The 275,164-nt window shown below is 59.3% G+C and overlaps 11 protein-coding genes across 23 annotated transcripts in view; 4 read left to right on the top strand and 7 right to left on the bottom strand.

The window, feature by feature from the left end:
- The window catches only part of Cep170b (centrosomal protein 170B), a 27,550-nt gene extending 10,355 nt beyond the window's left edge, over positions 1–17,195 (top strand). For 2 of the 3 annotated variants that reach the window (XM_069997440.1, XM_069997441.1), the window contains exons 3-19: positions 348–437; positions 1,320–1,400; positions 1,895–1,951; positions 3,294–3,432; positions 4,161–4,262; positions 4,397–4,855; positions 5,114–5,826; positions 6,067–6,240; positions 6,579–6,669; positions 6,816–8,543; positions 9,794–10,037; positions 13,654–13,804; positions 14,055–14,195; positions 14,272–14,360; positions 14,822–14,915; positions 15,059–15,110; positions 15,397–17,195. In XM_069997440.1, the coding sequence (XP_069853541.1) occupies positions 348–437; positions 1,320–1,400; positions 1,895–1,951; positions 3,294–3,432; positions 4,161–4,262; positions 4,397–4,855; positions 5,114–5,826; positions 6,067–6,240; positions 6,579–6,669; positions 6,816–8,543; positions 9,794–10,037; positions 13,654–13,804; positions 14,055–14,195; positions 14,272–14,360; positions 14,822–14,915; positions 15,059–15,110; positions 15,397–15,644 (4,653 nt within the window). In that variant the 3' untranslated portion in view covers positions 15,645–17,195. The remainder of the gene's footprint in view (positions 1–347; positions 438–1,319; positions 1,401–1,894; positions 1,952–3,293; positions 3,433–4,160; positions 4,263–4,396; positions 4,856–5,113; positions 5,827–6,066; positions 6,241–6,578; positions 6,670–6,815; positions 8,544–9,793; positions 10,038–13,653; positions 13,805–14,054; positions 14,196–14,271; positions 14,361–14,821; positions 14,916–15,058; positions 15,111–15,396) is intronic. The other variant, XM_069997442.1, reaches the window with a different exon arrangement.
- A 6,397-nt stretch (positions 17,196–23,592) lies between these two features.
- Pld4 (phospholipase D family member 4) lies at positions 23,593–32,000 on the top strand. Of its 3 annotated transcripts, none has more exons than XM_069997769.1 (10): positions 23,593–23,678; positions 25,954–26,120; positions 26,585–26,768; positions 27,000–27,120; positions 27,613–27,740; positions 28,899–29,099; positions 29,606–29,745; positions 29,842–30,007; positions 30,128–30,224; positions 31,405–32,000. In XM_069997769.1, the coding sequence occupies exons 1-10, from the start codon at positions 23,655–23,657 to the stop codon at positions 31,599–31,601; spliced, it is 1,425 nt and encodes a 474-aa protein (XP_069853870.1). In that variant the 5' UTR covers positions 23,593–23,654; the 3' UTR covers positions 31,602–32,000. The 3 variants fall into 3 exon arrangements, with proteins under 3 accessions (XP_069853870.1, XP_069853871.1, XP_069853869.1); XM_069997770.1 differs by having other exon boundaries at positions 29,842–30,023; positions 31,405–31,579; XM_069997768.1 differs by lacking the exon at positions 28,899–29,099.
- A 1,399-nt stretch (positions 32,001–33,399) lies between these two features.
- On the bottom strand, positions 33,400–71,453 carry Ahnak2 (AHNAK nucleoprotein 2). Its single transcript, XM_069997756.1, has 8 exons — positions 71,399–71,453; positions 53,907–53,965; positions 53,727–53,825; positions 53,294–53,389; positions 52,864–53,014; positions 52,436–52,614; positions 40,617–52,160; positions 33,400–40,154 (listed from the first exon to the last, which is right to left on the bottom strand). Exons 1-8 carry the CDS (start codon positions 71,451–71,453, stop codon positions 33,912–33,914), a joined length of 18,426 nt encoding a protein of 6,141 aa, XP_069853857.1. The 3' UTR covers positions 33,400–33,911.
- A 4,840-nt stretch (positions 71,454–76,293) lies between these two features.
- Clba1 (clathrin binding box of aftiphilin containing 1) lies at positions 76,294–83,052 on the top strand. The gene is given in 6 exon segments (XM_069997431.1): positions 76,294–77,081; positions 78,660–78,805; positions 79,896–80,022; positions 81,327–81,443; positions 82,359–82,434; positions 82,437–83,052. Coding segments are annotated over 6 exon segments (1,074 nt in total). The 5' UTR covers positions 76,294–76,697; the 3' UTR covers positions 82,661–83,052.
- A 1,585-nt stretch (positions 83,053–84,637) lies between these two features.
- Positions 84,638–105,707, bottom strand: Cdca4 (cell division cycle associated 4). Of its 5 annotated transcripts, none has more exons than XM_069997436.1 (2): positions 105,618–105,707; positions 84,638–86,003 (listed from the first exon to the last, which is right to left on the bottom strand). In XM_069997436.1, the coding sequence occupies exon 2, from the start codon at positions 85,997–85,999 to the stop codon at positions 85,289–85,291; it is 711 nt and encodes a 236-aa protein (XP_069853537.1). In that variant the 5' UTR covers positions 86,000–86,003; positions 105,618–105,707; the 3' UTR covers positions 84,638–85,288. The 5 variants fall into 5 exon arrangements, with proteins under 5 accessions (XP_069853537.1, XP_069853533.1, XP_069853536.1 ...); XM_069997432.1 differs by lacking the exon at positions 105,618–105,707 and adding an exon at positions 98,466–99,896; XM_069997435.1 differs by lacking the exon at positions 105,618–105,707 and adding an exon at positions 93,806–93,926.
- On the bottom strand, positions 99,900–111,835 carry Gpr132 (G protein-coupled receptor 132). Of its 2 annotated transcripts, none has more exons than XM_069997429.1 (3): positions 111,791–111,835; positions 105,618–105,729; positions 99,900–101,023 (listed from the first exon to the last, which is right to left on the bottom strand). In XM_069997429.1, exons 2-3 carry the CDS (start codon positions 105,682–105,684, stop codon positions 99,909–99,911), a joined length of 1,182 nt encoding a protein of 393 aa, XP_069853530.1. In that variant the 5' UTR covers positions 105,685–105,729; positions 111,791–111,835; the 3' UTR covers positions 99,900–99,908. The 2 variants fall into 2 exon arrangements, with proteins under 2 accessions (XP_069853530.1, XP_069853531.1); XM_069997430.1 differs by lacking the exon at positions 111,791–111,835 and adding an exon at positions 109,376–109,451.
- A 29,281-nt stretch (positions 111,836–141,116) lies between these two features.
- On the bottom strand, positions 141,117–166,815 carry Jag2 (jagged canonical Notch ligand 2). Of its 2 annotated transcripts, XM_069997426.1 has the most exons (26): positions 166,742–166,815; positions 166,251–166,601; positions 158,587–158,644; positions 157,024–157,275; positions 156,840–156,900; positions 153,109–153,239; positions 152,845–152,964; positions 152,519–152,632; positions 151,961–152,074; positions 151,710–151,823; positions 151,579–151,625; positions 150,507–150,680; positions 149,602–149,752; positions 149,371–149,523; positions 148,214–148,327; positions 147,408–147,521; positions 146,797–146,910; positions 146,536–146,652; positions 146,131–146,158; positions 145,969–146,054; positions 145,385–145,498; positions 145,176–145,291; positions 144,545–144,793; positions 143,932–144,063; positions 142,827–142,983; positions 141,117–142,579 (listed from the first exon to the last, which is right to left on the bottom strand). In XM_069997426.1, exons 1-26 carry the CDS (start codon positions 166,799–166,801, stop codon positions 142,086–142,088), a joined length of 3,735 nt encoding a protein of 1,244 aa, XP_069853527.1. In that variant the 5' UTR covers positions 166,802–166,815; the 3' UTR covers positions 141,117–142,085. The 2 variants fall into 2 exon arrangements, with proteins under 2 accessions (XP_069853527.1, XP_069853528.1); XM_069997427.1 differs by lacking the exon at positions 151,710–151,823.
- A 4,002-nt stretch (positions 166,816–170,817) lies between these two features.
- On the bottom strand, positions 170,818–178,888 carry Nudt14 (nudix hydrolase 14). Of its 2 annotated transcripts, none has more exons than XM_069997766.1 (5): positions 178,771–178,888; positions 175,783–175,826; positions 174,932–174,996; positions 174,589–174,826; positions 170,818–171,132 (listed from the first exon to the last, which is right to left on the bottom strand). In XM_069997766.1, exons 1-5 carry the CDS (start codon positions 178,849–178,851, stop codon positions 170,841–170,843), a joined length of 720 nt encoding a protein of 239 aa, XP_069853867.1. In that variant the 5' UTR covers positions 178,852–178,888; the 3' UTR covers positions 170,818–170,840. The 2 variants fall into 2 exon arrangements, with proteins under 2 accessions (XP_069853867.1, XP_069853868.1); XM_069997767.1 differs by having other exon boundaries at positions 174,932–174,963.
- Positions 178,889–185,420: 6,532 nt separating this feature from the next.
- LOC138810528 (collagen alpha-1(I) chain-like) lies at positions 185,421–187,483 on the bottom strand. The gene is made up of 2 exons (XM_069997755.1): positions 186,642–187,483; positions 185,421–185,637 (listed from the first exon to the last, which is right to left on the bottom strand). The coding sequence occupies exons 1-2, from the start codon at positions 187,481–187,483 to the stop codon at positions 185,421–185,423; spliced, it is 1,059 nt and encodes a 352-aa protein (XP_069853856.1).
- An 8,359-nt stretch (positions 187,484–195,842) lies between these two features.
- On the bottom strand, positions 195,843–270,272 carry Brf1 (BRF1 general transcription factor IIIB subunit). Of its 2 annotated transcripts, none has more exons than XM_069997423.1 (18): positions 270,024–270,272; positions 249,556–249,636; positions 246,718–246,891; positions 235,382–235,413; positions 232,149–232,221; positions 220,634–220,783; positions 217,987–218,080; positions 213,489–213,615; positions 212,774–212,813; positions 212,591–212,683; positions 205,308–205,574; positions 203,930–204,030; positions 203,110–203,191; positions 202,977–203,032; positions 202,121–202,377; positions 197,471–197,522; positions 196,862–197,033; positions 195,843–196,368 (listed from the first exon to the last, which is right to left on the bottom strand). In XM_069997423.1, the coding sequence occupies exons 1-18, from the start codon at positions 270,205–270,207 to the stop codon at positions 196,331–196,333; spliced, it is 2,073 nt and encodes a 690-aa protein (XP_069853524.1). In that variant the 5' UTR covers positions 270,208–270,272; the 3' UTR covers positions 195,843–196,330. The 2 variants fall into 2 exon arrangements, with proteins under 2 accessions (XP_069853524.1, XP_069853525.1); XM_069997424.1 differs by having other exon boundaries at positions 203,930–203,991; positions 270,024–270,271.
- Btbd6 (BTB domain containing 6) lies at positions 227,955–230,338 on the top strand. Its single transcript, XM_069997425.1, has 4 exons — positions 227,955–228,331; positions 228,458–228,548; positions 228,653–228,771; positions 228,911–230,338. Exons 1-4 carry the CDS (start codon positions 227,970–227,972, stop codon positions 229,941–229,943), a joined length of 1,605 nt encoding a protein of 534 aa, XP_069853526.1. The 5' UTR covers positions 227,955–227,969; the 3' UTR covers positions 229,944–230,338.
- Positions 270,273–275,164: the final 4,892 nt, after the last annotated feature.

The raw sequence follows: 275,164 nt of genomic DNA, 5'->3' as shown, positions 1-275,164 counted from the left end.
GTAACCTCCTCTGGACTCTGTGCTGGCCACCCCCGCCTGCCCTTGGGAGGGAATGGCCTGTCCCAGATGACCAGAGAGGTTCCCACGCCTGGGCCTGGCGCAGGATGTGGGGGAGAGTGGTCACAGGGGAGGGCCTCACGGCAGCACTGTGCGGGGCGGGGGGGGGCTGGTATCTCGCTGGTGGCTTCAGTGGTGCACACACTGTGTGCGCACATGGCTGCGGTCCCCAGGCTCAGGAGGAGAGCTGGTGCTATGACGGGCACGCCAGCCTAGGGGGGCCTCCCGGGGGCTGGGCAGCCCTGTCCTGGGACCTCTGGGTGGCGCCTGAGAGCCCTGTGCCTCCCTAGTCCCGCAGCGTGGACAAGCAGCATGCTGTCATCAACTACGACCAGGACCGTGACGAGCACTGGGTGAAAGACCTGGGCAGCCTGAACGGGGTGAGTGTCCTCGGGGCCGGCAGCCGTCCACAGGCCTCTTCCCCTCCACCGCAGCCAGTCCTGGAGCCCGTGCCCTGCGCCTTGCCTCTCCCCCGACCCCTCCGAGCTCCCCCAGCCCTGCCCCCAGCCCCGCTCTCGCTGTCCTGCTGAGAGTAGGAGGGGGAGGTGCTGAGCAGGGAGACGAGCTCTGCTGGTGCTGGCATGGAACCTTTTTGAGAGTTAGGGGTGACCAGGGCAGGGAAGAGGTCAGGAGGAAGGCCCTGACTACAGCTTGGGGAGAGTGAGCCGGGTGTGCAGGCCAGAAGGACAAAGAAGGCCCTGTGCAGGGCCAAGGGCGTCTGTCTCTCCTGGGGCAGCCTATCTGGACATCCCTGGGTTTCTTTCTGCATTTGCTGGACACGGGTCACTGGCTCCATCTCATTCCTGCCTGTGCGCTCTTGAGTGGAGTCCCCAGCATCCCAGGAGGCTCAGCCCCCATGTGGCCCTGGGCCCTACCCTCAGCAGCCCACCTGGGGCTCCCCGCCAGGGGGCTCCAGGCCCTGCTGAGGCTAGCCCCAGGCTTCTTCCCTGCCCACCCTCAGAAGTAGTAGCTGTGATAGGGAAGGCCGTGTGGTGAGCAGACCACTACCATACTTGTATGGCTTCGAGGTCCCTGAGGGTACTGGCCCTTGGCACTTGTATGGGCTCAAGGGTCCCTGAGGGTACTTCCTGTACCAGCCTGGTCTGGGCACCTGGGCTCTGAAGGACCAGCAGAGAGGTCTGTTCACAGGCTCTGAGCTCAGCCAGGGTCCGGGGAGGCTGGGACAGTCTGCAAGCGCCAGCTGCTGCCCTGCCCTGCCCTGCCCTGCCCTGCCCAGCCTCAGCACCACCTTCCCTTTACAGACATTTGTGAACGAGGTGCGCATCCCAGATCAGAAATACGTCACACTGAAGCTCAATGATGTCATCCGCTTCGGCTATGATATCCTTGCCCTGAAGTATCCCCTCTGCTCTTCCACGGGGCCCACGCTGCAGTCACTCATACTACCCAGAAGTGAGGCGTGGGTGTCCTGATGGCTGTTTGCTAGGGGTCCCAGCCTTGAGGTCACACAGGGCTTGGGGGACAACTGACTACTCTTTGGGACTCAGAGTCCTGGCTTGACTCTGAGGCCCTCAGGCTAGACATGGTATGTTCTGAGCTTGGTGTGTGTGCGTGCGTGTGCGTGTGTGTGGTGTATGTGTGCGCGCGTATGTGTGTGCATGTGTGCGTGCGTGTGCATGTGTGTGGTGTATGTGTGCGCGCGTATGTGTGTGCATGTGTGCGTGCGTGCGTGCGTGCGCGTGGTGTGTGTGCGTGCATGTGCGCATGTGTGTGTGTGTGTGTGTGCTGGGCTTCCTGTTGATGTGGGCCAGAGCCTCTGGTCTCCAGGACACAGGTCCTTCGGCTCTGCTCTGTGTTCTCCTTAGCGCAGCCACATTCTAACATGTATGTGCTGGAGCGTGTGCAGCACCGTGTCCCCGAGGAGGCGCTCAAGGTAGGTGCTGCCAGGCCCTGTGGGGATCTCTGGCCAGTAGGGCTCAGCCCTGTCTGCTTTTGCTGCCCTCTCTCCTTGCAAACATTCCCCTGGTCCCTAGGCACCCCATCCTGGCTGGGGTGCCATGAATCAGCCTGGCCTGGCCTGCTCTGCCTGAAGACCCAGTCTAGCAGGCGGGGAAGTAGCCATTACTCTCTCCAGGCTTGCAGAGGGGTAGCTGGGGCAGGGTAGAGTAAGAGAGGGCTGAGTGGCTGGCCTCCTGTTGCTGAGAGGGCTTTCTGCGCCATTCTGGTGGAGTTTGGTTCTGTAGCTCAGAGGGTTATCGACAGGCTGTGCAGGGAGATGGGAAGTCTAGGAGCCTGCGGGGGTCAGCTGGCAGGAGGGATGGTCGCCTGCTAGGAGGAAAGTACACCACTGATAGGTGAAGTGAGGTGAGGTGTGACTTCTCAAGGCCTGTGGACCCCGTGTGTGTGTGTGTTTGTGTGTGTGTGTGTGTGTGCGTGCGTGCATGCTGGTCCCAGGCGCTTGAACTCATGGCCTGGACACTGTCCCTGAACTTTCGTGCTTAAGTTTGGTGCTCTACCACTGGATCCACAGCTCTACTTCTAGTTTTTTTGTGATTATTTGATTAATTGGAGATGAGAATCTCACAGACTTTGTTACTCATTTGGCTTCGAACTGCAATCCTTGGAACTTAGCCTCCCAAGTAGCTAGGATGATAGGGCTGAGCCATGGGCACCTGACCGACTCCTTGCATAGAGGAAGATCCTGACGTGGTCTGTGGGGGGCAGGAGCAGTGGCCAGGTCGGTGGAGCACCTCTGGGATGGCACACTCCAGTGTGCCAGCGTCGTGTGTGGCCGAGCCCCAGTGGGGTGTGAGGGCTCCGTGTGGAGTCGTGTCAGGGCCTCGTCACCCTTCATACCCCAGGGTCACGGGGTAGGGGTGCAGGGCCCTGCTCAGAGCTCCACAGGGGGCCCTTGGTGAGGCAGGCTCTACTTAGCCCCATTTTCCAGATCACCTTGGCCATCGTAGGCCCCTGCAGCCAGAGATGGGACCCACGTGAGCCACGTGAGCCCTTGCTCGCACACTCAGCCGGTGGCTCTGCTCTCCTCCCCAAGGACCTCATGGGTGGGGCCTATCATGGGTGGAATCTGAGGGCAGAAGTTCCCAGGGCCTTCCTGCTCCATCCTCCCCCTTGAAGCTAGCTCCACCTGTCCCCAAAGTTCTAGATGCCTGAGCATGGACCTTGGGCCCCAGGGGCAGGTCTCATGCTCAGGACCTGCCGTGGGTGACGGTGTCCCCAGGCTGATACTGGTCCGCACCCCTGCTGTCTGCCCACAGCATGAAAAGTACACCAGCCAGCTGCAGGTGAGCGTCAAGGGCTCCATGCCCAAGAGGGGTGAGCCCCTGCAGGAGTCCACACCCTACTGTGAGTCCACCCACCCCAGGCCAGAGAAAGGGGACCGAAGGCCTGGCACAGGTGGGTCTTGGTGGTGGGAACAGGGATGGACCAGGGAGGGGTGGGCAGACAGGCCACCACCAGGCCCTGCCCTAGCCATCGCGTTCTCTGTGCTCAGTTCCCCAGTGACCCCTCTCCTCTGCGGGCCCTCCTGGTCTCGGCACCTCTCAGCAGCCAGCACAGCTTCTGTGTGGGCTGTGTGCCTGAGCATGCCCAGGTTCCTCAGCCTGTGAACCTCCTCCAGATGAGGGGCCACCAGCAAGTCAGAAGTAGAGGGGCGGGAGCCGAGGCAGGAGGGCTACGCCTTGCCCTCCACCTGCTGGGCTCCCACGCCCACCCCATGCTCCCACGTGGAGCTGTGAGCTACTAGCGTCTGCTGGGGCCTCAGGTGTGCCTGGAGTGACAACTCTTCCTCCAGGGACAGCAGGTTTTTACTCATCTTTTGAAAGACCGCTGGGAACTGGGAGGATTTCCAGAAAGTCATCTGAGCTACTCAGAGCACCTGTCAGTGTCTGGGTTGTGAGTGCTCACAGCCGGTGATGGTGGCTGGGTTCCAACCAAGGCCATGGCGGTGCAGCCCGGACAGGCCACTTTCTTGGCCTTCCAAGCAGATACAGCTGTGGGGAGACACACAGGGGCTTGGAGCCCACCGTGGAGACGGTGGAGGTCAACAGCTGCTCGGGGTCCTGGAGGGCGGCCCTGGGGCTGCTCTGGGGCCACGGTGACTCGGGTCTGAACATCCCCCGCAGAGGCGGTGGCTTACCGCACGCCCCTGTACGGGCAGCCCTCCTGGTGGGGAGAGGATGACAGCGCCACACCTGAGGATCGGCGTCAGGAGGAGCCCTACCCAGGTGGGTCTCCCTGCCGGGCCCTGAGACGTCCAGTGAGGGCAGAGTGCAGACCAAGGGGGTGGCCAGGCTGTGCGTAGGGAGCCGCGGGAGGAGAGGGAGGCAGGGGTGGCTCGTCTGAGGACATCTCCCCCCAGAGCGTCCCAGGGAGCCGTTGACACAGGGTGGCGAGCTGGATGGCTTCCGCACCACCACTGAGCACCAGGGCTGTGCACTCCGGCGTGAGCCCAGCTACTTTGAGATCCCCACCAAGGAGATTCCGCAGCCGCTGCAGGCCCCTGAGGCACCCACGAAGGACAAGGAGGCTGGCAGCGGCGGGACGGCCCCAGTGGTACAGAGCCACGCCTCCTTCACCATTGAGTTTGATGACTGCAGCCCTGGGAAAGTGAAGATCAAGGACCACATCACCAAGTTCTCCCTGCGCCAGCGGCGGCCCCCGGCCAGGGAGGCCTCCCCAGGGGAGCTGGTGTCGGCTGAGACCAAAGTGGCCGACTGGCTGGTGCAGAATGACCCCAGCCTGCTTCACCGGCCAGGCCCTGGGGACGACCGCCACAGCACCAAGAGTGACCTGCCCGTCCACAGCCGGACCCTGAAGGGTGAGGGCTCGTCGGAGCTGGGGCAGGCCTGGAGCAGGCCTGTTCCCAGTGCCCACTGTGCCTGGGAGCAGGCCTGCATGGCCACGTGGCTTGGTTGGTTTTCATTTTCCTATGACTTTCCTGAGGACCCCTGCTTGATGGAGGGGCAGCGTGCAGGCCTTGGTGGCGCAGCTCCGCTCTGTGTGTCCACTGCCCTTTGGGTGTGAGACGTGATGTTCCCACAACTGATGACTGTTTTCTGATGTTTGGCGTCCCCAGGCCACAAGCATGAGGACGGCACGCAGAGCGACTCCGAAGACCCCCTGGCCAAGGCGGCCTCCGCGGCCACGGCGCCTGCGGAGGCCGGTGCGGAGCAGGTGCGGCTGCAGAGGCAGATCAAGCGGGACCCGCAGGAGCTGCTGCACAACCAGCAGGCCTTTGTCATCGAGTTCTTTGATGAGGACACGCCTCGTAAGAAGCGCTCACAGTCTTTCACACACACCCCGCCCGGGGACTCCAAGGTGGACAAGCGCCGTGGCCCAGGCACTGCTGACAGGGAGCGCCCCAGCGCCCCAGCCCGCCCCACAGGCGGCAGCGCGGGGCCCCAGCGGGCCAGCTCGCTCAAACGGGAGAAGACCGAGGAGCGGCTGGGCGGCTCTGTGCCCGCCACACGCACCCCAGCCCGCCCCTTCGGAAGCGTGGGGCGCCGTTCCCGCCTGGCACAGGACTTCATGGCCCAGTGTCTGCGCGACAGCTCCCCAGCCCCCCGGCCAGGCCCAGAGAAGGTGCCCCCAGTGCTGCCCACCCCCCTGACACCCCGTACAGCCAGCCCCGTGGCCCCCCCAACCCCTCCACCCCTGCCTGCTGACCCCCAGCTGACGAAGGCACGAAGACAGGAGGAAGACGACAGCCTGAGCGATGCAGGCACCTACACCATCGAGACAGACGCGCAGGACAGGGAGGTGGAAGAGGCCCGGAAGATGATCGATCAGGTGTGGTGGGTGTAGGGGCAGGCATCGTGGAGGGTTGGGGTGTAGGAGCTGGTAGGCATGTTGTGGGTGGATGTTGGCTTGCTTCAGCCCTGCTCTAGTTCGTATGGCTGGTCCAACTAAGCAGGAGGGGACAGGAGAGAGGCCTCAAAAGCTGAGCTGCCCTCTGGCCCTGCTTCCCCTTTGACATGCCCAGCTGGATGGCTGGGCTCCTCTGGCCCTCTGTGCCATTCTCTCTGGCAGGTGTTTGGGGTGTTTGAGGCCCCTGAACTCTCCAGAGTGTCCTCAGCCACCTTCCGCCCAGTCATCAAAGGGGACAGAGATGAGTCTGTGGATGAGGGTGTGGCCCAAAGGATGGCATTGCTGCAGGAGTTTGCCTCCCGGCCCTCGGGTGTGGCCCCCCAGACAGAGCACCAGGTACAATCCCAGAAGCCCCTCTGAAAGGGGCCTGGCCCGAGGTTAGGGGGCTTGGCTGGGCCTTTCCTCCAGGCCCACTCTCCTGGCAGGGGGGCGGGTGCCAGCTGGCGGGGGCCAGGCGCCGAGTTGGTTAGCACCAGGCATGTGCTGCCCAGGGAGGCTGGACAGAATCCAGGAGTTTGCCACAGCTACAGCCACTGACCTGCGCTGTGCTGTGAGACACTGTCCTAGCGTGTTCCGGCAGGGCTGTCCCGCCAGGCGCAAGGCCCGCGTGAGGTCTGCCGCGCTTGCCTCTCCCTCTGCTCCGTCCGGGGTCCATGCCATACTCTCCTCTGCAGGGCCACCTGGTTCCAGGCTCACCTGGGGCTCAGAAGTGGGTGTCCCGCTGGGCCAGCTTGGCCGATAGCTACTCGGACCCGGGCTTCACAGGTACGTGACCCAGGGGGCCATGCCAGGGCAGCCTTGGCACTGGCCACAGACAGAGCCCATGTCATCTTGTGCCTCAGGGGGTTGGGCCCCGTGTGCATGCATAGAGCCTGTGGCCACTGTAACTGGACTGGCCTTTTGCTTTGCAGAGGACGGGCCTGGACACAGAACTGGAGAGTCTGACGGGCCCCTGCCCGTGCGTACACGGCGACTGCTTCCTCGGCTGCCCAGTGACAGGGCTGACAGCCCCGCCCCCGCCGGGCCTGAGGTGACCAGGAGGAACGGGCCAGGGCCACCAGAGCCGGGCAGCGAGCAGGCTGGCCGCCTCCCAGGCCAGGAAGACCTGGAGCCCGACAGCCTCAGCGATGCCAGTGGGTCAGATGGGGGCCGAGGCCCAGAGCCCGGCATGGAGCAGCAGGGGGAGAGGCCCGTGAGTCCTCAAGAGACAGCAGCCTGGGCCAGGGGTCGGCGCTCTCAGCGGGCTCATGGGGAACCAGCCCCCACCTCCTTTTTCATTGGAGACCAGAATGGGGAGTCCACTTTCCCCCGGAAACCATTGGTGGCTCCTGGGGAGGTAGACGGCCCAGGGCGGGCAGCCCAAGTTGGCCTCCCAGTGAAGGATGGCGTCTATGTCAGCCCTAGCGGGAGGATGGTCATCCAGCTGCGTTCTGGGCGGTCCCCGGAGCCCAGCAGCCCTGGACCAGCCCCTACCAAGGAGGCCCTGGCCTTTGTCCGACAAGAGAGTTTCACTAAGGAGCCAGACAGTGGTCCCCCGGCGCCCGGCAAGCTCCCCCACATCTCCAGCCACCCCCTCTTGCAGGACCTGGCTGCAGCTCGGGCCTCACGCATGGACTTCCACACGCAGGATACCCACCTGATTTTAAAGGAGACAGAGACAGCCTTGGCAGCGCTCGAGGCCCGACTGCTCTCCAAGCCACCGGATGGAGAGGGCGAGGGGGGTGCCCCCAGGCCCCCGGAGGACTCTCTGTCTGGGGATTCGGATGTGGACACGGCCAGCACCGTCAGCCTGCTCAGTGGCAGGAATGGACCCAGCCCAACGACCCCGCAGGCCCTAGGACCACAGAAAGAGAACTTGTCCTCCCCACCACTGGTGCCAGATTCAGGAGCTGCCAGCCCGGGCGATGCCCATGAGCGCCTGTCAGAAAAGCCGCACCGGCCGCTGGGCACAGCAGACCTGGGCCGTGGGGAGCCAGCACGGCGCCAAGCTGTGCGGCGCAGCCATGGGCCCCGAGGGTCCCTGGACTGGCCCGCTGAGGAGCGAGGTTCTGGCCCCAGTAACCCACCCAACTCAGTCACAGCCACCTCCAACCACGAGGCCACTGAGGCCCCAAGGGCCAGTCAGCCAGGGCCCCGCAGGAAGCCAGCGCCCTCCCCTCCTTCCCCTGCCACCCGCGAGGAGCAGAGCCGTGTCTCCACCAGTGCCCAGAAGGTCCAGCAGGCCCTGACTCGCTCCAACAGCCTGTCCACTCCAAGGCCCACCAGGGCCTCCCGGCTCAGGCGGGCCCGGCTCGGGGAGGCGTCTGACACAGAGGCTGTGGATGGTGAACGGGGGCCCTCAGCCAACCCTGAGCCGGCCAGCCGGCCAGCCACAGAGCAGGCCAAGAAGCTGACACGCTTGGACATCCTGGCCATGCCCCGTAAGCGGGCCGGCTCCTTCACGGGGCCCAGTGACTCAGAGGTGACCCCCACCCGTACTGGCTTCTCTGGCCGCAGCGCAGAGCTGTACTGCCCCAGCCGCAAGCCCACCATGGCTGAGGCCCGTGCCGCTGCCAGGAAGGCTGCTGCCACTGCTGCCAACGCCGGCCCCCGCCAGCCCTTCAGCCGTGCCCGACCAGGCAGTGCCAGATACTCCTCCAGTGAGTACCAAGGGGTGGGCGGTCGACCTGGGGGGGGGTAGGTGGCTGCCAACAGGGCCACTTCTCAAAGCTGGGGGTACCTTTTGCAGATGTGCACATGTGCACAGGCCCCGGGTGCACCTGGTGCCTCTCTGTCCCCAGGGTGGGGTAGGCCTGCTGCTCTCTTTCTCCAGGGCCTCTGAAGACGTGCGAGGCTCACACAGCTGACCTCCTGGGGCACAGCAAGGGCTTTTCCAGCCCTCAGTTGGGCTCTGCCTTGGTCCTCTGTCCCCTGTGCTACTGGGGATGTGTCTGTGCCCCTCTGTGGAGCCTCACAACCTTCTGAGCCACAGACCGGTGGTTGGGGAGGATTATGCCACCCCCATGAGAAGCACCCCCACCCTGTGCTCTGAGGCCCAAATGAGAAGGGATGGCTGCCACCTGGAGCTGGCCCTGGCCTCGGGTGGAGCCCCCCTCCCCGCCCCCAGGAACTGGCCCTGACCTTGGGTGGAGTCAGCCCTCCCGTCCAGGAAGCAGCGTGAGTGGACTGAGTGGATTGATGAAGCGAGGTGCTTCAGCAACATCCCCGCCCTCCTGCCCTCATCCCCTCCCTGTCTGCTGTTGGCTGGACAGGCTGGGACAGGTGGCGGTCATAGCGGCTGTGGGCTGAGGACCTCTGCTTGGTGGGCTGCTGTCCCTCATCCCTATCACTTAGCATGTGTTTCCTATTCAGACCTGCTGAAGGGCTAGGCAAGGAGTCCACCCATGCTATGGGAGAGGCTTTGCCCAAGGGGCTGTCTGGTGAATGCATAACCTAGGCTGGCATGGCTATCCCTGCCCGCTGGACAGGCTCTCCCCCCCCAAGGCATGGCTGATCCTTGTGAGAGGCTTACCCCATTTTCTGCCTAGCACCCTTCCCTGGCACCCAGGGCTGGCTTCCATCTGTAAGGTGCCACTCCCTGGAGCTTCCGTCTTTAAGGTGCACACTCTCTGGGGCATCTACCAAAGGCTGGCTTCCGTCTGTAAGGTGTACAGTCCCCGGGGCGTCCACCAAGGGCTGGCTTCCGTCTATAAGATACACACTCACCCCAGGGCCGTGAATGGTACTGGCCTCACCATTGCTGGTGTGTGGCAGTGGCAGGTGCTTCTGGCGGGGTTTTCTGGGTATGGAGTGCCAGTCGCTGCACAGCCTGCCCTGTCGTGCGAGGCCCTGCCAGAAGGTCTGAGCACCGCTCTATTCTGTTCTTGCTTCTGAAACCAATCCACTCAAGACACGCGTCGTCGGCAGCAGGGCTCAGATTACACATCCACCTCTGAGGAGGAGTACGGCTCCCACCACAGCTCCCCCAAACACACACGCTCCCATGCCTCGACAGCCACGCAGACCCTGCGGGCCAGCAGCTCTGGTCGGGCTCGATCCCGGGCCCCCGGCCCTCGGGACACAGATGACGATGAGGAGGAGCTTGACCCCTATGGTTTCATCGTGCAGACGGCAGAGATTGCCGAGATTGCCAGGTGAGTCCCAGGCACCCCGTGTCTCTTGGAATAGGGACTAGGCTAGAGTTCTACTGTTGGCTCCAAATAGACTTGGAGAAGGCTTGGGTGAGTGGTAGATGGATGGAAGGATGGGTGGGAGAGTGGGTGGTGGGGAGGCGCGGAAATGGATAGGTGAAAGGTTGCAAGGATGTAGTTGGATTGGACGGGCTGGCTAATGGCATGTTGATTATTTCTATGTTGCTGTGACTGAAGTACATGGGAACAACTTAAAGAGAGGAATTGCTTGTTTTGACTCACAGTTTCAGAGGCTCCAGCGTTTGGTCACTTCGCCCCATTATGGTAGCTAGAGCTTGGGGCAGAGAATGTCTCACCTCACGGTGGATAGGAAGCAAAGAAAGGTAGATGGGCAGAAGCCGGGAATGGCAGATCTCCTAGGATAAACTCACAGTGACCTACTTCCAGCGAAGTCCTGCCTCCCGAAGTCTCCACAGCCTCTCAAAACAGCAACACTAGCTGTGGACCAAATATTCAACACATGAGCTTGTGGGAAACTCAGATGCGAAGGGGACAAATGGATGGGTAGATGGATGGGTGGTTGGATCACTGGATGGATGGATGGAGGGATGGATCACTGGATAATGAATGGGTGGGTGGTGGGTCACTGGATGGGTGGATGGATGGATGAATGGGTGGATAGGTAGATGACTTGATGGATTATTGGATAGATCACTAGATGAGTGGATGGATGGATGGATGGATCAATGGATCACTGGATGGATGGGTGGATAGGTGGGTGAGTGGGGGGGTAGGTGGATGGATAGTTCAGTTGGCAGGTGGATGTCTGGGTGAATGAATGGGTAGAGGAATGAGTGCATTGATGGGTGAGTGCATGGCTAAGTAAATGCAAGGATAGTTCCATTGGTAGGTTGGATGGATGGAAAGATATCTTCCCAGGAAGATACCTGTTTGGGCACAAGCAGGTCCCCACCAAAATTTTTATTAGAAATGAACTTTCTTGCATGGTCATTCATTTGAAGCCAGACACTAGGGAAGGTGCACAGATGAGTAGGGGTGTAGGGGAGGGTGTGCAGATGGATGGGGGTGTGGAGGGAGGGTGTACAGATGGGTAGGGGTGTGGAGGAGGGTGTACAGATGGGTAGGGGTGTGGAGGAGGGTGTACAGATGGGTAGGGGTGTGGGGGGAGGGTGTGCAGATGGGTAGGGGTGCGGAGGAGGGTGTACAGATGGGTAGGGGTGTGGGGAGGGTGTACAGATGGGTAGGGGTGTGGGGAGGGTGCACAGATGGGTAGGGGTGTGGGGAGGGTGCGCAGATGGGTAGGGGTGTGGGGGAGGGTGTGCAGGTGAGTAGGGATGTGGGGGAGGGTGTGCAGATGGATAGGGGTGTGGGGGAGGGTGTGCAGGTGAGTAGGGGTGTGGGGGAGGGTGTGCAGGTGAGTAGGGATGTGGGGGAGGGTGTGCAGATGGATAGGGGTGTGGGGGAGGGTGTGCAGGTGAGTAGGGGTGTGGGGGAGGGTGTGCAGGTGAGTAGGGGTGCGGGGGAGGGTGTGCAGGTGAGTAGGGGTGCGGGGGAGGGTGTGCAGGTGAGTAGGGGTGCGGGGGAGGGTGTGCAGGTGAGTAGGGATGTGGGGGAGGGTGTGCAGATGGATAGGGGTGCGGGGGAGGGTGTGCAGGTGAGTAGGGGTACGGGGGAGGGTGTGCCGGTGAGTAGGGGTGCGGGGGAGGGTGTGCAGGTGAGTAGGGGTACGGGGGAGGGTGTGCCGGTGAGTAGGGGTGCGGGGGAGGGCCATGCAGATAAGTAGGGATGGGAGGGGTCGCTTGCTGAGCAGTGGTCAATGTCATGATGGCTGGACCCTCAAGGCTTATGGAAGAGCAGGAGGAACCCAGGGCCCCGGTAGACAGTAGGTGTTTCTGTTCACCCTGAGTTTGAGATCCTCTGAGGCATCTGGGAAGAGGGGGTGGCTAGAGTGCCCAGGCGTGGGGATGGAATGCAAATACCACCACAAAGATGGGGGGACAGAATGAAGATGGAGACTGGAGCCCAGGTCCCCAGGTGGTGGTTGGGGGTTCTGTCTGCCAGGCGGTGGGGGTCCAGGCAGGTGTGAGCTCTGGATGGCAGCATTGTGAACGGGAAGGCTCAGTGACTCCCCAGGCCCCGGCAGAGCTGGAGAGGAGAGGGCACGGGTCAGACACAGGTGGGTCTCAGGTTTTCAGGTTCAGTGTGAGCGTACCAACCTGCAGGACATAGAAGATGAGAGGGACGTGTCTCCCTGGACCAAGAAGGGTGTCAACAGGAAGGAGTGGGGCTTGAGACCGGGCATGTATGGGTTTGGCATTACCCAAGGTTGGAGAGATATCAGTCTGCTCTCTAAGAGTACGAAGGTTCGAGTTTTGAGGGACAGCATGAGCAGGGACACAGGAAGGAGGGCCTGCTGGAATGGAGGTGTGGCAGTGTTCCCGGGCCATCTCAGGTAGCACTGCTCCTCTGTGGGCTCTGGGCTGGGGCAGGTTCTAGGTGGCCCTGGGAATGGGGCTGGCTCTGTGAGCACAGCAGCAGAGTCATTTTCTCCAAGCCACAGGCCAAGAAGCTAGTGTGAAGAGCCTCCTAGTCATGGGCCCATGGGATACTGTGAGGCAGGTGACTGACAGGTTGTAGGTCAGATGACTGACAGGCTGTGGGTCAGATGACTGATACGCTGGGTGGGTCAGGTGACTGACAGGCTGTGGGGGACAACTGACTGACAGGCTGTGGATCAGGTGACTGATATGCTGGGTAGGTCAGATGACTGACAGGCTGTGTGGGTTAGGACTGATGGGCCATGTGGGTCAGGTGACTGACATTCTGTGGGTTAGGACTGACAGGTTGTGTGGGTCAGATGACTGACAGGCTGTGGGGGTCAGATGACTGAAGGGTGTGTGGGACAGATGACGGACAGGCTGTGGGACAGATGACTGACAGTCTTGTGGGTCAGGTGACAGGTCGTGTGAGTCAGATGATAGGCTGTGGGGGACAGGTGATTGACAGGCTGTGGGAGGCAGGTGACCAACAGGTCATGTGGGTCAGGTGACAGGTCGTGTGGGTCAGATGATAGGCTGTGGGGGACAGATGACGGACAGTCTTGTGGGTCAGGTGACTGACAGGCTGTGGGGGTCAGGTGACTGACAGTCTTGGGGGTCAGGTGACTGACAGGCTGTGAGGGGCAGGTTTCTGACAGGCCACAGAGCAGGTGACTGGCTGTGGACCCTAGCAAGGGCCCCCCAAAATGGCCACCTGGGTGAGGGAGCTAGGGGCTGACCTTGCCAGGACCTCAGCAGAAGGAGCAGGGCTGCGTGTCCCCAGCCTGCCTCTGCCCTCTTCTAGCGGCCCTCATGCTGTTGGCAGTCATCTGTCAGGTGGAGGCTGGCCGTGACCCCATGTTACCGCTGGAGCTTAGTTCCTGTGGGGGAGGCAAAGTCTCCCCAAGACAGCCCGTCCACCTGCCTGACTCCGAGTGGAGTCAGCCTCTGCGCCAGACGGGGAGGGCCGCGTCCACACTGCCTGCTCCCGTGCCGCCGCCCCCTGTTCCGGCCCTCTCGGGAGAGGACTCAGAGCCCACTTTCTTGCCTGGTGGCTGCAGGTTGAGCCAGACACTGGTGAAGGATGTGGCCATCTTGGCCAGGGAGATCCATGATGTGGCTGGGGACGGGGACTCCCTGGGGCCCACCCGCAGCCCTTCCCTTGGGAACATGCCCAGCACCCCTGCCTCAACCATCTCCGCGCGGGAGGAGGTGAGTGTGGGCCTGTGGGCGCGCTGTCGTGGGGAGGGCGGCTGTGGGCTGGTGGAGGGCGGAGGGTGAGCGGAGAGAGGCAGACGCCGTGCCGCCACCCTGCTGCACAGCCCCAGCCATGGGCGAGTGCGCGTGCGCGGTCTGGGCTGGCCCGCCCTGTGCCTGGGAGCCTGTTTGAGTGGTGCTCGGGGTGTGAGGAGCCCAGCCCCTTGCCACCTCGCCAGCCTCTGCCCCGTCCTGCCACCCACAGCTTGTGCAGCGCATTCCCGAGGCCAGCCTCAACTTCCAGAAGGTGCCACCTGGCTCGCTGAACTCTCGGGACTTCAACCAGAACATGAGTGACAGCTGTGAGGAGACGCTGACCAAGACGAGGCCTCGGAACCGCGAGGAGGCACGGCGCTTCTCCCTGCGTGGTCCCGCGGGGGGGGGGGCGGCTCTGTTGCCTTGCCGACACCCCACTTTTGCAGGTGATCTTCGATAACCTGATGCTGAACCCGGTGTCCCAGCTCTCACAGGCCATCCGCCAGAACACAGAGCATCTTGCCGAAAAGATGAAGTGAGTTGGCCTCAGAGGCAGATGTGAACACGAGTGTGGGCGCCAGGCCTGTGCCGGCGCTGGGGGGGTGATGTGCACGCGTGGCGCGTGAGGGCTGGGCCTGTGTCAGGGCTGGTGTGCATACGGGGCATGCAACTTGGTGCACACACATGTGTGCGCCTGCAGCCAGGCTCTGTGTGTGTGTGTGTGTGTGTGTGTGTGTGTGTGTGTGTGTGTGTGTGTGTGTGTGTGCGCGCGCGCGCACAACTTGCAGGAAGCTGACCTGAGCTTGGGGCACCTACCGTCTCCCTCCAGCACAGTCTGGCTCTCCTGTCCTCAGCCTGGGCTTCCGACACAGCCGCCCCGCTCCTGCTCAGGGCTCAGCTGGCGGGAGAGAGCATAGCTTCACCACAGTAGAGGAGCAGTTTTGAAGAGCATCGCCTCAGTTTCCTTACGGCCACCTTTGCCCCTTCTGTTCCCAGGATTCTTTTCCAGAACACTGGTGGAGCGTGGGAGGACCTGGAGGCCAGGATCAACGCCGAGAATGAAGTTCCCATCCTGAAGACGTCTAACAAGGTGAGGGCTGGCTTGGGCAGGACCCACAGGGCCTCCAAGCCTGGGCCTGGCCTCCCCTGCCAACTGGCTGCGCCAGCTCGTCCAAGCTGACCCCACTCAGGATCCCAGGAGGCTCTACCCGCACTTCCTCCTTCCCTCCGCAGGAGATCAGCTCCATCTTGAAGGAACTGAGGCGTGTGCAGAGACAGCTGGAAGGTGGGTGTGGTATCTGTGGTGGGGCACTGTGCATGCTGGTGGGCCAGTTGGCCCCCCGGCCTTGGCCCCCCCCCAGTTCCCAACCCCCTGGCCCCTCGGCCCCTGGGACTGCCAATCCCCTGGCCTCTCAGACCCCCAGTCCCTGGCCCTCTGGCCACTCAGTCCCCCAGTCCCTGGGCCCTGACCCCCCCCCCACGCCCCAGCCCCTCAGTCCCAGGCCCCCAGCCCCTGGGCCCCAGTCTCCTCCCCCCCCCCCAGCGGACCTGACCCTTCTCTCCTTCCCCAGTCATCAATGCCATTGTGGACCCCAATGTCAATCTGGACCTGCTGACAGGAAACAGGGCTTCCACAGGTCTGGCCCCGCAAGGGCTGGGGAAGGGCCGGGCAGCAGCCCAGAGTCCCTGCTCGCCTGCCTTGGTGGAGCCCTTGCTGCCAGCCCTGCCCCTGAGGAGCTTCCCACAACGGGCCAACTGCGGGCCCCCCAGCCTCCCAGAGCCTGCCTTCCTCCCCGACGCCGAGCAGTTCCTAATCTAGGCGCGGGCAGGTGGGGCCTTCCCCTGTGCGTGTGTGTCCTGTGGCTGCATCCACCGTGTGGCCACCTGCCCGGCCAGGTGGCTCTCTGTGAAAACCCCGTATGTGCCATAACCCCCTGGGGCAGGTGCCTCTGTGCCAACCCCTCAGCCCAGCCACCTCGCCCAGCCCTGCCGTGCCAGGCCCGGCTCTGGGTGTGGGCACTGCAAGGGCAGGCCCTGAGGGCACATACCCACCCCTCACCATCACCATTGTTTCTGTTGTTAGCTTTAAAGGAAAGAGTAGTGTGTGCCATCACAGCGCCTCTGCGGGCCTGAGCCAGGGCCGCCGCCTCGCCTCCACGGGCCCGCCTCCACGGGCCTGCGTGCTGTCGGACGCCAGGCAGGGAGGAAGGCTGCGTCCTGGGGTCGTTCAGAGCTGAATGGGAGCTGGGGAGAGCTCGGGTATGGCCTAGGACCGCCCAGAAGGAGGGGTGCTGCCCAACCAACCACCTGAGCTAAGAGTGGAGCTGCCCAGTCCAGCAGCCTGAGTGGACAGATGGCCCATGGAGACAGTAGGGCCAGAACCCCAGGACTGGTCCCTGCTCCCCATACAACTGCCAAATCCACCGCACTGGCGGCCCGGGCAGAGCCCTGCAGAGTAGGCTCCATGGTGGGTGGCGGCTCCACCCCAGGCCCCTCGTGGGGGCAGGCCCCTCTCCACACCGCAGCCGAGCGCAGGACCAGGGTCCCCAGCAGGCCAAAGTGACTGGAAAGCAGGATTCTGGGGCTCCCATCTGGCCTCCCTCCTGCCCCCCGGGACACAATGTGTAATAAGCAGGCGTCTGCCACGGGCTTCTGCAACCCTAGCCCTGCGGGGCAGGCCGGGGCAGCCCCGGCACCGGCAATGCGTTCTCAGGATTCTCAGCTGGCTGTGCCAGGCAGGCCGACAGTGCCCCTCTGCTCTTGCCCCTGTGGGGTGGCCAGTGTTTCCGGAGGCATGAAGCCAAAGAGCCTGTTTGCTGTGGGGGAGGGGTCCCCTCCACCCGGTTGGTGTGGGTGTGCCGTGTTTGTGCGGGGTGGACCCAGAGGGTGCCCATCTGTGAGGGACTCGGGGCCTCCCTGGGGGCGCGGTCTCCCTGTTTACATTGAGCTGCCACAGCCCACCTGATGTTTACGTGTGTGCGGGAGGGGGGTGGGGGGAGGCTGGTGGCGGGTCCTCACCGGAAAGCCTGCTGTCTGTGGAGGAGGTGCTGGCCTGGCCCGTGGTGTACCACCGCCCTGCGTGTCTGCGTGGCCTCGGCCTGTCCCCGGGCCGCGGTGGCTGGTCACCGTCGGCCACGCCTCCCTCCCTGCGCACTGCTGTACATTTTCAATGCACAAATGAGTGTTTCTCCTGTGTCAGGCCCCTTGGTCCTGTGCTCCCCCGGGGCTGCGGCCTGCTTGGATTTGCAGAGGCGTCTGTGCATTCTCAGGTGGTCTTGTGGATGTCTTTCAGAAAATGATTATTTTATATGATTTGTCATGGAGTTTGTTCAAATAAACCATTCTTCTATCACACAGCAGCACAATAGCACCTGCCGTGTGGGACCTCTTCATTGGGGGTCAGTGTCCGCCGTGGGTCCTCTCCACACGGGACAGTGTGGGGTGGGCATGGCCCTGGGCCTGAGGAATCTCCTCTGCTGGAAAGCCATGCTGCAGTTTAGAGGTGCTGCCACCAGGTGGCAGCCTAGGCACGATTGCAGAGCAGCCACCGGCTTGGTGGTCCCAGCCTGTCATCCCAGCTACTCAGGAAGCAAAGGTGAGCAGGGCAGGGTCTGAAGCCAGCTAGGCCTTCTTGGGGATGTGGTGTGCATGAGCACTCTATCCTGAGCTGCATAAACCGGGCAGCAGGAAGCAGGTACAAGGTGTGTGCAGGGAGCCCTTTGCCACCATTTCCTCTTGGCTGGAAAGAGCCTGGTGCCCCACCATCAGATACCCAGGCTCTCAGTGGGGCAGTCAGCCTCCATGGACGTGGGGGCCTGCAGGTCACTAAGCCCGCTGAGCCCACGTGGCTGGCCACACAGCGTGGAGCTGGCTGGAGGGCCTCAGACACCACGCCCTGGAAAATGAAGCAGGAAGCGTGTACATGCAGGCCTATAGCCAGCGTTACTCTGCACAGGGCCAGGATGAGAAGTGCTGCTCAGTGTAGCACAAGAAAAAGGATGCAGCTGGGCACCCGTGGCTCACGCCTGTCATCCCAGCTACTCAGGAGGCTGAGATCTGAGGACCCCGGTTCAAAGCCAGCCCGGGCAGGAAAGTCCGAATCACTAGAAAACTGGAAGTGGTGCTGTGGTTCAAGTGGTAGAGTGCTCGCCTTGAGCTGAAGGGCTGAGGGACAGCGCCCAGGCCCAGTTCAAGCCCCGTGACTGACCAAAAAAAAAAAAAGGATGCAGATCAGAAAGGAAGAAGCCAACCTGTCCTCATTGTAGACAATGTTGTAAAGACTTAAGAGACCGAAAGATCCCCCCAAAACTCTCAGATGTGACCTGTGCTTTCCACAAAAGATCAGGGCACAAAGCCAGCATATACAGCATCTGTGACTTTCCTACGTACCAGCAACGAGCAGGCTGCGAAGAAGTGTGCAGAAAAACTCCATTGACAGTTGCCTCACAAAACTACATAGGATTAAATCTGAAGAGGTGAAAACCTCCACAAGGAAAAGTGAAAAAATATTCGAGAGAGCACTGATGAAGACCCTAGAAGACGGGAGGAATCCCGCGTTCACGCGCTGGCAGGACTACAGACCAATGCAGTCCCCACTCCAATGCGATTGTTTCCAGAAATAGGAAAATTTCAAAATTATATGGAAGTACAAAAGATTCCAAGTAACCAAAGCAATCCTGAGCAAAAAGAGAAATGTGGTCGATACCACAATACCTGACTTCATACCATGTTATAGTAACAAAAACAGCATGGTACTGGCAGATGAACAGGTAACCCCATGAAACAGAATATAAGATCCAAAAATAAGCCTACGCAGCCACAGCCACCTGATTTTCAACAAAGATTTCAAAGTCATACATGGGAGAAATGACAACAGCTTCAACCAGTGGTATGCAGGAAATGGAATATCCCCCTGTAGAGGCCGAAGCACACCCCTGCCTCCATCCTGTGCACACAAAGTGGGTCAAAGCTTGACGTGAACAGATGATGAAGAGGAAACCAGAGGGAAGAGCCCTGGAGACAGACAGGCCGGGCCAGGAGCCTCAGAAGAGCCCTGGAGACAGACAGGCCGGGCCAGGAGCCTCAGAAGAGCCCTGGAAACAGACAGGCCGGGCCAGGAGCCTCAGAAGAGCCCTGGAGACAGACAGGCCGGGCCAGGAGCCTCAGAAGAGGCTCGATGGCTCAGGAAGCAAGAGCAAGAACGGGTGACTGGGCTGCACGCAGTTAAAGAGCTTCTTCTCAGCAAATTGACTAGAATTAAAAGCCTACAGAATTCGGGGAAACCCCTGTTAGATAAGGGATTAATACCCATAATGAAGAGTTCCAAAAATCAGCAAAGACAACCCAATTAATAAATGAACAAGAGAACAGACAGATCTTGCAGGAACAAGTGTGGGAGGCGTGAGGGTCAAGTGGAAGAGAGCCTGCACAGCAGCTCAAGGCCCTGAGTTCAAACCCCAGCACTGACACCCCTCCCCCAAACACAAATGACCAGTAAACACAGGAGAAAATGTTCAACAGCTTTTCTTTTTTGATCTGAGATCAGGACTCACACTCAGTACCTGATGCTTTTGCTCATTGGATAGTGCTCTTTCAAGTAGGCCACACCTCCAACACCAACATTTTTAGTTGTAAAGGAAATGCAAAACTACATGAGGCCAGGCACCCGTGGCTCACACCTGCAATCCTAGCTACTCTGGAGGCTGAGGTCTGAGGATCACAGTTCGAAGCCAGCATGGACAGGAAAGTCTGTTAGGCTGCTACATAATTAACCACCAAGAAGCCAGAAGTGGAGCTGTGGCTCAAGTGGTAGAGCTCCAAGCCTTGAGCAAAAAAAGCTCAGGGACAGTGCTCAGGACTGGCGCACACACAAAAATAACACCCCCACCTCAGGTCTCCAAACCCCAGTACACTGAGACCCCATCCCACCTCAGTCACAAAGACCATCATCGAGAAAACAAATGCTGGGCGGATGTGGGGAAGGCCCCTCACCCTGCTGGTGGGCGTGCGAACCAGGCAGATCGCTGGAAATCAGTGCGGTTCCTCCAAAGGCTGGAACTAGAATGACCCAGTGGGGCTGCAGCGTGTCTGCTGGGCACTCATCCAAAGGGACGTAAGTGTACAGGAGATACCACCCACATCTGCTGCCGCACCAAGCACAAGAGCCGGCCATGGAAGTACACAGTGAGGTGTCCATCCGCGGCTGAATATATGAAGAAAATACTTAAAAAAATATTTGTCGGTTGCAGGGCCTGAACTCTGGGCCTGGGCGCTGTCCCTCAGCTCTTCAGCTCAAGGCTAGTGCTCTACCATTTGATCCACAGCGCCACTTCCGGCTTTTTCTGTGTATGTGATGCTGAGGAATGGAACCCAGGGCCTCATGCATACAAGGCAAGCACTCTACCACTGAGCCACCTTCCCAGCCCCATGAAGAAAATTTACACCCCCCCACCCCCGCCCCATGCACACGAGTATTACTTAGACATAAGGAAGAATGAAATCATGTTGTTCACAGGAAAATGGATGGAACTGGAGAGCATGTTAATGGAAAAAAAGCCAGACCGAAGCCGGGCGCTGGTGGCTCACGCCTGTAATCCTAGCTACTCAGGAGGCTGAGATCTGAGGATTGCGGTTCAAAGCCAGCCCGGGCAGGAGAGACCGTGAGACTCCTATCTCCAATAAACCACCAGAAAACTGGAAGTGGCGCTGTAGCTCAAGTGGTAGAGCGCTAGCCTTGAGCTGAAGAGCTGAGGGACAGCGCCCAGGCCCAGAGTTCAGGCCCCACTACCGGAACAAAAAAAAAAAAAGAATTCTGAAGCCAGGGACACTGGTAGCTCACACCTGTCATTCTAGCTACTCAGGAGGCTGAGATCTGAGGACTGCAGTTCAAAGCCAGCCCAGGCAGGAAAGTCTGTGAGACTCTTATCGCCAATGAACCACCAGAAAACTGGAAGTGGCGCTGTGGCTCAAGTGGTAGAGCACTCGCCTTGAGCTGAAGAGCTGAGGGACAACGCCCAGGCCCAAAGTTCAAGCCCCAAGACTGACAAAAAAAAAAAAAAAGATCCATTAAAATTGTTTTCAAAAGGAAGGGGTGGGGATAGGAAAGCAACAGAAACTGGGTGTTCACATGTGTCATCTACCTACTCAGGAGGCTGAGACCTGGAGAATCATGATTCAAAGCCAGCCCAAGCAGAAAAATCCTTGAAACTCCAACTCTAAAATAACCAGAAAAAGCAAGTCTAGGGGCATGGCCCAAGTGGTAGATTGCCATCTGCGCAAACCAACCAAGCAAGGCCAAGGCCTCGGGCCCAAGCCCCAGGAACAGAAAAAAGAAAAAAAAAGATGTGAATTTGGTTAAGGAAGTGTGTGTATCTGTGTGGAAATATCATAATACCCTTTCCTATAGTTAATATCTACTAATAAGAGGGAAGTTAGGACAAAAAATTCTTTGCTTTATGAGAAACCTCCAAACCCGTCCCACCCAGGACAGGGGGAGCGGCCGGGGAGGAGCTGGCCACCATGGCCCACGCACCCACCCAGGGACCTGTGCCCCGCCTGCCTCCTTGGCCCTTCCTGCAGGGCTGGCACAAGGGCCAGAGGGCAGCAGGGCTGGAGCCTCTCCACCCCAGCTTCCCCCGGCTGTCCCCAGGGTGGACAGCTCCTCCTGGAGCCTGACCCGGCTCAGCTCGGCCCGGGGACTGGCTGGGCAGCAGGGCCCTGGTGTGAGGATGAGCAAGGCCCGGGCACGCAGGACAGAGGGCCTCCCGGTGGGTGCTCCCAGCCTGCAGGCCTCCCGCAGGCAACAGTGGTGTGCCCTGATCCCGGGTCCCCTGGGAAGCAGAGGCCAGCTCTCTTCCCCATCCACTTCCTGACCCACCAGGCCGGGCACGCCATGCTCAGCACCCTGGACAGAGGCCCGGGGTCAGCTGCCACAGAGGACAGGAGCCCGCGGTGTCCAGGTGGATGCTGTACCCAGTGTCTGTCCTTGGAGGTTCTGGAGGGAGCACAGAGGGGGGACACAGGGCCCCCCAGCCTCGCTAGCCCACCTTCTTGGCCCCAGCCTCCACCCCAGCCTCCCATGCCCTAGCCTCCCCGGGCTTGTGACTGAGTATGGGCCACATCTAGACCATAGGTAAGTAGCTCCTGGGGGACCCTGGGAAGTTCCTGGGGGCCAGCTCCGCAGCACTGTGCACACACCTGACAGGCACAACTTAAGGGGGGGAGGGCGGGCAGTGTCAGAGCTTCAGTCCGCAGTGGGGCTTGAGAGGCCCAACAGCATGGCAGCCGGAGCATGGCAGAGGGAATCAGCTCAGGCCACGGCAGCTGGAAAGGAGTGGGGGACAGAGATGGAGGGACAGAGACGGAGAGAGAGGATAGACAGAGAGAGACAGAGAGAGAGGCAAGACAGAGAGAGAGGAGGGGGGGAGAGACAGAGAGACAGAGGAAAGACAGAGAGAGGAGAGATGGATAGAGACAGAGAAAGGATAGATGATGGAGAGAGGAGAGACAGGAAAGAGAAAGAGGAGAGATGGAGAGAAAGGGACAGAGAGACAGAGACAGATGGAGAGACTGAGATGGAGAGAGAGGAGAGACAGAGATGGAGAGACAGAGAGAAGAGAGAGAGAGAGACAGATGGCAAGAGACAGAGATAGAGACAGACGGAGAGAGAGACCCTCGAGACAAGGCCGCCTCTGTCCTCCAACCCGGCTCCACCCCACAGTCTCCATCACCTCCCTGTGACCCACAAGCAGAACCTGTCAGGGGCTCCATCCATCACTCAGGTCAGAGCCTTCCGGAGCCTGGAGCCTGGAGACTCTGCACCTGCAGCAACTTGGAGGCCCTTGAGCCTCTGTGGAGCCATAACTGTCTGCATAGAACGCTTCTCTTTCTTTCCTTCTCTCCTTCTTTCCTTCCTTCCTTCCTTTCTTCTTTTCTTGTTTTTTGTTGGTTGTGGGGCTTGAACTCTGGGCCTGGCGCTGTCCCTGTGCTCTTCAGCTCAAGGTGATCACTCTACCACTTGAGCCACAACACCACTTCCGGTTTTCTGAGTGGTTTATTGGAGATAAGAGTCTCATGGAAGCCAGGCACTGGTGGTTCACGCCTGTAATCCTAGCTACTCAGGAGACTGAGATCTGAGGATCCCAGTTCAAAGCCAGCCCAGGCCGGAAAGTCTGTGAGACTCTTATCTCCCATAAACCACTTGAAAACTGGAAGTGGTGCTGTGGCTCAAGCAGTAGAGCACTTGCCTTGAGCTGAAGAGCACAAGGACAGCACCCAGGCCCAGAGTTCAAGCCCCACAACTGACCAAAAAAAAAAAAAAAGTCTCACGGACTTTCCTGCCCAGGCTGGCTTTGAACTGCGATCCTCAGATCTCAGTCTCCTGAGTAGCTAGGATGACAGGCATAAGCCACCAGCGCCCAGCATAGAACCCTTCTTTTTACTAGTATTACTTTTAAATAGTCATTTTATTAGATGGTTGCATAGAGAGGTTTCAGTTTCAGAAGTCAGGTGAGGAGTCCAGTGTCCCTGGACCCATGCTCCCCTCCTCTGGAACCTTCCACTGATGCCACTGCAGCTCTAGTCCCAGGCCTGTGCTCTTCAGGCCCAACCGACACACAGGCTGGTGGCTTTGGGGTGGCCCAGAGGATGGGGGGTGGATGTCCCCTGGAGGGGACATTTTCCAGCCCCAGCCTCCAGGGTGCACAGCCCTGGCTGTTTGTCTCCAGGTGGGGGTGGGCGGCTCAGAGGAAAGAGGAACTGGTGGGCGGGGACGCAGCAGCCGTGGAGGGCCGAGGGCCGAGGCCAGCGGACGGCCCTGCCTGCGGCCAGGATGGATGGCAAGGCAGGCCTTCAGGTAGGTACCGAGAGGCCCGTCCGGGAGGGAGGGAGCCAGGAGGAGGAGGCCCCCAGCCCAGGCCGCTGCCTGCTGGGGAGGCCGGTCCTCTCCACCCCCAGGCCCACTGGCCCTCTTCCTCCTCATCGGCGGGAGTGTCTCCGCTGGGAGCCTGCAGGCGAGTCTCAGAGCCCAGCTCCCGGCTCCGCGTCCCTGGGGTGTCAGCACCAGGCCTTGGAAAGACAGCCCCCACCCCAGGGACCTTCCAGGACCAGCAGGGACAGGCCCGGGCTGTGCAGCACTGGGGGGGGGGTCCCTGGCCTGACGATCCCCGAAGGCCAGGAGGGATGAGGAACTGGCCCCGGTGGGCAGGCACCTGGGAAAAGGGGGGTGGGGCAGGCTCCGGCCGCTGGACAGCCTCCACATCGCCAGCACGGCTGCGCCCAGCCGGCTGCGCCCGCTGTCTCCCGGCCCGCCTGGCTCCTCAGACTGGAAGCTCTCAGAGGGCGTCGGGCAGGGAACCGGAGCCCTTCCGGAGCCAGAGGCCGCAGCATCTCTCCTGCACTCACAAAGCAAGAATGAAAGCCTGGAGCCGGGCTTTGGGGGACCCCAGCGGCCCTCGGGGGTGTGTGAGAGCGCTGTCTGTGAGCTGTAGCTGGGCTCAGATAGGAGGCGGTCCCTTTCCGGCGGAGGGGTGCAGGCGTGGTGACCCCGGCTCCCTGCACCCCTGCCTCTGGCAGACACAGGGCAGCCGCGTTCTGGTCTCACCGGGGTTGTGGAGGAAGGACACAGCGGGCCGGGCCGGTCTGCTCCTGGGAGGACGGCCGGCGGCCTGCAGAGGCGGAAGGCTCCCTGGGCGCCACGGCCCAGCTCTGGCCATCCGAGGGCCACCCCAGCACCCTGCGTGGGTACCCGGTGCCCAGGGGCGGCTCAGAACCCCTGAGCAGTGTCAAGGTCCCCCAGGGCGGAGGCCTTGCTTGGCCCCGCCCCGCAGACGGGGCCGGGGCAAAGCCGGGGCCGCGAGGCTGGGGTCCCGCGTGGCTGCGGCAGCCCCGGCTGAGGCTCATCGCATCTCCCAGGCAGGAGCCTGCTGCTGGGCCAGGCCCGGGGCCGGAAAGGGAAGCAGCTGTGTGCTGCCCCTGAGGAGGGAAAAGCAGAAATGGCAGTTTCAGACCCAGTTTCAGTTGTGGTTGGAACAAGGAGCCCAGGTTCAGACATTCAACGCAGGAAGGGCAGCAGCAGAGGGAGGGAGGGAGGGAGGGAGGGAGGGCGGGGGGGAGCGCCATGCGGGTGGTATTTCCAGAGACACTGGCGCCAGCTGCCCAGGGCCGGCCCGGCGCCACGGTGACCAACCCCTGGGGGTTGGAGGTGTCCATGGGGACCCCCGGGGTTTCTGGGGCCCAGAGGTACTGACGCCCACAGACCTGTGCAGATGCTGGGCCCTGTGGGAAGCAGAGCCCCGAGCGCCCTTCTCCACCCACTTCCTCTGCCTCCCCCAAGTCCATACAGACTGGCCCCCATCCTACTCGAGTCAGGGGCTCGAGTCCCCTGAGAGACTTAACAGTCCAGAAAACACTGAACCCTATTCCTAATTAGGACCCCTCCCCCTCCTCTTGCCTCAGGCTCCCAAGTACTAGGATTATAGGTGTGTACCACTTTGCCCGGCTAGAGCTCCTCTGTGTGTGTGTGTGTGTGTGTGTGTGTTCACATGCACATGCTATTCCTGGGGCTTGAACTCAGGTCCTGAGCACTCTTAGATTTTTTTGCCTAAGACTGGTCCTCTACCATTTGAGCCACACCTCCACTTCTGGCTTTTTGCTGGTTAGCTGAAGATAAGAGTCTCGTGGACTTTCCTGCCCAGGCTGGCTTTGAATGTGATTCTCAGATCTCAGCCCCCTGAGTAGCTGGAATTGTACGCGTGAGCCACTGGGCCTGCTCAAAACCATTCTTAAAAGTCTAGTTTCTTAAAATCTTAGGTCTGTAGACCTGTGAAGAGGACAAAACCAACCCTGGGGTGGAGGGGGCCAGGCCGGTGGGGCCCAAGGCCACCCAGGTGTGGCAGCTCCGGCCCCCTGCAGGGGACTGGGGACAGTCACCGCAGGCACCGCCCCGCAGACTGGAGTGTGGATCACCGACCCCACCCAGTGGGCCTGGGCCAGCTGGGCACCCTCCCCTCCCCTCCCATCCCCTCCCCTCCCCTCCCCGCCTTCCCCTCCCCTCCCCCAGCCCCCTCTGGGCCCCCTGGACTGGGGGGTGCACGTGCCATCCGGGGACCCCGTGGCGATCTCTCCCGCAGGTGCTTGGCATGCTGGCCGCCCTGGGGCTCGGCTCCCTCTCGCTCACCTTGCTCCTGGGCCCAGTGCCTCCTCTTCTCACCTGGCTCCAGATGCGCCCTAAGGAGGTGGCGTGCAGGTCCTGCAAGGCCCAGGGAGGAGAGGCCGGGGGGCAGATGGACTCCTGCCGGTGAGCACGGCGGGCCGGTCTCCCCTGGGCGTGGCCCCGCCCCGCTGGTCTGCAGTGTAGACCTGGCGGGTGGGGGTGGGGGGCGTGGGGGTGGATGTTGGCATGAGTGGCGTAGACTGGAGGTGCTGAGCATAGTACACAGGGTGAGGACTTTCAAAGTCTTTACACTCCCGGGGTCTGTTGCTCCCCACTCACGCCTCAGCCCCTCCCCCTTTCCTGCCCTGCTGTGGAGGCCTGGAACCCAGAGACCCCTCCTCAGTTTGGTCTTAGGAGTGGCTGCTCCCAGAGGGGTTGGGGTGGTCGGACCCCACAATCTGTCCTGCTGGTCCTGACCCTCAGGCTCCTGTTGGACACGCCCAGGGGCCCTCATCTGGCCGGCCAGGCTCCGCCCAGCTCCCTGCTCAGCCCCTGGCGGCCAGGCCAGGCGGCCGTGGCGCCCACACGCCCTGCTCTGTGCTCCCCAGCCTCGTCCTCGTGGAAAGCATTCCCCAGGACCTGCCCTTCGCGGCGGGCAGCCCCTCCGGCCGGCCTCTGGCCCAGGCCTGGCTGCAGCTCCTGGACGCAGCCCAGGAGAGCATCCGGGTGGCCTCATACTACTGGTCACTCACCGGGCAGGACATCGGCGTCAACGACACCTCCTCCCAGCAGGTCAGCTCTGCACAGGCCGCGGGGCCCAGGGCACCACCGGTGGGGCAGGAGCAGAGCCCTCTGGAAGGCCCAGGGCCATCTGCCGAGCTGTGCACTTGGGGTCCGGGCGCGTGGAGAGTCCCTGGCTGCAGTCCCGCGCCCCATCAAGGGTGGTGGGGATCTGGTCCCTGCTGGGCGGGGTGAGGCTGGGCTGCCCTGGGCCCCGCCTCTCATGCCCGCCTGGCTCTGCAGGGAGAAGCTGTTCTGCAGAAGCTGCAGCTTCTGCTCGCCAAGAACGTCTCCCTGGCCGTGGCCACCAGCAGCCCGACACCGGCCACGGAGTCCACTGACCTGCAAGTCCTGGCTGCCCAAGGTAGTGCCTGCGCCCTCCGGGCCCTGTACGGGGGCACACAGGACGAAGGCAGAGACCAGCATTGCTGCCAGTTGTGCCCGTGTGTGTGTGTGTGTGTGTGTGTGTGTGTGTGTGTGTGTGTGTGTGTGTGTGTGTGTGTGTGTACGTCTGGGGGGCAGGAGCCCTCGGCTCCACTGAGCTGACCTCACCTGGGGTCAGGGCGGGTTCCGGCAGCTGGAGCCACACCTACCACAGCAGTCACAGGCGGCCTCCACCACCCGCTCTGACTCATGGCCAGGGGCTCAGGCCACCAGCTCCAGCCAGGGAGCCACAGCACAGCCGTTACATTACAACGCTGGGAGCCGTGCTGCCCAGAGACGTCCCGGGCCAGGCTGTGCCTCAGTTTCCTGCTCTGCCCAGTGGGCACAGTACAGTGCTGGGTAGTAATGCCGCCCAATAATCAGACTCGGTAGCCGCTGAGCAGCTGGCAGTCAGTCGGTTCATCTCTACCAGGTGCCCAGGTCCGCCAGGTGCCCATGAAGAAGCTCATTGGGGGCGTCTTGCACTCCAAATTCTGGATTGTGGACAGGCGGCATGTCTACCTGGGCAGTGCCAACATGGACTGGCGCTCACTGACACAGGTGAGTCCGGCCAAAGGCTGAGGGCCTCCCCTCCGAGTCTGAGCCTGGAGTCCCAAGTCTCAACAAAATTGCGTTGTGAGTGATCACGTGGCTGTGATCACGCCGGCAGCACGGCGTATAGGCTCCCTCACCCAGCCCTGGGCCCAGCTCCCTCACCTGACCTTGAGCCCAGCTCCCTCACCCAGCCCTGGGCCCGGCTCCCTCACCTGACCTTGAGCCCAGCTCCCTCACCTGACCTTGAGCCCAGCTCCCTCACCTGACCTTGAGCCCAGCTCCCTCACCCAGCCCTGGGCCCGGCTCCCTCACCTGACCTTGAGCCCAGCTCCCTCACCCAGCCCTGGGCCCAGCTCCCTCACCTGACCTTGAGCCCAGCTCCCTCACCTGACCTTGAGCCCAGCTCCCTCACCTCACCTTGAGCCCAGCTCCCTCACCCAGCCCGCGGCCCGGCTCCCTCACCTGGCCCACAATCGCAGTGTGGAGGAACATTTAGGGAGGTGGGAAGGTACTGATGCCATGCCACCCACATTCCACACAGTATAAACGAGTCACAGCCCTGGGGTGGGGGGCATGTGCGAAGCTCTGGGTTCAGTCCACAGCAGCACACAAAAAATTATCAAAAAGTGGCGCTGCTGGTGATGTAGTTCACTGATAAAAGCACTCACCTGTATACACAAAGCCTTGGGTTCAATCCCCAGCACAGCCAAAAAACAAACAAACAAACAAAAAAACAGATATGGTAAGAGTGGTTATTTCTGTTTCCTTTGCCAGTCCTGGGGCTTGAACTCAGGGCCTGGGCGCTGTCCCTGAGCTGCTTTTGCTCAAGGCTAACACTCTATCACTGAGCCACAGCGCCATTTCTGGCATTTGTGGCACTGAGGAATGGAGCCCAGGGCTTCACACATACCCGGCAGGCAGTGCACCACTGAGCCACGGTCCCAGCCCTGAACCGTCATTTCTAACGATTTTTACCTCCAGCTCTGGGTTTCCATGCATTTTCTGTTTTATTTTGGAATGAGTGTGTTGATTTGACCACAGAAGGACAGTGGCCAGGGAAACGGCCTGGGCCCCGCCCAGCTGCCTGGGACCCTTGCAGGTGACCCTGCCCCGCTACGCCCCGGGCTCCTCAGTCCCGGGGCCCCTGGCTCCCGGTCCCTGCAGGTGAAGGAGCTGGGCGCAGTCATCTACAACTGCAGCCACCTGGCCCGGGACCTGGAAAAGATCTTCCAGACCTACTGGGCGCTGGGGGCACCCCACGCTGTCCTCCCCCAAACCTGGCCCCGGAACCTCTCAACCCACATCAACCACGCCCAGCCCTTCCGGGGGCGCTTTGACGGGGTGCCCACCACTGCCTACTTCTCGGTAAGGCGGGCTGGGGGGCCGTGGCAGCCCTGCTGGGCTCTGGCGGGCACTGGGGCTGCACTGAGAGGCAGAGGGGGCCCCAAAGGGGACCTAGGCCCACTCTCCTGGGGGGTGGGGCGCCTGGGGCCATCGCCAGCCGGCTCCGGGTGGAGGTGGGAAGTGGAGAAGCCAGGGCTGCTCCACAGGGAGGCGAGAGGCCAGAGCGCAGGCAAGCCTGGCCTGCAGAGGAGCAGAGGAGCGAACACGGGGTCCCCGCTGCTCCAGGCGCTGGTCTACAGGAGGCGCTATCACAAGGCAAGGGCCAGCCCCCGCCCGGGCCCTCTCTGGAGCGAGCAGGGTCCCCGGCAGAAGTCCATGGAAAATCCACGGGACCCACGAGGCCGGGGGGTTTCCTCAGAGCCAGCAGCCCTGGTCTCGGGTGGAGCCGCCCTGGCCAGGCCGGTCGCTGTGGGGTCGTGGGTGCGGAACCTGCGGCTGGCAGTGCACTCTGGGCCCTTCTCCCTCAGGCCTCCCCACCCCCCCTGTGCCCCCATGGCCGTACCAGGGACCTGGACGCGGTGCTGGCGGTGATCAGGGGCGCCCGGGAGTTCATCTACACCGCGGTGATGGAGTACTTCCCCTCCACCCACTTCCACCACCCCGCCAGGTGGGCGCGGCTCTGCTGAGGGGCGGCTCCCGGGCACAGGAGCTCCTGGCACCCCAGGCTGTCGGCAGGGCCCTCACCTCCCGCCCCTGTCCCCAGGTACTGGCCCGTGCTGGACAATGCTCTGCGGGCAGCGGCCTTGAACCGAGGCGTGTGCGTGCGTTTGCTGGTCAGCTGTTGGCTCAACACGGACCCTGCCATGTTCCCTTTCCTGCGGTCTCTGCAGGCCTTTGGCAACGCCTCGGCTGGCATCTCCGTGGACGTGGTGAGGACCCCTCCCGGTGCGCAGGGGAGAGGACGCCTCCGGGGAGGGAGGGCAGGGGAGGAGCAGCCTTCTGGCTGGTTCCCTCCCGGCCCAGCCTGACACTCTCTCTGTTCCCGGAAGAAAGTCTTCATCTTGCCTGTGGGGAATCACTCCAACATCCCTTTCAGCCGTGTGAGCCACAGCAAATTCACCGTCACAGACAAGACCGCCTACATAGGTGCGTGCTCACAGGACTTCGGGACAGCAGCTGCAGAGCAGCGTCCAGGCCGCGGGCGTTTAGGGCTAGGCAAGCAGCTCCTGGTGCCTCAGCCTGCAGGATGGGGGGGGGGAAGCCTGGAGGACTGGCCCCGGTGAGTTAGAACCCCATCCCGGGTGAGTTAGAACCCCATCCCGGGTGAGTTAGCACCCCATCCCAGGTGAGTTAGAACCCCATCCCGGGTGAGTTAGCACCCCATCCCGGGTGAGTTAGGGCCCCATCCTGGGGGAGTTAGGGCCCCATCCCGGGTGAGTTAGGGCCCCATCCCGGGTGAGTTAAGGCCCCATCCTGGGTGAGTTAGGGCCCCATCCTGGGTGAGTTAGGGCCCCATCCTGGGTGAGTTAGGGCCCCATCCCGGGTGAGTTAGCACCGCATCCCGGGTGAGTTAGGGCCCCATCCCAGGTGAGTTAGAACTCCATCCCGGGTGAGTTAGCACCCCATCCCGGGTGAGTTAGAACCCCATCCTTGGTGAGTTAGGGCCCCATCCCGGGTGAGTTAGGACCCCATCCCGGGTTAGGGCCCCATCCCGGTGAGTTAGGGCCCCATCCCTGGTGTTAGGGCCCCATCCCGGGTGAGTTAGGGCCCCATCCCGGGTGAGTTAGAACCCCATCCCGGGTGAGTTAGAACCCCATCCCAGGTGAGTTAGATCCCCATCCTGGGTGAGTCAGGACCGTATCCGGGTGAGTTAGATCCCCATCCCTGGTGTTAGGACCCCATCCCGGGTGAGTTAGGGCCCCATCCCGGGTGAGTTAGGGCCCCATCCCGGGTGAGTTAGGACCCCATCCCGGGTGAGTTAGCGCCCCATCCCGGGTGAGTTAGAACCCCATCCCGGGTGAATTAGGGCCCCATCCCTGGTGTTAGGACCCCATCCTGGGTGAGTTAGGGCCCCATCCCTGGTGTTAGGACCCCATCCCGGGTGAGTTAGGACCCCATCCCTGTGAGTCAGCTCTATCCCAGGTGGGCATGGGTAGAGTTCCATGCTGCATAGCCATGTTGCCCTCCTGCACCTATACAATGGCCGTCCTTGCCAGCAGTGGATGACCACAGAGTGGCCAGGGGTCTGAGCCCAGCCCTGCCTCTGGGCCCCCAGGACTGGCTGGGCTGTGGGGGTCTGAGCAGGACTTTGCTGCCCACCTTCCAGGTACTTCCAACTGGTCAGAGGAGTACTTCAGCAGCACTGCAGGCGTGGGCTTGGTGGTCAGCCAGAGGGCCCCCAGCTCCCGGCCGAGTGAACCCCCTGTGCAGGAAGAGCTGCGGAGACTCTTTGAGCGAGACTGGAGCTCTGCCTATGCTGTGCCCCTGGATGGGCAGGCCCCCGGCCAGGACTGTGTTTGGTAGGCGGAGCTTCTGGTCCAGGGCCACAGCTCTCACTGGACACTGGCCATCAGTGTCCACCAGTTCGAGCTCAGATGCTGCAGAAGCTCAGGAGTGTTACTTAGAGTCTGGGTTGTGCTCTGAGACGCCCAGGGACGGGTGTCAGGGACGGAGCCGGACGGAGGCTGTCCACAGTGCGAGTGACGCGAGCGGGTGCTCGGCTGTCCCCCTGCCCCGGGACGGATTGCTGGCACAGCTGCCCACCTGCCACCCCCCGTTACAGATGTAGGTGGCTCAAGGCCTGGTCAGGCCAAACCCTGGCATTCCTGTGTATTTTCTCTCTCCCTTCATGCCCACAGATCCTGGTTCCCGAATGTCCTTTATTAAACTACATCTCCCCGGCTTCTCCCCTCTGCTCAGCAAGGGCTCTGTGGTCCTCCTTCAAGGCCCCACCCTCAGGGTGAACACAAACTGCCTGCCGGGGCCACACCCCTCCCGCCCTGGGGCCCTCCCCACACCGACAACTTCAGTCCAGGCTCCAGAGCGAAGCTTCTCCTCTGGGCTCCCCGCTGGCAACAGCGGTCATCTTGCTGAAGCCATGGTCAGTGTCCACTGCGGGAGCTCCCTCCCAGTGCTGGCCCCCGTGAGCACCCAGGACGAGGCCTCGCGGGCAGGGCTGCGCCAGATGAGCGCTCAGGATGGCCTGCCCCACCCATGACTGGCTCTGGCCACTGGGGAGCAGGAGTGCTGGGCCAAGGCCTGCGGTGTGTGTGCGTGTAGTGTGTGCGTGTGTGTGCATGTGCCTTGTGTGTGCATGTGCCTTGTGTGTGTATGTGCCTCGTGTGTGTGCACGTGTGCGTTTGTGCATTGCCTGTGTGTGTGCGCATGTGTGTGCATGTGCACCTACCTAGTGGCCCAGGGCTGTGGGGGGGCGCTGTGCCTGCTGTGGAAGGGTGGGTGCGGAGGAGGCAGTGTGAGCGGGGAGATGGCCACGCCAGTCCCGCCCGCGCTCACCCGCCTTGGGTGCGGGTGAAATGAGACCCAGCCCTGTGCTGCGGGCACTCTCACCCACGGGGTCCACCAAGGCCACTGGCACCAGCGCTCAGGGGCAACCGGTGTTGTGGAGGGCATGGTGCTGAGAGGGTGCCGCGGCCCGATTCCCTGTCCCTCCCCTCCCCACTGCGGCCCAGACAGCTGTGCCCAGGAGAGCCGGCCCGGCGTACACCACGGACGGTGCCGTGGGGGGGCCCGGCGTACACCAGGGACGGTGCCGTGGGGGGGGACACGGCGTACACCAGGGACGGTGCCGTGGGGGGGACACGGCGTACACCACGGACGGTGCCGTGGGGGGGGGGCCCAGCGTACACCAGGGACGGTGCCGTGGGGGGGGACACGGCGTACACCAGGGACGGTGCCGTGGGGGGGCCCAGCGTACACCAGGGACGGTGCCGTGGGGGGGGGGCCCGGAATACACCAGGGACGGTGCCGTGGGGGGGGGGCCCGGTGTACACCAGGGACGGTGCCGTGGGGGGGCCCAGCGTACACCAGGGACGGTGCCGTGGGGGGGGGCCCGGTGTACACCAGGGACGGTGCCGTGGGGGGGGACACGGCGTACACCAGGGACGGTGCCGTGGGGGGGACACGGCGTACACCAGGGACGGTGCCGTGGGGGGGCCCGGTGTACACCAGCGTACATGGCAGCTCCGCTTCTGGAGCCATGAGGTGGAGACAAGGATGGGTGTGCGGAGCAGGCTGACCCGCTCCAAACAAAAGACCACCTCAGCCAGGAGCGCCACTTGCTTTATTGTCCAGCAGGGGGCGGGCGGGCTGCTCTGTGCACAGGGAGGGCTGGGGGAGCGGGCGGGGCTGTGGACAGGGCCGTGGACCGGCTGCACTGTCTCACAGCAGACGTGCCTGTGGTCACATGCGGGTAGCCATTCACAAGTCAGGAAAGGAGGGAAAGAAGGGAGGTGGACGGGGAGGGAGGGAGTTTCTGGACAATGCCATACTTGGCCTGAGAGAAGAAAATCCATGCGAGGAAAGAGCAGCCATGGGTGGCAGCTGCACAGGACCGGCCTCTTCCAGTGAGTCCCAGAGCCAGGCCTGGAGCCGCGGCCGGGCCGGCCCCAGACCTGCGGCCAGCAGTGGCCCTGAGCCCGCATGCACATGCGCTCTGCACTCTCTGCTTCCAAAGCATTGTGGGAAGGGACACGAATTCCATCCCAGTTAGGGGGCTGGGTGAGGTGACCGTGATTCATTTCTGCTGTGCGCTCAGCTCTGGGCTCTGCGCGGGTGGCTGGCTCCTGCCCACCGGCTCCTGCCCACAGCTGCCCCTCACTTGGCCACGGGCCCAGACTCCTCGCCAGCATTTCGGTCCTGCTCTTCTCTTACCGCCAATGGCCCGGCACCTGCAGCCCCTGCCCCCTGATCCCCTCTCTCCTCCTCCTCCTCCTCCTCCTCCTCCTGAGAGAAGCTGTCTCGAGCATCAAAAAACGTGGTTTCCTCTTGGTGCCTTTGCTCCGCCAGCTCTGCCTTGGCCTCGGTGCTCTTGCTCTTCCTGGTGGGCGAGGAGAACCCCAACTTCGGCAGATGGAACCAGCCTGGCTTCTCCTGCTTCTTGGGCAGCTCCAACTCAGCCCGGGCCCCAGGCTGCGTCTGGATGGGGGTAGATCTTGGGGTGTCATCCCTGGGCTCGGGGCCAGTCTCATCCGTGGAAGAGAACCCGATGCTCGGAAGCCAAGACCACAGCAGACCAGAAGACTTCCTGCTGGCTGGCTTCTCTTTCGGAGTCCAGTCTTGGCCTGCCAGCGGGGTCGCCGCCTCCTCCCAGGTGTCCTCGGGAAACTCCAGGATTTCTGCGGGCTCCTCGTCGGAGCCGTGGTCTGCGGACTGGGTGCCCACGGGCTCCTCGGGCGCAGGCACGGGCAGCCCGGACAGGGCAACGCTGGCGGACACCATCTCAAACGGCTCTGTGGCATCGGGCTGGGGCTCTGCAGACCGGGGGTCCATGCCTGGGGTGGCTGAAGCGGGAGCCCCACCCAAGCCCCCCGGGGCCCCCGAGCCCAGAGCCCCCGTGTGGATGCTGGCCTGCGTGCAGGGCTCTGCACCTTTCACCTTCAGCAAGGAAAATCCGTAAGAAGGAACCTGCGTCACGGACGCCGGGATCTCTGATTCCCGCACGATCTGCGTGGAAAAGCCCGCAGCGGTAGCGACACCAGCATGCTCTCGTGTCACCCTGCTGCATACAATGACCTCTTGGCTCTCGCCCGGAGCCCCCTGGATGTGCACCTTGACTTTAGAAATTGGGGGTGCCTCTGAGGAGAGGGGTGCGGGAGGCTCCCCGGGGCCCTCGGCGTCGGCCCGCAGGCGCCTGGCCCCCCACAGCCCAGGCTGGTCCCGGTCGGCAGCGGCCCAGGCACCGGACTCCGTGTCGTCCCTCACCACTGGGAAGAACACCGCCTCAGAGCTGGGGGCCGGGCACGAGAACCTGGGCACCTTTAGCTTCGGGAAGCTCACGGTCAGCACGGAATCCTCCCAGAGCCGGTCCACGCTCACCACGGAGACCTGTGCCGGCGCGTCTGTGCAGGAAGCCGTCAGCTTCACAGGCCCTTCGGGGACGAGGGAGCCGGGGCCTTTGGGCCCGGGCGGAGGCCTCCAGGCAACCTCTCCTTCGGGAGCCTTGGGTTCTGAGTCTCCCACGCCGGGCGGCTGCGGGGGCAGGGAGGCTGCTGCCAGCCCGGTGGGGGCCTCGGAGCGGGGCAGGTCACGCTGTCCCACGGCTGCTGTGGGCAGGGGCGGCTGCAGGCCGGGGTGGTCCTGGCTTTGGACAGGTGTGTGCGTGGAGCCCGAGGGGCTGGGCGGAGCGGGTTCAGGCAGCCCCGCCTGCAGGGGCTCAGGGGACACCGCTGCCTCCACCTTTGGCCCGGGAACGAGCGGCGGCGTGTGTGAGTCGGGGGCGGGCAGGGGCAGCTGGGCGGCATCCTGCCCCGAGGCCCCGCCCTGCTCCTGGGATGAGGAGCGTCGGAAGCCAGGAAGTCGGAGCTTGGGCATTTTGAGCCGGCGCTCGTGCGCATCGGAGGGCGCCTCGCGCAGCGGCCTCCCGGCCGGGCTGGCCTCGGGCTGTCTGCAGGGAGACTGGACAGGGCCTTCGGGTGGGAGGATCCCGGCCGGGCTGGCCTCGGGCTGTCTGCAGGGAGACTGGACAGGGCCTTCGGGTGGGAGGATCCCGGCCGGGCTGGCCTCGGGCTGTCTGCAGGGAGACTGGACAGGGCCTTCGGGTGGGAGGATCCCGGCCGGGCTGGCCTCGGGCTGTCTGCAGGGAGACTGGACAGGGCCTTCGGGTGGGAGGACAGTCCCCGCCACACAAGGCGGGCTGGCTGGCAGGTCCCCAGGCGCAGGCGGTTTGCGGTCGACGGTGACAGCTGAGTGACCTTCGGGAAGGGGCTGGTCAGCGTCGCAGGGCCTCCTGTCCGTCTTGGCGGTGGAGGCTCTGGGACTGGGTTTGGCAGAGCCCAAGCTGGGGGTGCGGACGTGTGGCATCCGGAGGCTCACACCATCTCCTTCCGAGAGACCCTCCTGGGTGCCGTCTCCCAAAGCAACCCCCCGGGCACGGTCATCCCCGGAGGCTTCCGGGCGTCCTGCTGCCGGGCCCCGTGGCAGAGCGGGCCCTGCGTCTCCCTGCGGCGCGCTGGCCGGCCCCTTAGAGGCCTTCAGCTTTGGAAGAGACACTCTGCACAAGGCGAACCCCGGCTTCTTGGTCCCGCCCTTCTCCCCACCCTGGTCTGAAGGAACGACGGGATTTGCTTCCTCCTGGGACAGCTGAGCACAGGGCCGGGAGAGCGCCCCATCTGACTCGCAGGGGACGGGCGTGGCAGGGTCCCCCGCAGAACTCCCCAGGGACCCAGGCCACACCGGCACTTTCTTTGGAGACTGATGGAAAGATGGCAGTTTGAAGCGGGGTAATTTGAAAGGACTGCTTTTGCCAGGCTCTACAGGAACTTCATCTGTTGTGACCCCAGAGGAAGCAGCCGGCTGCTGAGCGGCGTCTGCCCCAGGGCAGGAATGTGGGCCGGACGCCAGGGACGCATCGCACTGGCAACGCCAAGGTTCAGAACCGGGAGAAGCCGAGGGCACCGCTGCAGGAGGACCCGCGCGGTGACTCGGCACAGCAGGGCTGCGGACAGTGAACTTGGGTTTATGGAATTTAGGAAAAGAAATCCGAACACCAGAGGGTGGAACAGAAATGTCAGGACCATGGTCCTCAGAAAGACCGACGAACACATGGCAGACCTCGAATTCTTGTTTGGCTGGGGGCAGCTGAGCGCTGATCGCAGGGGTCCTCAGGTCCCCCTGGACGGAGGTCAGGCCTGGGGAGCCCCGCACGGTGGCTGCCGACACCGCCAGAGCAGCCTCCCGGGGTTTGTCGGGCGCCGACGCGCCCAAGGACGGCCTCTTGAACGTGGGCATTTGGAACTTGCTGTCTTTGGTGGAAACATCCTTGTCCCCCAGGACGAGGTCCCCCTCCAGCTTGGAATGGGGGACCTCAATGTGCACTTCCATGCGGGGCAGAGACACCTCCAGATTGGGGGATGCCACCTCAGCCTGGGAGCCCTTCATGTACAGCTTGGGGCCCTGGATATCAACTTGGGGGCCCTGGAGGTCCGCTTTAGGCATCTTCAGGCTGGGCATCTGAGGCTTGGGCAACTGACCTTTGAGGTCAGCTCTGGCAGACTGGGCTGCCAGATCTCCCTCGGGCAACTGGCCCTTGGGGAGCTCCACGGCTACCTGGTCCAGCTTGGCCTCAATTTCAGCAGAGGGCAGCTGAATGTTGACCACAGGGGTCTTCAGGTCCCCGTGGACAGAGGGCAGGTCCACGTCACCCTGCACCTTGGGCACTGACACATCCACTGCGCCCTCTGAGGGCTTGCTGGGCATCAACACCCCGAAGGACGGCACCTTGTACTTGGGCATTTTGAATTTGCTGTCTTTGGTGGACATGTCCTTGTCTCCGAGGGCCAGGTCCCCTTCCAGCTTGGCACTGGTGGTCTGGATGGCCACCTCCATGCTGGGCAGAGCTATCTCTAGATCAGGGGTGCCTGCTTCAGCCTTGGGGCCCTTGATGTCCAGCTTGGGGCCCTTGAGGTCCACTTTGGGCATCTTCAGGCTGGGCATCTGCACCTTGGGCAGATGACCCTTGAGGTCAGCTCCAGTAGACTGGCCCACCAGCTCTTCCTTGGGCAGCTGAACCTCCGGCAGCTTTACGGTCACCTGGTCCAGCTCGGCCTCCACTTTGGCAGAGGGCAGCTGAATGCTGACCTCAGGGGTCTCGAGGTCACCCTGGACGGAGGGCAGGTCCACGTCACCCTGCATCTTGGGCACTGACACCTCCAACACGCCCTCTGAGGGCTTGCTGGGCATCGACACCCTGAAGGACGGCATCTTGAACTTGGGCATTTTGAGCTTGCTGTCTTTGGTGGACATGTCCTTGTCCTTCAGAGCCAAGTGCTTCTCAGGCTTGGCACCAGGGCCCTCAATGTTCACCTCCATACTTGGCAGAGACACCTGTGGGTCGGGAGCACCTGCCTCTGTCATAGCTTCCTTCTTGTCCAGCATGGGTTCCTTGATGTCCACCTGGGGGCCCTTGAGGGCCACTTTGGACATCTTCAGGCTGGGCATCTGCACCGTGGGCAGGAGGCTCTTGAGTCCAGATTCAGTAGGCTGGGCTGCTAGGTCCCCCTCAGACAGCTGGCCCTCAGGCAGGGTCACAGACAGCTGGTCCAATTTGGCCTCAATTTCAGCAGAGGGCAGTTGAACGCTGACCTCAGTGGTCTTCAGGTCTCCGTGGACAGAGGGCAGGTCCACGTCACCCTGCACCTTGGGCACTGACACCTCCACCGCGCCCTCTGAGGGCTTGCTGGGCATCGACACCCCGAAGGACGGCATCTTGAACTTGGGCATTTTGAATTTGCTGTCTTTGGTGGACACACCCTGGTCTTTGAGGGGTAGGTCTCCTTCCAGCTTGGCACTGGGGGTCTGGATGGCCACCTCCATGCTGGGCAGAGCTATCTCTAGATCAGCGGTGCCTGCTTCAGCCTTGGGGCCCTTGATGTCCACCTGGGGGCCCTTGAGGTCCACTTTGGGCATCTTCAGGCTGGGCATCTGCACCTTGGGCAGATGACCCTTGAGGTCAGCTCCAGTAGACTGGCCCACCAGCTCTTCCTTGGGCAGCTGAACCTCCGGCAGCTTTACGGTCACCTGGTCCAGCTCGGCCTCCACTTTGGCAGAGGGCAGCTGAATGCTGACCTCAGGGGTCTCGAGGTCACCCTGGACAGAGGGCAGGTCCACGTCACCCTGCACCTTGGGCACTGACACCTCTAGAATGCTCTGTGAGGGCTTGCCAGGTGCTGACACACCGCAGGACGGCATCTTGAACTTGGGCATTTTGAGCTTGCTGTCTTTGGTGGACATGTCCTTGTCTCCGAGGGCCAGGTCCCCTTCTAGCGGGGCACTGGGGGTCTGGATGTCCACCTCCACACTGTGTGCAGCTACTTCTAGATCAGGGATGCCTGCTTCAGCCTTGGGGCCCTTCATGTCCAGCTTGGGGCTCTTGATGTCCACCTGAGGGCCCTTGAGGGCCACTTTGGGCATCTTCAGGCTGGGCATCTGCCACCTGGGCAGATGGCTCTTGAGGCCAGCTCTAGAAGGCTGGCCTGCCAGCTCTCCCTCAGGCACCTGGCTCTTGGGCAGCATCACAGACACCTGGTCCAGCTTGGCCTCCATTTCAGCAGAGGGCAGCTGAACACTGACCTCAGGGGTCTTCAGGTCCCCGTGGACAGAGGGCAGGTCCACGTCACCCTGCACCTTGGGCACTGACACCTCCACCGCGCCCTCTGAGGGCTTGCTGGGCATGGACACACCGAAGGACGGCATCTTGAACTTGGGCATTTTGAGCTTGCTGTCTTTGGTGGACATGTCCTTGTCTCTGAGGGCCAGGTCCCCTTCCAGCTTGGCACTGGGGGTCTGGATGTCCTCCTCCACACTGGGAAGAGACATCTCTAGATCAGGGATGCCTGCCTCAGCCTTGGGGCCCTTCATGTCCAGGTTGGGGCCCTTGACGTCCACCTGAGGAGCCTTGAAGTCCACTTTTGGCATTTTCAGACTGAGCATGTGCACCTTGGGCAGGTGACCTTTGAGGTCAGCTCTAGCAGGCTGGTCCATCAGCTCTCTCTCAAGAATCTGGCCCTCGGGCAACTGCACGGGCACCTGGTTCTGCTGAACACTGACCGCAGGGGTCTTGTGGTCACCCTGGACGGAGGGCAGGTCCACGTCACCCTGCACCTTGGGCACTGACAGCTCCACCGCGCCCTCTGAGGGCTTGCTGTGCACCGACACCCCGAAGGACGGCATCTTGAACTTGGGCATTTTGAATTTGCTGTCTTTGGTGGACATGTCCTTGTCTTGGAAGACCAGGTCCCCTTCCAGCTTAGCACTGGGGGTCTGGATGTCCACCTCCACACTGGGTAGAGACATATCTACATCAGGGGTGTCTGCTTCAGTCTTGGGGCCCTTGATGTCCACCTGGGGGCCCTTGAGGTCCACTTTGGGCATCGTCAGGCTGGGCATCCGCACCTTGGGCAGGTGGATACTGAGGGCAGCTCCAGTTGGCTCGCCCGCCAGCTCTCCCTCAGGCAGCTGGCCCTCTGGGAGCTTCATGTCCTGCTGGTCCAGATTTGTCTCAATTTCAGCTGAGGGCAGCTGAATGCTGACCTCAGGGGTCTTCAGGTCCCCGTGGACAGAGGGCAGGTCCACATCACCCTGCACCTTGGGCACTGACAGCTCCACCGCGCCCTCTGAGGGCTTGCTGGGCATCGACACAGCGAAGGACGGCATCTTGAACTTGGGCATTTTGAATTTGCTGTCTTTGGTGGACACATCCTGGTCTTTAAGGGGTAGGTCTCCTTCCAGCTTGGCACTGGTGGTCTGGATGGCCACCTCCATGCTGGGCAGAGCTATCTCTAGATCAGCGGTGCCTGCTTCAGCCTTGGGGCCCTTGATGTCCACCTGGGGGCCCTTGAGGTCCACTTTGGGCATCTTCAGGCTGGGCATCTGCACCTTGGGCAGATGACCCTTGAGGTCAGCTCCAGTAGACTGGCCCACCAGCTCTTCCTTGGGCAGCTGAACCTCCGGCAGCTTTACGGTCACCTGGTCCAGCTCGGCCTCCACTTTGGCAGAGGGCAGCTGAATGCTGACCTCAGGGGTCTCGAGGTCACCCTGGACGGAGGGCAGGTCCACGTCACCCTGCACCTTGGGCACTGACACCTCTAGAGTGCTCTGTGAGGGCTTGCCAGGTGCTGAGAAGCCAAATGACGGCATCTTGAACTTGGGCATTTTGAGCTTGCTGTCTTTGGTGGACATGTCCTTGTCTCCGAGGGCCAGGTCCCCTTCTAGCGGGGCACTGGGGGTCTGGATGTCCATTTCCATGCTGGGCAGAGCTATCTCTAGATCAGGGGTGCCTGCTTCAGCCTTGGGGCCCTTCATGTCCAGCTTGGGGCCCTTGATGTCCACCTGGGGGCTCTTGAGGTCCACTTTGGGCATCGTCAGGCTGGGCATCTGCACCGTGGGCAGGTGGCTCTTGAGGCCAGCTCCAGTAGCCTGGCCCGTCAGGTCTCCTTCAGGCAGCTGGCCCTCAGGCAGAGTCACAGCCACCTGGTCCAGCTTGGCTTCAGTTTGAGCAGAGGGCAGCTGAACACTGACCGCAGGGGTCTTGTGGTCACCCTGGACAGAGGGCAGGTCCACGTCACCTTGCACCTTGAGCACTGACACCTCCACCGCGCCCTCTGAGGGCTTGCTGGGCATCGACACAGCAAAGAACGGCATCTTGAACTTGGGCATTTTGAGCTTGCTGTCTTTGGTGGACATGTCCTTGTCTCTGAGGGCCAGGTCCCCTTCCAGCTTGGCACTGGGGGTCTGGATTTCCACCTCCACACTGGGAAGAGACATCTCTAGATCAGGGGTGCCTGCTTCAGCCTTGGAGCCCTTCATGTCCAGCTTGGGGATCTTCATGTCCACCTGCGGGCCCTTGAGGTCCACTTTGGGCATCTTCAGGCTGGGCATCTGCACCTTGGGCAGGTGGATGCTGAGGCCAGCTCCAGTTGGTTCGCCCGCCAACTCTCCCTCAGGCAGGAGGCCCTCGGGGAGCTTCATGTCCTCCTGGTCCAGCTTGGCCTCAATTTCAGCAGAGGGCAGCTGAATATTGACCACAGGGGTCTTCAGGTCCCCGTGGACAGAGGGCAGGTCCACGTCACCCTGCATCTTGGGCACTGACACCTCCACCTCGCCCTCTGAGGGCTTGCTGGGCATCGACACACCGAAGGACGGCATCTTGAACTTGGGCATTTTGAGCTTGCTGTCTTTGGTGGACATGTCCTTGTCTTGGAGGACCAGGTCCCCTTCCAGCTTGGCACTGGGGGTCTGGATGTCCACCTCCACACTGGGCAGAGACATCTCTAGAGACATGTCTGCTTCAGCCTTGGGGCCCTTCATGTCCAGCTTGGGGCCCTTGATGTCCACCTGAGGAGCCTTGAAGTCCACTTCTGGCATTTTCAGGCTGGGCATCTGCACCTTGGGCAGGTGATCTTTGAGGTCAGCTGTAGCGGGCTGGTCCATCAGCTCTCCCTCAAGAATCTGGCCCTGGGGCAACTTCATGGGCACCTGCTGAACGCTGACCTCAGGGGTCTTCAGGTCCCCATGGACAGAGGGCAGGTCCACGTCACCCTGCACCTTGGGCACTGACACCTCCACCGCGCCCTCTGAGGGCTTGCTGGGCATGGACACCCTGAAGGACGGCATCTTGAACTTGGGCATTTTGAGCTTGCTGTCTTTGGTGGACATGTCCTTTTCTCTGAGGGCCAGGTCCCCTTCCAGCTTAGCACTTGGGGTCTGGATGTCTACCTTCACACTGGGAAGAGACATCTCTAGATCAGGGGGGCCTGCTTCAGCCTTGGGGCCCGTCATGTCCAGCTTGGGGCCCTTGATGTCTACCTGGGGGCCCTTGAGGGCCACTTTGGGCATCTTCAGGCTGGGCATCTGCACCGTGTGCAGGTGGCTCTTGAGGTCAGCTGCAGTTGGCTCGCCCGGCAGCTCTCCCTCAGGCAGCTGGCCCTCGGGGAGCTTCATGTCCTCCTGGTCCAGCTTGGCCTCAATTTCAGCAGAGGGCAGCTGAATGTTGACCTCAGGGGTCTTCAGTTCCCCGTGGACAGAGGGCAGGTCCACGTCACCCTGCACCTTGGGCACTGACACCTCCACCGCGCCCTCTGAGGGCTTGCTGGGCATCGACACCCTGAAGGACGGCATCTTGAACTTGGGCATTTTGAGCTTGCTGTCTTTGGTGGACATGTCCTTGTCCTTCAGAGCCAAGTGCTTCTCAGGCTTGGCACCAGGGGCCTCAATGTTCACCTCCATACTTGGCAGAGACACCTGTGGGTCGGGAGCACCTGCCTCTGTCATAGGTTCCTTCATATCCAGTTTGGGGCCCTTGATGTCCACGTGGGAGCCCATGAGGACCACTTTGGGCATCTTCAGGCTGGGCATCTGCACCGTGGGCAGATGACCCTTGAGGTCAGCTCCAGTAGACTGGCCCACCAGCTCTTCCTTGGGCAGCTGAACCTCCGGCAGCTTTACGGTCACCTGGTCCAGCTCGGCCTCCACTTTGGCAGAGGGCAGCTGAATGCTGACCTCAGGGGTCTCGAGGTCAACCTGGACGGAGGGCAGGTCCACGTCACCCTGCACCTTGGGCACTGACACCTCTAGAGTGCTCTGTGAGGGCTTGCCAGGTGCTGAGAAGCCAAATGACGGCATCTTGAACTTGGGCATTTTGAGCTTGCTGTCATTGGTGGACATGTCCTTGTCTCCGAGGGCCAGGTCCCCTTCCAGCTTGGCACTGGGGGTCTGGATGTCCATTTCCATGCTGGGCAGAGCTACCTCTAGATCAGGGGTGCCTGCTTCAGCCTTGGGGCCCTTCATGTCCAGCTTAGAGCCCTTGATGTCCACCTGGGGGCTCTTGAGGTCCACTTTGGGCATCGTCAGGCTGGGCATCTGCACCGTGGGCAGGTGGATGCTGAGGCCAGCTCCAGTAGCCTGGCCCGTCAGGTCTCCTTCAGGCAGCTGGCCCTCAGGCAGAGTCACAGCCACCTGGTCCAGCTTGGCCTCAGTTTGAGCAGAGGACAGCTGGACAACGACCTCAGGGGTCTTCTGGTCACCCTGGACGGAGGGCAGGTCCACATCACCCTGCACCTTGGGCACTGACACCTCCACCACGCCCTCTGAGGGCTTGCTGGACATCGACACAGCAAAGGACGGCATCTTGAACTTGGGCATTTTGAGCTTCCTATCTTTGGTGGACATGTCCTTGTCTTGGAGGACCAGGTCCCCTTCCAGCTTAGCACTGGGGGTCTGGATGGCCACCTCCACACTGGGTAGAGACATATCTAGATCAGGGGTGCCTGCTTCAGCCTTGGGGCCCTTGATGTCCACCTGGGGGCCCTTAAGGTCCACTTTGGGTATCGTCAGGCTGGGCATCTGCACCGTGGTCAGATGGCTCTTGAGGCCAGCTCCAGTAGTCTGGCCTGCCAGCTCTCCCTCAGGCAGCTGGCCCTCGGGGAGCTTCATGTCCTGCTGGTCCAGCTTTGTCTCAATATCAGCCGAGGGCAGCTGAATGCTGACCTCAGGGGTTTCTAGGTCACCCTGGACAGAGGGCAGGTCCATGTCACCCTGCACCTTGGGCACTGACACCTCCAGCACGCCCTCTGAGGGCTTGCTGGGCATCGACACAGCGAAGGACGGCATCTTGAACTTGGGCATTTTGAGCTTGCTGTCTTTGGTGGACATGTCCTTGTCCTTCAGAGCCAAGTGCTTCTCAGGCTTGGCACCAGGGGCCTCAATGTTCACCTCCATACTTGGCAGAGACACCTGTGGGTCGGGAGCACCTGCCTCTGTCATAGCTTCCTTCATATCCAGTTTGGGGCCCTTGATGTCCACGTGGGAGCCCATGAGGGCCACTTTGGGCATCTTCAGGCTGGGCATCTGCACCGTGGGCAGGTGGCTCTTGAGGCCAGCTCCAGGGGGATGGCCAACCAGGTCTCCCTCAGGCAGCTGGCCCTCCGGCAGCATCACAGCCACCTGGCCCAGCTTGGCCTCAATTTCAGCAGAGGACAGCTGAACGCTGACCTCAGGGGTCTTCAGGTCCCCGTGGACAGAGGGCAGGTCCACGTCACCCTGCACCTTGGGCACTGACACCTCCACTGCGCCCTCTGAGAGCTTGCTGGGCATCGACACCCTGAAGGACGGCATCTTGAACTTGGGCATTTTGAATTTGCTGTCTTTGGTGGACACATCCTGGTCTTTAAGGGGTAGGTCTCCCTCCAGCTTGGCACTGGGGGTCTGGATGGCCACCTCCATGCTGGGCAGAGCTATCTCTAGATCAGGGGTGACTGCTTCAGCCTTGGGGCCCTTGATGTCCACCTGGGGGCCCTTGAGGTCCACTTTGGGCATCTTCAGGCTGGGCATCTGCACCTTGGGCAGCCAACCCTTGAGGTCAGCTCCAGTAGACTGGCCCACCAGCTCTTTCTTGGGCAGCTGAACCTCTGGCAGCTTTACAGTCACCAGCTCGGCCTCCACTTTGGCAGAGGGCAGCTCAATGTTGACCTCAGGGGTCTCGAGGTCACCCTGGACGGAGGGCAGGTCCACATCACCCTGCATCTTGGGCACTGACACCTCCACGACGCCCTCTGAGGGCTTGCTGGGCATCGACACACCGAAGGACGGCATCTTGAACTTGGGCATTTTGAGCTTGCTGTCTTTGGTGGACATGTCCTTGTCTCCGAGGGCCAGGTCCCCTTCCAGCTTAGAACTGGGGGTGTGGATGTCCATTTCCAGGCTGGGCAGAGCTACCTCTAGATCAGGGGTGCCTGCTTCAGCCTTGGGGCCCTTCATGTCCAGTTTGGGGCCCTTGATGTCCACCTGGGGACTCTTGAGGTCCACTTTGGGCATCGTCAGGCTGGGCATCTGCACCGTGGGCAGGTGGCTCTTGAGGCCAGGTCCAGTAGCCTGGCCCGTCAGGTCTCCTTCAGGCAGCTGGCCCTCAGGCAGAGTCACAGCCACCTGGTCCAGCTTGGCCTCAGTTTGAGCAGAGGACAACTGAACACTGACCTCAGGGGTCTCTAGGTCCCCTTGGACAGAGGGCAGGTCCACGTCACCCTGCACCTTGAGCACTGACACCTCCACCGCGCCCTCTGAGGGCTTGCTGGGCATCGACACCCCGAAGGACGGCATCTTGAACTTGGACATTTTGAACTTGCTGTCTTTGGTGGACATGTCCTTGTCTCTGAGGGCCAGGTCCCCTTCCAGCTTAGCACTGGGGGTCTGGATGTCCACCTCCACACTGGGTAGAGACATCTCTAGATCAGGGGTGCCTGCCTCAGCCTTGGAGCCCTTCATGTCCAGCTTGGGGCCCTTGATGTCCACCTGCGGGCCCTTGATGTCTACTTTGGGCATCTTCAGGCTGGGCATCTGCACCTTGGGCAGGTGGATGCTGAGGCCAGCTCCAGTTGGTTCGCCCGCCAGCTCTCCCTCAGGCAGCTGGCCCTCGGGGAGCTTCATGTCCTCCTGGTCCAGCTTGGCCTCAATTTCAGCAGAGGGCAGCTGAATGTTGACCACAGGGGTCTTCAGGTCCCCGTGGACAGAGGGCAGCTTCACGTCACCCTGCACCTTGGGCACTGACACCTCCACCGCGCCCTCTGAGGGCTTGCTGGGCATGGACACACCGAAGGACGGCAACTTGAACTTGGGCATTTTGAGCTTCCTGTCTTTGGTGGACATGTCCTTGTCTTGGAGGACCAGGTCCCCTTCCAGCTTGGCACTGGGGGTCTGGATGTCCACCTCCACACTGGGTAGAGACATCTCTAGATCAGGGGTGTCTGCTTCAGTCTTGGGGCCCTTGATGTCCAGCTTGGGGGCCTTGATGTCCACCTGAGGAGCCTTGAAATCCACTTCTGGCATTTTCAGGCTGGGCATCTGCACCTTGGGCAGGTGATCTTTGAGGTCAGCTGTAGCGGGCTGGTCCATCAGCTCTCCCTCAAGAATCTGGCCCTGGAGCAACTTCATGGGCACCTGCTGAACGCTGACCTCAGGGGTCTTCAGGTCCCCATGGACAGAGGGCAGGTCCACGTCACCCTGCACCTTGGGCACTGACACCTCCACCGCACCCTCTGAGGGCTTGCTGGGCACCGACACACCGAAGGACGGCATCTTGAACTTGGGCATTTTGAGCTTGCTGTCTTTGGTGGACATGTCCTTTTCTCTGAGGGCCAGGTCCCCTTCCAACTTGGCACTGGGGGTCTGGATGTCCACCTTCACACTGGGAAGAGACATCTCTAGATCAGGGGGTCCTGCTTCAGCCTTGGGGCCCTTCATGTCCAGCTTGGGGCCCTTGATGTCTACCTGGGGGCCCTTGAGGGCCACTTTGGGCATCTTCAGGCTGGGCATCTGCACCGTGGGCAGCTGGCCCACCAGGTCCCCCTCAGGCAGCTGGCCCTCCGGCAGCATCACAGACACCTGGTCCAGCTTGGCCTCAATTTCAGCAGAGGGAAGTTGAACGCTGACCTCAGGGGTCTCGAGGTCCCCGTGGACAGAGGGCAGGTCCACGTCACCCTGCACCTTGGGCACTGACACATCCACTGCGCCCTCTGAGGGCTTGCTGGGCATCGACACCCCGAAGGACGGCATCTTGAACTTGGGCATTTTGAATTTGCTATCTTTGGTGGACACATCCTGGTCTTTGAGGGGTAGGTCCCCTTCCAGCTTGGCACTGGGGGTCTGGATGGCCACCTCCATGCTGGGCAGAGCTATCTCTAGATCAGCGGTGCCTGCTTCAGCCTTGGGGCCCTTGATGTCCACCTGGGGGCCCTTGAGGTCCACTTTGGGCATCTTCAGGCTGGGCATCTGCACCTTGGGCAGATGACCCTTGAGGTCAGCTCCAGTAGACTGGCCCACCAGCTCTTCCTTGGGCAGCTGAACCTCCGGCAGCTTTACGGTCACCTGGTCCAGCTCGGCCTCCACTTTGGCAGAGGGCAGCTGAATGCTGACCTCAGGGGTCTCGAGGTCACCCTGGACGGAGGGCAGGTCCACGTCACCCTGCACCTTGGGCACTGACACCTCTAGAGTGCTCTGTGAGGGCTTGCCAGGTGCTGAGAAGCCAAATGACGGCATCTTGAACTTGGGCATTTTGAGCTTGCTGTCTTTGGTGGACATGTCCTTGTCTCCGAGGGCCAGGTCCCCTTCTAGCGGGGCACTGGGGGTCTGGATGTCCACCTCCACACTGTGTGCAGCTACTTCTAGATCAGGGATGCCTGCTTCAGCCTTGGGGCCTTTCATGTCCAGCTTGGGGTCCTTGATGTCCACCTGAGGGCCCTTGAGGGCCACTTTGGGCATCTTCAGGCTGGGCATCTGCCACCTGGGCAGATGGCTCTTGAGGCCAGCTCTAGAAGGCTGGCCTGCCAGCTCTCCCTCAGGTACCTGGCCCTTGGGCAGCATCACAGACACCTGGTCCAGCTTGGCCTCCATTTCAGCAGAGGGCAGCTGAACACTGACCTCAGGGGTCTTCAGGTCCCCATGGACAGAGGGCAGGTCCACGTCACCCTGTACCTTGGGCACTGACAGCTCCACCGCGCCCTCTGAGGGCTTGCTGGGCATCGACACACCGAAGGACGGCATCTTGTACTTGGGCATTTTGAGCTTGCTGTCTTTGGTGGACATGTCCTTGTCTTGGAGGACCAGGTCCCCTTCCAGCTTGGCACTGGGGGTCTGGATGTCCTCCTCCACACTGGGAAGAGACATCTCTAGATCAGGGGTGTATGCTTCAGCCTTGGGGCCCTTCATGTCCAGCTTGGGGCCCTTGATGTCCACTTTCGGCATCTTCAGACTGGGCATGTGCACCTTGGGCAAGTGACCTTTGAAGTCAGCTCTAGCTGGCTGATCCATCAACTCTCCCTCAAGAATCTGGCCCTCAGGCATCTGCATGGGCACCTGGTCCAGCTGGACACTGACCTCAGGGGTCTTCTGGTCACCCTGGACGGAGGGCAGGTCCTCGTCACCCTGTACCTTGGGCACTGACACCTCCACCGCGCCCTCTGAGGGCTTGCTGGGCATCGACACACCGAAGGACGGCATCGTGAACTTGGGCATTTTGAATTTGCTGTCTTTGGTGGACACATCCTGGTCTTTGAGGGCCAGGTCCCCATCCAGCTTAGCACTGGGGGTCTGGATGTCCACTTCCACACTGGGAAGAGACATCTCTAGATCTGGGGTGTCTGCTTCCACCTTGGGGCCCTTCATGTCCAGCTTGGGGCCCTTGATGTCCACCTGAGGAGCCTTGAAGTCCACTTCTGGCATTTTCAGACTGGGCATGTGCACCTTGGGCAGGTGATCTTTGAGGTCAGCTGTAGCGGGCTGGTCCATCAGCTCTCCCTCAAGAATCTGGCCCTGGGGCAACTTCATGGGCACCTGCTGAACGCTGACCTCAGGGGTCTTCAGGTCCCCGTGGACAGAGGGCAGGTCCACGTCACCCTGCACCTTGGGCACTGACACCTCCACCGCACCCTCTGAGGGCTTGCTGGGCATCGACACACCGAAGGACGGCATCTTGAACTTGGGCATTTTGAATTTGCTGTCTTTGGTGGACACATCCTGGTCCTTGAGGGCTAGGTCCCCTTCCAGCTTGGCACTGGGGGTCTGGATGGTTACCTCCACGCTGGGCAGAGCTCTCTCTCGATCAGCGGTGCCAGCTTCAGCCTTGGAGCCCTTCATGTCCATCGTACTGTCCTTGATGTCCACCTGGGGGCCCTTGAGGGCCACTTTGGGCATCTTCAGGCTGGGCATCTGCACCTTGGGCAGGTGGATGCTGAGGCCAGCTCCAGTTGGCTCGCCCGCCAGATCTCCCTCAGGCAGCTGGTCCTCGGGGAGCTTCAGGGCCACCTGGTCCAGCTTGGAGTCAATTTTGGAAGAGGGCTGCTGAGCGCTGAACTCAGGGGTCTTCAGGTCCCCACGGATGGATGGCAGGCCTTCACCCTTCACCTTGGGTGTGGATAGCTCCAGAGCGCCCCCTGACGGCTTGCTGGGCACCGACACGCCGAAGGACGGCATCTTGAACTTGGGCATTTGGAACTTGCTATCTTTGGCGGACATGTCTTTGTCCTTCAGGGTCAGGTTCCCGTCCAGCTTGGCACCAGAGGCCATGATGTCCACCTCCACGCTGGGCACAGCTACCTCTAGGTCAGGGGTGCCTGGCTCAGCCTTGGGTCCCTTCACGTCCAGCTTGGGGCCTTTGATGTCCACCTGGGGGCCCTTGAGGTCCATTTTGGGAATCTTCAGGCTGGGCAGGTGACCCTTGAGATCAGCTCCAGTAGACTGGCCTTCCAGCTCTCCCTTTGACAGCTGGCTCTCTGATATCTTCACGTCCACCTGGTCCAGCTTGGCCTCCATTTCAGCAGAGGGCAGCTGAACACTGACCTCAGGGGTCTTCAGGTCCCCGTGGACAGAGGGCAGGCCTTTTCCCTGCTTGGGTGTTGACATCTCTATGGCAGCCCCTGAGGGCTTGCTGGGTGCCGACAAGCCAAAGGACGGCATCTTGAACTTGGGCATTTTGAACTTGCTGTCTTTGGTGGACATGTCCTTGTCTCTGAGGGCCAGGTCCCTTTCCAGCTTGGCACTGTGGGTCTGGATGTCCTCCTCCACACTGGGCAGAGACATCTCTAGATCAGGGGTGTCTACTTCAGCCTTGAGGCCCTTCGCCTCTAGCTTGGGGGCCTTTATGTCCACTTTGGGACCCTTGAAGTCCACTTTGGGCATCCTCAGGCTGGGCATCTGCACCTTGGGCAGGTGACCCTTGAGGCCAGCTCCAGTAGGGTGTCCTACCAGTTCTCCCTCGAGAATCTGTCCCTCGGGCAGTCTCATGGCCATCTGGTCCAGCTTGGCCTGCTCTTTGTCAGAGGGCAGCTGAATGCTGACTTCAGGGGTCTTCAGGTCCCTATGGGCAGGGGAAAGGTCCAAGTCACCCTGCATCTTGGGCGTGGACACCTGGAGCACATCCTCCAGAGGCTTGTCCGGCTCTGACCCACTGAAGGACGGCATCTTGAACTTGGGCATTTTGGGCTTGCTGTGTTTGGCGGCCATGTCCTTGTCCCCTGGGGTCAGGTCTCCATCAAGCTTGGCATCGGCGACCTGGATGTTCACTCCCATAGTCATCCTGTTTCCTTCACTTGTGTTACAAAGGTCGTTTTCTTCTGTTATGGTCATAGTTTGCTCCCTTTGCCTTTGTATTCTGTCAGTTTTTAGTCTGCCTCCGTCTTCCACGTCGGCCTCCTTGTCTTTTATGTCTAATTCCATCGTTACCTTCTCACCCTCATGTCTTTCGCCTGGCTGCCTTTCTTTTTCTTGGATTTGCCTGTGGTAGCGGGTTCCTGCCTGTTTTGTGGGAGACCATGAGAAGGAGGGCATTCTGAACCTTGGCATCTTCGTCCTCCCTGGACTTTGGTACTTGCCGTTCCCTGCCTCCTCCATGTCTTCCGGGCCTCGTGTCTCTGGTTCTCCGTGCGTGGTCCCTTCCTCCTGTCCAGGCTGATCTGCACGGAGGCCTGCGGGCCACCAGCCTTCGCTCCCTTTGGGCAACGTGGCCCCCTCTCCACAAGACCTCTGCTCTGCGCGACGTTCCTCGTGAGCAGAAGTGCCTCTTTCTGTCTGTGGACCTTTTTCTTTGGAAAATCCAAATTTTGGTGTCTGTAGAGGGCGTATTCTGACCTGGGTTTCTGGAGGTTGTCCACGTATGTCCGCCTCCTCCGTGTGGTCTTGCAGGGACCGTCTGCTGACCCTCACGTCCAGGCCGTCCTCCCCGCGCCTCCCCGGGGCTGTGCGGGCGCCCAGCTCCCCGTGTGTCTCTGCGTCCTCCTGCGTCTTCCCCCGCGGAGTCTCCTGCCGTCTTCCAGCTGCCCTGCCTTCCCCGATCCAGGGCTCCTCTGCACCCACGACAAGGCTTGACCCCACGGGCAGGTTGGTGGTCGGAGCGCGCGGGGCCTCTGGCGCCTGTGTCCTGCTCCCCGGCCTGCCGCCCGCCGGGCTCTCTGCATCCTGCGGCTCACCATCCCCAGGCTCCAGCTGCTGCAGCGCCCCGGCGTGACCCTGCCCCCGGGCCGGCCTGCCTGCCCGGCCCTGTGCGGAGCTCCTCCTCAGCCGCAGGCGCAGGGGGAAGCTTTTCCTCCCGCCGCCTGCTGGCGTCCGGCCCAGGGCCTCCGTGTCAGTGCTTGTGGGGGACGCGTCGCGCGAGTCCCTGCGTTCATAGGCCTCTGAGGAGCTATGTGAGCGCCGGGGTCCTGGTGTCCCGCGGCTCCTGATCGCTTGAAATTTGGGCCAAGAGAGCCTGTCCTGCGACCTCCTACCTCGCGCTCCGCTCGGCTCGGCGATGAGTCTCTCTCGGTCTCCGTCTGCCTCCAGCGTCTTCGTGGGGGTCTCTGTGCACCCGTCGGGAGCCTCCTTGTCCTGAACCACAGGGAGGAAAAGCTGGTTAGGCACGGGACCCCAAGGCTCTGGACACAGGCCACGGTGACAGTGCTGGCCACGGCAGCCGCCAGGCCACGGCGACAGTGCTGGCCACGGCAGCCGCCAGGCCACGGCGACAGTGCTGGCCACGGTGACAGTGCTGGCCACGGCAGCCGCCAGGCCACGGCGACAGTGCTGGCCACGGCGACAGTGCTGGCCACGGCGACAGTGCTGGCCACGGCAGCCGCGGCGGCCGCTGAGAAGGAGAACCTCACCTGCGGGCCCTTCCAGCCTTGCTGGGGGCCATGGACAGCGCACTCCTCTTCCTCACGAGCAGGGAGTTTCCGTCTGAGGTTGAACTGAACCTTGTATGGCTCTGAGTACTGTAGAATTTTGAGAGCATCTTCATATTTAATGTCGTCGAAGAATACGGTTGCGCTGAGCAGCTGATCACCTAGGAGAGAAGGGGGGCCTCAGTCCGCCGTGTCCACTCTGCTGTGTGGCGGGCTGGGCATGGCCCGCTGCTCGTGCCGGCCCCAGCCCCAGCTCCTCAGCGCTCAGGGGAAATGTCGGGGTGAAATGCGTGTGTGGCCTCAGCCCGAGGGGGCCAGAGAGGCTGCGAGACCACCTGGGCTCGGGGGAGCATCCAGGGCCCCCCGCTCTGCTGATGACAGAGACCCCGGGCGTGGGGTGGCTGTGGCACCTGCTCTCAGGCTGAAGAGCTTGGCGGCCGAGGAATCCTTCAGCACGTGCTTGACAAAGATCCCCTGGGCTCCGCCCCCGGAGACACTGTAGCCACTGGCTCCGGACTCCACCTCTGTCTTCAGCGTCACCTCTGCTGCCTCCCGCATGGCCTGGGACAGAAGCACACGGGGTGTGGTGACGGTGTGGTGTGCCGACACCCTGCACATGGCTGCGGGGGATGGGCTGCCCAGGCTGGGGATTCTGCTCCCTGGGACAGAGGAGGGGACTCAGGTGGACCTCCTCCCTCCCCACCCCTGCCTATAGCACTTGGGAGCAGGAGTCTGGCTCCCCGTGGGCCTACAAATGGCTGGAGGGCCCTGGGAGGGCCGAGCCCCAGGGGCGGGTGACCTCCTCCCTCCTCCCTCCACCTCCCACCTCCTGGGAGGTACCTGTGTGTGACTCACGCTGGAGTCCTGCGAATCACCCGAGAGCCGCTTCCACCAGGACCTCCGCCTCCCCGAGCGGCGCCTGCCCCGGGCGCCCTCCTGCAGTCACAGGGCTGAAGGTTACAGTTGCCCCACCGAGAGCGGAGGGGCAGCAGACAGAAGCCCCAGGGCCCCAGGGGGCCTGTGCAAAGGAGCCCAGACTTGGGGCTCCCCAGGAGAGACAGATCTTGGGCTCCTGCTTTCCCACAGGGGGTGGAGTGTGGAGAGGAAGGAACTTCAATCATAAAAATAAGGCTTCGCAGACCAGCTCGCCCCTGGCGACCCCCCACCCAGGGACAAGGGCTCTGCTCCCACACCCGCCCCTGCCAAGCCCACACCACACTCCCCCCACCCATACTACACCTTCCCTCGGTGGCAAGCTGTGCCAGAACCTTACCTGAACCCCAAAGCCAGCCCCCTCGGCCGGGTACTCATAGACAGGTGAGGACCCCTGTGGCCGTGGCCGGATGATCTCCTCCGCAGGACCCCGGGTGGCCTGGCGGGAAAGAAGGAAGTCTCAGGCCACGAAGGCTGGGGGCTGGGCAGGGTGGGGTGGCCTGCTCCCCGCCCCACTTACAGAGTGCTCCTCTGAGCTCTCGGCCTGGGCTCCCCCCGGCTGCAGCTGTGGGTCGGACACTGCGGAAGAGAGGGGGAAGCCGTTAGTGAGACGCAGGGATGCGGGCGGGCGGAGGCAGGACGCGGGGCAGACACTGGCTTGCTGGAAGATGCACAGCCACTGGGCGGGCCAGGCCGGCAGCACGCAGAGTCAGACATCGGGACTTCACAGGCTAGTCCAAAGCTTCAGAAAGAAACACAAATAGGCCGGGCGCCAGTGGCTCACGCCTGTCATCCTAGTTACTCAGGAGGCTGAGATCTGAGGATCACGGTTCAAAGCCAGCCCAGGCAGGAAAGTCCGTGAGACTTTTTATTTTTATTATCTCCAATAAGCCACCAGAAAACCAGAAGTGGCGCTGTGGCTGAAGTGGTAGAGCGCTCTCCTTGAGCTGAAGAGCTAAGGGACGGTGCCCAGGCCCAGAGTTCAAGTCCCACGACCAACAAAAAGAAAGAGAGAGAGAGAAAGAGAGAGAGAGAGAGAGAGAGAGAGAGAGAGAGAGAGAGAGAGAGAGAGAGAAGAGAGAAAGAGAGAGGGAGGGAGGAAGGGAGGAAGGAAGGAAGGAAGGAAGGAAGGAAAAAAGAAACACACAAATAGTGGCCATAGTTGAGGGCAAACTCAAGCCCCACCCATTCTCTTAAATGTCAAGCAATCACCCAAAAGTTAGTTACAGATCACACAAAGAAACAATAAGGCACGACCTACTCTGAGGAGCAAAGCATGGGTCAAATCTGCCTCTAATGCCCACAGACGGTGCTCGTAACCCAGACCCCAAAGCTGTTCCAAGCCATGGTGGTGCACGCAGGCAGGCTCTGCACGTGGGAGGCTGGGGCCGGGACTGCAGCTGCAGGCCAGAGCTACTCAGGGGGGCCTCGTCACAGCATCCGAGGGGAGCGCACAGCTCATGGTAGAGCCCTGTCTATCACGTGCAAGGCCCAGGGTTTGATCCCAACACCACCAAAACAATGAGTTCATACAACTAAAGCCAGGCATCAGGGGCTCACGCCTATAATCGAGCTACTCTGGAGGCTGAGGTCTGAGGGTCAAGGCTCAGCATCAGCCCAGGAAGGAAGGCCCACAAGACTCTTACCTCCAATTAACCAGCAAAATGCCAGAAGCAGACCTGTAGTTCAAGTGGCAGAGCACTAGGACTGGCATAAAAACACAAACAAAATCCCTGATGATAATGTTCAATGAGGAGATCTCATAAAGAAATAGAAGTGTGTGTGTGTGTGTGTGTGTGTGTGTGTGTGAGTGCACGCGCATGTCTGTGTGTGGGTATACTTGTGCGATGGCATTGTGTGCATGCACATGCGTGTGCATGTGTGTGTGTGTTTGCATGTGTGTGTGTGTGTGTGTGTGTGAGAGAGAGAGAGAGAGAGAGAGAGATTTCTGGGGCTTGAGCATAGGGCCTGGGCACTGTCTCTGAGCCTGAACTTTTTGGTCAAGGTGAGCACTCTATGACTTAAGCCATAGCTCCACTTCTGGCTATGTTTTGATGGTTAATTGGAGATCAAAGTCTCACGGACTTTCCTGCTCAACCTGGCTTTGAACCTCAGTATCCTCAGATCTCAGCTTTCTGAATTGCTAGGATTATAGATATGAGAAAATAAATAGAAATTTTTAAAAGTCGGGAGGAAATAATGGGGTTGGGAATCTACCTCAGGGACTCTGCTGCAGATTTGATGGGTAAGAGGAAGACTTGCACATAGAAATTCACCAGCTTGAAGATCAAGCAGAGGAAAAATTGAAGAAATATGAGCTGAGTGGAGCTACAGAGCTGAGTGCGGCAACATTCAGGTGAAGAGAAAGAGGCAGAAAAAGAAGCCAATGGCTGAAAACAACCACAGATCCAAAGGCAGACGAGATCACAGTGAAAATGCTCAAGAGAGAGACATATCCCCTACAAAGGCCCTGAGAGCAGACACTCAGCTTCTCAATGGAGCCTGGAGCTGGGAAAACATGAGAGCAAGTGTTTGCAGAAATGAAAGAAAAAATATATTAGCCAAGGGTTTGGTGCCCAGAGAACTGTCCTTCAAAATGAAGCAAAACAGAGCTGTCCCAAGCCCACGAAGACTGAGGAGTTGAAGGGGGCGGGGCTAGTCCCTCCCGCAGATCCGCTGGTGTGTATGCACCTGGGGCGTGGTCAAAGGCAAGCAGGTGGGTCGTGCACTGGCTTCGGGACAGGAACCTACCCTGAGTCACAGCAGGACCTGATTTTGCCCTTGTGCAACCATCGGAATGTCCTTACACAATCTAAGAAGTGGCAGGACCCAGGGCCACCACCCCAGGTCCTTCGCTGCTGTGACAGTTCTGGGCGCCCGGCTGCAGCTTCCTGCTCTCTCCTTTCAATGAGCCACGCCATAGAAAGAAAGCACCAGAAAACTCTTGTTGAAAAAGACCATGGAGTAAATTCCTCAGAGGTCACCAGCCATATGGTTTCTTTCTCTTTCTGTCAGTCATGGGGCTTGAACTTAGGGCCTGGGCGCTGCCTCTGAGCTCTCAAGATACGGCTCCACTTCTGGTTTTCTGGTGGTTAACTGGACATAAGAGTCTCATGGGGATTTTTCTCCCAGGGCTGGCTTCACACAATCCTCAGATCTCACCTCCCGAGTAGCTAGGATCCCAGGCATGAGCTGGTCTGCCATTGTAGTTCAGAAGCAACTATGAGACAATATGAAAATTAATAAGATGGGGCTGAGAAGGTGGCTCAGTGGTAGAGTGCTTGCCTTGCATGCATGAGGCCCTGGGTTCGATTCCTCAGCACCACATACGCAAAAAGAAAAAAGCTGGAAGTGGCGCTGTGGCTCAAGTGGTAGAGTGCTAGCCTTGAGCTGAATTGCTGAGGGACAGCGCCCAGGCCCAGAGTTCAGGCCCCACAACCAGACCCCCCCCCCCAAAAAAAGAAAATTCATAAGATAATTGTCAACTGACTGTGCTCATGCAAGGGGATGGCTTCCCAGGGCACAGTGGACAGGACAGAGACTTGAAAAATGGGATTACACCCAAGAAAAAAGTTTCTGCACACTAAGGGACTTAATTACTAAATTAGAAAGACAAAAACAGACTGAGAAGATTTTACCAATATATCTGACAGAGGCCTAATATCTAGAATATACAAGGATCTCAAGAAACAAACCCCTCTCCAAACTAATAGACCATCAATAAATGGGCAAAGGCGCTAAAGAGAGACTTCTCCCAAGAAGAAAACACTGGCAAATAGACACATGAGGAAACGTTCACCATCCCTGGCCATAAAGGAAATACAAATCCAAACAACTTTGAGATTTTATCTCACCCCAATTAGATTGGCCAACAACAAGAATTCGAACAACAACAAATGTTGGCAGGGAAAGGAGCCCTGCTGCGCTGCAGGTGGGAATGTAAACCAGAACAACCACTCTGGACAGCAGTCTGGAGGTTCCTTAGAAAACTAAACATAGGCTGGGCACTGGTGGCTCATTCTGTAATCCTAGCTACTCAGGAGACTAAGATCTGAGGATCACAGTTCAAAGCCAGCCTGGGCAGAAAAGTCCCCATGAGACTTTTATCTCCAATTAACCACTCAAGCAAACAGAAGTGGTGCTGTGGCTCAAAGTGGTAGAACACTAGTCTTGAGCAAAAACGTTCAGGGACAGTGCCCCAAACCAGAAAAAACAAAAAATGAAAAGCTAAACTTCAGCCCTACCACTCCTCACAAGCCAGGATATCGTAAAGACACCTGCACATCCACGTTCATTGCTGCACTATTCATAACAGCCGAGCTGTGGAGACAGCCCAGATGCCCTACAATAGATGTGTGGATTAAAAAGATGTGATACTGTGAATTCTATTCATCCCTCAGAAAGAATATTATGTCATTTGTACAGTAATGAATGGATCTAGAACAAACCATGCTAAGCGAGGTAAACTAAGCTCAGAGAGGTAAATGGTACGTGTTTCCTCTCCTATGTAGAAGCTGGATCTAAAATACAACTGGGGCTGGGAAGGTGGCTCAGTGGTAGAGCGTGTGCCTTGCATGCTCGAGGCCCTGGGTTCGATTCCTCAGCACCACATAAGCAAAAAGAAAAAAGCCGGAAGTGGCACTGTGGCTCAAGTGGTAGAGCGCTAGCCTTGAGCTGAAGAGCTGAGGGACAGCGCCCAGGCCCAGAGTTCAGGCCCCACTACCGGACCCCCCCAAAAAAAAGATAAAATACAACTGGATATGATTACCTATACAGGACTCTAGCGTTCACACACAAAGTCAGACCAAAGGAAGATGCTCAAGGGGAAAAGCCCAAAGGTGTAACTCCTCTGAACACTTAAAATACTGTTTATCTAAATGAATTCCAGGAAATAGAAACATTAGGGTTTTTGGTGGTGGTGGTATTTGTTTTTGTTTGTGGGTTGTTTTTGTCTTTTTTTGGGGGGGGCAGAGAGGAGAAACAGAAATGGAGGGAGGAAGGGTGGATAGATGCAGCACTCAGCAGAGACTATGTGGAAAATGGACTATGTAAATTGTAGGTGGGGACAGGAGGGAACATTGGGGGAACATGAAGGAAGAGGTGACATTGAACAAAAAAGAAATATATTCACCACCTGACGGACAGAATGGCAACCCCTGGGCATGGTGAGCTAAAGACACATTGTATACCACAAAGCACATGTGAACATAAAAATACGTACAGCTGACTCATGATGGCACTAAAATAGTATGCTGAACTATACATACATATATACACGCACACATACGTGAACATGCATACCACACATCATCTCTATTATTGGGTATTTATCCATGTGCTCATATACTAAAACAAAAAAATGCAATTAAAAGGATGTGAAGATGTGAACAAAAAAAGACGTACAGTTGGAAAGATTGCCAGCAGCTCCCATCCACAGGGAAGGTCAGATTCACGCCAAGGGACCAACCCAGATCCAACGACACACGTAAACCGTGGGGAAGAAACGCTCTTCTAAACAAAACGGTGCTGGGCCCACGGGGTATTCACATGGAAAAACATTAATTTTTCAGTCCTAACTCAGTCACTAAAAACATTAACTGGGCAGCTTGACGAAAAGTCTGGCAGAAAGCAGAAGTCACTTGGGTAGAGCAAATGTTTTCTTAAGCAGGACACAAAAGCAGTAGCCCTGAGAAACAACCGAGAAATACCTTAAAAATTAAGATATTCTGTTCACCCACACAAGCTCTGCTCTAGACCTGTGTGTCAGGGTCTCGTGCGCGCGGCCGGCCCCCGAGGAGGGGGCTAAGAGGGGCTGTGCGCGCGGCCGGCCCCCGAGGAGGGGCCTAAGAGGGGCTGTGCGCGCGGCCGGCCCCCGAGGAGGGGCCTAAGAGGGGCTGTGCGCGCGGCCGGCCCCCGAGGAGGGGCTGCTTCCCCTCCGGCGCTGGCGCTGGCCCCTCGGGGACCTGTCATTTGAAATCCTTCTAAGTAGAAATGTAATGTAGAGTCAAGAGGCCAAGACCCTGGAGCTGTCTGATCTGTCTGTCGCACACAGCTGGGCTGGGCCAGGCATAGGCCATTGAACAGTTCCCCTAGGGATTGAAAAAGTCCAGTCTATTCTGGGAGAGGGTGAAGGAAGGGGTGACATTGCCCAAAAGGAAATGGACTCTGCCTGACTTATGGAACGGTAACCCTCTGTGCGTCACCTCTACCGTAAGAATAAAAATGAAAAGAAAGAAGAAAATAGTGAAACCCCGCTCCGGGTCCACAGTCCTCCTCCGGGCAGTGGGGGACGGCACCTGGCCACTCCCCTGGCCGCGCCCACCGAGCCCAGCAGTGACCACCTCCCTGGCCCCCTGTCATCCGCCAGGGTTTTTACACGTATTTTAAAATGCGAGGGGCCTTCGCTGGGCCAGGTGCTATGCTAATTTGTCAGGAGGCAGGAAATGACACCCAGCCTCCTGCCTGTTTTGTGAAGAAGCTTTTGCGGGAACATGGTGGGGGGGGGGATCCCCACAAGCAGAACCTCAGGCCCAAACCTGGTTGCATTAAACAGTCAGGGGGCAGAGCAGGGTCAGGGGGCAGAGCAGGGTCAGGGGGCAGAGCAGGGTCAGGGGGTAGAGCAGGGTCAGGGGGCAGAGCAGGGTCAGGGGGCAGAGCAGGGTCAGGGGGCAGAGCAGGGTCAGGGGGCAGAGCAGGGTCAGGGGGCAGAGCAGGGTCAGGGGGCAGAGCAGGGTCAGGGGGCAGAGCAGGCTGGGAGAGCAGAGGGGGATGGAGCGTGGGCCCAGTTAGCTGGGCCGCAGGCGTGGGTGCTCAGCCCTGGAGGGCTCAGAGGCTGCTCACCCTCCCAGCCCCTCCCAGGGATGGGGGCGGAGGCTCAGGGAGGGGCAGTGCCAATCTCTGGGCACACACTGGGTATCACCGCCCCCTCCCTGGACCCCAGGGAGGTCAGCAGCCCGTCCCAGGGACCAAGGCCAGCAGGAATTCCTGCAGCCCAGGCCATGGCCGCCGCCAGAGCATGCGGGGAGCTCCTCACAGAGGCCCAGCAGCTCTGGCTGCTGTCCTTGACCCCCACTCTGCTCCTCCATGGCACACACACCCCAGGAAGGGCCCAGAACACAGCCTTCCTTCCAGGATGGGGCACAGGGGTAAGGGGCCACCTCTAGCCAAGAGAAGCTGCAGTGCCCAGAGCTAGAGCACCCCTATACACACCTCACCCAGAGCTAGAGCACCCCACACACACACCTCACCCAGAGCTAAAGCACCCCATACACACACCTCACCCAGAGCTAAAGCACCCCATACACACACCTCACCCAGAGCTAGAGCACCCCTTACACACACCTCACCCAGAGCTAGAGCACCCCATACACACCTCACCCAGAGCTAGAGCACCCCACACACACACCTCACCCAGAGCTAGAGCACCCCACACACACACCTCACCCAGAGCTAGAGCACCCCATACACACACCTCACCCAGAGCTAGAGCACCCCTTACACACACCTCACCCAGAGCTAGAGCACCCCACACACACACCTCACCCAGAGCTAGAGCACCCCATACACACCTCACCCAGAGCTAGAGCACCCCATACACACACCTCACCCAGAGCTAGAGCACCCCACACACACCTCACCCAGAGCTAAAGCACCCCATACACACCTCACCCAGAGCTAGAGCACCCCATACACACACCTCACCCAGAGCTAGAGCACCCCATACACACCTCACCCAGAGCTAGAGCACCCCACACACACCTCACCCAGAGCTAGAGCACCCCATACACACCTCACCCAGAGCTAGAGCACCCACACACACACCTCACCCAGAGCTAAAGCACCCCATACACACCTCACCCAGAGCTAAAGCACCCCATACACACCTCACCCAGAGCTAGAGCACCCCATACACACACCTCACCCAGAGCTAGAGCACCCACACACACACCTCACCCAGAGCTAAAGCACCCCATACACACCTCACCCAGAGCTAGAGCACCCCATACACACCTCACCCAGAGCTAGAGCACCCCATACACACACCTCACCCAGAGCTAGAGCACCCCATACACACACCTCACCCAGAGCTAGAGCACCCCACACACACACCTCACCCAGAGCTAGAGCACCCCATACACACCTCACCCAGAGCTAGAGCACCCCCCACACACAGGCGTCACCCGCAAGGCCCCTCAGAGCAGGCCCCGAGCTGGCACAATGTGTGCTCAGACAAAATCCAAGTTTGCATCTGAACCAGGGGCCCACGACCCGCTCCAGCCTCCAGAGAGACCAGATGTGGGGGACAGGTCTGCACATCACCAGGTCCAGGGGGCCTGGGGAGCAGAAGGCTGAGAGGCCGGGGCTCGTGCAGGCGGGTGGGTGAACAGGGGTCTGGCTGGGGCCCCTGAGCACCCCGACAGCCCCAAGTGAGCCCAAGCGCTGCCTGCGGCCTGGGGCTGGACGCCACACTCCCGCAGCCCGCCGCACTCCCGCAGCCCGCCACACTCCCGCAGCCCGCCGCACTCCCACAGCCCAGCCCGCCGCACTCCCGCAGCCCGCCGCACTCCCGCAGCCGCCGCACTCCCACGGCCCGCCGCACTCCCACAGCTGGGGCCTGCGCCAGCCCCACACAGCCTCCACAACGTGGACCTCGCCCCCTCCGGGAACCTCATGAGGAAAGTGCTGGGCTAGGCTGACTGTTGGGAGGTCTGCCTACTGGTCTGTCGTGTTTCTGGAGATAACCCTGTGAAGAGGGGAGGGAGGCAGCGCTGGGAGGCAGAGCCGGCAGAGCCAGCCTTGGCCAGCCTGGGACCCAGGCATCCCCACCCGCAGCCAGCCGCACCCTGAGGCTGCCCACAGCCTCCTTCTTCCCAGCAGCAGCCCTGGCCATGTCTGCCTGCCCCTCCCTGTGCCCAGCCCCTTGGCCCTCTCCAGCCTCTGGACTTCTCGCCATGCAGGCCCAGCTTGTACACCCTGCCTCTGTGTGGCCCCCCAAGCAGTCAGATCCCCCCTCCAGTAGATAGGAAATAAATGCTAGAGCAAGGACAGGAAGGGGAGGGGAGGAGAGGGAAGGGAGACAGCTCCTACAAAGTGAGCCCTGCCCAGCCTCCAAGACCACCAAGTTCTTGGTCTAGATGGGCAACAGGTGCCCCCCCCCACCTCCCTGTGCTGTGCCTGCAGCAGCTGAGGGCAAAGGTACCCCAGCCCGCTGACTCCAAGGGACCCGCAGCCTGCCAGCAGCCCATGCCCAGCCACCCCGACGGGGCAAGCGGCCTGACCCATTTTCTGGTGAGAAGGTAGCACTCTGATGACTGGGCCGGCGGGCCGCCATGAGTCAGCCCACTACTCCAGGTCCCTAGAACCCACCTCGGGGGCCCTGGAGAAAAGCAGCTCGGGCCTGCCTGACCCCCCAAGGGCTCCCAGGGTCCCCTGCACACTAAACCAGGTTACCAGCCGCTGTCTGAGGCTCTCTCCCCAAGACACAAGTCACAGCCTTGGGGACCCCTGTCCTCTGCTGGTGGCCAAGCCTGCAAACCAGAGCCGCAGCCCTGCCGAGCCTCCCGGGGCCGGGGCTGGCTCCAGGGCAGGTGCGTCCCAGGCCTCGCCTCAGCCACCAGGCTGTGTGTGGAGGGGCAGCCCCTCAGCACCCCACACTCCAGCCCCGCCCCAGCCGCCGCACAGGCCCGTGCCTTTCCACACAGCGGGACTGGGGAGGGGTCAGACCGTGCCCAGCCTAGCTCAGCCACCCTTGCTGGCTTCCCCCCACTGACCTGCAGGGCAGGCTGAGCCCAGAAGGGAGTAGCTGGAGGGTTGAGGGGCGCTCTCCCCACGGCCAGCAGACTCTCTCCCAACTGGACCAGAAGTGCTCAGGAGTAGCTGCCTCCCTCTGCCCCTCCCTGTTCCTGATCAGCTGGCCTGCCCCCCAGCCCTCCCTCCACCTCTGCAGCCAAGCCCAGCGCCCGCCAGGACGCCCACACCCACGAGGCGGGGAGGACGGGTCTCCTTGCAGGCCAGGAATGCAGCCAGCCCCCCCCAGCACCCAGCCTCTGGGGCCAGGGCCCCCAGCCCCCCCCAGCCCAGCCCCCCCAGCCCAGGCAGCCGGCCCAGGAAACGCCTGCCTGCTCTCCTGTGAGTCACCAAGGCAGCCCAGCCCTCCTGGGGACCCACACACAGCCACGCAGGGCCTCCTGGTCCAGGCTCCGCGCCTCGGTTTCCCTGGGAGTGCTGGGGTAGAGGCTCGGGGCTCGGGGGGTGGGGTTCAGGGAGGGAAAAGCGCGCACAATCCATGGCCCAGGGCTGCCACCTACTGTCCCAGCACCCAGCAGACACCGAGGCCTCCTGCAGTGGCCCAGCCAGGTGTGGCTGGGCCCACTGTGCTTTTAACAAGCTCCCTGCCCCCGCTGCTGGGGTGCGGGTGGTGCCTGAGAAGCCCCCGCCCCAAGCGGGGCCCCATGTCCCCATCCACTGCTGTAGCTGCTCTGCCTCCCCCTCCCTTCCCAACACCTCCCCCTGCGGCCCCCGGCTCCCAGCCCCACCTCGCCCTGCTCTGGCCGGCCAGCAGGCCCGGGCAATGCCCATGCCCAGTGCCAGCCATAGATCCACACCCCGCGCCTGCGCCATGGGGTGGGGCCCGCTAGCCCCAGCACCTGAGCCTCACTACAGCCCTCCGCTGAGGGCCGGCCCGGCCCGCAGTGAGGGTCGGGCAAGGCCCACACAGGAAAGGCCTGTGCCCACTTCTGTGCCCAACCCCGCAGCCGCAGTCAGCCACTGCTGCCCTGAGCTGGAGGCTGAGGGAGCAAGGCCTCCCCTTGGACCGGAGGCCTGCAGGCAGCAGCACGAGGCCCGGCAGGCCAGGGGCTCCGCGGTGAGGGACCCACACCTGACCTCCAGGCCTCCCACGATCCTGCCCTAAAAACCTAACAGTCGGGCTGGGAAGGTGGCTCAGTGGTGGAGCGCCTGCCTAGCGTGCATGAAGCCCTGGGTTCCATTCCTCAGTACCTCATACACAGAAAAGGCCAGAAGTGGTGCTGTGGCTCAGGTGGTAGAACACTAGCCTTGAGCAAAAGAAGCTCAGGGACGGTGCCCAGGCCCTGAGTGCAAGCCCAGGACTGGCAAAAACAAAACAAAACAAAACAAAAACGAATGGTCCCCAAAGCTGAACATCACACACAGATCACTGTTCGCACGCTGGGGAGCAGGCTGGCCAAGCTCCCTGGCGCTGGCTCCAGCCCCCCCCCCACGGGGCGGCTCTCACCGAGAGTGTTTATCCCCTGACACCCACCAGGCCGCCCACACCGGGGCTGGCTGAGTCAGCAGCGGCCGGAGAGGACTTCACCTGCAGCTCCACATCCTCTCCTAGCCTGGCGTCCAAGACGGTCTCACCCCAGCTGCCCACAGGCAACAATGCACCTCCAGCTCCTGCCACCTCCCCTGGGCTCCCTGGCCCCTCCCCAGGACTCGGGACCAGGCCGCTGTGCCCACCTCACATTGAATGGGGGGCTGGGGGGTGGGGAGGGAGGTGCAGCAGGGCTGGGAGGGTGGGGGTGGGGGGGGTGCTGCAGGGCTGGGAGGGTGGGGGTGGGGGGAGGTGCGGCAGGGCTGGGAGGGTGGGGGTGGGGGGGGTGCTGCAGGGCTGGGAGGGTGGGGTGGGGGGAGGTGCTGCAGGGCTGGGAGGGTGGGGGTGGGGGGAGGTGCTGCAGGGCTGGGAGGGTGGGGGTGGGGGGGGTGCTGCAGGCCCAGGCCTGCTGCCAGGGCAGAGCCCAGGCCTCCCAAGGACGCTAAAACCTCCCCAAAACAGGCTGTACCTCAAAAAGGCACTGTTACCAGCACCTCAACTCTCAGACGCCCAGCACACACAGCTCAGAAGCTGGATGGCTGGCACTGCAGCCTTGGCTCCAAAGGCACACTGTGGAGTGACAACACGTGAGGCTAAGCCCAGGCGCGGTGGCTACACCTGTCAACCCGGCGACTCGAGAGGCAGAGACAGAAAGGTCACAGGTAGAGGCCAGGCCGGCACTGGCTAACAGTTCGTGAGCCTTTAGCTCCACGAGTCATCTCTGCATCGTGGGGCATGCCTGCCATCCTGGCCACATGGAGGCATGAGTAGGAGGATCTAGGTTCCAGGAAGAAAATAACTAAAGCAAAAAGTGTGGGGTGGGGGGGCTGGGAAGGTGGCTCAGTGGTAGAGCGCTTGCCTTGCATGCATGAGGCCCTGGGTTCAGTTCCTCAGCACCACATAAGCAAAAAGAAAAAAGCCGGAAGTGGTGCTGTGGCTCAAGTGGTAGAGCGCTAGCCTTGAGCTGAAGAGCTGAGGGACAGCGCCCAGGCCCAGAGTTCAGGCCCCACAACCTACAAAAAAAGTGTTGGGAGCATGGCTCAAGTGGTAGAGTACCACTTGAGTGCACAACCCTGAGCTCAGGACTCCAGTACTGTGGGGGGTAGGGGTATGGGCAGGAGGGGAAGGGGCCAGGCTAGAATCCTAGGCTTCTGAGCCCCTAGTCGGTGTTCTACAGCCCAGCCCACTCCCCATCTCCCAGAAGGCCTTCCTGCCTCTCAGCTCCCAGGGACCCCCCCGGCGCTGGCTCGGTGGTCAGGCAGGTGTGGGTCAGTGGGACAGCAGCTGCACATTGCCGACCCCCTGGCCTGGGTGTCCAGAGGGGCTCCTGACCACCAGAGCGTAGGCTCAGAGCCCCCCAGACCCCGGGCCTGGCTCTGAGTTCCCGTGGGAACTTGGACTGGCAGGGGCTGGGTGGAGCCTGGGACGGCTGATAGTGAATCAATCACACAGCAAGAGCCAAGCGTGGGGCGGGGCATCTGCAGGAGGCACCACTGAGCGCCGCCTCCGCCAGAGGCCTGCCAGGGAGGGGCCTCCAGGACACCGCCCTCAGAAAAGGGACAAGAGCCCAGCCCAGCAATGTGAGGCAGGGCCCCTAGCAAAGGGAGGCCACGGCCCGATGGGGTGGAACTGAGTCACCAGCACCTGCGCAGCCCCGAGCTGGACCTGGGGGGCCACACCCCAGGGGGCCAGCAGGCAGGCCCCGAAGCTGCCTCCTCCCTGCCACCGGGGCATGGGGCAGGTAGGGGGAGCGCTGGGGGGCCCACACCCCAGGGGGCCAGCAGGCAGGCCCCGAAGCTGCCTCCTCCCTGCCACCGGGGCATGGGGCAGATAGGGGGAGCGCTGGCTGCTGTCCTGGCCTCCATCTGGGGCGTGTAGACGCGGAGCGCAGCCTCCTGGGCTCAGCTCCAACTTTCCACTTGAGAAGGAGCTTCTGACTATTAAATATGTATCCCAGCAAGGCAGGCTATGGCTCCCACAGACCGATGGCTTCCAAAGAAAAAAAAAATCAAGGGAAACCCAGAGGGAGAGGCAGGGGCAGGCAGGACGGGCAGATGCCCTGGCAGATCAGCTGCTGGTCAGGGGATGGCCAGGAAGCATGCGGGCCTCATGGTGTCCCACGAAGGCTCTGCCACGCCAGGTCCCCTCCAAGCTCAGCCAACCTCGCCTCCTCCTGGCCCATACCCATCTTTCCACCAGGGCAGCCTCAGACTCAGGCTCATCACTCCATGGGAACTGCACTGCCTGGTGGGCTCTGAGCCTCTCTGAACACAGCCTCCTGGCCAGCGCTGGCCCCACCACCTCGCCAGCCCTACCTGCCAAGCCACCACTCCCCCTGGCCTCAGCACCTGTTCCTTCTTCCCTACCCAACAGCTTCCGGTCTCCACGGTGAGACCCCTCCTCCAGGAAGCCCCCTCCACTGCCCCAAGCAGCTGAGGACAGGTATACCGCAGCAGTGCTCACCATCTGCCCAGTGAACCATGGGTGAGTCCCTGTGCCGAGAAGGACCTGCCAAGCACCCAGCATGCACACGAGATGCAGGCACAGGCAGAGATGTGGAGCCAGCCACACCCCTTCATCTCTGAGTGCCAGCAACTAAGCTTCTCAGTCCTGGGTAGGTGGCAGGGGACCTGGGCGGACCGCACCCCGCTCCTGCTGCTGGGGCTCAGGGCCTCCTCACCCGGGGCCTCACTCCCTGCGCAGGCCAGCCTTAGTGGGAACCCACACAGAGCCACGGGAGGAAGAAAGGCACCAACAGGGTCCAGAAGAAGCTAGGGAGCCAGGGCTGGTGGCTCACACCTGTCATCTCAGCTACTCAGGAGACCGAGATATGAGGATTGCAGTTCAAAGCCAGCCTAGTCAGAAAAGGCTGAGAGAATCCTGTCTCCAATAAACTACTCAGAAAAAGCCAGAAATGGTACAAGTGGTAGAGCTCTAGCCTTGAGCAAAAGAAGCTCAGGGACAGTGCTCAGGCCTAGAGTTCAAGTCACAGGACAGAAGAGACAGAGGAGAGACGGTGGGGGGGGGGGAGGGTGCACTAGGGATCAGCCTGGTAACCCTGGCACTTCCAGAGTCACCAGCAGCCAGCCTGGCTCAGGACAGAGGAGCTTGTCCAGACAGAGAAGGAAGCATGGGCATTCCTGCTGCAGGCTCAGCCACAAGCCAGGGCAGGGCAGGGGCACAGCCACCTGGGCACAGGAAGCCAGAAACTGCACCAGCCTGACCTCCCATCCATCCCCGGGCCCAGCCCACCTGTCCCCCTCTGCACCAAGGAGACAGTCCCAGGCTTGCAGGAGTCAGAGGCCGGGAGGCCACCCAATCCACCCCGGGCCAGCCAGCCTGACTCTCCTCTGGAGAATGAGCTCAGGGTGCTGCAGGAACACACAGCCAGGTCTGGGTGGCTTCCAACAGCCCGCTCACTCAGGCTGGGGTCGCCCTGGACAAGCCTGCAGCCCGCTCACTCAGGCTGGGGTCGCTCTGGACAGCCTGCAGCCCGCTCACTCAGGCTGGGGTCGCCCTGGACAAGCCTGCAGCCCGCTCACTCAGGCTGGGGTCGCCCTGACAAGCCTGCAGCCCGCTCACTCAGGCTGGGGTCGCTCTGGACAAGCCTGCAGCCCGCTCACTCAGGCTGGGGTCGCTCTGGACAGCCTGCAGCCCGCTCACTCAGGCTGGGGTCGCCCTGGACAAGCCTGCAGCCCGCTCACTCAGGCTGGGGTCGCCCTGACAAGCCTGCAGCCCGCTCACTCAGGCTGGGGTCGCTCTGGACAAGCCTGCAGCCCGCTCACTCAGGCTGGGGTCGCTCTGGACAAGCCTGCAGCCCGCTCACTCAGGCTGGGGTCGCTCTGGACAAGCCTGCAGCCCGCTCACTCAGGCTGGGGGTCGCTCTGGACAAGCCTGCAGCCCGCTCACTCAGGCTGGGGTCGCTCTGGACAGCCTGCAGCCCGCTCACTCAGGCTGGGGTCGCTCTGGACAAGCCTGCAATCCGCTCACTCAGGCTGGGGTCGCTCTGGACAAGCCTGCTGCCCGCTCAGTGGTGAGAAGCGACTTGCCGTCCCTCTGCTCCTCTGTCTGCGCATCAGGTGAGCTGGCAGACCAGACGTGCCACATAGCTCACCTGTAGCCTTGGCGGTGGCAGCCTAATGCCAGATACCTCAGCGGGGTGCAGAGCTCACCTCCGCGCTCCCGCCTCAGCATCCCCACCACGGTGGACAGCCTGGCCAGGGAGCCACACCCCTCTAGCTCCAACATAGCCATCTGGCCACACCTGGGCCACAGCGCCCTGCCCTGGACTGTCCCCTCCGTGACCCCCACACTTCAGAGGGGAAGCACCTCCCAGAGGTCCTTCAGAGTGTCACTACACCCAGGGAAGAGTCCAGGCCTGGGCAGGCACCTGCAGGTTTCAGGACAGACGCCGTGGCTCAGGCTCCCAGGACTCAGTTCTGCCTCCGGGAAGGTACTGGCCTGTCCTGAGATGGGAGAGGTGGGACACCCGGAGTCGGTGGGGATTAACTGCACCGGTGTCCAGGCAGGAGCCCTGTGCAGTGTCCCTTCCCACGGCGGTAAAGGAGCCGAGCAGGCACACACCGGACCGGAAGGCTCTCTGTACAGGGCCCCCCAGCCCATTCCCAGCACAGCCACCAGGGGGCAAACTCAGCACAGCTGGGGAGAAGGTCCTAGGTCCCTTGGGCTGTGGGTACTGTGGGTACCATCTGACAGCCTTTGATGGTGGAGGGGGGGCACCAGAGAATAAGGGGACGGCTGGGTTGGGCCGAAAGGCAAAGGCAAGAAGCCTGCAGGGAGTGGAGTGCTGCTGGGAACAGCATGAAAGCTGAGTGGTCCTTGTCAGGAACGCACATCCCAGTGCCCGGGTGCAGGAATGGGGAGGGCCTGGGAACCAGCATGTTGACAGAACCCAGGACCTCTAGTCTGCCAGGTTTCCTATCCAAGCTGCGGCAAGGGTCTCTGGTCTCATTCCCTAAGAGAGGATGGGCACAGAAGGGGCTGCCCAGACCAGCCAGGGAATCACAAAGCCAAAGCCAAAAGCAGGAAGCCAGGCCCTCAGCTGGGGAGATGGAGTGTGGAGGGGTCCCACACCAGCGTGGGAGCACCCGCGCGGGAAGCACAGTCTTACATCCACAGACCCCGGCCCTCTCCCGGGAGGTGATCTTACGTCCACAGACCCCGGCCCTCTCCCAGGAGGCGTCCACAGACCCCGGCCCTCTCCCGGGAAGCACAGTCTTAGTCCACAGACCCCGGCCCTCTCCCAGGAGGCGTCCACAGACCCCGGCCCTCTCCCGGGAAGCACAGTCTTACGTCCACGGACCCCGGCCCTCTCCCGGGAGGTGATCTTACGTCCACAGACCCCGGCCCTCTCCCGGGAGGCGTCCACAGACCCCGGCCCTCTCCCGGGAGGTGATCTTACGTCCACAGACCCCGGCCCTCTCCCGGGAGGCGTCCACAGACCCCGGCCCTCTCCCGGGAGGCGTCCACAGACCCCAGCCCTCTCCCGGGAAGCGATCTTACGTCCACGGACCCCGGCCCTCTCCCGGGAGGCGTCCACAGACCCCGGCCCTCTCCCGGGAAGCGATCTTACGTCCACGGACCCCGGCCCTCTCCCGGGAGGTGATCTTACGTCCACAGACCCCGGCCCTCTCCCGGGAGGCGATCTTACGTCCACAGACCCCGGCCTTCTCCCGGGAGGTGTCCACAGACCCCGGCCCTCTCCCGGGAGGCGATCTTACGTCCACAGACCCCGGCCCTCTCCCGGGAGGTGATCTTACGTCCACAGACCCCGGCCTTCTCCTGGGAGGCTTTTCTGCAGCGACATGGGCAGGGCCAGCCACAGAGGGGGCAGGCTGGGGGCTCCGCCTCCGAGTTCACCGCTCTCCCACTGCTGGCCAGGGCTCCATGGTCCCCTGGACAGTGCAGGTAAGGTCTGGAAGGGACCCTGGCTCCCAGGCTCCCTGCTGTAGTGGCCCGTCTGGCCAAACGTCCCACCCACCCAGCCCTCTGCCCTTGATTACAGAAAGGGCCTCGGAAGCTCCCTGGACAGGTAAGGGGTTGCCCAGGCCAGGGTGGCCCCTGCCCGGTGCCTGGCCTCCAGCTCCTCACCCCCAGCCCGCCCGCCCTCAAGGAGCAGTGCGTGCACAGCGCTGCCCCAGCCCTCTTCCCAGCGGCTGGCCAGGTGCCCTGGGTGTGGCCAGACTGCTGCATGACTGACCCAAATCTGAAGGACTGCCAGGCCGCCCGCCCCCCAAGACACAGAGGCCCCCCAAGAGGCCCAGGCCGGGACAGACAGGTGAAAAGCACTAGGCACCCCTCTACAGCAGAAGCTGGGGGGCACTGGCCACCTGGCAGGGACCCTGCGAACAGCACCCACGTCCCCTGGCCCCGAGCTGGGGGGTCCTCATGGCTCCATCTCTGCCCCATCTGGGCTCCCACCACGCCCAGACCTGGAGCCCAGCTCTGCCGCAGCCACCACCCAGCTGAGAGCCACGGCGGCCACAGCACCAGCCAAGACCCCGGACGCCCGGCGCGGCCGGCCCGGGGGGGAGGCAGCAGGGGAGAGGCGGGGAGGGGGCCCGGACGGGGCGGGAGGAGGCGGGCGGGGAGGGAGGCAGGCAGGGACTTCCGCGCCCACCCGCCCGGGGGAGCGGGCCGCAGGCGGAGGGGCGCACCGCTGCCGGGGGCTCCGGGCCAGGTGGGCAGCACCACGTGGAAGCAGTCGCACATCTCGGCGGCCGAGCGGCGCGGGCCGGCGGCGGCCCGACGCGTCCGGCGGCAGCCGCGGCTCCAGCGCGCCCGGGGCGCCGCGCCTCGCCCGCCGCGCCTCGCCCGCTGTCCGGCGCTGCCGCGGGCCGACAGCTCAGACTGCAGCCGCTGCCCGCGCCCGCGGACCGCCGCGCCGGCCCCGCCCCGGCCCGCCCCGGCCCGCCCGCGCCGGCCACTGCGCGGCGAGCGCGCGGGTGATGCCACCGGCCCCCTCCAGCTCATTGGCTGCGCCCGCCGCGGCCCCGCCCCGCCAGGCCCCGCCCCGCGCCGGCCCCGCCCCTCCCCGCATCGGCCCCGCCCCCCCACCCCGACCCATCCCGGGCCCACGGGTGGAGAACCGGGGCGCGGATCGGTGCTCAACACCCACACACCTGCGCACACGGGACGCGCACGCATACAGGCGCGAACCCTCGCGGGCGCCCCGGGCGCGGGGCCGGCCCCACCCGCAGGGTGACTCACCCGGGCCGGGCCGTTCCCGGTAGCGGCCGCAGCACTGGGCAGCCTGCCCCGAGCGGCTGACCCCGCAGCGGCTGCCGGGAAGCGGCCCTGGCGCTGTCCTCCCGCGGCCCCGCAGGGCCCCGCAGGGCACTGCTCTGGCCTCCGCCCTCGCCCTGAGCACTGCCCGCCGCGCTCCCCCACGCGTGCTCTCTGTGGTGTCCCAGACTGTCCTGCGTCTGTCAGGTTGGCTGGGGGTCCCCGCATCCGAATCTGGTTCCGGCTGTGGGAGGCGCTTCCGGTCAGGGACCTCAGGACCCCGCTGTGTCCCCACCCCGTGGGTGTGCAGCCTCCGCCTTTCTGTGGAGTCAGCCCTGGGCGAGCCACACACTCTCCCGTCAACCACACGACCTTCCAGACCCCGGTGGGGGGCCAAGTGAGCAGGCTCCCATGTGCCAAAGCCCCCCTCCCCGGGAGAGGGGCACCCCCCAGGAGCTCCCCCCTCCAGGCAGCCAACATCCACCGGGCCTGTGTCTACTGGGTCTGGCCACCCTGGCCCACAGGAGGTCCCCAGCATGGCTGTGACAGATCCAGGGTGCCTGCTCACCAGCTCTGGGAGTCACCTGAGATGGGGTGGCCTAGAACTCCTGTCCCAGTCTGCTCCTCCCTGCTCACTCTGGAGCAGTGTGGACTGCGGCTCTGCTCTGTCCTCCTCATCTCATGGGGGAGGTGCGTGTGCTGCCAGGGCCGGCCCAGGACCCCAACCCGGTAATCCTGCCTTCCTGAGAGCCCCCTCTAAGTTAGGCCAAGGCAGACGTATTCTGAAGAACAGACACCTTGGGGTGTCTGCCCAGAGAGGCCCCAGGGGCCCCATGCCATGGGGGGGTGTTCTTTCCAGGACAAAGCCAGAATCTACCACTACCAACTACTAAGCCTCTGACCCCCAAAGCAGACCTCAGGACCACAGTGCGGGGTGGGTGGTGAGGCTCCTCTCCGTGACAGAAGCCAGTCCCATCCTCTGCTGCAGAGTGGGGCAGCTGCCAGGCGCTCCTACCATCCAGCCCAGCTCCAGCCTCTCCCTTGCTCCCTTCTGGGGACCGAGGCCCCGGGAAGGCAGCAGGCAGGGCCTGGCTCCCAATACCATGGGGACGCAGACCACCCCCAGCAGTATAAGGCCACGTGGCCCCTCAACATGTCACTCAGGGTGCCGTGCAGCCCTGTGGTGCCCCGCCCTTTCGCTGGAGTTCAGGCTGGGTCCTCACTGCCTGCTCTGCAGGCCTCTCCTGGCAGGTCACGAGGCGGGGACGCCCGGAGCATCAATCATTGATGTCCACTGCAGCAGCACAGCAAAAATAGTCTTGCCACCAGCCCCGCCCTGCCCCGCCCCAGCACACAGGCACCGCCGAAGCGGCCACCAGGGACCCTCAGACATCCTACCTGCCTCATCCTTTGCTCAGAGACGCTGGGGAAGTTCTAGGCTTGCGAGGACTGCAGTGGGTAGGGGCTCTCACCTCCCTGCCCAGCAGCCATGCCCTCGCCGCTTCCATCTCTCCCACAGCCAGGCCTGCTTCATGTCTGGACGGGGCTCCAGGACTTTCCCTCTGCCTTTGCATAGCTTCATGGCAGGGCTCAGGAAACAGGGCTGCGGCAGGCTGGCTGTTTTGTTGTTGTTTCAGAGCTGAGGACAGAGCTCAGGGCCTGGCACTTGTTAGGTAAGTGCTCTTCCACTGAGCTCATCTCTAACCCCCAGATTGACTTCTTCACACACATTCTCTTTCTTTTTTTTTGCGTTAAGAGTCACTAGATAGCCCAGGCTGACCTTGAACTTGCAATACTTCAGCCTCAGGTTCCTGCTGGGATCACAGGCATGTACCACTATGCTTTGTCCTTCCTATCTCTTTCTTACAAGGACCCTGCTTACTCTGGGCTCAGCTGTATAACCCAAGCCCATCTCTTCACCTCCAGATCCATCTTTAATGACATGTGTAAGCCCCTTGCGCTTTGTAAGATCCATATTCACACCTCCTAGGAATCAGAATGGGAATATTTCTGAGGAACCAGTAGCCACACTGGTAATGCAGATCACCCCACGCTGGGCCTGTGGGCCAGGAACCAGAGACTGCTGTGTTCCTGGTCCCTCCTGTGTGCACACCGAGGGCCTGGAACTCCCCCCCTCCTCAGGGATCTGCACTTGGGAACGTGACGAAGGCTGGGGCACTCCAGCCTACATGTGGTCACTCTAGCACTGGGCCCAGGCCTCAGCCCTCATCCCTGCGCAAGGGCACAGGACGGCTGTCTGGCACAGGACCAGCTCCCCACACTCAGTAATGGCGGGGGGCGGGGTGGGGGGAGCTGGAGCAGAGGTGATGGATAGACCCAGGGCCTGCTGGGTAGTCAGTGCCCTGCTGATGTCAGAGACAAACTGAAGTCAGTGTCTGCAAACCCAGACAGCATCTGACCCCGCCCTGCAGGGCAGGTGTGGGTGCTGGGGCAGCTGAGCCAAGACCCAGTCTGGAGCAGTCTGACTGCAGGGCTCCGCATTGCCCCTAGGGAAATGGAGTGTGTGTGTGTGTGTGTGTGTGGGGAGGGGGGGGGAAGAGAGGGAGAGAGAGAGAGAGAAAGAGAAAGAGAGAGAGAGAGAGAGAGAGAGAGAGAGAGAGAGAGAGAGAGAGAGAGAGAGAGAGAGAGAGAGAGAGAGATATCATCCAGGATGCAGGGAGGAGGGAGGGGCAAGGCTATTATCCAAGACGCAGAGTGATCTCATCTTGTCCCTTTTGAGTCAGTTTTTCCCGTAGCTGAGCGGAGGGACTGGCCAGGGACTAGGTGATTCATGCTAGGGCAGGACCTCGGCAGAGCTCCAGGAGGTTGCAGGTAGAAGACCTGTGAGCATGGAGGTGGGCTGGGGTTGGGTGTGGACTGGGGCTCCAATGGTGGCCTGGAGACCCCTTCTTGGAGAAGGCCTGGACGGGGTGTCAAGGCTGACTTCCTGAGCTAAAGTTGGGAAAAAGCAAGGCAGATCTGAGGGAGGGGAGGATTGGGAGAGGGGTAAGAGGAACTCATTAGTGTCCTTACTCTCAGACAGGCGAGGTGGCCGGAGTGGGCAGCTCCCTGGCCAGGCAGGTCCTGCTGGGCCTCAGGTGCAAATTGTGGGGGGAGGGGAGGCACACAGGAAGACTGGAGAGAACAGAGATGAACAGGACGGCCAGAGCAGGTTTACTACGGCAAACCTGAGGGAACCTCCACACCCAAGTAGAGAGCCTCTCTTACAGGCTGAGAGGCTTCCCGGGGTTTATGGGGGAAATGAGGCTGAAAGTGATGCTGTGCTGCAGGGCAGGGTACCCAGTGGGGCAAGGCCTAACGTTCATCGTCCTTCTCTTTCCCTCCACCTCCCACAAGTTAAGGCAATTCGGGGACAGCAAGATAGACTTAGCTCCTGCTGTCAGGGAACCTCCAGTTCCGTGGAGAAGACACAGCCAGGGGCAGGGCGGGGTGTCCCCGGCCCCTCGGCCCGCGCCCCGGCAGGGCGGGGTGTCCCCGGCCCCTCGGCCCGCGCCCCGGCAGGGCGGGGTGTCCCCGGCCCGCACTCGGCCCGCGCCCGGGCAGGGCGGGGTGTCCCCGGCCCCTCGGCCCGCGCCCGGGTAGGGCGGGTGTCCCCGGCCCCTCGGCCCGCGCCCCGGCAGGGCGGGTGTCCCCGGCCCGCGCTCGGCCCGCGCCCCGGCAGGGCGGGGTGTCCCCCGGGCTCGGCCCGCGCCCGGGTAGGGCGGGTGTCCCCGGCCCCTCGGCCCGCGCCCCGGCAGGGCGAGTTGTCCCCGGCCCCTCGGCCCGCGCCCGGGTAGGGCGGGTGTCCCCGGCCCCTCGGCCCGCGCCCGGGCAGGGCGGGGTGTCCCCGGCCCCTCGGCCCGCGCCCCGGCAGGGCGGGTGTCCCCGGCCCCTCGGCCCGCGCCCCGGCAGGGCGGGGTGTCCCCGGCCCCTCGGCCCGCGCCCCGGCAGGGCGGGGTGTCCCCGGCCCGCACTCGGCCCGCGCCCGGGCAGGGCGGGGTGTCCCCGGCCCAGGCTCGGGTGCGCTGCAGCACGGCGATGGCCGGCTCCCGGGCCCGGTGCGCTCCCGGGGGGTGCCGCTCTCGAGAGCCTCACGAGGGTGCGGAGCCGCGGAAGGCCGGGGCTGGACAGCGCCCGCACGGCCCGCACGGCCCGCACGCCGGGGCGGCTCCGCCCGGACGCCCAGGGGGCGGGGCCTGACGGGCGCGGGCGGGGCCAGCACAGGGGGCGGGCTCCTCGTTGACCCCGCCCCTCCTGCACGGCTTACGTCACCGGTGGTCGCCGGAAACGAGTCGGCGCGCGCCGTTGCCAGGCAACGCGCGTCGCGGGCCGGGAGCCCCGCAGGCTAGGAGCTTGGCCCCGCGGGGTCGGGCCCGGGAGCCGCGACGCGGCGGCGCAGGCCGCGTGCGAGCCGAGGCCGGGCCCTCGGAGCCAGGCCGCCGCCCGCCCGCGTCGCGGACCCAGCCCTCGGCGGACCCCGCCGGCGAGCTCGGGCCGGCCTGAGCGCCGCGCCTGCCTTCCGGACCCGCGGCCGGCCTCCCGCGGCCCCCGGCCACGCCTGGGCGCCGGGCGGGTCACCGACCGGAGAGGCCTGTCCCCGGGCAGCGGGCGGTGTGAGACCCCGGGGCCGCGCGGCCCCCGACGCCTGCCGGCCAGCGCGGGCGGCTCCGCCCGGCAGCTGCATGTCCCGGGAGCCGCTCGCGGCGGGTCTGCCGGCCCGGCCGTGCCGAGATGCAAGGCCGGCGGGAGCCGGGGGCGGAGGCAGTGAGTGAGCTCGCGGGGGGGCCGGGGGCCGCCTCCCTCCGCCTGGCGGCCGTGGGACGCAGTGGCGACGGTGTGGACGGGACCCGAGCCTGCCGCCCCGGCTCCCTGCCTGGGGAGAGCGCCGGCTGCAGGCCAGGGGCGGGCTGTCCCGACCCCGGGGAGCTCAGCGGCGGGTGGGGGGAGTTCGAAGGCTTCCAGGAATCTGCAGCCAGAGCCCAGCAATTCGCTCTGGCCCTTGAACTCCCGGCGAGACCCACAGAACCTCAGCCACCGAGAACCCCTTCCAGTTCTCACCAGCTGCACCGGGGTGGACCCTGGGCGGCAGGAAGTGCTGCCCGCCCATCTGCAGAGGTATTTCTGTGGTGCTCACCACCATGTTGAGTGGGAGGTGTTTTGCACACCCAGAGGATGGAGAACTTTGTATAGGCTTGTGTGCTGAGGGGGTGGGGCTTCTAGCCTTGGAGGGTTGCCTTCCCCCTCGGCCTTCCTCTCTGGCTATGTGGCTGGCCCTCTTGCCCTCCAGAGGCCAGGGAATGGAGTGTCGGTAGGAGAGGCTGCAAAAATTGATCCTGCCAAAGCCCGGTGGAAGCCCCCAGAGCAGGGCCCCGCTGTCTGTGCCTCCCAGGCCTGTGCTTGGCTGTTTGTGCCTCTCAGGCCTGTGCTTGGCCACCCCCATTCAAGCCACTTGCAGAACCTTTGAATTTGGAGCCTGCAGATTTAGAAAGTTCCACATTATGAAAGTTACAAGCAAGTGGGTAATAAACTGAGTAATGCTGGCCCTGCCCCTCGCCCTGGCCCTGAGTGCCTCAGAACTGACACCCCCCCCCCCCCCGCTCTGTAACTGGCCCTGCCCCTCCCCCTGAGTGCCTCAGAACTGACCCCCCCCTCTGTAACTGCCTTTGATCCTTGGTTTCTAGTTGACCTCTTCCCTCCATTGCTCCTTTTTCTCTTCCATACGAACCCAGATGGTTCATCCTAAACACCAGAGACCAAAAGATAAAACCAGGAAGGAAAAGATAAAAACAGTGACTCCATCACTAGTGGTGCAGATGGACTGCTCTCTAAACCCATTTCCCTGCCTGGCATTGTTGGCTCATGCCTGTAATCCTAGCTGTTGAGGAGGCTGAAACCTGAAGATTGTAGTTGAAGCCAGCCCAGGCAGGAAATGCCATGAGACTCTTCAGCTAACTACCCAAAGCTAAAGTAGAGCCGTGGCTCAAAGTGGTAAAGCTCTAGCCTTAAGCACTAAAGCTCAGGGATAGACACCAGATCCGAGTCCAAGCCTTAGGACCAGCATGTATACCTTGTGCATGCACGCACAAGCACACACACACACACACACACACACACACGTTATAAACCCATTTCCCTGGACCTCTAAGGTTCCAGTACATTCAGCTCTGCTGTAACATTTGTTTGAAAGCAAGACTTTCTTCTAATGTGGTAGGCACACTAGGGAACATTCAAGCATAAAGGGAATTTTACATGAAACACTTAAGTGAATATAGAAAACTACATTCAGCTGAGTGGGGCTTGTTGAATCCAGATAGCTCACGCCTGACAAGTCAGGCGCCCAGGCTTGCCCTCCCGTCACACCTGGTATCACCATACTGCCCAGTTGAGACCCTCAGGGCCTTTTCAGGGTGAAGTGTGCCCCCACTGCCATCCAGAGAACATGGAAGGGCCTGGTGTCGAGGTCATCTTTGTTGTTGCCAACCAAGCTTGAGGTATGCCCTTGCTGGCCCCAAGAACCCTGTGGTTTCCACTGCATGCTTTCACATGGCCAAGGGCCTTAGGGAAGGGCTAATAGGGTGAGAGTAGAGCGGATGGTACAATACCTGTACTTCATTTTTACCAAAGTCCAGGGCCTGGAATAAGCCAATGTCTGCATTTCTTCTAACTTTTGAACATCCTTTTTTTTTTTTCCAGCCCATTCTCAGTTATGAGGATGTTTTTAGGTCTGCTTTTCAAGAAGTCCCAGTGGAGCAGGCAATGGAAGACATTTCTACCTTAGACCATTTCTTAGGAAAAAACAGTGAAGAGAATCCTGGCCTCACATCTGTGCACAAACTGTGGTAATGACCATCCTTGGGGCAGCTCGGCATTTGTGCTGCTGTTTGAGGCTCTGGGTCCCTCCTGGAGAGTGCAGTGCTCCTGAACCGTCTGTGGGGGTGCAGGTGGATGCTGCTGCGGTGGAGGGGGGGACCCTCCGGGCTTGGGTTCTGGAGGCCTCAAAAACCTCGGCCCTGGGGTCATTGTAAACGCCAGGGGCAGCCAGTTACCTCATGGGATCAGCCCTGCGTACGCTCCCCACATGGCCTGTAAGGATGAAGGTTCTCAGGGCCAATCAGCCACACTCTGTCATCCTGTCCTGTCCTGTTGATGGCCACTGTAAAAACATTCTTTCAAGCAACATCAACAGGAACAGTGCTGGGCTGCTTTGTGCTGTGAAAGAGGCTGAGACGAGCTGGTCTGTGGGTCTGAGGAGGAAGAAGGCAGGGCGTATGGGCCCCTGGGCCCTTTGGAGGATGCAGAATGTGCTGCAGGGTCTCCATGTCTGAGCGGGTCTTTAGAGCTCATAGATGGGCCATCCTGGCCTCCGGCTGCCCGCCATGACTCCTGATGGGGGCCAAGCCGGTGAGTTTGCAGTTCACCCTGTGCCCTCTGTGTGGTACTCCTGTAAAGTTTGGTCTTAGGGCAGCCTCTGCAGGCCAGTAGGGCTGGGATGGCATGCTGGCATCAGGCTTGGCAGGCTGGGCTGCTTGGATGGAGAGGGTGTGGTTGTAGTTCTGAGACCCTCCAGTTTCATCTGCCTTGTGGTGGTTCGACACCCATTTCACTCCCCTCTCCCCCCTCCCGGCCCAGGGTCAAGATACACCCCTCATCCCCACAGCACGCACTAATATTGGCTATAATAGACGGCTCCTAGTGCGAATTCTCCAGCTTTGTGGGCCTCTGTCTGTGGCTAGCATAGCTTAGGCACCTAGTAAACGAAAGCAGCAGAGCACCTGGCTTTTCCTGGAGAAGATGCATAGGCAGCAGCTACCGCCGCCAGGAATGATGCGTACGCATGTAGGTGCGCGCGCGGGCGGCACCGGGCCCCTGCCTGCCGAGGCCGGGCCCACTGCTTGCAATGGCCATGTGACGGCTGTGTCTGTTTTCCAGCTGCGATTCACGGAGACTCTGGAGAGCTCTTCAGAGCACCGTCCCCATGTCCGCCTCCCAGTGCCTGTGGAGGGGCTCCCGCTGCCAGGAGAACCTCCTCCTCCTCCTCGGCATGGGTGCTGCTCAGGTGAGGCGGGCTTGGGCGGAGGCGTGGCTGTGGCTGTGGCCCACTCAGCAGCTTCCGCTCTGGGACAGGCTGGGGGGCGGGCCCTCTGGCCTGCCACAGGGACACTGCCTGCCTCAGGCCTGCAGGGCAAGGCGGCAGCAAGGCAAGAGTGCTGTGGGTACCCATCTGTCTCTCACCTGTGCAAGGCTCCTGCTGGGTATCCGTGAGGAGCAGCTGTGGAGATGTGGGTGGGTGTGGCGGGTAGGGAAAGAGGTACTGCGTATGGGCACGCATGCCATGAAGGTCAGACCTGTGGGCAGGATGGGACAGCTGAGGCAGATGGAGAAATGGGCTGGGCACCTGCTGGGTAGGCGTCCGGGTATATCAGCAGCTCAGGGTAGATGGTGAGCGGAGGGCACACAGGGAGCAGTGCCAGGGCCAGCGGTGCGTGGCCATGGGCACGTGGCCAGGAAGTCAGGCACACTGGAGGGAGCTGCGTCAGCAGTGCAGGGGTGGCCTCGTAAACACATTGGGAGCCCTGATGCCAGCCAAGCGCAAGGCAGAGTGGCAGCGGGGAGAGGGTCAGGAGCCCAAGGCTCCCGTCAGGCCACGCACCTTAGCATGAAGCCGCCCGTCGGTGACCAGTATGACAAAGATCTTTCCCATTCTTCAGTATCGTGGTGAGCATTACGCAGAGGGGCTGGCCAGGCCACAGTGTAGTCCTGGTGAAGCAGTTGCCAAGTCCCCCTCCCCACTGGCCTTCAGGAAGTGAGCAGCAGGCAGAGGAGCAGAGAGGACCGTGGTGATGCCAGGGCAGGAAAGACCACCAGGAGGCTAGGAAGTGGGAGTCCTGGGTGGGAGGCTCATCCTGGAGGCAGCTGAGAAGACATCTCTGGGCATTTTCTGTCGCTGTAACATAATACTCAAGATGGGTGAGTTATAGTCGGGCTCACGGTGGTGGAGGCTGGAGATGCAAGAGCACGGCCCTGGCACATGATGAGGCCTACCTACTGTGTCCTAAACGGGCATCGCCGGGCAGGTGGGGCACAGAATGCCAAGCCACCCCAAGGAACCCACCCTCATGACTGCCTCTAGTCCTAGTCACTTCCAGAAGGCCCTGCCTCTAAACCTGGTCAGCATGTGAACTCAGCTTCTCAGCACATTCAAACCACAGCAGACAGGCTGAGGGGTGCTGGGGCTCTGGGAGTCCGTGGGCCATGCAGGGTTGGCCATGGCGCCTGTGGGCCTCTCTTGAAGAGTGGGCTTACCTACTGTCCAGAATTAGGAGAACATCGTGACTGTGTGACAGATGTTTGTTTCCTCAGAGTCTTTCTGGAGGCCAGGGTCACATTCTAGACGGCTCAGACGTGAGAAAGCCTGAAGACAGGCTGGCGGTCAGCACCTTCCAGCCGCAGCCCTGCAAAGCCCTGATCCAGACCAAGGTGAGAGCACCCAGAGAGGCCTGGGGAAGTCTAGGAGTCCAGGTTTTCTCCTTTAACTTTTGTGGGCTTGGGAAAAGTGAACTTGGCCATAGTCTAGGGCCAACATGCACGGCAGGACTGCTGCTTCAGGCTGCTAAGGACCGCAGAAAACCCCTGGGCGATGAGAGGGTCTGGTGAGGAGGTGGGGCGGGGTGAGGGGCTGTGCCTGAACACTGGCACTGAGTCCCTTCTTCAGGACCACACTGCAGGGGGGCAGGCAGGCTGAGCAGACGGGCTCATTCTGCAGCCTTCTCTTTGATCATGAAGAAGGAGGCCTACCTGGGACAGGATCTCATACCCACCTTGCCCAGGAATTGCTGGACAGGCTTAGCACGGACGCTGGGAGACCACAGGTGTGGCCGGTGTGGCCAGGGATCTGCTCTGCAGAGGCTGTGGTAGAGGAGGGGTGGGGTGCAACCTGGGGGAAGGCCCCTGGAGCCACGCCTTATGACAGAACCACGACAGAGCTGGGCCAGGGGCTTGTTGTAAGGAGTGATGGTGCTGCCCGCTGACGGCCACAGCCTGGATGGCTGACACGTGGTGATGGTGTGGGCCCTCAGAAGGCCCTGTCAGGACCGCACACAGTGGGCCTGGAGATGGACATGGGGCCTCCTTGAAGCCTGTCTCCCTCTGGTCATCCTAGTGCAGAAGGCAGCCAGGGGCCTGGAGGAGGGCAGTGCCACTGTCAGGCTGCGGGTGAGAGCAGAGGCCCCGTGAGAAGAGGCCAGGGGCAGGGGGCTCCCCGCAGCCTCAGGCCTGGGGCATCGCCATCGGGGGGGTTCTCAGACTGAATGCTGAGTGGCACAGGGCAGGCAGGACACATCTGAGGGGCAGTGCTCGTCTCGTGCACTTGGCCTGACCGCCACCACCTCTTAGCTCTCAGGGACAGCAGGACGCAGACGGGGAAGTCTCATCACCTACAGCTTGTTTCTGAAGACGCCCCCCTCAGGGACAAGCAGCACCCCACAGTGCCACAGAAGATTTTCTCTCCACGCAACTTGAACGTGGCGTTCTTTAATAATGACATCTGCTATAATGGAGCACTTTTTATCTTTATGAAGCTTTTTACATTTTCTTACTGGCTTGGTTTGGTACTAGAAATCAAGAACTGTTTTGTGGAGCTGTTTCCCAAATTCATACATCTCCTTGGACCTGTCATAGTCCACCCAGACGGATAAGGGTGTGTGGGAGGTATGCCCTTCGGAGAGCCAGTCCACAAGCAGAGGGGCAGGGCTCTGCGGCGCACTGATGCTGCAGCCCAGTGCCAGGGATGGCCCCAGGCCCAGCCCACAGACATGCTGAGGCCACCAGGATTGCTGCCTGAGCACACCCAGGTGGAGCCCCTGGGTGTGCCGCTGCCCGGAGTCAGAGAGGCCCCCATACCTGGCCCCAGTCCCAGGGCCTGTGAGGACAGGCCTTCCTCTGCATGGACAGGTAGACGGCAGGCTGTACAAGGATGGCCTGGGCAGCGTCTGGTGGAGGCAGCTCTCCAGGGTCATCTGCCAAGGCCACTTTCTCCAGGCAGCCGAGTTTTACAGACTGTTATGAAATAAAAAGGCCTGGATAATAAGCCTGTGTTCTGTTAACTTGGCTCTGCAGGGGCTGTTGTCCACATCTTGTCCCAAAGGGAGGCCTGAGGTGTGAACCGACAGAGGCCATGCTGGGGGATGCGGTGGTTTGGGTGGATGCCCCTGGCATGGGGCCAACCTGTCCAGTGTCGCTGGCAGGACTTGTGCAGTGTGAAGGGGAAGGAAAGGACAGCTGTGTGTCTCAGTCAGTCTGGGCATCAGCCACCCAGGCCTGTGCCACCAACACCACGTAGCCTGAAGCCACAGGGAAAGCGGCCTTAAATCTTCACTTTCAACCAGAAGACAACGTGCAGTGACACACATCAAGAAGAGGCTGTAGTTGAAGCCAGCTGGGGAGAAAGGTGTGTGAGGCCATTTCATAAATGGCGTGTAAGGAACTCAAGTGCAAGAATGTAACCCAGTTGGAAAATCAGGTCTAAAGTCAATTCATTTGTGGGCATAGATTTTAATATGCTAAGCTTGGCAAGAGGTGACGGAAAAGCAGTCCCCTACCACTGTGAACTACAGCGGCAATGAGGACTTTCCACGTTCCAGCCTAAGACGTTAGGAGAGCTGCATCCAGGAACCGGGACTTGGGGACCAGCTGCCTAAGCTCAACCCTCAGCAACGGCCACAGTGCCAACCCAGAAGGTTCTTTGCCCGTGGCAGACCAGAGGATTATACCTGGCTGGAGGCCGGGGCTGGGCTGATGCTGAATCTCTCTGGGCACCCCAGGACTATTCTCCCCAGCAAACACCCCGAAGCCGCCAGCTTCAAGTCTCACTGCAAAGTCCTGCACTTTCCAGTGCAGCTACTCCTAATACCCAGACTAGCTACCAAAACACCCACAAGCATTGCTTTACCATGCATCATACACCCTCTGAGCTAGCTTCCATGGGGGAAACACTCAAGATCAGGAGGGCCATCTGGGACTTGGGACTGTGCTCATCTACTGCCTCCCCTGTGGCACTGCCCAGAGCCCTGGCACACCAGCCCTTAGCGAGCCCAAGGCCAAGGCCGTCAGACCCTGGGGAGGCAGGGCCCATCAGAGTAGAGGAGCCCCGTGAGATCCCAGAAGCAGCCATCCCTGGGCACAGCACAGAGCGGAACTCGTCGACCTCTACAAGGCATTGGATAAGGCTGAAAGAAGAGCCTGTAGGCCATTCACAACCATCGCATTTTGTTTGCTGGATCTTTTTTTTTAAAAATAAAGTGAGGTTTACATTGTTGAGATAAAAGAATGGTCACATGCGCAAAAAAGCCATAGACCTCTCAGGCTCTGGAGGAAGTGAGTCAGGAAGCGCCTGTCTGGGTGGAGGCGGCGTCGGACTTCCAGCGGGCACAGGGGCCACACACATGCTCGGGCCAGATTTAAACTGAACCTCCCAATGTTGTTTAGTACCCGTGGCACAGAGCAAGCCAGGGGCCCCGCGGGCACTCACCTTTGAACTCCCCACGCCCTCCAGGCCTCCTCCCACCTGCCTCACCTGCAGGCCAGCTGGGAAGCAGACAGGAAGGCCTCCCACCCTCCCCCACCCCCGCACATGACCCAACGAGACTAGAACACAACCACCCAAGACTCAGTCCTTCAAGGTCAACTGGTGCCATGATTTGCAGACATCTGACCTCTGCCCTCAGTGGCACTTACATAAATAGGCATAAATAAAACTGAAGTCTAGGAGGAAGACTCACGCCGCACTCAGCTGGAATGCAGGCCTGCCAGGGGGATGGGTCACAAGCACAGCTCAAGTCAAACACCCCAACATTTCTGTGGCTGCCTCTGAGTGCAGTGAAGCCCACCAAAAAACCCCAGTCTAATTTAACCTTTAAAAACTGAAACACATCCACTACAATGGCTTAGGCTATAGAAGTTTCTAATGTAGCAGCAGAGGACATTTGTAGAAAAAATATACTTTTAAGAAAATAGCTGAAAAAATCTACAGGGATAAAATATAAAAAGTTTAAAAAGATGCTTTAAAAAAATATTGCCTGAAACACGACGATTTCACAGGTTCACTAAGTGTCCACAGCTTGGACGCCTGCCGTCCTCCACCATGGCTGCAGCCCAGAGCTGGGGCGTGGGGTGGGGGATGGGCCCAGGGCCGTGGTCTGCGAGGCAGTCTCTGCCCTGGCCCCCCAGGAGCAGGCCAGCCCGGAGATTCAGAAACCCTCCCTAGGCCCATGCTCTCTCCGAGATGCTCTGAGCCTGTGGCCGTGTCCCTGGCCTGCAGGGGCCTCTCAGGTCTCTACCAGGATCTCCACCACGTGATCTAGCTCGGCCAGGTCAGACTTGCAGCCCGAGGAGGGAGGAGAAGGGGCCGTGGTGAAGCCCTCAAGCCCGCCGCACAGGCCCGGCTTGGAGCCGCTCACCACGCCCGTCAGCACGGTGTCCAGGTCGTAGTAGGAGCTCTCTACGTCAGACAGCAGCTCCTCCATGGAACCAGGGGGTTTGCTCTCCAGGGTCTCAAATATCTGATCCAGTGACTTGGAGAAGCTCGCCCTGCCTTCCCGAGGGCTGTCCATCTCCCAGAGGCTGCTCTCAGGGTCCCGCAGCTCTTGTGCCAAGCTGACTGTGCAGAGTCCGGGAGCTGGGGTCTGGGAGGGGCTCTCTCCGGATTCAGGAACAGGCTGCTCCCCGTGGGGGCCCCGCGCTGTGCGGCACAGGACCTCTGTGGACACCAGGCGGTCCAGCGGTGCCCGCCCCGCACCCTGGGGTGCCCCAGGGTGCCACACACCATCTCGGCTCATCTCCTCCTGGATCTGACGGACCGTGTTGGCGATGAGGACAGAGCGGCAGAGGTTGGGCTCCACCAGCATGTGGCAGAGCTGCAGCTTGACCAGGGACATGTCCAGGAGCGACTGCCGCTGTAGGCTGTAGGACGGAACGGTGCCAGAGCCCTCTGTGACCTCCTCCTGGTCACACTTCCTCTTCAGCCCTCGTGCAAACATCGTGCTGTGGAAACCAAAGAAGAGCCCGTTCAGCCCACCTCAGCACCCAGGCAGGGTTCTGACCGCCAGAAAGAGAAGGGAGGGGCATATGCATGAATGAAACCCAGACAGTCCACCTGCCGGAGTTGTCTAGAGGTAGGGGAGGATAAGGGAGCGGGGAAGGGTGGGTCTGATCAGAGCACACTGTACACATGTATGGAGGTCACAGTGCAGCTATTACATGGGGTAGCAGGGGTTGCAACAGCACACGGGCACCAGACACCGTCGTGAGGTGACCTGGCCACGGCTAGCTCCAAGCGGGAGCAGTTTTCATCATCACAGCAAGGTGTGTAAAGCGCCTGTGAGCGGCGTGTGGGGGCGCGGGGGCTGCTGCTACTTACGGACCAGCGACAGTCACCTAACGTGTTTCTGAAGTTAGCCCTCTCCCCAGGAGCTTGCTAACAAAGGCACCTCTGAAGCACACACGGACAGGGGGCCCAGAATCCGCCCCCAGTGGGCGGGTGCTGCCTGGTTCTGTGCCACTACCCTCAGAAGAGACAAGGTCCCGGCAGTGTGCTGTGACTGCGGGCAGCCTGACAGAGCAGGCCCAGGTCTTGACCGAGCCCTTAGACTTCCTCAATGTACACCATCTGCCTGGCCGCATTCTGCCCAACCTGGGCCACCCTCTGACTGCGCGGGACTGGGGGCCAGTCAGGACTAGCCTTTCAGGAATGCAGTTACTCCATGGGCACGGCATTTCGCTCATCTAACGTGTGCAATATACGCTAAACAGTTTAATTTCAAATTATTTAAAAATTAAGTAAGTCACTGAGTCATAGAAATTTAAATATGCCAACATTAGGACCTGAATGGGCCCTGTGGGCCGTGTGGCCGGGGGAGCTGGGGTGTGGGTGTGATGTCTCTCACAACCTGGGCACCCTCTGCAGGTCATTCCTGCTGACTCTGCCCCACACTAAACAAAGGCTCCCTCCCCCCTCTTCTCAGTGTGTCCCCCGCCTCTGTGTGCAGCATCTTCAATTCTATACAATTAAGGGACCTCTGGGATTGATCACAAGAAGACAAACACAGCAGGCGCGCTCAGAGCGCTCTATTCCTCAACAACCCCAAAGCGGGGACAGTCCCGCCTGCGGGGACGGGCTGAGAAACAGGCCTTGCCATCTCATGAAGTCCTTCTCAGCAGCAGACAGGCAGAGCCGGTGACACGCAGGGGCCCAGGAAAGCAGCCTGAAGAGGCCACGCCCATGCGCCTCACCTCCTCAACGCTAGGGCTGCATGCAGCCCTTGTGGCCGGGTGGGGCCATCTCTGGAGAGGGAACGCACGTGTGGATGAGCCCCTCAGGGAGATGCCGCCGGTGGGGTGGGGACAGACTCTACACAGTCGTTCTCACATTTCTTCCTGTGGGTCCATAACCACCTCAGCTTACTTTCCCTATGAGATGGTTTCTCTAGAGGAGCAAGCAGGGGTGATGTTCACAAAGCCCCTCCAGCCATGGACATGCTAGCTTACGACGTGTACGTGTACGTGTACGTGTACGTGTGTGTGTGTGTGTGTGTGTGTGTGTGTGTGTGTGTGTCCTGGGGCTTGAAGTCAGGAATATCTCAGCCAGATGTCAGTGGCTCACACCTGTAATCCTAGGTACTCAGAAAGAAAGAGATCTAAGGTTTGTTGTTCAAAGCTAGCCAGGGCAGGAAAGTCTGTGAGACTTTACCACCAAGAGAACAGAAGGAGAGCTGTGGCTCAAGTGGTAGAGCACTAGCCTTGAGTGGAAAAGCTAGTGACAGCACCCCAGGACCAGTGTGTATGTGTGTGTGTAGTAGAGCCTCAAGCACTTGCTTAGCTTTTTCTGCTCAAGGATGGCACTTTACCACTTAAGCCACATCTCCACTTCTGTTTAGGTTTCTTCCGTGTTTTCTGGTTAAGTGGATATTAATGTCTCATGGACTTTCCTGCAGGGCTGGCTTCCAACCTCTATTCTCAATCCTCAGATATCCTGAGTAGCTAGGATTACAGGAAGGAGCCACCAGTGTCCAGCTTGTCAACTGCTTCTGATAACATTCAAGTTCTTTGTCTTGGTACAAATTTAATCCTTAAAATTTTGCGTGTTTTTTTTTTCTTTTTTTTTTTTTTGGGTCCGGTCATGGGGCCTGAACTCTGGGCCTGGGCGCTGTCCCTCAGCTCTTCAGCTCAAGGCTAGTGCTCTACCACTTGAGCCACAGCGCCACTTCCGGCTTTTTTCTTTTTGCTTATGTGGTGCTGAGGAATCGAACCCAGGGCCTCATGCATGCAAGGCAAGCGCTCTACCACTGAGCCACCTTCCCAGCCCCTTCTTTTTCTTCTGTAGTACTGAAGTATGAACTCTGGTCTCCACGAACGTCAGCTCAGTGTTTCACCACTGAGTCACACCTCCACAGACCTTTATTTTTTGTGTTTAATATGGTCTCACAGCATCCTCCTATTGTTGTCTCCTGGGCAGCTGGATTAACAGATGCATACCTCCATACCCAGTGATTGGTTGGGATGAGGTCTCTTCAAAGCCACCCCGGGCAGCAGAGTCTGTGAGAATCTTATCTCCAATAAACCACTCAGAAAACCAGAGGTGACGCTGTGGCTCAAATGGTAGAGAGCTTGCCTTGAGCTGAAGAGCTGAGGGATAGTGCCCAGGCCCAGAGTTCAAGCCCCTCACAGACAAAACAAAAACAAAAACTGGCCAGGGGCCAGTGGCTCACGCCTATAATCCTAGCTACTCAGGAGGCTGAGATCTGAGGATCGAGGCTCAAAGCCAGCCCAGGGAGGAAAGTCTGTTAAGACTCTTATCTCCAATTAACTGCTGGAAAACCAGAAGTGGCACTGTGGCTCAAGTGGTAGAGTGCTAGCCTTGAGCTGAAGAGCTAAGGGACAGCGCCCAGGCCCAGGGTTCAAGCCCCAAGACTGACCAAAAACAAACAAAACCCTGCCCAGACTGTCCTGTGATTCTCCTGATCTCTGCCATCTGTATAGCTAGAATTGTAGGTATAAGCCATCATGCCCTATAAATAGATCTAAAAATTTAGCTCTGCATGATTTAATGCAGAACTCAACCAAATCTACCCAAAGACTTGAATTAAACCTTAGCTTATACACAGAACTCCAGACCTCAGACATGTGGCAGAATGATTCACTCCAAAGGAAGGCTGGTCCTGGGAAATCAGCCTGGCCAACCAGGGCTGGTGGGGACAACTCACCAAGGGAGTGAGAATGAGAATGAGTGGGCCAGGACACACACCTCACACTTAAAGACAGCTCAAGAAGGTACATTCAAGCCAGCCAGGGCAGTGCATGTTTGCGATCCCAGCACTGGAGGTACTGTTTAAATAAAAATTAAGAAATCACCAAATCAAACACTGATGTCCTCGGCACTCAACTGTCCTGTCCTGGAAGTGTCCTTATATGCCCCAGGTCATGAGTCCCTCAGAGGGTAAACAACGATCCTTGCACCCCATTCTGAAGACAGATTTGGGCTCTAGAGGACTCTTTTGGGGACTGGATGAGGGCAGCAGCCCCTAGGAGCAAAACTGTGAACAGATCACAGCAGAAAATGGAAAGCCCAGAAGCACCCCTCCTAGTACTTACTCTTGGAGGAGATCGATGTAGAGATGAAGAGATGGATCGTATGTCCACCAGAATGCTGACCCACCATCTTCAGTGACTGGCCTGAGGCCAAAGCCTTCAGCAGCAGGCTCCCTACAACACCCCAAGAATCTAAGTCGTAACTTCCTAACGATGGTCCCTAAGACCAGGACCTAAAAGCTGCAGGACCTAAAAGCTGAGGGTCTTTAGTTTCTATCCCTGCTATCAACAGAGGCCCAACCAGAAAGGCAGAAGCCCTGCCAGTCACATGGGAGGCCACACCTAGCACCCAGCCAGCCCCTGGCCAACAGCCTCCCGCCAGGGCGTCCCTGACCGCTCTCTCCCGACCCTGCTGGGCCAGGGGGCCAGCTCTGCAGCCGACGCCTCCTCCAGTTCTCACTGCTTCACCACTGCAGTCTAGCACACACTCACAAAGCACACAACAAAAATGTCCCATAACCCCTGCCACTCAGAGAAAGCTCGTCCAGCACGTTCCTCCCATGTAGAACCCAAGGCACAGTCTGTCTACCTTTTCTGCTTATCACAAGCTGTGTTCCATGTGACACAAAAGTGCACCATTACTGGAGACAGCGGTGCACTGGACACACACACACACACACACACACACACACACACACACACACACACACACACACACACACACACACACACACACACACACACACACACACACACACACACACACACGGCTAGAGTCCTGATCAGAATCAGGGCAGCAATTTTTGGGTCAGTATGAGAGTAAATTCCATGTTCCTGCTTGCTAGTCAGGGGCTAGTCATCCCTTTTTACTCTGGTCACTTTCAGACAGGTTGGCCTGGACAGTGACCTTCCTCACATTTCCACCTTAGCTGGGAGGACCACTGACTTTCTGCCTTTGAACTGCAGTCTCCCAGACCATGAGCCACCTTAGGGCAGGAACACACTGAAGGCACTTGATCAAATCAATATGCTTCCTAGGAAGTAAGCCCCCCGCCATTCATTTTTCCACCCTTGTAGGCCAACTCCTCTAACCAACTTCGCAGCCACAGACTCCCTCTCCCTCTCATTCCCCCTAGGGCCCAGGGATCTTACAGAGTATCCATTCACACACTTGCTTTTCTGCCAGAGCCAAGCTGCTGTCAGCATCATCACCCTTAGATGAGGATATTCTCAGATTTGAAATTTTAAAGGCTGTTGGATTCCCACAATGGAGCACAACTTAGCAACCCAAACCCTGATGCCTATGTTCAACATGGATCTCAGACCCCACACTGAAAGACACCTCGTGTCATCAGTGCCCACTAGATGCTCCAGAACCTGGTGGTGGGACAGAGACAGCAGACAGTGCGGCTGGCAGGGATGGCTGTTAGCAAGGGGCAAGGACCTGGGGCCAAGGAGAGGCCCATCAGCAAATGGGCCCTGGTTGTTCACAGCACTATAGTGTAATTCTAGTTAATAACTTGCTTACGAAGAAGTCAATCAGCTGATGGGCGGGAGAACTGAAAATCACCTCCACTGCTACCCCTTCCTGAGTGCCTCACTGAGGGCTCCAGACGCTGTTCTGTGTGCTGTGTCTGGCGACCCAGGTCCTGCTCGGTGCACTGAGACCATATGAGTGTCCAGTCTCTACATGGTGTTGTTTTGCCCTGAGCTTTTTTGCTCAAGTAGCCACAGTTACACTCCCAAACTTTTGGTGGTTAGTTGAAGAGTCTCACAGACTTTTCCTACCCAAGCTGGCTTCAAACTGTGTTCCTCAGAGCTCAGCCCCTTGAGTAACTAGGATTACAGGTATGTAAGCACTGGTGCCTGGCTTCTACGTGTTTTAAGTGTTCCTAGCCCAAGAAAGTGTTGTTATGCCCAAGGTAGAAAATGTTGACATCGCTACAAGAGAATAAAGTTCATGGGTCATTTTTACAGTCTTGTGACTTCCCCCTAAACCCAGAAACCCTGTTCCAGAATAATGTGGTAGCGGCCGGAAGGCAGGCTGTGGGAACAACCCTAGTCAGATGTTTTGTGTCTGGGACCAAGTTAGTATAAAGCCTGGTTCTGACCAGCACTAAGGGATGTCCTGAGTGGGGAGCTCTTGGGAGGGTCCAAGCACTATGGCAGGATGACCACCTCCTAGTCCCTGCTGAGTTCTAGAAAGCGCTACTTCCACTTAGCCTTTCCGCCTCGTTAATGACTAAAATTCTTCTAACTGGGTCTACTAAAAGCCAAGGCCAGCAGGGCTTGCCCTGGGTCAGCAGCCTGTATTCAGTTCTCACACAGTGGAGACAGCAGGAGTCAGCGGAGAGAGAGGTCCAAGACAGCATGGATCTGTGAGCACCCTGAGGCAGCAGCCCCCCATGGCCCAGTGGGAAGGTGGAGATGCCCCATGGCAGCCCCACGGACAGGCCCACCCCCACGGCAGCCCCACCCCCACGGCAGCCCCACGGACAGGCCCCATGGCAGCCCCACGGCCAGGCCCACCCCCACGGCAGCCCCACGGCCAGGCCCACCCCCACGGCCAGGCCCACCCCCATGGCCAGGCCCACGGCCAGGCCCACCCCCACGGCCAGGCCCACCCCCACGGCCAGGCCCACCCCCATGGCCAGGCCCACGGCCAGGCCCACCCCCACGGCAGCCCCATGGCCACCCCCACGGCCAGGCCACCCCCACGGCCAGGCCCACCCCCACGGCCAGGCCAGCCCCACGGCAGCCCCACCCCCACGGCAGCCCCACGGCCAGGCCACCCCCACGGCAGCCCCACGGCCAGGCCCACGGCCAGCCCCTTGGCAGCCCCACCCCCACGGCAGCCCCACGGCCAGGCCCACCCCCATGGCCAGGCCCACGGCAGCTCCATGGCCACCCCCACGGCAGCCCCACAGCCAGGCCACCCCCACGGCCAGGCCACCCCCACGGCCAGGCCACCCCCACGGCAGCCCCACGGCCAGGCCCACGGCCAGGCCACCCCCACGGCAGCCCCACGGCCAGGCCCACGGCCAGGCCCACCCCCACGGCAGCCCCACGGCCAGGCCCACGGCCAGGCCACCCCCACGGCAGCCCCACGGCCAGGCCTTGTCCCGGGCCTCCCAGCGCGTCCAGCTACGGGGCCGGCACTAGTGACCTCCATTTCAGACGTGCGCTGGCGGAGCTCAGGGAAGAGCGGGCCGGAGACCCCGTGGGGGACCCCGTGGCCCCGTGGGGAACCCCGTGGCCCCGTGGGGGGCCCCCGCGCGCGAGGCCTGGCTTCCCGCCGGGGGGAGGCCGCGGCCGCCGCCCCGAGAACACGGCTGGCTCCGGGCCGGGCGCGGGGCCCCTCACACAGCCGGCCCTGAACGCACGCGCGCGGCTCCGGACGGTCCGGACACAAAGGCCGAGAAGGCCCGAGAAGGCCCGAGAAGGCCCGCCGGAAGCCGCGGCGCCGCGCTTCCCTCGGGCCCCCCGGCGGGCGCCGACCCGGGCCCTGGCGCGGCCCAGGTGCTCCACCAGGAGAAAGAGCTCCAGGCCTCGTCCTCGGCCGGGCTGCAGGGGGGACGGCGGGGGGGCGGGCAGCCGAGGGGGGGGGACGGCAGGGGGCGGGCAGCCGAGGGGGGAGGACGGCAGGGGGCGGGCAGCCGAGGGGGGGGACGGCAGGGGGCGGGCAGCCGAGGGGGGGAGGACGGCAGGGGGGACGGCAGGGGGCGGGCAGCCGAGGGGGGGGACGGCAGGGGGCGGGCAGCCGAGGGGGGGGACGGCAGGGGGCGGGCAGCCGAGGGGGAGGACGGCAGGGGGCGGGCAGCCGAGGGGGGGGACGGCAGGGGGCGGGCAGCCGAGGGGGGAGGACGGCAGGGGGGAGGGCAGCCGAGGGGGGAGGACGGCAGGGGGCGGGCAGCCGAGGGGGGAGGACGGCGGGGAGCGGGCAACCGAGGGGGGGAGGGCGAGGGGGGGCGGGGAGGGGGCGGGGAGGAAGGGCCGTGAGCCGAGGGAGGGGGGCGGGCAGCCGAGGGGGGAGGGCGGGGAGGGGACGGGGCCCGGGAGCCGGCAGGGCCCGCCGCGCCGCGCCGCCCTCCCACGCCGGCCGGCCCGCTTCCCGAGCCTCGTCCCGCAGCCGCGGCGGTCGGCGGCCCGGCCCGGAGCTCCGCCGCCGCCCTCCCGGCCCCCCCCCCCCCCGGCGCTCGTCGCGGCCGCCGCCCGGGCCGCGGGGGAACCGCCGGCCGGCTCGCCGTTGACCCGCTCACCTGCGCCGCGAGGCCGCCCGCCGCTCCGCTCGGCGCCGGAGCCAGTCAGCGCCTACAAAGGGCCGCCATAGCGGGGCCGCTCGCCCGCCGATTGGCCGAATGCGGAGCGGGGCTCCGTTCAAACCCGCCGGGGCGGGGCTTCGGCGCCTCGGACTCCCGCGCCGCGACCGCAGCCGTTGGACCCTCCCGCTCCGAGGCCCCGCCCCTCCTGGCCCCGCCCCCGGCTCCCGGCCTCTACGTGCCAGGCCCCGCCCCCGACTCCCAGGCCCGCCCCTCCTGGCCCCACCCCCGGCTCCCGGCCTCTACGTGCCAGGCCCCGCCCCCGACTCCCAGGCCCGCCCCTCCTGGCCCCACCCCCGGCTCCCGGCCTCTACGTGCCAGGCCCCGCCCCCGACTCCCAGGCCCGCCCCTCCTGGCCCCACCCCCGGCTCCCGGCCTCTACGTGCCAGGCCCCGCCCCCGACTCCCAGGCCCGCCCCTCCTGGCCCCGCCCCCAACTCCTCCCACCCCCCCGCTTCTTGGGCTCCTAGAGTCAAGCCACGCCCCCAGGTCCCAAGCCTCCGCGCGCCAGGCCACTCCCGCCCGAGCCACGCCCCTCCCCGGCCACGCCCCCCAAGGAGTCCCAAAACCTCGGTGCGCGGCGAGGCCGGGGAAGTCGAGGAAGGTGAGCCGTGGCGGAGGCAGCTCGGAGACGTGGCCGCTGAGGACGGCCGCGGGCGCCCTCCTCCCTAGGGCCGGCGTCCGTTAGGGGGGACGGCCTTACCTGGGAGGCACGCCCGCACATCCGGGGACGCGGAAAGCCCGCCGCCGGGGTGAGCGGAGCGCGGACACCGCCCGCCAGCCCGCCACAAGTTTCCTGTCCAGGAATCCCCGCTCTGCCCCGCACCGGGGCCCCGAGAGAGGCCCTGCCGTGCCGGCGACGCTCACACACCCCAGCCTGCGTCCGGCGACCACCGGACACGGTGGCGCTGCTGCGACCCGGGCCGGCGGCCAGACCCGGACCAGGACAGGACCCCGCGCCCGCGCCCTCCCCGAGCCGGTGCGCCCGCGCCCTCCCCGAGCCGGTGCGCCCGCGCCCTCCCCCAGCCGGTGCGCCCGCGCCCTCCCCGAGCCGGTGCGCCCGCGCCCTCCCCCAGCCGGTGCGCCCGCGCCCTCCCCCAGCCGGTGCGCCCGCGCCCTCCCCCAGCCGGTGCGCCCGCGCCCTCCCCGAGCCGGTGCGCCCGCGTCCGCGCCCGCGCCCTCCCCGAGCCGGTGCGCCCGCGCCCTCCCCCAGCCGGTGCGCCCGCGTCCGCGCCCGCGCCCTCCCGAGCCGGTGCGCCCGCGCCCGCGCCCTCCCCCAGCCGGTGCACCCGCGCCCTCCCCGAGCCGGTGCGCCCGCGCCCTCCCCGAGCCGGTGCGCCCGCGCCTTCCCCCAGCCGGTGCGCCCGCGCCTGCGCCCTCCCCCAGCCGGTGCGCCCGCGCCCTCCCCGAGCTGGTGCGCCCGCGTCCGCGCCCGCGCCCTCCCGAGCCGGTGCGCCCGCGCCCGCGCCCTCCCCCAGCCGGTGCACCCGCGCCCTCCCCCAGCCGGTGCGCCCGCGCCCTCCCCCAGCCGGTGCACCCGCGCCCTCCCCGAGCCGGTGCACCCGCGCCCTCCCCGAGCCGGTGCGCCCGCGCCCTCCCCCAGCCGATGCGCCCGCGCCCTCCCCAGCCGGTGCGCCCGCGCCAGCACCCTCCTCCAGCCGCTGCGCCCGCGCCCTCCCCGAACCGGTGCGCCCGCGTCCGCGCCAGCGCCCTCCCCGAACCGGTGCGCCTGCGTCTGCGCCAGCGCCCTCCCCCAGCCGGTGCGCCTGCGCCCGCGCCCTCCCCAGCCGGTGCGCCCGCGCCAGCGCCCTCCTCCAGCCGGTGCGCCCGCGCCCTCCCCAGCCGGTGCGCCCGCGCCAGCGCCCTCCTCCAGCCGGTGCGCCCGCGCCCTCCCCGAACCGGTGCGCCCGCGCCCGCGCCGGCACCTGAGCCCTCGCCAGAGCCCTCCCCCAGGCCTGTGCGCCCGAGTCCCCAGCCTGGCCGGCACCGCCCAGCCTGGCCCCACCACACCTGTGAAGATGACGCTAAGCCGCTAAGCCTCACCCGCGAGAGCTCTGCCCCGCCGCCCTCACTCCTGCCCAGCGAAGGCACAGACAGAGCCAGAGCGAGTCCCAAGCCAGTGTCCAGTAAATACTGACCAGCATGTCCAGACGTGAGACCCCCCAAATGGCAAACAAGGGCAGACCTGAGGGTGACCCTCATACTGAAGCTGTCCGGGCAGTAGTCAGGGTGAGGGGAAATGGATGCCAAAAGATAGCTAGAATATACAAGAGGAGGAAGTCACACCGAGCTCTCATGTGTACACGCGTGTGCACTGCACCGCTGTTGTTGGTTAACTCTAGAATACTCACACAAAAGCCACACACCCAAACAAGACCAGGCAGGCAAATGGTTAGGAAAGGTTTGGAAGGACGGGCCCACGGGAGAAAGCAGGGCGGACACAAGAGGGGCAGTCCTGTGGAAGCCAGAATTCCTGCACACTGGCTCCGACCCACTCCCACTGAGGCAACGCTGCCCCCTGGTGGTCACGGGCTGGTGGTGTGGTCCACACTCTTCCTGTTGAGAAGCCACCAAGGTCTGGGCCTACACCCTCACAGGGCCCTCTGCTGGGACACCGAGAGGAAGCTGACCCCTAGCCTGGGCCAGGCATGGTGTCGGGTCCGCACCGCAGTCAGTGACCCAGTGTCGGGCGCGGTGTCCGGTACACACCACTGTCCGTGACCACAGCGTCAGGCAGAGTGTCGGGTACACACCGCAGTCCGCGACCCGGCAGAGCTCTGGGCAGTCAGTCTCCACTGCCAAGTTTTGGGTGAGGACGCTCAGGCACAGGCAGGGGAAAAGCGCTGTCCCTGGAAGTCCTGGGCATCTCACAGGACCGCAGGGTGGTTTCCAAGGAGCGATTTTCCCCTACGGCCTGGGCTGGCCTGTGAGCGTCCGGCCGCATAGGCATTAGTGAGAGAGCTGTCCTCCCCATGACTGCCACGGGGCGGGGGGTCCCGGCCTGCTTCCCACTGTTTTCAGGCAGGGTGCAGGGTCTCCGTCCACCCTCCCCACAATCCACCAGAATCCTCCACAGTGTCCCCAGTCTCCTTTGGAGGCCCATATAGCTTCTCCAGGTGTCCCAAAGGGCCCCCAACGAGTTCACCTTTGCATCCACAGCCCCTCACAGCGCAGCGCGGCCGATCTGTGGGGGAGAACCCACTACGGACTGCCCAAGGCTCCGCCGTGCAGGTGTCGGTCAAGGCCAGGAGGCAGGATGCATGGGCAGAGGGAGCCCATGAGATCGGCTCATCGTGTGTGTGTGTGTGTGTGTGTGTGTGTGTGTGTGTGTGAGAGAGAGAGAGAGAGAGAGAGACAGACAGACAGACAGACAGACAGACAGACAGACAGACAGACAGACAGACAGACAGAGAGAGAGAGGGAGAAGGCGCGAGCGCACACCCAGGGCCTTGCACATGCTGAGTGCACTAAGCCACTGAGCTCTGCCCAAGCCCTCTCTGGCCACTTCCCATCTGGGAGCCACTGAGCTCTGCCCAAGCCCTCTCTGGCCACTTCCCATCTGGGAGCCGGTGTCCTCCGGGGCGGCGTGTACAGAGGCCCAGAGCAGTGCGGGGAAGGGGGGCATGCTCACTCACCACTCAGAAAACACCAGCAAGGGCCTGCTGGGCTCTGAAGGCAGCTCTGACAGCACTGGGTGTCTCCGCCCCAGCCGCCCCAGGCTAAGAAGAGCTGTAGGAAGAGTCTGGAAGGGTTTGGAGCAGTGCTGGGGATGGCTATGCGGGGGTTGACAGGATACTCCTCCTTCCCAGCGTTTCTACTGGGTACTATACGGGGGAGTGTGCTTTGGGGGAAGATGGCTAGAGAGGAGGAGGGGGGAGAGTGAGTCAGTACATGGGGGAGGGAGGGATGAAGGGCGGGGTGAGTGAGTCAATGACCAAGCCAGGGGCCAGTGGGAGGTAAATGGAGGAGGGAGCCAGCGAGTGCAGCCCCTCCCCTGTAACTCCAGAACTTTCCATTAGATAGATGAAGATAGGAAAGGTTTGTGGTTGGAGGGGACAGAAACACACAACCATCACTTACACAAGAGAAATGTGTCCAGGAGTCTGGCCAAGGGGGGGCGCGCCCCACCTCCCCAGCAGGCCTGTGCCTCAGGGGCCCAGGCCCTCCTCCACCGCTCTGCCCGGGCAGGGCCCGGCTTCCCTCCCAGCGCTCCCTCACCCCGCCTAGCAGGGGGCTGGCCGTGGGGGACTTCCCACGGAGGCTGTCCAGGCCAGAACAGTCCAGTAAGTCGCCCTTCCCACAGTGCTGGACAGGTGTGGACCCGAGGCCCCCGCAGGAGAGGAGCCAATGCTGACCCAAGGCCCCCCACCCCCCTGGCCCCAGGGGGTTCAAGGAGGAGGATGGAGGCCCGTGGAGTGATGGGCAGTGGGTGTGCTCCAGAGGCCAGGCCTGGCCACCCTGGCCCCTGCCTGGCCCTGCCTGGCCTCCTTGTGCTGTGGCCCAGCTCTCCGCGAGACCAAGAGCTCACTCCACCCCCACAGCCTCACTTCCTGAAAGGCATGTACACGCACGCCCACACGCACGCACAGGAAACTGCTCACCTGCGAAGGGGAAATTGCTCTGTCCTTTTAGGGAGCGAAGCTGAGCCCCACATGTAGCTTTGCGGTTTTATTCTAAGTGGCTCTCCCGTTTCACCTCTCGCAGTGGAGACGCAGCCAGCTTCCAGACACCAAGGCGGCTCCCGCACCGCGGCCCCGCACATGTCCACAGGCGTGCCACCAGCACCTGCAGACGGTGGCACCCAATCTGGGGCTTCCGCATCTCCTGCCCTCGGGCTCCAGCCTGTGTCCCGTGTGAGGTGTCTGAGCAGCGCAGGGGAGCGGGTGGCCGGCCCGACAGTGACCCCCAAGGCTGGTGCCCTTGGCCTTGTTTTCTAGCTGGGGAAAGGAAGACATGGGCGTGGCCTGGCTCCGTGTTGGTGAGCGGACTGCAGGGCCTGAGCCCCGGTGACGCTTCCCCACGGCTCCCCCAGGGCTCCGGGCAGCCGGAGCTCCTGCCCCCTTGAAGCTCCTGGGCTGTGTCACCGTCGGGCGCGGGCGCTGGGTGGTTGTGGTGTGGCTACATCAACTCTGAGGCAGAAGCATGGAGCACCTCAGGACCTCTGGCTCGTGTGATCAGACAAGCACAGGAAGCCAAGTCTTCACTGCTCTGCCAAGCCCTCCATTGGCGATGGCCCAGGGACCTGGCCAGGACAGGCCCAGACAGACAGCTCAGCTGCCACCGCATGCACCGTGCACACGCGCTCTATCTCATACACACACAAACACACACATACACACACACACACGTGGGGGCCACATGCGTTCTCTCTCTGTCTCTCTCTGTCTCTCTCTTTCACACACACACATACACATACACACATAGCTGTGTGAGCGCTCTCTGTCTCTCTCACACAAACACACACACACACACACACATACCTGCGGGCCACATGAGCTCTCTCTCTCTCTCTCTCTGTCTCTCTGTCTCTCTCTCTCACACACACACACACCTGTGGACCACGTGCACTCTCTGTCGTCTGTCTCTCTCCCTCTCACACACACACACACACACACACACACCTGTGGGCCATTTGCACTCTCTGTCTCTCTGTCTCTGTCGCTCTCTCTCTCTCTCTGTCACACACACACACACACACACACACCCCTGCAGGCCACATGCTCTCTCTTTCTCTCTTTCTCTCTGTCTCTCTGTCTCTGTCTCTGTCTCTCTCTCTGTCTCTCTGTCTCTCTCTCTGTCTCTTTCTCTGTCTCTCTCTCTCTGTCTCTTTCTCTCTGTCACACACACACACACACACACACACACACACACACACACAGACACCTGCGGGCCGCGTGCACTCTGGGCTGCTCACCCCGGGTGCGGGTGAGCTATCCCTTGCCCTGTGGGCTTGGTGTCTGGGGACCGGTGGCAGGCATGTGTCTGAGGGGCGTGTCCGCAGGGACTCTGCCTGGGGCTCTCTGCCACTCCCCGCGTAAGGTGTCTCAGCAGGACTCCTCGGCCAGCCTCTCTGGGGAGCAGGATGAGTCCCTGGGGGTTGGCTGTGGCCGCGCTGGGTGGGCGGGCCGAGGGACTGCGCGGGCCTGGGCCGGTGTTGTGGGTGAGCTTGGCGTCTGGGACAGCCTGGCGGCGCCTGGCCCTGTGGACCACTTCTTCCACCCCCGGTAGAGCCTAGACACTTCTTGCTTGGAATGGTCTGTGGCCAGTACATAGATTACGGGGTCAGCCACGCTGTTGACAGTTGACAGGCACAGGAACACCATGGTGACGGTGTACAGGCTGCCCTCCAGGGCACACAAGGCGTCTCTGTCTCCTCTGTGGAAGGAGAAGGCGGCAGCCCTGACAAGGAGCACCATGTGGTAGGGGGAGAAGCAGACCAGGAAGATGGCCACCACGGCGATGGCCAAGTGCTTCACTTTGGCTTTCTGGGCGGCGCTCAGGCCCTCGCTCAGCTTGACGCTCCTGAAGATGCGGTGATTGGTGAAGGAGATGATGCCAAACGGAAGAGCGAACCCGACGGTAAAGCGTGCGTAGTGGAAGGCCGCGATCCTCCCGTTCATCTGCGGGGGCTCAAAGCAGGAGTCCCTCACGAGCTCCATCTGAAACACCGGGGAATGGACAAGCCCGACGAGGAGGAAGACGGACCCACAGATGAAGGCGGCCGTCCTCTGGTGGCGGAGGCCTCTGCTCTCCAGGGCGTACACCACTGCGGCGAAGCGGTCGCAGGAGACGCAGCAGAGCAGGAGGATGCTGGTGTAGATGTTGCAGAAGAAGATGTAGGCAGTCACCTTGCAGGCCCACGGGCCCAGGGTCCAGCGGTGCTGGTTGTGGATGTAGATGACCCAGAACGGCAGGGTGCTGATGTAGAGCAGCTCGCAGAGCGCCAAGCAGAACAGGTAGACGGACAGCACACTGCCCTGCAGCACCTGCAGCAGGGTCAGCCAGCCGGTCAGGCAGTTGGCCGGCAGGCCCAGGGCGCACACCACGCTGTAGGCCACCACCAGGAGCATCCTGGTGTCCTCAAAGGGCATGGGACACATCTCCACAGAGTGGTCCCCAGGCCCCTGAGAGGCAGGGCTGGTCACTAGGGTGGAATTTCCTGCAGGACATAGATGGAGGTGAAGATCAGGGATCTTGAAAACCCCCAGGAGAGACCAGTGGTAGCGAGAAAGAGATCGAAGCGATGCCAGAATGCCAACTGATGATACCAGATACCAGATACCAACTGTTGAAAAGTCTCCAGGTGGGCCGGGCACCATGACTCCTGCCTATAATCCTAGCTTTAATCCTAGCCCTCCAGGAAGCAGATTGGAGGACCACAGCTCCAGCTCAGCCGGGTATTGAAGTGCTCAAGACTCCACTTCAGCAGTGGAGCCACACCCCCGTAGGATGGTCCGAGCCCCACTGACCCCAGACAAGAAGCGAGACCCCGTCTCAAAAGGTGCCCAGGGCAAGGCTTCGGCCGTAGGGCATGCCCCTGTCTGGCAAGCACCAAGCCCTGAGGTCAAAGCCCAGTACTGAAAAAATATTCTAGATGAGTTTGCAGTGATCCTTAGATTCTGCCTGTCCAACACAGGCTCCGTGAACAAGACCCCGGGCTGCGCGACTCTGGAAGACTTTGCAGCTCACTGAGGTCAGGTGTCAGGAACATTGCTTGTGGGTTTTCTTTTGTTGTTGTTGTTATTGTTTGTCGGCCGTGGCGCTTGAACTCTGGGCCTGAGTGCTGTCCTTCAGCTCTTCAGCTCAAGACGAGCGCTCTACCTCTTGAGCCACAGCGCCACTTCCAGTTTTCTAGTGGTTTATTGGAGATAAGAGTTTCACAGCTTTTCCTGCCCAGGCTGGCTTTGAACTGTGATCCTCAGATCTCAGCCTCCTGAGTAGCTAGGATGATAGGCGTGAGTCACCGGCACCCATCTTATTGCTTGTGTTTTTAACAAGAATGTTCACTTTCTAATGGCCGAGCAAGTGCCCAACTAAGCACATTCTCAACAGCATCCAGAGTGAGGGGTCGCTGCTGAGCTCTTCCGGCATCTTCCTTGCTTCAGCCGCTCCCTTGGTCCCTGCCTCCACTCCCCACCACAGGCCTATCCCGTCCTAATGTATACATTCACTCCTTCTTTGCCTGCTTGAACTAGCAGTTGCTGAGTTGACGGTGCCTGTTGTGAGGGTGGGTTTGCTTTGTGTATTTGATGCTATTGTTAACTGGAGCATCAGAATTAGAAGGTAGCTGCTATTCTCGTGAACTGGCCGTCTCACCGTTATACCATGATACGAAGAATAATCGGAGAATAATGACCTCCATGCAAAGATATCTACACCCTAATCTTGAGAACCCCCGGATGAGCGAGGTAACCTAGCAAAGAGGAAACAAAGGCTGCCGACAGAATCGGGGCAATTAGCTGAGCGTAGTGAGGGGCTCGGCCTGAGTTATCAAACGGGCCCAGGATATCTCACAAGGGTGTTTAAAGTGAAGTAGTGTTGGAAGCCAAAGTATTTAGTAGATGGCCAAAGGACCACAGCCAAAGAACGCAGGGCCTCTCAAGCCTGGGTAGGCAGGAAGGGATCTGGCCCTAGGACCTCCAGGAAAACACAGGGCCTTAAAAGCTGGAGAGGGAGGAGGAATCTGCCCTTAGGACCATCAGGAGAATTTTCTTGGCGTCCTCTCTGACTGCCGCTTTAACTTATACCAGAAAGAAGCCTCCGTCAGGATACCGCCTCCAGCTCCTACCTCCCTACAACAGCCGGGAGGTTGCTAAAGGTGGGAACAGAGAAAAGACACACCTCGAGAGGGGCATACTGGACACACCCAGGCCAGCCCCCCCCCCCGTCCTTGCTGGGGCTCAGCGGCAGCTGCCTGGGACAGGAGCCAGGGGGCCAGGGGGCTCAGAACTGGTGCCTGGTCTTCACTGGTCAGATACACTCTGGATCTCAGACATCCAGAAACAGGGGATGACCCCTTCGTGTTCCCAGCTCTGAGCTTCTATGGCAGCAGGACAAACCCAGCATTTGTTGTCTTTTCTCAGTACACGCGGTTTGAACTCGGCCTTGTGCTCCCTTGGCTGGCATGATCGGCATTTGTCTTGTTGCGCCACGTTTATTTCCCTTAGCACAGAATCTCCAAGGTGCATCCATGGCACAGCCATGTTAGACCTCCTCCTTTAATGGCAGAGCAGTATTTTACTAACACCCCATTTCAGTGCCATGGATCCCCTCTTCTTGATGCAGCCACAGTCCCTAGGCACTGTCTGCCCTCTTTGGGCCATTGTGAATTGTACTGCTATGAGCAAGAGTGTGTGAGCTCATAACCCTGCTCCATAACCCTGGAGCAGCTATGCAGAAGGGGGATTACTAGATCACATGGCAGTTCTTTTTTCTTTTTTTTTGGGGGGGGGTCCGGTCGTGGGGCCTGAACTCTGGGCCTGGGCACTGTCCCTCAGCTCTTCAGCTCAAGGCTAGCACTCTACCACTTGAGCCACAGTGCCGCTTCCAGCTTTTTTCTTTTTGCTTATGTGGTACTGAGGAATTGAACCCAGGGCCTCAGGCATGCAAGGCACGTGCTCTACCATTGAGCCACCTTCCCAGCCCCACATGGCAGTTCTTTCTGTGCTTATCTCTTTAAGACACCTGCTTTCCACAACAGATCTCTCTTTATATTTCCACCAATGGTACACAAGAACTCCAATGGTACAATAAAGGCTCTGAAGGTACACAAGGGTGCCAATGGTACACAAGGTATACTATGGTATAGAGGAGCTCCAATGGTACACTAGGACTCTAATGGTACACTAGGACTCCAATGATACACTAGGACTCCAATGGTACACTAGGACTCCAATGATACAGTAGGACTCCAATGGTACACTAGGACTCCAATGATACACTAGGACTCCAATGGTACACTAGGACGCCAATGGTACACTAGGATGCCAATGGTACACTAGGACTCCAATGGTACACTAGGACTCCAATGATACACTAGGACTCCAATGGTACACTAGGACTCCAATGGTACACTAGGACTCCAATGGTACACTAGGATTCTAATGGTACACTAGGACTCCAATGGTACACTAGGACTCCAATGATACAGTAGGACTCCAATGGTACACTAGGACGCCAATGGTACACTAGGACGCCAATGGTACACTAGGACTCCAATGGTACACTAGGACTCCAATGGTACACTAGGATTCTAATGGTACACTAGGACTCCAATGATACAGTAGGACTCCAATGGTACACTAGGACGCCAATGGTACACTAGGACGCCAATGGTACACTAGGACTCCAATGGTACACTAGGACTCCAATGATACACTAGGACGCCAATGGTACACTAGGACTCCAATGATACAGTAGGACTCCAGTGGTACACTAGGACGCCAATGGTACACTAGGATTCTAATGGTACACTAGGACTCCAATGGTACACTAGGGCTCTGACGATACGTAAGAACTCTGACAGCACACAGAGTTGTAATGGTACACTAGGGCTCTGATGGTACACAAGGTGCCAGTGATATACAAGGTGTCCAGTGGTATACAGGGACTCTAATGGTACATAATGGCCCCAATGGTACACTAAGGCTCCAATGACATACAAGGACTCCAATAGCACACAAGGGTTCTGATGTTAAACTAGGGCTCCAGTGGTACACAAGAACTCTGCTGGTACATTGGGGCTCTGATGGCACACTGGGGCTCTGATGGCACACAAGTTCTCAGATAGTACGCAGCAGCTCTGATGGTACACAGGGACACGACTCGGGTGGTACACAGATCTGCAATGGAACATAGGTACCCAGCAGCACACAGGGCTCTGGGTCCTCCACAGCTCTGCTCAGCCTTGCCAGCACATGCTCTTGAGTGTCTGTGCCTTTGGCAAGACCATCACCACACCAAAAAAATCAAGCAAACAAAAACGCCATGCTGAGCCCGGGCGGAGGGGCCGGGACAGCGCTCAGGCCTTCACACGCGCTGCTCTCCCAGGCGCTCCCTTCCCATCACCCACGCACACCCTGCACTGTGTGAGCCCTGCACAGGGTCCCTTCCCACCCCAGCTCAGGAGCCTTCTCTGCGGCCGTCCCGTCTGCACCCCGGGCCTGCTCCCACCGCATCTACCTGACAGACGCGGCAGCCCTTACCTCACCCTAGCGGAGCCCTGAGCAGGCCCGTGTGGCTCAGTGGGTGCTCCGGGTGGCCTCCCCGCCTTCTCCTCCCCAGAGGGGCCCTGTCCCCCATCCCCCCACAGAGTCGCCCTGGCTCTAGCCTACACCACCTGCTCAGGCCGTCGGAAGCCTCAGGCCCCCTCACCCCTGAGCACCATCTGGGAGTGCGCATGCCTGCCCCTCACCCACCCCACCGCCCTCCCCCAGCAGGCAACCTTGAGGAAGGGGACGGTGGTGTCACGCCAGGGGAAGTGAGGAACACGGGGCAGCCGGAAGCCCAGTCCCCATCACTCACAGGAGCGGACACTCAGCCACAACTCCCACCTCCTTCCGGCCTCAGCTTTTCACATCCCAGTTGGTTTCTTGATAGGACACCTCTACACATAGTGTCTCTGAGTGAGTTTTTATTTGGGGAATCTGCCTATGTGATTTTTGAAGTACGAGACAAAGTTTTGAGATGAAACACATCAGAGGAAAATGCTTATGAATGCTCTTGAATGATTAAAGTCCAGGGGGCTCTCTCACCTGTGATATTTGCAGGCTCTGATCGCCGAGTGTCTTTCAAAAAAGTCTTATAGGACATGTCACACATTATGTCAGTCCTGTGGAGACGTGTATTCTGGCGCTTTGAAATGACCTGAAGAAAGAGCAGGTTGAAATGGCTTTAAGAAATAATACACAACCACGCTTATTGCAGCACGGCTCACGGAGCCAAGGTGTACGATCAGCCCAGATGCCCCTTATGGCGAATGGGTCAAGAAAATGTGGCATATATACATGACGGAATTTGACTCCTCCATTACGAAGAATGTTATAGCATCACTTGCAAAGAAATGGACCGACGTACGAGGGGACAGATGGTGAGTGAAAGAGTCAGTCCCAGAGAGACAAGGCTACATGTTCCCTCTCAGATGTGGAAGCTAGAACTAATCTATAAATGTATAAGTAAACACAGAGGTGTGGTATTCAAGTGTACACAGATGTATTGACTTAAATAGGATAGATTCAAGGGAGAACTCACATGGTGTAATTCCTTAGAAAAGTGAACACATAGTCCAACAAAATAAACACCAGGAAACGAGTAGGAAAGGTGGAGGCCGGGGTCAAAGGGAGGGGAACAGATGAATGGCGAGAGGAAGGGGAGAGAATACAGGCATACATCCAGTCTTGCCTTACAAAGTCAAGAAAATGGAGGGAAAGGGTTGGGCTGGGAGGGATGGGGGCAGATGAAGAAAGAGGTGAATCAAGATACATTGTAGTCATAAACTGCTTTGTTGAGTGGGAAATTCTTTACACAACTACTTAAAGATAAGAAACATGATTTTAAGAAGAAAATAACACTGAATCATGTTAATTCATTCATGCAACAAAATGGTTAAGGAATACTTGGGGCATGCCAATCAGAATGAATTTACCCTTTGGTAATAGCAGACCTTCAATAGATAAAGAACTCCCCCACTGGTAGCTCCCAGTGCCCCCAGATCAGCAGGACAGTAGCTCCTGGAATTGGTGATGGCAATGGGGGTTTATTGTACCTAAAACTTTTTTGGTGTAGTTTGAAGTTTCCCATAATAAAGGATTTAGAAGCTAGGAAGGTGGCTCAGTGGTAGAGTGCTTGCCTCACATGCAAGAGGCCCTGTGTTCGAATCCTCAGCACCATGTAAACAGAAAAAGCCGGAAGAGGTGCTGTGGCTCAAGTGGTAGAGCGCCAGCCTTGAGCTGAAGAGCTGAGGGACAGTGCCCATGCCCAGAGTTCAGGCCCCACAACTGGCAAAATAGATAAATAAATAAATAAATAAATATTTAGAGAGCAAAAAGTACACAAAGATGTTATTTTGCATCAGATGATAAAGAAAAGAACTCCAGCTGGGCACCGGTGGCTCATGCCTGTAATCCTAGCTACTCAGGAGGCTGAGATCTGAGGATCATGGTTCAAAGCCAGCCTGAGCAGGAAAGTCCGTGAGACTCTTATTGCCAATAAACCACTGGAAAACCTGAAGTGGCGCTGTGGCTCAAGTGGTAGAGCGCTCGCCTCCAGCTGAAGAGCGCAGGGACAGGGCCCAGGCCCAGAGTTCAAGCCCCACGACCGACAAGGAAGGAAGGAAGGAAGGAAGGAAGGAAGGAAGGAAGGAAGGAAGGAAAAGAACTCCACAAATTAACAAAAGGCAATTGTCAGAGTAAATGAGTGTCAATACATTTCCTGTACACTGTACATCTATTATGATTTTTATTTATGAATTCTACCTTAGTAAAGCTGGGAGAGGGAGAGCAAAGCCAGCAGACTTTCACAGAAGAAATAAATATCATTCAAGTACCCATATACAAAAGACAGTTTCTTTTTCTGCCTCTCAGAGTGGCAGAAATAAAGAACTGAACTCATCTCCATGTAACAGAGAGTAAGTAACAGACGCAACTTTATAGTATTTCCCCAAAATTCTTTAAGTGTTTAACTTTAAAAAAACTGTTTTTTGGTTTTTTTTTTCCTTGAGTCTGGTCGTGGGGCCTGAACTCTGGGCCTGGGCACTGTCCCTCAGCTCTTCAGCTCAAGGATAGCGCTCTACCACTTGAGCCACAGCACCACTTCCGGTTTTTTTCTTTTTGCTTATGGGGTGCTAAGGAATTGAACCCAGGGCCTAAGGCATGCAAGGCAAGCGCTCTACCACTGAGCCACCTTCCCAGCCCCTAACTTTTAACCTATTAAGTTCTTTTCTATGGATTTTTTTCCTCTGAAAAAATGATTCAAGATGTGCTAGGTGCCAGTGGCTTACGCCTGTAATCCTAGATACTCAGGAGACTGAGATCTGAGGGCCCAAGTTTGAAGCCAGCCCAGGCAGAAATGTTTGTTAGACTTTTATCTCCAATTAACAAGCAAAAAGCTAGAAGTGGAGCTGTGGCTCAAGTGGTAGAATGCTAGCCTTGAGTGAAAAAGCCAAATGAGAGCATACACACAGACAGACAGACACACGTGCACGCACACACACACACACACACACACACAATGTGAAGTCTGTGTGACCTGCCCCCATGCATAGATCCCAGCAACAGAGCAGAAGCAGCAATGGTCCTTCTTCCTGAAGTGGAGCCCAAATACAGGGTCCATGCTAAGCAGACCAAGAGAGTGTAGAGGAAGGCATGAATTCGAACCCTCCTCAGATGCCATGACCTGACCTTCCCACACCCACCACCTGCTACTGCTGTCCACCAGGTGGAGACACAGGTAGATGTAGAGCAAGGTCCTCCGGACACATCTACAAGGTCCACCACGTCCCCCAGGCCCACCACGTCCACCAGACTCACCACGTCCACAAGGCCCACCACGTCCACCAGACTCACCACGTCCCCCAGGCCCACCACGTCCACCAGACTCACCACGTCCACAAGGCCCACCACGGCCCCCGGGCCCACCACGTCCCCCAGGCCCACCACGTCCACCAGACTCACCACGTCCCCCAGGCCCACCACGTCCACCAGACTCACCACGTCCACCAGACTCACCATGTCCACAAGGCCCACCACGTCCACCAGACTCACCATGTCCACAAGGCCCACCACGTCCACCAGACTCACCACGTCCACAAGGCCCATCACGGCCCCCGGGCCCACCACAGCACCCTGCCCAACCACGTCCACCAGACTCACCATGTCCACAAGGCCCACCACAGCCCCCAGGCCCACCACGTCCACAGAGCCTCTGAGGTCCTTAAAGCCCCCCTGCCTGTGATGCCCACAGTGTCCCACGCCCAGGAGGCCTGCGGTACCGCAGTCCGCATTGTACCACCGCGATCCTGGTCCCATGGTGTGCCCAGTGCCCGTGGAGCCTGAGCTCCAGTCAGCGGCCGGTGCAGCAGACCCGCCCTGCCTGCCTGGGCGGGGCTCGGATGGCGTCACCGGGCACAGGAGGGGAGCTCCCCTCCGCCCGCCCTGCCTGTGCCTCTGCTCCCCCTCGGCTCCCAGCCCCCACCCATGCCCACGACTGTTCGGTACATCTTCAAACCACCCCTTCCTTCCTTCCTGCACCCATCCAGTGCCTTCCTCTCAGCTTCTCCTTCCGAGTCTCGGGCTTGCCTGTCCTCCACCCCCCCACCCCCTCCGCCCTCCGTGGCTGCCACCCCTCAGGCAGACCCGCGCTCCACCGGGGGAGCCCACCGTGCTCCCCGGGGCAGACCCATGCTCCACCGGGGGAGCCCACCGTGCTCCCCGGGGCACACATGGCGGGGCCGCCCGACCGCCCCCGTTCAGCCCTGCGCCCCGCCTGACCTTCCAGTCTTTTGGAAATACTCAACCTTTGATGATCTCTCAAACTGACGGCAGAGTGAGGCGCGGACCTCCCTGTGGCCGTGGCCGCGCGGGCCTCTGCCTGCTGCCCTCGGGCTCTATCCGGGCCTTCACCACACATCCTGCGTGGGGCTCTGACTCACAGGCTCTCCTCTCCTCGCCCTTGTCACGCAGCCCCAGGCTCTGGCAGGAACTGCAGAGCAACGCTGCACCACACACCACCCCCTGGGGCTGGGGAACCTGCTTCCCACACATCTCCATCTTCCCAATCGGGTAGGTCTAAAAGACTGGATGGCTCAGTCCGCACAGCTTACGCCTATAATCCTAGCTACTCAGGAGGCCCGAGAACTGAGAATTGCCATTTAGAACCAGCCTAGGCAGAAAAAGCTGTGAAATCTTATCTCCAATGAACCAGCAAAAAGCCAGGATTGGGGACAAAGCTCAAACACACCAGCTGTGAGCAACAGAGGCCAGCAAGAGGCCCTGAGTTCCAGCCTAGCACACCATCAGACGTACACTACGTCTGCTTTATTTGTGGACTCATTTTAAGAGCAGCTTTTTTTTTTTTTTTTTTAATTCTTGCCTGCCCATTTCACAGCTGGTGTGAAGAAGCTAGCTTTCAACCCATGTGACAGTTCAGTTGGGTTTAAATCATTTCCTAACCTGCAGAGTGTTTCCCTACTTTTAATGTTGTAAAAATCTATCTCCCTCAAGTCAAATGGTAGCCCAGATCAAGTTAAAAATATAAATGTCATGTTAACCATTACAAAGGACAAAACAATGGCATTCTCAGGGAAATTAATGGAACTAGAAGAAATCATGTTGAGTGAGGTAAGCCAAGAGCAAAGAGACAAACAGGACATGGTCTCCCTGATAAGTGGATGTTAAATCCAAAATGTAAGGAGATACGACAAAGTTAACAAGACTTGAGAAACAAAGGACCTCCACTCAGCTGGTCAAATCATTACTAAATGACCCATGCTGCTGATCACATGTATGGTATCTATGTGCACATGGGAGGGGAACAGGAAAACATAAAACAGCGGGACAATCAGCCACACTGGACATTGATCAAAACGAACTAAGCAGCTCAATGGCAGCAATGGGAGGGAGGGAACAAATGGGAAAGAGGGAACAGCTGACACTAAGCAAAAGGAAAGATCACCTGATGTGGAAGAAATAACTGTATTGTCAAAGCCCATAGAACTCATAAACTTTAAAGACCACGATAAAGACAATTTGCCCCAGGAAGGTTAGAATGTGTTTGTGACTTTAACTGAGTATCACTATCCCACAATAAAGTGAAATTGTGAAATTTATATAATCACGTAATCACAATTTAAAAAAAAAGTAAATGTCCTTCTAAGTAATAAGTTGGAAATTTGAGCTTTGTTGCAGGGCTGCAGAAGTTGGGTGGCTCAGGGGCTGGGAAAGTGGCTCAGTGGTAGAGCGCTTGCCTTGCATGCATGAGGCCCTGGGTTTGATTCCTCAGCACCACATAAGCAGAAAAAGCTGGAAGTGGCGCTGTGGCTCAAGTGGTAGAGCGCTAGCCTTGAGCTGAAGAGCTGAGGGACAGTGCCCAGCCCCAGAGTTCAGGCCCCATGACCGGCAAAAAAAAAAAAAAAAAGAAGCTGGGTGGCTCAGAGGAAAAGTGAGTCAATGTGGACAGCACGGTGCTGACCTCCGACTCGGAGCATGCTCCGTTGTGCACACGCGCCTGGGCTCGGCCTCTCTGAGCGTCGCCCACGGCTTCCACAGCGGCCCGCGCACCGCCGTGACTCCTATTTGAGCGCTGTGGGCTGCGCCTGCGTCAGTCAGTCGTTCTCCCTCTCGTTTTTCTCCCGGGCAGCCAGCCTGGGCAATCCCCTCACACACAGTGCCCTAGACAGAGAGCTGCCCATCCTTCTCCTGCCTCTCTGGGTGCCCGAGGCGTGACAGAGCTGTTCAGGAAGCAGCAGAATCTGCAGAGCCTCCCTGCCCGACGCTCCGGACACCGGGCCAAAGAGGCCTTTGCGCCTCCAGCCACGGCCTCTGGGCGGAGGCCGAGCTGCTGGTCCAGTCCTCCCGAAGTCCCGCCGCTCAGCCGGGAAGTCCCTAGTGGGCAGGAGCCGCTCACCCCACCAACAAGGCATTCTGGGAAAAGCCTGACTACGAGAGGAGATGTAGCCCCCGACGGCACCTGCACCAGTGAGCAGGGATGAGGGTATCCCCGTCCAGAAGAAGCCAGGCTAGACACGGAGCCGAAGGGGGCCATCGTCCCTGTGTCCCCCAGCCTCCTGGCCCTACGCCGGTGGGCACCGCGCCCCGAGCTCCTGGAATCGGCACACACAGCACGGTGCCAGCAGACAACCTGGTTCTCGGCCCCGGGCTGTGTAGGGGCCGGGCCCTGGCCCACTCCCCGTTCCCGGAACGCAAGGACTCACCCTGGGATCCACACAGCAGAACGCACCCCTGCAAGCCCAGGCAGCTTTCAGGAAGTAGCAGGGCCTGGCGGGTTCACCCTGAAACTCCCTGACCACAAAGCAGTAGCAGCGGGGCGGGGGCTGTCTCACCGTGGGGACAACGCCACAGCGGCCACCTCACATTTTCGTTTTCCTGACAGTGGGCCCACCAGCTGCTGGTGGAGGACAGGGGGGTCGGGGGACGCCCAGGCCCACTGCGGAGCAGAGCGGGGGCCAGGGCCAGGCCAGGGCCGGAGCAGAGCGGGGGGCCAGGGCCAGGCCCCTCCATCGGAGCAGATCTCCCACCTGCTCCCGTGTGGCCCCGCCAGACAAGGCAGGAGGCCCCGAAGGAGCGACCCTCACAGAGAATCTTCTGTAGTTCAGCCCGGCAGGCACGGGCCAGGCTGGCTCCTGAGGGGTCATAACCCCACGTGGGGCCCCATGGTACCCCGCTCTCCCCGGACCCCTCCCTGGGGCCCTCTAGAGGATCAGCCCTTCCTTGGCTCTGCTCAAGCTCGCCTTCCTTCTGGAACCAGCCCCCCCTCCCAGTGGCTCACCTCTGCTCACCTCACCCTCCAGGGAAGACGGGAAGGGGGTAGGGTCACTGGATTGGACTCGGTCACTAAGGCCGCCTGTCTGGCGGGCCCTGAGGCGGCTGTGGCCTGCGGAGCCCCGGACACGAGCGTCTTAGGCCTAACACACAGACGATTCTCTGGGAAAGTGGCCCACAGGTTTCTTTGTTTCGTGGCTTTTCCCTTGCACACCTGAGGCATATGGCCCAGCCCCAGGCCTTCCAGCAGCAAGTGCCAGGCTAGACCGGGAGAAGGGGAGGAGGTCTGTGGACACCACAGGTCCCAGGCTAGACCAGGAGGGGAGGGGGTCCGTGGACATTGCAGGGCAGCCCTGGGGCAGCCAGGGGGCAGGCGGTCATGGCGCAGGGTGTGTGTCTGGGCCGAAGCCCTTCCGTGCCCTCCGGGCAGCGGCCACCCGGGCAGCCGTCTGCAGGCCCCTGTGGTCAGCTTGTTCAGCTCATGGGTTCTTGCAGGTGACAGGGCTCAGCTCAGCTTTCTAAAAACACCTGCCTGTCTTGGGGCTGTGACCCCAGGAACCGGGTGCCCAGTCCACTGCAGCCCAGTCCACCACGGCCATGGCTGCGTGGTCTCCCTGGAGCGGCGTGGCGCACTCCAGCGGCCTGACCGGAGCTTGGCCCTCCCGAGACCCCTTGGAGGCGGCCATCAATTCCCCCTGGAGGGGTGGCCACTCAGCGCCCTGCCCTCCTCCCAGCCGTGGCTCACCCCAGTCCTGGGGCCCCTGGACCCTGGCACACGGCTGCTCCCGGGGCAGCAAACAGCCCCGGGTTCTTCCGTTTTTCTCTGGGGATTCCCAGGCTTTAACCTCATGGGGGTGAATTATGCTCGTCCTGAAGCTGCCAGGTCTCCATTTCTAAGGGAAGCTTGTTCTGTGGCGTTAAACTGCCCACGTTGTGTGTGACACACCCAGCATCTCCCAAACCTTTTCCCCTGTAAGCCGAAACGGCGCCCACCCAAGCCCCGCGGGACACCAGCCAGGCTGCCAGGGTTGGCCTTCGCCCCACGCCGCCGCCTGGCGGGACCGCGTTAGGAGCAGGTCACCGCTGCTTGTCCTTGTGTGGCTGGTTCACCCACGTTGCAGTCTGTGTTCAAACTTCCTTTCCACTTTAGGGTGCATAGCTGGACCCGTGTCCCCTGCCTGTCGTCCTTGGATGGACGCTGGACTGCTTCCACCTCGGCTGCCATGAACAGCGTCGGGGTGTTCTTTTACCCTTAGTGTGTCTCTGTCCACCTGTCATGGTTTCTGATGACTCGACAGCCCGCCCTCCCAGCCTCCACACTATGATCACTGGTTTGTGCTTCAGGTTCATCATCTCATAACGTCTGTCCATCTGTCCGTCAGTTTCCCAGCGCAAGGCCACCCACTGGGTGTGTCCACGCTGTCAAGAGACCCCAGAGGCTAAGATGGCAGTTTTTCCCTGGGACACGTCTTTCCAGTGTCTTCTGACTTCCTCTTGGTTTTATTCCTGTCCTCCTCTCTCCACCTCCGGGCCTTCAGAATGCCACGTGAGGCAGGGCCCGCCCGGGGCTGCTGTGGGGACTGTCCACGCAAATGCTCTGAAACAGAAGGGGCTGGGAGGAAATGGTGCTTTTAAAGAAAAGCCCCATGTCAAGGAGCTGATTCTGCAAATGCTCAACGCCAGCCAATGCTAAAGTTTCCTTTGACCGGGACACGCCCCACATCTGACTTGTGAGGTGTTAGTAGTGGTTTCAGCAAAGCTCCAGGGCATTCGGCCAGGCCGGGGCAGGCCGCCCTAACCCCAAACCCTGGCGGCGCCAAGGCCCACGGGCTTTTTCTTCCTTGGGGCTGACCTCCAATTTCCCAAGGCCATTAGAAACTTCCCCTCCGGTCAGGCAGCTGCTCAAGCTCCCTGCTTGGTGTCTAGGTTCCAGGTTTCAAGAAGGAAGAGAGGCAGAGCCCCTCCCCCGCCCCTCCCCCTCCTCCCCTCTCCCCACCTTCCCCCCTCCCCCCATGGCCAGGAGTCACTCTGCCTCTCAGCCCCTGGCAGGAGCAGAGCAGTTTGCAAGCTCAATGTGGTCCAAGTGCAGAACTTACCCAGGCCAAGGGGTGGGGGGGAGTAGGGAGAGAGGGGAGGCCCGCACCACGGGGGCAGCCCGGGGAGACCGCAGCCCTGCTCCTCCTGAACCAACTAGCTGCTTCCTCAGTTGCAGGAAACTCGAGGTGCCCCTGCTGGCTGTGCAAAGATCTGGAGCAGCTGGTTTACTGGGACATCTGCAGTGTCCCCCAGGAGGGGTAACCCGGCCCTCTCCACAGCCCTGGCTGCTCCCTGACCCAGCCCTGCGGCTCCCAGGAGGCCCCGGGGCCGTGCGCCCGCTCTTAGCAGCTTCCAGGAAGAGTTGGTTTTTATTCTAAGGGTCCCTTGAGATAGGAAGGACCTAAGGGTGGGGTTGGGGGGCGAATCCAGGTCCTGGGACCTGGGGACAGGGACAGGGCCCTCCGGGGCAGCTGAGCCCGCAGCAAAGCGCCGGCGCATGAGCTGCTGGGCCACTTCTGTCCCAGTGAGCGAGGCCCCGCCCCGGCCTCGCGGGTAAGTACAGAAGAGCGTGCCTGGAGCAAGGCCGAGGCCACGTGGCAGCCCCAGCTGAGCCCTGCGTGTCCACGTGCTGTGTGTCAGCATGCTCTACTCTCCATGAGCCCTGCATGTCCGTGAGCCCTGTGTGTCCGTGAGCCCTGCGTGTCCACGAGCCCTGCATGTCCATGAGCCCTGCATGTCCATGAGCCCTGCGTGTCCATGAGCCATGTGCCACGAGCCCTGCGTGTCCACGAGCCCTGCGTGTCCATGAGCCCTGCGTGTCCGTAAGCCCTGCGTGTCCATGAGCCATGTGCCACGAGCCCTGCGTGTCCACGAGCCCTGCGTGTCCACGAGCCCTGCGTGTCCGTAAGCCCTGTGTGTCCGTGAGCCCTGCGTGTCCATGAGCCATGTGCCATGAGCCCTGCGTGTCCACAAGCCCTGCGTGTCCACGAGCCCTGCATGTCCATGAGCCCTGCGTGTCCATGAACCGTATCCGTGTGTTCTGTCGTCTATGTGCTCTGCATGTCCACATGCCTTGCGTGTCCGTGAGCCCTGCGTGTCCGTGAGCCCTGCATGTCCGTGAGCCCTGCGTGTCCGTGAGCCCTGCGTGTCCGTGAGCCCTGCGTGTCCGTGAGCCCTGCATGTCCATGAGCCGTGTGCCACGAGCCCTGCGTGTCCACGAGCCCTGCGTGTCCATGAGCCCTGCGTGTCCATGAGCCCTGCGTCCATGAGCCCTGCGTGTCCATGAACCATGTGCCACGAGCCCTGCGTGTCCATGAGCCCTGCGTGTCCACGAGCCCTGCGTGTCCGTGAGCCCTGCGTGTCCACGAGCCCTGCATGTCCACGAGCCCTGCGTGTCCACGAGCCCTGCATGTCCATGAGCCCTGCGTGTCCATGAGCCGTGTGCCACGAGCCCTACCTGTCCATGAGCCCTGCGTGTCCATGAGCCCTGCATGTCCATGAGCCGTGTGCCACGAGCCCTGCGTGTCCATGAACCGTGTCCGTGTCTTCTGTCGTCTATGTGCTCTGCATGTCCACAGGCCTTGTGTGTCCGTGAGCCCTTCTTGTCTGTGTGTCCACCTGTTCTGTGTGTCCATGTGCTCTGCGCATCTGCATGCTCTGCGTGTCCGTGTGCTCTACATGTCTGCGTGCTCTATGTCTGCAAGCTGTATCCACCTGCTCTATGTGTCCGCCTGCTCTGTGTGTCCGCCTGCTCTGCGTGTCTGCATGCTCTGCGTGTCTGCATGCTCTATGTCTACATGCTGTATCCACCTGCTCTGCGTGTCCACGTGCCCTGGTCTAGCATGCCAGCCACCTGTGTTGCAGGCCCATGCGGCAGGCAGACTCTTCCCCACCAGCCCTGTGGGCAGCCAGGCTCCCCAGCCAGCCCCAACTGCGAGGGGTCCGCTGCACCTCTCTCCCTCGCTCGGGAGCCCAGCCCAGGCTGGAAGACCTCGCCCAGGGCGGAGCTCCCCCATCACCAGGAGTCTTTAGCACCTCTGGAGACAGGGGGGGTGCCACCACACCCCAAACACTCCTAGACCTGGACACGCGTCCCCAGCAGCTGGGCACAGCCAGGGCAGGGTCTTCGGAAATGCGCCGGGTGGGAAAGCTGGCCACTGGGACAGCCATGGTCCCTCCCGTGAGTGAAGCCCTGTGCCGGCGGCCGGGGCCAGGCAGCAACGGGCCCTGGGCCTCCAGGACACACAGAGGGGCTGTCACCGGGGCCTGCGTGCCTCCCTGGTCTTCGTCACTCGAGCAGAAAGCAGAAGTGACTGGTGGGGAAGTGTGTGTGAGGCATGCCTGCTGAGCGGCGGAGGGACATCACCCCGATGCTTGTCTGGGGACGGGAGGGGACAGCAGGGGAGGGACAGCAGGGGAGGGACAGCAGGGGAGGGACAGCAGGGGAGGGACAGCAGGGGAGGGACAGCAGGGGAGGGACAGCTGAGGGGGGACAGCAGGGGAGGGACAGCTGAGGAGGGACAGCTGAGGGGGACAGCAGGGGAGGGACAGCAGGGGAGGGACAGCAGGGGAGGGACAGCAGGGGAGGGACAGCTGAGGGGGGACAGCTGAGGGGGGACAGCAGGGGAGGGACAGCAGGGGAGGGACAGCTGAGGAGGGACAGCAGGGGAGGGACAGCTGGGGAGGGACAGCTGAGGAGGGACAGCTGAGGGGGGACAGCAGGGGAGGGACAGCTGGGGAGGGACAGCTGAGGGGGGACAGCAGGGGAGGGACAGCAGGGGAGGGACAGCTGAGGGGGGACAGCAGGGGAGGGGGACAGCTGGGGAGGGACAGCAGGGGAGGGACAGCAGGGGAGGGACAGCTGAGGGGGGACAGCTGAGGGGGGACAGCAGGGGAGGGACAGCTGAGGGGGGACAGCTGAGGGGGGACAGCAGGGGAGGGACAGCTAGGGAGGGACAGCTGAGGGGGGACAGCAGGGGAGGGACAGCAGGGGAGGGACAGCAGGGGAGGGACAGCTGAGGGGGGACAGCAGGGGAGGGACAGCAGGGGAGGGACAGCAGGGGAGGGACAGCTGGGGAGGGACAGCAGGGGAGGGACAGCTGGGGAGGGACAGCTGGGGAGGGACAGCTGAGGGGGGACAGCAGGGGAGGGACAGCAGGGGAGGGACAGCAGGGGAGGGACAGCAGGGGAGGGACAGCAGGGGAGGGACAGCTGAGGGGGGACAGCTGAGGGGGGACAGCAGGGGAGGGACAGCAGGGGAGGGACAGCAGGGGAGGGACAGCAGGGGAGGGACAGCTGGGGAGGGGCACAGCCGGGGGAGGGGCACAGGGAGGGGCACAGCCGGGGGAGGGGACGGGCAGCTCACTCAGGAAACACCCACCCATGTCCCGGAAGTGGCCTGTCTTCTCACTCAGGCCTCAGGGATGGCCGCTTCGGCTCTCAGGGGCTCGGGACCAGCCCTGCCAGCAGTGTGGGAAGGCCTGGCGACAGACCCTCAGGGTCCCAGCCTGTGGTCTCTACCCTGCAGGGACCGTCCAAGGAGGAGTCCCTCCTGTCACCAGGCCAGAGAGGCCACATAGGCCATGTGAGGTGCCGACAGAACCTGCTGAAACTCCTTTCTGTTTTGTCAGCTGTGGGGCTTGAACTCAGGGCCTGGGCTCTGTCCCTGATCTTTTTTGCTCAAGGCTCATGCTCTACCACTTGAGCCACTGTGCCATGGGCTGGCTTTGAACTGTGATCCTCAGATCTCAGCCTCCTGCGCAGCTAGGATGACAGGCGTGAGCCGCCATGCCTGGCTTTCAATCTCCTCTCTCTCAAAGGAGGAAGTAAAAGCTCCTTCCTTCTCACGCCGGTAGCCTTGTTGCAGGGATGGCCCTGGGACTTTCTCCACTCACGGGAGGGAGCAGCTGGCCCTTCTCCGGGTGCATGACGGCTAGGTGAGGGCTTGTGAAGATTCGCATCAGCATCGCCTCCGGTGGTCCTGGCCCCTCAACTTTACTGCGCGGAGTACTGCAGTTTCATTCATGCCATTGTTTTTAGCCACTCTAGTGGGTGTGCAGTGGTATTGCATGGTGTGTTTAGTTCGCAGTGGCTTCATGGTCTCTTCGGGTTATCTATCCTGTGTATGTGCCTTTTGGTGCTGTTTGTTGAGGTTATTGGCCCACTTTTTGTGTTTGTGTGCTGGAACTGGGACTTGAACTTAGGGCCTGGGTGCTGTCTCTTACCTTTTTCTTTCTTTCTTTTTTTTCCTTTTTTTTTTTTTGGTCCGGTCCTGGGGCCTGAACTCTGGGCCTGGGCGCTGTCCCTCAGATCTTCAGCTCAAGGCTAGCACTCTACCACTTGAGCCACAGCGCCACTTCCGGCTTTTTTTCTGCTTATGTGGTGCTGAGGAATGGAACCCAGGGTCTCAGGCATGCAAGGCAAGCGCTCTACCACTGAGCCACCTTCCCAGGCCCTCTCTTACCTTTTTCATTCAAGGTTAGTGCTCTACCACTTGAGCCACAACTTCAGTTTGGGGTTTTTTTGTTTGTCTGGAGAAGACTCAAATCACGATGTTGGTCTCCTGAGCAGTCAGGGGTGCCTGGCTTCACTGGCCCACTTTTAAATTGGATTGTTTATTACTGAGTTTTGAGAGCTCTTTTTATATCCCAAATACCAGTCCTTTGTCTGATAGATGGTTTGAGAACATTTTCTGCCAGTGTTTGGCTTCTTATCATTCTTTAAATATGGAATTTCAGCATTGTTCTCTCCTGTATCCCAGCTTTCTATCATACTTTTTGTTGTTGATGATGGTTCTAGGGCTTAAACTCAGGGCCTGGGTGCTGGCCTGAGCTCTTTCACTCAAGGCTAGTGCTCTACCATTTTGAAACGCAATGCCACTTCTGATTTTCTGGAGATAAGAGTCTCACAGAGCAGGTGAGGATGGCTCATGCCTGCCATCCTAGCTACTCAGGAGGCTGAGATCTGAGTATCTCAGGTCAAAGCCAGCCCAGGCAGGAAAGTCCAAGAGACTCTTATCTCTAATAAACCACCAGAAAACCAGAAGTGGTGCTGTGGCTCAAGTGGTAGAGCGCTTGCCTTGAGCTAAAGAGCACAGGGACAGCGCCCAGGCCCAGAATTCAAGTTCCACAACCGACCATTTTTTTAAAAAGGGGGTCTCATAGACTCTCCTAACCAGGCTGTGTTTGAACTTCAATCCTCAGATCTCAGCCTCCTGAGTAACTAGGATTACAAGTGTGAGCCACCAGCATCCACCTTTTTTCTCTTTGAAAAGCACTTATTGATCACACACAAAAATGAAAAAGACCAAACGCACACCACAGCAATAAACACCTGGGGTGGACAGGGCCAGCATTACCACCCTGGACAACCATCTAACCATAAACCATGTGCAGGGCCGGTGGGCGCCAGCAGCAGCACTGGCATGGGTGGCTGGCCTTGCTTTGCGTCCAGCTCCATGGCTCCATGCGGCTCCACGCACCCCGGTGCGCCCCAGAGAGGCAGGAGCTGAGATACTCAGAGCCAGGACCCACACTAGTCTCTGCCTGCCGCTCTAATTTGCCAGGAGAAAGCTTTCTGTGTGCACTCCCATTGGGTAGGAAGACTTCAGAGAGGGGATGGAAGGACGGATGGAAGGTGGGCTGTGGGATATGAGTCTGCGGGAGGGTTTTAAGCCCCAATGGAGTCAAGAGCAAGGCGGTCTCTCGGCTCACCAGGGACTCTCAGACCCTCCCCCTCAGTCTCAGGAGCACCCACAGCATCCAGGCTGCTGCTTCAGGTGTGGGGTGGAATTAAACCAGGTGGATTTTATACAGCAGTAGTCTAGGCATTGAAGCACAGTTCTGACCTTGGGAAGTGTGTCCAGTCCTGAAACCATCAGCACATTGAGATGTAAGCCAGCCTCACTACCAGATCCCTATGATCCCACACGGTCATACCTCCTCACCACCAGATCCCTGTGATCCCACGCAGCCATCCCTCTCCACTGCCAGATCCCACACAGTCATCCCTCCCCGCCACCAGGTCCCAGTGATCCAACATGGTCATCTCTCCCCACCACCGGATCCCACGCGATCATCCCTCCCCACCACCGGATCCCACGCAATCATCCCTCCCCACCACCAGATGCCACGCAATCATCCCTCCCCACCACCAGGTCCCAGTGATCCCACGCGATCATCCCTCCCCACCACCAGGTCCCAGTGATCCCACGCGATCATCCCTCCCCACCACCAGGTCCCAGTGATCCCACGCGATCATCCCTCCCCACCACCAGATCCTGGTGCTCCCACATGGTCACTTCTGCCCCTCACAAGCCCCTAAGTTCTGAAGACAGAGGCCAGTTTACAAGTCCTGAGGATGTTTTCTCAGGGCTTCACACTGCTAAGCAGGTACTCTACCACTTGAGCCAGGCTTCAAGCTCCCATCTGCCCGTTGGAGATGCCAAACCTCCAAAACAACAGCATTGGAAAGAAGGGCGTAATGGCGTGGGGCAATCTGGACAGAGAGAGTTCTTCATGCGAGGCTGGGTCCTGCCACCCCGCCCCCCAGTCCCCGTCACTTGTCCTGGGCCCCTCCCAAGCCCTTCCCCCACCACCCCTGGGCTTCATTCCCTGTCCTGGGATGGGGCATCTCCAGATGCTCACCGTCGGGTGGGGGTCTGGGAATGCTCAGTTGAGCCCCTTGGAGCTGAGCCAGGCTCCTGGGGTGGCCAGGCCCTGCTGGGCGATGTGGTGTGCCCTACCCGGGCACAGCCCTGCCCACGGCTGGCTCTGGTGCCCACAGTCCCAGCTGGGCTCAGGTCTCTGATCACACACCGCTCCTCCTAGGCAAAGAGAGGACCAACAGCCTCAACGCCCTGCTCTCTGTCCATAGGGGAAACTGAGGCAGGCAGAGCCTGCAAAGGCTGTGCAAGAACACATGACCCAGCAGAGGCAGGGCTGGGGAGCCTCAAGGTGTTTCCCAGATCCTCTCTTGGATGGGGTGAGCCCCCAGCAGGCTGCTAGAAGGGGTGGGGCGGGCTAGGAGGCAGCCCGTGAACCGTCCAGGTCCCACCCGGCCCGCCACCCCGGAGGCGGGTGCCGCTGCACCCCAGTCTGCGTGGAGCAGTGCCAGGCTTGCTCCCCGCGGTGCAGCCCGGGACCTGGGCGCGGAGCCTCCTCCTCCCGGGCTCACCCTGCGACCCATCCACCGTGTGCCCTGCCAGCGAAGGGAAGGGACGGGAGGAGGACGGCAGGGCAGGGGGGGGCACTGCGGGATGGGGGGTGCTGTGGGACGGGGGAGTCAATGCGGGACGGGGGGGACACTGCAGGACGGGGGGGTGCTGCGGGACGGGGGAGCGCTGCAGGACGGGGGGCGCTGCGGGACGGGGGCGCTGCGGGACGGGGGGCGCTGCGGGACAAGGGAGCGCTGTGGGATGGGGGTGCTGCGGGACGAGGGGGTGCTGCGGGACGAGGGAGCGCTGTGGGACGGAGGGCGCTGTGGGACGGAGGGCGCTGCGGGACGGAGGGCGCTGCGGGACGAGGGGGCACTGCGGGATGGGGGCGCTGCGGGACGGGGGACACTGCTGGACGGGGGCGCTGCGGGACGAGGGGCGCTGCGGGACGGGGGGCGCTGCGGGACGGGGGGCGCTGCGGGACGGGGGCGCTGCAGGACGGGGGGGCGCTGCTGGACGGGGGGCGCTGCGGGACAAGGGGGTGCTGCGGGACGGGGGCGCTGCAGGACGGGGGGGCGCTGTGGGATGGGGGTGCTGCGGGACGAGGGGGCGCTGCGGGACGAGGGAGCGCTGCGGGACGAGGGAGCGCTGCGGGACGGGGGGGCGCTACGGGACGGGGGGGCGCTGCGGGACGAGGGAGCGCTGTGGGATGGGGGCGCTGCGGGACAGGGGGGCAGCTGCAGGACGAGGGGGACACTGCGGGATGGGGGCGCTGCGGGACGGGGGACACTGCGGGACAAGGGGGCGCTGCAGGACAAGGGGGACACTGCAGGACGAGGGGGCGCTGTGGGATGGGGGCGCTGCGGGATGGGGGACACTGCGGGACGAGGGGGCGCTGCGGGATGGGGGGCGCTGCGGGACGGGGGACACTGCGGGACGGGGGGGACACTGTGGGACGGGGGGACACTGCGGGACAAGAGGGCACTGTGGGACAAGGGGGTGCTGCGGGATGAGGGGGCACTGAGGGACGAGGGGGACACTGCGGGACAAGGGGGTGCTGCGGGACGGGGGGCGCTGCAGGACGGGGGGGCGCTGCGGGACAGTGGGGGTCAATGCAGGACGGGGGGGCACTGTGGAGCAAGGGGGCGCTGTGGGATGGGGGCGATGCAGGATGGCAGGGGGAGCTGCGGGATGGGAGGAGAGCCAGGGCACTTCAGGATGGGGGACGGGGAGGGGTCAGTGGGGGCTCATGGGATGGGGTGGGGGGAGCTGCGGGATGGGGTGGGGGGAGCTGTGGGATGGGGGACGGGGAGGGGGCGGTGGGGGCTGCGGGACAGGGTGGAGGGGTGGCGGGACAGGGTACACCCGGGCCGCACCTCCTCTCCCAGGCCAGCCGCGTCCCGGGCCTTCCAGGCCCTGAAGCCCGGCAAACCTGACCTCAGCTGCCTGCTGGACTGTCACCAAGTAGCCCAAGCCTCAGTTTCCCCACCTGTACAAAAGGGAAAATTTCCACTTCAAGGTGGTTCTGGAGTGCAGGGTCACTGGTGGATGAATAGGTGGTGATTTCAATTGTGGGAAGGGAAAAGAGGCCTGGAGGCCGCGCTCCCCCAGAGCCACCTCTCCGCTCCCCCCGTGGGCCCTCCACGCATGTCTCCAAGCATTCATCAAAGCCACAGTCACTCACCCGCCGACCGCGACGGTGGGCTTTGGGGCCAGACAGAGGCCACGCGCGTCCCGTGGCCGGGGTGGAGCGGCCAGGAGGCCGTCTCCCCCTGTGGAGCCGCGCCGCAGTCCGGGCTGTGCCCGCTGCTCTGGCCCACGGGCAGCGCTGGGCCTGGCCGCCCCCAATGCCCCCATCCTCTGGGGGATAATGCCCCTCGTTTCCGATGGCCTCCAGCTGCCCGCGGAGTCCCTCCACCCTCAGGTGAGTGTCCTGCGACCACGGGCGCAAGGAGCGGCGCGGTGGGGGACGCTGGGCCGCAGCCGCTCTGCCGGGCCCGGAGCTCGCGGGCGCAGGTCCTCCGGGCAGCGTGGGGCACCGGGCGCGCGGAGGCCACCAGGGGGAGCCAGCGTCCCCGAGGCCGGGAGGAACAAGGATCCCGACTTCCCCCGTGGGGCAGCGAGCCCCGGCCTCGGGAGTGGAGGCCGGAGGCCGGGCCTCCCAGACCGTCCCAAGCCGGCCGCCTCGCGTCCAGCCGGGTCCCTGGGAGCCACCTGACCCTCCGGCCCCGCGCGAGGCTGCGGGGGGGCCCTGCGCGCTGGGGGCTCTCCAGGGAGCTCGGGGCCTGGGCTGGGCCCGGGCGAGTGTGCGGGACCCTGGCCCCGGACGGAGGGGCACGACGCCCAATTCCCCTCCGCCGCCCGCAGGCCCGCCGGGGCCCGCGCGCCCTTCGCCCGGTGCCCGCGGCCGGGGTCGGGGCGAGGCCGGGCGCTGGATTCCGCCCCAGGCCGCGGATTCCGGTCTCCGCGGCGAGGGCGTGGGCCGCTTCCGCCCTTTGATCCCGGCCCATTCCAGGAGCCGCCGCCCGCCGCCGCCGCGGGGCGGGAGCGCAGGGGTCCGGGGTGCCCGCGGTCTCCCGGGCCCGTCTACCCCCGGCGGACCCGGCACCCCGGAGCGACGTGGGGCGGGGGCGGGCTGAGGGTAGGGAGGAGGGCAGCCCCCCGCAGGGGCGGAGCGCGCGGCGCGGCGGGGGGGGGAGCGGCGGGGGGGAGGGCGGCGGGGGGGGGGCGGCGGGGGGGCGGGGAGGAGGGCGACGGGGGAGGCGGGGGGGCGGCGGGGGGGCGACGGGGGGGCGACGGGGGAGGCGGGGGGGAGGGCGACGGGGGAGGCGGGGGGGGGAGGGCGGCGGGGGGGCGGGGGGGAGGGCGGCGGGAGGGCGGCGGGGCGGCGGCGAGGGGAGGGCGGCGGGGGGGGCGGCGGGGGGAGGGCGGGGGGGCGGGGGGAGGGCGGCGGGGGGAGCGGCGGGGGGAGGGCGGCGGGGGGGGGCTGGGGGGAGGGCGGCGGGGGGGGCGGCGGGGGGAGGGGGGCGGGGGGGCGGCGGGGGGGGGCGGCGGGGGGAGGGCGGCGGGGGGAGCGGCGGGGGGAGGGCGGCGGGGGGGGGCTGGGGGGAGGGCGGCGGGGGGGCGGGGTGGGGGGCGGGGAGGGAGCGGGGACCCGGCTGCCCGGAGCGCCCACGCCGTCCATGGCCTCCTGGCCTCTCAGGGGACCCCGACCTGGGCTCAGGCCCTGGGGACACCCTCCCCCCCCCCCCCCCGCCCCGTCTGGCCGGCCCTGGTCGGGAGAGCTGCCGCTGGCTGGGAGAGCGGCATGCGGGGGTGGGGGGGGCACGCGCGGGCCCGCGGGGTGAGGGGTGCGGGGGGGACGCGCGGGGTGCGGGGGGGAGGGCACGCGCCGGCCCGCCGGGTGCGGGGGGGACGCGTGGGCCCGCGGGGTGCAGGGGGGACGCGCGGGGTGCGGGGTGAGGGGGGGGACGCGTGGGCCCGCGGGGTGCGGGGGGGGGGACGCGCGGGGTGCGGGGTGAGGGGGGGGACGCGCGGGCCCGCGGGGTGGCGGGGGGGACGCGTGGGCCCGCGGGGTGCGGGGGGGGGACGCGCGGGGTGCGGGGGGGGGACGCGCGGGGTGCGGGGGGGGACGCGCGGGGTGCGGGGTGAGGGGGGGGACGCGTGGGCCCGCGGGGTGCGGGGGGGGGGACGCGCGGGGTGCGGGGTGAGGGGGGGGACGCGCGGGCCCGCGGGGTGGCGGGGGGACGCGTGGGCCCGCGGGGTGCGGGGGGGGACGCGCGGGGTGCGGGGGGGGGACGCGCGGGGTGCGGGGTGAGGGGGGGACGCGTGGGCCCGCGGGGTGCGGGGGGGGACGCGCGGGGTGCGGGGGGGGACGCGCGGGGTGAGGGGGGGGACGCGTGGGCCCGCGGGGTGGGGGGGAGGGCCCGCGCGGGCCCGCGGGGGTGGCGGGGGGGACGCGTGGGCCCGCCGGGTGCGGGGGGGGGGGGGGACACGGGGTGCGCCGCGGATTCCTGCGCCCTGTCGGGCAAGCCCGCGCCTGCGCCCCGTGGGGCTTGGCACCCGCGGATGCGCGCTCACACCCCACGGCGGGCCGGGCCGGACGCCGGGGGCGCGGGCCGCGGGGGGCGGCGGCGGAATGCGCCGAGCGTGTCCCGGCCGGCCCGGCCGCCGCGCACATACCTGGGACCTGGGCCGGGGCGGGGCGGGGCGGGGCGGGGCGGGGCGGGGCGGCGGGAGGGGGACGGGGAGGGGGCTGGGGCGTGCGGGGCGGGGCGGCGGGAGGGGGACGGGGAGGGGGCTGGGGCGTGCGGGGCGCGCCGGCCACCCCGAGGTGCCCCGAGGTCGGGCCCGCGGGTCCGCCCCGCCCCTTCGGGGCCACCTGTGTCCACTTGCAGCCATTCAGTAACGGGGAGAGCCCGCTGCCTGGCGGCCACCCTCGCAGCCCACTGGCCTCGAACCACCAACGCTCCTCATTCCCTCAGCCCGGCTGAGCAAGGACTGGGCGCGCGTGCTAGTTCTTTTTCTTCCTTTTTGTTTCTTGAGCTCAGGCCGCGCTGCCCCAGCTCCAGTGCTCCGCTGGTGATTGCTTGGAGATAAGAATCTCAAGGACTTTCCCGCCTGGGCTGGCTTGGAACACGGTCCTCAGATCTCAGCCTCCTGAGCTACCAAGCACCCCACCTGGTAGCTTTTTGTTTAACTTCTTGGAAAAGTAGTGAGTGGTGAGTGTGAACGTTTATCCAGCTGTGGATTAGCCCTGCGTGTCCTCCCGTTTCCTCTCAGTGCTCTGGAGGTCTGATGAGTGGTTAGAACCTCCACCCCCCCCCCCCCCCCCCGCTCAGGCCCCGCCCCGTGGCCCCGCTCAGGCCCCGCCCCGTGGCCCCCGCTCAGGCCCCGCGCCGTCCACGTCCTGTGGCCCCCGCTCCGTCCCTGCCCCGTCCACGTCCTGTGGCCCCCGCTCCGTCCCCGCGCCGTCCACGTCCTGTGGCCCCCGCTCAGGCCCCGCCCCGTGGCCCCGCTCAGGCCCCGCCCTGTGGCCCCCGCTCAGGCCCCGCCCCGTGGCCCCCGCTCCGGCCCCGCCCCGTGGCCCCCGCTCCGTCCCCGCGCCGTCCACGTCCTGTGGCCCCCGCTCAGGCCCCGCGCCGTCCACGTCCTGTGGCCCCCGCTCAGGCCCCGCGCCGTCCACGTCCTGTGGCCCCCGCTCAGGCCCCGCCCCGTGGCCCCGCTCAGGCCCCGCCCCGTGGCCCCCGCTCCGGCCCTGTCCTGTCCACGTCCTGTGGCCCCCGCGCCGTCCACGTCCTGTGGCCCCCGCTCCGGCCCCCGCGCCGTCCACGTCCTGTGGCCCCCGCTCAGGCCCCGCGCCGTCCACGTCCTGTGGCCCCCGCTCAGGCCCCGCGCCGTCCACGTCCTGTGGCCCCCGCTCAGGCCCCGCGCCGTCCACGTCCTGTGGCCCCCGCTCCGGCCCTGCCCTGTCCACGTCCTGTGGCCCCCGCTCAGGCCCCGCGCCGTCCACGTCCTGTGGCCAAGCCTGGGGCACATGCAGGTGTGGCCGCAGCTGCCCAGCTCCTGTCCTGGAGCCCACAGCTGCCCTCGCTGCCCCTGCCCCTCCCCCGCCCTCCCCGTGCACCCTGCTCTGGCTCTGTCTTGGTTCTGGCAACTTCCACACCTGTCCTCAGCCCCGGGCACTCAGCGATGCCCACACACCCTCAGCCACACCCCTCCTTCCTCGGCCTCTCCACCCCTCCACTGAGGCCCGTGCCGCCGTCCCACCACCGCGGCCTCCCTGAGTGCGCGGTGCCCCGCCGAGCAGCAGGGGCTCCTCCCTCCTCGCAGAGCGCGCGCCTCGAGCCACGGCGCCCCCAGGACGCCAGGCCTCTGCCGTGCCCCGGGCGAGAGCTGGCCGCTCTGCACATCCACCCCGGCACTTCCGGCATGACCCGGCCACGGGAGCTCCCCTCTGCCCAGCCCGGCTAAGCCTGCCGAGAGGCTCGCGCCTCCCCAGCCTGCCCGGCGCTGGCCCCGACCCTCACAGCCTGCCAGCCTGGAGCTCCAGCCGCAGCCATGACAGGGAGAGCCGCCTGGGGCTGCAGTGAGCCGCTCGGGCCTGTGGGCGCCAGCGAAGTGAAGCGGCTGCTCTGGTGTCAGGCAGCATCTCAGGCCAGGGGTAGAGTGAAAGGGAGGACCCTGGGCCTGCCCTCCTTCCCTCCCCTCCCCTCCCCTCCCCTCTCCAGGCTCTGGCTCTTCACTACTACCACTACCTTTACACCTCCCCCCCATGCACAGGCACACGCGCGCACACGTGCACGCACACACATGCACACGCACACACAGCTGCTAGGCTGAGCCAGGTGGCAGGCGAGCTCCAGCATGCCCCAGGACTCCCACCGGTAGGCTGGGAACCCAGACAGCCTGGCCGCCACCTGGTGTCTCTGGAGCTCAGGCCACAGCGGGCTGAGCACTGACCTGTGCCTGAGCCTGCGGCCCACGAGCCGGGCTGCTGTCCTGACCGTGAAGCCACAGGGAGGCGAGGAGCAGCCTGGGGCCAGGTTCCAGTTCCGAGGGTGGGGAGGGCCTGGACGCAGCCCCCGGGGAGGCTTGGAGGCTCCTGTGAGCACAGCTTGGTCGGTGACAGGCCACAGGAGGCCTGCTGCTCAGTGTGTCTTTCAGGCCTCGAAAGCCACAGGAATCTGAGCGGTAACCCTGGCACACAGGGCCCAGAGTGCACCACAGCCTGGCAGCTGGGCCCCGTCAGCGGCGGGGAGGAAGGCTAAGGCTGGCGCAGGGATTTCTGAGGTTCCCCAGGTAAACCCATCGGAGCGCTGAGCTTATTCCTATACCTTTTAATAGTTCTTCCTTTTAAGAAATAGAATCACCACCTACTGTGTCTGTGTTTTGTGGGCTAAAGGACTGTGGCCCCTTCATGGGCAATCCTGCTATCTTTGAAAAGTACAGGTAGTTAACGCGATTTGGGGGTTTCAAAGCAAGTCATCATGTTACCTGGAAAGACAGGGGGTCCCCTTTCCCCTAGCCATGAAACTCTCCATTATTTTTCTTGTTGCATTGGCCAGAACTTGCAGAGAAAGAACAGTCGCCCGGGACGGCCTCATGTTTCCCCAAAACTAAGCATGGCAGCCTCAGTGGAGCATGGCCCCGTAAAGCATGGCCTGGCACCTGGACCATGACCAGGGCACGTGGACACCCACCATGTCCCAGCACACAGGCACGCACTTCTGTAGGATTACCCCAGGGAGGAGGTCCCCACCTTCATGACCCCCCGGCCCCCCCCCCCCCCCCCGTGGATGGGGCACATGATCCTTTGGGCCCTGGGGCCCTTCCAAAGCTTTCTTTCTTAGGGTTTAATCTCTGTTGTTAGCTTTATTCCCAGGGTTTTAAACATGGTGGTGTTACATGAGGAAATGTTCATCATCCCTGGTGGTGAAGGAAATGCAAATAAAGACAACCCTGAGATACCACCTTACCCCAGTCAGAATGTCCCACATCCACAAATCAGCCAACGACAAATGCTGGAGGGGATGTGGAGAACGAGGAACGCTATTACACTGCTGGTGGGAATGTCCACTCATACAACCACTTTGGAAAGCAGTCTGGAGGGGCCTTAGAAAGCTAAAGATTGACCTCCCTTATGACCCAGTCATACCACTTCTAGGCATCTACCCTGAACAACAGGAACCAATATACAAGGACACGTGCACCTCCATGTTTATTGCAGCACTGTTCACAATAGCTAGGATATGGAAACAACCCAGATGCCCCACCACAGATGAATGGATCCAAAAATTGTGGTATCTATACACAATGGAATATTATGCAGCCATTAGAAATGACAAAATAATGGCATTTTCAGGGAAATGGATGGAGCTAGAAGGAATCATGTTGAGCGAGGTAAGCCAAGAACGAAGGGACAAACAGTACATGGTCTCCCTGATAAGTGGATGCTAAATCCAAAATGTTAGGTGATATGACAAAACTAACAGGACTTAAGAAACAACTCCCACTCATCTGGTTGAACCACTACTAAATATCCCCATGCTGCTGATCACATATATGGTATATAACATGTGAGCACCGTTATATATTACAGACTGTGATAGACAATTTGCTCCAGGAAAGTTAGAATGAACTTGTTAGAATGACTTTAAATGAGCATCATTATTCCACAATACTGTGAATTTCCGGAAATTATGTAATCACTTAATCACAATAAAAAAAAAAAAAAGAACCTAGGGGAAGGGAGGGAGGGAAGGGATGGTAGGGGGAAAACAATGGAGGGGGTAACAATGTTCAAGAGGAAGTGTACTCATTACCTCACTCATGTAACTGTAACCCTCTGTATAGTATCTTTACAATAAAAAAAATTAAAAAAAAAAAAACATGGTGGTGTTATAACAAATGAATTCTTCCTTCTCATCGTCACTCCTGTGGCCAGTGTATATGTTCGCATGCGTCTGTGTGTGTAACTGGGGTTTGAGCTCAGTGTCTTTTTTTTTTTTAATTTTTTGGTCATGGGGCCTGAACTTGGCCTGGGCGCTGTCCCCTCAGCTCTTCAGCTCAAGGCTAGCGCTCTACCACTTGAGCCACAGCACCACTTCCGGCTTTTTTTTTTTGCTTATATGGTGCTGAGGAATTGAACCCAGGGCCTCATGCATGCAAGGCAAGCGCTCTACCACTGAACCACCTTCCCAGCCCCCTCTCATCTTTTTTGTTGTTTTCCCCTGTGCTGGTCCTGGGGCTTGAACTCAGGGTCTGGGTGCTCTCCCTGAGCTTTGGTGCTCAAGGCTTCTGCTCTGCCACTTGAACCACAGCTCCACTGCCAGGTTTTTGGTGGTTAATTGGAGATGAGAATCTCACAGACTTTCCTGTCTGGGCTGTCTTTAAACTGCAATCCTCAGATCTCAGCTTCCTGGGCAGCTGGGATGACAGGCCTGAGCAAGCTGGGCTTGAGAGATGTCTTTTTTAGTAATTCATAGACACAGATCGAGAAAGGGAGGAATTGGGAAATAAGCCCCAAACCCAGGAGCAAGGTAACATTCCAGAAGCCAACGCTAACGATACGGGTGTGTGGCCCAGCTGATAGATGATTCACACTGACCTCCACAGTGTTTCTCACCAAGGGCTGCAGAAAAATCCATAAACAAAGTGAGAATTCCTGAAAGATGCAGGAATTACTGTTGACTACTGAGCAGAAACCATGAAGTTGGAGAACGCAGGAACTAAGAAAGCAGAGGGGCCTGCAACAGACCGGGCCAGGCGTTCGCGAGCTCCAAGACAGGCTATGGCGCTTAACCAGCCGCAGGCGTGGCAATTAACGAGTGCAAACCGACCAGAAAGCACAAAGCAGTTACGGGCCCCTGTGAAGGGACTGAGGCAGTCCCAAGAAGAAAAGGGAAAGGGTGGGAGGTCATTCATGTTCAGAGAAATGAAGTTCCCTGACCCCATATACAGTAAAACCAAGGAAATCCACACCAAGACAAATTATAGCCGGTTTGTCAACACTCAAGATAGAAAGCAAGTTGAAAGCAGGAAGAAGAAAGTGGGAAGCTTGTAGGCCAGAAGGGAGTGGGCTGAGATATTTAGTGCTGAAAAAAGAACCTGCCTGAGGGGAGGAAGGGGTGAGGAAAGAGGGGTGAGGGAGGAAGGGGTGAGGGAGGAAGGGGTGAGGGAGGAAGGGGTGAGGGGGAAGGGGTGAGGGAGGGGGAGGGGAGGAGGGGTGAGGAAAGAGGGGTGAGGGAGGAAGGGGTGAGGGGGAAGGGGTGGGGGGAAGGGTGAAGGAGGAGGGGGGAGGGAGGAAGGGGGAGGGAGGAGGGGTGAGGGGGAGGAAGGGGTGGGGGGAAGGGTGAAGGAGGAGGGGGAGGGAGGAAGGGGGAGGGAGGGGGGAGGGAGGAAGGGGGAGGGAGGAGGGGTAAGGGGGAGGAAGGGGTGGGGGGAAGGGTGAAGGAGGAGGGGGAGGGGAGGAAGAGGGAGGGAGGAGGGGGAGGGGAGGAAGCAGGAGGGAGGAGGGGTGAGGGGGAGGAAGGGGTGGGGGGAAGGGTGAAGGAGGAGGGGTAGGGGAGGAAGGGGGAAGGAGGAGGGGGAGGGGAGGAAGCAGGAGGGAGGAGGGGAGAGGGGAGGAAGCAGGAGGGAGGAGGGGAGAGGGGAGGAAGGGGTGGGGGAAGGGTGAAGGAGGAGGGGTGAGGGGAGGAAGGGGGAGGGAGGAGGGGGAGGGGAGGAAGGGTGAAGGAGGAGGGGGAGGGGAGGAAGGGGGAGGGAGGAGGGGGAGGGGAGGAAGCAGGAGGGAGGATGGGGGAGGGAAGGAAGGCCTATGGTGAGGGAGGATTGTGTGCAGGCACAGAAATACCACAATGGAATCCCCTCATGTACAAATGTACACTAATTTAAAAATGAAATCATAATAAGAAAAACACCTCTGCCCATCTAGAACAGTGTATCTAGAAAAAAGGCAGGAGCGCTGCGGACATCCAGACAAGGGCTGACAGACTGCCAGTTCCAGACGCATCCCACAGGAGGGATTGCTGGTCAGTGGCATGAAGTCTATCCATAAGAATTCCAGAAACCTTCCGTGCACATTATCTCTACAGTTAACAATACTGTATGCATACCTACTAATTAGTTAAGATAATAAATTCTATGTTAAGTATTTTTTCCACATGATTTTTTTTTTTTTTTGGTCGGTCGTGGGGCTTGAACTCTGAGCCTGGGCGCTGTCCCTCAGCTCTTCAGCTCAAGGCGAGCGCTCTACCACTTGAGCTAAAGCGCCACTTCCGGTTTTCTGGTGGTTTATTGGAGATAGGAGTCTCACGGTCTCTCCTGCCCGAGCTGGCTTTGAACCGCGATCCTCAGATCTCAGCCTCCTGAGTAGCTAGGATTACAGGCGTGAGCCACCAGCGCCCGGCTCCACATGATTTTTTTGAGAGTGTCTATAGGCATATCCACGATAAAAAACAAAAAACAAAAAAACAAACCCAGACACACAGAGGAAAGAGAAACCACCACACCAAGGAAAGAGCATGGGGCAACTTTGCCATGGCTTTTCTATGGAAAACATTTTACAAGTAAGGGATGGCATCAGAGATATTATATCGTAATATATCATTTCTTTCACTTACAGATAAGAACAAACATTAATTTATGTCATCAAGAAACATATACAGGGCTGGGTGCCAGTGGCTCACGCCTGTAATCCTAGCTACTCAGGAGGCTGAGATCTGAGGATTATGGTTCAAAGCCCAGCCCAGGCGGGAAAGTCCGTGAGACTCTTATTTCCAATTAACTACCAAAAACCCAGCAGTGAAGCTGTGACTCGTGTTAAGAGTACTAGCCTTGGAGCTGGGAAGGTGGCTCAGTGGTAGAGCGCTTGCCTTGCATGCCTGAGACCCTGGGTTCCATTCCTCAGAACCACATAAGCAAAAAGAAAAAAGCCAGAAGTGGTGCTGTGGCTCAAGTGGTAGAGCGCTAGCCTTGAGCTGAAGAGCTGAGGGACAGCGCCCAGGCCCAGAGTTCAGGCCTCATGACCGGACCCCCCCCCCAAAAAAAGTGCTAGCCTTGAGCACAAAAGCTTGGGGTAGCGCCCAGCCAGTCCCTCAGCTCAAGCCCCAGGACTGGCACAAGAAAAAAAAAAAAAAAAAGAAAAGAGAAACAAACAGGAATAAATTCCAATCCTGACTTGATGAAGATGACCTAATAATACTATAAATGCCATCCGGAACAAAATTAACATTTAAAAAACAACAATGTGACTTAGACTCCTTCCAAAATAACACATTGTCCAGCACACAATAAAAATCATCAGATCTGTTAGGAAACGGGAAAAGGCAACCATAATCAAGGAAAATTTCAATAGAAACAGATCCCTGGATGAGTGGACTTTTAATACTAGAAGATTTATAAATATCTCCAGGGATCAGAGGATTAAATGACACAGTGAGCACACAATTGGGAAATCCCAACAGAGAAAGGAAAATGTTTCTAAAACAAGACTGAAGTGGAGCTAGCTTGGTGGTGCATGCCTATAATCCATGGCCTACAGGCCAGTCTGGGCAAAAACCCCGTCAAAAAATAATAAAATTAAAGTAACAACTAGAATTCATTGAATAAATAAGAATCCACATAGACATGATGGTATCTACTAAATTCATGTATTTTTAGGAATACGGTGTTAGCGTTATCTCTTACGAAATCCTGGGTCATTACAAGGGGAAAGAACAGGAACCTCCCTGGCAGCCGGAAGAGCTGTCAGTGTGGGAGAGCGGGCATGAGCTGTAAGATGGAGGGGCAGCCTCTCATCTGAGATGGGCCAACAGAGATCTCTGTCCCAATCCAGCAGTGAGAGAGCACCAGACAAACCCAGACCGAGAAACTACGAAATGACCTGGCTTTTATGTCAGGGACATAAAAGTCAAGAAAACACCAAAGATCCGACCCCAGTGGAGCGGACAAGTGCGGGCCAGGTGGACTGGGGTCTTCTTCCTACAGGGTGCCGCCTGAGAATCTGACACGAGTGGGCTTGGAGGCGGGGGGCGGGGCGTCACCCATCAGAGCTAACGTCCTGGTTTTGAAAGTTGTGTTCTGATGACAAAGATCCTGTGTGCAAGCAACAGTTCCCAAGTGGCTCGGGTGGCAGGCATCTGGTCCGCAGTGACCCTCAAATGCTTCCGGGGAAAGAGTAAACGTTTCCTGGGACCTTAAGATTGCCTTAAAAATGTGGAAGTCCCAGGGAAGGGAAACAAGAGGTTTGTTCTTCGTTGTTGTTTCTGTTTTGTTTTCTTTTTGTCTGGGTCTTCACTTATTTGTCTTTGGGAGGAAAAGGCACAGAAATGGAGGGACAGAGGTAAGCAAATGCAGCGGTGGTACGCACTAGACACTGCTGAAAATGAACCACTGCTTGTGGATGGGGGCAGTAGGGAGAAAGAGAGCGAGGGAAGCGGTGGCATTGTCCAAGAGAAATGTGTTCTTTACCTGAATTATGAAACTTTCTTTCTGTGCATCCCTTTATAATAACAATACAACATTTAACATTGTAGTCTGGCCCACTTAGCTATATGTAAGTTTTGCCTCAACCGAGGAAGGAAAATATATGTTAGCTTTACGCTGCATCCGCCCATCTCCTGACTCCACACACGAGGAGCCTTGCAAGGCTTCTGGTGTGTAAGCCCTCTTTTCCAAAATTAGGTTTGTACTCTCCCCCGGCCCCTGGCCATGCCAGGCTCTGATTCTAACTGTGGGATTGTGGGCAGCAGGGGTGGCCGTGGAATTCACGTGTGAGATCAGCAGTCAGTGAGGTGAGGAGATCTCCCAAGGAGCCGGGGCAGACGCCTGGGATGGCGGCGGCTTGCCCGCTGCTGTCCCTCCCTCCCTCCCTCCCTCCCTCCCTCCCTCCCTCCCTCCGGGTCGGGTCTTGGGGTCCAGCTCACCCAGTTGATGCCTGTCTCTGTGGCCAGACACCTGGGCAGGTGCGCTCAGCCTTTGCGCATTCGGCAAGCCTCCATGGGTCTCTGCGTCTGGCTTCAGCAGCCCTGGGCGCGGGCAGACACGGCGGGAGTACCTGCCGACTGACTGGAGCCCAGGCTCCGATCACGTCCACGGGGCAGTTGGGCACGGCTGACCCGCCCCCCGGCCCTGGGCGTTCCTCAGACTCAGTGCCAGCTGGCACTTGGCACAGCAGTGTCACTGAGGACTCCGGGTGCCTCCCCACCCACACAGCCCCACGCCGCAGGCCAAGCCCCACGCATCGGGGCCTGCCGCTGCTGCCAGCACCAGGGAAGGAGCGAGGCTTTCCCTGAGGATACCCGCTGTCCCGGTCGCCGTGGACGGCCCTGCGTGGCAGGGAGGACCCGCCCACACGGGGGGCACCTGACAATGACAGCAGGGCATCTGCTCAGCCTCACGAATGACCACGCGTGGACTTCCGTCCTTCCCTCCCTCCCTCCCTCCCTCCGTGCTTCCCTTTCTTTTGTAATACTGGGGTGTGAACTCAGGCTCGCGCTCACTGGGCAGGCATTCTACCACTCAAGCCACTCCCCCCTCCTTCCCTCCCATTTTGCTCTGGTTATTTATTCATTTATTTATTTATTTTTTGGTCAGTCGTGGGGCCTGAACTCTGGGCCTGGGCGCTGTCCCTCAGAGCTCTTCAGCTCAAGGGGAGCGCTTTACCACTTGAGCCACAGTGCCACTTCTGGTTGTCTGGTGGTTTATTGCAGATAAGAGTTTCACAGACTTTCCTGTCTGGGCTGGCTTTGAACCTCGATCCTCAGATCTCAGCCTCCTGAGTAGCTAGGATGACAGGCGTGAGCCACTGGCGCCCAGCTGGTTATTTATTTATTTTTTTTTGCCAGTCCTGGGGCTTGAACTCAGGGCCTGGGCACTGTCCTTGAGCTTTTGCTTAAAGCTAGTGCTCTACCACTTGAGTTACAGCGCCACTTCTGGCCTTTTCTGTTTATGTGGTGCTGAGGACTTGAACCCAGAACTTCATGTGTGCTAAGCAAGCGCTCTACCACTTGGCCATATTCCCAGCCCATGCTCTGGCTATTTTTGAGGTGGGGTCTCATTTTGCCTGGGACAGCCTAGACTATAACCCTACTCATGCTGCCCTACTCATGTCGGCTGGGGCCGGCAGGCATGCACGACTGCACCTGTAGCTGGGGCGACGGCAGGCACCACAGAGCCTGCCATTGGTGAAGATGACGTTTCCAGAAATTCCGTTTTGCCTGGGTTGGCCTCAAACTGTGATCCTTCTGATCTCAGCTTCCCAAGTAGTAGGACTACTGGGGTGAGACAATTCACTCACCTAAATGGCTGCACATTCTGACATTTTCCAGTCAAGGAGCAGGTGAGCTTCCTGGCCCAGCCCTGGGACCAGCTCATGTGAGGAGGGTGTCTGGAGGGGCTTTGTGCCACTGCTCTGCTCTGCCGCGCAATGGAGCTGGCAGCCTGGGCACATCGCCCACATCCTCAGACAGCAGACCCACGGCCGCGGCCCCCAGACGCGCGCGGGCTCAGCCAGACCCCGCCCACCCCGCTGCATCGCAGCCATCAGCGAGCTGAGAAGGAGACCGCCTTCAACCACAGAACCAGCTGCGGACCAGCATTAGCTGGGGCCCACCTCGGCTGGTGCAGAGGGGCCACAGGATGAACCAGCCCTTACTCCATTCCTGGGCCCTGGATCAACTTCGCCGTCTAAAGAACGTAGCATCGACTCCACCTCAGTCAAGACCGGAACTCGGTCAGCTTCAGCCAACAAACCCAGCGGCACCCACAGCCCTGATCCCGTGGGGACTCTGATCTGGGTGGGCTCGGGCCATGGCACGTGCTGTGGCCTGGTCTCCCCTGGCAGCTCCTCACCGTGGCATGTGCTGTGGCCTGATCTCCGTCACCGTGTCGCGTGCTGTGGCCTGGTCTCCATCACCGTGTCGTGTGCTGTGGCCTGGTCTCCATCACCGTGTCGTGTGCTGTGGCCTGGTCTCCATCACCGTGTCGTGTGCTGTGGCCTGGTCTCCCCTGGCAGCTCCTCACCGTGGTACTTGCTGTGGCCTGGTCTCCGTCACCGTGGCACGTGCTGTGGCCTGGTCTCCATCACCGTGTCGTGTGCTGTGAGCCTGGTCTCCCCTGGCAGCTCCTCACCGTGGCACGTGCTGTGGCCCGGTCTCCATCATCGTGGGATTGCTGTGACCTGGTCTCCATCATCGTGGGATTGCTGTGGCCTAGTCTCCGTCACCGTGGTACTTGCTGTGGCCTGGTCTCCATCATCGTGGGATTGCTGTGGCCTGGTCTCCGTCACCGTGGGATTGCTGTGGACCTGGTCTCCGTCACCGTGGTACTTGCTGTGGCCTGGTCTCCGTCACCGTGGTACTTGCTGTGGACCTGGTCTCCGTCACCATGGGATTGCTGTGGACCTGGTCTCCGTCACCGTGGGATTGCTGTGGCCTGGTCTCCCCTGGCAGCTCCTCACCGTGGTACTTGCTGTGGCCTGGTCTCCGTCACCGTGGGATTGCTGTGGCCTGGTCTCCGTCACCGTGGGATTGCTGTGGCCTAGTCTCCATCATCGTGGGATTGCTGTGGCCTGGTCTCCGTCACCGTGGTACTTGCTGTGGCCTGGTCTCCGTCACCATGGGATTGCTGTGGACCTGGTCTCCGTCACCATGGGATTGCTGTGGGCCTGGTCTCCATCATCGTGGGATTGCTGTGGGCCTGGTCTCCGTCACCGTGGGATTGCTGTGGCCTGGTCTCCGTCACCGTGGGATTGCTGTGGCCTGGTCTCCATCATCGTGGGATTGCTGTGGCCTGGTCTCCATCATCGTGGGATTGCTGTGGCCTGGTCTCCGTCATCGTGGGATTGCTGTGGCCTGGTCTCCGTCACCGTGGTACTTGCTGTGGCCTGGTCTCCGTCACCGTGGTACTTGCTGTGGACCTGGTCTCCGTCACCATGGGATTGCTGTGGCCTGGTCTCCATCACCGTGGGATTGCTGTGGCCTGGTCTCCCCCGGCAGCTCCATCACCATGACACATGTGTGCTGTGGGTCAAATGGAAGAGCACTAGCCTTGAGCATTAAAAGCTCGGGGACAGTGCCCAGAGTTCAGTACCCTCAGTTCAAGTCAGAGGAGGAAGAGAGGGAAGGGGAGGGGAAGAGGGGGGAGGAAGAAGAGAAATACTGCCCTTCCCAACGCTAAGCGGGCTTCTCACGGCTCTGCTGGCGGGATGGCCCATGTCCCCACCTGCCTGCCCAGTGCTCACTGCTGCTCCCGTCTGCCTGCCCTGGCCGCCCGGGGCTCCCCTCCCCTTAGACCCGCTGGAGCCTGCTTCCTGCTGCTGGGTCCTCGGGACAGGGCAGACCATGAGGAATGTGGCAGAGCGTACCTACCCGTACTCCCAGGCCTCAGTTTCCCTTTTTGTATAATCCAAGTTCCAATGCTCTCAACCGTGGCCCTCCTAGGTCCCTCCTGCCCTGGGCGGCACGGGCAGCTGGGGCTGGGCTGCTGCAGGGGGCTGGCGCAGGCTCTCACCCCAGGACGCACGCCAGCGCCTGGGCCTGGCCGGCAGGGGTTAACGGGCCTGGCCACTCAGGACCAGCTCACGCGTGTGTCCTCCTCTGTCCCCCGGGCCTGTTTCCTCGGAGACACGGCAGTTAAGGCTGTTGCCAAGCAGTGCCAGCTGGCACGGTCCCTGGGGCCAGGCACCAAGGAGGCAAGGAGGAGACTGGCAGGCAGTCCTCGGCAGGGGTGCGGGTGGCGCTGGTGTGCGACTTCCATCCCCCGGCAGGGGTGCGGGTGGCGCTGACTCACGGCTCTCATCCTCTGGGCAGGGGCTTCCAAGCCGCCTGGGTGCTGGCGGTAGACGGCCTTCTGGGACCTGGCCAGGGCTGATTCCCGTTCCAGGGCCCCCTTGGCCCTGGCTGGACGATCCGCTGCTCTCTGCTCTGGGCATATGCAGAGGCCAGGGCGGCGGACCCGGTGGGAGGGGACCGGTGTTTCAGGTGCGTGAGCACACCGCCCGCCGTGCCGTCCTGTGCCCGAGCACACCGCCCTCCTCGGCCCCTGGCAGCCAAAGGCAGGCCCTTCACCACGGAGTCCGCCGTGTGTCCTTGCCCAAGGAGGGTCTGGGCTGCACGCTAGCCAGGCACCTGCCCTGGGGTTCGATGTCAACCTCACTGGCACCAGGAATCCCCCAGCGGGCCCTTGCCAGCTTCCTTAGCCCGTGCCCACCTGCAGTGCTGCCCGGGTGCCAGCTCCCCCGCCCGCTGCTCTCTGGCTGGCATGTTGGTTCTAAACAGATGAAGAGGACACACCTTGCTGGGACAAGAGCCTCTGGACCCCAGCTGGGAGCAGCTCCAAACTGCACAGGACAAACTGGTTTCAGGGAGCACACATCCAGGCTCCCGGCACCCAGCGCCTCTCACGTGGGGCTCAGGGAGGGCCACGTGTGCCTGCCGTGGAGAGGGGCACATCCGCCGCCCGCCCCAGCCCCCACCACTGCCGCCAGTTCCACAGAGCGCCAACCTGGGCTAAGAGGGATGGGAAAGCAGCACGGGCACCCGAGGAGCGGAGGAAGCTGGGGAGGGAGGGGCTGGAGAAGGCTGAACAAGGAAGTTATACATACATACACACACACACACACACACACATACATACACACATACATACATACACATACATATATACACACACATACATACACACATACATACATACATACATATATACACACACATATATATATACATACATACATACATACATACATATGTATGTATGTTTCTAGATGACCTACTAGGCTGTTTCAGATTCACTACATCATTCCAGTTCTCAGTCGACCAGTCAGGACTCAGAGCCTGTCTTCTTTGAAGACGGTGAGCAGACCTGTTCCATAACCTTTGACTGAGACATTCCAGCGCACACCGTCTGATGTCTCAGAGGGTGTTTTGCAGGGCTCCTGTCACAGGACAGCTTCCTTTGTTCTGAGGCTTTTCAGCTCTTGCCTGTTCACTGACTGAAAAGTAGAGGTCTAGAGCAGGCAAGGTCCGCAGTTATTTCTACTAAAAAAATGCATCTGGGGACTCAAAGTGAGATGAGTCTCAAAACTCAAAGCTTTTGATATTTTTGGCTAGGCTGGCGGTGTGGGTCCCCAGTCAACTGCGGTCCCAATGTGGAGAACTTGGGGGCAGATTTCACGCCTGGCCTGCCACAGGGGACGGAGGAGGAGGAGGGCGCGACTGAGGCCTGGCCGGCGAGCAGGGCCTCCTCCGGCTCCTGGATCTGCCACCGCAGCCCCGGCACGGGGTTCGGAAGGACTTGGCGGGTGTGCCGGAGACCACTGGTCTCTGTCACGCACGGCATCGCTCGCAGCCGGAGCCCACATAGAAATGGCGCCGATACGACTCTGTGAGACTCTTATCTCCAGTTAACCACCAAAAGGCCAAGTGGCTCGGCGGCAGAGCGCTAGCCTTGAGTGAAAAGGTTCAGGGACAGCGCCCAGGTCGAGCTGAAGCCCCAGGACCAGTGTAAAAAAACAAGGAAGGCACACGGTATCCCCAGAACGACACTTGCAGTGGCCATCTGGCCAGTTTATCCAATAAAATCGACAGAGCGACACCCCCCACGCCGCCTCCTGCTCCCCCTTTTCACAGCCACACTTCCTGGCTCCCCCCTGCCCTGCCCCCCCGTAAGCCCCTGCCCCTCAGGGGAGCATGCCCGGTCCACCTCCAGTGAGATGTACCCCGCACCTTCCTGGGGTTTCTTTCTCTAAACTCCACCCAATCCCCCTGCAGGGGGACCCCTAGAGAGCTTTTCAGGGCTGAGCCACTTCAGGATTTCCTAAGGCCACTTGGCTGTTTAGGAGTAGGGTGACAGACACCCGGACTCCCCTCCCCCTTCCCAAAAAGGGTCCCGTGTCGGTGTAAGACCATAAGACTTCAGCGAAACCAGGTGGGGAGGTCTGGGTGGCTCCCAGGGGCCGAGACCAGAGGGCTGCCCGCCCCAGGACCACACAGGACAGGCCTCTCACGACTGCCCCAACTCCAAAGAAAGGAACAGCACCCAAAGAACAGGAAGGCCAGAGCGTGTAAGTTCTTAAGTCAAATATACAGAGTATTCATTTAATATGTACACATTTACAGAAATGCACTTTCACGAGGAGGCGGCCGGCGGCCAGGCCGCAGCCCGGCGCCCGCGGCAAACGCGGCCAGCTGCGGGGTGTGAAGGCACTTGTCACAAGCTTCAATACTGCCGTTCCAGGAGGGGAAACTGAGCAGTCAGGAAGGGCACTTCTGAAGCACAGTTGGGAGATCTCTGGAGAGTTCTGGGCAGGAGGAACAAGGACGGCAGGTTGGAGGGATGGGAGCAGGCAGTCCAGGCCTGCATGCCAGCCTCGGGCCATGCAGGTGACCTCCAGCCCCACTGATAACCACAGGCGCCACCAACAGCCACGGGCCATACCAACAACTAAGGCCACTCCAAGGGCCACGTCAACCACCACCTCAGGTCCCACTGACAAACACGGGTCCCACCACAGCCATGGGTCCCACCGACTGCCTCAGGCCACGCTTGTCAGCCACAGGTCCCACTGAGATCCACAGGCCACCACAGGCCAGGCTTACTGGCCACAGGTCCCACTGAGATCCACAGGCCACACATAGCCACAGGTCTCGTCGGCTCTTTGGCCTGGAGCCACAGAGAAACCCAGGTGAGGAATAAGAATGAAGATTCTGTAAACAGCACAACCTCTGGTAACAAACGTTACACGATCTGGTGAGAACACAGACTCGCTTCACCCGCCTGCCACATCACGTGTAACACACAGAAACTTTACAAAAATAGCAACAATCCTAGAATACTCCATTGTTTTCTGCCTGACAGTTATTGAATAACTTATACAAGGTTAAAGAAACGTAGAAAATAAACATTTGTTTTTTGTTTTTGGTGGGTTTTTTTTTTTACACAAAATAAAGAAACTATGCACACGGCCTCCTGCGGTCCAGCGGGTGTGGGCTGGCAAGGGCTCCCGGGTCCCCGCCCAGCAGGCAGCTGCGCTCCTACTCCTTGCCGGCATACTGCACATCCTTGGCGCTCCTGACCGCGCGGTTGTCCACTTTGGGCCCCGAGGCCACCCAACGGGCTGACCGCCCCGAAGAGCAGCTGGGGTCTTTGGTGAATTTACGTGAGAGGAACTTCTCTGCCTCCGGGGAGTCCTCCTCTTCGCGGCCCCGCTCCTCGTCCTCGTCCTCCCCACTGCCCCCGTGGGCCCCTGGTCCGGGCAGCGCCTCACCCGCCCTGCGTGGCGGTGGTGTGAAGTTCTTGCACTGGAAGAGCACGTCCTTGTGCCCGCCGCTGGGGCCGCTGCCTCCCGGCCGCTCGATGGGGTTGCGGATGGGGTTGAGCGGGGCCCACTGGTTGTTGGTGCTTTCATCCCGAGGCAGCCGGCTCCTCTCCCGTTCTTTCCTGCGTTTTCGCGTCCACCACACACAGATGACCACACAGGTCAGCCAAAGCACACTGAACACACTGCACAACACGGGCACCAGCAGGCCTGGGGCGGAAGGTAAAGCAGTGAGCGCGGCAGAGCCGAGACCCGCGGAGCACCGAACGCCAGCCGGGGGCCCCAGCCTGGCACTTCCTTTGGTCTCCGGCTGGTGGAGAGGCTCCTGGGACAGGGGCCCGGCCTCCTCTCCCAAAGGATAGGGGCGGGGACAGCGGGTGCCCTCCTGCTCTGAGCCAGGTCTACGGGCCAATGCCCACCAGACGGGGGGTCTGGGACACCTCTTGTCCCTGCTCACCTGTGGACGAGCCATCCATGACCACCGTCTCCACCTTGACCTCAGTGACGGCCAGCAGCAGTGAGCTGTTCCCCCGCTGGGTGATGGCGGCCACGATGGCGTGGGCTGCGCTCTGAATCAGACTGCTGTCCGGCAGGTCCCTCGCAGGGCTGAAGGACTGTGCCAGAGGGTGGAGCTGTGGGCACGGCTCAGGGGCGCCCGGACAGCACCCCAGAGCCCGCCTCCAGGCTCCGAGGCCATACCTGCTGCCCCAGCTCAGAGCCAGAGCTCGCCCGGGGAGCCCTGCACAGGATGGACGGGGCGGGGCCCCCCCTGCCTGCCCCCCTGCCCTCCCCACCGAGCCCGTGTCTGTGCGGCGACGCCAGGTCTTTTCAGATAACACAGATCCCAAACTCCCAGGGCTGTGCAACCAACACAGCCTCCTCCTCCTTCCCTGCGACCCCAGGCCGCTCCTGGACCCCGTCTTGTGCCCCTTCCGCCTCTCTCCTGTTCTGCCCTCACCACCATGTGCCACAAGGCTGCCTGAGCTGCCCCGGCAACGCCACGGGCTGCCAGCCCAGGGTGGCCCATTCAGGGTGCCCCAGGACCCCGACAGAAGGCCCAGCCATCCACAGCTTCAGGTACCAGCTCCAGAGGAGCTGCGGCCTCCCAGCCCAGCCCCAAGTCTCGGCTGTCACTCCCCAGGCCGCGTCCCCAGAGCTACGAGCAGCTGCTCAGCATGGCCCGTGGCTTCTGCTCAGCGATGCCTGGGCCCGGGCCTGCCCACACCTCTGCCCGCCGTGCCTTCCACACTGCACAGCTCATCACTGCCTCACCCAGGCTCCCTGTCAGCCCCAGTGGGCCGGGGCCACAGCTCCTGAGCCAGGGGCCCAGCCCACCTCCTCTGTCCACAAAGAACCTGGTCTGTGGCCGGCTGGTAGCACTTCCACCATGGTCTCAGACGTCCTGATGCTCCTCCCTCACGTGCCCTCTGACCTCTGCTACAGCCTTGGTTTCCACAGATCTGCCCCCACCTCCCGCTGCTAATGCCTCCTCTCCCACAGGCAGTTAGCATCACAGCCCCCGAGGTGCCCAGGGTCCCCTGGGACAGACCTCTGCCACTCACCACAGCCACCTCCACAGCACTGGCTCCCGAGGAGGTCTGGTCACAGAGCAGCAGCAGCAGGCGGTCTCGGGCCACGGCTCTCGTGGCTGGCAGAGAGCGGATTCCAGAGCAGATGGAACCCACGGTGGTGCCCTGGAGAAGAGAGCAGCGGGTGAGGGGGCCCTCAACAGGGACCTGAGGGCACTCGTCTGCCCGCCGCCCTGGGGGGCAGAGCCGGCCAACAGCTCTACTTGTCCTGTCTCAGAGTGAGGCAGCTCTGTGGAGGGGTGGACACAGTGAGGACAGGGTGGACGTGAAGGCCGGTTCCAAATATCCAGAGGCTGTGGCCAGAACATCCAGCGTGCTCCCAGCTACGGGATACAACCCAGAAAGTGAGTGGCTGTGGGCCACCCGGTGTCCAGGCCCCTGGACACGCGTGCAGCTAGGGATGTCCCCAGCTGGACAAATGGGCAACCCAGCTTGGGCCTGCTCTCAGTCTCCCAGGCTCGGTGCCCGTGGGATCCCGTGAGCGGCTGTGCACAGTCCCAGCCACCCCCCAAGGGAGCATGAGCCACGGCCGGGCAGCTGCTCAGGGAACAGGCCCGGTGTCCGGGCACGCCGGGCAGCCGCTCACCTGGGGCACTTGGTCTCGGTTGAAGCGCAGTGTGAGGCGTGCACAGTTGTTGTCCAGGTGCCCGGAGCGTGGCAGGCAGAGGGTGCTGGGTGGCAGGGGCTCCTCTGCCCGGCATTCCCCCCAGGCCTCACAGGGGGGCTGCAGGCACTGGCCCGGGGACTTCTCCTGACACTGCTGTCCCGGTGGGCACTGGGCGCTCAGGGAGTCAGGCTGGCTGGACAGCAGACACGGCTTCCACCCACACCATACCTGGATTCACGGGCATATGGTGACAAGGACCGCAGGCAGCACACAGAGGAAAAGACAGGATTGGGTCAGTAAGTCCCACAGCACTGTCCCAGACAGGCTGAACAGCACACCCCTAGAAAGACTTCTTGCCAGTTCAGGAAAAGCTGGGTAGGCCTCGGGCTGAACCTCAGTCTTCCTCAAATGCAGAAGGGGGACGGGATGCGGTTGGGCCCAGGCCGCTCCCTGTTCTCTGCGTGTCTCTAGGGACAGCCTCACCCCACCCACTCGAGCACCAGCCCAGCGGTGGCTTGGAGGGAGCCGGGCGAGGCGCGGGGCAGGGAGGGGCGTGGGGCCCGGCACGGGGCAGGGGGGGCAGGGCTGACAAGAGTCCCCGTGGCTCCACCTTGCTGCAATCCCGATGGCCGTCATGGCAGCGGCAGCTGTTGCAGTCTTCCACCCAGGAGCTCCCATGCAGGAAGGGCACACCCCGGGACCAGCAGGACCTCCCGAACTCCACCACTGCCGGGAGAGGAGGGAGGGTCAGCTGAGCATCCAGGCCTGGCCCACCCGGCCCCGCTAAGCTGCGGCCTGGCGTGGCTGTGCCTGGCCTACCATCCTGGCACCGGGAGCCGGTGCGGCCCGGAGGGCAGCTGCAGCGGTACCCGTTGATCTCGTCCACACAGGTGGCCCCGTAGGCGCAGGGTGAGGACTGGCACTCATCCATGTCTGCAGGGAAGGCAGTGCTCAGGGCAGGGCAGCCAACACTCTCGAACAGGGCCCAGGGAAGGGCTGGGGCAGGAGGGAGCAGGGACACGCCGCAGGCCGGTGGGGACCCCGGGACCCAGGCCCCCCGGCCCTGCAAGACTGTGGAGGCCGGATGCCCGCGTCTGCAGCAGCCCATGCTGCCGCAGCGGTGGCACCCGTCAGCGGGGCGCAGTGCCTCGTCCTGCCTTTGCCCTGCGTGGATGGGACTCTGGGACCCCAGGGCAGCCCCACTGCCAGGCTGACACCCAAGAGCCTGGTGTGGCCTGGAGGCGGACAGCTCCCGCCCACAGCCCCGCTGGCTCTGCTCAGCGGTGTCCTAGAGCATGCAGGACACAGAGAAGCGGGAGGGGCCATGGCCGCCATGTCCACCGATATGGACATCTGTAGCTCGGCTCACGGGGACAGCACTGGCCGGGGCCCGGGCTGCTCACTGATGCGGCAGTCGGGACCAGCAAAGCCGGGCGCACACTCGCAGCGGAACCAGTTAACGCCGTCCACGCAGATGCCGCCATTGTAGCTGCAGGGAAGGTGGGCGTCAGAGACCACAGGCCGTGGGGCCAGCCCCCACCCTGGCCCCCAGGGACGCCACTCACCAAGGAAGTGGGTTGCAGTCGTTGGTGTCTGGATTTAAGGAAAGAGAGAGACAGCTGCTGTTTCACCACCCACTGCCCAGTGCCCCCACCGGCCAGGCTTGCGGATGAACAGACCCCACACACTGTGTTCACTGGCCTGGCTGGGCTGGGGGGGGGGGTGGAGGGAGGGTCCTGGGACGGCTCAGGCTCCCTGGCAGGGTCACACAGGGGTCAAGAGGGGCCACAGGCTACAGGGCAAGTAGGCAGCGGGGAGACATGGAGCTGCCACCCAGGGGAGGGAGGCCAAGGGACACGGAGAGAGCAGGGTGGAGGGGAGGCGCAGCTCCCCAGGGCTGGGGAGCCTCGGGGAGGAGGCCCTGCCTTGCAGCCTCTCCCACCCAAGACGCCTCCTCTGGCCCCACTCACTGTGAGTGCAGGTGCGGCCCTCCCAGCCGTCCCGGCAGATGCAGGAGAAGGAGTCGCCGCTGCCCACACAGGTGCCGCCGTTCTCACAGGGGTTGGGCAGGCAGCTGCTGTTCTTGGCTGTGAGAAGAAGGGGCAAAGGAGCCGCTGTGGCCACCGGGCAGACTTGCCGCGACGGTAGGGCAGGCGGGGCGGGGGCCGGGGCGGGCGGGCCGGCCGGGGCGGGGGCCGGGGCGGGTGGGCCGGCCGGGGCGGGCCACCCACCGATGGTGCAGGTGCTGCCCTTCCAGCCGGGCGGGCAGGAGCAGCGGAAGGCATCCCCGCTGTCATAGCACGTGCCCCCGTTGCTGCAGGTGTAGGCGTCGCACTGGAACTCACCTGCGGGCACAGGGCGCTCAGGGGGCGGGAGCGCGGGACACACACACACACACACACACACACACACAGGGCGCTCAGGGGGGCGGGAGCGCGGGACACACACACACACACACACACACACACACACACAGGGCGCTCAGGGGGGCGGGACACACACACACACACACACACACACAGGGCGCTCAGGGGGCGGGAGCGCAGGACACACACACACACACACACACACACACACACGCACAGGGCGCTCAGCGGGCAGGACCGCGGGACACACACACACACACACACACACACACACACACACACACAGGGCGCTCAGGGGGGCGGGAGCGCGGGACACACACACACACACACACACACACACAGGGCGCTCAGGGGGGCGGGAGCGCGGGACACACACACACACACACACACACACACACACACACACACACACACGCACAGGGCGCTCAGCGGGCTGCAGCGCCCCCTCCCTGCACACCCGCAGGCCCGGCACTCACGGGAGTGGCAGGTCTTCCCCTTCCAGCCATCGTGGCAGGCGCAGTAGAAGTCATTGACCAGGTCGTAGCAGCGGCCGCGGCTGTGGCAGGGGTCAGGGAGGCAGTCGTTGGGATCTGGGGGGAGGATGCCGGTCAGCAGGGGTTCACCGGCGCTGGGGGGCTTTGGGAAGAGAGCAAGAGCCGGAGCGGGCGTGGCACATCAGAGCCAGGCGGGAAGGGGGTTGAGCCAAACTGGCTACAGACTTCTGGAACCTGGGCTCGGCCTGGAGAGTGGGGCTGAGCCGGCCCGGAGCGTGGGGCTGAGCCGGGCCAGAGCATGGGGCTGAGCCGGCCCAGAGCGTGGGGCTGAGCCGGCCCAGAGCGTGGGGCTGAGCCAGGCCTGGAGCGTGGGGCTGAGCCGGCCTGGAGCGTGGGGCTGAGCCAGGCCTGGAGCGTGGGGCTGAGCCAGGCCAGAGTGTGGGGCTGAGCCAGGCCTGGAGCATGGGGCTGAGCCGGCCCGGAGCGTGGGGCTGAGCCAGGCCTGGAGCGTGGGGCTGAGCCGGCCCGGAGCGTGGGGCTGAGCCGGCCAGGAGTATGAGGCTGAGCCGGCCCGGAGTGTGGGGCTGAGCCGACCCAGAGTGTGGGGCTGAGCCGGGCCAGAGTGTGGGGCTGAGCCAGCCCGGAGTGTGAGGCTGAGCCGGCCCGGAGCGTGGGGCTGAGCCGGGGCAGCAGCAGGGCAGGACGGAATGCAGGCCAGGCAGAGATGCAGTGTGGGGCTGAGCCGGGGCAGCGGCAGGGCAGGTTGGCGGCAGGGCACAAGCACTCACTGGTATCACAGAGCTCGCCTTCCCAGCCGCTGGGGCAGAAGCAGCGGAAGGAATCCACCTCGTCAATGCACGTGCCCCCATTGTGGCAGGGCTGGCCCAGACAGTCATCGATGTCTGCAGGAGAGGCTGCGTGAGCCCTCCCCAGGCCCCGGCCCTCCCCAGCCCTCCCCAGGCCCTGGCCCCAGCCCTCTCCAGCCCTCCCCAGGCCCCTGTCCTCCCCAGGCCCCGGCCCTCCCCAGGCCCCGGCCCTCCCCAGCCCTCCCCAGGCCCTGGCCCTCCCCAGCCCTCCCCAGGCCCCGGCCCTCCCCAGCCCTCCCCAGGCCCTGGCCCTCCCCAGCCCTCCCCAGGCCCCGGCCCTCCCCAGGCCCTGGCCCCAGCCCTCTCCAGCCCTCCCCAGGCCCCTGTCCTCCCCAGGCCCCAGCCCTCCCCAGGCCCTGGCCCTCCCCAGCCCTCCCCAGCCCTCCCCAGGCCCCGGCCCTCCCCAGCCCTCCCCAGGCCCCAGCCCTCTCCAGCCCTCCCCAGGCCCCTGTCCTCCCCAGGCCCCAGCCCTCCCCAGGCCCTGGCCCTCCCAAGCCCTCCCCAGGCCCTGGCCCTCCCCAGCCCTCCCCAGGCCCCGGCCCTCCCCAGCCCTCCCCAGGCCCCAGCCCTCCCCAGCCCTCCCCAGGCTCCGGCCCTCCCCAGGCCCCGGCCCTCCCCAGGCCCTGGCCCCAGCCCTCTCCAGCCCTCCCCAGGCCCCTGTCCTCCCCAGGCCCCAGCCCTCCCCAGGCCCCGGCCCTCCCAAGCCCTCCCCAGGCCCCGGCCCTCCCCAGGCCCTGGCCCCAGCCCTCTCCAGCCCTCCCCAGGCCCCTGTCCTCCCCAGGCCCCAGCCCTCCCCAGGCCCCGGCCCTCCCAAGCCCTCCCCAGGCCCCGGCCCTCCCCAGGCCCTGGCCCCAGCCCTCTCCAGCCCTCCCCAGGCCCCTGTCCTCCCCAGGCCCCAGCCCTCCCCAGGCCCCGGCCCTCCCAAGCCCTCCCCAGGCCCCAGCCCTCCCCAGGCCCCGGCCCTCCCCAGCCCTCCCCAGGCCCCGGCCCTCCCCGGCCCTCCCCAGGCCCTGGCCCTCCCCAGCCCTCCCCAGCCCTCCCCAGGCCCCAGGCCCCAGCCTGCCACGTGTAGCACTCACTCTCATGGCAGTAGGTACCCGTGAAGCCACTGTCACAGACGCAGGAGAAGTTTCCCCCAGGCTGGCTGACGCAGTGTCCGTGGGGGCCACACATGCCGGTGGGGGCCACGCCAGACACCCCAGACCCCACCTCAACCCCGCAACCGTCAATCACTGCGGCAGAGAAGCAGGGGTCAGGCTCCTCCTCTCCTCCCTCCGCAACCCACCCTCCCGCCTGCAGCTGGCCGGCACCTCTGCAGGCCCCGCCTGGACAGGGCTCCCTGGGCAACGAGCAGTTCTTGCCACCGAAGTCCTCAGGGCAGGCGCAGTAGTAGTCTCCCTCCAGGCTGTAGCAGTGAGCACCGTTTAGACAAGGGCTCGGCTCACAGAAGTCCACGCTGACCTGCGAGACGAGAGGAGGCCACGTGTCCCCAGGGCCCGGCCTGGGTGCAGGCGGCCTCAGACCCCTGAAGCCCAGCCCCGACAGCAGGCCCCCAGTCCTGGGCAGGCAGTGCCACCCCTCGCCTGAAGCCCCCGCCCTGCGATCGTCCGGGACGGATCGTCCAGGCCCCGTCGGCGGGACGGAAGCACCTGTGAGCCCCCAGGCCCCTCCACCCTCGCTCCACAGCAGCAGGGCTTCCTACGCCTCCCACAGGCAGCATCCGGCCTCGGCTCCTCCCACCAACAGGAAAGCCAGCTCCTGACCTGCCACCCTGCCGGGACACCCGCACAACCAAGAGCCGGCACCACCGTGCAGCCAGGGCTGGCCCCGCCCCAGGAGGCTGACTGGGCAGAAGTCCACCCTCCACACAGAGGCCAGGGCAGGATCACACAGGGCTGGGAGGCGGGAAGTGTAGAAGGAGGGGACTGGGACCCAGTACAGTACTAAGGGAGACAAGGGCATCAGCCCTAGAGCGAGAGGGCCAGCCCTGTACAAAACATACCCTACAAGTCCTGAGGGCCTCAAGTACCAGGCACCCCACCTTGCCCAGGCACCCTGACAAGCAGGCCTGAAGAAGCCTGACCCTGGCCACCCCGTAGACCTCCACACGGCCATGCTCCCAGGATGCTGCGGCCCGTGTGTGCTGTGGAGCCCACTCCGCTGTGGCGCCTCAGTCCCTGGACCGGGACAGGGGTGGCTGAGCCACAGGCCTCACCTCACAGAGCGGTCCAGAGAGACCCCGGGGACAGCGGCAGCGGAAGCCCTCCTGCAGGTCCTCACACACGCCCCCGCCGCGGCAGGGGCTGCTGGCACAGCCCCCCTGTTCCAGCTCGCAGTGCCAGCCTCCAAAGCCCGGGGGGCACACGCACTGGTAGCCATTCACCAGGTCCTGTGGAGGGAGCAGGTGAGCCTCCTGCAGCCCCTGCACCCACCCGCCCCTGCACCCACCCGCCCCTGCACCCACCTGCCCCTGCACCCACCCACCCCCTGTACCCACCCACCCCTGCACCCACCCGCCCCTGCACCCACCCACCCCCTGCACCCACCCGCCCCTGCACCCACCCGCCCCTGGCCCGGGCAGGCCTCACCCTGCACCCACCGGCCCCCTGCACCCACCCACCCCTGCACCCACCCGCCCCTGGCCAGGGCAGGCCTCACCCTGCACCCACCCGCCCCCTGCACCCACCCGCCCCTGACCCAGGCAGGCCGTGGCCCCTGCACCCACCCCCTGCACCCACCCGCCCCTGGCCTGGGCAGGCCTCACCCTGCACCCACCCGCCCCTGCACCCACCCGCCCCTGGCCCAGGCAGGCCTCACCCTGCACCCACCCGCCCCCTGCACCCACCCGCCCCTGCACCCACCCGCCCCTGACCCAGGCAGGTCGCGGCCCCTGCACCCACCCACCCACCCCCTGCACCCACCCGCCCCTGGCCCGGGCAGGCTGTGGCCCCTGCACCCACCCACCCCCTGCACCCACCCGCCCCTGGCCCGGGCAGGCCATGGCCCCTGCACCCACCCACCCCCTGCACCCACCCGCCCCTGGCCCGGGCAGGCCGTGGCCCCTGCACCCACCCACCCCCTGCACCCACCCGCCCCTGGCCCGGGCAGGCCGTGGCCCCTGCACCCACCCACCCCCTGCACCCACCCGCCCCTGGCCCGGGCAGGCCGTGGCCCCTGCACCCACCCACCCCCTGCACCCACCCGCCCCTGGCCCGGGCAGGCCTCACCCTGCACCCACCCACCCCCTGCACCCACCCGCCCCTGGCCCGGGCAGGCCGCAGCCTCACCTTGCAGGTGCCACCGTGCCGACACTGCCCACGACAGTCATTGATGTCTGGGGAGAGAGGCCCAGGGGAAAGTCAGAGGGGCCCGCAGCCCACCCCAGCTCCACCCGCCTGCAGCGCCCACCCATACTGACTGATGTGGCAGTCGATGCCCTTCCAGCCCGGGAGGCAATCACAGTAATAGCCGCCAATCAGGTTTTTGCAAGACAAAGCGTTAAGGCACGGCTTCCCTTCGCACTCATTGGCGTCTGTGGACAAGACAACGGGAGCCATGGGGCCCAGGCCCCGCCCGCCCGCCGTGCCTGGACCCACAGCCCAGCACCGCCAGCAGAGCCAGCCGCATGCACAGCACCGTCCATGCACCACGGCTCTGACACGTCCTTACCCAGCTGGCAGGTGGCGCCTACCCACTGCTCAGGGCAGATGCACTCGAAGCCATCCACCTGGTCCACGCAGGTGCCACCGGCCGCACAAGGGTTGGAAGCACACTCGTCGATGTCTGCAGGGATAGAGGCATGGGCCGTGGCCGGTGAGCCCCGTGTGAATATGCACAGCCAGGGACATAGACCATGAGCCCCATGCCCCACACGGGCACGCGTGGCCCAGGAGCATGGGACGTGGCCAGAGGCAGAGCTGGTGAACCCGCACGGGCATGCGTGGGACTGGGCCATTATGTAGGGTAGGGTCTGTGTGGGTCAAGGCCCACTAGGAAAGTGTGGGGAGTGGCCCCCAGGTCTGGGCTGTGGCCAGTGAATGAGGGTGTGGCCGGTGTATGGGGTGGCCGGTGAGTGTGGGGCACAGCCTGTGGGGGTTAGGAGACTCACAGTGTAAGGCAGGACCAGCTTCCCCTGGCCACCCAAGTCTACCACACAAGTGGACTGGACTCTAGGGAGCTACTCATCACACAAACCCCCGGACGCGGGCTGGAGCCACCCTGACTCACCAAGCGCGCAGGTTGGCCCACTCCAGCCTGACGGGCAGTGGCACTCAAAGCCGGATGGCACCTCGTGACAAGAGCCCCCATTGGCACACGGGTTAGAGGCACAGGCGTGCTCCGCTGCAGAACCCGAGTAGTAGTTCGTGGGGTGCCCGGGCAGCCCCCCGGCTCCCCGTTCCCCAAGGGCTCCAACCCCACACCCACCAGGCCTAAGGCCGGACCACAGGCCACCGTACAAGGCAGCCAGAGAGATGCGCACGGGCAGCTGACGGTGGCGGTCAGTCGCAGGCACCGCCCCACGCCTGGCCAGGGCTCACTGCCCAGCCTCTCACCCCGCTCGCAGTTCTTGCCGGAGTAGCCATCTGGGCAGGCGCAGTGGTACTGGTCAGGCTCTGCGTTGATGCAGGTCCCCCCATTGACACAGGGGTGGTGGCTGCCACAGTAGTTCAGGTCTGGGGAGAGGAGCAGGGCTCTCACAGAACAGGCTTCGGAGCTTGAGGGTGACCCTGCCCACTGCCCACCGCCCACCGGCTACCACCCGCTGCCCACCACCCACCGCCCACCGCCCACCCGCCACCCCCCTGCCCACCGGCTACCTTTGTCACAGAGCAGGCCGCCCCAGTTGGTCTCACAGTCACAGTGCCAGGGCTCCACACAGCTGCCGTGCAGGCAGCCTGGGTACGGGACACACTCATCACAGAACTTGCCCTGCCAGCCGTAGCTGCACCTGGGGGCCGCAGGGGCAAGGCTGTGAGCCGGGCGGCAGGTGCAGAAGTGCTCCCCGACACGCAGAGCCAACCGGCTCAGGACTTTGAACCAGAGCGGCTCCGAGCCCGGCAGAGGTTAAGGCCCGTCGGCCAGCCCCCAGTCCCGGGCATTCCCGGCTGCGGGCTCTGACGGGCAGCCCCAGCTGCCCTGTCACTCCTCCCTGAGCTATTCTAGGACTCATCCTGAGCCAGGCCCCAAGAGCAGGCGCCGGGAGAGGCAGACCCAGCCACGCCCGGGGAGCGTGGCCCACGAGCGCCAGCTCCTGCTCCCCAGGTGCTGCCAGCACCCACGGCGGCGACCGGGAGACCTGGGGAGAAGCTCTGGCCATCCTGGCTGTGTGACCTTGCTGCTGCCCAAGGACCCAACTCTCGGCAAAGCCTACGTGGGGCACACCTCGCAGACAGGCCGCTGTCTGGCAGTCTGACAGACGGCCCGCACTGGGGCAGCTCCCGGCAGCAGAGGCAGGGGGCTGCCCTGGGGCTGCCCTGGGGCCTCTGCATCCCCTCTGCGGGTGCTGCCAGGGGTGAGCAGGCTCGCCCTGCAGAGCCGGCTGGTAGCAGCCTGGGGTCCTGGGCCTGGCAGGCTGCCCTCCAGTCCTAGACAGGTCTCTGAGGATCTGGCCCAGGATGCCCAGGACGCCCAGGCCCTACGGGGCGGGAATGACGTCCAGGCCACAGCACTTCCACACCGGCACCCGACCAGTTATTTTTAGAAGAAAACCACAGCCCTTCCTGAGCCGCCTGGAGTCACACAGAGCCAAGTTAGCAGCCCAGCTCACCCAGGCTGGGAACTGGGAAACTGAGGCTGGGAGCAGGTGGCTGTGGATCCAGCCCGCTGTGCTCAGGGCAGGTCCACAGTGGGCCTGACGTCTGCACCACAGATCCTCCCCCCAGGCCACAGGGGAGACAAGAGGGGGCAGGTGACACACAGGCCCCGGGTCACCCCCAGGGAGTGGCACGGGCACACGGGGACCCAAGATCTCCTGGGTCCTAAGGAATGAAGTCAGCTCTGGGCGGGGCACACCACACCAGACCCCACTTCCCACTTTCCTGCCAGCAGTCCCGGGTGTGGGGAGGGGCAGCAGGAAGGCAGAGCCATCTCCTCAGCATCCGGCCGGGGAGGGGGATGTCCCCGCTGAAACCCGAGCCCTGGCCCGGCCTCACCCACAGGGCCAGGAGGAGGGAGCTGGGCTCACCTACTGCCCCAGGCCCCATCCCTGAATTCCGCCCCTCATCCGCCCCTCATCTTCCGGTGCAGCCACAGCCTTCCTGCACTGTGGGAGGGGGTGCCACTCTCCTGCCGCAGTGGGGGCCCTCTGTGCGGTCCAGCACTGACCACAGGCCCGCCATCGAGTAGTGCCCTACACCAAGGGCAGGAGTGTCTGCTGGGCTCACCAGCTCTGCGTCTGCCTCCGCACCCAGGACAGGGCTGGGATTTCTAGCCTTACACCCGCCTCCTGCCCCGGACCTAGCACCAGGTGTGGCCCCTTAAGGTCATCCCTCCCAAAGCTCCAGCATATGGGAGCCACTGGTGAAGGGGCCCGGGGCCTGCCTCCCACCCTGGGGCCAGGCCCGGCAGAAGGCTGCTCCCACTACCTCCCACCAGATCAACCCATCTCCACACACCCACCCCCCGCCCACCCCCCTCCAACACCCCAACCCTCCCACCTCGCCCACCCCCCTCCAACACCCCAACCCTCCCACCTCACCCACCCCCCTCCAACACCCCAGCCCTCCCACCCCACCCACCCCCTCCAACACCCCAGCCCCCCACCTTACCCACCCCCCTCCAATACCCCAGCCCCCCCACCCCACCCCCTCCAACACCCCAGCCCCCCACCTCACCCACCCCCCTCCAACACCCCAGACTGCCACCTCACCCACCCCCCTCCATCACCCCAGCCCCCCACCTCACCCACCCTCCTCCAACACCCCAGCCCCCCACCTCACCCACCCTCCTCCAACACCCCAGCCCCCCACCTCGCCCAAACCCCTCCAACACCCCAGCCCTCCCACCTCGCCCACCCCCCTCCAACACCCCAACCCTCCCACCTCACCCACCCCCCTCCAACACCCCAGCCCTCCCACCCCACCCACCCCCTCCAACACCCCAGCCCCCCACCTCACCTACCCCCTCCATCACCCCAGCCCCCCACCTCGCCCAAACCCCTCCAACACCCCAGCCCCTCCACCTCACCCACCCTCCAACACCCCAGCCCCCCCTCGCCCACCCTCCTCCAACACCCCAGCCCCTCCACCTCACCTACCCCCTCCAACACCCCAGCCCCCCCTCGCCCACCCTCTTCCAACACCCCAGCCCCCCACCTCGCCCAAACCCCTCCAACACCCCAGCCCCTCCACCTCACCTACCCCCTCCAACACCCCAGCCCCCCCTCGCCCACCCTCCTCCAACACCCCAGCCCCCACCTCACCCACCCCCCACCAACACCCCAGCCCCCCACCTCACCCACCCCCCACCAACACCCCAGCCCCCCACTCTGCCCTCCCCACCCCCCTCACCCACCTCCCTCCAACACCTCAGTCCCCCCACCCCCTCACCCCCCCTCCAACACCCCAGCCCCCCTCCCCACCCCCCACCCCCGTCCACCTCCCCTCAGCCCCACCCCTCTGCCCACCCCAGCCTGGGACTGCCTGCCCCCTCTCCGTTCAGCCTTAGGGAAATTACCTAACATCTGTGCCTCAGCACCATGTGAAGAAAATGAGGGGCACTCCAGCCCTTGGGGGGGGCGGGGGGGAGGGGAGGCGGAAGGATGCGGGGTTGGGAGATGAAGCCCAGCGCACCCGCTGCCTCTCCCTCTCCTGCCAGCTGACCCCAGCCCTTGCACAGGGCTGCATGGGACCGCTGCCCCAAGTGTCCCAGGAGCGCCGGCCCTGCTCCACCCCACCTGCTCTGTGAGGGCCTCCGGGCCTCCTTCCAAGTCCTGGGTGCGGAGTCCACGCACTCCCACCTGACGGGGCCAGGGCTCACCTCTCCGCCTCCCCTTCTGCTCCCCTGGACTTAAACACGTCTGCACACTGCAGGCCTCGGCCTCTCCCAGACACCTCCCCTCCCGTCCAGCCCTCCTTCCCCACCTGCCCTGCCCCTCCCACACCCACCTCCCTCCGCAGCTCCCCTGCTCAGCGGCTTAGGATCTCTCCGGACCCCACACGCTTCCTCTCAGTCCCGTATCAAACCCTGGCCCCCGAGAAGGATGTCTGTGAGTTCTGCTTTCACCCCCAAACCTGACTTGTGGCCCACATCTCTACAGCACCCCAATCCTGACAACCACCCTCTGAGCCCCCCCCCACTCAGCACAACTCCCCGGGGAACCCTGCGTGACGCCAGGCGCCTGTGCGGTGGAGGTGGGCAGTCCCTGGGAAGCTACCACACCCAGAACAGCAAGGTCCCCCACATCCTCCGCCTGACCCTGCGGCCTTCCTCCCCGCACCACGCCCATCTCCCCTCCCACCCCACCCGTGGTGCGGGGCAGGTGCCACTGCGCACCAGCAGCTGTTTGCTGAACCCACGCAAGGGCAAAGGGGCAGGCGCGGATGCTCACCTGCACTCCCCAGGCACAGAGCATCCCCCGTGGAGCAAATTACATCCTTGTTTACACACGGCTGTGAACAGAGGGGTGGAGAGCCCAGATGCAGCCAGCTCAGCAGCTCGGCCAGGCCCGGCCCAGCTCCGCCCCAGGCCCCGCCCCCTCCGGGCCCCGCCCACCCAGGCTCTACCCCACACACCTTCCTTGCACTCCTTGCCCATCCAGCCGTCCATGCAGGCCTTGTTGCCGTACTGGTCACAAGTGTAGTGGCCGAAGAAGTCATTGCGGGGCCTGCAGAACTTGTTGCAGGTGGCACTGTAGTAGTTCTCGTCACAGCGCACCCGGATCTGCAGCTCCAGGTGAGCCACGTGGCCACTGAAGTGCAGGCTCTTCCAGCGGTCCTCCGGGTTGATCATGCCGGCGTGGGACACACGCTCGATCAGCAGGTCCTCTTTAGGGGCAGCAGACACAGCCAGCTACATCACCACCGCTACAGGCCCAAGAAACCAACCTGGCCCGCCCGTCGAGGGACAGGGAACAACCTAGCTCTAACCTGCAGTGGCTAGGAGGGTGAAAGATCCCAATACTAGCCACAGCACACCAGACACTCAGGCCCAGAGCTGCAAAGAGCCCTGCCCCGCCCTGCCCACCACCCTGAGCAACACTCTTGCTCCAGCCCATACCCACAAGGTGGATGGCACAGGAGGCTGGGGCCTGTAAGGAGAAAAGGCTGGACAACAGGCTTCCCTGGGGAGACCACGGCTACGCCAGGGCACAAACCCCAGGCCCCAGCAGGCGTGAGCCCTCCGCTGACACCGTGTGCCCCATGCTGGCTAGCACCTCTGCAGGGCGCGACGTCTGGCCCACAGAGGGCAGCACCCAGCCACCCACCTGCACAGCCAGAGCTCCCTGGCAGCTCCAGGCACACTCTACGGACCCCATCTTTTTCCTCTTTTTTTGTGCCAGTCCTGGTGTTTGAACTCAGGGCCTAAACACTGTCCCTGAGCTTTTGTTTTGTTTTCGCTCAAGCTAGCACTCTACCACTAGAGCCACCACACTGCTTCCAGCCTTTTCTATGTCTGTGGTACTGAGGAATCAAACCCAGGGCTGCATACATACTAGGCAAGCACTCTAGCACAAAGCCACATTCCCAGCCTCATGTTTTTAAAACTGGGGTTTGAACTCAATGCTTTGAAGGTGCTAGCTAGGCACTCTACCACTTGAGTCACAGCTCCAGCCATTTTTGTGTGTTACTTTTCAAATCAGGTCTCCTATTTTTGCCCAGTCTGGCCTTGGCCCATGGTCTTTCTATCCTCATCTCCATGTAGCTGGGACTACAGACACAGACACTATGTCTAACTTACTGCTCCATCTTAAAAGAGCCTTCCTTGGTCTTCAACCCCCATGGGCCTAGCTGGCCCTCAAGGAGCGGTGGGCAGGTGCCGTAGGCCAAGGTAGCCCTGGCTCCGTGCCATCTCTCCCCAGACCTCCACAGGAGACTCAGGAACCCCACTTCTCCCCTCCGCATTAGCACAGGCCGGGGGTGACACTGAAGCCAAGAGCAGGAAGGTGTGCAACATGGCTGAGCTTCCTGGAGGCGGGGTAAAAAGGGCAAACCGCCCACAAGACCCTCCAGGTAGAGGAAGCAGTCCTGGAGCCTGAGCCTCTGACCCCTGCAGACAGAGAAGCAAGCCCGGCGGTGGCAGGGAGGAGGCCAGGCCTGCGGCGGCCAGCTCCCCGGCTCCCCGGTGGGTTCACTCACCGTCTGGAGTGGTGTCGTTGTCCCAGTCCCAGGCCTCTACGATGAGCGTGAAGGAGCGCTGTGGACATGGGAGGGTGGTCAGGTACCAAGGCTACCTGCCCGCCCCCATCCCGAGGCTCCAAGGACCCCTACCCCACGTTACCCGCCGTGTCCCCTCCACAGACTCCAGATGCCGGCTCAAGTGAAAAAGACCCTCCTGCCCACGAGGCTGAGGGCTCCACCTCCTGGCCCTTGGGACCCTCCTGCCCAGCCTGTCCCACCCCACTCGGAGAGAGAGAACTGGACCAGGCTGTGATGGCTTCCCCAAAGCCTGGCAGGATGCTGGGGCCAGAGCTGGGAGAAGGGCACTTCCCTTCCAGCAGGAAAACCCCGGCACCTCAGAGCCTGGAAACCAGCCGCTCAGCTACACGCCCACTGGAGAGGGACAATGCCAGCGGCCACCCTGGCCGCCCCTCTGCCAAGTATATGGGGCATCCACAAAGTACACAGGGCCTGTGGTCAGGACCCACACAGCAGGTACACAGCAAACAGGCAAGACCCACAGACGTGTCCAGCCCCAAACGGGGAGAGGGGGAGCCCTCGCTATACAGATGGGGAAACCGAGGCCCAAGAGGCCCCGGGCCTTGCCAGCACAACCCTAGTCCCTGGTTGCTACAGCCCCGGCCATCTGGTCCTTCTGTCCCTGGCCAAAGGGTGCTGCCACCAGCTGCTGCCGCAGCCCCCCAGTGAGCCCCGTAGTAACCCTCAGGCAACCAGGGCCTGAAGCCCGAGGCCTGGCTGCACTAGGGTAAGCGTTCCCCTGACAAGAAGAGGAGGCCCTGGCAGGCAAGCCTCCTCTCAACCCCAGGCCTGCCTCCTCCCTCGTCCTCCAGGCCCAGGACTGAGTTTCCACCTTTACCCGGACCCACACCACCAGCAGCCAGGCTGGGCGCAGGAAGCTGCCCTGGCTCCATGGGCCACCACAACCCCCGCTCTGAAGTCTGGCTTGCTCCTCGTCCATCCTGGCCACAGCCCTCTCTGGACCACCAGCCGCTGCTCTTCCCCTGGGCCCCCCAGACTGTCCAGGGTGTCCATGCAGGCCCCGTGGCAGGGGCTCCGGGAGGGCGTCTCTCCCTCCAGGGCACACTACTGTCTGGATGCCTGCCACCCTTGGCCTTTCCCTAGCGACGCGGGCACCAGAGCCCCTCCCCGGGCTCACTTTGCTCCTTCCCTTCCAGCGCCACCACCCACCCACTCCTGCATGGCGCCTGGGCCAGACACCACAACCCTGACCCCGTGAGCTGAGCGCACAGAAAGCAGGGCGCAGACCAGGGAGGCGCAGGAGTTGCAAGGGGTGACTGCGGGGCGTGAGGGAGCCCCGCAAGGAAGCCACGGGCCAGGAGAGCAAAGGCGTGGGACCGAGGCCACTCCAGAGAGCCGGCTCCTTGGCGTCACTGATGCCCAGCAAAAGGGTGGCCACCAGGGACTGACCACAGGCTGGCTGTAGATGGGCACAGGGAGCCAGCCGAGAGCCAGATGTGTGAGGTCAGAGCCAACTGCAGGCCAGCACAGGAGGCAAAGCCCAGGCCTGGGCTTCCCACGAGCAGAACCCACCTGGGCTGCAGGTGAGCAGAAGCCTCTCCCGGCTCCCAGGAAACCCACGCCCGCCGCACAGGTAGAGTTACCTCCCCCTCAGCCCGAGCCCAGGGCTCCGGTTACCAGCTCCCATAGGGACATACTCCCGCCTGCCGCCCGCCAGCTGGGCTCCCTACACCTGGACGGCAGGGAGCTGGAGAACCTGAGCCGCAGGCGGCTGAGCGGCCCACCTGCCACCACAGCCCCCGGCGCCCGCCAGCCTGCCAGGATGCGCCCTTCACGGCAAAGCAAAGGGCCGTGGTCACCTGGCCCGGGGCCGTGGCTGGGCGGGGCTCATCGCTTCTAGTCCTACCTCACAGAAGGGACCCTGCCCTGGGCTGGAGTTCTGTGGGGACACATGGGCTGTGGGGCCAGAGGACGGGGATAAGGGGCAGATCAGAGAGCAGTTTCCTCAGCCACAGTAGAAGAACCAGGTCCTTCCCTCCAGACCAGCCTGGCTGGCCACCTGTGTCCCAACCTCCAGAGGCCTCTCCAGCAAGAGGGCTCTGCTCCAGGTCCTGCTGTGCTCCTCCTGTAAGCGTAGCCTGAGCGGCCGCAAGGACACACCCCAGCCCAAGTTCATCTCATCATCTTCTGACTGGCTCCAAGTCCCCCAACGTGCCTGGCAGGGCAGGAGACCAAAAGCATAGAAAGAGTAGGCATGAGAACAGGTGCACGGCACTCCGGCCCCAGCACCTCACTGCCCAGGACACCCCACAACCCAGGGCAGCCGAAGCTCAGGCACCCTGTGGACCAGGCCTCCAGAGCCGAGAGCCCAGGTCCACCAGGCTCTCCTTCAGCATCCCACAGAACGGCAGCTCTTAGAACCAGCACCATAAGCCCTAGCAGAGATACATTTCATGGAAACCTGAGCTTTGGAGAGGCCAGGTCTATGCAACCCATTGTCACCCAAGGGACGGCCCCCCCAGGGGACAGGGCCACAGCACGAGCAGACGGCAGGCCCACCCATGAGTGAGCCCAGATGTCCACGCTCCACACCGAGAAGGCAGGGCCTTGCCCGACTGCCTTACTCATGGGGACCCCAGGTACTGACTAAAAACGGGGTCCCCATCTCTTCATGCTCACCTGGGATTGCAGCTGGCTCAGCCAGCTGTTCACGCTTAGCTCAGGATGGGATAAGGAGACAGGGGACAACTCAAGAGGGGCACAGGGACTTGCTCAGGATCGAGACGGACCAGCTCAGGATGGAACATGGTGACAGGGACCAGCTCAGGATGGGGACAGGGACCAGCTCAGGATGGTGACAGGGACCAGCTCAGGATGGGGACAGGGACCAGCTCAGGATGGTGACAGGGACCAGCTCAGGATGGTGACAGGGACCAGCTCAGGATGGGGACAGGGACCAGCTCAGGATGGAACATGGTGACAGGGACCAGCTCAGGATGGGGACAGACACCAGCTCAGGATGGTGACAGGGACCAGCTCAGGATGGTGACAGGGACCAGCTCAGGATGGGGACAGGGACCAGCTCAGGATGGTGACAGGGACCAGCACAGGATGGTGACAGGGACCAGCTCAGGATGGGGACAGGGACCAGCTCAGGATGGGGACAGACACCAGCTCAGGATGGTGACAGACACCAGCTCAGGATGGGGACAGGGACCAGCTCAGGATGGGGACAGACACCAGCTCAGGATGGGGACAGACACCAGCTCAGGATGGTGACAGGGACCAGCTCAGGATGGGGACAGACACCAGCTCAGGATGGGGACAGACACCAGCTCAGGATGGTGACAGACACCAGCTCAGGATGGGGACAGGGACCAGCTCAGGATGGGGACAGACACCAGCTCAGGATGGGGACAGACACCAGCTCAGGATGGGGACAGACACCAGCTCAGGATGGGGACAGACACCAGCTCAGGATGGTGACAGGGACCAGCTCAGGACGGGGACAGACACCAGCTCAGGACGGGGACAGACACCAGCTCAGGATGGGGACAGGGACCAGCTCAGGATGGGGACAGACACCAGCTCAGGATGGGGACAGACACCAGCTCAGGATGGGGACAGACACCAGCTCAGGATGGGGACAGACACCAGCTCAGGACGGGGACAGACACCAGCTCAGGATGGTAACAGGCACCAGCTCAGAATGGGGACAGGGACCAGCTCAGGATGGGGACAGGGACCAGCTCAGGATGGGGACAGACACCAGCTCAGGATGGGGACAGACACCAGCTCAGGATGGTGACAGACACCAGCTCAGGATGGGGACAGACACCAGCTCAGGATGGTGACAGACACCAGCTCAGGATGGGGACAGGGACCAGCTCAGGATGGGGACAGACACCAGCTCAGGATGGGGACAGACACCAGCTCAGGATGGTGACAGACACCAGCTCAGGATGGGGACAGGGACCAGCTCAGGATGGGGACAGGGACCAGCTCAGGATGGGGACAGGGACCAGCTCAGGATGGGGACAGACACCAGCTCAGGATGGGGACAGGGACCAGCTCAGGATGGTGACAGACACCAGCTCAGGATGAGGACAGACACCAGCTCAGGATGGTGACAGGGACCAGCTCAGGATGGGGACAGACACCAGCTCAGGATGGTGACAGGGACCAGCTCAGGATAGGGACAGGGACCAGCTCAGGATGGGGACAGGGACCAGCTCAGGATGGTGACAGACACCAGCTCAGGATGGGGACAGGGACCAGCTCAGGATGGGGACAGGGACCAGCTCAGGATGGGGACAGGGACCAGCTCAGGATGGAACATGGTGACAGGGACCAGCTCAGGATGACGCGCAGAGATCCTCTGGAGTAGAGACCCTGCCTACAGCGCAGCTTCTAGCTCAGGCCCTGCGAGGCTTCCCCAGGACACCCAACCTTAGGGCCACCTGAGAGGATTCCAGCAAGTGACAATCCCTCCCCAACCAGCCCCAGATGTACACCACCAACCACCCAGAGCACCCACACCAACCAGAGCATTCACACCAACCCAGAGCACCCACACTAACCCCAGATGCACACTACCAGTTCAGAGCACCCACACCAACCCAGAGCACCCCCACGATCTCAAAGCCAAGACATCCATTTCGAGCTCCTCTGCTGCTGGTCAGCTCTCCCTGGCAGCACGCCCTCTATCTGCCTGGTCACTGACAGAGCCCCACCCTGACCCACACCACAGCCTTGCGCAAGACCCTCAACCTGCCAGGCTGAAGCCAGATGCAGAGTGAAACAGCCCGGTGGAGCCCAGGCAAGGCAGGACTCCTGCTCTACCAAGAAGTGCAGGGAGAGTGGGACAGGGCCCTTCAGCACACAGAGCAGAGGCCTGTGGTGGGTAGGGGCATGCAGGGCTCAGAGCCAGGCCCTCGTCCACTCTCACCAGCCCGTCCCTGCGCTTACACCGCTGGCCCACCACAGCACCTACACTCTTCTGCCCAGTTGCCTCATGCTGGACGGCTGGAGGGAGAAAGGAGGGTTAGACGATCTAGGGAGGACTCCAGGATGGGCCTGAGCTGAGCTCCCCACAGCTAACCTCAGGAGGCCTCAACATCAGGGCCCTGGGACCTGTCTTGGGGGAAGAGAACCAACCAGCATTGCTGAAGGCCCTGTCCCAGCATGCCGGAACCATCAGAACCAACCCAGCCCCAGGCCCACCTCAGTGTTTCCACAGGGTCCAGACCCAGCCAGCCCAGCATACAACTAACCCTTTGCACCTACAGTTTGGTCTACCTCCAAGGAAGGAGGCCAGGGAGCAGAGCCTTGCCCTGGGTGGAACTCCTGGGCTCCAAAGCTGGGCTAGCCACCTTCCTGCTATACAGACATAGCTGACCCTCTGTGCTTGCCAAAGGAAAGCTCACTCGCTCGCTCTCGCTCTCTCTCCTCTGAACTGTCCATCAGCCACCTGCCACACCCACAGAGTGCTCACACAGAACCAACATGGCTTCCACCCTGCCAACCCAGGAGGACACTGCCTCCTGAGAGCCATCTGGAGTGTGCTCTGGAGAAGGCGGCAGCCCCCTCACTGGGGCCACCCCCACAAACTCAGCAACCCCATGGCTCACCCACACAAGATGGCAGAGCCTGAGACAGACACAAGCCACAGGCCGTGGATAGCAAGGGAGAGTGTGGAGCCTGGCCTTCTACATGTCGTCCTTCTACAGGGAACTCTCCTAAGCTGCCCCAGGGAGCCAGACAGTCCCAGGCTGTGCTGGACAGAGTCCACTCTACCTGCCCACTGAAGCTTCTGTCTAGGCCCATCTACTATCTCCGGCGGGAGCCAAGTGCACCAGTAAACACCCAGATCTGACACACCGCAGCTCACGGGGCAGAGCTGCACTTGCCGCAAGTCACGCAGCGCGGCCGCAGGACTGCTACCCACCCAGGAGGCTGGCATCACTGCACCAGCTCCATACCTGGCAGCCACAGCGTGCCCCAGGAGGGACAAGGATGCCAGAACTGCCCTCTGAACACGCCAACACCCTTAGGGTCTGGCCCTCCACCCAGAGCCTGTCCCCTGCTGGGACATCTGAAGGAAATAGCTGGGAGCAGAGAGATGGCCCTAAGACCTGAGCCAGGCGCCAAGGACAGCAAGAGCCATCCCATCCCATCCCATGCCATCCCAGCCGGCCAGCCACAGGAGCAAAGAGCCACACGGGACACGTGCTGGCCCGCCCCATTCCTCCAGGGCCTCCCTGCCCCCACACCACTGCTGCCAATTCGAGCAGAAAACACATCCTCAGGTAGCGATTTGGAGCCTCGCTGGCTTGGGCCCAAGTGTAGATGACAGGCTGCAGGCCCTGCTCAGACCTGCCTGCAGTGCCTGTGGGGGCGTGGGGGTGGGGCTTACCCTAACTGCCTGGGCTCCTCCCAGGCCTGCCCCTACCTTCTCCAATTTGGGGACCTACTTCGGCCAGCCTGGGAGTCCAGCCGGCACAGGGGAGGGGAGGGGAGGACTGGAGGACTGTGGCAGCACCTTCATGGAGGTGCGGGGCTGGGGGAGGGGGGGATCCAGGAAGGGGTGAAGACAAAGCAGAGGGGCCAGGCAACAACCTGGGGCTCAGAGCCTGGGCAGGGGAGCGGCTGCTGGCCCAGCTTTGGCCAGGCCTGGCTCTGAACCATGTGTTTCAGGACCAGGTCACTAGGTGGATGAACTCCCGTAGCTCCTGGCCCCTGGGGCAGCAGGGTCTGCATCCAGGAAAGTCCCCAGGTCCAGGCTGCGCACCGCCTCCACCCAACCCCTGGGCACAGGCCTCCTCCAGGCTCACCCAACCCGAGCTCCACCCCAGGAACCCCTTTCCTACCCCCACCCATTTCCAGGCCCACTGATGGCGACCAAGCAGGTCAGGACCTTTTGAGCCCAGAATCAGAAAAGGGACAAAGCACTAGAAGGCTCCCTGTCCACGGCCCTCTCCAGCTCGGGATCCAGGCAGCGGCAGCCCTGGGGTCTGTCTCTGCCCGCTGCTGGGTCCCACCACCGCCGACTCCTAGCCAGCTGGCCCTGCACAGGCCCCAGCTTCACCGCCGAAAGAGACAGGACATCCCCTGCTCGGATTCCCGCCCGTCAGAAAGTAACGAGCGCATCAACACACCCACAGGCAGCGGTGCCACAAAGGGCCACCGAGGGGCTCCGGGCCGCAGGCCCTCCTGCCAACACACACAGCTTAGGCCCTGCCGGCCGAGGGCCGAGCCCTGTCCGTGCCCCCGGGGCATCCAGGAAACTGCAGGGCGGGCGCAGGCTGGCTGTGGGCCCGGCCGCTCCGCCGGGGCCTGCCCGGGACCAGCCCCAGCACGCGCGGCGCGCAGGCCTCCGCGGCCCCGGGCGCCTCGCGCCTCCCCACCCAGACAGACACGCGCGGGGCGACGCGGGCACACGCCGCGGGCCGCGACCCCGCGCCCGCCCGCCCCCGCCCCCGCGCGCCCACGTGGCCGGGCGAGGCCCCGCGCCCACCCCGCGCGCGGCGCCCCCTGCCGGCCCCGCCCCGTCTGGGCGCCCGCGGCTCGCACCTGCGGCGCCCCCCCCCCCGCCGGTGCCCCGGCGCCGAGGGGGAGGGCCGGGCGGGGGAGGGCGCACGTACCGGCCAGGCGAACTGGAAGGGGATGACGACGAGGCCCGGGTCCCGGGGGCCGCCGGCCCGCGGCCGCGCGCGCGCTCGGTCCCCCGCAGCGCCCGCCGGCGGCAGGTAGAAGGAGTTGCCGCCCAGCACGGGCGTGGCGCCGTGGCCGTAGCTGCAGGGCCCCGTGGGCGTCACCTTGGCCTGGTACTCCTTCAGGCACACGCGCACGTACGTGTCGCACTCGTCGCGGCCGCAGCCCCCCGCGCGCGCCGTCCGCCCGTCGCCGTCACAGCAGGCGCCGCTCAGCAGCTCTCCGTTCGCGTTCCGCAGCGCGCTCAGCCGCAGCTCGAAATAGCCCATGGGCCGCGCCGCCTGCGAGGGGCGACAGAGGAGGCGGGAGGCGCGGGCCGGGGGCGGGCGGCGGGCCCCGCGCCCCGCGGCCCCGGCCGGCCCGGGCCCAGGCCGCGCCGTGCGCCCCGTCCGCGCGCCCCGCCGCCGCGCGCCCCGCTCACCTGCACCCACAGCGCCAGCAGCAGCAGCAGCCGCCGAGGCAGACGCCCCCGGCCCCGCATCGCCGCCTCGACCCCGCCCGCGGCCCCGCCGCCGCCCGCTCCGGCCGCCGCGCCGGCCTCCGGCGCCCGCCCGCGCTCCGAGCCCGGCGCCCAGGCGGCGGCGGCACCGGCGGCGCGGGCGGGGTCGCGCAGCGCGCGGGCGGCGCGGCGGGCGCGCAGGGGCGGCGGCGGCGGCTCCGGCTCGCGGCGGCCGCGCTCGGCGGCCCGCCCGGCTCCCCCTCCCCGCGGCGGCCCTCCCGGCTCCCCCCGCGGCGGCGGCGGGGCGGCGGCGGAGCGGCGGCGGAGCGGCGGCGGCGGCGGCGGCGGGTCCCGGCCTCGGCTCTGCGCGCCCGCGTTCCCAGCCCCGCAGCCAACAAGTTCGGGACGAGACTGACAGCTCGCTCGCCCATTCGTCACCCGCGCACCTGCATATGCATGAGGGGCGGGGCCTCGCGCGGGGTGGGGCCGGGGTGCCGGGGGCGCCCCGAGCTTCCCGGCGGCGCGGCGCGGCCTGCGCGGGGGGCGCCGCGCCGCGCCTCGGCCTGCACCGGCGCCCCGCCGGGCGGGGCCTCCCGGGCGCCCGCCGAGGTCGCTGCGGCCCCCGCCCGCCGGAGCGCCCGGGTCCCCGCGGGCCCGCCGCCGGCCGCGCACTCCCGGCACGGCCCGGCCTCCGGCGAGGCGGGGTCCGCGCGCCGCCCGGCCGACGCCTCCGCGCCCCGGGCCCCCCGCGCGGCCGCACCCCCGCCACCTCCGCGCCGGCTGCCTGGGGCGCCCCCTCCCCTCGGAGGCGCGGGCCCGAGCGGCCGGCCGACTAATGCTCTGGGTGCGCGCGCGTGGCGAGGCGGGCCGGGGGCCTGCGCTCCGGGGAGGAACTGGCGCTGAAGGCCCGGTGCGCGCCCGGGGGCGGCTCAGGGCCGAGCCCCGCCCCCGAAGGCGCGCCGCTCCGCGCGTCCCCACCACCATCACCTCCCTGACCTCCAGACCCCTCTGCGGGCCGTACCGGGGGCTCCCGGGCTCCCGGCAGGGCCCTCTCCCCTCTCCGGGGCCGGTGGTCACCCTGGTCGGGGGATGGCCTCAGGCTGGCCCCGGCGTGGCGACCCCTCCCCCGTCACAGCCCCTGTCCCTCCGCCGCAGACGGCGAGGAACTTGGGAAGCACAAGTGCAGCCTGCTGGAGGCGCTGGAGGCGCTGGGGCAGCAGCGGCAGGAGGCCCTCCGCCCGGGAGGGTCAGCACACCAGGCTCACCTGCCCCTCCTGCCTAGCAGCCCGGTCCATCGGCCCTCTCAGGGTTTGTAGCGGCAGCCAGAGGCCCCAGGCCCACTACCACCGGTCTGCTCACCCGGGCACACACACCCCACCTGAGCCCCCTGGGGCGTGTGGGCTGACAGGTTAGGTGGGGGCCAGACACAATCCAGGCCTGGCCACACACAGAGACCCCCACCAAATAAGGGAACTGGAGCTGTGCTCAGAGCCTTCTGGTTGCTCTTGCACTCTGGCTGGCGGTGGAGGAGTCATCAGAAGGAGCGAGCAGCTCTGTGCTCATCCCTGCCACTGCCCTGCAGCCTGGGGAGGCCGCTTTCTGTCCATTGACAGATCGTGACTCCAATACTGCAGACTAACCATAGTGTGTCCCCAGGTTGCGGGGTGGGGGGGGTCAGGGGGGAAGAGGCCTATGTGGGAAAGACAGGGCCGGCAGCCAGGCCAGCGGTGACCGCAGCCTGCGAGGCGGGGGAGGCCGCACCGCGGCTGGGCTGGGCGGGATCACACAGAGCCTTACATTTTCACCTACATCCCTGGTTGCAGGGCTGGGGGCAGAGGAGCAAAGTCAAGATGCTGTCATGTAGGTGAGAGGGGATCGTGGCCAGCCCAGGGCCTGTGGGTGGGCAGAGACCGAGCAGGGGGAGCTCCGGCATGAAATGGGACCCAGGATCTAGTCCCCCCCATCCACCTCTCCCCCTCCATCTTCCCGGCTTCCTGCTGCCAGGAGGGCAGAGCCCAGTAGGCTAGCTCTGCTTCAGGGAGGCTCTTGTGTGGCTGAGTCTAGCCCAGGACACAGGCTCATTCTGGTAGGGTCACAGTCTCCCTGGGGCCTGTCCACTGGACTGGCCTGCAGAGCAGAGACCCTGCTCCAGCCCCTCCTGCCTTCCTTGGGCCCTTAGGGAGTAAGACCTTTGTTCCTACAGCCAGAGCAGCCAGTGAGCAGGAAGGGCCAGCCTCTTCCTACTCACAGTGGCACCTGCCAGGTATAGAAACCCTCTCCCCCCCAAGTACCCTTTCGCTCCTGCCTGGTGCAGGCCCCACCCAGGCGGGTGGTGTCCACACGAAGCCAGGTGTGGGAGAAGCCGCACTTCCTCATGGTGGGGGGAGACCGCACCAAGGAGGCCCCCAGGGCCTCCCTGCAGGGAGGGGTCGCTGGGCCCAGGGTGGCTTCCCAGAATGGAACAGAGGGAATTGTGGGCCTGCAGAGTTTTCAAACGATGCCGTGGCCTCTCCGGGACTGCGAATCCCTGGCTCCTACACTTTGGATCCAGGCTACCTGCCCCACCTCTCCTGGGAAGGCCTCCGCCATGATCCAGGCTGCCCTACCTCCAGCTGTGCGAGGTAGAAGAGCCTCGAGGCCTGGCCAGGGCACTGCTGCTGCCCAGACAGCCCAGGGGTTGGACAGAGCTGGCTGGGCTGGGGAGTGAGCTTCCGCCCATGTCCGATGGTGCTAAATATAGCGGCCAGAGAGGGGAGTTTCCGGTTACAGCCCCCCCTCCCCATGCTGGGAAATCGATGCCAGCTCCATTAGGCCCAGCGGCAGCGCCTTCTGACCTGCCCACCGGGCTGTGGCGCAGAGCAAGGGGCCTGGACTGCACCCAAGTCCAGGTGCCTGCCCTCCACCTCCCATCCCCCCGTGTCCAGAGCCCTCTCAAGGGTGCTTCAGAGCCAGCTGCCCCACGCAGCACCCCCACAAGTCCCTGAGGCAGCAGAAGGCCTGCAGGTCACCAGGGGGCCCTGGGTCCCAGGGTGAGCACCAGAGAGGCAGAGCAGGGGCAGCAGGGGCTGGGCTGGGCTCCTGTCCTAAGGAGCTTGTCCTGCTGGGCCTTCTCTGGGTGGGGCGGAGCTGAGCGGCTATGCGCCCACTGCTGCCCGCCCCTGGATACACACTGCGCGCCTACCGCCCCTCCATTCACCTGGCTGAGGCCCCACCTGGGTCGTGAGCCATATTTGCATACAGGTGGTGTTGCCTGAGGGGGCGCTGCCTCGGCGCCAGGCCCCCGGGGCGTCCGGCCGGTGCCCTGCACTGCTGTGTGGGCTGGCAGGAGCCGAGGCCTGAGCCCCTGGGGTGGGGCCACGCGGAGTGGGGTGCTCCAGCCCGTCCGGCAGGGGCTGTCTGTCAACCCTGAGGACTGCACCATTTCAGTTCAGAGCCCGGTCCCAGGGCACTGGGTCGGGGAGGGGGGGCAAAGGGGGGACAGGAGGCACAGAGCAGGTCCAGGTCAGTGAGCCACCACCTAGCGTTTGGGAGAAGGGGCTCTAGGGAAGGGCCGGGCCGGGTCACCAGACTCGAAAGGGTCAATCAAGCCTTACCTCACTCCCTAAATGTGGTCTGCGCAGCCCTCCTGCCACCCCAAGGCACACCGGGGCCCGGAGGGCAGCTCTGGGATGTGTGCACTGCACATCCGCACACCCGCAGGCCAGGACCCAGGTCATACCCACACAGGCCTGGCCTGGGCGCGTACCCTGGGCAGGCCGCACACTCCTCGTCCTCCGCTGGCTGAGTGAGGTCCCTACGGCATCCGGGGAAGAGTCCAGCACACCCCTCAGCGGGGTCCTCCACCAGCCGAGAAGTCAGAGCAGGGCAGCGCTGGCCCCTCCTCTCAGTGGGCCCTCCTGAGCCCACTGCCAGCCTCACCCTGGCACCCCTCCCCCTGCCTGGGAGAAGCTGCTGCAAGGCCGTCCTGCAGGGCTCCTGCTCTGTCCCCAGCCCTCTGCCAGCCTGGGGAGCCCACACCCCTGCTTGGGGACATCCCAGGGCACAGAACTCAGAAGTGGCCGCTGGCCAAACCTCGCGTGCTTTATTGGTTCTGCAAGGTGGAGGGCAACTGGGCAGGAAGGACTTCCATGTCTCGCTGGAGACCCAGGTCAGGGGCTATCTGGCTGAAGAACCAAGAGATGGCAAATATAACGCCGAGGGTCTTGGGGACGTCTGGATCATTCGCAAGGGTGTGGGCACCATCCAAAGGCAGATGCAGAACTTCAATGAGCTCGCCCTCCTCCGTCACACCTCCACCTGGTCCCCTGCGCTGGGCGTCTGTCACCTCAGCATAGAACATGGTCTGCCTGGAGCCAGTCAGTCCCACTCCAGCCCTGCAGGAGGAGACAGGACCCCGTGAAATGCTCAGCAAAGCACCTGTAAAACACCCGGTCACCCCACTCCGCACCTCCGCCCTGAGTGTCCTGCCTGAGGCTCCCGACCTGGACCCCTGGTTGGCAGGTCCTTGTAATCTGTCCCCTCAAGTGGCATGGTTCGTGTCAGGACGGGTGTGATTGTGTAGAGGAGACTTGGGACCTTCCCGGGCTCCTTGAGGGTAACCCCAAGACCTCATCAGAGAGGGCTTCATGGCCAGAGAGTTGCTGTCCATTGGCCCAGAGGATACACAACCTGCCATGTTGTAGAGGCCCGGGGCAGAGGCCCAGAGCAGCTGAGGCCCGGCCAACAGCCCGCAAGGAGACACGGCTTCTGTTCATGCCCATAGTAAAATTTGGCAACGGTCCTGTGAGCTGGGAAGAGGACCCCAGACATGGACACATCTTGGATCTGGCTAAGCGCCCTGACAGGTGAGACCCTGGACTTCACATCAAGCGTCTGGATACAGACTTCACACCCACAGAAACCAAAAGGTCCCAGAGGCGGTGGCTGGCATCCCTGCCAGGCCCGCCCCACCCGGTAAGCTCCTGGGGCTGCCTCCCTTCTGCAGACTGAGCCCAAAGCTCCCTTCTAAGGCCCAGGCCATCCATGCCCCGGGACCCCTGGCAGGCTGGGAAACGGGCAAAGGCGCGGCAGGCCTGACGCAGCTGGGCCTGCAGACTACCAGCCTCTGACCCACAGGGCGAAGAGCTCAAGAGCAGTGCTGAGAAGAGTGACCGGGGTGGGAGGGGCCAGGAGCGGGAGGGGGCGGCACAGGGAGTCTAAAGAGAAGTCTGGGTCAGGGTACCAGGTGCGCAACCAAGGCTAGCCGGGCCCAAAGGGTGTGGAGACCAAGTGTCCCACACAGACCTGGGGGCAGAAACGGTGACGCGGCCATGCCTTCCTCCCCACAAGGGCCGACGCGGCCCCCCAGTCCCCTCCGCATCTCCACACCCTTCCGGATGGCCACCCTCTGCCCTTCATGGACGCAGCCAGCCTGTGGCGTCTCCAGCCTGTTTCCCCAGCTCCTGCTTTCACTCACTCAGGTCGTCAGCTGGTCCCTTGGCCTTCCTGGGCTTGCCACGTGTGACTGGTAGGTGAGTGGTCTGGCTTACCTCCAGGACCACAGATAGGAGTGGACGGACCCCCCATCCTGACAGGGACAGGTGCCATGACCTCCCCAGAGCTCACGTCTGAGTAGGATGCCCGCTGGCTAGACTCTGCTAGGCTCCCCAGCACCCTCAGAGTCAGGCCAGAGCCCGGAGGCCCAGTCTACGGACCCGCTGCAGCCAGGGCCCTCCAACCTCCGCAAGACCCATCCCCAATCCCCCCGGCTGCTCCACGGCTGCCTCCTGGCTGAACTCCGCCAGGCCTGGCCCTTGGATTCTCTGGGGAGAGCCGGCAGCAAGCACTGGCCGTCCACAGAGGACCCTGCAGGCAGCCCAGACTGAGCAAGGCGTCCAACCCATTGCCAGGGAAACCCACCCTGCAACTTGGGCCCCTGCAGCCAGGGCTATCGGCCAGGTGGCAGGCCCAGCAGCGAGTGCTAGGAGGCAGAAGAGACGCCTGGCCCTTCCCAGGCAGAAGGGAAGCCGGCCCTCCAGAAGGGCGCCCAGCGGCCAGCACCCCCCTCAGCTGGGTGATGGCCACCACACAACCCGCTCCCCGGACCCCAGGTGGGGTCAGGACCTGGGCCAGGGCTCCAAGGGCAGGGACAGCTGCACCCCAGCAGCCTGTCCTGCAAAGACTGCCTAGCCAGCAGGCCCACAGGGACGCGAATGGGGTGCCGGGCTTTCCCCTCCCCAGAGGCCCGTGGCCCAAGACAGCCTCTCCTCATTCCTGAGCCACACCGAGAAGAGAGCTGTGACTCACCCACCCCCGGCACCCAGGGCTTAATCCCACAGGAAGTGGGGCATCTGTCAGCAGCAGCTGCCACTGGGGCCTGGCTGCTCGTGGCTGCGGCTGCAGGCTGGGGGCCCAGACCCAGTCCTACGGATCCCCAGGTCCCACCCGGCCTAGCACCTAAGGCACATGGGTCCCACCTTTCCTCCAGCCACAGGTTGAAAGCAAGAGGAACCTGCCTGCGCCCCTTCTCCCTCCCTGCGTCCTGTGTCTTCCTCCAAATTAGATCTCCATCCGTCCACCCCGCCCTCACCTCCCGACCACCCACCCCTCACCTCCCGAACGCCTGCCCCCTCACCTCCTGACCACCTGCCCTCACCTCCTGACCACCCCGCCCTCACCTCCTGACCACCTGCCCTCACCTCCTGACCACCCGCCCTCACCTCCTGACCACCCCTTACCTCCTGACCACCCCTCACCTCCTGACCACCCCTCACCTCCCGACCACCCCGCCCTCACCTCCCGACCACCTCCCCTCACCTCCTGACCACCTGCCCTCACCTCCTGACCACCCCTCACCTCCTGACCACCCCTTACCTCCTGACCACCCCTCACCTCCGGACCACCCCGCCCTCACCTCCTGACTACCCCTCACCTCCTGACCACCTGCCCTCACCTCCTGACCACCCGCCCTCACCTCCTGACCACCCCGCCCTCACCTCCTGACTACCCCTCACCTCCTGACCACCCGCCCTCACCTCCTGACCACCCCGCCCTCACCTCCTGACTACCCCTCACCTCCTGACCACCTGCCCTCACCTCCTGACCACCTGCCCTCACCTCCTGACCACCCCGCCCTCACCTCCTGACCACCCCTTACCTCCTGACCACCCCTCACCTCCTGACCACCCCTCACCTCCCGACCACCCCGCCCCTCACCTCCCGACCACCTCCCCTCACCTCCTGACCACCTGCCCTCACCTCCTGACCACCCCTCACCTCCTGACCACCCCTTACCTCCTGACCACCCCTCACCTCCGAACCACCCTGCCCTCACCTCCTGACCACCCCTCACCTCCTGACCACCTGCCCTCACCTCCTGACCACCCGCCCTCACCTCCTGACCACTTGCCCTCACCTCCTGACCACCTGCCCTCACCTCCTGACCACCCCTCACCTCCGGACCACCCCTCACCTCCAGACCACCCCTCACCTCCTGACCACCCCTCACCTCCAGACCACCCCTCACCTCCTGACCACCCCTCACCTCCAGACCACCCCTCACCTCCTGACCACCCCTCACCTCCTGACCACCCCTTACCTCCTGACCACCCCTTACCTCCTGACCACCCCTCACCTCCGGACCACCCCGCCCTCACCTCCTGACCACCCCTCACCTCCTGACCACCTGCCCTCACCTCCTGACCACCCCTCACCTCCGGACCACCCCTCACCTCCGGACTACCCCTCACCTCCTGACCACCCCGCCCTCACCTCCTGACCACCCCTCACCTCCTGACCACCCCTCACCTCCGGACCACCCCGCCCTCACCTCCTGACCACCCTGCCCTCACCTGTACGTGGCCACCTGGCGAAGGTCAGAGGGGGCCAGGTGGTAGCCACACTCCTCCAAAGCCTCCTTGCAGGCTACTTGTTCCGGCGAGAGCCCCGGCTGGTCCAGGAGGCCGGCGCACAGCTCCACCGTCACCCCCACAGAGCCGGGCAGTGCCGGCTGCAGCTCCTGAAGCCCACCCTGGGCTGGGGCGGCCAAGGCCTCGGGAAAGTGGCGCTCCACCTCACTCGCATACACGGCTGGTGGGATGAACGGCCCCACGGTGCTTACCCTGAGCGCCCCACTGGCCTGGCCACCCCCACCACCTGTACTCAGGATGCCCCCCGCTCTGCCGTGCGCCTCACCTGGCCGGAACTGCTTCACCAGCACCAGGCTCCTTCGAGAAGCGTTGAACATGAGCACGGTCACACTGCACGTGGACAGCACGGAAGCAGACGCCACGCTGTGGCCCCACGCTGTGGCCCTGGCCTGTCCTCATTCCCCAGCATGCCTCCCTGTCCCCCAGCCTCAGAACCCCGGTCCCTTCCTCAGGCTAGATATAGCTGGCAGGGTCAGGACCCAGACTTGCTGGGGTCCCGTGAGGGGATGAGGGCGACAAGGACGTGCTGCGGGCCTGGGAGGGCCGCAGTGGGATGGTGGAAGGAGTCTGGCCGCCAGCCACGCCCTCAAGCCAATGGCTGTCCAGTCCACATCTTAGGTGCTGGGATAGGGCAGTGGGATGGCCTCCCTGCCACCAGGATCAGACTCCCGTCTGCAGGCTGGGCTGTGACTCAGGTGGTAGAGAGCCTGCCTAGAAAAAGCAAGGCCCGGGCTGGGAAGGTGGCTCAGTGGTAGAGCGCTTGCCTTGCATGCATGAGGCCCTGGGGTCGATTCCTCAGCACCACATAAGCAAAAAAGAAAAAAGCCGGAAGTGGTGCTGTGGCTCAAGTGGTAGAGCGCTAGCCTTGAGCTGAAGAGCTGAGGGACAGCGCCCAGGCCCAGAGTTCAGGCCCCACGACCGGACCCAAAAAAAAAAAAGAAAAAAAAAAGAAAAAGAAAAAGCAAGGCCCTAAGGTCCATCTCCAGAACCGCAAAACTGTAAGTATAGTAATCATCACAATAAGACGAGAGGAGCAGAGGCTGGCGGTGGGGGGCTCCACACTCCCAGGCCCCAGGGTCAGTCCGAGGGTTGCCCAGCACCACACCTGACCCTCACCTGTCATATGTCTTCATAAAGTCCCAGGACTTCTGCACGCCATTCTGAAAGTGGAAAGATGGCAGCCAGGGTCACGGGCTGTCGGCTCAGAGCTGCCTTACGTGGGGCTTATATGGCCAGACAGACCTACCCCACCGCTGCCAGCCAGGGGGACCTGCTCACTGCCCGCGTCCACTGGAAGTGGGGACTGTGGGGTGAGGGAGGAAGCAGCCACCCGGCTGGAGAGAGGCCAGCGGCCTCCTGAGGCTCTGGGATAGGGGCGTGCACAGGAGAGGCCCCCGCGGGCCCGAGGGGCTGCCACGGGGTGGCTAGGCCCCTGAGACCCAGAGAGGGCCCGGCGCCACCACAGGCAGAGCTGGGAGGTCGCCAAGGGAGCAGAGCAGGGCTCAGGTCCACAGGACGACGGGAGGGAGGGGCTGGCCAGCCTCCCGAGAGGGCTCCACACCAGGCTGACCGCATTGCAGGACTGCTGGATTTGGTGATGTGGTGGACAGGGGGACGCCTCCGTCCTAGATGGCTTCTGCCGTGGTGAGACAGGCTTCCAGTGTCCACACAGGACTCACGGGGCAGGGGTGAGCCAGGGCCAACACTAACAGAACCCTGGCCCCTTCCTCAGACTTCATATAGCTGGCAGGGTCATCTTCCAGGTACACAACCAGGCCGGGACCCAGACTTGCGGTGGTCCCACAAGGAGACATGCTGGGGGGCCCAGGATCCCACCTGGACAGGGCAGGCTCCCACCCTGGAGCTGCAGCAGACAGTGGCCATCGCTCCCTGAAGAGTTTGTGCTGATGAGACTCAACCTGGATTCTGTCCATGCCCCGCCTGTGTAGGTCACCTGCCACTCAGTCTCCAGCTCAGTCTTGAGCCATGACTAGCTCACCACAGATGCCGGGGCTTCATCCAGGCCACGGCTCGGAAACTACCTGAGCCCAGGAGACCTAGTACATAACCAGAGGCCAAGGCACAGCCCTATAGAGGGTTTCCTGGATGAGGCACAGAGGTGAGGAGAGTCCCACAGAGCAGCAAGTCAAGGCCCAGCAGGTCAGCAAGGCCCACTCGGACTTGGCTGCAGCAGAGGCGTGCATCCTGGGCACGTGGCAGCAGCCTGGTTTCCAAGGGGAGTGGAGAGCCAGCGTCCTGCACGGGTCAGGCTGCCCAGGAGGCCCCATGGGGCGAGCCCAGGCCTGCCTGACATCCAGCCACCTGGGGTGAGCCACCCGTCCTGGAAGGCTCCAGGACCGCCCCCTTCCTCTCCTCCATGCCCACCCCCACAGCTCCCTAGAACAGGTCAAGTCCCAGGACATTCTCAGCTCAAGATCAAAAGCCCTGTCAGGCCGTTAGTTCCAGCAAGATGAGTAGAAGGTCTGGTTATTGACCAAGGCACACCGAGGCGGGCAGTTAGGTGGCCTCATCCTGCTCAGGATGTCTTCTGCCTATCCAGGCCTCCTCTTGTCAGGTGCAGCAAAAAATAAAAAAATAAAAAAATGAGCTGGGCATCAGTGGCTCACGCGTGTCATCCTAGCTACTCAGGAAGCTGAGATCTGAGGATCACCGTTCAAAGCCAGCCCAGCCTGGGCAGGAAACTCTGTGAGACTCTTACCCCCAATAAACCACCAGAAAACTGGAAGCAGCGCTGTGGCTCAAGTGGTAGAGCGCTTGCCCTGAGCTGAAGAACTGAGGGACAGTGCCCAGGCCCAGAGTTCAAGCCCCAGAACCAGCACTCACCTTGCGCTGAAGAGTGAGGGACAGCGCCCAGGCCCAGAGTTCAAGCCCCAGAACCAGCACTCACCTTGCGCTGAAGAGTGAGGGACAGAGCCCAAGCCCAGAGCTCAAGCCCCAGAACCAGCAACCCTTACCCCCAGTGGCAAACAGTGCCCAAGCCAGTGTCCTCCTGCTCCTGCCCGTGTCATGGCTCTGCCTGCTCAGCTCTGCTCTGCTGTCATTGGAAACAGGTGAGTGGCCCCTGGCCAAGACTGCAGAAGTGCCCACCCCACACTTCCCAGGAACCTGGGAAGAATGCTTCGTACGGGTCTCGGCAGCTGCATGCTTAAAGCAGCGCCTGCCCGAACTACTGCCTTGGGTCCTGGCTCTTGGGGGCTGAGTCACAGCCCCATGTCCAAAAGCCTCCCTACCCCAGACCAGAGAAAGCAAAAGGACCTCCCAAGTCTCCATCTTTGCCTCTTCACTGGCCCTAGCTGTGTCCCCCTGGACCAGAACTGGCCTTGCTCTATCCTCCAAGACTACCACAGCAGGAAATGGGAGGAACAGAAGCCTCGGGCAGGATGGGCAACGAGTGGCCTGGCTATGTCAGGGAGGGACAGGGCACTCCAGTCCAGGAGGCAGAAAACGCCCAAAGCTCTGGACTGACTGACCTGGTGGAGGCCCGGGGAGGGGCTGTCTTGACCCAGGCCCGTGTTCCTGTGGGAGGGCAGCGAGAGCAGGTGAGGGTGGCTGGCCAGAGAAGCCGTCAGGAAGGTGGCCAGGAGGGGAAGGACGGGAACAGTAGAGGAGGCTGCAGGGACTCGTCCACGCAGGCCCGCGCCAGGCCCTGCTGCCCAGAGCAGCACGGGGAGCTGGCCCGGTCTGCCTGGACCCTCCTTCCTCTCCTCAATCTCCTCCTCCTCCTCCGGGACCCCTCCCGCGGCCTTCTCTAAGCCCTGGGGCCCCGAGGGGTCCCACGCCGCTCTGGGGTCCCCCAGGGAGGAGCTCACCCTGTCTGCGAACCCGCAGCCAGGCGTGGGGATGCCAAGCCCGTTTGGAGCGGGGAGGTGGGCGGGGCGGAGGCCGGGCGTGTGGGTGGAGCCTAGGCTGGCGCGGTGGGCGGGGCACAGCATCGCAGGGGGCGTGCCCGGGGACCGGGCCTCGGTGGGCGGGGCACGGCGGGCGAGTGGGCGGGGCTGTGGTGGGCGGGGCTCGAGGGGCGGTTGGCACGGGGCGGAGGCCCGAGGACCGGCGGACGCGGGGCGCTGCGGGCAGGCGCCTCACCTGGCGGTAGTGCAGCGTGAACGGCCTCAGGTAGGGCGAGCTGGCGCAGGGGCCCACCGCCGCCCCCTCGATGCGGTCCATGGCGGCGGGCAGCGTCCTCGCGGTCGGGACCTGGCGGGCCCGGGGCCGGCTCTGGGCATGCCCAGTGCGCGGCGCAGGGGGGGGGCGGGGCGCGGCGGAGCCGGGCGGGGCGCGGCGGGGCGGGGCGGGGCGCGGCGGGGCGCGGCGGAGCCGGGCGGGGCGGGGCGGGGCGCGGCGGAGCCGGGCGGGGCGCGGCGGGGCGGGGCGGGGCGCGGCGGGGCGCGGCGGAGCCGGGCGGGGCGGGGCGGGGCGGGGAGGGGCGGGGCGGGGCGCGGCGGGGAGGGGCGCGGCGGGGCGGGGCGGGGCGCGGCGGGGCGCGGCGGGGAGGGGCGGGGCGCGGCGGGGAGGGGCGGGGCGGGGCGCGGCGGGGAGGGGCGCGGCGGGGCGGGGCGCGGCGGGGAGGGGCGGGGCGGGGCGGGGCGGGGCGCGGCGGGGAGGGGCGGGGCGCGGCGGGGAGGGGCGGGGCGCGGCGGGGCGGGGCGGGGCGGGGCGGGGCGCGGCGGGGAGGGGCGGGGCGCGGCGGGGAGGGGCGGGGCGGGGAGGGGCGCGGCGGGGAGGGGCGCGGCGGGGCGCGGCGGGGAGGGGCGGGGCGGGGCGGGGCGGGGCGCGGCGGGGAGGGGCGCGGCGGGGAGGGGCGCGGCGGGGCGCGGCGGGGAGGGGCGGGGCGGGGCGCGGCGGGGAGGGGCGGGGCGGGGCGCGGCGGGGAGGGGCGCGGCGGGGCGCGGCGGGGCGCGGCGGGGAGGGGCGCGGCGGGGAGGGGCGGGGCGGGGAGGGGCGCGGCGGGGAGGGGCGGGGCGCGGCGGGGCGCGGCGGAGCCGGGCGGGGCGGGGCGGGGCGGAGCCGGGCGGGGCGCGGCGGGGAGGGGCGCGGCGGGGAGGGGCGGGGCGCGGCGGGGAGGGGCGGGGCGCGGCGGGGCGGGGCGGGGCGGGGCGGGGCGCGGCGGGGAGGGGCGGGGCGCGGCGGGGAGGGGCGGGGCGGGGAGGGGCGCGGCGGGGAGGGGCGCGGCGGGGCGCGGCGGGGAGGGGCGGGGCGGGGCGGGGCGGGGCGCGGCGGGGAGGGGCGCGGCGGGGAGGGGCGCGGCGGGGCGCGGCGGGGAGGGGCGGGGCGGGGCGCGGCGGGGAGGGGCGGGGCGGGGCGCGGCGGGGAGGGGCGCGGCGGGGCGCGGCGGGGCGCGGCGGGGAGGGGCGGGGCGGGGAGGGGCGGGGCGGGGAGGGGCGCGGCGGGGAGGGGCGGGGCGCGGCGGGGCGCGGCGGAGCCGGGCGGGGCGGGGCGGGGCGGAGCCGGGCGGGGCGCGGCGGGGAGGGGCGCGGCGGGGCGGGGCGGGGCGCGGCGGGGAGGGGCGGGGCGCGGCGGGGCGCGGCGGAGCCGGGCGGGGCGGGGCGGGGAGGGGCGCGGCGGGGCGGGGCGGAGCGGGGCGGGGCGCGGCGGGGCGGGGAGGGGCGGGGCCGCTGCACCCGCCTGCCGCTCCCCAGAGCCGGACCACGGGAGAGAGGTGCGGGTTGCCCTGGTTCCAGGAGGGGCCGGCAGGGCCCGGCGCGCAGGGGAGTCGGGTGGGGGCCCCGCCCAGCCAAAGGCCTGTGCAGCCGTGGCTGGCAGGCCGAGGGCGGGGGTTTGGGGTGCAGGCCGCGGGGAGAAGGGCTGCCCCAGGGTCCTGGTGCGGACCGGCCTCCTGTCCAGCTGAGACCCCCAGGCCAGCCGGGAACCCCCGGGCTAGCTGAGACTCCCAGGCCGGCTGAGAACCCCCTCCTGGCCAGCTGAGACCCCCAGGCCGGCTGAGAGCCCCCTCCTGGCCAGCTGAGACTCCCAGGCCGGCTGAGGCCCCCCCGGCCAGCCTGGCTCCTGTAGCTCAATGCCCAGCAGCGAGAGCAGGATCGTGTGGCTCACAGGGTGTCTCCCCAGCCCTCGGGAGGCTTTCCATCCCTGGCCTGCTTCCAGAGTCCTGGAAGCTACCTGTGACCACGTGCCAGGAGACCCCAGGCAGGAGGCCCCGGCTGCGCCTCCTTCCTCCCGCTGGGGCCACTTCCTGCCATGGGTGTGCGGGACGTGGAGACTGGTCAGCCTCAGCCAGAGCCCCCTCCACACGAGCCCCTCTTCTCCTGCCAGACAGCAGCCGCATTGTCCTGTTAGCAAGCTGAGGGTCTGCGTGCCGGGCAGTGCTGGCTGCCCGGTGGAGGCCAGGGCCACATGTGCTGGGAGCAGGCTGTTCAGGGCGCTTAGGCCATTGGCCAGGTGGCCGATGTGCTGATGAGTGGCCTTGGTGTGCTGGAGCCCAGAGGGAGAGGGGCTTGTAGGACGGGGAGGAGGGAGGACACCAGGGCCCCTAGCAGAGGGCAGACCTCTGAAAGGCCCCTGTGGGGCGGGCAGCCTGGGGGCCAGTGTTGGAGACAGTGTAAATGAACACTGGTGAGTAGGGCATTCCGAGCCCCAGCCTGAGGGATGCCCTGGGAAGTGTTTAGCAGCCTGGGCAAGGAGAGAGGTAGACAATGGCTTCCCACAGGGTGCCGATTCTTCCAAACATTGTGACGTCCAGGCCCAGGCCCAGGCCCAGGCCCCGGCCCGAAACTCAAGGGTGCTGTCCAGGGACCTAGCAGCAAGAAGACCCCAGGGGAGAAGGGCAGCTGGGAAGGCAGGGAGCCCAGGCACCTGGCAGGCCTCGGGCACTGTCCGTCCTGGCTCTAGGTCCGGTCCTCCCGCCTGCTGTGTGTCCAGGCAGACACACTGGGGAAAGTGGCATCCAGGCAGCAGCCCTGTGGCACACAAGGGGCCGGGCAGTGAATGCCCGCAGGCACAGCCACTGCAGCGGCCTCCCCTTCCGAGCCCCAGAGCACCATTTCCAAGAACATGTCCCCTGGGGCGTGTGGAAACCATCTACAGCACTAGGCAGCCCCCCCCCACTCCTCACACCTCCCTGGAGGGACAAGGGACCCGCCAAAATCCCTTCCGCGGCTCTGCTGCCTGGCTCCCCATCTGCTCCAGGGTCAGCTTCCCGTCCAGCCGTGTGGACGTCTCTCAGGACCCCGCCTTTGTCTAGAGAGGTTCAGCCTGTGTTGGGATGGGGCACGCGTACTCTGCGGGCCCCTTCCTTGCAAAGGTCACGTCTCACTGAGCACCAGTGGCTCCCGCCTGCCATCCTAGCTACTCAGGAGGCTGAGATCTGAGGATCGCAGTTCAAAGCCAGCCTGGGCAGGAAAGTCCGTGAGACTCTTACCTCCAATGAACCACCAGAAAACCAGAAGTGGTGCTGTGGCTCAAATGGTAGAGCACCAGCTTTGAGTTGAAGAACTCAGGGACAGTGCCCAGGCCCAGTGTTCAAGCCCCAAAACCGACAAAGGGCATGTCTTTGCTTGAAGATGGGACGTCCAAGTGACTTCAACAACTGGGAGAGGATCTGGCATTTTTTCTCAAGTGGGTGGGAGCTAGGCTTGATGAATTTCTCAATACCTCGGCTGCTTGTGTGCATGTTTGAAAGTTTTTCCATAGCAGACTTTGATTTTTTTGTTTGTTTGAGCCACAGTCTCATATTAGCCCAGGTCCACCTGGGACTTGAGATCTTCTGACTCCTGAGTGCTGGAACTGCAGGTGTGTGCTGCTCTGCCCAGCTCAGAATAGAATTTCTAGAAGATCAAGTGCCTGAAGGATGGGTGGGGCTGTCATTCCTGTGGTCTCAGGCACAGCCTGAGCAGAAGCCTCCAGGGCAGGTGTCCACACTGGAGACGGCAGTGGGGAACTGTGGCTGGATCCAACAACGGAGAAAAGCTGGGCACTGCTGGCTCCCGCCTGTCATGCTAGCTCCTCAGGAGGCTGAGATCTGAGGATCATGGTTCAAAGCCAGCCTGGGCAGGAAAGTCCAAGAGACTCTTATCTCCAATAAACCACTAAAAAACCAGAAGTGGTGCTGTGGCTCAGACAGTAGAGCGCTCACCTTAAGCTGAAGAGCGCAGGGACAGTGCCCAGGCCCAGAGTTCAAGCCCCACGACTGACAAAATAAATAAAAAATAAAATTTCCCTCTGTATATCATCTTTACAATATTTTTAATCTAAAAATAAAACTTTATCATAAAGGTGATACAGATGGATTACAGTTACATAAGTAAGGTAATAAGCACCTTTTTTGTGAATACGTTACCCCCTCCCTCATTTTCTCCTCCTGCCCCCCCCCACCCCCGCATCTCCAGTTAATCACAGAAAAAAAAACAGAAGTGGTGCTGTGGCTCAAATGGTAGAGCGCTCACCTTGAGCTGAAAAGCTGAGGCAGTGCCCAGAGTTCAAGCCCCACGACTGACCAAAAAAAATAATAAAATCATTATAAAAACAGGAACGCAGGATCCACGCACAGTGACTGTCTGGGTTGGCCACCGCCAGCCTGCGTTCATTACTTGCATGAGGAATTGCTTTAACGCTGCCAAGGCTTATGCCGCTCTTTCAACCCAAAACACCGCTCCAGAATGTTATGTAGGTTTTACTACAATTGGAAAATTAGAGGAAACTGGGGGGGGGGGGCAGGGTGGCTCAACGGAGCTCAGGGGTAGAAAGGGGGCAGAGGGAGAGGAAGGAGGGAGAGGGGAGAGAGGGGTGAGGGGGAGAGGGCAGGGAGAGGGGGCGGCAGAGCCCAGGTGGCCCTGAGGGCCAGGGTGTGGAGGCAGGAAGATGGCGCGGGAGAGGGAATTCTCAGCTCTGCTTCCCCAGCCCCCTCCGCTGCCCCCCAGCTCTCCTCGGAGGTGAGCGCGCCACCGCCTCTCCATGGAGCCGTCATGCTGCCCTGCCTGGCACTTCTGTGCACTTCTACGTCCATCCGAAGTGAAATTCCACCAGCAAATGGGCCTGCCTCTGCCCTCCTGGGCCTCTGCCCTCTGCCCCCTCCTCCATGGTCTGTCTGTGGCCTGTTCAGGATAGACAGCAGGGCGTTCTGCTCCAGGGCTGGGCTCCCTCAGGCTGGCCACTGGTCCTGTGAGCTCATCTGTCCTCTGCCCTCTGTACCCTGTGAGGCCGGGAATAGACTGTCTGCGCAGGTCCTGCCCACAGGCTGGGGACATCCTTGGCTGTCTCATCCTCTCCACTGCCTTCCTGTTGTTTCAGAGAAACCTGGAGGCAGCCTTGGGGTCTGAATGTTCATGTGTCTGTGCATGTGTGTACCAGCCCATGTGCATGTCAGTTCTGGGAAGTGGAGTCAAGATCAGGCTTTCCCAGGGCTGGCTGAGGAGGGTCCCCAGGGGCCAAACACTCTGTAGAGTGAGGAACTCCAGGACTCCTCTCTTTTGGCTGAGCTCTGGCTGCTGTCTTCTGCCCAGGTAGCCAGGCCCTGGGTCTTGATGCCAGGCCACGGCTTGAAGGACAAACCTCTGAAAATGAAGTGGCCAGGCAGGCGCTGTGGCTCACGCCTATAATCCTACTCAGGAGGCTGAGATCTGAGGATCCAGGTTCAAAGCCAGCCCGGGCAGGAAAGTCCATGAGACTCTTATCTCCAATGAACCACCCAGAAAACAGAAGTGGCGCTTGTAGCTCAAGTGGTAGAGCACTCGCCTTGAGCTGAAGAGCTGAGGGACAGCGCCCAGGCCCAGAGTTCAGGCCCCAAGACTGACCAAAAAACAAACAAACAAACGAAGTGGCCAAAGGTGAGATGCGGTTCCTCCCAGCCCTGCCTCAGCCTGGGCTCGGCCCAGCCCCTCCCTGCCCACGGTGATCCCCAGCCTGCGGGGCCAGAAGGCTGGGGCCGCAGCCTTCCCTACACAGAGGCTGCCCAGACAGACCCTGTCTGCTGGAGAAGCAGCCTTCCATCACGGGCCAGCAGGTAACCACCCTATCCCTCATGGCCCCCTCTGCCAACCTTGTGTGATGGGCTCCCCTCGCCCAGAGCCAAGCTACACTGACAGCCGGGTCTGCCAGCCTTGCTGGGAGAGCGGCCGGTCAGCCCGGTGTCCCGAGGACAGTGGACAGGCCTCTGTCCAGCCAGGGTTCCAGAGGAGGCCTTTCTAGGGTGGGCATGGATGGTCTTCCTCCTCCCTAGGGCTCATGTGTGTGCGCGCATGCACACGTGTGTGTGCGGACCAGCCCTGCCCGTCTCCCTGGCCTCTGCTGGCTACCTGCAGCCCTACACTCCCAACCGCCCGGTGCCCCTAGGTCTCCAAGGGAAGCCGCTCAGCCAGGCGCCCCGGCCTGCTGGGTACAGAGCGGACCCACCCGGAAGCCCGGGCCGCCAACAATGCCTTCGCGTGGCCGGCCGGCTCTCCCCGGTGAGAGAACAGTTTCCTAGAATGACCGCTTCCTGCGTTTGTGCGAGGCCTGAATGGTGACTCATGAGAGGCCTCCCCACCCCCACGGCGGCCAAGGTCCATCTGCCGACCTGTGACCTTCTCACGGCCTCCGACTTTCTCTTGGACTCCAGACACCAGCAGGGCTGGCTGGTGGCATGGGGTCTTCCTGGAGGAGGCAGCCTAGACCTATGTGGAGCCAGTGGGTGGCTGTAGGGAGATTCTCAGTGGACAGAGGACTCAGTGGTCTGGTGGGAAGGACAGGACATCATTCCCTGGACAGCCAGGACCCCAGGAGCAATAAAGTTACAGGCTGGGGCCTCACCAGCCCTGGGAGAGCCTGGGCTCTCCCTTCCTCCCGTCCCCTCCCATTCCTCCAAAGACCCCTTGGCGCTCAGAGCCGGCGGGGTCAGCCTCGGGGCTGCGGGCCCGGGTCACCCCGCTTTCCGGCTGGCGCTGGCCTGCCCGGCCGCTGCCTGGGTCACAGCGCCTTTCGAGGACCCTGTGGTAGCCCTCCCTGGGGCCTGGCTCGGAGGACCTGAGGAGCCAGCAGTTCCAAGTTCAGTCCCGGCCAGCCCTCCGGGACCGCGCGGCCCAGTGCCGCGCGCTGGCCACCCGCCTCACCTGCGGAGGAAGCTCGGCTGTTCCCGGGGAGGGACCGGCCCGGGTCACCTCGCCCGGAGCCATCCCGGCCTGGGGGGGCGGACGCCCCAAGGCTTCTGCTGGTCCCAGCACCCCCCCCCGCCCCCGCTACGCTACCGCAAGGGGCCCCAGGGGCTTCCTCCCCCGCCCCGCGCCCCTCCGAGGCCCCTGCCCGCGGGGGGCAGGGGAGTGAGGGGGCGGCGGGGCGCCCGGTGCGGGGAGGAGAGGGGAGGGGCGCGCGGGGCGGGGCGGGGCGGCCGGTGCTGGGAGGGGCGGGGCGGCCGGTGCGGGGAGGGGCGGGGCGGCCGGGGAGGGGAGGGGCGGGGCGGCCGGGGAGGGGAGGGGCGGGGCGGCCGGTGCGGAGAGGGGCGGGGCGGCCGGGGAGGGGCGGGGCGGCCGGTGCGGGGAGGGGCGGGGCGGCCGGTGCGGGGAGGGGCGGGGCGGCTGGTGCGGGGAGGGGCGGGGCGGCCGGGGAGGGGCGGGGCGGCCGGAGAGGGGCGGGGCGGGGCGGCCGGGGAGGGGCGGGGCGGCCGGGGAGGGGCGGGGCGGGGCGGGGCGGCCGGGGAGGGGCGGGGCGGCCGGGGAGGGGCGGGGCGGCCGGGGAGGGGCGGGGCGGGGCGGGGCGGCCGGGGAGGGGCGGGGCGGGGCGGCCGGGGAGGGGCGGCCGGGGAGGGGCGGGGCGGGGCGGGGCGGCCGGGGAGGGGCGGCCGGGGAGGGGCGGGGCGGCCGGGGAGGGGCGGGGCGGGGCGGCCGGGGAGGGGCGGGGCGGCCGGGGAGGGGCGGGGCGGGGCGGGGCGGCCGGGGAGGGGCGGGGCGGGGCGGGGCGGCCGGGGAGGGGCGGGGCGGCCGGGGAGGGGCGGGGCGGGGCGGGGCGGGGCGGGGCGGGGCGGCGGCCCTCGCGGCCCGGTTTCCGCCGAGCCGGCGGGGGAGCCCCGTCCGGGCCCGTCCTCCTCCGCCCGCGCGCGGCCCGGGCCCGGCCGGCCGGCCTCCGCGTCCCGCTTCCTGCCGCCCGCCCCCAGCCTCGCGCGGCAGGAAGTGGCCGCCTCCCGAACAAAGGGCCCGGCGGACAATGGCCATTGAATTGGGCCGGGGCGCCCGCGCCGCCAGCTGCCCGCGCTGATAAGGGCCGCCGGGGCCCCGCGCGGAGTGCGGCGCGGCGCGCGCCCGTCCCCGCGGCCCGCGGGGTCCCCGCCGCGGGGCTCCGCGCCTGGACCGCGGGGACGGGCCTCCCGGCTGGCGGCCAATGGGAAGCCGGCGCGCTCAGCTGGCCGCCGTCCGGCCAATAGCGGGAGCTCGTGCGGAGCCGGCCCCGCCCCGCGGCCGGCTGGGCCGGTTGCCGAGGCAACGCGCCGGCCCCGTGGCGCCGCGTTCTCCCGGGGCCGCGGCGGGGGAGGTTCCCCTCGGAGCACCGGTGTCCGTCCTGGCGCTGGGCGCTGGCAGGGCCAGCAGCCGCACCCCCGATGCCCGCTGTCCAGCAGGCTCCGCGACCCCGCAGCGCGCTCCGGAGGCGGGACAGCGGCGCGGCGCCAGCCAGAAGGGGCCCTGCCGGTCCCGGAGCTCCGCCGGGGGCCACGCGGCGGGGCCGCACACCGGGCTGCCCGAGGCAGGGTGGTGGCAGTCGGCCGGGGTCCGCCCGGCCCGGAGGGCGCACCCCGCCGGCTGCGAGAGTGCTGGGGCCCCGCGGGCTGCCCCGTGGAGTCCGGCCAGGAGCCGGCCGCCCGACCCCCTGGAGGCGGCTCCATCGCCTGTCTAGGTGCAAACCCCCTCCCTGCGGCCTGAGCAGACAGACACACCCGCCAGCAAACCCTTCTCCTCCTCAGCTAGCCCAGCCCAGGCTCCTCCCTGCTCTGCCCACTCTCCCGACATTCCTCCAAACTAGCTGCCCTTCCTCCTGGCTGCTGCCCACCACCTGACCTCGAGCACAAGTGCGTCCTGTGTTTAGGCCTTCCACATCAGGCCACAGACACCTGGGCCTGATACGCAGATGCCCACTGGGTGCCTGGCCCCAGCACACAGGCTGCAGAAAGTGGGAGCCCAGCAACGTCCCGCCTCCGCCCTTTGTCAGTCCTGTCCACTTCCCGCGGCCAACAAGGCCTGGGCCCCTTGGAGCCAGGACACAGAGTCAGCAGTGACTCACCCAGAACCTGGCGTGGGGACGTCCCGACCCCATGCCCACTCCCTATGGTCTCCTGCCCGCGCCCACTACTTATGCTAGGACAGCAAGCCTATGGCAGGCAGACTGGCCCTTCCTCTAGCCCCACTGCTCCCCAGCGCCTCTCCCATTGCTTGGGGTTCTGCTCAGCTGTTCTACTCAGGAAGCAATGACCTCCAACCCCAGCAAGCAGCCATGCACCTCGGCCTGTGGTTCCCCTACCTCCAGCATGGCTGCAGAGGTCCTGAGACCAGCATGCGCCCTCACCTCTGTGGCCACGTGTCTGGGCTGGCCTCGGTCTGCAGTTCCTCCCATCTGCAGAGGCCCCAGCCCTTGTCAGGAGGGTCTGCCCAACTTCTGCCACAGCCCTGCAGCTTCAGTGGCAATCTAGTTGGGAGGGGCAGAGAAGGCTCCAGGAAGCCAGTCCTGTCTGGTCATGCAAGTGATTGCTCCTAATCACATCCAGGTGGGGGGCAGCTGACAGCTCCTACCTGAAGGGAAATACCAGTCCTCTCTAGAGCGACGCTCTGGCCAGCCTTGGAGTCTCCCTAGGTAAAACCTACAAAAGAGACTACAGTACTGCCAGCTCCCATCCCAACACAAAGCTCCCCACCCCTCCCTGCAGCTCCTGAGCTCAGGGGTGCAGCCCCATGCTCCACATGCATGTCTGTGGCCACCCCTGAATTTAGTATGTGAGCACTGTTAATGGGATAGACAAGCTCGTTTCAGAATTGCTGCCCGTCCAGGGCCCAGGGCCAGGCTGGGGCATGCCAGCTGGGGGTACCCCTAGAGGCATTGAAGGCCATCTCCAGGTCAGTAGGCCCCAGATTCTACTTCATCACCCAAAGATTCTCTCTCCTGGCTGCCCCTCCCAGCGCTAGAGCAGTGCTGGGTTCCAAGGCTTTGCCAGTAGTAGAGAACCCATGAATAAAGGAGAGACATGTACTTTCCAGCCCCATGTGCACTTGATATTTAGTAAGGGGATTTCAGAAGGGGGAACGTGGAGATAAGCCCTGAGGGTGACCTAGGGGGAGGGCAGCAGTCTGGACTGTGGGCAGATGCTTCAGTGCATTTTCTTTTCATTTTCTTTATTTTTTTTTGTCCATCATGGGGCTTGAACTCTGGGCCTGAGCGCTGTCCCTGCGCTCGTCAGCTCAAGGTGAGCACTCTACCTCTTGAGCCACAGTGCCACTTCCAATTTTTTGGTGGTTTTATTGGAGATAAGACTCATGGACTTTCCTCCCTGGACTGGCTTTGAACCATGATTCTCAGATCTCAGCCTCCTGAGTAGCTAGGATGACAGGTGTGAGCCACCAGTGCCTGACTTCAATGCATTTTTTTTCTTTCTCTTTTTTGCTGGTTGTAGGGCCTGAACTCTGGGCCTGGGCGCTGTCCCTCAGCTCTTCAGCTCAAGGCTAGCACTCTACCACTTGAGCCACAGTGCCACTTCCGGCTTTTTTCTACTTATGTGGTGCTGAGGAATCGAACTCAGGGCCTCATACATGCAAGGCAAGCGCTGTACCACTGAGCCACCTTCCCAGCCCCAAGCATTTTCTTTTATCCCATCACCAGTAATGCAAATACAAGTCCTTGTCTCCCTGCAGGAACATGTAAATAAAAGCCAAGAGAAAACCTGGACTCCACCCTGGCTCCACCTGCTTGTAGGATTTCTCGTCAGAGGTCGGTCAGGTAGCTAAGCACCATCCTACCAGCTCAACCTAAGAGCACCTTGCATAAATATGGGCCACAATGGTAATGGCGCCTTGTTTTCCAGTTTGGAGATAGATCGGATTGGCTGAGACCACGAGTTCTTCTCTGGGCCCTGCAGGTGTTTTTAACTTTGGAGGGCTGGAAACCATCCTCAGAGCTCCATTTCTAAACATACCACTATGACCCTGCTCAACCTCTGGGCCTACAGCTTCACCTCCATCCCTCCAGACCTGATCCCGCCTCCCCCCCCCAGCCATAGGGGAATCTGCAGGGGGCAGCTTGGCAGGGGGCAGCAGGTGTGGGAGCCAGCCTCGAGGTGTGCCAGGTGTTCAGGCCAGGCTAGTCACTTTCCCAGTTCTGGGTGAGGTGGTGACTGGCAATGGCAATCACTACAATCTCCAAATGAAGCGAGGCAAAGAACCAGGCACCTGTATGGCCCTGGCCACCTTCCGCAGCCTTGGCCCGCAGGGCAGCAGGGCTGGCTGGTGCTCAGCCTTGGAGCTCAGCAGTGGCGACTTTCCCCCAGACCTCAGCCTTGGAGTCGGCCCTGGCTGAGGAACCTTCTCCACAGAGACCCCATGGACCTGCCCTGAGCATCCCCTCAGCAAGGCACAGCTCCTTCCCGGCCTGACCAGCCGGATGGTGATAGACATGCAGAACCAGATTCGGTGATAGGCCAGGGAAATGGTCAGTATGTTGACCCAAGTTGGGACTACCATGTGTGAGGTCAGTTAGGTCCCACATGCCGTGGGCCCTGGCCTTTATGGGCCTCGGCCAGGTCTATTGTGTGGGGACAATGGTTTCCTGAGTCAGGTTCCTCCCGGGTCAGGAAAACCATAAAGGTCTTTGCCACCGCCCATGGTCCCTTTGAAGGCTGGGCAGGCCTCAGGCACCAACTGGAGCCTTGGCCCCGCAGTCAGGCCTTTCCCCTTGCCAACTGGCCTTGCCCAGGTCCCTGGGGATCAGGTAGCTCTCCAGGCACGTAGCAGGAAGTGGGGACAGGTGCTGACCACCTTTTCAGGCCACCCTTTATGGCTGTAGAGTCCCACAGCCCTACCCTAGAGCTCACCACAGGCCAGGGCCCCCACTTGAGAGCCGAGTCCCACCACGGGCCAGGGAGCATTTACAGGGTGGCTGGGCCCTGGGGGGCGGTGGGTACGGGGCCCAGGAGAGGGCTGACAACAGGGCAGGGACCAGAGCTGGGGGTAAGCAGGCAGCAGCAGGGGCACTGCAGGAACCACATCCGGCCCTCAGCCCTCCACCAAACCCGCAGCTCCTGAGCACCCCTGCTGGCCCAGCGCAGGCACGGAGCCATCCTTCAGGGAGGTCAGGACCGGGGCTTCGGGGTCATGGGCGTCCACTGTCTCCGTGGGGTGGAGACTAGACCTCTCGCAGTCTCTGGGGAGAGGTCCAGATCGCCGTGCCGGGCCCCTCGTGGTGAGGACACACGGTGCCTGGTTGCCCTGTGACTGGTGGGTGGGGGTTGGTGTCAGCCTTGGCTCTGTCCTTATCTGGGCCTAGGCCACACCATGGATGGCCACCAGAGGGCAGAGCACATGGCCAGCCATTCACACCCGTGGTGTGGAGGGTCCTCTACCCCCAACTGTGGGAGCTCTGGCTTTGACTCCAGAACTTCCAGCAGGCCACAGAAGCCTGAGGGTGGGGGCCTGGTGGCCAGTCTGCCACTTGGCTTTCCTGTCCAGCCTTGGGGGCTAGGACACAGTGGCAGTCACCAGAGGACAAGGGAGCAGCAGAAAGGCCTGGGGAGCTGTGCACCCAGGTGAGGTGCGCCTGGCAGGCACGTGTGGAGAGCTGGCCACCAGTGGATGGAAGGGCACGCAGAGCAGCTGGGGACGGCACCTGCAGGCTCACCTGTGTGCACGGTCCCCCGGTGGGCCCACCGCCTCCCAGGCATCTCCTGTGGCATGCTGGCAAAGGTCAGTGGGACTTGGTAGAGGGTAGGAAGTTGCCCGTGAATCTGGGTGGCAGGATGGAGGGCAGGGATCTCCCACTGTACCCTGACCTCGACCTCACCGGTCCAGCGTAGTGCTGTTCTAGGAGAGAGCAGATGGGCCTTTTGGCTGAGGGCTTTGGCCCCACAGAGGACCTGGCACATAGCACTGAACCCCATGTGGGCCAGAACTCCAGGGGCAACCCATTCTTTGTCACTATCCAGGGCACAAGTGTAAGCTCATGCCTGCCAACACGGATGGACAGGCGTCAGGGCCCGGTGCCAGATCTGGGGAGCATGTTACTTCCTCCAAAATGCCCCAGGCCGTGTCCTGCGCTTTCCCTGTCCCTGGCTAGGACCGTGAGTCCTGGGCACCGCCCCTCGGCATGGAGACGCTCTGTGCCAGCCACAGACACCTCGGGGGCTGCCCCCGCACAGGCCTCCAGGGCAGGCTGGGGAGTCCGCACCCCTCTAGGACAAAGGGGCAGCAGAAGGCAGCAAAGGCAGACACAGCCCCCCACCACATCCACCTTGGCTGGTGCGGGGTCTGCCACACCTGGGACACATCCTACACACCAGGGGACCTCGCCTGAGGCCTGGGGACGACCATGGCTCTCTGTGGTGCTCTTCCTGGCTGGGGGTAAACAGACTGCTACCGTCCACATCCCAGGTGTACACAGCTGGCAGACGTCTGTGGCCACAGTGCTCTCATGCCTATGTAGGCACAAACCTGACCCACCACAGGCCAGTCTCCAAAGCCTTAAGAGGCTTGCTCCAAAGAGACGGGGCGGGGGGGTGGGGCAGAGAGGGTGCAGCCTGTATGGAATCAATGTCCAGTTCCGCAAGCTTGCAGAAGAGAGGACAAACTCTAGGTCTGCAGGAGGTCTGCAAGAGAGGGCTTAGTGTGTCTCGGAGGTTGTCTGGCCTCTAGCTGACGCCAAGGCCCTCCACATGGCTTGCTTTTCCCTGGCTTCCCACAACATGATCCCTGATCCTGACCACAGCTGCTGGTCAGTGCAGGTGGGCTCCAGGGTGTCTGTAAAGCACAAGGAAGCCTAGAAGAGGGTGCTAGCCACTCCCCCCCCCCATTTTCTTCAACCCCTGCACCTCCCAGAGGTGAGCCTCAGGGAAAGGCTCTGAGCCAATAGGGTGTCTCCAGGGCACAGGTGCCTCACCCCCAGCTGCCAGTTTACAGAGGTGTCATGGCACCAAGCTAACATAGGCCCTTTGCAAGGAAGCAAAGGTCTGTCCACCCTTGCTTCCTCCACCCAGCTGGCCATTGTGCCCAGGCCCATGATGGTGGGGAGGGGGCTCCAGGCAAAGGCAGGGTGCAGAGACAGACGGAGCCCCTTGGCTCTCTGGTCCAACCTCCCAGCTGGGTCTGAGTGACCCTTGCACCTCCCAAGGGGCCTCCAAGTGGGAGCACAGCTGGGCACAAAGCAGCTGGCCCAGGAATGGACCAGGCTTGGCCAGGCCTGACAGCCCAGAGGGGCAGCCGCAGGCAACGCCACCCACTCCCCAGCTACAGCAGACAGACCTTGGGCCTCAAGTCTGAAGCTAGCTCCAGGTGGAGACTTACCTCCAATTACCTAGCAAAAAGCCAGAAGTGGAGGTGGGTCAAGTGGTAGAGCACCAGTCTTGAGCCAAGTCTGAGTCCAAGACCCAGAACTGGCACAAAAATAAAGTGGGCACATGCCTGGGCCCCATGCATTGGTTACTAGGTACCCTGATGGCTATTACCCCATTTCTAAGAGATGGCATAGTACAGCTTCCTCAGCTAGCCAGCTGATGAGAATCCGGGATGGCACCTCCAGGCAGCCTGCACCCACCTTTGGGGGGAGGGCGGGAAACAGAAGGCAGAGGTGGGCCCAACAGGGAACCCAACATCCTAGGGGCAGATTGGGAGGCAGAGCAGGAAACAGACACAGCCAACAGCCCTGTCTCCCCTCCCTCCCTCAGGTCTGGGGGGTCTCATCTGGGGACCAATCCTAAAGGGACAAGGCCAAGAGGCCTGGCAGGGCACTGGAGCCGGCACTGGAGCAGGCACTGGAGCAGGCACTGGAGCAGGCACTGGAGCAGGGCACTGGAGCAGGCACTGGAGCAGGCACTGGGCACTGGAGCAGGCACTGGAGCAGGCACTGGAGCAGGCACTGGAGCCGGCACTGGAGCCGGCACTGGAGCCGGCACTGGAGCAGGCACTGGAGCAGGCACTGGAGCAGGCACTGGGCACTGGAGCAGGCACTGGAGCAGGCACTGGAGCCGGCACTGGAGCAGGCACTGGAGCAGGCACTGGGGCAGGCACTGGAGCAGGCACTGGAGCAGGCACTGGAGCAGGCACTGGAGCAGGCACTGGGGCAGGCACTGGGCACTGGGCGGGTTCAGGGCGAGGCACAGTGCAGCTGGGAGCCAGGTTTCCCTGCAGGCGTCAGGAAGCAGCATGCAGACGCGGCCCCACATGGCCTGCAGATGGCAGTGCAGGCTCGGATGCCCCTGTGGACCCCACTGCTGATGGCCCGGGCTGGCTGCCCCCGCGGGAGATGCGGGCTATGGTGAGTCTAGCACCGTGTCCTCTGGGCCAGGCCTCCCGCCGGTGCCTCCACCCCATCTCAGCCTAGCCCTGCAGGGCCTGACTCCAGACCACACTCAGGCTCTGCCGCCACTTACTGAGTCTGGGAACTGTCTACCACGTGCTGCGCTGTCCCAGGGATGCTGTGCCCCACCCCCACAGGTTTTTGCCTCCTGCTCCTTGGCCAACTCCCCTAATCAGGCCCTTCAGTGTTCAACACCTGAAGACCCCTCCTGCCCGGCTCCCAACCCTGCTCTGCTGGGGAGTCCTCCAGTCTCCCCAAGAGCATCCAGCCGTGCTGCACCCCTTCCCACAGCTGTGGCTTCACCTCTGCCTGGGGGGTCCCTCACACTGTCCCTTAGGTCTGGCGGCTGGGGTCACAACCCCAGTGGGTCCTTGATTCTGGCTTCCACATGCCCTATACTTGAGGAGGCGTTTTGTCAGCTTTGCATCAAGCCCACCCCAGTTCAGCTAAGTCCCCAAGCCCAGCCCAATAATCTCTGGCCTGGTTCCTGCAACCTGCCACGCCCTGAAGGGCAGGTCAGGAGCAGTCTACTCTGTCCCACGTAAGCCCCAGCTCCTGACCCAACACCTGCATGGAGATCCCTGCCTCACCCCAGGGAGCCTGGGAGCTTCCCATGGGCAGGGTGGCTGTGAAGCAGGCAGTGGGCGCGTCGGGAAGGACCCAGCAGGTTGTCCGTGGTGTCTACAGGCCAAGAATGCTGAGCTCAGAGCCCGGCCTGCCAGGGCATCCTGTGCCCAGCCGGAGGGTCATGGAGCCAGACACACCAGCTGCCTCACCAGCTCTTGTTTAGGTGATGGTGTGTGCCTTTCTGGACCAGTGCCTCAGCCTCCCACCCAGGCTTGGAGGAAGTGGCTGCAGACTCAAAGGCCCCCCAAGCAGCTGCAGTGGACAGAAACTGGTATTTAGACTTTGACGCTATTGAGTATGAGAGACCCAGCTCTCCTCACCTAGGTAGAAACTGGGCCTGGGGAAGGTGGTATGGCGCAGCTGTGTGGCAGCCACCTTGAGGGCGGGGTGAACTCAGGCCCGGCCCTCAGGGCCTGTCTGGTGCACAGGTATCTGCCTTCCTGCCCAGGGCTGAAAGCCCTGCCAATGGGTTCTTCCTGTGTGGGGCCAAGACCCCTGGGCAGATGGAGGACTTCCCGCCTGCTCTCTGTGCACAGACGCTGAATGCAGCCCTAGCTTAGACAGGAGCCGCAAAGGCTCTCAAGTCTCATTCCCTGTGATGGGAGGGGTCAGGCTGGCACTCGGGACCCCCCTGGCTGAGGCTGGCACCAGCAGTACCCACACTCTGAAGCAGGGGGTATACAGCCTCAGTCTACCAAGTGCAACCAGATGAACCTGACTGATCGGCTAGGTCCCAGAGTGGGAGGCCGAGGCCTGCGTGGCCCCAGGTGCCGGCACAGAGGGGCTGAGGAGGCAGGGAGCTGTGCCCACCTGGCGGGGAGCTGAAGACTGCAGCTCTAGGCTGATGTAGCCACCTATGAAATCTCTTTCTGCTGCCTGCCCAGATTCCAAGCGCTATCAGAAGAGCTGGAGGAGATGGGGCACAGTGCTTGGGCAGGGCTCTAGTGTGCAGGCCTCCACATTTTCTCTAACAGTGCCTACCTTGGAGGATTCTCAGGTGGGCCATGGCTGAGCCCTGCTGTGGGACCCAGGCCTGGGCACTGATGGCATATCTGATCAGACACATGCAGTTTTCCTTGCTCTGGGTAAAAATATTTCTTACATTGTTCAAAACTGACCCCCACAGTAGGTACCCCAGAGGCCACATGTGGCTGTAGATAACCTCAAAGTCAGTGGGACAGAGCTCAGCTGGACCTGAGACTTGGTGTTCACACCTGTGAACCATGGCCCCAGGCCCTGACCCCAACAGACATATTCAAAGTCCAGCCCCAGGACTCCGCCTGGTGTATAGGCTGTTTCTAGGTCCAGCCCCAGGACTCCGCCTGGTGTATAGGTTGTGTTTCCAGGTCCAGCGCCAGGACTCCACCTGGTGTATAGGTTGTGTTTCCAGGTCCAGCGCCAGGACTCCACCTGGTGTATAGGTTGTGTTTCCAGGTCCAGCGCCAGGACTCCGCCTGGTGTATAGGTTGTGTTTCCAGGTCCAGCGCCAGGACTCCGCCTGGTGTATAGGCTGTTTCCAGGTCCAGCGCCAGGACTCCGCCTGGTGTACAGGTTGTGTTCAGTAGCCATCGTCGTCGTCAGCATCACAGCCATAATCTGCAAAGCACAGGATCATCATGGAAGTCTAGAAGCCCTGCTGCCTGGTCCCACAGGCCCTTTACCAACAGGGGCCCCAGAGGGTTCATGCATTTGGTATGCACCCAGCATGGGGCCTTGGCTCTGTACTGGAACACAGGGAACAATGTGGCCACCTCACCCCACCGTCGTGAGCACAGGTCTGCATCTGTCTATGGGATCCTCACCTGCTGAACAGCTGTCCTACTGACTCTGAGCAAGCCCAGAACCTACAGCCCTCAGTGGGAACCTTACCACCCCCACAGAGTAGGCCTCCCAGACTCTAGGATCAGAATCAACACGGCCACTTTATGGTGCTTTAGGTCAAATTTCTTTCCTTTAGAGACTTTAGTTTGAAGCCAATAGGCTTGAGTTCAAACATGATCAAGGGTAGTATGTGCTTTACTTCTCTAGAAGGGCCTCATCTGCCCCCAGTTCTATGTCAGGCCCACCAGCCAGGTGGAGCCACACCCACCATTGCTGCCCATCATCTGCAGGGCACTGACACAGGGCTCCCCATCCTCCTCGTCTGCCTCCTCCTCGTCTGCCTCCTCATCAGGGTGGTACGACACAGGGCCGCTCTCCACCAGGACAGCCGAGGGCCTGACAGGCTCCGCTCCAAGCGCAGGGGAGTTTGGGAGCAAGGCCTGGAGATAAAGGATGATGTGCTGAGATGTGAGTGGAGCTTACCCTGTCCTCCTGACCCCTCCCAGGGCACTGTCAGGCTGGGCCCACCCCACACATGAGCTGGCCAGTGTCCTCCTCTCTTCCTGACCCCTCCCAGGGCACTGTCAGGCTGGGCCTGCCCCACACATGAGCCGGTCAGTCTGCCTGTCCTCTAGCCGGCAAGGACCCTATGGCCAGCCAGTAGCTGGGTTCTCACCCCGCCTGACCAGCTCACCCTTGGCCTCATCATCCCCTTGCTCTGCTTCTGCCACCCAGGAACTAATGCATCCTGGGCTGTAGGAGTCCCTGCTGTTGCTAGGCCAGCACAGGAAGTGCTGCCCATGGGTACCTCTTTGCAAGGCCTGACTGTGACCCACTGTTCCTAAGGCCCCTAATGCAGCTGGGCAGGACAACACACCTCTCCTATGGCTGCCTTCTTAGTGGGCTGAGCAGACACCAGAGGCTTCAACCTGAAAGAAAGCAAAGCATGAGCCTTAGCAGACCCACCTGCTGCTTGCTAGCAAGGAGGCCAGAGGCAGCACCCAGGAAGATGCATGGTCTCAGCTGGTCCGCTGTCCACTTAGGATCAACCCTGCTGCTCAATGGGCAGAAACTCCCAGAGACATCTGCTAGACACTCCATTGAGCCACACAGAGAAGGGGGGCTTGACATTCATTGGGTGCCCAAAGTGGACTCACTCCAGGAGTCCCGTCTGTCCAGGGGCTGAAGGTGCTGGAGTCTGGAATGTACCTCTAGCAATGTGCTCAGCCTCACATGGCTCTCCTACTTGGCCACATCCCATCCATCCCACTCTGCTCACCTATGACCTCCCGGTGACCTGGGCCCCACTTGTTCCTCAACATCTCTGTGTGCACTGCCCTTGCCACTGCCTGCCTACAAGCCTGGTCGTGTCCATCCTGCGTCTGCTTGGCGGTGTCTGCATCGTTCCACGGTGAACAGGTGGTACGGTGCACAAGCCAGAGGCAAAGGCCCTCCCCTCCTGACCATGTGGAGGACCCATGTGGTCAAGGCTCCTGATGGTCTGCTCCCCCACACATCTGGACCAGTGTGCAAAGGCATGGCCTCATGGGAAACTACCATGGGGCTTGAAATCTGGGCCTGGGTGCTGTCCCTCAACTCTTCAGCTCAAGGCGAGTGCTCTACCACTTGAGTCAGAGCACCACTTCTGGTTTTCTGGTGGTTTATTGGAGGTAAGAATCTCCCAAACTTTCCTGCCAGGGCTGGCTTTGAACTGTAATCCTCAGCTCTCAGCCTTGTGAGTAGTTAGGATTACAGGTGTGAGCCACCAGCTCCTGGCTACTGCTGTTTGTTTTTCTTTTTTTGGGTCCGGTCGTGGGGCCTGAACTCTGGGCCTGGGCGCTGTCCCTCAGCTCTTCAGCTCAAGGCTAGCGCTCTACCACTTGAGCCACAGCGCCACTTCCAGCTTTTTTCTTTTTGCTTATGTGGTGTTGAGGAATCGAACCCAGGGCCTCAGGCATGCAAGGCAAGCACTCTACCACTGAGCCACCTTCCCAGCCCCACTGCTCAGTTCTTAAGTGTAGCCCATGGAGTCGGGTCAGGGGAAGATGCCAGGACAATGGGCAGAGAGAAGGAAGAGGAGGAGGATGAAGAGGAAAGAAGAGGAAAGTCCAAGTACTTCAAGACCTTTATCACCCCTTTGGCCTGATGCCTCTATACCACCCATGACTCCTGGGCCTGCCTTCTCCCAAATGGCTCCCTAACATACGAAGGCATCTTTGATGCCAATGCTGGCAAAGGGCAGGATGAAGCCAAGCATTCTAAGGGAGGGCTGTGTTACCTGTGTGAAATTAGGTGGGCTTTGCACCCACATCCTGGCTGCACAGTGCCCACTAAGTCAGCAATAGTGGGGTCTAGGAGGAAGACAGGACCTCCTCTTTCTAGGGCAAGCTACAGGGAGGTCGATGGCTTGAGACACACCCCCCCCCCCCACGCCTGCTGAACTCTCAGGATCAGCTCTGCCCAACTCTGACAAGCCAGACACACTGGGACACTGGAAAGGGGACTTGTTTTTTGTGTTTTTTTGGGCGGGGTGCTGGTCCTGGTGCTTGAACTCTATCACTTGAGCCACAGATCCACTTCTAGATTTTTGTTGTTAACTAGAGATAAGAGTCTCACAGACTTCTTTGCCTGGGGCTAGCTTTGAGCCATGATCTTCAGATCTCAGCCTAGAACAGCTAGGACTACAGGCGTGAACTGGTGCCCAGCTAGGAAAAAAAAATTTTTTTTGGTGCTAGTCCTGGAGCTTGAACTCAGGGCCCAGGCACTATCACTGAGTTTTCAAATGCTCAAGGCTAACACTCTACCACTTGAACCACAGCTCTACTGGCTTCTTAGTGAATAATTGGAGACAAGAATCCCATGGACTTTCTTGCCAGGTTGGCTCTAAACTGTAATCCTCATACCTTAGTCTCCTGATTAGCTAGGATTACAGGTAAAAGCCACTGGTACTGAACAAACACTGGATTTTTTTTTTTTTTTGGCTAGTTCTGGGGCTTGAAGCTAGGGCCTGGGCACTGTCCCTGAGCTTCTTTTGCTCAAAGCTAGCACTCTACCACTTGAGCCACAGCACCACCTGCTTTTCCTGCTTTTGTGGTGCTAAGAGAACCCAGGGCTTCAGGCATGCAAAGGCAAACACTCTACCACTAGGCCACATTCCCAGCCCATTTTTGTTTTGTTTTGGAAGGGAATTTTTTTTTTTTTTTTTTTTTTGGTCGGTCATGGGGCTGAATTCGGCCTGGGCACTGTCACTGTGCTCTTCAGCTCAAGGTGAGCGTTCTACTGCTTGAGCCACAGCACCACTTCCGGTTTTCTAGTGGTTTATTGGAGATAAGAGTCTCACAGACTTTCCTGCCCGGGCTGGATTTGACTGTAATCCTCAGATCTCAGCCTCCTGAGTAGCTAGGATGACAGGTGTGAGCCAATGGCATCCGGCTGGAAGGGAATTTTTAACAGGTGGATGGACACAGAACCTAAGCACAGGAAGCCAGCCTGCCCTGGGTGGTTGCTGATGTGACCCGGGAACTGAGGTGGGCTGGGCTCATAGCTAGCGAACATAGACCTGTCCAGAATACCTTAGCCCACAGCCTCTGGCCAACAAGTTGCTCCCCCTATTTCCAAGACCCACCAATGGCTCCAGATGTCAGCCTCTGGAGAATGAGCCACACGGTGGATTCCCATGAGAGCACTGTGACTGGGCATGGTGGTCATCCTGTCCACGTTCCCTCTGCTGGCCAGCACAGAGCACATGCGGGCCAGTACCACCTGTTAGGCTGAAGCCTGCCTGAGCCTGGTCTGGGAGGCTCCAGGAGCCCTGATCAGGGTGGAGAAAGTCCTGGCTCGGACCACTACGGTCCCACCTCCCAGAAGAGATGCTGAACACCACCATGTACGCCAACCCCACCACCTGACCCTGAGGCCAGTGCTTCTAGTGGACTCGCAGCCGTGAGTCCTGTGGGTTTTCTTCTTTCCCTACACTTCCAACGCTGGGCAGAGGTGGGCAAAGGGGCAAGGGGAAGATGCTACCAGCTCTGAGGCCTTTACCCCATGCAGGACAGAAGACATCCACACACTGTTCTGGCACCCAGGAAGGCTGATGGGCTTCCTGCTGACAGGAGTGTCAATGGCCCATGCACATGCCCCAGGGGTACTAGAACCAGCACCCTGGGACAGGACTCCCCTTACACCGACAGAGGCTAGGTGGGTGGGAGGGTGAGCCCAGACCTACTACCTTAGGAGTGGTCCACAGCTTCTGCCACCCACTGACTAGCCACCCCCCCCCCCACACATGTACAAGAAATGGCTCTGCTAGGAATTCATGCCCAAGACTTGCAACAGAAATGGGAAGGAGCGGCTGGAGGGTCAGCTAAGAACACAATGCCCCCTTGGAGGAAGCCCTATCTCAAGCAGCCTCAACACTCTTCCCAGCACTGGGTAACAGGACACCAGCACAGGGCTGCAGGAAGCCTCCTGAACACCAGGAGTCCACGAGGTTCAAGAAACACAAACATGGCTCCCACCCAGGACACAGCTGGAAGACTTCACAGAAGACTCTGTGGAGGCAATTGTATCACAAGAGAAACACCCATGTGTTCGGGACCCTAAGACAACTGTGCTCTACCTAAATGTATCCAAGAACACTTCCCACCTCAAATGAGGCAGTCAAAATGCCAGTGAGAAAAGGCCCGGCTTAGACATAAGCTGTGCGTAGAAAACAGAGGCCTCAGCCAGTGCTCCCCAGGGGAACCAGGAGAGCCAAGTACATACCCAACAGCTCAAGGACCATCAAACAGACCCTGACACAGTCAAGGTGGGGGTTCTTACAGTCCTGTTCACAGCGCCACCCAGAACACCAAGCAGGCCTTGTCTTCTACCAAAGTTAAGTCCCAGGTGAACCAGAGACTTATATAAAAATGAAATAATATTCAACCTCCAGTAACAACACAAGTGTGGGCACATGGGCATGCACGCGCACGCACACACACAAAATAATAGCCATTAGAAGGAGTCAGGTGCCAGTGGTTCACACCTGTACTCCTAGCTACTCAGGAGTCTGAGATCTGAGGATTGTGGTTCAAAGCCAGTCTGGGCAAGAAAGTCCATGAGACTCTTATCTCCAATTAACCACCACAAAGCTGAAAGTAGTGTTGTAGATCAAGTGGTAAAGTGCTCGCTTTGAGAGAAAAAGCTCAGGGACAGCACCTAGGCCCTCAGTTCAAGCCCCAGGAATGCCTCCCCCCCTCCCAAGAAAAACAAAACCTAAAACCAACAACTAAAATATTATAAACAACTGACAGCCTCCCTCCTGTGCTGCTAGAGGACCCTCAACCCAGGACCTCCCAGGCCATGGAGTCAGGACACATTCCCAATGACAGCTGGAGATGGCCTGGCATGCAGTGGAACAGGTCTGGTTCCTGGGTGCTCCTCAACCCCACCCTTGGCCCATAACAGCCCAAATCTGAGGCATGAGTTCTCTGCTGGCCTCCACCTCATGATCTGATGGACTCAGCCAGAGGGGACGGTACAGTACCTTTTCCCTACGTTGGTTCCAGGGTCAGGCCCACTCCTGCTGGCTGGCGTTTTCCTCCGAGGTACCTTCTTGGCACTGGTCTTCTCTGCAGGCTGAGTGTCTTCCCTCTTTGGGCTGGTCCCACCCCTGCTGTCAAGGTCCCGGAGTACACTATAATTGATTTTGCTGGATATCTTCTTCTGCTCCAGCATTTTCTCGATGGCCTCTCCCGCAGTGCTGGCTAGGATGGGCTCCCGGCGTTTGCAGGACTTCTTGGGCTTGACAGGAACACAAAAGTAATGTTTCTGTCCTCTACTGACCCCCACCATCTACCACCTGGGGCCTCCTCTAGAGCTGCAGCCAGACTCACCGGGAGGAACGAGGCTGGGGGCTCACTCCTGGCACAAGCCTGCTTTAGTCTGAGGCTCAACCCAGAGGCCTGACTCTTCCCAAAGGCACCACCTGCCCCAGCGTGGGCAGCAGAACCCATACACTAAGATAGCCAGCAGCGCAGGGAGGAGGGCACCATACCAGGCTTCTCCAGTTCAGATTAAGTGGACGTAGACAGTCCTTTTGTCTGTGGCAAAGCACGCAAGTCCAGGGTTCTCAGGGTCCAGTCCTGAGGCTTACCTCAGCCTGACCTGGCATCTGTGCTAGGACCACACCCCAAAACCTGGGGCATGCCCACCCATGAGGGAGCAAATCTCTAGTGCACAGGACCAATACGGGACAATATGATAGCCCAGGGCTGAGTGTCTGGGTCCAGAGCACAAAGCTCCTGTAGCCTGTCCTGGGGCCCAGGCCCTATGGTCACAGGGAAGGGAACACTGCTCACTTCACAGCACAAGCAGAAAACCCGGCCCTCAGAGACTCCTACCTTGTGCTCCTTGTAGATACCCAGCTCCTTCTCCTTAGCTATTCTCTCTTCTTTCTCTAGAAATTGAACCAAGGTGCCGCTGTCAGTGGAAGGCTACGCCACAGGGCCGGAGAGGTAACAAACGGCTGCTTACCCCTCTGTTCCCGCAGGTACTCTGCGTTCTCCCGCATCCACAGCTCAGCCTTCACTCGCGCTTCGGATTCATTCAGGATATACTGTGTGAAGCACAGGGAAGGCTTCAGCTTCGAGCTTCTGCATTCAAGATACACTAAGAGCTCTCACATCACACTGCCCCTTTATGGGAGTAATTGCTAAAGGAAGGAGAAATGCTGGTGGGACTCTATGGTAGAAACAGGTTGCTTCTTTACCCTTTTCAGCTGACCAGAGTTCATTTAGCCATGAACTAGAGTCCAAGGCTCCCATATCCTCACTGGCAGCTCTCAGCTGTGGGACACAAGAGTACAAGCTACAGGCCCCATGAAGATCCCAAGCTAAGGGTGCATAATGTCAACAAATGGACAGTCTTAGGTATAATAAGATGAGAAGGAGAAAGACCTATAGCAGACCAGTACTACTGAGATAAACTGCAAAGAGCCAGTTCACATGCCTGGGACCACAGAGGCTTGGGATCTGGAGCTGTTCAACATACTTGCATCTACAGAGGCTACCCAATCAGATGGCCCAATAGCAGCAAAGGCCAAATGCAGAGTACTAACAGCGTCGGCCCAGAGCCTGGCTCTGGCTGCCAGCAGGAAGGGCATATGGTGGCTGGGGCTGCCCTGGAGAGGAGCTGGAGGAGGGAAGTGAGGAGGCAGGGTCTGGCCGCGAGAGCACGCTCATGCGTGTGTGGACACACCCAGGCAAGGCCACTCGCGTGGCAGGGCCTGGGTCTGGAAGACCAATTCCACTCTGTGCTCCATAGAACCTAACCACCTCTTGGGAAGTTTGCTCACTCTGTCAATCTCAAGGTCGTCAATACCACTGAGGTCCAGCTCGCCATCCTCCGAGGTGTCTTCTAGAAGAAAGTGCACATCAGTGTCACCTAGGGAGAGCTCTGTCAAAGGAACACAGATACCTGGTGCTGAAGGTGGGTCCAGGCCATAGGCTGTGGGAGCACTCCCCTCCTCTGACCCCACTGCACGTCCACCCTATCTGCGTCCACAGAGGACAGCACTTACATCAGAACACTACGTGAGAAAGCAGGATGTCAGACTCAGGCTGCGCAGGAAGCCCCCACACACCTGTGCCCTGCAGTAAGACATGAACGTCTGTGGACAGACACTGGCTCTGTGGCCTCAGCAAGAAGCACATGGCCCAGAGCAAGAGCACAGTGAAGAGCTGCTAAGAGCAAATACCATGAGAGTGTGACTGAGGCCTGGACTGACACAAGGAGGATCTGGGAGTCCAGGCCTCTAGAGGTCTTGTATGGTCACAGGCAATCTGCATAGCCTGGGGTCAGGCAGTCCCTTCTCCCCACAGACCTTCACCCAATGCCTTTAATAAGACTTGTCAACTCCAATCACACTGCCAGTCTTCATCCTTGACAGGTAAGACTTGTGGGCAGTTCTATGGTTAGAACCAATCCCTCAGACCCTCTGAAGTCTGCTCCATGGCCTAGCTCTCTTGCTCCAGGGCCACTGTGCCTGGGCTTCTGAACGTCTTTGCACATGCCTTCTGCCCAGAGACCTGTGGGGGCCCACCCAGGCTTTCCTGTCCTGTGGACAGCTGGCCCAGATGCTGTACTGACTGGGTGGTATCCTGCTAGAATCCCCCTCAGTGAGCTTTGGCACCTGCCAGGAGGAGGGCCTGGGACTGGAATGGGACCCGTCCACCTCTGTAGGAGAGGAAGGGAAAGAGCAGGGCCTGGGCCCTAGGTGCTGTGGGGTGGGGACAAAGGTCCTTTCAGGTGCCTTGTCACTGGGGCTGAGGGTCAGCAGTGTTCTGACTGCACATGCCCAGGCCAGGCTTTCCTGCCATAGCATCAGGAAAAGTGCCAAGGGACATTGGTCCCAACCTGTGCAGAACTTCAAGCTACACCAGTGCTACCTCCCAGTTGCATGGCAGTCATTCCAGCCCTGGAACACAGGCCACTAAGGGCTACCTCAGGCCATCAAGGGAATGTGTGACAGTCGAGGGCGCCTGATGGCACTCTGGGGTTTGGTATATACCCCACTTCTTATCTATGACCATCGATCTTTCACAGAGCTCCACTGTGGCCTGGTAGTACCCCACCCACAGCCTGCTTTCTTCCCTTTCTGAATAAACCATGGGATCCAGTCCACTCCAATGAGACAGTGTGGACTGGACTCCTCCCTGCTCAAGGGCACTCACTGGGGTCCAGGCTCGGGGAGGAGATGCACTCTCGGATGGGATCAGAGATGCCCAGGCTGGCTGCTGTGGGCAGGGGACCAAGCAGGGACTCCAAGGCCAGGGGCCTGCCACCCCCCTCAGTGCTTTCTTCTGCTTCTGAACTGCTGCCACCACCACCTAGGAGTTCCTGGTAAAAGTCTTTGTTCATGTGGCTGGCGGCAGCCTCCAGCTCTTCATCCTCAGCATCTTCTTCACCCAACGGGCTAGATGTGGCTTCCTCAGCAGAACCTATGGACACATGATGCACAGACCACCAGTCAGCCAGGCAGAGGAGTCCGACTGTGACAGAAACATTCCTGTTAAAAGAAAAGTAGCAGCACAAACACTACCAGAAGCATGCCTCTCCTGTAGCAGAGAAAGAAGTCCTACTGGCGAATAGTCCCAGGGTATCCACATGAAAGAATGGTTTACCATTTCTCATACTCAGACCAGAGGCCTAAGTGTGACAACTAAAAGCAGAGGAATTTCAGGAAAAAGGAAGATGTCTGTGACCTTGGATTAGGCAAAAACATCTAGATACCATGTTACAGCAGAATACATAAAACATTGATAACATGGAGTTTGAAAAATTCTCATAACCATTCCCTCTGTAAAAAACACTGTCAATATGATGGAATAGACTCAGGCACCGTTAGTGATCACACATCTGACAGATACATCTACAACACGCAAAACTCCTAGACTCCACGAACAAACACACAGTCCAACTAAAAAGCAGGCAAAAGAAAAGATGGCAATGGCAGCACAGAGGACACTGAACAGGGGCGCAGCAGGGAAGGTCCTCTCTGTACGGCTGTCATCAGGAAATGCCAGGTCAGCTGAGTGCAAGCACAGAGTGACAGCACTGCACACACAGAGCGGCTAGGCTCTCACAGGCTGCTGCTGAAGTACATGGGGTGGCCACTATGCAAACTGAACTTTTAAAAACATCTGCATGCCACCTTACTCCTACCTACCAACTCCACTTTCTTCCCAGGACAAAGGAATTAAATGTGGCTGGTCACAGTGGCTCAAGCCTATAATCCTGGCTACTTAAGAAGCAGAGTTTGAATCCAAGATCTGAGGACTGTGTTTCAAAGCCAGCCCAGACAAAAAGTCATTGAGACTCTTTTATCTCCAGTTAGCTAGCAAAATGCCAGAAGTGGAGCTATGGAACAGTGGTAGAAAAACAGCCTTGAGCATAAAAGCCAAGGGACAGATCCCAGGCCCTAAGTTCAAGCCCCAGTACAAGCACCCCCTTCCTGAAAAAAAAAAAGAGCAAAGCACTTGTGGCCCTATCCAATCAGGAGTCTGAGATCTGAGGACCTCCGTTTGAAGCCAGCTCAGGCAAGAAAGTCTGTGAGACTCTTTTTTTTTTTTTTTTGTCGGTTGTGGGGCTTGAACTCTGGGCCTGAGCACTGTCCTTCAGCTCTTCAGCTCAAGGCGAGCGCTCTACCACTTGAGCTACAGCACCACTTCCGGTTTTCTGGTGGTTTATTGGAGATAGGAGTCTCACGGTCTTTCCTGCCCGGGCTGGCTTTGAACCGCGATCCTCAGATCTCAGCCTCCTGAGTAGCTAGGATTACAGGCGTGAGCCACCAGTGCCCGGCTTTCTGTGAGACTCTTATCACCAATTAAGCACCAAAAAAAAAAAAAAAAACCCAAAACAAAAACAAAAAACAAAAAAACCCCAAAAAACTAGAAGTGAAGCTGTGGCTCAAGTGGTAGAGTGATAGCCCTGAGCAAAAGAGTTCAGGGACAGTGCCCAGGCTTTGATCAGGACTGGTGCACGTGCACTCACGTGGCGCGCGCACACACACACACACACACACAGACACACAGACACAGACACAGACACACAGACACACACACACAGACACAAACACACACAGACACAGACACACACACAGACACACACACAGACACACACAGACACACACACACAGACACGCAGACACACACACACACACACACACACACACACACACACACACACACACACACACACACACACACACACACACACACACACACACACACACACACACACACACACACACACACATATTAGGGGATTACAGTTTGAGGACAGCCCAGACATAAAAGTTTGAGAGCCAGGTGCTGGTGGCTCACACCTGCAATCCTAGCTACTCAGGAAGCTGAGATCTGAGGATCACAGTTCAAAGCCAGCCTGGGCAGGAAAGTCCGTGAGACTTTTTTTTGGTTGTGGGGCTTGAACTCTGGGCTTGGGCACTGTCCTTGCACTCCTCAGCTCAAGGCAAGCGCTCTACCGCTTGAGCCACAGCACTTCCGGTTTTCTAGTGGTTTATTGGAGATAAGAGTCTCACGGCTTTGAACTGTGAGACTCTTATCTCCAATAAGAGATCTCAGCCTCCTGACCAGCTAGGATTACAGGCATGAGCCACTGCACCCCACTCCGTGAGACTCTTATCTCCAATTAACCACCAGAAAACCGGAAGTGGTGCTGTGGCTCAAATGGTAGAGTGCTAGCCTTGAACTGAAGAGCTCAGGAACAGCTCCCAGGCCCAGAGTTCAAGCCCTACAACCACCACCACCACCAACAAAAAGTTTGAGAGATGTCATGTCAACCAGGAAAACAGAAAGATTGTAGCCTAGGCTGGCCCTAGCATAAAATAGGACCTACCTAAAATAATGAATGCAACAGGGGATGGAGGGGCAGGGATGGAAGGGCTGGGATGTAGCTCAGTGGCAAAGCACTTGCCTAACAAGTGCAATGTCCTGGGTGCGATTCCAGTACTAAAAAAGAAAGACAAAAAAAGGGGGGAGTGGAGTTGGGTACTTATAAGCAAAGGCTCTGAGTTCAATTTCTAGTATTACAAAAAAAAAGAAAAAAGAAAAAAAGAAAGGAAATAAATATCCACCAAGAGACTGCATGCAAGGGTTCAGAGTAGTTTATTTGTAACAGTCCAAAAATTGGAATAACCCAAATGTTCTTCAACAGACAAGTGGAGAACAAAACAACCTTGGCATGTTTGTGCTTTTTTTTTTTTGGGGGGGGGGGGAAGGGTCCAGTTGTGGGGCCTGAACTCTGGGCCTGGGAACTGTCTCTCAGCTCTTCAGCTCAAGGCTAGCGCTCTACCACTGAGCCACCTTCCCAGCCCCTGTTTGTGCTTATTGTACCACAATAAAAAGTGACAAATTAGTCAAGAGTGATTCAAAATAATTACACCAAGTGAAAAAAACAGGGGAGATAGAATGCATGCACACTGTGTGTATAGAAGACTTGTGGGACAGTCTAGCAATGCCGCTGCCTCCGTGGCAGAGAGCATCCAGAGCAGCCAGGACGCACAGTGGGGTGTGTGGCAAAGGGCCTGGGGACATGAAGCAGCGCCAGGTCTGAGGTCTGGGAGTCAGCCTGATGGTGCTGGCTTCTCAGCTCTGCTCAGGTTCAAGCAACAGCCAAAGGGCTTTTCATCTATGTGCAGCTTGCTGTGTGTGTCACACCTCACATGACGAAAATATCTAATGGTTAAAGGCATATCTGAAAGAATCTCCCTGCTTCATCTGCTCTAAGCAGGCCACACTGAGGCTGCTTCTCAGTGTGGCTCACGTCACCAGGGGTACAGACTGTTGCAGGCAGCCACCTTGCCCCAGGTTGCCAAAGTGGACCCTACACCAAGGTGTCATATGCCTGAGAAGTACCGCCAGCGTCCACTGTGCAGCCCCTATCCCGTTCATCTATTGTCTGAGACGCTGCATGGCCCGCACCACCCCCACGCCATTCAGAATGCCCTATCTGTGGCCAGCTCTGTGCTGAGAGAGTAGCAGGAACCATGTCTGTTTTCCTTGGGTGGGGCAAGTACGAGCAGACATTGTCCAAGAAACAGAGGAACGAAAAAAATTACAAAGAACACTGCTAGAATGGAAACAAGACCAAAGTTTAGACAATTCCTTGCAAGAAGCTGATCAGTAAGGATATCAGCTTATTTCAATTAGAAGAAAAAGCTTTTCAGGTCACAGCAAATAGGCAAAGCAGGTCTCTGCCATGTAAGGCATTCCCAGATAGGCCAACTGATGGAACAGGGTAAGCAAGGATGAACTAAGACCTGTTCTCACTGGGTAGAGGGGAACCTTCAGAGTAGGTGTCCAGGGCAGAAGCCAGACCACAGCCATCACAACAAGGGCAGTTAGAGGGCAGTAGCCAGCCACCTTGAGTTTGCAAGGGTCAATGGAACGAAGACCAGAGGCCTTCAGGACAGCAGCCTTCTGGCAAGTGAAGCAGTGAGTGCCGATGTCAAAAGTGGCAGAGCCCTACCCATGCCTGGGCCACAGGTGCCTCTACCTTCTTCCCAAGTGCTCTGGAAACTGCACCCCGCAGGACAGCACAGAGACAAGAGGTTCGTGTCTGCATCTCACCCCACCCCACCTCCACAATGGCACAACTGTCTCACAGAAGAGCAGAAATAACCCAGGATGGAGAAACTGAAACACTTCACAGTAGGACCAATGGCCACCAGTGGAAAGCTGGCTAGCCAGAGGTGCGGTCAGCAGTGATCAGAGGACGTCAGTGAGGTGTTGGCGGAGGGTAGAGTGACAGGGGTAAAAGGAAGCGTGGAGGTAAACAAAGACCTCCGAAGGCGGAAATGTGAACCAACGCAAAGGCTGCCAAATGGGCAGCAATAACCCAGCTAGGAAAAAAACAAAGCAAAACTATGGAAGAAATAATGAAAAAAAGAACAAAGAACCCAAAGTACCTTACAACATAACTATGTTCAACTCTGCACCGTTAGGACAAAAGCCTAAAAAGACCTCCAAAGGCGGAAATGTGAACCAACGCAAAGGCTGCCAAATGGGCAGCAATAACCCAGCTAGGAAAAAAACAAAGCAAAACTATGGAAGAAATAATGAAAAAAAGAACAAAGAATCCAAAGTACCTTACAACATAACTATGTTCAACTCTGCACCGTTAGGACAAAAGCCTAAATGGGCAGGAATGGGCAACTCTGCGGCTCAGTGGCACCTCCTGGGAAGAAGGAAGGCATGCAGTGGGCATGTCAAAATCATGGATGGCACTGGTCCACCATATGAATGCCTGTGGCCTACAAATGCTGTGGATGCCCAGAACACACACGCACTGACCAGACCTCTTGGTGAGAGTGGGGCCTGTCCTCGGTATGAAAGGTAGAAGGTGACTGGCAGTGCAGATATCCTGGCCTATGCCAGGAGGGTCAGGGGGCATAGGGACATACCACTGCTGTCTCAAGATTCAGAGAGGCAAGGCAGAATCAGGCAACTTGAGGAAAAAAATTAGGATGCAAGAGTTGGTAAAGCTGGGCACTGGTGATCCATACCTAACTACTAAGGAAACTGAGACCTGTAGGATTGCAATTTGAAGTCAATGCAAGCAGAGAAATCCACAAGACTCCCTCTCCAAAATAACTAGCAAAAAGTAGGGCTGTAGACATGATTCAAGTGAAAATGTCAGTCAGGCAAACAAGCTGAGCAAGAAGTGCAAGGCCCTCATAGATCAAACCCTGGTACAACAACAACAACAACAAAAGTCTGTAGAGAATTGACTTTTTTTTTTTTTTTTGTCGGTCGTGGGGCTTGAACTCTGGGCCTGGGCGCTGTCCCTCAGCTCTTCAGCTCAAGGCGAGCGCTCTACCACTTGAGCTACAGCGCCACTTCCGGTTTTCTGGTGGTTTATTGGAGATAGGAGTCTCATGGTTTTTCCTGCCCAGGCTGGCTTTGAACCGCGATCCTCAGATCTCAGCCTCCTGAGTAGCTAGGATTACAGGCGTGAGCCACCAGTGCCCGGCTAGAATTGACTATTATGTGTAGATGACACAATTAATTACTTGGAAAAACTCATGGATACACCAAAAACTACTAAATGCAGTAACAAGATTCCTCCCACACAGGAGCAAAATCAGTAGCAAGTCAGCAGCAAGCAGATGTGGAAATAAGAGGAAAAATGATAGCCACACAGAGGACAGCAGAGCCTGGCTGAGCCATGTCTACAGACTTTAACACAGAGGACAGCAGAGCCTGGCTGAGCCATGCCTACAGACTTCAGCACAGAGGACAGCAGAGCCTGGCTGAGCCATGTCTACAGACTTCAGCATGCACAGAGGACAGCAGAGCCTGGCTGAGCCATGCCTACAGACTTTGGCACAGAGGACAGCAGAGCCTGGCTGAGCCATGTCTACAGACTTTGGCACAGAGGACAGCAGAGCCTGGCTGAGCCATGTCTACAGACTTTAACATGCAGAGAGGACAGCAGAGCCTGGCTGAGCCATGTCTACAGACTTTGGCACAGAGGACAGCAGAGCCTGGGCAAACCATATCTACAGACTTCAGCACACAGAACAGAAGACCAGAGCAAAGAGATGCCTATTTTCAGAAGGGAGAGGAAAGAGCAGAAAAAGGTAAGTGAGGTAGCCCCAAGCTCTGCCAGGTGAAGCACAGGGAGGACTGGGAGGATGAGACAGGTGGTCCTAAACCTCACATGAAACAAATGTCTGGAGAAGCTGAGATGATGAGACGCTTGCCTGTTTCTGAGAGCCGTTTCAAAGGGCAGCAAGCACTAGGAGCACAGCCCTGGCTGCTGTTGGTGCAGGTAGTTCCTCCAAACACAAACCAAGGCACAGGAGACCAACGCAAGGATGCAGAGCATATGTATCTCACACTGCCCCCCAAGGAGGGTGGCGGTATGCACTCTCTCATCCTGCTGCACAGCCCAGAATAGAGCCCTGTCTAATAGCATGAATGCTCATGGCAGTTCTCAAAGCCCAGACTGGAAACTGGAGGTGTGTGGGTAGTGGACAGGCATGAGCACTGAGCATCAGCTGCCACGGCCAGTGTTCACCGTCCCGCAATTCATAACTCCACAAAGGCCAGCTCAGCACTGTACATGTAAGCTGCTGGCAGCTCTGGAGCCAGAGGAAGGATAATGACTCTGGGGGTGGGGCACAGCTGAAGCAACAGGAGGCCAGCCTACAGAGACTAGGGACAGGAACTCAGATGATAAGGAAGTGCCTGAGTGGTGTGGGTAGCCACGCATGCCAGGAGACATATATGAACAATGACTCCAACACATCAGGACCAGACAGGACCAGGAGGCAGGTAATCAGCAGCCTGGGGTGGGCATGGGACCTGCGGATGCAGAACCAACCATGTTTCCTGGGAAATGGTGGTGAGAAGGGTGGTATCAAATGTCAGAGAGAGGTCCCAGGGCTGTGGGCCTTGAGTCCTGTGTGCCCAGGAAGGCAGGGAGTACTCACCATCCTTCGACAAGTTGGCAAGGGCTCCCTTTGGCCTTGGCCGGCTGTTTTCTAGTTCAATCTCAATGGCATCCTGGTAACTGGATATTTCACCTGAAGTAACACAGTTAAAAGCAAAAGGTAAGTGCAAGCCAATTTTCCTAAGCAAACAGAAGCATTTGTATGGGAATTCCAGTTGGTTACCTTCAACTTCCTCCAGTTTTTTGGACAGGACTTGTTCAAGCTGAAAGAGAAGAGAGGACACTTGGTGAGTTCAATGTCTGTGGGGTTCAGTGTCCATCAGGCCATGGGTGTCATGGGATATGTGCTTCACTGGAGGAAATGGAAGTAAAGCGATCTGGACCCTCTTGCAAGTAACATCACACTGGCTCTAGAGAGAGGTAGCTCACCTTGAGAACCCAGAAGCGAGAGAGTCCTCTATTAGGCGGCCAAAGCCTACCTCTGTCCTCCTCACTGGAAATAGCAATGGCACGCAAGAAGGCCCATAAACGCAATGACAAAAACACAAAGGAGATACAGCTGCAGTAGCAGCTGCCTTGGGTGACGAAGCACTCACTTGTGGTATATTCTAAACCACACATTATTTGTGGAGCTCACTCTACATTCTAGCTTTGAAATAAAGCCTAGCTCTGGGATGGGCTCAGTGAGCTGGGCATGGGAGCCTGGCAGCAGCCCCAACATGAATGGGGCTGGGAGGGTTTCAACACTCAGCATGCCTCTGCGACCTCCTCATTCCAAGGTCTGAGAACACAGCCTATGCCAGGACACAGATGAAGTTTGCCCTAGGTTGCTAAACCATTTTTTTGGAACAACAGACTCAAAATGTTGGACCTCAAATGCTCTTAGAAACCCGAGTGCTGGTGGGAAGGGTGCAGTAAGAGGCCCAGATTGGTGCCACCTGCTTCATGCGCAGCTTCCTTTGTCCAGCTGTGTACGACGGTGGATCACATTCCTCTTCCAAATCAATCTTCATAAACTCATCAATGGTCAGCTGACTGGTGGGCGTATCTTCAAATTCTGTGAGCCTAAAACAGGTAAGTAAGGTTCAATGCCATGAAAACTTAAAAAAAATTTTTTTTTAGCAGTCCTGGAGTTTGAACTCTATACCTTGTGCTTGCTAACCAGGTACTCTTACCAATTTGAAACATACCTAGAGCCTTTATTTACTTTAGTTATTTTTCAGATTTAAGTCTCACAGTTTTTGCCAGGACCAACCTCAGACCATGACCCTCCTACCCTTTGTCTCCAGGATAGGTAGGATCACAGTCACATACCACCAGACCCAACTTATTTCTTGAGATATTACTAAAACTTTTTGTCTCGGAGGGCTTTGGACAGCAATCCTCTCAATCTCTGCCTCCTAGGCAGTGAGGATTAGAGGGACAAACCACCCTGCCCAGCCTAACACTTAACTAAACTTGTGTCTGCAAGCAGGTTCTCTCATAGACCCTGGTCACACTGAGGCAGGAAGGCCAAGGGAAGTGAAGTATGGAAAACAGCAGCCATAAACTCAGACATAAATACTGGATTAATGAAAACTACTGAATGGTTTGATTATGAGCACACAAGTACTATTTTACTTCACACCTGACACCCTTTCAATAAGCTGCAACATTCTAGTAAAAAGAATAAAAGGGAAGAAAGAACAGCTCTCTCTGTCTGTCTCTGTCTCTCTCTTGCCGGACCTGGGGCTTGAACTCAAGGCCTGAGCACTGTCCTTGAGGTGTTTTTTTTTTTTTTTTTTTTTTTTTGCTCAGGGCTAGTGCTCTACCACTTGAGCCACAGCTCCACTTCTGGCTTTTTTGGTGGTTAATTAGAGATAGGAGTCTCATGGGCTCTCCTGCCTGGGCAGGAGAGCTGCAATCCTCAGAATCAGCCTCGAGTAGTTAGGATTATAGGTGTCAATACTGGTGTCCAGTGGATCAAGATATCTTAAAAACAAACATCCTGGGAAAAACTTTAGGGAAAAATGACTCTTTGGTGCACTAAGAATATTTGCAAGGGGAAAAATGAGGGAGTAAAGGAAAAAGTGACATTGTCAAGAAGCACTGTACTTATAACCTGCAACCCCCTTAATACAACTACTTAGTAATAACAATTTGATAAAGAGAATTGGCAAAGGAAAATACCATGTAATGAATACCTGTCTTGAAGGAAGCACCTGGCAGAACCCAGCCTTTGTTTAAATCAGGTGTCAAGGGCCATATGGATATTATTATTTTGATGTTGTTTTCAATTTACTATTATTTTTTAACTTTTTTCCAATTTATTTTTATTTAGAGGTGATACACAACAGGGTTGCCATTCATGCATCAGGTAGTAAGTACATTTCCTTTTGTATAGTGTCATCTATTCCATCATTCTCTCCCATTACCTTTCTCCCCTCTCCACCCACGAGGTGCACAGTTCACTTTCATCTATGTCCAGTGCACTCCACTGCTGCAATTCTTCATCCTTTTATCTGGGATTCTGTGCCCTCCCTCCACAGATGTGCATGTGAATATACTATGCTTAAGGTAAAGAATAGAGTTATCAGCCGGGCGCCGGTGGCTCATGCCTATAATCCTAGCTACGGGGGCTGGGAAGATGGCTCAGTGGTAGAGCGCTTGCCTTGCATGCCTGAGGCCCTGGGTTCGATTCCTCAGCACCACATAAGCAAAATGAAAAAAGCCGGAAGTGGTGCTGTGGCTCAAGTGGTAGAGCGCTAGCCTTGAGCTAAAGAGCTGAGGGACAGCGCCCATGCCCAGAGTTCAGGCCCATGACCGGACCCCCCCCCCCCCCCAAAAAAAAAAAGATTACAAATCCTAGCTACTCAGGAGGCTGAGATCTGAGGATAGCAGTTCAAAGCAAGCCTGGGTAGGACTTTCCTGGCTGGTTTTGAACCGCAATCCTCAGATCTCAGCCTCCTGAGTAGCTAGAATGGCAGGCGTGAGCCACCAGTGCCCGGCCTATATTTAGTTTTTTGAGAAACCTCCAGACTGTTGTCCAGAGTGGTTGTACTAATTTACATCCCACCAGCAGTCCAGTAGGGTTCCTTTTTCCCCACAACCCTTCTAGCATTTTTGTGTGAATTCAAAACGTTGGCCAATCTTACTGGGGTGAGATGGAATCTTAAGAGTTGGTTTGATTTGCATTTCTTTTATGGCCAGTGATGATGAGCATTTCTTCATGTGTTTCTTTGCCATTCTTAACCTCTTCTTCTGAGAAGTCTCTTCTTAGTTCTTTTGCCCATTTAGTGATTGGTGTAGTAGGTTTCGGAGAAGTCAGTTTCTTGAGCTCCTTGTATATACTAGATATTAGGCTTTGTCTGATGTATTGCTGGTGTGTCTGATGTATTGCTGGTGAAGATCTTTTCCCAGTTGGGTTGTTTGTCTTTCTAGTTTAGTAACTATGTCCTTAGCTATGCAGAAACCTTTTATTTTAATGTAGTCCCACTTGTTGAGTCTCTTGCCTCTCCATTGTGCTCCTGGGACTCTGTACAAGAAGTTGCTGTCTGTGCCTGTAAGTTCTAATGTTTTTCCAGAGTTTCAGGTCTGACACTGTGGTCTTTGAGCATTTGGATATTATTAACAGAGGCAGATGGCTATGGGCAGCTGACAAAAAGCACACAAGAGAAGCCAGGTACTGGTGACTCACACATGTAATCGAAGCAACTCAGGAAGCTGAGAGCTGAGGATCCTGTTTTGAAGTCAGCACAAGCAAGAAAGTCTGTGACTCTTATCAACAATTAAGTACCAAAAAAGCCAGATGTGGAATTGTAGCTCAAGTGGCAGAGTGCTAGCCTTGAGCAAAAAAGCTCAAAGGACACACACACACACACACACACACACACACACACACGTGCGCGCGCGCACACGTGCACGTGTGCGTGTGCGCCGCTGGCTCACACCTGTAATTCTAGCTATTCAGGAGGCTGAGATCTGAGGATCACAGTTCAAAGCCAGCCTGAGTAGGAAAGTTGGTGAAACTCTTCTCCAATAAACTACTCGAAAACCGGAAATGGTGCTGTAGCTCAAGCGGTAGAGCTCTCGCCTTGAGCTGAAGAGCGCAAGGACAGTGCACAAGCCCAGAGTTCAAGCCCCACGACCGACCAAAAAAAAAAAAAAAAAAAAAGCATATGAGAAGCATATTTATCTATCCTATGGTGTACCAAATTATTTCATGGACCATGGTTTAAAGGAATACTCTGACATCTATGTCATAAGGACTCAAACTTTAAAAGCAGTCTAAGCTTTCAATCTCTGGATCTGATAGATAAAATAGTGTAACAGCAAGAATAATTAAATGTACCAGGACTACCACTTTGAGCCACCAGCTCCGAGCTTTTTTTTTTTTCTCCTTCATCTTAAATACACATGATATTAGAGCACTCATGGAACTTGTGATCAGATATTCCAGCATCCATGTCTGGGTTAGATGCTACTTATCTCTCCATTCCTTTGCTTTACTAATAAACTTTCTTGGTGTCTTACCTTCATCAGCAAATATTCTTTTGCAATAGTATCACAGCCGCAGTATCTAAAGGCCAGGTGGAAGCCTCTCCTCCCTAAAGCATTGCCAGCTCAGGTAACCCAACCACAACCGTGGGCTCATCAGTCTCCCTCTGACAGCTTCTCAGTCCCCACCCATCCTGTCACAAGCTCAAGTCCCTGGGAGTAAAGCCTACAATACTCTCATCTTTACTGTAACTCCCCCTGGGTTCGGATGTAAGACAGGAGGCCCCAGAATCTCCATCTGCCCTAAGTCAGGGCAGAGATTAGACATGTCTGTGTTGGCTAACAAGATTATCAACTCCTTTCCATTGTATATGGTCTTCAAAATGTTTAAAGATAATTGGAGTCTAAATATTCAAAGCAAAATAATTTCCCTCCTGCTTCTGGAAAGCTGCTATAACAGACGAACACAGCCATGGGATGGCAAGAGCTGTGATAAAGGCAATAGTGATTACAGTCTGCAGGCAGGTCTGCCTCCTGTTTATGTCATGGGGGTTTTTCCAGATAGGCTGTGAACAACTTGTCAACACTGCTGCCAAAGCAGGGGTGCAAAGCCTCTGCCACATAACTGGCTAGCTGGCTATGCCACTGGGCAAACAGACATAGTGACACCTGTCTGACTCTTAGCTTCCCATAGGGAGACAGCTCACTCAGGCTCAAAGACTGCACTGAATGGGTAAGGAGGCATCCACTGGACGCCAGGGCAGTCTTCCTGCCTGTTCCCTGACGTTGATGAGTTGGGGCATGGTGCACACATCTCGTATTGCTCTGCCCTGATTTAGCTTAGACACTAGAGCAGGAAGGCTGAGTGCCCCTGCAGGTCAGGCTGGTCCTAGGGGAGCAGCCGCAGTGCCAACAAGCAGCCTCCCTTGGTGGCCCCCACACCACGCCCAGCACACCCACCTCTTCCGCAGTGTGGATTCACATACTTTGACCACACTGATGACTTCTTTCACAGTTCTCCGGAAGTCATGCATTCGGGCAGCAACCAGAAGTGCTAGAAAAGAGCAAAAGGAAAACTGAACCACAAATGGGAACTAAGAAAACAATGTTTTCCCTTTCTGGTACTATGCTTGCTAGGCAGGAGTTCTATTATTTGAGTCGCTCCAGCAGCTTCTTTCAGGGTTAGTTTTTTGTTTTTTTTTGGGTTTCGTTGCCAGTCCTGGGGCTTGAACTCTGGGCCTGGGCACTATCCCTCAGCTCTTCATCTCAAGGCTAGTGCTCTACCACTTGAGCCACAGCACCACTTCTGGCTTTTTCTGTTTATGTGGTGCTGAGGAATCAAACCCAAGGCCTCATACATGCAAGGCAAGCACTCTACCACTGAGCCATCTTCCCAGCCCAGCCCAGCCCAGGTTGGTTGTTTTTGAGATAGGTCCCTTTATGCCTCTCTGGCTGGCTTGAGCTGTGATTCCCACCTGTGCTTCTCTCATCACTGTGATAACCGCTCACCACCTAGTCCAGCCATCTGTTAAAATGGAGTCTTAAGGGCTGGGAACAGGTGGCTCAGTGGTAGAGTGCTTGCCTTACATGCATGAGGCCCTGGGTTTGATTATTCAGCACCACATAAGTAGAAAAAGCCGGAAGTGGTGCTGTGGCTCAAGTGGTAGAGCACTAACCTTGAGCTGAAGAACTGAGGCCCAGAGTTCAGGCCCTACAATCAAAAAAAGAAAAGAAAAGAAAAGAAAAAAGAAAAAGATGGTGTCTTCAGCAGGGAGCCAGTGGCTCATGCCTATAATCCTAGTTATTCAGAAGGCTGCTGGGACCTGAGTATCAAGGTTTGAAGCCAGTCCAAGCAGGAAAGCCTATGAGACTCTTATCTCCAATTAATTACCAAAAGAGCTGAAAGTACAGCTGTGGCTCAAGTGGTAGAGTGCTAGCCTTCAGCAAAAGGAGCCCAGAGACAGGACCCAGGCCCTGAGGTCAAGCCTCAAAACTGGCATGCGCGCGCACACAGACACAGACACAGATGGAGTTTTTCAGAAAGAAGTCCAAAGGTACAATGGTATAATTCTTCTGAACAACTAACTAGTCATTTAATGAAAAGAATACCAGGAAGCTGAAACACGTTTTTTTGTGAGGGGAGAGGAAGGAGAAAAAGTAAGCAAATGCAATCATTATACAATATTATACATGGCATAAAAGTTGAACTATGTAACTTGAAGGTAGAGATGGGATAGGGAGAGATGGGGGAGAAGGATGGAAAGACTGACACTGTCAGGATGCATTGTACTCATCATCTAACTTGTGGAAGTGAAACCTCTTTGTACAACTACTGAAGATTTTTAAAAAATTTAAAAAGATGGAGCCTTGAAAAAATTTTATGCCCAAACTGGCCTCAAACGGAGATCCACTGATCTCTACCTCCTAAGTAGCTAGGATTACAGCCATAGAAAATTCTGCTAAAATCCTGGAGGGTGAGGGCTGAGCCTGGGCAAGATGAGTCTGTCACCAGGGCAGTGGTACGCTTGCCTGCTGCAGCAGCTCCTACAAGTGAGCGGAGAGGGATAGAATGGTACTCACCGTCCTTAAAGAGACAGATGCATGGTATGGAATTGCTAGGCAAAGATGTTCCCCAACTGTTAGGTTGTGGTAGCATTATATTCTACTTTGAAATACAGGGAAAATTAAAATAGGAAGTCTGAGAACGCCATATAACATTTCAAAGCACACAAGCTACCTCAGAAGTCACTGGTCTGTGAAACGCTGGTTGCAACAAAAGCTGAGGATTCTGAGGATGTGGCCCAGGGCGTGAAGCCACAGGTACTGGTGAATACATGTTCACCAGGGCCACTGCGGACCAAATGGGGCTGGAATCTGTAGCACAAATGTGGATGGCAGGTTTTAAGTGAAAACTGGATTCAGCTAGAATCAGTCCTGCTTGTGGCTGACTGTAGAAGCTGGTGCCTGGCACTCTTGAGAAGAAATAGTACCAGAAGAGCAATAGGGCTTTGCTGTCACTGGGGTTTTCCAAGGCAGGAGCCCTGGGCCAGGGTCCCACCCAGAGCATGCACAGCATTCCTCTGCGGTGGCCAGTATGAAGGTTCTCATCGTGGTGATCCAAACAACCACACTGCGGGCCCAGTGGCATCTCTGCCCAGGACTCAAGCCTCGGAGGTCACACCCTCACCACACTAAGCACAGGTAATCCATCATAAGTGGACAACCTGGGGTCAAGGCTAGAGCTCCCAGTTGGTCCCCCTCAGCCTCTGAAGATCTTGCTCCTTATGTGGGACCTACCACTGCAGGGTAGCAGGAAAGGTAATGCAAGTCCTCAAGGGCCGAGGACCTTCCTGGGCATACAAGACAGCTCTTAGTGTGAGGTCTGCTCTGGAAACAGAATCTACAACTCCCATGGGCTTGGCTGCTCCAGGGTCCAGGTAGAGGGCTGAATGGCTTAACTTAGTGATACAGATTTGTTCACCATGGCCCAGGTCCTGGATTTGATTTCCAGATCAAAGCATCAGGGAAGTATCAGGGGAAAAAAAGAACAGCACAGAAATATCCACCCAGTGACTGCCTCCTAGGGGCAGGCCCAGGGCCACCGTACCTGCTCCACAGAGGCCTGAGGGACGCCGGCCTGTGTGCATCCAGTCTCTCTTCATCCTTTGCAGGAGCCTCAGGGCTGTCATGGACACTTCATGGTTCTTCTCTCCAAACTCCAGCAGGTGGGCAAAGCGTGGGATGTATAGGCATGGATCTAAAGCAGATACATCACCTCAGTGTGTGTACACAAATTCATGACTGTGTGTTTATACCAGACAATAAAACACACCCCACACAACACTGCCCAGAGCGAGTGACCCTCTCCCACCTCTCCATGTACACAGGTCTCCCTGACCTTCTGCTGGAGGAGTGTTCTCACTGCACCTGGGAAGCTGCTGTTCCCACAGAGGACTATAGGAGGACTTCTACCCAGCAGCCTTTCATCAGAGAAGGCAACCCAACCCTGTCCTTAGTGTTTGGAGGGGTTAAGAGGTCAAGAACAGACAGGTATAGGCTCTGCATACAAACCACCTTGTGAACTCACTGGGTGACTTGTGTCAGCCCACGCATGCTGAGAGGTGCTTGGATGGGCAGTGACAGGGCTTCCAGGGACAGGTTTATGTGCACACACATGCACACAAATGCTCCTTAAAGCAGTGGGCACTCAGTCATGTACTGGGAAAGCAAGGGTTTTATAGAGGTCATGACTGGGGCCAGCAATAATGACCAGGTCACTTGATGAAATCCGTTTATAATGCAATGTCTTAAATGCACTGAAGGAAACAACACATAGGGACAGAGACGATCAAGAGAGATTGTCCAAGAGAGCCTCACTAAAGGTGGTCCATTAAGACTCAGAGGAGGCAGTCAAGAGAGCCAGGGCAGCAGACAGGCCCTGGGAAAAGATGTGGGAGAGCAATGGCTAGTAACAGAAAGCCCTGTAGGTATGGGGAGTCAAGTCAGTTAATTCACCTTGAGATAGCAGGGAGGTGGAGCCTAGAGCACAGAGGCTCACTGATACCCAGAACCCTCCTCCCTAACTTCCAATTGACCTCCCTCTGTGGCTCCTACAGTCCTAAGGGCTCAATTCTCAGCTCAAATAAAGACCCAGAGAAGGAATCGGAGCACTCTGCTGCATGCCTGTGATCCAAGCTACCGAGGAGGCAAAGGCAGAAGGATCCTGAGTCAAGAAGTCCCAGGTTATCCTGGACTAAAACAAACACTGCTTCAAAAAGGAAGAAAGGGTGCTGGTGGCTCAAGCCTGTAATTCTAGCTATTCAGCAGACTAAGATCTGAGGATTGTGGTTCCAAGCCAGCCCAGGAATACAAGTCCAAAAGACTCTTATCTCCAATTAACCCCCAGAAAACTGGAAGTGGCGATGTGGCTCAAAGTGGTAGAGCACTAGCCTTGAGCAACCTTGAGCAAAAGAGCTCAGGGACAATAAACAACCAACAACAAAGGAATAAAGGAAGGGAGGGAGGGAGGCAGGAAGGGAAAGGAAGGGAAGGGAAGGGAAGGGAGAGAGGGAGGAGAGGAGAGGAGAGGGGCGGGGAGAAAAGGGAAGAGGAGGGAAGGAAGGAAGGAATGGAGAGGAGGAGAAGGAAGAGGAGAAAGGGGGAGGGAGAAAAGGAAAGAAAAAGAGAACTGAAGGCATAATTCAGATGTAGAAGATATCAAACTCCATTACAGAGAAAACAGAGATAGTGAGAGAGAAGTCAAATTAGACAAAGGGATGGAGAAGCCATGTGGTATATGTGGGATTACAACCTTTAACATCTTTACTTTCTAGCAATGTTATTTATTCATTTATTTATTAACATTTATTTTTTGTGCAGGTACTAGGACTTGAACTCAGGCCTGGGCATTCTTTTTTTAGCTTTTTCACTCAAGGCTGGCATTCTATCACTTGAGCTATAGCTCTACTTCTGTTTGTTTGTTTTTTGGAGGTGCTGGGGATGATTAATTGGAAACCAAGTCTCACACAGGGTGCTGGTGGCTCCTTCCAATAATCCTAACTATTCAGGAGGCTAAGGTTCAAAGCCAGCCTGAGCAGGAAAGTCTATGAACTCTATGTATGTATGTATGTATGTATGTATGTATGTATGTAGATTGTAGAGCTTGAACTAAGGGACTGAATGCTGTCCCTGAGCCTCTTTGTGCTCAAGGCTAGTGCTCTACCGCTGAGCCACAGCGCCACTTCCAGTTTTTTAGTTAATTGGAGATAAGAGTCTCACAAGGATTTTTTTACCCCATGGTGGCTTCAAACTTCAGTCCTCAGATGTTAGTTTCCTAAGTAGCTAGGATTACAGGTATTTTTTTTTTTGGGGGGGGGTCCAGTCATGGGCCTGAACTCTGAGCCTGGGCGCTGTCCCTCAGCTCTTCAGCTCAAGGCTAGCACTCTACCACTTGAGCCACAGCGCCACTTCCGGCTTTTTTCTTTTTGCTTATGTGGTGCTGAGGAATCGAACCCAGGACCTCAGGCATGCAAGGCAAGTGCTCTACCACTGAGCCACCTTCCCAGCCCTAGGATTACAGGTATGAGCCATTGGCACCTGGCTTATGAACTACTTTTTCTTTTTTGTTGTGGGGCTTGAACACTGGGCCTGGGTGCCTGTCCCTGAGCTCTTCAAGCTCAAGGCTAGCTTTCTACCAGTTGAGCCACAGTGCCAATTCCGGTTTTCTGGTGGTCAATTGGAGATAAAAGTCTCACGGACTTTCCTGCCCAGGATGGCTTTGAACCCTGATCCTCAGACCTCAGCTTCCTGAGTAACTAGGATTATAGGTATGAGCCACCGGAGTCCAGCTATTCTATTTCTAATAAAACATTAGCCTTCAAAATTAGACCTTAGCTGGGTGCTGGTGGCTCACGCCTATAATCCTATCTACTCAGGAGGCTGAAATCTGAGGATCTCGGTTCAAAGCCAGCTGGGGCTAGAAAGTCTGTGAGACTTTTATCTCCAATTAACCACCAGAAAACCAGAAGTGGCACTGTGGTTCAAGTGGTAGAGCACTAGCCTTGAGCTGAAGAGCTTCGGGACAGTGCCCAGGCCCCAGAGTTCAAGACCTACAACCAACAAAACAAAACAAAAAAACTAGACCTTATTTTGATCTGTATGGGACTTTGACACTAACCGCTGACATAGAAAATTGTGAGAGGGATGGTAGATGACACCTGTAATCCTAGCTACTTGCAAGGTAAAGACTATGGTACCCCAACTCAGCCAATAGAACGATGGATATAAGCCAAGAGTTGGCTGCTCATGCCTATAATCTTAGCTACTCAGAAGGCCTTGAGATCTGAGAATCTCCGCCATTTGAAGTCAGCCTAGGCAGAAAAGTCCATGAAACTTTTATTTCCAATTAAACAGCAAAACGTTGTAAGTGGAGGTGTAGATCAAGTGACAGACTGCCAACCTTGAGCAAAACACCAAGTGAGGGGCTGGGAAGGTGGCTCAGTGGTAGAGCGCTTGCCTTGCATGCATGAGGCCCTGGGTTCGATTCCTCAGCGCCACATAAGCAAAAAGAAAAAAGCCGGAAGTGGCGCTGTGGCTCTAGTGGTAGGGCACTAGCCTTAAGCTGAAGAGCTGAGGGACAGTACCCAAGCTCAGAGTTCAGGCCCCATGACAGACAGACAGACAGACAGACAGACAGACAGACAGACAGACAGACACACACACACACACACACACACACACACACAAAATACTTGTTGGGACAGGGAAGGTGGCTCAGTGGTAAAATGCTTGCCTCACATGCATGAGGCCCTGGGTTCTATTCCTCAGCACCACATAAGCAGAAAAAGCTGGAAGTAGCTCTGTGGCTCAAGTGTAGCGTGCTTTACTTGAGCTGAAGAGCTGAGGGACAGCGCCCAGGTCCAGAGTTCAGGCCCCACGACCGACCAAAAAAAAAAAAAAAAAGTGAGAGTGTGAGGCACTGAGTCTAATGCATAGCACCAAATGGCAGCATAGACCTCTGTCTGGAATCTCAGTACTACAGAGGTAGAGCAGGCAAACTTGTGAGTTTGAGGCCAGTTTGAGCTATGTACGAGTTTCAAGGTCAGACTGGGCAATATAACAAGACTGTCTAAAAAAACGGTACTGGTAAAGATTTTAAGATAAATAAATCAGGACAGTAGGGTGAAGCACGAGAGGAACACAGCACTTTAATTAGGGAAGAAAAAATAAAAACTATGTGAGATTATTGCAAATTCAAACATAAAGCACATGATGTTATTTTGAATAAAAAGGAACAGGAAATACTGTTTACAAGTGTCACCCCTGGTAACACATGCCTGCAAACCAAGAATTCGGGGAGTTGAAACAGGAGGACCACAGTTCAAGGATGACTTGGGTGACCAAGTCAGACTCTGTTTGAAAAGGTAGCTACAGACTTCCAATTAACATGACTAATAGACAAGGGATGTCAAAAAGGATAAAAATGATAGGAATATATACAGGAAAATGTCAGTAATATTCAAGATAAAATAGTAAAATTTGTAGTTACATAGTAATAGAGCTGGAATAACACAAAGCAAGGAGCACTAGAAATAGAAATTTCAAAATCACAATGATGAGTGCTTTTAACACAATTTTTTCATATTTGAGAATTAGGAAAAAAGGAAAGAATAAAGGGAAATTAGGACACATCACTACAGACTCAATTTAGCAAATGGATTTTAAATTCTCTATCTTACAAAGTAGGAAGAGGGGAAGAGTTATGAAAATGGTTGTGTTTTATTGAAGAAAGGAACTCTCAGAAACTCTCGAGAAGAGAAAGCTAAAAAGCAAGGCCTTTGATCCCCCCCCCAAGTGACTAAAATTACAAAGAATAATAAACAACAATCTTCTTACCTCCAAACATTATTGGAAAATTTTAAAAAGCAATGCTTTGGATAAGTTTCTATACTTAAGCACCTTTCATAAATAAGGAACGATAAAAGTAAGGAAGGGAGCAGTTAAATAGAAAATAAAATTATTTAAAGTAGACAAAAGGACTTCTAAAAGTTAAGAATAAATCTGTAAAACTTACTAACCACTACAGCATAAAGACATACAGACTAATGCAACAAAGAACAAGGAAATAAGCCCTTGCATTCGGGTCACATGATTTCTGACAAGGTGCCAAAAAGACACAATGGGATAGAGTAGTCTCTCCTGAAAAGAAAGGGGTAAAGTGGGGTGGGGGGAGATCAGATTTCCACATGCAGACCAAAGAACACCAAGCTTTTTTTTTTTTTTTTTTTTTTTGGGGTCCGGTCTTGGGGCTTGAACTCTGGGCCTGGGCGCTGTCCCTCAGCTCTTCAGCTCAAGACTAGCACTCTGCCACTTGAGCCACAGCGCTACTTCCGGCTTTTTTTCTTTTTGCTTATGTGGTGCTGAGGAATCGAACCCAGGGCCTCAGGCATGCAAGGCAAGCGCTCTACCACTGAGCCACCTTCCCAGCCCCTGAACACCAAGCTTTATCTTGCACCATACATAAAAATTAACAGCACAGGGCTGGGAAGGTGGCTCAGTGGTAGCGTCCTTGCCTTGTATGCATGAGGCCCTGGGTTCGATTCCTCAGCACCACACAAGCAAAAAGAAAAAAGCCGGAAGTGGCGCTGTGGCTCAAGTGGTAGAGCGCTAGCCTTGAGCTGAAGAGCTGAGGGACAGCACCCAGGTCCAGAGTTCAGGCCCCACGACCGGACCCAAAAAAAAAGAAAAAGAAAGAGAAAATTAACAGCACAGGCCAAAGACCCCAGCATAAGACTTGAAACTATAAAGGTCCTGAAAGGAAACACTGGAAAAACATTATTGGCAATGATTCAACAAAAGTAGAAATAGACTTAAAAGAAAAAGAGAAGGATAATGGGATGGATGAGGAAAGAAAGGAGAGCAAGTGAATCTACAAAATGGGAGAAAATATATACAAATCATATATCTGATCAGGGTTAATTCTCAGAATATAGAAGGTAATTCCACAAAGAACACTGAAAGAAACTGATAAGAAAAGGACAAAGAGCCAGGTGCCAGTGGCTCATGCCTGTAACCCCTAGCTATTCAGAAGGCTGAGATCTGAGACTGTTAGCTCCAATAAACTACTCAGAAAAAGCTTAAACGGTGCTGTGGCTCAAGTGGTAGAGCACTAGCCTTGAGCCAAAGAAGCTCAGGGACAGTGCCTAGGCCCTGAGTTCAAGCCCCAGCACTGGAAAAAAAAGAAAAAGAAGGCAAAGAGCTTGAATATACATTTCACCAAAGGAAACATGCAAATGAAAAGATGCTCAACATAATCATTAGGAAAATACAAGTCAAAACCACACAATACTAACTCACATCCACTACTATAGCTACTGTAAGCATTATGCCCACCTTTGGTCCTCAGCTCCACCCAGACCTGAGCTCCTCCCAGCCCTGGAATTCTGGCCATACAGCTGGCCCTTCCCTCTCTCTGCCCAGACCCACCTGAGCTCCCACCTACCTCACTTCCTGCCCCAGACCTTCCTGCTACCTGGATAGGAAAGGGTGCTGTGTCTCCCTCTCCAGGCGGGGTGGGGGGAGGGCTGGGGGGAGGTGAGCGGGAATATGGCTCCACTAGTAAACCTTGTAATAATCTTTATCCTGTGCTTGTCTGCCTCTGCGTGGTCCCCTGGGATGGATGTGATAGATCCTTTCAGCTACCTACTATCAAAAAAACGGAAAATTAACATGTTCTCGGGGAGAACTCAATCTACCTGTGCACACTGCTGGTGGGAATGAAAATGTAAGAAAGGACTCTCAAATCTTTCTCAAAAATGAAATGAAGCTGGCGCTGGTAGCTCACGTCTGTAATCCTAGGTACTAAGGAGGCTGAGATCTGAGAATCGCATTTAGAAGCCAGCCTGGCCAGGAAAGTCCTTAGGACTTTTATCTCCAAGTAACCACCAAAAAAGCTGGAAGTTGAGCTGTGGCAGCCCCAAGCCCTGAGTTCAAGCCCCAGGGCTGACATTGAAAATAATGGCCAGCTGCACGTCTACACGGGTACGGGGGTGGCGACAGCATCATCACAACGGCTGACACACCACCCCAGGGTGGCAGGTGAAGATAGATGCACGCGGTGGAACGGTCCTCGCAAAACAAAATATGGGGGTGGGGGGTCGTCTCCCGTTGCTGGGCTGCTGAGGGCGACAAGGAGCGCGTCCACAGGCGCTGCGGGGCGGCAGTCTGCGTGGCTCCACAGCGCATGAGCAGCGGCCTGCGTGCCCGCCGGACAGGAGCACCCGGGGGCGGGGCCTCGGGCACGGGGCGCTCGACGCACTGTGGAGGCGCCGGTGACGCGCCGGTGACGCGCCGGTGACGGCGGCGCGCTGGCGTAGCAGGTACGTGCTGGCCGGCGCCCCGGCCGGGCGGGCTCGGCTGGGGGCGGGCGCGGGCTCCGCGGCCCCATGCTGCTGCCGCTGGCCTGCCTGCACGGGCGGGTGGCGCAGTGCCTCACCTCGTTGCTGGTGCTCGCAGAGCCGCTGCCCAGGCCGCGGCGCGGCGCGCGGGAGCCCGGCGCGGCCAGGGCCAAGGCCGCCCCCGCCGCCCCGCCCGCGAAGATGGCCGCCGAGCTGTACCCCACCCCCGGCGCGGCGGCCGCCACCGACATCGCCAACAGCAACGCGGCGGCGGGCAGGAAGGCCGGCCCCCGCAGCCCGCCCCGCCCGGCGCCCGCGCCGCCGCCGTCCCCGCCCGCGCCGCCGGCCCCCGACAACAACAACCCCGAGAGTCCGCACTGGCAGTCCTTCCACCCGACCCTGCGCGAGAGGTGAGCCGCGGCCGCCGCCGCCCGCCGGGCCCGGGCCGGGCCGACCCTGCCCCGCCCTGGCCCCGACCCGGCCCGGCCCCGGCCCCGCCCTGGCCCCCGTCCAGCCGTGTGCCTCTGCCTTTGCAGGAACGCGCTGATGTTCAACAACGAGCTCATGGCCGACGTGCACTTCGTCGTGGGGCCCCTGGGAGCCTCCAGGCGCGTGCCCGCCCACAAGGTGGGTAGGGGCGCGGCCCCGGCCCTGGCCGGCGCGGCTGGACGCCGTCTTCCCGGGCCTTCCTGGCTGCCGGCTGGCTAACGGCGACTCTCTCTCACCCGCAGTACGTCTTGGCCGTGGGCAGCTCTGTCTTCTATGCCATGTTCTACGGGGACCTCGCGGAAGTCAAGTCGGAAATTCACATTCCCGACGTGGAGCCTGCTGCCTTCCTGGTCTTGTTAAAGTAAGTGCTGTGCTCCAGGGCTGAAAGGATGGATGGGGTGGTTCCTTTCTGACGGTCCCGGGGAAGCCTCTGCAGACCGGAGCCCAAAGGCTCCTCCCCCGCCAGCCCCGGCAGCCCCCCGAGTTCATGCCTTGCTCAGGTACCTGTACAGCGACGAGATCGACCTGGAGGCAGACACAGTGCTGGCCACGCTGTATGCTGCTAAGAAGTACATTGTGCCCGCGCTGGCCAAAGCCTGTGTCAACTTTCTGGAGACAAGTCTGGAAGCCAAAAATGCCTGCGTCCTGCTGTCCCAGAGCCGGCTATTTGAGGAGCCTGAGCTGACCCAGCGCTGTTGGGAGGTCATCGATGCCCAGGCCGAGATGGCTCTGCGCTCTGAAGGCTTCTGTGAAATTGACCGGCAGACACTGGAGATCATTGTGACCAGGGAGGCCCTCAACACCAAGGAGGCAGTGGTCTTCGAGGCTGTCCTGAACTGGGCCGAGGCGGAGTGCAAGAGGCAGGGCCTGCCAGTCACCCCACACAACAAGAGGCACGTCCTGGGGCGAGCTCTCTATCTTGTCCGAATTCCAACCATGACCCTGGAGGAGTTTGCCAATGGTGCTGCACAATCAGACATCTTGACCTTGGAGGAGACCCACAACATCTTCCTGTGGTACACAGCAGCCAACAAGCCTCTCCTTGACTTCCCTCTGACCAAGAGGAAGGGCCTGGCCCCACAGAGGTGCCACCGTTTCCAGTCTTCTGCCTATCGCAGCAACCAGTGGCGGTATCGTGGACGCTGTGACAGCATCCAGTTTGCAGTGGACAGAAGGGTGTTTATTGCTGGTCTGGGACTGTATGGGTCCAGCTCCGGGAAGGCCGAGTACAGTGTGAAGATAGAACTCAAGCGGTTGGGAATGGTCCTGGCGCAGAACCTGACCAAGTTTGTATCAGACGGATCCAGCAACACCTTTACAGTCTGGTTTGAGCACCCGGTCCAGGTAGAGCAGGACACCTTCTACACTGCCAGTGCTGTCCTGGATGGCAGTGAGCTCAGCTACTTTGGGCAGGAGGGGATGACAGAAGTACAGTGTGGGAAGGTGGCTTTCCAGTTCCAGTGCTCCTCAGACAGCACCAATGGGACTGGGGTCCAGGGTGGGCAAATCCCAGAGCTCATCTTCTATGCATGAAGCCGTGAGAGGGCTTGCCACCTGCCCTTCCTTGTAGGAGGCCTCCCTGGCAAGTGTGTGGGAGGTGCAGGACACTGCTGACTGCCTTATTGACACTGGTAATGCTTCTCCCAGCAGCCAGGGCCCAATGTCCCCAATGGCTGAGTCCTAGGTGTTTCCTGTACACTGAGGTACATGCCTCAAGAAAGTGGGCAGGTATGAGGCAGGCCCCAGACACCTGCCCAGTGGCATTCAACAACTTTGAGGGTACATGGACACTTCTCCTACCCTTCTGGATTCTAAGTGGCTCTAGGCTTACCTTGAGACTTTTCCTTCAAACCCCAAGTTGCTGAAAAGTCACTTAAAATACTTTATCTATTTAAGTGGATTTTCATAATAAAGGTTTAACAAAACCATGTGTAGGTAAAGTGAGTGAGAGTTATAAATTGGGGTGTTCTCTTTCTCAGACAGCTGAGAAGAGCTGCCATGGAAAAAGCCGTAATTGCTGAACAGTGCTACGTGGTCAGAAACACATCATCAAGGGAGCTATTCTGTCCCTGAGACTCCTGTATAGTATCGAGGTTGGCTTTCTCTCCAGGGCTACAGCTAAGGACACTGTGGAAGGCCAGGTATATGGCCATTCCAGAGCATCAAAGTCTTAGCCGGGTGCCAGTGGCTCACGCCTGTCATCCTAGCTACTCAGGAGGCTGAGAACTGAGGATCGCCTTTCAAAGCCAGCCCGGGCAGAAATATCCGTGAGATTCTTTTTTTTTTTTTTTTTTTTGGGTCCGGTTGTGGGGCCTGAACTTTGGGCCTGGGCGCTGTCCCTCAGCTCTTCAGCTCAAGGCTAGCGCTCTACCACTTGAGCCACAGCGCCACTTCCGGCTTTTTTCTTTTTGCTTATGTGGTGCTGAGGAATCGAACCCAGGGCCTCATGCATGCAAGGCAAGCGCTCTACCACTGAGCCACCTTCCCAGCCCCATCCGTGAGATTCTTATCTCCAATAAACCACTAGAAAACTGGAAGTGGTGCTGTGGCTCAAGCGGTAGAGCGCTCACCTTGAGCTGAAGAGTGCAGGGACAGCGCCCAAGCCCCACGACCGGCAAAAAAACAAAACAAAAAAGTCCTACTGCAGAAGACATATTCAAGAGGCCAGCTGTGCTTCACTGTGGGTAAAGGAGCTCCCCAGCCCTGGTCTTTGTTCTCCATGGCTGTGCACCCAGGTACTTGCTTTGTCTTGCAAATCCTCAGCTTGACCACCAAGGATAGGAATGGCCCCACCAGCAGTGACATGGCCTCCAGGGACATGCTGTAGGCCCCAGCCTAGTATGCTTGTGTGGCTACTGCCAAGCACCAGGATCTCAGCCCTCCACCCCAGCCCCTGGTAGTGCTTTGTTACCACAGAGAGACACTGATGGGTCAGGAGCAAGGAAAAGCCCACCTCCCTCTTGATAACAAAACTCATAGTGGCTGGGAGAGTGCCTGCCTCCAAGAGCTGCTATCATCCCTGTGAGGAGGCTGTGCCTTCCTCAAGGCACCTGCAGGCCAGACATGATCAAAGCCTGTAAAAACAAGGGAGGCTTCCCCAAAAAGAAATGTACTCAAGCCGGGCGCTGGTGACTCACGCCTGTAATCCTAGCTACTCAGGAGGCTGAGATCTGAGGATGGCGGTTCAAAGCCAGCCCAGGCAGGAGAGACCGTGAGACTCCTATCTCCAATAAACCACCAGAAAACCGGAAGTGGCGCTGTAGCTCAAGTGGTAGAGCCCTCGCCTTGAGCTGAAGAGCTGAGGGACAGCGCCCAGGCCCAGAGTTCAAGCCCCACGACCGACAAAAAAAAAAAGAAATGTACTCATTACCTGACTTATGAAATGGTAACCGCTCTGTGCAACACCTTAGTAATAAAATTATATTTAAACAAATAAGGCAGGCTCCCAACATGTGGTACTATACCCTTTTCCCTCTGTCTACGCTCTGGTGCACACTCAGGCTCTGGCAGCAGGTCTAGGTTTGCTCCAAAACTAAAACCCTACCCTGCTGTACCATCAGCAGATTTTAGGAGTTATTCTTGCCTTGGGGTCCTACATGTTTTATTCCCCCAACTCTGGAGCACTTTGGCAGGCTAGTTTGCAGGTGTTCCTGCCTAAGCGCAGCCTACCGATAGCTGGCACGTTGTTGCAGAGCTCCCCAGGGCCGAGTGGCACCCCGTAAAGCCTGCCAAGCTTACCTATGGCTGGCGCGTTGATACAGAGCTCCCTCGCCAAAAGCAGAAACGTCTTTCCCAGCACATACACGTTTACCTGTGAAAATAGCCAGAAATGCATTGGTGTTAAAAGAATGTGTGTGCATGTGCACAGCCTGCATGTATGTGCTGTTTCTGGGCTCAAGCCAGCACTCCACCACTTGAGCCACAGCTCCACTTCTAGCTTTTTGGTGGTTAATAGGAGATAAAATCTCATGGACTTTCTTTTCTAGGCTAGCTTCAAACTGTGATCCTCAGATTTCAGCCTCCTTAGTAGCTAAAATTAACTGACCTGACCAACCAGTACCCAGCTCTTTTTTAATCTTTTCCTTTTTTCTTTTTCTGGTCAGTCATAGGGCTTGAACTCAGGGCCTTGGGTGCGGTCCCTGAGCTTTTTTCTGCTCAAAGCTAGCACTGTCACCACAGCTTGACTTCTGGTTTTCTGGGAATTGGAGATAAGATTGTCACAAACTTTCCCGCCTAGGCTGGCTTTGAGCCACAATCCTCAGATTTCAGCCTCCTGGCTATCTTTCTTTCTTTTTTGTCGATTGTAGGGCTTGAACTCTGGGTCTGGATGCTGTCCCTCAGCTCTTCAGCTCAAGATGAGCACTCTACCACTTGAGCTACAGCACCACTTCCGGTTTTCTAGTGGTTTAATGGAGATAAGAGTCTCTCACACACTTTCCTGCCCAGGCTGGCTTTGAACCACGATCCTTAGATCTCAGCCTCTTGAGTAGCTAGGATTATAGGTGTGAGCCACTGGCACCCGGCCTGGCTATCTTTTTCTTAAAGTGCCTCTTTTTCTGCTCAGACTTCAAAGAATCCAATGTCAGAGCTCCCTGCTGGCCCACAGAGCACCCAATCTCTCAGAATTAGGTGGTCTCTACTGGCCTGCAGATCAGAAGTGTCTATCTTCTTTCTAAGCAGCTATTTAGGCTCCTCTCCAAATTACATTTGCTGGCGGGGGGGGGGGGGGGGAGAGAAACAACAAAATACCTGTAGGGTGTGGTCAGAGTGCCCACTGTACTTGATTCAGAATCAGTATGACCTGCTTGCCATCCTCAGGCCAGCCACACTTTAACCCTGTACTCCCAGGCGTGCACAGATCTCAGCCTCCACCTTGTTGCTGGGGGGGTTCCTCCACTGCTCCCTCCATATCTTCCTCAGAGGCCCCTGCCATGGCTCCCTCCTTGCCCTCGTGGGAACACGGTCACATGGGTCACATATCAGGAAAGCGAGGACCTAGCCTGTGTGTAGAACCCCAGGTGCTCAGGGTAGCCCTGTAATGGACCATAGTATCAGCCCCAAGGAACCCAGCACTGGCCTGAGGTGTGGGCAGGTGGTGAGGGGGATGCTTCTGGGTGGGACCAGGCAGGTTCAGAGCAGGCCACGCAGTGTGGAAGATATAAAGGGCCAATAAAGCCCAGGTTCCCTAACCCATGCAAGTCTCTCTTGCTCTTAGCTCCCTGAGGACCCAATTGCTACTCTGGCCCAGGCTTACCCGAGACTCCAGGACTCACCATTTAATCAGCCTGGCTTTGCAGTACAGCTTTTCCAAAGAATTCCTTACCTAATTAATCCTGGCCTATGGGCCCCTAGGCAAAGCCCCTTTTCCTGACATGAAGGTAGCACCCATGGGTGCTTGCAGACTTCAAGGAGCAGGGAGCCTAAGGAATGACACACTGTGAGGTTCACATCAGAGGCAGGAAGTAGAGAGAGGGTTTGGGACACATCAGCAAGGAGTCAGCCTGCGGGGAGGGCTGGGGCTGGATCCGACATCCAAGCAGCCTAGGCGGTGGCTTACTGGTTACCTCCTGCCTCTGGCTGAGGTTCTCCCAAGGCTCCATCGTAAGCACTGATAGCTCACAGTGCACCTTCTAAACCAGTGCTACCTTCTACAAGTCCCTAGATCATCCTCCAAGCTGTATGAATGGACTGAATCCATGTGTGGTGTGTGAGCACGCACGTGGGTAGTGCGTATAAATGTCTAATGTGTACAGTGTTAGTGACATTGGTGTGCAACATGAGCACACCAGAGGCAGGAGCTGGAGGGAGAGCTTAGAACATGATAGCAGTGAGTCTGACATGTGCCCTTCCCAGAAGCATTCTGGCCCTTGTGCTAGATCTGTGCAAGCCTCTGTTTAGGCCATGTCATTCTGATACTGGGACACCCAGCTCCCACTGAAGAGCTGGCCCTAACCTCGGTCTGCCCACTTCCCTCACACTCCTTACCATCTTACCCTGGGTCCAGAGGGACACAGGTGGATGATGAGACATGAGTGCTGGCCCTGGTGGTACCAGTCTTTCCTAGGAAGTCACTGGGCTGGAAACCAGGTCATATGGCCTTGCCCTGAGCTGAGTACAATGCATCTGAGAGGCAGTCACTAAATTATCACAATTCCAACAAGTTATTTTTAGTCTGACCACAAAATATTTCACCAATAGCTGCTTAGAGATGCCATATATAAAGACAGCTGGAAAGACAAAAATACAAGGTACCATCTGAGTCAAGTCAGTCTAACTGTTGACCATTCCTGGAAAGCACTGAGCTCAATCATCAGAAGTGGTAGCCTGGCCTACAGCTCTCGGGGTCCCTGAGGGCACCCCGATCTACATGGGAGATTTTTGTCTTTGGCATGAAATCCATGGTATCTTCATGCTGCTATTACCTTCCTTTTCCACGACATATCTCTTTCCTAGTTCTCAGCAGATGATTAAATAGACCTCCAGCCTTGCTATAACCCAGGGAATGGTCTGAGGACTTGAGTCAACCTACAGCTAGCCCCATAGTCTCAGTCCACAAGCTCCCCGGACACCAGTTCCCCACAATGTTTAGTTGTCTGAAAAAGAGCAAGGCAACAGAAAGGGCTTTCTCAGTACTAGAAAAGCAGGTGACTCCACAGTTCAAAATGCAGGCATAGGGGCCAATTTTCCTTACTTTGTAAAGACTCTCCCTTGCCTAGCACCAAAATTCACATGCATTTCCCAAATGATTCTAATGAGGGACTGTATGGGTCCTGGATGGAACTATGACAGTGAACTATGCTAACAGCTGCCTTCTCCCACCCGACAAGCCTGGGCCCTCCCTGCACTGCCTGTCTACCCTGCAGCGGCTTTCTACCACACAGGCAGCACAGATAGGCCCCAGGTGTATGGAGACAGGCTAGGCCCCAGTCACCCCTGCAGGTAGGGAAAGGCATAGAAATAAAGAGATATACCTGGAGCAGGTCACTGAGGTCGAGGAGCATGTCTGCAGCTGGAGTTAAGGAACATTTACACAGAGGCTACCAGGACCACTCATCCAGGGAGCTGAAGCATCACTGTCAAATCTAAACCAGCACCTGGTCAGGGAGGTGAAGGCCATGATGGAACTTGAGGCCTCACATCAGGCCTGGCCAGAACCTTTGCTGCTTCAGAAACAGAGGGAGAACTCCTGGAATCTACTTCCAGGATGGGGCATAGGAGGTATGGGGAGCAAGATCTGGGAACCATAAACAGGGCTTTAGTTCTTGTACACCTGCCACTTAGGTGTCTGCCACACAGGGTCCTCTGACTCAACACAGCATGGAAACACACATAACACTCAAGCAGCATTTTTTTTTTTTTTTTGGGTCGATCGTAGGGCTTGAACTCTGGGTCTGGGTGCTGTCCCTGTGCTCTTCAGCTCAAGATGAGCACTCTACCGCTTGAGCTACAGCGCCACTTCCGGTTTTCTAGTGGGTTATTAGAGATAAGAGTCTCACACACTTTCCTGCCCAGGCTGGCTTTGAACCACGATCCTTAGATGTCAGCCTCCTGAGTCACTAGGATTACAGGTGTGAGCCACCGGTGCCTGGCTCAAACTGCATTTTTAAGTGCTTACTGAGTGCTTGCCAGATACCAGAAACATCCTGGGGTAGCAACCAGAGATTCCTTGGAGACAGACACTGGTGCAGCAAGGTGATGAATCCCAGCAGGCACTGCCATGGAAGGGCTGAGGGACTCTCACATGGGACCTGTCCTTACATTCAGCAGATGAGTGAGTCCAAGCTCACATGGGCACTTGACAAGATATGACACAAGTCAGGGGCAGGGCCCACGCAGCGGTCAGGCTAAAAGCCACACTATTGGCTGGAGGTACAGCCAATGTACACTGAGCATTTAGCAACCCCGAGGCCCTAGGATTCACACACACACACACACACAGACACACACCATTCACCTGCACACACACACACCATTCACCTACACACACAGACACACAGACACACACAGACACACCATTCACCTGCTACTGGCTTCAGAAGAAACCAAGAAACTCTCCTAGTGCTGAGTCAGAAGTCCAGAGCAGGGGCTGGGAACGTGGCTCAGTAGTAGAGCACTTGCCTTGCATGCCTGAGGCCCTGGGTTCGATTCCTCAGCACCACATAAGCAAAAAAGAATAAAGCCGGAAGTGGTGCTGTGGCTCAAGTGGTAGAGCGCTAGCCTTGAGCTGAAGAGCTGAGAGACAGCGCCCAGGCCCAGGGTTCAGGCCCCACGACCGAACCCGCCCCCCCCCCCAAAAAAAAGTCCAGAGCAGGTGTCTAGGGGGAAAATCCTCAGGACCAGACATACCAGATGGAAGAAAGCCCATAACATCCTAACCCTAGAACCATAGCAAAGCACAGGCTTCAAGCCCTTGGCGGTAAGGACATTTCTTAACTCTACCTGGCCTCTACTGCATTATGGAGTAATAACAAGACTTAGTAACAGAGAGAACTGAGAAGAACTGAGCAAAGAAAAGCACAATCAAAAGGAAAAGAGGAAGACAGACACTAGTGGGTCATGTCTGTAATCCTACCTACTCAGGATCTGAGGGTCACAGTTCTGGGCAGGAAAGTCTATGAGACTCTTATCTCCAATTAAAAAGCTGGAAATGGAGCTGTGGCTCAAGTGCTACCCTTGAGAAAGGAAAATGCTTAGGGCCAATGCATTCAGTCCTAGGACTGGCACAGAAAAGGAAAAAAAAATCAGGTAACAGAAAAAGGTACATGCTTCAACTCCATAAATCTGGAAAAGATTGCAAGAAATAGCAACTATTGGCTAGGGCTGAGGAGAGCTGGGGGAGAGGTACAGCAAAAGGGATTTTAGTCAGGCTTTTATTCCACAGGATAATGTAGTGGTAGATACATTTGTCTAGATCTACAATATACACAACAACACAGTGAAAACCGTGGACTTGGGGTGAGGATGTGCTGATGCCAGTCCATTAACCGTGGACGAACGTACCAACCAGGTGTAGAGGTGCTCCCTTACAATCCCAGCACTCACAAGTTTGAGACAGGAGGGTTGCAAGTTTGAGCACAACCTGAGCTAGTGAGACCTTCACCTAAAAAAAAAAAAATCACACTGATACAAAGCTTGGCAAATAGGGAATCAACTATGGGATATAGTGTGTATTTTCCACATAATCTTTTGTAAGCCTAAAACTACTCAAAAAGTAGTCTATTAAAATTATACTGACAATCCAGGTGCTGAAGTATGTGCCTGTAGTTTCAGCACTAGAGAGATGGAGGCTATAGGATCACTTGAGCCCACGAGTTCAAAGCCAGTCTGGCAAAGACTTTTTTTTTGGGGGGGGTCAGTTGTGGAACTTTTATAGGGGGGGTGGGAAGTCAGTTGTGGGAAATTTTTAGGGGGGTGGGGATCAATTAGGGGGTTTTTAGGGGGGAGGTCAGTTGTGGGACTTTTTTGGGGTGGGAGTCAGTTGTGAGGCGTTTTTTAGGATGGGGGACAGTTGTGGGACTCTTTTGGGGGCAGGGGGGTCAGTTGTGGGACTTTTTTTAGGGTGAGGAGGTCAGTTGGGGGGCTTGAACACTGGGCCTGGGCCCTGTCTAAACTTTTATGTTCAAGGCGAGCAATCTACCACTTAAGCCCCAGCTCTACTTCTGGTTTTCTAGTGGCTAAATGGAGACAAAAGTCTCACAGCCTTTCCTGCCTAGGCTGGCTTTGAACCGTGATCCTCAGATCCCAGCCTCCTGAGTAGCTAGGAATACAGGAGTGAGCCACCGGCACCCAGCTAAGAGAGGCTTAAAAAAATACAATAAAGGGCATTCACACACAGTGAAGATCAGAGGAGGATACTCGTAGGAGAGGGACATAAAGGTACAATGTCTATGTGCCTTTGTGCATACAAATAATATTTATCTAAGTGAACTCCAGGAACTCAATGGGGGGGAGGTATTTTATTTTTGTCATTTGTTCGTTTGTCTTTGGGAGGGTAAGGGGAGGCACAGAAATGGAGGGACAAAGGGTAAACAAATGCAGACATTATGCTGAAAATGAACTATACAAATTGTGCATGGTTATGGGAGGGGAAAACCAGAAGAGTGTAAGGGAAGGGGTCATATTGTCTAAAAACTGACGTAAGTAACCTCTCTGTATATCACTTTTTTTTCTTTTCTTTTTCCAGTCTGGGCCTGGGCTCTGTCCCTGAGCCTGTCTGAGCACAAAGCTAGTGCTCTACCACTTGAGACACAGCACCACTTTCAGCTTTTTTAGATTATTGGAGATAAGAGTCTCATGGACTTTGCTGCCCAGACTAGCTTAAAACTATGATCCTTAGATCTCAGCCTCCTGAGTAGCTACGATTACAAGTGTGAGCCACCAGCACCCGGCTATATATCACTTGTATAACAATAAAAAAAATTATAATGAGGGCCAAAATATGGGCAATTTGTGAACAGAAGCCTCAGGGGGAGAAGCAGTTGACACATACATGAAAAGGACTTGACCACAGCCATGCTGGCGCCCACCTGTATCCCTAGCACCAGGGAGGCCAAGACAAGAGCATCACAGACCCTAGGCTAACCTGGACTTCACAGTCAGACTGACTCAGAAAACTGAAAACAGCAACAAAAATATCTGGGTGTGGGACTAGGTGTGTAGCTCAAGTGGTAGGGCGCTTGTCTAGCAAGCACAAGGCCCTGGGTTCAACCCCCAGTGCCGCCAAATGGAAAAATATCTGGGTGTGGTGGCACACATCTGAAATCTCAGCGCTTGTACTCAGAAGAGACAAAAGGATCACCAGTTTGAGTTAGGTCTACTCTATAGGGCAAAATCTTGTCTCAGAAACAGCTATGAGGCTGGGCACCGGTGGCTGACGCCTGTAATCCTAGCTACTCAGGAGGCTGAGATCTGAGGATCCCAGTTCAAAGCCAGTCCAGGCAGGAAAGTCCGTGAGACTCTTATCTCCAATAAACCACTCAGAAAACCAGAAGTGGTGCTGTGGCTCAAGTGGTAGAGCACTTGCCTTGAGCTGAAGAGCTGAGGGACAGCGCCCAAGCCCAGAGTTCAAGCCCCACAACCGACAAAAAAAAAAAAAAGCTATGAAAAAAAATTCAGGCTGGGAAGGTGACTCAGTGGTCGATTGCTTGACTCACATGCATGAAGCCTTGGGTTCCATTTCTCAGCACCACATACACACAAAAAGCCGGAAGTGGCACTGTGGCTCAAGTGGTAGAGTGCTAGCCTTGAGCTGAAGAGTTGAGGGACAGCGCCCAGGCCCAGAGGTCAGGCCCCACAAAAGAAAAGGAAAGAAAGAAAGAAAGAAAAGAAAGAAAGAAAGAAAGAAAGAAAGAAAGAAAGAAAGAAAGAAAGAAAGAAAGAAAGAAAGAAAGAAAGAAAGGGAGAAAGAGAGAAAGAAAGAAAGGGAGAAAGAGAGAAAGAGAGAAAGAGAGAAAGAGAGAAAGAGAGAAAGAGAGAAAGAAAGAAAGAAAGAAAGAAAGAAAGAAAGAAAGAAAGAAAGAAAGAAAGAAAGAAAGAAAGAGGGGGGAGGAAGGGAGAAAGGGAGAGAGAGAAAAAGAAAGAAAGAGAAAGAAAGAAAGAGAGAGAGAGGGGGGAAGGAAGGGAGAAAGGGAGAGAGAAAAAGAGAAAGAAAGAGAGAGAAAGAAAGAAAGAGAGAGAAAGAAAGAGGGGGGAAGGAAGGGAGAAAGGGAGAGAGAGAAAAAGAGAAAGAAAGAGAGAAAGAAAGAAAGAAAGAAAGAAAGAAAAAAAGAAAAAGAAAGAAAGAAAAAGAAAGGAAGGAAAGAAAGAAAGAAATGAAGTAAGTAAGTTAGGAAGGAAGGAAGGAAGGAAGGAAAAGAATTCAACTGTGTTAGCAGTCAGAAACAAAGAGCTCACAGCAGTACCAACTACTGGTGAGACTACACAGCCATGGCTCACCTAATACCCTGGTGGAGAAGAATTGGTCAGTGACATGAAACAGACACTGGGGAATGGCCAGGAGGTTCCTTAGAAAAAGCAGCACAGGCTGGGTGCCGGTGGCTCATGCCTGTAATCCTAGCTACTCAGGAGCCTGAGATCTGAAGACTGAGGTTCAAAGCCAGCCCGGGCAGGAAAGTACGTGAGACTCTTATCTCCAATAAACCACTAGAAAATCGGAAGTGGCACTGTGGCTCAAGTGGTAGAGCGCTCGCCTTGAGCTGAAGAGCACAGGGACAGCGCCCAAGCCCAGAGTTCAAGCCCCACGACCGACAAAGAAAAAAAAAGAAAACAAAAAAGAAAAAGCAGCACAGACTGGGTGCCAGTGGCTCACGCCTGTAATCCTAGCTACTCAGGAGGCTGAGATCTGAGGATCGCGGTTCAAAGCCAGCCTGGACAGGAAACTCTGTGAGACTCTTATCTCCAATAAATCACCAAAAAACCACAAGTGGCACTGTGGCTCAAGTGGTAGAGAACTCGCCGTGAGCTGAAGAGCTGAGGGACAGTGCCCAGGCCCAGAGTTCAAGCCCCATGACTGACCAAAAAAAAAAAAAGAAAAAAGAAAAAGCAGCACAAGGACACTCTTGACTAAGCTATGTACTCTTAGGCATTTACCCAAGAAAAAGACTTCACAAGAATGCTCATAAGACCCCAAAACTGTAAAAGCAGAGGCACCCATCAACAATAGAACTGGTATGTCTGTGTGCGCAGTGATAGTAGTCAGAATGAAAGCAGTATGAACAAAGCATGTCAGTACAGAAATCTTATGGAAAAAGAGTTCAGCTTAGGGGACTCCACTTACAGTGGTCGTTAATGCAGACAGAAGAATAATCACCCCTGTGGGGCCAGGGATCTGAGGCATGTTCAGTGATAGCAATGCTATTCAAAAATGCATACAGGTGCATGCATTTGCTGGAACTCATCAAATGGTACAAATAAGACTTGTGTACACAAAAGTCCCATAAATAGCTGGGCGCTAGTGGCTCACCCCTGTAATCCTAGCTACTCAGGAGGCTGAGATCTGAGGATCGCAGTTCAAAGCTAGCCCGGACAGGAAAGTCCATGAGACTCTTATCTCTGATAAACCACCAGGAAACCAGAAGTGGCACTGTAGCTCAAGTGGTAGAGCGCTAGCCTTGAGCTGAAGAGCTGAGGGACAGCGGTCAGGCCCAGAGTTCAAGGCCCATGACCAACCAAAAAAAAAAAAAAAAAAATACAGGTGCATGCATTTGCTGGAACTCATCAAATGGTACAAATAAGACTTATGTACACAAAAGTCCCATAAATAGCTGAGCACCAGTGGCTCACACCTGTAATCCTAGCTTACTCAGGAGGCTGAGATCTGAGGACTACAGTTCAAAGCCAGCCTGGGCAAGAAAGTCCATGAGACTCTTATCTCCAATTAACCACCAGAAAACTGGAAGTGGCTCTGTGGCTCAAGTAGTAGAGTACTTGCCTTGAGCTGAAGAGTTCAAGAACAGTGTCCAGGCCTAGAGTTTAAGACCCACAACCGACAAAAAAAAAAAAAGTCTCATAAATATCCCTTAATCAAGTCATCCACTTGCTCCACAGGGCTGAGAGAGATGGCAGAGGACTACAACTTGCTCTGAAATAGGCCAAAAATAAGACAGAGAGCTGGGGAAGAGGGGACAATTGGGACAGAGAACCACAAAGTATTCATGGAAGACTACCATTTCTTCAATTCTATGGGTGTTTGAAATTTTTCTTAATAAACCAAAAGCACAGAAGAGATTTAGAGAAGATTGGAACTTTTTTTTTTTTTTTCTGCTTATGTGGTGCTGAGGAATGAACCCAGGGCCTCATGTATGGAAGGCAAGCACTGTACCGCTGAGCCACCTTCCCAGCCCTGGAACTAAACTTTTTTTTTTTTTTTTTTTGGGTCCGGTTGTAGGGCCTGAACTCTGGGCCTGGGCGCTGTCCCTCAGCTCTTCAGCTCAAGGCTAGCGCTCTACCACTTGAGCCACAGCGCCACTTCCGGCTTTTTTCTTTTTGCTTATGTGGTGCTGAGGAATCGAACCCAGGGCCTCAGGCATGCAAGGCAAGCGCTCTACCACTGAGCCACCCTCCCAGCCCTGGAACTAAACTTTTAACTAGGTTAATCTTATCCTTTTCCTTGACATGACAAGCCCTGTCCAAGGAAGTTTCCAGTAAGTGCAGCCACATTCATGGGCACTCAGGGCCTGGGCGCTGTTCCTGAGCGTCCCTTTCTCAAGGATACAACTCTACCATTTGAGCCATAGCACTACTTCTACTTCCAGCTTTTTCTGTGTATGTGGTACTGAGGAATCAAACCCAGGGCTTCATGCATATAGATGTAGGCGAGCATTCTACCACTAAGCCACATTCCCAACCACTTTTTTTTTTTCAAAATAAGATTCACAATTGAATTTCTAAAATTATTGGAAATGAAATAACCATTCAAAACTACTATACTTTTATATGCTAGCACAGAAGATGCCACTCACATTAGCTCTAACAATCAAGTACTTAGGAGCAAACCTAAGTATGGTATTAGAAGATGTTCAACCCACTGAGAAAGAGAAGAATATACACAGAAGGAAAGGACAGTCACCGTTTTGAAGAATCAAATTTGTTCAAATCGATGTCACTTTTCCCCAAGGCTCTATAAACCCAATATGATTAAAAACAAAACAAAGCAAAGAGGCCCAAAGCAACCAATTACAAACAGAAAATTGTTTGTAATCTTATGTCACATATACCAAGACTGTATATGCAACTGTATTGTGTGCACGCACACACACATGCATACCAGTGCTGGGGCTTGAACTCGGGGCCTAAGCCACAGTCCCTGAGTTTTTGTTTTTTTCTTGGTCCGATCGTGGGGCCTGAACTCTGAGCCTGGGTGCTGTCCCTCAGCCCTTCAGCTAAAGGCTAGCACTCTACCACTTGAGCCACAGTGCCACTTCCAGCTTTTTTTTTCTGCTTATGTGGTGCTGAAGAATCGAACTCAGGGCCGCAGGCATGCAAGGCAATGTCCAATACAGCTGATGGGCCCCTCTGCTATATTTTTTTCACCCATCTTCCTCTGATTCTGTGCCTTCCTCCAAGCTGCCCTCAGATGTGCACATGTATATACCATATGTGGGGTCAAGAACATAAGAATCATCTAAAAACAATGGGACAAAGTAAGAAGAGGTCCTTTAATTCTTGAGTCCTGTTGCAAAGATTTCTTAGGACACAAAAACACTAATCACAAAGGAAAGGATGGATAATTAGGTTTAAATGAAATAACGAGTTTCTGCTCAAAAAATGCTACTGATGGGCTAGAAAACCAGCCAAGAGTGCAAGGGTAATTTTCCCAGGACAAACAAAGAACCCTGGGGCATCTGTTTGCCCAGATGATGGACATGATGCTGTATCAAGTTCACTACTGTTGAAATGCTCAGCTCTAAAGGCTGAGCACAGCCAAACTGCTGACCACAGGGTGGGTACAAGTAGGCCTGCTGGTCTGCAGGCCTGGGATCCAATACTGAGTACAGACAGCCCTTTACATGTTAGTCTTTGGGAGGTATGACAAGGCAACTTCTTTATGTCTGATGATGGCTACTGGACATTTGAGCATCTATCCACTCAAAAAGTTAAAATCTAGCTGGGCATTGGTGGCTCACACCTGTAATCCTAGCTTCTCAGGAGGCTGAGACCTGAGAACCACAGTTCAAAGCCAGCCCAGGAAAAAAAGTCCATGAGACTCTTATCTCCAATTAACCACCTGAAAACTGGGAGTGGCACTATGGCTCAAAGTGATAGAGTGCTAGTCTTGAGCAAGAGCACAGGGATAGTGCTTAGGTCCTAAGTTCAAGCCCATGAAGGACAAAAAAAGAAAGTTTAAATCCACTATCCTTGAAGAAGTGGGCAGTGTTTCTTCCCCAGGCAGGGCGAGCCAGGGAATCTCCTGGCAAGAGGACTATCTATCATAGTCACCAAGCCATAACATAACCTGCCCAGTCCTTGTCAAAAAAAGGCAAACTACAATTAGGTGTTGATATAATCCTAGCTACTTAGATGACTGAACATGGAAGTGAAGGTCTGTCCTAGCCCAGGCAGAAAAGTTTGCCAGACTCCTTCTCAAATCATAGCTGGCAGTGGCATGCACCTTTCATTCTAAAATACATAGGAGTTGTGAATGAGAGACTCATGGCTCCCGGCCACTCTAAGCTGAAAGTCCAGAAGATTCCATCGCAACCCAGAGAAGCTGTACAGGGTAGACTGGCCTGTCACCCAGCAACAATGGGAAACCTAACATGGATGAGAGTTCAGGTAAGTGCTTGAGCACACAGAAAGGCCCTAGATAGGTGATCGTTCCCACCCGTGGCCCACCTGACAGGAAGGTCTGGTGGGACTCAGCTTCTCTAGGACAGTGATAGAGATTGGAAGGGGTAGAGCCCTAGTACTGTGAATGGTCCTCTTAGGACTGTGCTAGACACACTTTGATGGTAATGACAGGTAGAGAGGAGGGGAAGAAATGAGCTTGCCAGTCCTGGGGCTTAAACGCAGGGTGTAAGCACTGTCCCAGAGCTTCTTTTGCTAAAGGCTAGTGCTCTTACCACTTGAGCCACAGAGCCACTTGGGCCTTTTCTGTTTATGTGGTACTGTGGAACAGAACCTAAGGCAGGCTTCATGCATACTAGGCAAGCACTGTACCACTAAGCCACATTCCCAGTCCACCCTTAATCTTCTGAACAAGGGCTTCCTGGACTGAACTGGGTACAAGAATCCTGAAATGCCTCTCTGGGGGCAGGGCCACACGTCCTGTCCTCATCACCACATTGTGACTCACAGTCCAGGACTTTCCATGTCTCACCAACAGAGGTAAGTATCAGAGTGGTTGGGAGCTGGCAAGACAAATGGGAAGGGGGTTGAGGGTGCGCCCCATCTAAAAGGAAGGACTCCCAGAGGACCAGGTATTCTACAAGCAGTGTGAGTCAAACATGGGAGGAGATACACATCACACTTCCAGCACACCACAACATCTCACGGTTACATGTCACACAGACCCCTGGACGGAGCAACTGAGAAAAGCAGAGACTCAAGGGATGAGAGCTCAAACACCACGTCCTACAAGGTAAGAAAATGACATACCCATGAAGAGTGAGAAAAAGAGAACTATTCCAAGCACATAAAGAGTTCTTTGAAGTAAAAAAAAAAAAAAAAAAAAAAATTTCATGAAAGCAAAAATTTCTCCTCTGTTGGGAAGAAACATCTAGGAACTATCCAAAGCCAACACGGAAGTAAAGGAAGCAAAGACCTCCCAAGGCCCTTAGTAGGCACGCAGAGTGACTAAAGGAAAACCCAGGCAGGAATCATGGGATCCAATACAAGTTCAAGGTAAGAAGCAGGGCAAGGAGAGCCCACTGGAGAGAAGATGCCCCATACCTTCAAAACAACAGTATGGGGGCTAGGAAGATGGCTCAGTGGTAGAGTGCTTGCCTTGCCCTGGGTTTGATTCCTCAGCACTACATACACAGAAAAAGCCGCAAGTGGTGCTGTGGCTTAAATGGTAGATCACTAGCCTGAGCTGAAGAGCTGAGGGACAGCGCCCAGGCCCAGAGTTCAGGCCCCACAACCGACCAAAAAAAAAAAAAAAAACCAAGCAGCAGTACAGTCCCACATGAAGAGCTCAGGCTCAGAGAGCCCCAACCCTGAACCAAGCACCTGGGAACAAGGAGCTGGGACAACGCTGCATTTTTAGATGTACGAAGGTTGAAGCAGGCCTCTTTCTAAAGAGATTTCAAAGAAGATGCCCCACAAAATAAGGAAGGTGTGAACCAGGAAGACTCAGACCAAACAGCCCATGCATGACAGGCCTGGATAACGGACAAAAGAAGATGAACAGGTTGGAAAGGACCAGAAGAGGTGCTCATGTACCTATAGAGCTCATGACTAGATGCTCAGCAAAGGATATGCTCACATATCCTTATGTGCCTATCCCCTCAAGAAGGCAAAGGGACAGGACGAGAGGCCAGACACCGTAAGGTATTCCCTCCTTTTATATCACCCAAAGCCACAAGGACATGGAGCCCAGCCTGAGTACACCAAAATCAGCAGCAGTAATTCAACTCCTCAAACCACACAACACCAAAAACAGTGCCCAAGTTCAAGTCAGTCCATGAGGAAGAAGAAAGTCCTGAGCCTGGTATCTAGAGGTCGATACAGTTAATGCTCCCCAACTCCAGGCTGTGGGGAAGGAAGCCCTGCACTCATCAGACCACGTATCTAATATGGTGTCTGTTGCTAAGTAAAACTGCCAAATCCACATTAAGAAGGTCCCAAGGGAACACCAAAGCAAGGATACGCGGTGTGCCTTCTGTGCGGCAGACCAGGTAGAGGCAGGCGGCAACCACGTGTGCCATCTTCCGGCCTCGGGTCAGATGCTTGCTCACAGCCATCTTGAAGAAGTTGAAGGCTGTGTCCAGACAGTGCTGGTTCAGTTGTAGCTGGCTCCCCAGGTGGTGGATGTGGCGTCGCCCTAGGACATAAATGGGTAACTTTATCCAAACATCGCCACTCAATGGCAGCATTCAATTAAAAGCATAAGAATCAAAGGACTACTATAGTAATTTAAGAATACAAATTTACCTTTGTCTCTTACATTTCTAAATTCACTTTGTGAATGAATTCCATAAAAAAAAAAAAAAACTGTCAGTCATGGACTTGAACTCTAGATTTGGGCACTGTCCCTCAGCTCTTTAGCTCAAGTTGAGCACTCTACCACTTGAGCCACAGTGCCACTTCCAGTTTTCTGGTGGTTAATTGGAGATAAAAGTCTTATGGACTTTCATGCCTAGGCTGGCTTTGAACTGCAATCCTCAAATCTCAGCCTCCTGAATAGCTAGGATTACAGGTGTAAGCCACTGGCTCAATCAATTTTTTTAATGGCTGCTGAAATGTGGATTGATTGACTAATTGATTGATTGATTGATTGATTCCTTCCTTCCTTTCCCTTTTTGATGCTAGTCTTGAGGCTTGAAATCAGGACCTAGTTGCGGTCCTTGAGCTTTTTTGTTCAGGCTAAGGCTCTACTACTCTACTACAGGTCCACTTTCTATCTTTTTATTAGTTATTTGGAAATAAGAGTCTCCTGGAGCCGGGCATCAGTGGCTCACTCCTGTAATCCTAGCTTACTGAGGAGGTTGAGATCTGAGGATCCCAGTTCAAAGCCAGCCCAGGCAGGAAAGTCCATGAGACTCCTATCTCCAATAAACTACTCAGAGAACCAGAAGTGGTGCTGTGGTTCAAGTGGTAGGGCGTTTGCTCGCTTGAGCTGAAAAGCTGAGGGATAGCACCCAGGCCCAGAGTTCAAGTCCCATAACCAACCAAAAAAAAGCCTCATGGACTTTTCTACCTGGGTTGGCTTTGAACAGCAATCCTCAGATCTCAGCCGCCTGAGTAGCTAGGATTATGGCATGCACCACTGGCCCCCGGCTGAATCATGGATTTCTTACAGTTTTCACATACTATGAAATCTTATCCCTCCCATATCATGCTTCAAAACAAATCTGTTAAGTGGCTGAGTGTTCCTTTGTCAGGGACTAATGAAGACTGGGTATCTGACAGAAATCTGTTTGGGCTGGTTGGCCTGGTGCTATTTTGTGGTTTTCCATCACTGTGATAGAAATGCTCCTTCTCCCAAAGCTATAAGCCTAGGTAGAACTGCTTCCCCCCAGCACAGGGGCCAGCCAGGCCAGGCCACCCTACCCTCGCAGTCAGGCCCTCTGTCCAGTCTAGCCTTGAACAGCTGTCAGGCTAGCTAACCTCCAAGAGGCAATGGCCTTACCTAAAGAAAGAAACAGCCTAATGAGCCACTCTATGCACACCTGCAAAGGGAGGGCACAACAAGAAGATATACACAACCCCAGGTGAACTTGAAGGTAACAAACCGTTTAAAACTGCAAGTCAGTCAGATAGCTGGAATGGCCCTGTCTGTGTCCATACCCCTTCTTGAAGGAGCAAGACCTTCAGTCCAAGAGACAGCATACGGAGAGAGAGAAAAGCACTGTCCCTAGCAAGGCCTCTTGCACTCAGATCGAAATGCAGGGCAGAACCAGCCAGAGCCAGCCGTAGAGGGACTTAGGTGGAGAGCTGCTGACACCCAGCAGTATTGGCTTTCTGCACAGGCCTCACATCTATATCCACTACATGGGCAGAAAAGCCTTCTCCAGACAGGAGACCCTAGGGTCTAAGAGAAATCTATGACAGGGTCAACATTAGAATGCCAAGAAAGGCAACCATGGACTTTCTAGTACTACCAGCGCTCTTTGGATTCCAGACTCACTCCTGTGGTGCCTAGCAGATCCACGTCACAAAATATTAAGTGTATTAAGTATGGTTTCCTGGTTTCTTTGATAAGGACTTGTGGACTAGCTAGCTACTCACAGACAAGCCTCACTAACTATAACCACTGCCCAAAGGCAGTACCACACCCAGGGTATGTGGTCTGCCAGGTTGGAGATGAACCACGCAGATAGAGCCCACCTTGCTGTATCCCTGAACACCCTTATGAACACATACTTCAAGAACCTCTAGTGAGGAAGGTGGCTCAGTGGTAGAGTGCTTGCCTCACATGTATGAGGCCCTGGGTTTGATTACTCAGCACCATATAAACAGAAAAAGCCAGGAGTGGTGCTGTGGCTCAGGTAGTAGAGCACTAGCCTTGAGATGAAGAGCTGAGGGACAGCGCCCAGGTCCAAAGTTCAAGCCCAAAACTGACCAAAAAAACTTTTTTGCTTTTTTGCTTGGAATTCATTCACAAAGGGAAACAATAAAAACATCACTGTCATGTCAAATTGCTATAAACTTGTTGATCCCATACTTATGTCCACAGACATCAGGAACAATGTGGGCCATGGTAGGGTCCAGGGACCTCCTCTGGTGATGGTAGTAGAACCTGCAGGATGCCAGGGCACTGATGATGGAAGGGGGCTCAAGAAGCAACTCCTTCAGGAGTTTGACTAGCCACGGGCTTCACAGGAAGCAGGATGTGAAAAAACAGGAAGTAAGGCTGGGGATGAGATGGGACAGAAGCTATAGGACCAGAAGCGGTATATTAGGCCTGGTCTGACCTCACCCTTAGCAGCGCAACCCCAACTCCTGGCCCCACTGCAGGGTCAGCTCTGTCCCTAGTGAGTAATACCGTTTTGCAGTGTCTGTGCTCTTGACTCCTTCCCCAAGTTCACATGGAAGCCACCGCCTAGGGTTGGGGTCTTACCAGCACCTGGAAACAGAAAGACAGATTAGTGGAGCCTGTAGAGAAAACTCAGGTAGCCTTTCACTGCATGCAGTACAAAGCAGAGACCAGCACTCATGCAGGGAAGAGATGCAGGCCATGCAAAGAAGCCCCTCTCCTTGCCTCGCCAACAGATGTGGCTGTAAGCTGGAGCCAAAAGTAGTCCATGTCCACCTACGTGTTCCTAACGTTCAAGTCCCAGCAGAGCAGTATCGCTTAGCACATCCCCATGGTAGGAAGGTATGCCTGACTGTGTGGATGGTGCTCATATTCCACAACCAGCCATTAAGACATGTTATGCTTGCACAGTGATTTCCTGCTGGACTACAGGCGCCTGGAGTGAAGGGATCATTCCTGTGAGGCCCTGGAGCCCTCGTCTAACCAGTCGCCAGGGGTATCATCCACATTTCCACTCACTTGTCCATGACTTGCCCACGAGAGTGTTAGCTTACAACTGACAGCAAGCCCAGCATCTGGCTTGCGTGTCACTCTATGAACCTGCCACGGAAGCCTGATCTTCAGGTGGGCACACATTTAAGTATGAGCCAGAATGAGCCTCCTGTCCTGCAGGCAGTGGCCTTAGGCAACCATCACATTTGTGACGAAATCTAAGCAGAACACTGGGCTTCTTTCTATGGTGAGGGGCACATGCACAAAACCTTGGCCTGATGAGGGAGCTGAGCATGCAGAGCCAGTTACAGGGACATAGTGGAAATGCAGGAGTGACAGAGTCAAAGGAAGTACAGAAGACAGGGCTGAGGACAGCCCTGTGCCAACAGTATAAGGCGCCACCTCTATCAGCGGGGACCTTGTACCAGGCAGGAGGCAGCCACCACAGGGCAGTCAGTACACAGCAGGCACAGTCTCGGGATTATCTGTAGATACAACTGGATGCCAAACAGGTACTAACAAGGCTCTCTAAAAGGCTGGCAAAACTACTCTAAAGTTCAGGTAAAAACAAAAAGAATTAGCCAGGCTCTGGTGGCTCACACCTGTCATCCTAGCTACTCAGGAGGCTGAGATCTGAGGATTACGGTTCAAAGCCAGCCCAGGCAAGAAAGGCATTGAGACTCTTATCTCCAATGAACCACCAGAAAACGGAAGTGGTGCTGTGGCTCAAGTGGTAGAGGACTCACTTTGAGCTGAAGAGCTGAGGGACAGTGCCCAGGCCCACAGTTCAAGTCCCAAGACCGACCAAAAAAAAAAAAAAGGAATTAAGCTGGGATAACCTGTCATCCTAGCGATCAGGAAGCTGAGATCTGAGGATCACAGTTCAAAGCCAGCCTGGGCAGGAAAGTCCATGAGACTCTTATCTCCAAGGGATAATCGCAAGGGATGCTGTGGCTCAAATGGTAGAGTGCTCACCTTGAGCTGAAGACCTGAGGGACAGCACCCAGGCCCAGAGTTCAAGCCTCACGACCCACAAAAAAAAAAATTAAGAGTACCAAAGAAATTCGGAAAAGAACAATGTATGGAGCCAGGTGCCAGTGGTTCATGCCTGTTATCCCAGCTACTCTGAAGGCTGAGATCTGAGGATCACAGTTTGAAGCTAGCCTGGGCAGGAAGTCTATGAGACTCTTATCTCCAATTAACCATGAAAAAAGCTGGAAGTGGATGGAGCTATGGCTCAAGTAGTAGAACACCAAGCCTTGAGCACAAAGGCTCAGGGATAACACCCAGGCTCTGTGTTCAAATCACAGGACTAGCACAGAAAGAATGAAAGAAAGAAAGAAAGAAAGAAAGAAAGAAAGAAAGAAAGAAAGAAAGAAAGAAAGAAAGAAAGAAAGAAAGAAAGAGGAAGGAAGGAAGGAAGGAAGGAGGGAAGGAGGGAAGGAAGGAGGGGAGGAAGGAAGGAAGGAGGGAAGGAAGGAAGGAAGGAGGGAGAGAGAAAGAACGATGTGTGGGCCTCGCTGGGCAGCTCTAGTCATGAACGGTGAGGCTGGCCTGCAAGCAGAGCTGAGTAGCCTCTCTGGAGCCCACAGCCCTCCTCCATCTGCAGCAGAGTGCTGCGGAGTCCCAGCATCATCTAGTGCCTTCTGGTGGTGTAGTGAGGGAATGAACTCAACCTCTCAGTGGGACCAGGAGCAGAGTTCAAGTGCCGCAACCAGGGAGCTACGCATTATACTATACGCTGCTGTAACAAGTAACACATTTCTAATTTCCACAAGTCCATTGCCTTCAAGGAGCTGGGGCAGGGATCAGTGGGACATGGTTTGTGGTGGGGGAGACCAGGAGACTTCTGAAGAAGGGATCAAGTAGAGAGGCCAGGGTCCTGGGGCCACTGCAGAGCCCAGGGAAGACCTGGTCCACCTGGTTCCAACACAAACATATAACACTGCGTCCCACCCACCTGTCACTGTCACTGCGTCCCACCTACCTCACTGTGTCCCACCCACCACACTGTCACTGCGTCCCCACCCACCTGTCACCGTCACTGCGTCCCACCCACCTGTCACTGCGTCCCACCCACCTGTCACTGTCACTGTGTCCCACCCACCTGTCACCGTCACTGCATCCCACCCACCTGTCACCGTCACTGCGTCCCACCCATCTGTCACTGTCACTGCGTCCCACCCACCTGTCACTGTCACTGTGCCCCACCCACCTCACTGCGTCCCCACCCACCTGTCACTGTCACTGCGTCCCCACCCACCTGTCACCGTCACTGCGTCCCACCCATCTGTCACTGTCACTGCATCCCACCCACCTGTCACCGTCACTGCGTCCCACCCACCTCACTGTGTCCCACCCACCGCACTGTCACTGCGTCCCCACCCACCTGTCACTGTCACTGCGTCCCACCCACCTGTCACTGTCACTGCATCCCACCCACCTCACTGTCACTGCGTCCCACCCACCTGTCACTGTCACTGCATCCCACCCACCTGTCACTGTCACTGCGTCCCACCCACCTCACTGTCACTGCGTCCCACCCACCTGTCACTGTCACTGTCACTGCGTCCCACCCACCTGTCACTGTCACTGCGTCCCACCCACCTCACTGTCACTGCGTCCCACCTGTCACTGTCACTGTGTCCCACCCACCTCACTGTCACTGCGTCCCCACCCACCTGTCACCGTCACTGCGTCCCACCCACCTGTCACTGTCACTGTGTCCCACCCACCTGTCACTGTCACTGCGTCCCACCCACCTGTCACTGTCACTGTGTCCCACCCACCTGTCACTGTCACTGCGCCCCACCCACCTGTCACTGTCACTGTGTCCCACCCACCTGTCACTGTCACTGCGTCCCCACCCACCTCACTGTCACTGCGTCCCACCCACCTGTCACTGTCACTGTGTCCCACCCACCTGTCACTGTCACTGCGTCCCCACCCACCTCACTGTCACTGCGTCCCACCCACCTGTCACTGTCACTGCGTCCCACCCACCTGTCACTGTCACTGCGTCCCACCCACCTGTCACTGTCACTGCGTCCCACCCACCTGTCACTGTCACTGCGTCCCCACCCACCTGTCACTGTCACTGCGTCCCACCCACCTCACTGTCACTGCGTCCCACCCACCTGTCACTGTCACTGCGTCCCACCCACCTCACTGTGTCCCACCCACCTGTCACTGTCACTGCGTCCCACCCACCTGTCACTGTCACTGTGTCCCACCCACCTGTCACTGCGTCCCACCCACCTGTCACTGTCACTGCGTCCCACCCACCTGTCACTGTCACTGCATCCCACCCACCTGTCACTGTCACTGCGTCCCACCCACCTCACTGTGTCCCACCCACCTCACTGTCACTGCGTCCCACCCACCTGTCACTGTCACTGTCACTGCGTCCCACCCACCTCACTGTCACTGCGTCCCACCCACCTCACTGTCACTGCGTCCCACCCACCTCACTGTCACTGCGTCCCACCCACCTCACTGTCACTGCATCCCACCCACCTGTCACCGTCACTGCGTCCCCACCCACCTCACTGTCACTGCGTCCCACCCACCTGTCACTGTCACTGTGTCCCACCCACCTGTCACTGTCACTGCGTCCCCACCCACCTGTCACCGTCACTGCGTCCCACCCACCTGTCACTGTCACTGCGTCCCACCCACCTGTCACTGTCACTGCGTCCCCACCCACCTCACTGTCACTGCGTCCCACCCACCTGTCACTGTCACTGTGTCCCACCCACCTGTCACTGTCACTGCGTCCCACCCACCTGTCACTGTCACTGCGTCCCACCCACCTGTCACTGTCACTGCGTCCCACCCACCTGTCACTGTCACTGCGTCCCACCCACCTGTCACTGTCACTGTGTCCCACCCACCTGTCACTGTCACTGCGTCCCCACCCACCTCACTGTCACTGCGTCCCACCCACCTGTCACTGTCACTATGTCCCACCCACCTCACTGTCACTGCGTCCCACCCACCTGTCACTGTCACTGCGTCCCCACCCACCTCACTGTCACTGCGTCCCACCCACCTGTCACTGTCACTGCGTCCCACCCACCTGTCACTGTCACTGCGTCCCACCCACCTGTCACTGTCACTGCGTCCCACCCACCTCACTGTCACTGCGTCCCACCCACCTGTCACTGTCACTGCGTCCCACCCACCTCACTGTCACTGCGTCCCACCTGTCACTGTCACTGCGTCCCACCCACCTGTCACTGTCACTGCGTCCCACCCACCTCACTGTGTCCCACCCACCTCACTGTCACTGCGTCCCACCCACCTGTCACTGTCACTGTCACTGCGTCCCACCCACCTCACTGTCACTGCATCCCACCCACCTCACTGTCACTGCATCCCACCCACCTCACTGTCACTGCATCCCACCCACCTGTCACTGTCACTGCGTCCCACCCACCTGTCACTGTCACTGCGTCCCACCCATCTGTCACTGTCACTGCGTCCCCACCCACCTCACTGTCACTGTGTCCCACCCACCTCACTGTCACTGCGTCCCCACCCACCTCACTGTCACTGCGCCCCACCCACCTGTCACTGTCACTGCGTCCCACCCACCTGTCACTGTCACTGTGTCCCACCCACCTGTCACTGTCACTGCGTCCCCACCCACCTCACTGTCACTGCGCCCCACCCACCTGTCACTGTCACTGCGTCCCACCCACCTGTCACTGTCACTGCGTCCCACCCATCTGTCACTGTCACTGCGTCCCCACCCACCTCACTGTCACTGTGTCCCACCCAACTCACTGTCACTGCGTCCCACCCACCTCACTGTCACTGCGTCCCACCCACCTGTCACCGTCACTGCGTCCCACCCACCTGTCACTGTCACTGCGTCCCCACCCACCTGTCACCGTCACTGCGTCCCACCCACCTGTCACTGTCACTGTGTCCCACCCACCTGTCACTGTCACTGCGTCCCCACCCACCTCATTGTCACTGTGTCCCACCCACCTCACTGTCACTGCGTCCCACCCACCTGTCACCGTCACTGCGTCCCACCCACCTGTCACTGTCACTGCGTCCCACCTGTCACTGTCACTGCGTCCCCACCCACCTGTCACCGTCACTGCGTCCCACCCACCTGTCACTGTCACTGTGTCCCACCCACCTGTCACTGTCACTGCGTCCCACCCACCTGTCACTGTCACTGCGTCCCACCTGTCACTGTCACTGTGTCCCACCCACCTCACTGTCACTGCGTCCCCACCCACCTGTCACTGTCACTGCGTCCCACCCACCTGTCACTGTCACTGTGTCCCACCCACCTGTCACTGTCACTGCGCCCCACCCACCTGTCACTGTCACTGCGTCCCACCCACCTGTCACTGTCACTGTGTCCCACCCACCTGTCACTGTCACTGCGTCCCACCCACCTCACTGTCACTGCATCCCACCCACCTGTCACTGTCACTGCGTCCCACCCACCTGTCACTGTCACTGTGTCCCCACCCAGCTCACTGTCACTGCGTCCCACCCACCTGTCACTGTCACTGCGTCCCACCCACCTCACTGTGTCCCACCCACCTGTCACTGTCACTGCATCCCACCCACCTGTCACTGTCACTGCGTCCCACCCACCTGTCACTGTCACTGCGTCCCACCCACCTGTCACTGCGTCCCACCCACCTGTCACTGTCACTGCGTCCCACCCACCTCACTGTCACTGCATCCCACCCACCTGTCACTGCGTCCCCACCCACCTGTCACTGTCACTGCGTCCCACCCACCTGTCACTGTCACTGTGTCCCACCCACCTGTCACTGTCACTGCGCCCCACCCACCTGTCACTGTCACTGTGTCCCACCCACCTGTCACTGTCACTGCGTCCCCACCCACCTCACTGTCACTGCGTCCCACCCACCTCACTGTCACTGCGTCCCACCCACCTGTCACTGTCACTGCGTCCCACCCACCTGTCACTGTCACTGTGTCCCCACCCAGCTCACTGTCACTGTGTCCCACCCACCTGTCACTGTCACTGCGTCCCACCCACCTCACTGTGTCCCACCCACCTGTCACTGTCACTGCATCCCACCCACCTGTCACTGTCACTGCGTCCCACCCACCTGTCACTGTCACTGCGTCCCACCCGTCACTGCGTCCCACCCACCTGTCACTGTCACTGCGTCCCACCCACCTCACTGTCACTGCATCCCACCCACCTGTCACTGCGTCCCACCCACCTGTCACTGTCACTGCGTCCCACCCACCTGTCACTGTCACTGCGTCCCACCCACCTGTCACTGTCACTGCATCCCACCCACCTGTCACTGTCACTGCGTCCCACCCACCTCACTGTCTATATCACCATTCTTTTTTGGGGGGGTAGTAGTTTCTTCAATGTTGTGATTTTTACATTTGAAATCTTTCAGATAAAGGAAATTTACTTAAGATCACAAACATTTGTAGTCACTATAACAGAACACCACACAATAGCAGCTTCTTTCCAATATATACCCCTCCAACTTGTTTGTGCGTGCCAGTCCTAGGGCCTGAACTCAGGGTCTGGGCACTGTCCTTGAGCTTCTTTTGCTCAAGGCTAGCATTCTACCACTTGAGCCACAGCGCCACTCTCAGCCTTTTCTGTTTATGTGGTGCTGAGGAATTGAACCCAGGGCCTCATGCATGCGAGGCAAGCGCTCGACCACTGAGCCACCTTCCCAGCTTGAGCCTTTATAACTCAAGACTTGAACTCTAGCACTTCCATCTTTTTTTACATCTATAGGAGATGAGTCTCGTGGACTTTCCTGCCCAAGCTGGCTTCAAACTGTTATACTCACTCAGGTCTCAGTCTTCCTGAGTAGCTAATATTACAGGTGTGAACCATTGATGCCCAACCCAACCATTATTGTTTAAAAAGAAAAGGATTACTCTGTTGCCCCAATGTAAATGGATATATACTTTTAATAAAAGTCAAATAACAAATAACTAAAGGACACTGGTCAAAGTATAAAGGCCACTGTCCAAGGACAGTTACCTCCATTCTAGCCACTTTTCTAGCTCAGAGACAGAGAGGACAGCTGGGGGGTCTCCTGACAGGACATAACCATAAAGAAATGCCATGTTAAACAACATGGTGACTTCAACTTCAGTTGTTTAATTCAGTGTCTTTATCCCTCAACCTGTTCCATTGGCTCTACCTGGAACACCCTGCACAGCTACCGAGTCCCTGCCACCTCCACATGCGCACCCCCCCCATCACTCTGCTCTCCCACTTTGAAAGGAACCCAAGTGCCCAACACCCCAGCGGCCATGCCGGGGCTGGCTCTGGTTGCACCTGCTCTGGGAGCAGCCTCATGACTGTCGCTTCCCCCCGGCCCCATCAGGCGCGTGCAGCACAAAGCATTCATGGCGGTATAAACGCACTTACTCAGCAAATCTCAGCATGCTGAGGCTGAGGTATGGGCTCACACTTGGGCTCCCTGAAGTGTGAAAGAAGAAAGGCCGTGTAACCTTGGGCTAGAAACACCCACTAGCAATACTGTCCTTCAGATGTGCTCTACTTCTCTAAACATTTGGTTTTTTTGTTTTTTTTTTTTTTGTTTTTGTTTTGCCAGTCCTGGGGCTTGAACTCAGGGGCTGGGCACTGTTTCTGAGCTTCTTTTGCTCAAGGCTAACACTCAACCACCTAAGTAAGCCACAGCACCACTTCCGGGTTCTTCTGTGTATGTAGTACTGAGGAATGGAAACCAAGGCTTCATGCATGCTAGGCAAGCACTGTACCACTGAGCCATGTTTTTTTTTTTTTTTTTTTTTTTTTGGGGGGGGAATCCGGTCATGGGGCCTGAACTCTAGGTCTGGGCGCTGTCCCTCAGCTCTTCAGCTCAAGGCTAGCACTCTACCACTTGAGCCACAGCGCCATTTCCGGCTTTTTTCTTTTTGCTTATGTGGTGCTGAGGAATCGAACCCAGGGCCTAAGGCATGCAAGGCAAGTGCTCTACCACTGAGCCACCTTCCCAGCCCTGAGCCATGTGTTTTTTTTGTTTTGTTTTGTTTTGGCAGTTGTGGGGCTTGAACTCTGGGCCTGGGCGCTTGTCCCTCAGCTCTTCGGCTCAAGGCGAGCGCTCTATCACTTGAGCTACAGCACCATTTCCGGTTTTCTAGTGGTTTATTAGAGATAGGAGTCTCACGGTCTCTCCTGCCCGGGCTGGCTTTGAACCTCGATCCTCAGATCTCAGCCTCCTGAGTAGCTAGGATTACAGGCGTGAGCCACAGGCGCCCGGCTGAGCCATGTGTTTTTAAGACTGGGGTTTTGAAGGTTACTATGAAGGAGCCAGGGGGGCCGGCTTGGGTCTTAAGACCCTCTTGCAACTGCCTCCAAAGATTCTGAGATTATAGGTGTGCCCTATTATGTGCAGCTAACATTTGGTATTTTCTATACGTTTCTATAACAAAAATACTGTCCTATCATGGACAGAGGAGAGGGACTTTAAATTCCAGGCCACCAGAAAAGAGCCCAGAAGGAGCCAAAGGTGCTGAGGTTTGCACATCCAAGACAGCAAGGCTTTGTCACAGGCTGACTACTCTGGGTATACAGTGCCATATCCTCTGTGCTAAACCAGACCAAGAAGAGAGACCAGGCACCTTCAGCTCCAGTTAGGCCCTCACACAGCACCTGTCAACTCATAGGCTCTTCATGAACTATGTGTTGATTTAACTTAACCGAGGGCTTCTGTTGCTGCTGTTGCTGTCCTTTTAAAGGCATCCAGAGGCCAAGAACTAGTGGTTCATGCCAATAATCCTAGTTACTCAGGAGGCGGAGGATATAAGAGGATCTCAGTTCATAGCCAGCCCAGGCAGTAACCTCCATGAAACTCATCTCCAATTTACTACCAGGAAACGGGAAGTGGAGCTGTAGCTCAAACTGGTAGAGCACTCGCCTTGAGCAAAAGTGCTCAGGGACAGTGCCCAGGCCAAGTTCAAGCCCCACAACTGACAATTAATACTTCTAGCTGTCTAAACCAAGGTGAGCAGTACAGAAGAGAGAAAAATATGGCCAGACCTGCAGCTGAATTCACCATTCATGTACACAACCAAAAAAGGCTTAACAAGACCATGGTGAGTTCCACCGGAGAAGCCTGCTGAGGACATCCGCAGAGATCACAGCAGTGCCAACTGCAAGCTACAAGGAGTGGCATGGGAACACCACGGAAAGCAGCTGGACAACTGCAGGACCCACTGTTTCTTCTCAGAGGGCCCAGCGTTGAAGAGTTGGGGAGTAGTAGGAGAAAAACTTCTTTTAAATTAAAATGGGTCGCTTCCTTTCTGGAAATCTTATGGGAATTGTTTTTCGGAAAAGTCCCTGCTTGCCAGGTAGCTTGGCCCTTACTGATTAAAATTTTGTTATATCCTCTTCCTGTTAATTAAGCCATATCCTTTTGCAGACTGTAAGCCTGAGCCCAACTAATCTGAGCAGAGGGGCAGGACCTGCTGGGCTAGGGATAACAGCAGAGCAGCGTGTCTGCTCTGTGGGACTGCTTGGTGGATTTTGACTGATGGCGCACCCTTCTGCAGAACTAAGCTTTGCCTTACCAAGTTCCTTCTGAGTTGTCATCCTTATTCCTTTGTGACACCCCAATTTCTCAAGATATATCTATGAGTAGTGAGCACAGCATAGTCACAGAGGCCTGGAGTGTACAGCAAGGCAGAAGTGACACCTTTTCAACCCATCTCTCACCCAGAGATCTGGCCGGCACTTCCCAAGGCAGATGTCTTTCACCAGGGTATGGCGAGGCTCTGAGGAGCCGCAGAATAGAAATAAGAGATCCCAAGCCTTCTAAACTAAGAACTAGGATATGTCAAGATTGAGAGGCCCAGCTGGGCGCCTGTGGCTTATGCCTATCATCCTAGCTACTTGGGAGGTTGAGATCTAAGGATCAAGGTTCAAAGCCAGCCCAGGCAGGAAAGTCTGTGAGACTCTTACCTCCAATAAACCACTGGAAAACCGGAAGTGGTACTGCGGCTCAAATGGTAGAGCGCTCTCCTTAAGCTGAAGAACAGTGCCCAGGCCCAGAGTTCAAGCTCCAGGACCGACAAAAACAAACAAAAAAAGATGGAGAGGCTCACACTCAGCTTTGGTGACAGGCCTCAGACACATGCTGGACTACTGGACAGACCCTTCATGGTAGAGAATTCCCCAACAGACAGTACCACTTCTCTCCTGAGTCCCCCTTCCAGGGTTGAGGCAGCAAGCTTTTCACACCCCCAGCACAGGAGCATCACAGAGGGGTCTTGGGTACCTAACTGATCATACCTGAAAACACAGCACTTATAGATGCCTTAACTTGAAGGAGTTGGCAGACATTAAAAGTTGTTTTGTTGCCAGGTGCTGGTGGCTCACACGTGTAATCCTGGCTGTTCAGGAAGCTGAGATCTGAGGTTCACAGTTCAAAGCCAGCCCAGGGCAGGAAAGTCTAAGGAGACTCTTATCTCCAATTAACCAAATAGTATTGTAGCTCAAAGTGGCAGAGCACTAGCCTTGAGCAAAAAAGCTCAGAGGCAGTGCTCAGGCCCTGAGTTCAAACCCCACAACCAAGAACTTAAATAAAATAAATAAATAAGTAAATAAATAAATATTCTGATTGTAATAGGTACCAAGTGGTTCATACATGTAATCCTGGCTACTCAGGAGACTAAGATCCAGAAAATCATTGTTCAAGATCAGCCCAGCCAGGCGCCGGTGGCTCACGCCTGTAATCCTAGCTACTCAGGAGGCTAAGATCTAAGGATCTCAGTTCAAAGCCAGCCCAGGCAGGAAAGTCCGTGAGACTCTTACCTCCAATAACCACTAGAAAACTGGAAGTGGCGCTGTGGCTCAAGCGGTAGAGTGCTCATCTTGAGCTGAAGAGCTGAGGGACAGTGCCCAGGCCCGGAATTCAGCCCCCACAAGCAACAACAACAACAACAACAAATATCAGCCCAGGAAGAAAGTCCAAGAAACAAAAAACAAAACCAGCCAGCAAAAATATGAGTAGAAGGCATGGCTCAAGTGCTAGAGTGGCAGCTGAACAAGCAAGCTGAGCCAAGTACAAAGCATTGAGTTCAAATCCTAATACCAGGGCTGAGAAGGTGGCTCAGTGGTAGAGCGCTTGCCTCGCATGCCTGAGGCCCTGGGTTTGATTCCTCAGCACCACATAAGCAAAAAGAAAAAAGCCAGAAGTGGTGCTGTGGCTCAAGTGGTAGAACGCTAACCTTGAGCTGAAGAGCTGAGGGACAGTGCCCAGGCGGAGAGTTCAAGCCCCACGACCGGACCCAAATCCTAATACCAAAGCCAAGAGATAATGGCTCATACCTTATCATCCTAGCTACTCAGGAGGCTGAGATATGAGAATTATGGTTCAAAGCTAGCACAGACAAATCCAAGAGACTTTTTATTTTGTCAGCTGTGGGGCTTGAACTTAGGCCAGAGCACTATCCCTGAGCTTTTTCACTCAAAGCTAGTGCTCTACCACTTTGAGCCAGAGCGCCACTTCCAGTTTTCAGGTGGTTAATTGGAGATAAGAGTGTCACAGACTTTCCTGCCTAGGCTGGCTTTAAACCATGATCCTCAGATCTCAGGCTCTTGAGTAGCTAGGATTATAGGTATAAGCAACAGGGGCCCAGGCCCAGAGACTCTTACCTCCAATTAACAAGCCCACAAGCCAGAACTCCAGACATGGATCAAAAGGTACAATGGTATCTGAGCAGTAAAGCTCAGTTAGAGTACAAAACCTGGAGTTCAAGACTAATACCAGCACCCCCAAAAAAAGTCCCCTTCTCAGTGTCCCTGGAATTCATCTGGCTTGTCAGAGTTGGGCAGAGCTGATCATGAGGGTCCAACAGCAGAGTATATATGTGGCTTAATCCCTCTACCTTCCTATACAGCTATGCATTCCCCCTACAACCCACTTTCGCCAGTCTAGGTGGCACTGTGGAGCCAAAGAGGCCTTGGGATCCCCATCCTTTGCATCATAAATGAGGAAAACAATTGATTATGAGAACCATTAAGAAATACTTTTACAAGCCACACCTGTAACCCTAGCTACTCAAGAGGATGATATCTGAGGATCGCAGTTCAAAGCCAGCGGGACTGTGAAACTTTTCTTTTTTTCTTTTTGGTCGGTCCTGGGGCTTGAACTCTGGGCCTGGGCGCTGTCCCTCAGCTCTTCAGCTCAAAGTGAGTCCTCTACCACTTGAGCCACAGCACCACTTCCTGTTTTCTGAGTGGTTGATTGGAGATGTCTCATGGACTTTCCTGCCAGGGCTGGCTTTGAACCGAGATCCTAAGATTTCAGCCTCCTGAGTAGCTAGGATTACAGGCATGAGCCACCTGCGCCCACCCCTGAAACTCTTATCTCCAATTAACCACCAGAAAACCAGAAGTGTCACTGTGGCTCAAGTGGTAGAGCTTTCACCTTGAGCTGAAGAGCTGAGGGACAGCATTCAGGCCCAGAATTGAAGCCCCATCACCAACAATAAAAAAAAAAAAAAAAGAAAGAAATATTCTTACAGACCCCCATGACAATAGAGATTTGCTGCTCCCAGCAGAGGCAGGAGCCCTGAGGAGTCATGAGCACAGAGTACCTAACATGGGGACTCCCTAGAGTGTGAGTGTAAGTGACTCTAAGAGTCTGGGGTCAACCATCCACTGCAGTTTGGGGAAGCCCTTCTTTGCTTTGAACACACACACACACACACACACACACACACACACACACACACACACACACACACACACACACACACACACACACACACACACACACACACACACACACACACACACACACACACACACACACACACACACACACACACACACACACACACACGGGTTTGCCCAGCTTCTTATTCAGTGGCACAGACCTCTCCAGACTACCCACCACTTTGCATTCAACTATGCTGGGCTGTGGTCCTCAGATTCCTACCCCTTCCATTAGCATACACTGTGTTTGGAAAGGCCTCAGATACCAAGGCACAGGTGGGGTGATTTCTGCAGGCAGGACCTTCCTCCTACAGATGCTGAGCACCTATCCCGACTGAGGTCTCAAGTTACATATTGAAGCTAGCTCTATTAAGTATCCAGCTTATATCTCAGTAAGCAAGAACACGTAGGAAAGATAGTGACCTTAAAGCTTAGAATGCAGCCAGCCAATGCTGCTGGGGAAGTGAGCTGAGCAAGGAGTACTGGGCACTTGCCTGAGAAGAGGAAACTAACAAGTCACCAGTTTCATGATCCTATGAGGAGGGCACCTGGGACACAGAGGGAAGGTACGGAACAGATACCTCCCAGGCACAACTTGAATTGCCCCCATGGGCTAAGAACCCATGGCCACAGGCCTTCCCAGGGCCCTGATGGTTGGTTGCTAAGGCTCCCTCTCTGGGACTAAGAGTCCTTAAGCTTCTTTTGCCAACACCCCTGAGCCAGATTACCTGATGTGCAAATTTCTGGTACACACTGTGCAGAACCAACTAGGGCCCTGCTCTTCCCTGCATAGGTGGTAGCAGAATTCCTGATACCTGGGGCCTGGCACTAGTTCTGCTGGGGAAGGAGTACACTGTACGTGTGCGCATGGATGAGTCTGTGTATGTGCATGGTAGGAGGAGCTTACTCCACATCTATTCCACACCACCTGCTCTTACACTCAAGAAGTATGGTGAGAGCAACATGCTGTCACCAGACCAAGAGGCACACCTAGGACAGGACCTTCCTGTGGGAAGCCTTATATGTCTGCTACCAAGATAACTTATTCAGTTTATTTTTGCAATTCTGTGTGTGTTTGCACACACACACCTATCTACGCACGCACACGCGCCAGACCTGCGACTTGAATTCAGGGCCTAGGCACTGTCCCTGAGTTTCTTTTCCCAAGGCTAATGTTCTACCACTTAAGCCACAGCTTCTTGGTGGTTAATCTGAAATAAGGGGGAGGGGGGGGAAGATAGGAAATGATGGGAAGGGGAAACAAAGGAGAAGGCAACAATGCTTGATAAGAAATGTACTCATTGCCTTGCTCATGTAATTGTAAACCCTCTGTACGGTATTTTCACAATTAAAAAAGAAAGAAAGAAAGAAAGAAAGAAAGAAAGAAAGAAAGAAAGAAAGAAAGAAAGAAAGAAAGAAAGAAAGAAAGAAAGAAAGAAAGAAAGAAAGAAAGAAAGAAAGAGTCTCACACTTTCCTGTCTGGGCTGCCTTCAAATCACAATCCTCAGATCTCAGCCTTTTGGGTTCCTAGGATTATAGGCATGAACCACTGGCACCCAGCTAAGATAACTTGTTTTTGTTTTCCAGTCCTGAGGCTTGAACTCGGGGCCTGGGCACTGTTGAGCTTCTTCTGCTCAAGGCTAGTGGCTATAACCACTTTGAGCCTTGAGCCATAGCTCTACTTCCATTTCTTGTGGGGGGTTTTTGTTGTTGTTGTTGTTGTTTGTTTTTCTGGTGGTTAACTGGAGATAAAAGAGTTGCATAGACTTGCCTGTCCAGACTGGCTCTGAACCACAATCCTCAGATCTAAGCCTTCCGAGTAGCTAGGATTACAAGCATGAGCCACCGGTGCCTGGCTTTACTTTTTGCTTGGCATGGGAGTATGGAATATGGTTTATTCAGACTAGTCATGATAAGAAGAATTAAACTAGCTATGCAATTTTTCAGAAGTGGACAAGCTGCCTCTTTCAACCTTGTCAGTGCTTCCACAGGGCAACAGGCAATAAGGATTTTCCCAAACCAATGTAAACTAGTACAACCACTCTGGACAAGTCTGGAGGTTCCTCAGAAAACTACACATAGAACTTTCCGGGGCTGGGAAGGTGGCTCATGGGTAGAGTGCTTGCCTTGCATGCATGAGGCCCTAAGCTCGATTCCTCAGCACCACATAAGCAGGAAAAAAAAAGCTGGGAGTGGTGCTGTGGCTCAAGTGGTAGAGCGCTAGCCTTGAGCTGAAGGATAGCGCCCAGGCCCAGAGTTCAGGCCCCACAACTGACAAAAAAGAGAACTTTCCCATGACCCAGCCACTCTTAGACATGTACCCAGTACATCATAAGTCAAGATACAGTAAAGAGGCTTGCATATCCATGTTCATTGCTGCAATATTCACAATAGCCTAAATGCCCTACAACAGTTGAGTGGATTAAAAAAGTGGTACCTACACATGATAGAATTTTACTCATCCATAAGAACAACATTATGTCATTTACAGGAAAAAGGATGGACCTAGAACAAGTCATGCTAAGCGAGGAAAGCCAAGCCCAGAGACAAATGGCACATGTTTTATCTCCTATGTAGAAGCTGGATCTAAAATACAGCCGGACATGATAACCTACACAGGACTCTAGCATTCACAAAGTCAGACCGAAGGAGGATACTTTAAGGGAGGAACCCAAAGGTGTAACTCCTCTGAACACTTAAAATACTATTATTGAAACAAATTCAAGGAAATGAAAATATAAGTATTTTTGTTGCTGTTTTTGTTTGTCTTTTTAGGCAGGGGAAGGGGGACACAGAAATGGAGGAAGGGTGAACAAATGTGGTTATGGTATTCATGTGCAGTACATGGAAAATGAACTATGCAACTTGTGGGCAGAGACCAGAGGTGGAAACATGAAGGAAGGGGTGACTCTGTCCAAAAAAAGTTGTATTCAGATGGCTCACACATGTAATCCTAGCTACTCAGGAGGCTGAGATCTGAGGATTATGGTTCAAAGCCAGTCCAGGAAGAAATGTCCAGGAGACTCTTATCTCCAATAAACCACCAGAAAACCAGAAGTGGAGCTGTGGCTCAAAGTGATAGAGTGCTAGCCTTTAGCAAAGAGAGCTCAGGAACAGAGCCCAGGCCCAGAGTTTAAGTCCCAAGACTGACCAAAAAAGAGTGGTACTCATTAGCTGACTTATACAACACCTTAATAATAACAATAAAAATATCTTTTGGGGGGCTGGGAATGTGGGCTCATGGTAGAGAGCCTGCCTAGCATGCGTGAAGCCCTGGGTTGGATTTCTCAGTACCACATAAACAGAAAAGGCCTGAAGTGGCCTGTGGCTCAAGTGGTAAGAACACTAGCCTTGTGCAAAGCTCAGGGGGAGTGACCAGGCCCTGAGTTCAAGCCCCAGGACAGGCAAAAAATATTTTTTTGGGAAAAACCTTCCCAAACCTTAATATAAAACAAAACAAAAACAAAATCCCTTGGAGCTGGATGCTGGTGGTCACTCCTATAATCCTAGCTACTCAGGAGGCTGAGATCTGAGGATCATGGTTCAAAGCCAGCCAGGTCAGAGAGTCCATGAGACTCTTATCTCCAATAAGCCACCAGAAAACCAGAAGTGGTGCTGTGGCTCAAGTGGTAAAGTGCTAGCCTTGAGCTGAAGAGCTCAGGGACAGTGCCCAGATCCAGAGTTCAAGCCCCATGACCAACAACAACCAAAAAAAAAAAAAAAAAAACCTTCAGCTGGGCATAAGTGGATCACCCCTATAATCCTAGCTACTTAGGAGGTTAACATCTGAGGATTAAGACTGAAAGCCAACCCAAGCAGACAAATCCATTCTAATCTCCAATTAATGAGCAAAAAGTCAGAAGTGGAGGTGTAGCTCAAGCAGTAAAATATGAGGGTATAAAAAAGAGTGAGGGGGGGAGGAGGGTTAGGGAGGGCAGGGGGAGGATGGGATGGGAAGGGGAAACAAAGGAGGAAGCTACAATGCTTGATAAGAAATGTACTCATTATCTTGCCTATGTAATTGTAACCCCTCTCTGTACAGTATTTTCACAATAAAAAAAGAATTAAAAAAAAAAGGGTGAGAGGGCTGGGAAGGTCCCCAGGAATGGCAAGAGTGCACACGCACATGCACACACACGCGCACACACACTATAGCATACATATGCATATGGCGCAAACACACACGTATATATACATATATATATATTGACTAAAGTATGGTATACACAGGGGAGGATTCTAAGAGTATACAATTAACTTACAATTAACAAACAAATACCAGGAATCTAAAACATGCTTTTAGAGGGTACAGGGAGCGTGTGAAGGGGAAAAGTGGTCATATGAATGAAGAGAGGAGAGTAGGTGAACAGTATTAATATTCAATGTATATATATTACTTGAGGAGCTGGATGGAGTTGAGACAGATGGGGGAGAATAATTTAAAAAGTGACATTGAGGGACTGGGAAGGTGGCTCAGTGGTAGAGCGCTTGCCTTGCATGCATGAGGCCCTGGGTTCGATTCCTTAGCACCACATAAGCAAAAAGAAAAAAGCCAGAAGTGGCGCTGTGGCTCAAGTGGTAGAACACTAGCCTTGAGCTGAAGAGCTGAGGGACAGCGCCCAAGCCCAGAGTTCAGGCCCCACGACCGGACCAAAAAAAAAAGTGACTGATTAAGATGCATTGTACTTATAATAAGCTGCCATGGTAAATTGAAACCCCTTTGTACAACTACTTAAAGATAATTTTAGAAAAGAAGAAAAAAAAAAGCCTCGCAAGGCTGAATGCAGTAGTTTATTCCTGTAATTCCAGCTATTTGGAAGAATCACAGTTCCATGCCAGTACAGCCAAAGAGTGAGGCCCTTTCCCCATCTCAGTCAATAAGCCAGGCATGGTGTGCCTATGATCCCAGCTCTGAGGGAGGAGTGGATCCAACGCTCACAGTCTGAGTCCAACCCTAGGCAAAAACTCTACCCTCCTGAAAAAAGACTAAAACAAAAACATCAACAAAAAGGAGTGTGTTCCCCTGGACACTGGTTGCTCACACCTGAAATTCCAGCTGCTCAGAAGCTGAGATCTGAGAATCATGGTTCAAAGCTAGCTCAGACAAGGAAGCCTGTGAGACTCTTATCTCCAATTAACCACCAGAAAACTGGAAGTGGTGCTGTGGTTCAAGAGGCAGAGTGCTCACCTTGAGCTGAAGAGCTGAGGGACAGTGCCCACGCCCAGAATTCAAGCCCCACAACCAAAAAAAAAAAGGGGGGGAGCGTGTTAAAAGGGGAGCGCATCTGTCTAGCAATCACAAGGACAAGTTCAAACCCCAGTAGAGGGGTGAGAAACCTCAGCAAAAGGAACTTCCTCAAGTTCAGGGATGAAATGCAGGCTCCAAGAACCTATTTCCAACATCCCACTGAATAAAGGAGATTGAATGCTTCTAAGATTCAGAACAAAGGGGTGGGAAGGTGGCTCAATGGTAGAGTGCTTGCCTTACATGCATGAGGCCCTGGGTTCGATTCCTCAGCACCACATACACAGAAAAAGCTGGAAGTGGTGCTGTGGCTCAAGTGGTAGAGCGCTAGCCTTGAGCTGAAGAGCTGAGGGACAGTGCCCAGGCCCAGAGTTCAAGCCTCACAACTGACAAAAAAAAAAAATCAGAACAAGGTTAAAAATGTCCATTTTGGGGCTGGGAAGGTGGCTCAGTGGTAGAGCGCTTGCCTTGCATGCCTGAGGCCCTGGGTTCGATTCCTCAGCACCACATAAGCAAAAAGAAAAAAGCCAGAAGTGGCGCTGTGGCTCAAGTGGTAGAGCGCTAGCCTTGAGCTGAAGAGCTGAGGGACAGCGCCCAGGCCCAGAGTTCAGGCCCCACGACTGGATCCCCGCACCCCAAAAAAAAAAGTCCGTTTTGGGGCAAATGAGACAAAGGGGGGCAAAAAAATCTCTATAGACACAGATTTCTATGTAAAAAAAACAACCCAGCCAGTCCATAAGAAATTCCTAGGACTAGCAAGTAGATCTAGCAAGTTTACCGGTGGCACGTTATCACATATAAATCAATAGAAATGGGCTGGAGATGCAGTCAGTTGCAAAGCACTTGCCTAGCATGTGAAGGCCCAGGGTTCCATCCCAAGGACTAAAAAAAAGAAAACACGAACTTAACTCTAAAAGTAAAGGGAAAAACTACTACTTTGAAAGGGAAGAATAAAGTTGAAGGGCTCATACTATCTGAATTCAAAACAACATAAAGCCAGGCACAAGTAGCTCACACTGTAATCCTAGCTACCCTGGAAGGTGAGATCGAAGGCTGAGATCACAACTTTGAAGCCAGCCTGGGCAGGAAAAGTCTATGAGGCTCTTCAAAAAGCCAGAAGTGGAGGTGTGGCCCAAGCCGTAGAGTGACTAGCCTCGAGGGGAAAATCTAAGGAACAGCAGCACCCAGGCCTCCTGAGTTCAAGCCTCAGAACCAACACCAAAAAGAAAAAGAAAAAGAAAAAGGAAAAGGCAACATAAATGTAAACAGGGAAATACGGTGGTGACCGTGAAACTCTCGGCAGCAGCCCCAGACAGGTGTGGCCTAGGACCCCGGTCAAAGCAGCAAGGAACGACCGTCGGCAAAGGATGCAGACAGCAGGCGGTCCCCGCGCGAGAGAAAAACTCCACGGCAGCGAGGCTCCAGGAGGGCAGCGCACAGGGCGCAAAAAGCTCGGCCAGAGCAAAGCCGAGAAGCCGACGGCGGCCGCCGCACCTGTGGCCCTGGCGGCCCTCGCGCGCGCCGCGGCCGGTGGTGGGGCCCGGCCCGGGTTCGAGGCTCGGAGCCCGGACAGACGAGTTTACCTGGAAACGGGACGCACATTTCAAGGAAGACAAAGCATCACAGCGCCTGAGCCCCGGGTTGACCCCCGCACCCCGCGGGGAAACAAAGCCAGAGGAACGTGAAGCGGGAGACAGGCGCGGGGGCCGCGCGGGGCTCGGCCGCGAAGCCGCCACGAGCGGACGGCGCCCCGACGCGCCGCCTCCGGTCCCGGCGAGCCGAGCCCCGCGGGGCCGTGGGTCCCCGGACAGAGCCCCGCAGCGGTCCGAGGGCCCGGGAGGAAGGCCGCGGCGGCGGCCCCGGAGCGAGCCCGCCCGACGCCGGTCCCCGGGACGCCGGCGCCTCGCGGGGGGCGGGCTGCGTCGTCGCGCGGCGCGCCCCCGGCCCGGCTGCGCGCGGTGTGCCGCGGCTCCCCGCCGGCCCCGGCCCCGGCCCCCGCGCCGCGGGACGCACCGTCCAGAGACACGAACTGGCCCACGGCCGACGAGCCGCCGCCGCTGTTCTCCACGAACTGCACCTCCGACACGATGATGTTGTCCTCGAGCACCGAGCCGCACCCGGTGCACACGGCGTCGCCGCGCGCCGCGTCCAGCTCGATGTCGGTACCGCCGCAGCCGCGGCACACGCGGCCCGTCATGGTGCGGCCGCGGGGCGCGCCCGGCCCGCCCGGCTGCCCCGCGCTCGGCCCGCGGCCCTCAGCGCGCCAGGTCCGCCGGGCCGCGTCCGGCCGCGCCGCACTCTCGCGAGGCCTCCAGCTCCGCGCCTGCCGTTCCGCAGCGGCAGATTCGCCGCGCGCGCCCAGGCCGCGCCGCCCGCAACCGCTGCCCCTGAGGGATAAGGAAAACCACTGGGGCCGCGGAGGACGCGGGGACTCGAACCGGCGTCTGCCGCGCCGGACGCCAGACCCCCCCCCACCCGCCCGGGAGCAGCTGCCCCCCCAGCCCCCGCGGCTCACCAGCGGAGGGGGCGGGGCATAAGGGGCGGGGCAGAGAGCCCGGTACCGGACCGGAGCAGGATGGTGGGCGGGGCCTAGGGCGGGACGGCGGCGGTGAGCGCAGCCCAGGATGGCGTCAGGTCTGTGGGAGGGGCCTGAGGCAGAACCGGAAGCTATGGGTGTGGCCTAAGCGGGCGGAAGTAGTGGGCGCGGCGTTGGGCAGCACCTGCGGCGGTAAGCGGAGTCCAGTATAATGTCAAGGCTGTGGGCGGGGCCTAGGACAGTTAAGAGCGGGACGTAGGAGGGCGGAAGTGGTGGGCGTGGCCTGGAGGCGGGACCAGCGACGGTAAGCGCGGTCCAGTAGTGACAGGGCTGTGGGAGGAGCCTGGGACGGGACCGGGAGTTGTGGGCGAGACTTCGGAGGGCGGCAGTGGTGGGCGTGGCCTGGAGGGGAGCACAAACACCAGCGGGGGGGGGGGGGGGGTGCTCGTGGGAGGGACTAACGGTGGGGCACGGCTGGGTCTGGCCCCGGGTGGAAATCCAGGCAAACTGGCTGTTCCCCAGCCCCGCAAGCGCCGGCCTCGGCGGTCTGCTCCCCAGCGCACGCCCCACTTTCTGATAGTCTGGGTGGCTGCGGCCGTGGAGCTCGCGAGACTGGATTTGCCTCGCCCGACTCACCTGCGCGCCCCTGCCCGCTCCTCCCGAGGAAGCGCGCCCCTCGCCTGCGCGCCCCTGCCCGCTCCTCCCGAGGAAGCGCGCCCCTCGCCTGCGGGCCCCTGCCTGTTCCCCGAAGAGCGCCCCTCGCCTGCGCGCCCCTGCCCGCTCCTCCCGAGGAAGCGCGCCCCTCGCCTGCGCGCCCCTGCCCGCTCCTCCCGAGGAAGCGCGCCCCTCGCCTGCGGGCCCCTGCCTGTTCCCCGAAGAGCGCCCCTCGCCTGCGCGCCCCTGCCCGCTCCTCCCGAGGAAGCGCGCCCCTCGCCTGCGCGCCCCTGCCCTCTCCTACCTGAGGAAGCGCGCCCCTCGCCTGCGCGCCCCTGCCCTCTCCTACCTGAGGAAGCGCGCCCCTCGCCTGCGCGCCCCTGCCTGTTCCCTGAGGAAGCGCGCCCCTCGCCTGCGCGCCCCTGCCTGTTCCCCGAAGAGCGCCCCTCGCCTGCGCGCCCCTGCCTGTTCCCTGAGGAAGCGCGCCCCTCGCCTGCGCGCCCCTGCCCTCTCCTACCTGAGGAAGCGCGCCCCTCGCCTGCGGGCCCCTCGCCTGAGCGCCCCTGCCCGCTCCTCCCGAGGAAGCGCGCCCCTCGCCTGCGCGCCCCTGCCTGTTCCCTGAGGAAGCGCGCCCCTCGCCTGCGGGCCCCTGCCTGTTCCCCGAGGAAGCGCGCCCCTCGCCTGCGCGCCCCTGCCTGTTTCCCGAGGAAGCGCGCCCCTCGCCTGCGGGCCCCTGCCTGTTCCCCGAGGAAGCGCGCCCCTCGCCTGAGCACCCCTGCCCGCTCCTCCCGAGGAAGCGCGCCCCTCACATGCGTGGCTCGTGGCGGAGCCAGAGGCCCTCGGTTGGCCCCAGTGCAGCCAAAATGTCCTAAAGTTTAAGAGCTTTTTGGGGACAGTCTCGTGCGTGCACGCATGTGTGTCCGTGTGTGCGCGGGTGCACGCGCTGGTCCGGGATTCGAACCCTGGGCCTGGTGCCGCCCCGGAGCGTCTGGGCTCGACGTTCGCGCTTTCCCACTCGAGACGCCGGTCGCTGTCGGCCCTCAGGAGTTAACGGGAGGCGAGCGTCCCCGAATCCCCGGCTCGGGCTGCCTTTGAAGGACAGCTAGGCTCGGGGGCTCAGACCAGTGCTCAGCCTCCTGAGCAGCGGGGTTCCAGGCGCCAGCACCCGGCAGCCAGCTCACGATCATGTTCTCGTGTTTGCCCGTGGCGGGGTTTGAACGCAGACCTCGGTGCCCGCACGTGGCCCACCACCAGCCGCTGGCATTCTTTTCCCTCTGGGCCGAGCCACCAGTCCTGGGGCTTGAATTTAGGGCCTGGACCTGTGCCTTACCCAACCTGCTTTTGCTCAAGGCTAGTGCGCTACCATTTGAACCACACCTCCACGTTTTGGGGGGAGGTGTTTTAGTGGAAATAAGAGTCTCTTGGACTTTATTGCCCTAGCCGGCTCTGAACCCCTTTCCTTTGTTCTCGGCCTCCCGAGTGGCTAAGACTAAATTCCATCCTTACTGCAGAACGTGACAAGAGTTCCAATAAAGCAGAGAAACACCCAGCCTCCTGTGCTGCACATATGTAAATGTTCACCCGTCAGTTTGTAAATTGGAAGTAATGCCAACACAAATACCAACAGGATTTTTTTGGGGGGGTCCGGTCCTGGGGCCTGAACTCTGGGCCTGGGTACTGTCCCTCAGCTCTTCAGCTCAAGGCTAGCGCTCTACCACTTGAGCCACAGCGCCACTTCCAGCTTTTTACTTTTTGCTTATGTGGTACTGAGGAATCGAACCCAGGGCCTCATGTATGCGAGGCAAGCGCTCTACCACTGAGCCACCTTCCCAGCCCCAGGATATTTTTTTAAGAAGTTCATGCACTTGAACTGCATGTGCTTCAGCAACTCACATCTGCAATCCTAGCTACTCAGTATGAAACCTAGAGAATCACAGTATAGAAGCCAGCTGGGTCTCTAGTGAACAACATGATGCTATGCTGGAGGTGTGGCTAAGGTGTTAAATATCTAGCTGTGGGCACAAGGACTGGAGTGCAAGCCCCAGATTTCAAGCCCCAGTTGGCCACTGATCTCTCTCTCTCTCACACACACACACCTTAATCCTAAATTCATCTGAAAGAGATCATCAAAGATAAGAAAATTCATAAAGGGGCTGGGTGTGGTAATACACAGAAAGAGAGAAGGGAACTATTCAGAATAACTATTCCTACAGGTCAAGAGACAGATGTTGGTGACTCTCACCTACAATCCTAGCTACTCAGGAGGCTGAGATCTGAGGATCACAGTTCAAAGCCAGCTCAGTCAGAAAAAAACTATAAGACTCTTATCTCCACTAAACTATGGAAAAAGCTAGAAGTGGAGCTGTGGTTCAAGTGGTAGAGTGCTAGCACTGAGCAAAGAAGCTCAGGGACAGTGCTTGTCCTGGGGCTTGAACTCAGAGCATAGGCCCTGAATTGGAGCCTCAGGAGAGGTGGGGCCTGAACTCAGGGCCCAGGCACTGTCCCTGAGCTTCTTTACCTCAAGGCTAGCACACTACCACTTGAGCCACAGTGCCATTTCCAGCTTTTTCTATTTTTGTGGTACTGAGGAATCAAACTCAAGGCTTCATGCATGCTAGGCAAGCACTCTACCATGAAGCCACATTCTCAGCCCCCATCAGCGCCTTTTTGCAACAGTTATTTTGAAAACCAAGTCTTGATTTTATGACCTGGCCAGCCTAGACTTTGCATCTCCTATTTGTGCTTCCCTTTGTCATTGAAATGACAGGCATCATTGAGCCCAGCCTAGCTTAGAGGGCATTATGCCAACTTTTATGCTCAGGCTAACCTCCAGCTCAGTCCTTCAGTCTCTGCCCAACTATGGTTTGGGGATTTTTTTTTTTTGGGGGGGGGTGTTGGTCATGGGGCCTGAACTCTGGGCTTGGGTGCTGTCCCTACACTCTTCAGCTCAAGGCCAGCGCTCTACTGCTTGAGCCACAGCACCACTTCAGGTTTTCTAGTAGTTTATTGGCGATAAGAGTCTCATGGACTTTCCTGCCTGGCTGGCTTTGAACCGAGATCCTCAGATCTCAGCCTCCTGAATAGCTAGGATTACAGGCGTGAGCCACTGGTGCCCGGCTTGGGGATTTTTTTTTAAGGTACTGGGATTAGAACTCAAGGCCTTGCACTAGGAAGACACTTCCATTTGAGCCGTGCCCAGCCCTTTTTTACCTTATTTTTCAGATGTAGCCCCACAGGCATCCAGGCTCAGAGCATTCGTACCTATGCCTCTCACAGGCACCTTTTGCTCAGCTTATTGGCTGAGAAGGAATCTTGTTGATTTTTTGCCCAGACTAGCCTCTAACTTTGATCTTTCTCATTTTGCCTCCCAAATACTGGTGTGAATAATTACAGGTATAAATAACCACACCAGGTTTGTGCCTCTTGTTACTTTTTGTTTTGATTTGTTGGTTGTAGAGCTTGAACTCAGGGCCTGGACACTGTCCCTGAACTTTTGTGCTCAAGGCTAGCACTCTACCACTTGAACCACATCACCTCTTCTGGATTTTTCTGTTTATATGGTGCTGAGGAATCTAACTCAGGGCTTCATGAATGCTAGGCAAGAACTCTACTGCTGGGCTGGGAAGGTGGCTCAGCAGTAGAGCACTTGTCTTGCATGCATTGAGGCCCTGGGTTCGATTCCTCAGCACATAAGCAAAAAGAAAAAAGCCGGAAGTGGTGCTGTGGCTCAAGTGGTAGAGCGCTAACCCTGAGCTAAAGAGCTGAGGGACAGCGCCCAGGCCCAGAGTTCAGGCCCCACGATTGGACCCCCCCCCCAAAAAAAAAAGACCTCTACTGCTAAGCCACATTCCCATCCCTAGTCCCAATTTTTGTTTTGTGAATCTTCTGTCACTCCTCTGCAGTCCACTGAGTTTTGTTTTGTTTTGTTTTGTTTTTTGTCAGTCATGGGCTTGAACTCTGGGCC

Source organism: Dipodomys merriami, unplaced genomic scaffold (genome assembly GCF_024711535.1).
Source record: "Dipodomys merriami isolate MVZ:Mamm:240054 unplaced genomic scaffold, mDipMer1.0.p SCAF_50, whole genome shotgun sequence".
Lineage (NCBI taxonomy): Eukaryota > Metazoa > Chordata > Mammalia > Rodentia > Heteromyidae > Dipodomys > Dipodomys merriami.
This window is presented reverse-complemented; position numbering and strand designations above follow the sequence as displayed.

What these genes read in the sequence shown, in the direction of transcription:
- Btbd6 (XM_069997425.1), top strand. Translation starts at nt 227,970, where the DNA reads ATGCTGCTGCCGCTGGCCTGCCTGCACGGGCGGGTGGCGCAGTGCCTC. An exon ending in CACCCGACCCTGCGCGAGAG is followed by an intron (nt 228,332 to 228,457) that starts GTGAGCCGCGGC and finishes CTGCCTTTGCAG; the next exon opens with GAACGCGCTGATGTTCAACA. An exon ending in GGCGCGTGCCCGCCCACAAG is followed by an intron (nt 228,549 to 228,652) that starts GTGGGTAGGGGC and finishes TCTCACCCGCAG; the next exon opens with TACGTCTTGGCCGTGGGCAG.
- Jag2 (XM_069997426.1), bottom strand. Translation starts at nt 166,801, where the DNA reads ATGCGGGGCCGGGGGCGTCTGCCTCGGCGGCTGCTGCTGCTGCTGGCG. An exon ending in CCTTCCAGTTCGCCTGGCCG is followed by an intron (nt 158,645 to 166,250) that starts GTACGTGCGCCC and finishes CCATGTCCACAG; the next exon opens with CGCTCCTTCACGCTCATCGT. An exon ending in TGGGCCAACCTGCGCGCTTG is followed by an intron (nt 152,075 to 152,518) that starts GTGAGTCAGGGT and finishes CTATCCCTGCAG; the next exon opens with ACATCGACGAGTGTGCTTCC.
- Pld4 (XM_069997769.1), top strand. Translation starts at nt 23,655, where the DNA reads ATGGATGGCAAGGCAGGCCTTCAG. An exon ending in ACGACACCTCCTCCCAGCAG is followed by an intron (nt 26,769 to 26,999) that starts GTCAGCTCTGCA and finishes CTGGCTCTGCAG; the next exon opens with GGAGAAGCTGTTCTGCAGAA. An exon ending in AGACAAGACCGCCTACATAG is followed by an intron (nt 30,225 to 31,404) that starts GTGCGTGCTCAC and finishes CCCACCTTCCAG; the next exon opens with GTACTTCCAACTGGTCAGAG.
- Nudt14 (XM_069997766.1), bottom strand. Translation starts at nt 178,851, where the DNA reads ATGGACCGCATCGAGGGGGCGGCGGTGGGCCCCTGCGCCAGCTCGCCC. An exon ending in GGTGAAGCAGTTCCGGCCAG is followed by an intron (nt 174,827 to 174,931) that starts GTGAGGCGCACG and finishes TCATCCCACCAG; the next exon opens with CCGTGTATGCGAGTGAGGTG. An exon ending in CGCCAGGTGGCCACGTACAG is followed by an intron (nt 171,133 to 174,588) that starts GTGAGGGCAGGG and finishes CTCCTCCTGCAG; the next exon opens with GGCTGGAGTGGGACTGACTG.
- Gpr132 (XM_069997429.1), bottom strand. Translation starts at nt 105,684, where the DNA reads ATGTGTGACATGTCCTATAAGACTTTTTTGAAAGACACTCGGCGATCA. An exon ending in AGAGCCTGCAAATATCACAG is followed by an intron (nt 101,024 to 105,617) that starts GTGAGAGAGCCC and finishes TATGTCCTGCAG; the next exon opens with GAAATTCCACCCTAGTGACC.
- Brf1 (XM_069997423.1), bottom strand. Translation starts at nt 270,207, where the DNA reads ATGACGGGCCGCGTGTGCCGCGGCTGCGGCGGTACCGACATCGAGCTG. An exon ending in CTCAGGCCTCTGTGGAGCAG is followed by an intron (nt 218,081 to 220,633) that starts GTACGGTGGCCC and finishes GCTCTTTTCTAG; the next exon opens with CACTTCTGGTTGCTGCCCGA. An exon ending in GTATCTACAAGGAGCACAAG is followed by an intron (nt 202,378 to 202,976) that starts GTAGGAGTCTCT and finishes GTTCCTGTCAAG; the next exon opens with CCCAAGAAGTCCTGCAAACG.
- Ahnak2 (XM_069997756.1), bottom strand. Translation starts at nt 71,453, where the DNA reads ATGTGCGACTGCTTCCACGTGGTGCTGCCCACCTGGCCCGGAGCCCCC. An exon ending in GGGCTGGCTTTGGGGTTCAG is followed by an intron (nt 53,390 to 53,726) that starts GTAAGGTTCTGG and finishes CTGTGACTGCAG; the next exon opens with GAGGGCGCCCGGGGCAGGCG. An exon ending in AAGGCTGGAAGGGCCCGCAG is followed by an intron (nt 52,161 to 52,435) that starts GTGAGGTTCTCC and finishes CCTGTGGTTCAG; the next exon opens with GACAAGGAGGCTCCCGACGG.
- LOC138810528 (XM_069997755.1), bottom strand. Translation starts at nt 187,483, where the DNA reads ATGGAGCCGCCTCCAGGGGGTCGGGCGGCCGGCTCCTGGCCGGACTCC. An exon ending in GGCTCGGCGGAAACCGGGCC is followed by an intron (nt 185,638 to 186,641) that starts GCGAGGGCCGCC and finishes CTGGCTCCTCAG; the next exon opens with GTCCTCCGAGCCAGGCCCCA.
- Cdca4 (XM_069997432.1), bottom strand. Translation starts at nt 98,626, where the DNA reads ATGTGCGGGGCCGCGGTGCGGGAGCCGCCTTGGTGTCTGGAAGCTGGC. An exon ending in GAGCAATTTCCCCTTCGCAG is followed by an intron (nt 86,004 to 98,465) that starts GTGAGCAGTTTC and finishes TGGTTTCCACAG; the next exon opens with CACGATGTTTGCACGAGGGC.